The 288,358-nt window shown below is 43.2% G+C and overlaps 4 protein-coding genes, 1 non-coding gene and 2 pseudogenes across 5 annotated transcripts; 5 read left to right on the top strand and 2 right to left on the bottom strand.

Annotated features, from left to right (window-relative positions):
* Nucleotides 1-22,838: 22,838 nt before the first annotated feature.
* On the top strand, nucleotides 22,839-32,468 carry LOC137758786 (zinc finger protein 709-like; annotated as a pseudogene).
* A 4,090-nt stretch (nucleotides 32,469-36,558) lies between these two features.
* On the top strand, nucleotides 36,559-36,631 carry TRNAV-CAC (transfer RNA valine (anticodon CAC)). Its single transcript has one exon. It is a non-coding gene; the product is annotated as a tRNA-Val (tRNA).
* Nucleotides 36,632-44,894: 8,263 nt separating this feature from the next.
* On the top strand, nucleotides 44,895-66,106 carry LOC137758785 (zinc finger protein 791-like). Its single transcript, XM_068534784.1, is given in 5 exon segments — nucleotides 44,895-45,039; nucleotides 63,290-63,416; nucleotides 63,613-63,673; nucleotides 64,078-65,723; nucleotides 65,726-66,106. Coding segments are annotated over 5 exon segments (2,028 nt in total). The 5' UTR covers nucleotides 44,895-45,036; the 3' UTR covers nucleotides 65,917-66,106.
* A 35,815-nt stretch (nucleotides 66,107-101,921) lies between these two features.
* Nucleotides 101,922-102,807, top strand: LOC137758783 (protein LRATD2-like; annotated as a pseudogene).
* A 2,196-nt stretch (nucleotides 102,808-105,003) lies between these two features.
* Nucleotides 105,004-105,576, top strand: MBD3L1 (methyl-CpG binding domain protein 3 like 1). The gene is given in 4 exon segments (XM_068534972.1): nucleotides 105,004-105,038; nucleotides 105,040-105,090; nucleotides 105,092-105,457; nucleotides 105,459-105,576. Coding segments are annotated over 4 exon segments (570 nt in total).
* Nucleotides 105,577-107,277: 1,701 nt separating this feature from the next.
* Nucleotides 107,278-246,352, bottom strand: MUC16 (mucin 16, cell surface associated). The gene is made up of 33 exons (XM_068534971.1): nucleotides 246,262-246,352; nucleotides 208,515-208,925; nucleotides 190,087-190,222; nucleotides 189,567-189,661; nucleotides 188,897-189,043; nucleotides 188,049-188,227; nucleotides 183,945-184,080; nucleotides 172,877-172,987; nucleotides 152,388-171,791; nucleotides 150,637-150,741; nucleotides 139,659-143,176; nucleotides 138,838-139,022; nucleotides 138,449-138,623; nucleotides 138,288-138,355; nucleotides 134,956-135,128; nucleotides 132,655-132,690; nucleotides 132,368-132,457; nucleotides 130,341-130,471; nucleotides 130,178-130,245; nucleotides 127,452-127,624; nucleotides 124,075-124,110; nucleotides 121,849-121,970; nucleotides 121,680-121,747; nucleotides 121,346-121,518; nucleotides 119,392-119,522; nucleotides 118,966-119,033; nucleotides 118,005-118,153; nucleotides 116,313-116,473; nucleotides 115,325-115,392; nucleotides 110,857-111,023; nucleotides 109,051-109,092; nucleotides 108,733-108,848; nucleotides 107,278-107,376 (listed from the first exon to the last, which is right to left on the bottom strand). Exons 1-33 carry the CDS (start codon nucleotides 246,350-246,352, stop codon nucleotides 107,278-107,280), a joined length of 26,832 nt encoding a protein of 8,943 aa, XP_068391072.1.
* Nucleotides 246,353-273,895: 27,543 nt separating this feature from the next.
* Nucleotides 273,896-274,837, bottom strand: LOC137758781 (olfactory receptor 1M1). Its single transcript, XM_068534783.1, has one exon. The coding sequence runs from the start codon at nucleotides 274,835-274,837 to the stop codon at nucleotides 273,896-273,898; it is 942 nt and encodes a 313-aa protein (XP_068390884.1).
* Nucleotides 274,838-288,358: the final 13,521 nt, after the last annotated feature.

Genomic DNA, 288,358 nt, shown 5'->3' with positions numbered 1-288,358 from the left:
AAACAATAATAAAATTAATCCAAATTGGATAAGAAAAAGTAAAACTATATCTACTTGCAGATGACATATGTTGTGCATAGAAAGTTCTAAGGAATCCACTAAAAAAAAGAAAAATTAGAATTGATCATCAAGTTCGGCAAGGTTGTAGAATACAAGATCAATACGGAAAAATCAATTGTATTTCTACATACTTGTAACAAACAATCTAAAAATAAAATTAAGAAAACAAATGAATTTACGAAAGCATCAAAGGGGGTAAAATAGTTAGGAGTAAATTTAATAAAAGAGAAACCAAAACAAAAGCTCTGAAATCTATAGAACATTGTTGAGTGAAATTAATAAAGATCTAAAAACATGGCATAACCTCCCGTGTACATACATTGAAAGACTTAACATTTTTGAGATGGAAATATTCTTGAAAATGATCTACAGGTTCAATGCCATTTCTGTCAGAATCTCAGGTGACTTCTTTATAGAAATTGGCAAGCTGTTTCAAAAATTCATATGGGATTGCACGGCATCCAAAATAGCCAAAACAATCTCGAAATCCACAGAGCCAGAAAGATTAGAAGTGGCCTAGGATGGTTGTTTGGAGCAGGGGGATGGGAAGACAGGGAAGTGATATCTAAAGGGTACAGGGGCTTTTTTTTTTTTTTTTTTAAATACTTTTTTGGCCTCACCACACGGCATGTGGGATCTTAGTTCCCCAGCCAGGGATCAAACCTGTGCCCCGTGCATTGGGAGCACAGATTCTTAACCACTGGACTGCCAGGGAATTCCCTACAGGGGCTCTTTTTGAGACAAAAATGTTCAAAAATTGTGGTGCTGATTGCACACATCTGTGAATATATGGAAAACTATTGAACACAGTAAAGGAATGCAGTGTATGATATGTATATTTTATCTCAATAAAACTATTCAAATAAATAAATGCATTAAGAGTTTTGAACCAATGTGTTAAATATATTAAGGGTTTTCAGATACATCCCACATTTCCATAACTTTTTATTGTTTTTTTCTTATATTGGTGAAATAGGAACTCACTCACCATAGCGATATTATAGCTGTTTAAATCTCAAAATCTCCAAGGACACACTCAAAAACTATCTAAAATAAATTTCCCTTTAGTGTAAAATGTACACCTGAGAGTTCTATTTAACACATCTCATAGTTTACGGTTGGTCGGAGACGAGTCCCTGCACCCAGGTGAGGGCTGCGGGGTTCAAACTTCCCGCCAGAGCCAAGTGCTTGGAAGGTTCTGCAATTCTTTAGCTAAAGTACCATATGTATGGAGGTAGAGAAGGAAGCCTCAACGCTGTTAACAAAGATCAGAAGGGAGCCACATGGTGAGGTCATTTTCAAGTGTGTTTGTAAACAAGGGTCACGGTACCATGGGTGGCCTCGCAGCCCATGCCAACCCCTGACCCGGCGAGGACCTCAGACCCTCTTGTCCCAGTTGGCCTGACTTGGGCACCCCTCTTGCTTTGGTCAATGGTGTCTCTCTATCCGGAAACTGACTCTGGAATTCCCTGCGCACATAGGTGCCCCGCGCTCATAAGGAGCTGCAGGAGGACACCGCTGCCCCTCTAGGGCCAAGAACAAGTTTTGTTTAAAAGCAAATGTCCCGGGCTTCCCTGGCGGCGCAGTGGTTGAGAATCTGCCTGCTAGTGCAGGGGACACGGGTTCGAGCCCTGGTCTGGGAAGATCCCACATGCCGCAGAGCAACTGGGCCCGTGAGCCACAACTACTGAGCCTGTGCGTCTGGAGCCTGTGCTCCGCAACAAGAGAGGCCAGGATAGTGGGAGGCCCGCGCACCGCGATGAAGAGTGGCCCCCGCTTGCCGCAACTAGAGAAAGCCCTCGCACAGAAATGAAGACCCAACACAGCCAAAAATAAATAAATAAAAATAAATTAAAAGAAAAATCACAGTTCGAGTACTTTAAAAAAAGAAAAAAGAAAAAAAAAAAAAAAAAAGCAAATGTCCCTGGAGAGGACTGGTTCCCGCCCACCGCCAAAAGCTGGTTCTGCTCAGTCATGTGACCTCCTGCCCTGTTGTCACTCCGGGAAAGCGGGATGGGGTTTTGCGCCCAATCAGGCGCGTCAGGGGCAGGTGGGTGGGGCGACGCGCCGGAACCACGTGGACTCTTCTTTCCGCGCTCGCTATTATCCAGGCTCACCCACGCTTAACGGACTCAGGTGTCTCTGCTGGAACCTCAGTCGCGCTATGACCTGCACCGCTGCCCGGGTCATAGAGAAACGGTGAGTGTGCAGGGCCGGGTGTTCCCAGACAGACACAGAGCAGTGGCGGAACCCGGGCATCCCGGTGGTCAACTCCCGAGTCTGCGGACCCCAGTCGGTCCAGAGCGCAGCAGTACCCTCCGGCTCGCAGCGCGGGGTCTGGGCCTGCAGCGGGCACCCCGAGCGTCCTGTCCGCTCACTGCTGCGGGTGCGTCTGCTCCAGATTGTGCGGTGACCACGGGGAAGGTCTTCAAGGATTAATCCTGACTGGGTGTCCCGGCTTCGTGCGTTGGAGGAGCTGTGGTCTGTGAGGTCCCCAGTCCCTCCTTTCTCCCCAGGGGGGCGCCGTTTTCTCTTGAGTTTTCCAAATGTTTGTGGGACAGTGTCTCAAATCCCCACCCGTCCTTGAAGCCTAGCTCTTCCTAGGGCTGGGAATAAATGTCTGAATTTCCAGATCTCTTCCGCATTCCTAGATGCCAGCATCCCCTCTCCGATTCACAGCAGCTATCAACTATTCATTCTCCGTGATGCATTTCAAACGGATCAGTATATTGTTTACAATTTTTACACGGAGTTATGGATGGCTCTTTTTTACAAGACATTTTTTGTGTTTGGATATCTTACCTGAGAGGAAAAGCAGAAAATAACCACGTGGAACTACGTGTGTGAAATCCTGGTGCCTCTCCCCTCGGATCTTTTCTGGGCACAGATGTCCTTTGGGTGGGGGTACCTGCCAGCGCTGCCCTTCCTTGGGTTTGTTACTTTGAAAAGTTTTACTCACTTATTTGAGCCTCAATTTTTCAAAAATTTAAAATTTATGTAATCAGTAGATCTTGAAAGACAGTATAAAATATTTCCAAAGAGGCAAAAAATGGGTGAATATCAGAAAAAGAAAATATTCTAGTATTATATTGAATGTTTTAAAAATTCTTGTTTCCTTTTTCCTCTCCTGAGCATGTGTAGTAATATTCTGAGGTTGTTCTTTTTGGGTGGTTGGGGGGTAGTTCACATAGAATTCCGAATCTTAAACTTGAATATCAGAAGTGTTCAAGTATGATTAATGGTTCATAAAACATGCCATGGAAATAATAATAATTAATATCATTATTTTCTGAAAATAATAGATTCTTACAGTTTTTCTTGTTGAACTAACAAAATGCCTTAGAGTTTTCTTCCCTCCCTTTACACATAAACACTGAGACTGAATGATTTTGCTGGATTCTTTAAAATTGGGTTTGTGTCATTTAAAATATCAGTGGTGGTCAGTAGCAGCGTGAGTGGAAGCAGAGGCCTGAGGTCAGTGTCTCCAAGCACTGTGTCCTGGGTTAGAGCTTATGCATTTGGGAGCTTATTTTAGTCACAGCCTTAAACTGAGTCCTGCTGAGTTATCTCACTGTGGGAATGGAAGCCTGAGAAAGGGAGTGGTTCCATTATTCCCCGGAGAGAGGAGGGAGAGAGTTTATTCCTGTGGCTGCTCAGGTGGCCCCCACCCTCCTCCACCAGGGACTGACCTGGTCCCGCGGTTCTGTCTCAACCAGGAGAGCCTAGCGTGTGTTAAACTTTCTGAACGTGGCTCCTTTTGTCCTGTGGGAAGCTGGCTACTTATCTGTACTGATTTCAATATTTGCGTTTCCTTCTTTGGATTCTTTTATCCATTGAATAGTGCAGCCATTTGACTCTAGTTTCCCTTAGTACTATATAATTAATTCCCAGTGTGAGAAATAACATTTTTGGTTTTGGGGGGCTTAAAAATCTAGGTTGATTGAGAGAAATGATGTCAGCAAGGCAAGAAAACTGTGGAACTAAATAGAATTTTTGTTCCTTTTAGGCAAGAGAACCTCAAGATGCGAGACGAATGTTTAAGTTTTCAGGTACATATTTGATTTTCAGATCAGTGTTTGTATATGCCTGTCCCTAGAGAACGTTGAAATTTAAAAGGCTAAAGCAATTGATTTCCTTTTTTAATTGACGTGAGGAAAACTAATCAAAGCTTATGTAAATCTTTGAAAATCCTGCTACGTTTAAGGAGCTAAACCCAAGCCTCTACTGCATTATAATATTCTACTTATTCCTAAAAATAACCCCCATGAGAGATAAGAGTGGAAGGATAAACCAGGATGTACCTTGTTGTTTTAGTTAGCAGAGATTTGAAATTTTTCATCTTTCATGAAAAATTTATGGTTTATACTTTTGTAATTGTGTTTAAAGGAATTAAATCTTAGAATGGTTTTTTATATACAAAGGGTGAGAAATATTAGTAAATAGTAAATCATGGTATATATAAATTTTTCTGTTTATTTCAAAGTAACTCTGTAAGATAGGAAATTCTATTTCTGAATTGTAACTCACCGCCAACTTACCCTGGTCTCCTTCAGCACTGTTACTCCAGCCACCCCCAACATACACTTTTGATTATTTATTGAGCATCCTGTGTTTTTTTTATATAAGAACAGGCAATTGGGAATACATATATTTGTTGCCCACCTTTGTCTTTGTAATGAGTAGTTGGAATCTGCAGAGTTGATGTTTGCTGACAGCTTACACCCCGTCTCTCCCTTTTCCCCTTGTGTCCCCACCTGGACAAGCTGTTAAGAAAGTCCTGGGGCTCCCTCCTCTGGCACTGGCTTCAGATACCAACTGCACAAGCAGAACTCTTTCCCTGCCCTCCCCCCCATCAAAGACTTTTTCCTTGCTCAAACTATTAAAGTTTGAGCCTGATTAACAGGCTCCTGAACCTCCTAGGCCTATTTGTGTAGTTCTTTGTAAATCCATTTTTAGTAAGAACCCTGCTTTGTCAGTTGAACCAGAATCCCCCTACCTCCCCGTATCTGATCGCGTTCCCCCACTTTCACCACCCCTCAAGTGATGTGTGATCACCCTGTCCTGTCTTCAGTACAATCCTGTTAGGTCCGTTTAGTCAGAACCCCCTAACCCCTGACTATTTCTTTTAATTTTCCATCCCCACCTTGATCTCTGACCATGAATTCCCACTCGTCCATACTGTATTCAGTGTTGAGCCCAAACTCATTTTTCACCCCCTGTGAAATCCCATCGCAGTGCTCTCTATACCTGTCCCAGTGGTTCTGGGTAAAATTTGCTTTACCCTCTTTGACAAGTGTCATTGAATATTTTTTCTTTAACACCCCCTAGCCATGATAAAACCCCAGGCCAGGATCCTTTCCTTGCTTGCTGAAGCCATTTCAGAGCTGCTTGAGAGACGGTTCCTGCTCTCTTCTGAGACTCCAATTGTGTCATAAGCCTCATCCTACCCTCTGTGTGTGTGTGTGTGTGTATGTGTATGATATACCAGCATCAGTCTCAACATGGGAACCACACCTCTGCAGATAACCATAACAGTTGGTGCCGTAAGCGGCATGTTCAGACATGACCACCACTCGTGGGTCTGTCTTCTCTTGCTCTGACTCGCTCACCTGCTCTGCCGTCTGATGGCGGCTGGCACTGTGGGCTGCTGGGTGCTGGGGAGTTCGAGTTGTGAGCTGTGCTGCCCTGTTCCATTGTTAACCCCACCAGGACTCAGTTCTACGATCAGCTGACCAGTGTTGAAAGTTTCAAGAATTCCTAAGCCTTTGGGAGCAGGAATATGGGGTTGGGGCTCTTGAAGGAATCCTGGGTTGATGTCTGTGCCAGTGTATATCTGTGTGTTAGAGAGAAACTGTGACAGAGGCTGGGTTGGTCCCAGCGTACCCTGGAGGTGGTGGGAGAGAGGGACTATACCCTGTGCAAGAGGTGGGCCCATCAGGTCCTTGTTCCCGAAACAGCTGTCATTTAAAATGAGAAAGAGAAGGGAGGGGAACGGCAGCCATTAGATGGCAGGCTGAGTCCATACTCCTTATAACAGAGACTCACCAGGACCCTTAACTTCTGCTGCTGCTACTGCCCCTGCCTCTACTGCAGCTAAGATCCTGGCAGTCCAAGTTATACTGGGGACAACACTCATGGCACCCCTGTGGAACAGCAAAGGGATTAGTTCAAACCTGACTTAAGCCTGGGGTCCTTAAATTCTATAAAGCAACCAGCTGTCACGGGGAAAGCTCCTAATCCAGGTGGTGTTGATTTGAGGCCCTCTAGAGGAGAAAAATATATAAATACCAGGGTAGAGAGGACACCCCTCCCCCAAGGTATATCCAGTGACACAAAAAACAAAACAAAGACAAGAGAGAGGGAATAAAAAAAAAAAAAAAAAAAGGAAAGGCCTGCAATTTGACCCATTGGAAATCCAAAATATACTAAAAGAATCTATACAACAAAAAAGATAAAGGGGTACTGTTTGGTTTCTGGGGCCTCTACAACATAGGTTCTGAATTAATTTTGCCATCTGCTGTAATGCGCTAATTCACAAACCTTCATGCAACTAATCAATACCAATTCTCAAATTACAGTCATATTGGGATCCTACTAAATTTAAGGAAGGTACCCCCGATAATCTTAGGGGAATTACTGGATATAAGATAGGAAACAAATAGGCATGTCTCACCTTAAGTATCAGCCAGCTCTTCTCTTGCCTAAATTCCTCATGGTCACAGCAAGCATTGTCCTAAAGTATAGGAAAACTCTGAACCAATGATTCAAAAATTAAAATTAAATTAAGTCTTTGCCACTTCCAAATTGGCTTCACAGAATGGGACCCCACAGACCTTATCCTCCAGGTAAATTATGTAACATGGCCCAAGGTTAATTAAACAGAGCCTTGAAGGATTGGAAAACATTATACAAAAGTTATTTAGTGAAGAGGTGATTATCCCCTCTTAAAAGGAGAAGTAAGGGTACTTCTCCTTTTAACAGCCAATTTCACCTATTCTTAAACCTGGAAAGAATGAATGACACCTCACAATGGATTACTGCAAACTTGAGGCTGTGGTTACATCGAATACACACCTATTTTTAGTTTCCAGTATTATGGAAAGTACTAACTCCATCCAATCAGCAAGTGGTAAATATCCTGCTGTCACAGGATTGGATGGAGTTGGCTAAGTCTTTTCTGTTCAGTGCCTGTTTCCACAGCCTGTCAGCTGCGGATAGCCTTCACCTCTAAAGGGACATGAACACCTTTACTGGTTACCCTCCAGTAACCTCAGTACCATTACCACTGCACACAGTCTCTGCAGGCAGAGTCTGACCTGGATCCACCTGGCTCCATGAGCAGAGGTATAACATTACATTAATGACATCTCTTTGAGGAAGTTTATTTAACATTCATTCGGGACATACAGATATTGAAAAAGGGCGCTCATGAAAAGTGGATGGGCCATAAGCTCACACATACTGTGAGGCCCTGACACCATGGTTAAATTTCTAAAATTTATTTGGTAAATTCCCTCCCTGACACCATGAAGACAGATCGTCCTTTTCAGCACCCACAGCACCTCCTAGGTTGTTATGATGTTTGAAGGCAACATATTCCTTGTTTACCAATTTTACTTCTATTCAAGAAACTGCCCCGTCTTAGCCCACACTTTATGCCATTGACGCTGTAATTTCCACCAGGTACTAGGCTCTCCTGGAAATATAAGCTGTCCTAGGATGTGACCATCTGACCCTCCACGCAGCTGCTCATTGTGGCTTGGGTCCTGGAAACAGCCCCCCACGAGCTCAGCACGTCTACTGAGATTTGAGACATGACGGCGGAGTGCAACCTGAGCCCTCTGGCATAGCCTACCTGCAGGAGGGGGCACCCTACCCCTCAGTCCCTTTCTAGATGCCACAGTTCTAGAAGAGGTCTCTTCGCCATTCACTATGATGTTACCTAGCATCTGAGAGGCCCAGGGGCCTGGTCTAGACTGTGGGGTTCATCCTCCCACCAGAACCAAGTGCCCCTGAGGTCCCACAGGAAATGATCAAAGATCGAAATGGAGCCAGACTCATTATTACATATGGTGAGATCACTTGTAAGTGTCCGTGTTTGTGAAGAAGTGGCACAGTTCCGTGAGGGCCTCTTGGCCTCATGGTTCAATGCAGTGTCGGTGCAGGGGACAGTTCCCGCCCACGGCCAGTACCAGTTCCGCTCTGAGACCTGACCTCCCGCTTGCTGTCACTCAGGCACGGGAGAGCGGGGCCTTGCAAACTGTCCAATCAGGGGAGTCACTGGTTACAGACGTGTGGGCGACGCTCCAATGACTACGTGGGGCGAGTGGTCTGCGTGCTCTGTTGCTCTTCAGTCGGGCCTCGACCTGGGTGCCTGATTTCTGCCCTTTAAGTCCTCAAGTGGCTCAACGGCATCCTCTGTTGCTGTGACCTGCACTTGCCACGAGAGTCGTGAGGTGGACAACGCAGAACCAGAGAAACTGGGAAATGGTGAGTTGGGGAGACGGGTGTTGGAAGACGGGGGCGGAAGGACCGGTTGGAACTGGCCGTGGTGGGACCCGGGCCTCCCCGCGGTCAACTCCGGAGTCTGCAGACCAGAGTCCACCCGCAGCGCGGCCGGCAGTCGGGACCCAGGGCGGCCTCTCTGCTCACTGCTGCGGCCGTGTCTACTCCAGATTGTGTGGTGTCCACGGAGAGGGTGATCACTGGACAATCGGGGACTCGGTGTCAGGGCTTCATGCATAGGTGGAGCTGTGGTCTGTGGGGTCCCCAGTCCCTCCTTTCTCCCTGGCGGGGGTGTGGGGACACTTCTTCCCCTCACTTTCCGAATGTTTGAGGAACAGGGTCACAAATCCACGACCCTGTTCTTGCACCCCAGCTCTTCCCAGAGCAGGCAGTGAATGCCTAAATTTCCAGATCTTTCCCCACGTTCCCAAATGCCATCTTCCCCTCTCCAGTTCATAGCTTCATTACTAATATTTGTCCTCCGTGGTGCATTTTGAAGTACGCAGTATTGTTTATCATTCCTCCACAGAGCCATGGATGGTTCTTTTTAAAGATATATTTTTTACCTGTGGATGTTTTACATGAGAGGAAATCAGAGATTAACCACCTGGAACTCTGTTGCTTAAAAGCCTAGTGTCTATGTCCCCAGAATCTCCCTGGGCACAGACATTCTATGGAATCCTTTGGGTAGAGTTTCCTCTTTGGTGACTTTCCTGGGTGATCTGTCCTTTCCTCACAGTTCCAGGTCAGAACTGCCCCTGCGTGAGTTTGCCCCTTATTCACTTTTTTTTTTTTTAATTTTATTTATTTATTTATGGCTGTGTTGGGTCTTCGTTTCTGTGCGAGGGCTTTTCTCCAGTTGCGGTGAGCGGGGGCCACTCTTCATCGCGGTGCGCGGGCCTCTCACTATTGCGGCCTCTCTTGTTGCGAAGCACAGGCTCTGGACGAGCAGGCTCAGTAATTATGGCTCACGGGCTTAGTTGCTCTGCGGCATGTGGGATCTTCCCAGACCAGGGCTCGAACCCGTGTCCCCTGCATTGGCAGGCAGATTCTCAACCACTGCACCACCAGGGAAGCCCCTTATTCACTTTTTAAACTCTGTTTTGAAGTAAACATTTAAATATTTAATCATAGATCTTGATAGAAAATATAAAATATTTCCAAAGAAGCAAGAGAGCCGTGAAGATAAGAAAAAATAAATATTTTATTATTACATTCCATTTGTTTACATTTTTGTTTCTTTTTTTTTTTTTTTCCCTTTAGCAGTGTAGGACCATTCTGAATTCTGCCCGTTTCTTTTGGGTGATTTCAAATTACAGTATCAGGGCTTAGACTTGCAACACCTAGAAGTGTGTTCAATGTGATTGTTTTCCAAACAATTTTTTTTCACCTTTTTCTTTTTCTTTTTTTAATTGAAGTATAATTGACTTACAATGTTATATTGGTTTCAGGTTTACAACATAGAGATTTGGTACTTTTATACATTACAAAATGATCAGGGTAAGTCTAATGACCATCTGTCATCATATAGAGTAATTCTAGTATTATTGACTATATTCCCTCTGCTGTACATTACATTCCTGTGACTTACTTATTTTATAACTGTAAGTTTGTACCTCTTCATCTCCCTCACCTACTTCACTCATCTCCCACCCCCTTCCCCTCTGGCAACCACTAGTTTGCTCTCTGTATCCATGGATCTGTTTCTGTTTTGTTTGTTTTGTTTTTTACATCCCACATATAAGTGAAATCATACAATATTTCCAAACAATTTCTTAGCATAGAAATAATTATTAACTGACATATTTAATTTCTGAAAGGAATAGATATTTGTGGGGTTTTTTTGAACTAGAAAACTGCCTAAAAATTTCCTTCCATGCTTTACACATAAACACTGGATTGAATGATTTTTCTGTATTGTTGAAACCCTGGGTTTCTGTATTTAGAGTATCAATGGTGGTCCAGATCAACTATGTGGGAAGAGAAGCCTGAGGTCATTTTCTCTAAGCTAAGGCCCCCTTGAGCCTGCAAAGGGAAGTACTTGAAGGCCCAGTTTCTTCCTAGGGAGCCCCCCTCTGCACGTGTCCTACCTGCTCACACTCAGCACAGAAGGAACTTTTGTACCGAGAGAAGCTACAGAGCCCTGGAAAGCTGGGGATGAGCATGGGATGGTGGGTAGGGGGATGGGGAGGTGATGCCCTTTCTGAGGTTCTAACTGTGGCTGTAGAGGTAGGCTTGAGCTTCGCATCCACAGTGTAGGTGCACTTAGTAATCTGAGTACATTGAGAAAGTCTGTGAAGGTCAGGAGTTCTGTCTTCTAGACAAAGGGTTTATGAGTTGGGGAGTTCATTTGAATCACAACCTTAAATTGAATCCGGCCAAGAGTTTTCTCACTTGTGAGAACTGAAGCCTTAGACAGGGAGTATTTTCATTATGCCCTGAGAAGAGGGTGTGCAGAGCTCCCAGAGTTCGTTCCTGTGGTTGGTCAGGTGTCCCTCCATCCTCCATCACCAGGGACTGACTCTAGGGGTTGTATTCCAGCAGGCAGAGACTGGACTGCAAGCTTGGGAATCTGGGTTTTCTTCTGAACTATAGGGAAACACCTGATTCAAACATTTGCATTTCTTTCCTTGTATACCTTTATATATTGAATATTGCAGCTCTTAACTTTGTTTTCCCTTGGTAATTTGTGATATTATTTCCTGTGAATGTATGAGATTTTTCTTTGTTGGGCTTTGAAAATGTAAGCTGACTGAGAGATACAATGGAGGTAAGGCAAGAAATTCTGGAACCAAACGGAATTTTATTTTTATTTTAATTGCTATGAGAAAAACTACTTAAAACTTATATAAATCTTTGAGAGGTCTAATACATTTTATGGATTAGTCCCAAATCCTGTTACCAACCAGGGTTCTAAGTTCTAAGAGGCCAGACAGGAAATTCAGGCAAGGATTTATTGGGGCCCCTGCTGTAGCAGGAGGGAGCGAAAACAAGTAACAGGTTCCCTTGCTCGCTCCCTGGGGGGAGGGGGAGTGGGCAGCTGGTACCTTATATGGGGTCATTCTGGAGGGGTGGCTTAGGTGGTCTGCCTTCTCCTTTGGTGGTGCTGTGTGGGTTTTTGGTCTTTTTGTATCTTGTTGTTCAGAATTTGCCCCAGCTTCACATACATGCATTTATGTTAGTCCCTTACAGTTTCTTTGTATTTTGTTGCTTGTCCCTTACAGTTTCTTTGTATTTTGTTGCTAGAGGTTTGTCCAGATGCAAGCACTGCAGCAAAGGGTCCCAGGTCCCAGCCTGTCTCAATCCTTAGTGCATTATATTACTCATAATAATAATGCATAATAATAATCCCCCAGAGTAAGATATAAGGAGAAACTATAAAGCTTCTTATGGTTTATAATGTTTATAAAGTTTGTAGTTTATAGTGCTTCTTAGTTAGAAAGAGATTTGAAAGTTTTCTCTTTTTTATGGTTAAAACTTTTATAAGAGTTAGTGTTTAAGGGATTAAATCTTAGAATGGTGTCCTTATAGAAAAGTAAAAATTAAATGAATTAAAAATTGTTTTAAAAAGCAAAAGCAAGTTAATTAAAAATAAAGTCTATTGAATAGACAAATATGGTTTATATAAACTACTCCGCTTATTTTAAATAATCGTGCAACAGTTAGCAAAATTCTGTAAGATAAGAAGGTCTAAATTAGACTCAGTGTCTGAACATTTTGTTTTCCTCCAGTGTTGTTGCTTCAGCCACCCCAAAAAAACTAGTGGTGATCATTTCTTGATTATCCTGTGTTTCTTTATCTAAAATGAAGCATTTGCAGATGCATATTTTTCTTACCCATCTTTGCGCTTGTAGTGAGCCCACACTTTTTGATATTTGACTGCTCTCAGCTTAAGCCGAATTCCCCGCCCCCCCGAACCCCACCCCGTGCTACTTGAGAGGCCTGCCCTGCCCTCACCTGAAACTTCAATTATGTGATTCATAAGGCTTTTCCTACCCTCTGTGTGTGTGTGTGTGTGTGTGTGTGTGTGTGTATTTATGCCACCCTGGCATCACTTAACATGGGAACCACACCTCTGCAGGTGACCATACAGTTGGTGCAGTGAGCAACAGCATGTCCACACGTGACCACCACCCATGGGTCTGTCTTCTCCTGCTCTGACTCGCTCACCTGCTCTGCTGCTTGATGGGGGCCGGCACTGTGGGCTGCTTCTTGCTGGGGAGCTTGAGTTGTGAGCTGTGCTGCCCTGTGTTGCATTATTAACCATACCAAGCCTCAGTTCTAGGTTAAGTGGACCAGAATTGACAGTCGAGAATTCCTAGGCATTTGGGAGCAGGAGTATGGGATCTAGGTCATCCTTAAGTTAATCCTAAATCAGTTTCTTTGCCTGAATTATCTGTGCATTAGAGTGAATCTGTGACAGAGGATAGGTTGGCCCTAACCCATCATATCACTGATGAGAGAGGGACACTATACCCTGTGCAAGAGATGAGCACATCGGGTAATTGCTCCGAAAGAACAATTATTTATAAAAAGAAAGAAAGAAAACATGGGGGAAAGGCAGCCATTTAGATGGTGGGCTGGATCCACACTCCTAATACCAGAGGACTTCCCAGGACGCTTTAGTACCTCTGCTGCTGCTGCCTCTGTTGTAACAAAGATCCCCACCATCAGGGTTATAGGGGACAACAGGCATGGCCTCACTGTGGCACAGCAAAGTTTAAGCAGCCCTTAAGCTTTATACCAAACAAAATTCAACTGATAAATTTAAAATATCTTATTGACTTTATTCAGTGATTCATGCATCAGTCAGCATCTCATCTAGCAGAAAGGAACTTCGAAGAGCTGCACAAAATGGAAGACTCAGGTAGGCAGGAGGGAGTGGGGACAAAGAACTTTAATACTATGGAAAAGTGGATTGGTCTGGCAAGGTATCAATACTATTCCTTTAGGGGATAGTAGCGGTCTGTGTGGCAGATTACTTAACTAGTGCTGAACGGGTAATTCCTGATTGATGGTTTAAGATTCCATTTTAGGGACAGCTGAAACTGTAATTAACTTGGTTTGGTGACATGCTGCTTAGTATAAGTGATCTCATTTTGAGCGTGTTATCTTGTTTTTAACATTTACAAGGTAACAATCGTCATGGGGGATGGCACTTTTTTGTGGCTCTCTAGATGAAAAATTTACAAATCAATACTAGGGCTCAAGTGTGGGATACCTGGGAATCCCACAAAATTTAAGCAAGGTATCCTGGATAATTTTAGGGGAGTTAACTAAATATCATAGAGAGGACAAATGGATATGTTTCACCTTGACCATGAGGGCTAAATTCCTCTTGATCATAGCACCCATTGTCTTAAGATATCCCACACTGAGCAGAGGCAGGTCTGAACCATTGAGTTATAAATGAAATTTTAATTTAGTCTTTGACACTTTCAAATTATATAGGGAAAATGGAAACCCACAGGCCTTACCTCCCAGTTAAATTATTTAGTCTGTCCCACTAGAAATTAAACCTTATATTGGGCCTTGAAGGATTGAAAACCATTGTGTAACACCTTTTAATGAAGAAGTGATTATTCCCTCTGCTTCTCCTTTTAACAGCCTCATTTAACCTGTTCTTTTTTTTTTTTTGGCTTGTGGGATGTTAGTTCCCTGACCAGGGATCAAACCTGGGCCCTGGCAGGGGAAAGTGCCGAGTTCTAACCACTGGACTTCCAGGGAATTCCCTTAACCTGTTCTTAAATCTGGAAAGAATGAATGACACTTCACACTGGATTACTGCAACTGTGAGGCTGTGGTTACACAAAAAAAAAAACCCTACTCCCAGCCCCCAACATTATGGAAATTACTGGCTCTACCCATTCAGCAATGTAAATATCCTGCTCTCCCAGATTTGGCTAAGTCTGTTCTGTTCACTGTCTATTTCAACAGCCTCTCAGCTGCAGTTGCCTTCACTTCTGAAAGGATATGATACACCTTCACCTGGTGCAGTTGCCTTCACCTCTGAAAGGATATGATACACCTTTACCTGGTTACCCTCAGGGAACCTCAACACCACTGTGAGCACACACAGTATCTGCAGGCAGGATCTGAACTGTAGCCACCTTGCTCCAGAAGCACAGGTGTGACATTACACCAATGACATCCTTTTCTGAAGACATCAAAACATAAAAATGCTGACAAAAAAGAGCTCCTAAACAGTAGACAGGACATTGCTGGTATTTGATGTGAGGCTCTTAGCAGCTTGCTTAAATTCCTAACAATTATTTGGTAACCTGGGGCCCACTCTCCCTGACACAGTGAAGAAATAACTGTTGTCTCTCTCAGCACCCACAACCTTGTCTAGATCCTTCTGGTGTTCTGGAGGCATCTAATTCCTTGTTTACAAATTTTCCTTGAGCCCATTTATTACTATTACTTGTACATTGGCCCATCTTGAATATTCCCCCTACAAAAAAAACAAAAAGGCTCTGGACTCAGGCCAAACTGCCAGATGACAGGCACTTCCCTTAGTGCCATCAGACACTGATTCACAGTAGAGGGTTCAGTGACCTCGTCTTCTGCCTCTGGAGTTACCGTCAGTAACTGCCCTAGGCTCCACACTATATGCCATTCAAGCTGCAGTTATCCCTTCTGACAGAGCTGTGCTAAAAACAGATAGCCCTGAGCATGTGACCCTTCACCCAGATTCCCACTATGATTTGGGACCTGTGAACAGCACCCCAAGAGCTCAGCTCAGCTATGGAGACCCCCTTCAGGCAAGATACAGCTAAACCTGGGCCCCCTGCCATAACCTACCTGCGGGAGGGGTGGCCTCCCCTCTCTTCAGTCCCTTTCTGAAGAAGGTCACCCCCTTCCCAGACCCCTAGGCTCCCTGTGAGCTCCTTAGGATTCCCTGAGTGAAAAGCAGTGGGAGTTTCAGACATTAGAAACAACATCTCCACATTCATACATGATCCAGCTCAGGCAGAGTTGCTGCTTTTCATCCCTTATTTGGGACATCCTGATGAAGGATGGGACTCAAGGGTCCACAACTGACCAAAAATCAGGCTGTCATCTGAGCCCTGATCAGCAACTGGCTTGGACAGCGTGTGTTTACAGACCCCTGGATGATTGTCTACGAGTTTGTGCTAAAAGAATTCTGGGAATCTCTTGCCTAACAGGCACAATATAAATCAAGGTAACACTTGTCTGTATATGTACTCAGGCCTCGCCAGGACACTCTTATCCACGTCAGAGTCCCGGGCACTACTGATAGTAACCAAGGCACTCATTTCACTTCTCAGAATATCCAGGGCTGGGCTGTGGAACACGGCATTCAGTGTAGTTTTAACCTCTCTTCCAAGTCTCAGGCTCCAGGCCTCATAAGAGCACCATAATGGCTTACTGAAATAACTTCAAATCAGTTGAATGAAAGATGGCCCTTTTCAGTTATCAGTCATCTGAGATGAATTTTTTTTTTTTTCTTTTTTTTTTGGGTCTTCTTTCCCCGCTGATTCCGCCAAGCCTGTTCCCTTGGCTGTGGTTTCGTTGGTAGTAGGTAGGGTGAGATGAATGTTAATGTATCTGTCTTTACCTTTTTTTTTCCTAACAGACTTTTATTTACAGCAGTTTTTGGTTTACAGAAAACTTGATCAGAAAGTAAAGAGTTCCCACATAACCCCTGTGCCTCCACGTAGTTTGCCCTATTTTTAATATTTTGTATTACTGTGGTGTATTTGTTACATTCGATGAACCAATACTGATGCATTAAAATCTACATGTAAGATGGTTTTGATTCTGTGTTATACAATCTCTGGGCTTTGACATCGTGAAATGACATGTGTCTATCGTTTCTGTATCATGTACTTTCACTGCTCTAAAAATCTCTTGTGCTTCACGTCTTTATTCCTCCCTCCCACCCCAAAATCACCAGCAACCAAAGATCTTTCACTTTCTCATAGTTTTGGCCTTTCCAGAACTATACAATCACTTAGCAGTCTTATTTTAAGATTTCTCCATATCTTTTTGGCCTGATACCTCATATCCTTTTTTAAAAATAATCTTTATTTTATTTTTAATACTAAGTTTATATCTTATCACTTTCATGAGGTTGTTTTTTTTGTTGTTGTTGCTGCACCGCGTGGCATGTGGGATCCCGGACCAGGGATCAAACCCGCACCCCTTGCAGTGGAAGCACAGAGTCTTAACCACTGGAGCACCAGCGAAGTTCCACCTTATATCCTTTAATAATATTAAATATTAATAATATCTTAATAATATTAAAAAATTTAATAATATTTCATCGAATGGATGTTCCCATGGTTATTTTTTCTGTTATTTATTGGAGGATATCTTGGTTACCTGTACGTCTTGACGATCATGAATAAAGCTCTTATAAAAATTTGTATGTAGGTTTTTTTATAAACGTAAGTTTCAACTCATTTGGGGAAATAGGAAGGAACCTGCTTGCTGGAGTGCCTGGTAAGAATAGGTGTAGTTTTAAGAAACTGCCTGTTTTCCAAAGTAGGCATATCATTTCACATTCCCACCAGCAGTGAGTGAGGGTTCATGTTGCTGCACATCTTCTCCATCGTTTGGTGTTTGTTCTTGATGTTTTGATTTGAGCCATAATAGTGTCTAGTAGTATCTCATTCTTCTTTTATTTGCAACTCCTGTTGACATATGATGTTGAGCATCTTTTCTTACGCTTATTTACCATTCATATATCTTCTTTGGTGAGGTATATGTTCAGATATTTTGTCCATTTTTAATTGTTTGATATATTGATTTATAAGAGTTCTTATAAATGGACATGTTGAATACCAGTCCTTTATCAGAGAAGTGTCTTACAAAGATTTTCTCCCAGACTTCAGCTTGTGTTTTTAATCTCTTAACACTGCATTTCACAGAACAAGTTTTCATTTTAGTGAAGTCAAACTTACTATTTTTTTCTTTCATTGATCTTGCTTTTGGTGTTGTTTCTAAAAATTTATCACCAAAGCCAAGATCACCTAGATTTTCTCCTATGTTATCTTCTAGGAGTTTTGCATTTTACATAAGATCTATAATCCATTTTCAGTTAATTCCTGTGGAAGTTTTATGATTTGTGTCTAGGTACATTGATTGATTACATGGTAGGGTCTTTTTGATGTTGTTTTTGTTTTTGGCAGGTGGCTATCTAGTTTCCCTGGCACTATGTGTTGAAAAGACTGTTTTTTTCCATTATATTCCTTATGATTCTTCGTCAAAGATCAATTGACTATATTTGTTTGGAATGATAGGAAAGCACTGACTTTTGTATATTAACCATTTATGATCTATAAGAAGGCATTGACTTTTGTATAACCATTTATCCTTCAACCTTAATCTACTCTCTTATTTTAGTTCAAGAGGTTTTCTTTGTTATTGTTGATTCTTTGAGTTTTTCTCCATAATCATGTCATATGTGACAAAAGACAGTTTTATTTTCTACTTCTCATTCTGTATACCTTTTATTTCCTTTCCTTGTATTTTCTTCCATTGGATTAGCTTAGACTTCTGGTACAGTGTTGACTAGGACTGGTGAGAGAGGGGCCGTCATTGCCTTCTTGATCTTACCAGGAAAGCATCTAGTTTCTCACCATAAGTATCATGTTAACCACAGATTTCTTGTAGATGGTCTTTCTCAGGAAGAGGAACTTCCCTTCCATTTGTTGTTTGCTGTCATGAATGTATTTTGTCAAATGCTTTTACAGTTTTATTTTCTCCCTTTTTGTTCCTGTTACTAATAACTTCTTTTTTCCCTCTTTTTTTTCTCAGCTTGTGTACACGTATCTTAATTTTATTAATATTGTCAAAGAGCCAGCTTTTGGTTTTGTTGGTTTTTCTCCACTGGCTTCCCATAACTTCATTGATTTCTTCTCCAACTTTTATTATTTATCTTCTTGTGCTTACTTTTGGTTTAATTTGCTCGTCTTTTTCTAGTTGTGTAAGGTTGAGGTTTAGATCACTTATTACACAGATCTCTTTTTTCAAGTGTATGCCCTCAATGCTATAAATTTTCTTTAAGCACTTTTTGCTAGATCCCACAATTTTAATCAATTGTACTTTCATTTTTGTTTAATTCAAAAAAATTTTTAATTGCTCTTGAGTCTCCTTTGATCCATGAGTTATTTAGAAGTGTGTTGTTTAATCTCCAAGTATTTGAGGAGTTCTGAATATCTTTCTGTTATTGATTTCTAGATTAATGTCTTTGTGGTCTGAAAGCATATTTTATATGATTTCTCTTCTTTCAGATTTGTTAAGGTGTTTTTTATGTTATACAATGCGTTTTATCTTCATGACTTTTCCATATGCACTTGAGAAGAATATATATTCTGCTGTTGCTTGATGGAGTTATTTCACAGTTTTCAACTAAATCCAGTTGCTGCTGGTTCTCATAATTATTAATGGAGGAGTGTTGAAGTCTCCAGTAATAATAGTGGAGTCATCTATTTCTCCTTGCAGTTCTATCCATTTTTCCCTGGTGTATTTTGCCACTTTATTGTGTGCATAAGCACAAGGATTGCTGTGTCTCCTTAGAGACTTGACCCCTTTATCATTATGTAATGCCCCATTTTATCCCTGTGCTTTATCTGAAATTAGATATTTCAACTATTTAAAAAAATTTTTTTAATGTTTTGTCCATACTGCGCAGCATGTGGGATCTTAATTCCCTGACTGGGGATTGAACCTGCGCCCCCTATACTGGAAGCATGGAGTCTTAACCACTGGACTGCCAGGGAAGTCCCCTCAACTATTTTTTAATGTTAACATGATACATCTTTACATATCTTAGTCTTACTCCATCTGTCTTTAATGTAATGTCAATTTGTTACAGACAGTACATAATTGGGTGTTGTTTTTTTATCCATTCTGACAGTATCTGTCTTTCGATTGTTGTATTTAGACCATTGACTTTTAAAGTGATTATTGATACAGTGGCATTAATATCTACAATAATTTTTGTGGTTTCTATTTGTTGCCCTTGTTCTTTTTTTCCCCTTTTTTCTTCTGCCTTTTTTCTGTCTTCCCTGGCTTTGAGCATTTTACTTGATTCTACTTTTTCTTCTCCTAGCATATCAATTATACTTTACTTACTTTATTATTGGTTGCTCTTGAATTGTAGTATACATTTACAGTTAACGCAAGTCGACCTTCAAGTATCACTAAACCACTTAACTGGTTGTATAAATTCCTCATATTCCCAATTCCTCTCTTCCTGTCCCTTTCAACATTGCTGTCATTCATTTTGCTTATCCATAAGCTATAATTACCAAATAAATTGTTTCTGGTATTATTTTCAATAAGTGTTATCTATCAGATTAATTAAGAACTTTTTAAAGTGATATTTTCCCTTCATTTATTTTTTTCTCAAAAGCTCTCCCTTTATCACTTTCCTTCCTTTTGAAGAATTTCCTTTAACATTTCTTGCAAAGCAAGTGTACTGGTGACAAATTCCCTAATACGTTTGTCTCAAAGTCTTTATAAATTCTTTTTTTTAATAAATTTCTTTATTTTATTTATTTATTTTTGGCTGCGTTGGGTCTTCGTTGCTGCGCGCAGGCTTTCTCAAGTTGCAGTGACCGGGTGCCACTCCTCATTGCGGCGCACGGGCTTCTCATTGTGGTGGCTTCTCCTGTTGTGGAGCACAGGCTCCAGGCGCACGGGCCTCAGTAGTTGTGGCTCGCGGCCTCCAGAGCGCAGGCTCAGCAGTTGTGGCTCACGGGCTCAGTTGCTCCACGTCATGTGGGATCCTCCCGGACCAGGTCTCGAACCTACATCCCCTGCTTTGGTAGGCGGACCCCTGCTTTGGCAGGCGGATTACCAACCACTGCGCCACCAGGGAAGCCCTGTCTCAAAGTCTTTATTTTCCCCTTACCTTTGAAGGATAATTTTGCTCAACAATGAATTCTAGTTAGATCCTTTTTTTCTATCAACACTTGAAATATTTTATTCACAATTGGTGCAGCCACTTGATCAAGTCAGGCAGTTTCTCAAAAATTAAATCTATAATTATCATATGACCCCCCAGTTCCTTTCCCAGCTCTATGCCTATGAAAAATGAAAACATGTGGTCAAACAGAAATTTGTACATGAAATTTATAGCAATGTTACTCATAGTAGCCAAAAAGTGGAAATAATCTGAATGTCTATTAACAGATGAAAAGATAAACAAAACATTTTATCCATCTAGTGGAATATTATTTGGCCATAAAAATGAATGAAATATTGATTAATGCTACAGCATGGGTGTACCTTGAAAAAGCTATGCCGAATGAATGAAATCAATCACAGAAACCATATATTACATAATTCCATTCATTTGAGAGCCCTGAATAAGGAAATCTACAGAGACAGATAGTAGATTAAGATTTCCTAAGGCTGGATATTGGAGGAGGAAGATGGGATATTGGGAGTGAAAAAGTGAAGAGGAATTTCTTTTTGAGATGATGGAAATCTTCAAAAATCAACTGTAGGAATGATTGCATATATCTGGGAATATACTGAAAACCTTTGAATTGTACTCTTTAATGTGATGCATTGTATGGTATCTACATTATGTCTCAGTAAAGGTGTTCATATAAATTAAATACATTAAGAGTTATGCAATTCAATCTTGTAGGCATATAAGAGTTTCCAGATTGATTAACACATCCATCACCACACATGGTTACTTTTTGTGTGGGTGGTGAGATTACTTAATCCACTGTCTTGGCTGATTTCAAGTATACAATGTAGGATACCGTATATTAAATCATCACATTGTAATCTTTAAATACAGGCAGTTTTATTAGTCATACCTCAGTAAAGCTGGTGGGGGCGGGGCACGGATTTCCAGATACTTCCCTGTTTAGATAAAGACTTACTATTTTTCTTCTATCAGTGAAAATAGGAATCAGTTGCCTTAGGGACATTATAGTCATTTACATTTTGAAGTTCTCGAGAAACACTGGCAAAATCTGATCTAAAATAAATTTCCTTCCAATGTAAAATGTGAATTTAATGAAACCTGTGTTGACGAAAAAATTAATTAGTCGATCTAAGAAAGAAATGGAAAATTTTATTCGAGCCAAATTGAGGATTATAACCTGGAAATATACCCTCAGAAAGCTCCGAGAATTGTTCTGCCCACTAGATGTCAAAGCACAGTTATATAAGATTTTGAGGCAGAGGGCTGTACATTAAATGATGTATTACTGACAGTTTACACAATCCAGGTCTACATGTACAAAGCAAGTATGAATAGTGGGTCATGGGTATTCGTGGCCCCTTACAAGATTAAGCAGGAAGGCTATCTCCTAAGGAGTTATCTTCTTGATACTAGGAGAATGTTGCTCTGTATGGTTGAGCAGGTATTTCTGCCGGTGGGGAGGTTTGGTTGATGCATAATGCTGATACACAATGCACAGTAGATGGGAAGGAGGAGGCCAAAGGGCAGAGAAAAGTTTTTATGTTTAAATTTTCCTTGACTTGCCTTAGAATATGAATTTTTATTTCATCACTTAATAGTTTAGTGAGTACATCTCACACCCTGTGGTTAGACTGAGTCCTTGTGCCCAGGCTGAGGCTGTTGGGTTCAAACTTCCCACAGATCCAAGTGCCCTGGGTTTCTTTCACTTAAGTACCAAATAAGTGGGGGTGGGAAAGGGATGGGTGGAAGGCTCAATCCTTGCAAGGATCAAAGATCAAATGGAGCCGGGTTCTTTATTATCAGTGGTGAGATCAAATGCAGCCGGGTTCTTTATTATCAGTGGTGAGGTCACATTTAGTGTCTTGTGTTTCTAAACAAGGGTTGCAGTTCCCTGAGTGGCCTGACAGCCCTATGCCAAGCCCTTGATCCCTAGAGACAGAAGGCCCTCTTGTTCCAGGGTGGCCTGGGCCACCCTCATGCTGTGTGCTTGTTTCACGAAAACTCAAGAATTCCCTGTAAATTGTAGCCACATGTTCACAAAGAGCTGGGAGAAAAAAACAGTAGAGGCAGCCCCAGGCCAGGAGAAAGTTTTTTCCCTATACAAACGATCGTGGCTGGGTCAGGTTCCCACCCACTGGCAGAAGGTGGTTCGGGTGAGCCACGCATCCTCCCTCCTGTTGTAGCTCAAGCTGAGGGGCGTGGCCCTCCGAGCTATCCAATCAGGGGCGCCGCTGGAGCAGGTGGGTGGGGGCGACGTACCGCACCGGGATGGACGTCCCTACTGGCGCCAGCCTCGCCGGAGATCGGGTATAGCCTGTGGTTCACGGTTCCTGGTGAGCGGGCCGCGGTCTGTGTTGCGCTGTGACCTGCACTGGTCGTGGGAGCCGTAGGAAGGACTCAGGGAGACCCAGGAAACCTAGAAATGGTGAGTGTGCCGCCCCTGAGTGCGGAGTCGGGGCGGAGCGTCTTGTGGGAACCGGCTGTGGCGGGACTCGGACCTCAGTCCCCTCCCGCCCGCAGCGTGGACGCTGGGCCGGCAGCCGGACCCCGGGCGTCCTGTCCGGTTATTTCGCTCGGCGCCCGACCCCAGAGCTTTGCTGGGCAGCGCTGTGCCTACGTCCCCGCGTCTCCCCAGACTGTGCGGTAACCACGGGGAGGGTCATTAGTGACAGTCAGGCCTCGGTCTCTGGGGTTCGTGCGTGGGAGGAGCTGTAGTCCGTGGTGTTCCCGGTCCCTTTCTCCCAGGGGTCACCTGTTTTCTCCTGAGTTTCCCACATATTTGGGAAGCGGAGTCTCAAATCCATGCTCCTGTCCCCCCGCCGTAGCTCTTCCTAGGACTGATAATAAATCCCTAAATGTTCAGATCCCTCACCTCCTTCCCAAAGCCAACTTCCCCTTTCTGATTCACATCATTATAATCAACTTAACTGTTTGTCTTCCGGCTGCATGTCACACAGATCCAATGTTTTATCTTTTTTCTCCAGAGCCATGGAATGCTGTTTTTAAAAGATTTATATTTGTCCGTGGCTGTTTTCGTGAGAGGAAAGCCGAGAATAACCATTTAGAACTAGGTTGCATCAAATCCTCTTGCCTCTCCCTCTAATCTGTCCTGCACATACACATCCTATGGGAAGTGCTTTGGGTGGATTTCTTCTTTGGAAATTTTCCTGGGTGTTTTGTCAGAAGAGACCCTCTCTGGGTTTGTCACCTCAGAAAGATTTTTTTCACTTATTTCAGTCTCAGTTTTTCAATAGAGATAAAATGTATTTAATCAATAGAGCTTCAAAGACAGTATAAAATAGTTCTAAACAGGCAAGAAAGAGGTGAATTTTAGAAGAAAATAATATGTTCCAGCATTACACGTTCCATTTGTATAGGATTCTTTCACTCTTTATTCCCCTGAACATGTATAGGAAGTTCCTGAGGTCTATTCTTTACTTTTGGGTGTTTTCAAGTAAACTTCCAGGGCTTAGAATTGCAAAGTAGAAGTGTTCCAGTATGATTAGTTGTTTACAAACCAATTTCTTTCCCTGGAAATAATAATTACCTGACACCTGAATAGATATTTGGGGTTTTCTATTTGAACTCATCAAAGTGCCTTACAGTTTTCTTCCCTCCTTTCTATGTAAATGCTGGGTTTGAGTGACTTGGGATTGTTCACACACTGGCTTTGTGTCATTTAAAGTATCAACGTTGTTCCAGAGCAACTGCAGAGTGGAGCAGAGGCCTGACCCAAGCTATGGCTCCCTTTCTGCCTGCAAAGGGAAGTACTTAAAAGCCTGTTGGATTCTTCCTGGGGAACCTCCTTCTGCTGGTGTCCTTCCTGCTCACACCCACCACAGAAGGAGTCCTTTAAACTGAGAAAAGCTACCCAACCCCTGGAACACTGGGGATGCATGTGCACACGGGGGTGGGAGGTGTGTCATGATGCTATTTCTGAGTTTGTAGTTGTGGTTCCTTAGGTCTAGACATTTTTAGGCCTTATGTTGAAGTTTTGCATTCAGAATGTAATTGGTGCACATTGAGAAGGTCTGAAGGTCAGGTGTTCTGTCTCATGGACAAAGGGTTGACGAATTTGGGAGTTCATTTGGGTCAGACCCTTAAACAGAATCAGGCTGAGAGTTTCCTCACTTGTGAGCGTAGAAGCCTGGGGGAGGGAGAGCTTCCATGCTTACAGCGGGGAGGACGTATGGAGCTCCCAGTGTTCTTTCTTGTGGCTGCGCAGGTGTCCCTACCCTCCTTCACCAGAGGCTGACACTGTAGGGGGTTACTTCTCAACCAGGAGTGTTTAGAACCCAAGTTTCGATTATGTTCAACTTTGTGAATGTGGTGGTGGTTTTGTTTTCTGAATTGTAGCGAAGCATGCTGCATATCTGTGTTGATTCGTTTAGCCATTGACTATTGCCGCCCTTTGAAACTGGTTCGCATTGGCATTCGGGGTTATACTATGTAAGTTGGTTGACACAGTGTAAGATAAGAAAATTGTGGAACCAGATAGAATTTTGGTTCCATTTAGGCAGGAGAACCTCAAGATGTGAGATATGGGTGTTTTTAAGTTCTCAGGTGCTTCTTTCATTTTCTAGGTCAGTGTCTGTCCATGTCTCTAGAGAACTTTGACTTTTAAGAGGCTATACTATTCCTAAGGCAAATGAATTCCTATTTTAATGCATGCGAGGAAAAAGCAGTTGAATTTCTTTTTTTTTTTTTTAAATTAATTAATAATTAATTAATTTTGGCTGTGTTGGGTCTTCGTTTCTGTGCGAGGGCTTTCTCTAGTTGTGGCAAGTGGGGGCCACTCTTCATCGCGGTGCGCGGGCCTCTCACTATCGCGGCCCCTCTTGTTGCGGAGCACAGGCTCCAGACGCGCAGGCTCAGTAGTTGTGGCTCACGGGCCTAGTTGCTCCGCGGCATGTGGGATCTTCCCAGATCGGGGCTCGAACCCGTGTCCCCTGCATTAGTAGGCAGATTCTCAACCACTGCGCCACCAGGGAAGCCCTGAATTTCTTTTTTAATTGATATGAGGAAAACACCTCAAAGCTTATGGAAATCTTTGAAATTTCTAGTACATTTCAGCACTTAATTGAAACCCCTAATGTATTATAATATGCTACTCATACTATAAAAGATTTTATGTTAAATATAGTAGAGGGAGGAACTCTTACAGATCTTACTCAATTTATGATGGGCTTACGTCCCAGTAATCCCATCGTAAATTTAAAATATTGATAGTTGAAAATGCATTTAATACACCTAACTTACTGAACAACATAGCCTAGTCTGCCTTAAGCATGCTCAGAACACTTACATTAGCCTACATTTGGGCAGAATCATCTGACACGAGGCCTATTTTATAATAAAGTGTTGACTGTCTGATGTACTTTATTGAGTACTGTACTGAATGTGAAAAATAGAATGGTTGTATGGGCACAGGATGGTTGTAAGTGTATCTGTTGAAAGTCGAAAAATTGTAAGTTGAAGCATTGTACGTTAGGACTCTTGATAGAAATCCCTTGTTTTTTTAGTTGGAAAGGGATTTGTAAATTTTTCATGGTCTGCAGTTTTATATCTGCTAGTGTTTAAAGGATTAAATTTTGAAGTAGTTTCTTATGTAGAAAAGTTTAAATTTTAAAAAGCAAAAGCTAATTTAAAATAATGATTAATCATAGGAAAAGACAGTGTATGTAAATTTCTCTCCTTATTTTCAGTAACTAATGCATGGAAAGGTTGAATTTTTTAAAAATTCCTAAGATAGGAAACTAACTTACATATCCTGTTCTACTCCTCTGCTCTTATTCCAGCCACCCTGAAATAACCAGTTTTGATTACTTCTTGATCATTTTGTCAGTGTTTCTTTGTATAAGAACAAACCAGTGCTAATGCTTACTGGATTTGTTCTTATAATGAGCGGTTGGGGGTCCACATATTTGATGTTTGACTACTGAAAGTTAAGCCTCACCCCTCCCTCTTCCCCTAGTTCTTCTTACCTGGACAGGCTGATAAGAAAGCCTGGAGGCTCCTGCCCTGTGAGCTGCTGTTTGCTGAGGAGCTCCTCCTGTGTGCTGTGCTGCCCTGTGTGGCATTGCTGACCCCACCAACCCTGGGTTCTATATACAGAAGACACCGAGTTGGAAGTTTTGGTAATTCGTTGTCCTCTCTGAGCAGGAGTATGAGAAAGGCTCCTTTGTTAAAGTGGTCCTCATTTGATGTGTTGGCTGGAACCTATCTGTTTCTTTAAGTGAAAGTTTAACTGAGGCTGGGATTGCCTTGTCTTAGGGGAGTAAAAGGCTGATTATACCCTGTGAATGAGGGGAGCCCATCAGATGGCCACTCCTTAAAGAGCAGGTATTTCAGAGAGAGAAGGAGACTGGGAAAGGCAGCCAGTAGGTGGTGAGCTGAGTCCACTCTCCTAATATGAGGGCTCACCTCTGCTGCTGCTGCCCCTGCCTCTACTGCGACGAAGATCCTGACCCTCTGAGTTACGGGGGACAGTACCCATAGCCTCACTGTGGCACAGCAAAGGGATTAGTTCAAACTTAAACTAAAAACTCTGTAAAATACCCGGTAGTCGTGGAGGAGACCTCTGATCCCGATGGCACTAGTGTGAGCCCCCTGGAGGAAAAATTTTATGAGTCCCAGGGTAGAGAGGACACCCTCTTTTCCAAAGTGTATCCTGGGACTTAAAATATAATATAGGGAAGGACGGGAGAGAAGGAACAAAAGGAAAAAGGTATTGAAAAAAGGCTCACAATTTTCCAGTTGGAAATCCAAAATATACTAAAAAATTTACATAACCAAAAAGATAAAAAGGGCAGTCCTTGCTTTTTGAGCCTCTTCAGAGCATAGGTTTTGAATTAATCTTAGAGTCTCCTATAATGCCATAATTCACAAACCTTCCTACAATTATTGAGTGAGAGATCTCAAGTTAGTTATACCTAGGATCTCAGTAAATTTAAGCAAGGTGTACTGCATGATCTTAGAGGAAGTACTGAATAAAATATAGAGGGCAGATTGGTATACTTCACCATAACCATCAGAACTCTTTGCCTCTCCTTACGATCATAGCACCCATTGTCACAAAATGTCCCATAGTGAGCAGGAAAGCTCTGAACCAATAAATCATAAATTAAAATTAAGTTAAATTAAGTTCTTGCCACTTCCAAATTGGCTTCACAAAATGAGACTCCATGGTCCTTACCCCTTAGTTAAATTAGTTATATGACCCAGTATAAGTTAAACAGGGCCTTTGAGGATTGAAAACTTTAAGAAACATTTTATTTTGGGAAGAAGTGATTATCCCCAGGCCTTCTGCTTTGAACAGCCAAATTTGACCTGTTATTAAACCTGGAAAGAGTGAAAAACACCTCACAGTGGAACGCTACAGCCTTGAGGCTGTTGTCCCATCACATAAACCCCTTATTCCTAGTCCCCAACATTATGGAAATTACTGACTCCATCTACTCAGCAACTGCTAAACATTCTGCTCAACATTCTGCTCTCACAGATTTGGCTACGTCTGTTCTGTTCAGTTCCTGTTCCAACAGCCTCTCAGCTGCACTTGGCCTTCACCTCTGAAAGGACATGATACACCTTTAACTGGTTACCGTCAGGGAACCTCAACACCACTGTGAACACACACAGTCTCTGCAGGCAGGATCTGAACTGCATCCACCTTGTGCCACGAGCAGAGATATGACATTAATGACATCTCTTCTGAGGAAGTTCATTTGATATTCAGGACATACAGTATTGAAAAAGGGGGACTTGTAAAAAGTGGATGGGCATTGCTCCAAACATATGTGGCCTGGATACCTTTAATGAATACATTAAAAAAAATTTAATAAACAGAAGGCCACCCCTTCCTGGCACCATGAAGAAATACCAATAGTCCGTCTCAGCACCCACAACATTGTCTAGATTCTTGTGATGTTTGGAGGCAACATATCCCTTGTTTATAAATTTACCAGAGCCCATTTATGCGGTTAGTTGGAAATTGGGCCACCTTGAATGGACACCCCTACCATAGAAGGCTCAAGACTGTTGCCATACAACAGGCACACCTGGTAGTGTCCTCAGAGACCCCTTCACTATAGTGAAGAGGCTTCAGCACCCACCTCCCATACCTCCTGGTCACCCCTGATGGTCTTGTGTTGTAATTTCTCTCTTTTTCTTAGTTATGATCACAAGATGTTTATCAGTTTCATTGATCTTGTCAAAGAACCAGCTTTTTTTCTTTTAATATACTCCACTGATTATTTTCCCCCAATTTTTATTATTTCTTTTATTCTGCTTACTTTGGGTTTAAATTGTTCTTTTCCTTCCGAAGGTAGATGTTTACATTGTTCATTATAGATTTTTCTTTTTTTTCTAGTGTATTTGTTCAGTGGCATAAATTTGCCTCTAAGCATTGTTTTGCTGCATCCCACAACCCTTGATTAGTTGTATTTTCATTTACTTCAGAATAATTTTTTATTTCTCTTGGGACTTCTTTTTTGATCCCACGTGTTATTTAAAAGCATATTGTTGAATCTCCACGTATTTTGGGGAGTTTCTGACTATCTTCGTGTTACTGATTTCTAGACTAGTGCCTGTGTGGTGTGAGAGCATATTTTGAATGACTGCTGTCCTTTCAAATTTGTTAAAGTATGTTTTATGTCCCAGAATGTGTTTTGTCTTGGTGAATGTTCCTTATGAACTTGAGAAGAATGATTTCCATGCATTACAATTAAATCCAGTTGTTCCATGGTGCTGTTGATTTCAGTTCTGTCCTTCCTAATTTTCTGCCTGCTGCAATTGATAATTCATGATAAGGAGATGTTGAAGTCTACAACTAGTAGTGGATTCGCTTACTTTCTTGCATTCTATCAGTTTTGGCCTCATATATTTTGCCCATCTGTTGTGATGCATGTACACATGAACGATTGTTATCCCTTCATGGAGAATTGACACCTTTGTCATTACGATAAAGTCCCTCTTTATCTTTTTAAATTTATTTTATTGAAGTATAGTTGATTTACAATGTTGTGTTAGTTTCTGCTATACAGCAGAGTGATTCAGTTATGCATATATATATATATATATATATATACATATACATATTCTTTTTCATATTCTTTTCCATTATGGTTTATTACAGGATATTACACACTCTGCGTCATGGAGTGTGTAAATGGGTAATAAGAAAAGGGAGGAAAGAGCTTTTCTCACCAATGGATGTTCTTAAATTGATAATATTTATTTCATTTGTATAGCATTTCTGACATCTCCCAACATACTTTGGACGCTGCCATTAGACAGCAATAGGATTTGTAATGTGATTGCAGTAAAACTATGTAAATAATTTTCATGTGTTCCTGATGCTGTTAAATTTATGAGGAAGTAAGTATGGACAGAGAGTTAGTTTCTGATGATCAAGTCAGAGAATAAATGTTGGGAGATAGTAGAATCATATGTAACCTTCCTTATAAATGGAGTATAGATGTCTAGTGCTGTCAGTCTTACTCATCCTACCATACATATATATGGGATGTTGTAGGACGCAGTGGTCTTTGAGGATGTTGCTGTGAACTTCACCCTGGAAGAGTGGGCTTTACTGGATTTTTCACAGAAGAAACTCTACAGAGATGTGATGGGGGAAACCTTCAGGAACCTGGCCTCAGTAGGTAAGGATGACAACTTACTTTCACCTTGCCAGTCAAAGGTCAAGTTTTTCTGCCCTACAGTATTATTCTAGGAGGTGGAATGTGTACAGGGAGGACATTGGTAAATAAACTAGGTATGGTCACAGCTCACTGTAGCACTAGAATCTAATAATTTTTCTATAACTTCTAATAGTTTGGAATCATTTTTCTGTGTCTGCATTTTAGGAGAAACATGGAAAGATCATGACATTGAAGATCAGCGCAAAAACCAGGGGAGAAAACTAAGGCGAGTGGCACTCCCAGCAGAAAGCAGTGTTTCACATGAGAATTATATTATTGTACCAGATCTTAAAAAGAAACAAGACAATCCATGCTTCAAATTTATTGCTTCTCAGAAAATTTTCACCAAATTACTTTCTTACATATGACATAATGTTCAGTGTTTGCAAAATAGTTCACTTGGAAACAGTATTAATAAGCCCTATGTATAAATATCACCATTTTGGTGAGCAAGGGTGAGTCCTCTTGCCGAGCATTCAGTGTATTCAGTTTTGAACAATTCACCAGAAATAGAAAAATACCTGTAGTTTTGCTACAAATAATAAGATTGTAGCTGAAATAGTATAATAAGTATGAAATCATTAATAAAGAGATCATTAATAATTCCTCCTTGTTTTTTGCAGGAGTCACAAGGTAGGGAGAATCTGTGAAGGGAAAGAGGATAGTCCATGTAGAGAAAACCTCAGCCTTATTCCAAATCTCAATCTGAACAAGAAAACTCTTATCAGGGTAAAACCATGGGAACACAAAGTATGTGGAAAAGTCCTCATGCATCACTCATCCCATAATAGGTACACCAGAAGTCACGTTGGACACAAGCCATATGAGTATCAGAAAAATGGAGAGAAGCCATATAAATGTAATGTATGTGGGAAAGCCTTTAGTTATCTGCAGTGTTTTGAAAAACATAAAAGAAATCACACTGGAGGGAAAACCTATAAATGTAAGGAGTGTGGGAAAGCCTTCATGCAGCTCAAAACTTTTCAGAGACACATGGTAACACATACTGGAGGTGCCTCTTATAAGTGTAAGGATTGTGGGAAAACTTTTAGTTCTTCAGCTTCACTTCAGATACATGAAAGAGCCCACACTGGAGAGAAACCTTATAAATGTAAACATTGTGGAAAAGCCTATAGATATCATCAAACTTTACAAATACATGAGAGGACTCACACAGGAGAGAAATCCTATGAATGTAAAAAATGTAGTAAAGCATTCAGTTGTCCCAGTTCCCTCCGAATACATGAAAGAACTCACACTGGAAAGAAACCTTATGAATGTAAACAATGTGGAAAAACATTCAGATATTACCCTTCCTTCCAAACACACGAAAGAGTTCATACTGGAGAGAAACCCTATGAATGTAAGCCATGTGGTAAAACTTTCAGTTCTAATACAGGTTTCCAAATACATGAAAGAAATCACACTGGAGAAAAACCCTATGAATGCCAAAAATGTAGTAAAGCCTTCAGTTGTCCCAGTTCTTTTCGAAAGCATGAAAGAACTCATACTGGGGAAAAACCTTATGAATGTAAGGAATGTGGGAAAGCCCTTAGAGCTCTCGCAAGCCTTCGAGTGCACATGATCACTCACACTGGAGTGGGACCTTATAAATGTAAGCAGTGTGAGAAAGCATTTATTTCTCCCAGTTCATTTCGAATACATCAAAGGAGTCACACTGGAGAGAAACCCTATGAATGTAAACAGTGTGGTAAAACCTTCAGGTATTACCCTTCCTTTCAAAAACATGAAAGAACTCACACTGGAGAGAAACCCTATGAATGTAAGGAGTGTGGAAGAGCCTTTAGTTGTTCAACTTTGCTGCGACTACATGAAAGAACACACACTGGAGAGAAACTCTATGAATGTAAGCAGTGTGGAAAAGCCTGCAGAGATTACACTTCCTTAGAAACACACATAAGAATTCATACTGGAGAGAAACCCTATGAATGTAAACAATGTGGAAAGGCCTTCAGGTGTTATCAAAGTTTTCGAAGACATGAAAGAAATCACACTGGAGAAAAACCCTATGAATGTAAAAAATGTAGTAAAGCATTCAGGTGTCCCAGTTATCTTCGAACACATGAAAGAACTCACACTAGAGAAAAACCCTATGAATGTAAACAATGTGGTAAAGCCTACAGAGGTTACAGTTCCTTGCAAACACATGAAAGGACTCACACAGGAGAGAAACCCTATGCATGTAAGGAATGTGGAAAAGCTTTCAGGTGGTATCAGAGTTTTCGAAGACATGAAAGAACTCACACTGGAGAGAAACCCTATGAATGTAAAGAATGTGGGAAGGCCTTCAGTCATCCCACTTCCTTCCGAAGGCATGAAAAGTCTCACAGGGTAGAACCTTTTGAATGTAAACAGCGTGGGAAAGCCTTCAGTTGGCCTTCATCGTTACATGTTAAAACTCCCACCAGAAATAAATTATAAATGTAAGTAACATGAGAAAGCTTGATGAAAATTAATCCATGTATGATGTTCCAAAAAACTTTCAACACAAAAGAATTGTTTTTTACAAGTTGTAAATATATTGTTTATCAAGCCTCTTTCTTAAAGTATATCATTGGAGTGTGGGTTTCTACTAGTTTCATAAATGAATATTGGGGTGATATAATTCTGCAAGTCATCTTTCAACAGTAGTACATAAGATTAAAAGGCAGTGCTTTTTCCTTGAATCAGTTAGTATTTTCTCTCTGCATTTTGAAGTCTGTTGGATCCATGGGTGAATTGAACTGTATTTCTGATACGTGCATAGTCAGGTTTAATTTTTTATAGTTTTATTCTGTGTTAAGGGACAATTGGAAAATGTGGTATTTGTTGGGATTTTCCTACTGGATATTTGGATACTGGACAGTTCCTGGATATCTTTATAGTCTATTTTATGTATTCTACCTTTCTTAATGACAAAGCTCCTTTTTTGGAGTTTCATGTGAATAATTGTTTTTATATTTGGGCCTTTGCTTGTTGTTCTTCCAATGACTGTTATTTGGTGAATAGATTTTAAGAAGAGAGACCTGTGATGGGACAAATATCTGAGCCTGTGGGTAATGTTAGAAACTAAATTTTTTTTATTGGAGTATAATTGCTTTACAATGTTGTGTTAGTTTCTTCTGTACAGTGAATTGAATCTGCTATATGTATACATATATCCCCACCCTCTTGGACCTCCCTCCCCCCAATCCCACCCATCTAGGTTAATACAGAGCACCAAGCTGAGCTCCCTGTGCTCTACAGCAGGCCCCACGAGCTATCTATTTTATACATCGTACTGTATTTATGTCAAACCTAATCTCCCAATTCATCCCATGCTCCCCTTCCCCCTCTGTGTCTACACGTCTGTTCTCTACGTCTGCATTTCTATTCCTGGCCTGCAAATATGTTCATCCGTACCATTTTTCTAGGTTCCACATATATGTGTTAATATACAATATTTGTTTTTCTCCTTCTGACTTATTTCACTCTGTGTGACAGACTCTAGGTCCATCCACATCTCTACAAATGACCCAATTTCATGTCTTTTTTTTAAAAGGCTTATTTTCTTTTTTCTTTTAATTAATTCATTTATTTATTTTTGGCTGCATTGGGTCTTTGTTGCTGTGCGTGGGCTTTCTCTAGTTGTGGTGAGCGGGGGCTACTCTTGTGGTGCGCGAGCTTCTCATTGCGATGGCTTCTCGTTGTGGAGCATGGGCTCTAGGTGCGCAGGCTTCAGTAGTTGTGGCACGCAGCCTCAGTAGTTGTGGTTCACAGGCTCAGTAGTTGTGGCATGTGGGCTTCAGCAGTTGTGGTTCGGGGGCTCTAGAGCGCAGGCTCAGTAGTTGTGGCTCATGGGCTTAGTTGCTCCACAGCATGTGGGATCTTCCCGGACCAGGGCTCAAACCTGTGTCCCCAGCATTCGCAGGCAGATTCTTAACCACTGTGCCACGAGGGAAGCCCCAATTTCATTTATTTTTATGGCTGAGTAATATTCCATTATATATATATATAGTGTGTGTGTATATATATACACACACGCACGCGCACACACACAACACATCTTCTTTATCCATTCATCTATCGATGGATATTTAGGTTGTTTCCATGTCCTGGCTATTGAAATAGTGCTGCAGTGAACATTGGGGTACATGTGTCTTTTTGAATTATGTTTTTCTCAGGGTATATGCCCAGTAGTGGGATTGCTGAGTCATATGGTAGTTCTGTTTTTAGTTTTTTAAGGAACCTCCATACTGTTCTCCACAGTGGCTGTATCAATTTACATTCCCACCAACAGTGCAAGAGGGGTCCCTTTTCTCCACACCCTCTCCAGCATTTATTGTAGACTCTTTGATGATGATTGTTCTGACCGGTGTGAGGTGATACCTCATTGTAGTTTTTTTTTTTCTCATTGTAGTTTTGAGTTTCATTTCTCTAATAATTAGTGATGTTGAGCATCTTTTCATGTGCCTCTTGGCCATCTGTGTGTCTTCTTTGGTGAAATGTCTGTTTAGGTCTTCTGCCCATTTTTTGATTGGGTTGTTTGTTTTTTTGATATTGAGCTGCATGAGCTGTTTGTATGTTTTGGAGATTAATCCCTTCTCTGCTGCTTCATTTGCAACTATTTTCTCCCATTCTGCGAGTTGTCTTTTCATCTTCTTTATGGTTTCCTTTGCTGTGCAAAAGCTTTTAAGTTTAGGTCCCATTTGCTTATTTTTGTTTTTATTTCCATTTCTCTAGGAGGTGGGTCATAGAAGATCTTGCTGTGATTTATGTCAAAGAGTGTTTTTCCTATGTTTTCTCTTTAAGAGTTTTATAATGTCCAGTCTTACGTTTAGGTCTTTAATCCATTTTGAGGTTATTTTTGTGTCTGGTGTTAGGTAGTGTTCTAATTTCATTTTTTTGCATGTAGTTGTCCAGTTTTCCCAGCACCATTTATTGAAGAGGCTGTCTTTTCTCCATTGTATATTCTTGCCTCCTTTGTCATAGATTAGGTGACCATAGGTGAGTGGGTTTATCTCTGGGCTTTCTATCCTGTACCATTGATCTATATTTCTGTTTTTGTGCCAGTACCATACTGTCTTGATTACTGTACCTATGTAGTCTGAAGTTGGGGAGGCTGATTCCTCCAGCTCCGTTTTTCTTTCTCAAGGTTGCTTTGGCTATTAGGGGTCTTTTGTGTTTCCATACAAATTGTAAAATTTTTTGTTGTAGTTCTGTGAAAAATGCCATTCGTACCTTGATAGGGATTGCATTGAACCTGTAGATTGCTTTGGGAAGTATAGTCATTTTCACAATATTGATTCTTTGAATCCAGGGGCATGGTATATCTCTCCATCTGTTTGTGTAATCTTTGATTTCTTTCATCAGTGTTTTATAGTCAATTAAAAATCATCGTATGAGGACAATCGTGACTCGATCTCCGGGGTGCGGGCGCTGGAGGAGCTGTGTGGGGTCCCCAGTCCCTCCTTTCTCCCCAGGGGGCACCCGTTTTCTCCTGAGTTTTCCAAATGTTTGTTGAACAGTGTCTCAAATCCACACCCCTGGCCTCCCAGCCTAGCTCTTCCTGGGGCTGGGAATAAATGCCTAAAATTTCAGATCCTTTCCGCATTCCTAAATGCCAGCATCCCCTCTCAGATTCACAGGATCATAATGAACAATTCGTCCTCCATGGTGCTTTTCAAACAGACCCAATATATTGTTTATCCTTTTTCCACAGCGTCATGGATGTCTCTTTTTACAAGATTTATTGTTTTGTCTATGGAAAGAGGAAAAGCAGAGAGTAACCGGCTGGAACCGGGTTGCATGAAATCCTTGTGCCTCTCCCCCCAGGGTCTTTCCTGGGCACAGACATCCTATGGGAAGTCCTTTGGGTGGAGGTTCCTCGTAGGAAAATTTTCTGGGTGATCTGTCCTGTCAGCACTGCCCCTCCCTGGGTTTGTCACTTTGAAAAGATTTAATCACTTATTTGAATCTCAGTTTTTCAAAAATTTATAATTTAAGTGATCAATAGAGTTTGAAAGTATAAAATATTTCCAAAGAGGCAGGAAATAGGTGAATAGCAGAAAAAAAGAAAATAGGACTTACCTGGTGGCGCAGTGGTTAAGAATCCGCCTGCCAATGCAGGGGACACAGATTCCAGCCCTGGTCTGGGAAGATTCCACATGCCGCAGAACAACTAAGCCCGTGCGCCACAACTACTGAGCCTGCGCTCTAGAGCCTGTGAGCCACAACTACTGAAGCCCACGCGCCTAGAGCCCGTGCTCCGTGACAAGAGAAGCCACCGCGATGAGAAGCCCACGCACCACAACGAAGACCTAATGCAGCCAAAAATAAATAAATAAAATAAATTTATTAAAAAGAAAAAAAGAAAAAGAAAATAATCTAGGGACTTCCCTGGTGGTCCAGTGGTTAAGACTCCGTGCTCACAATGCAGGGGGCCCAGATTCGATCCCTGGTCAGGGAACTAGATCCCGCATGTCTCAACTAAAGATCCCGCATGCCACAACGAAGACCCGGTTCAGCCAAATAAATAAATAAATATTAAAAGAAAATAGTCTAGAATTACTTAAATTCTTGTTTCCCTTTTTTCCTCTCCTGAGTGTGTAGTAATAGGATGTTTTTCTTTCTTGGGGAGGAGGGTGGTATTTTCAAATGGAATTCCAGAGCTTACACTTGAACAGCAGAAGTGTTCCTGCATGATTAATTCTTTATAAAACAATTTCTTGCCTTGGAAATAATATTATTTTCCAAAAGTAATGAATACTGTGAATTTTCTTGTTGAACTAGGAAAATGCCTTATAGTTTTATACTCTCCTTTTCACATAAAAGTTGGGTTTGTGTGATTTTGCTGGATCCTTCAAATACTGAGTTTGTGTCATTTCAAATGTCAGTGGTGGTCCAAAGCAATGTGACTGGGAGCAGAGACCTGAGGTCAGTGTCTCCAAGCAAAGCCCCCCCCGACTCGCCTCCGCACCCCAAACCCCACCCCACAGCCCCGCCAAGAGCCTGCAAAGGAAGTATTTGTAGGCCCGGTTGTTTTTCCTGGGGAGTCTCCCTGAACAGGTGTCCTTGCTCACACCCACCGCAGAAGGAGTCTTTATTTTGAGAAAAGCTACAGAGCCCTCGAAAGCTGGGGATATACATGCTCATGGTGGGGAGTGGGGTTGATGCCCTTTTTGAGCTTTTAGTTGTTCTCCTGGGCCTGTTTGTAGACGTAGGTTGGAATTCTGCATCCACAGTGCAGCTGCCCTCAGAGTGTATTTGTTTACGTTGAGAAAGTCTGTGAAAGTCAAGAGTTCTGTGTCCTGGGTTAGGGCTCATGAATTTGGAAGCTCATTTTAGTCACAGCCTGAAACTGAGTCCTGCTGAGAGTTTTCTCACTGTGGGAATGGAAGCCTGAGAAGGGGAGTGGTTCCAGTATTCCCTGGGGAGAGGAGGGCGTGTGGCGCTCCCAGAGTCCATCCCTGTGGCTGCTCAGGTGCCCCCACCCTCCTTCACCAGGGACTGACCTGGTCCAGCGGTTCTGTCTCAACCAGGAGAGCCTAGCGTGTGTTAAACTTGCTGAATGTGGCTCCCTCTGCCCTGTGGAGCTCAGGCTGCTTATCTGTGCTGATTCCAATATTTGTGTTTCTTTCCTTCGAATTCTTTTACCGTTGAATAGTGCAGCCCTTTGGCTCTTGTTTCCTTTAGCACTTTGTAATTAATTCCCTATGTGAGAAATAACATTGTTTGTTTCTTGAACTTAAAAATGTAAGTTGATTGAGAGAAATTATGTCATCAAGGCAAGACAATTATGGATCTGCTGACTTTAAAAAGCGCAGAACGTGAAAGTTGCGAGTTATGTTTTATTTGGGGCAAAATGAAGAGTATAGCCCAGGAGACAGCGTCTCAGATAGCTCTGAGAAACTGCTCCAAAGAGGTAGGGGGGAAGGTCAGTATATATGTGATTTTGGTGAAACGGAAATACATGCAATCAAGCACGTATTTTTTACAGAAGGTTTCTGCTAGTCTTGTGAAGGTTACTGCTAGTCACGAGGAGTAGACGTCACCATGAAGGATTTTAGTACTTTTCTAGATATGAGGAGATGCAGAATTGGGCTCATAAAATCATCTCCTGAAAATATCTAAGTATCTGAAGACTTGTTCTGCCAGTTTTTCCCAGAGCACAGAGTTCCTCATTTCTGCTCTCCACCCTGACCTCCTTTCAGGGGGTGTTGAAAGTCAGCAGCTGCAACGGAGCATGATTTAATACCTGTAGAGGCAGATGGCAAGTGCCAGTGGCAAGTGCCAATTTGTAGTTGACAGAACCAAGAAGAATTTCTGTTCCTTTTAGGTAAGATAACTTCAACTTGTGAGATGAATATATTTAAGTTCTCAGATACATTTTTCATTTTTAGATCAGTGTTTGTATATGCATGTCCCTAGAGAACATTTAAATTTCAAAGACTAAAGTAATTGAATTTCTATTTTAATTGATGTGAGGAAAACTACTCAAAGCTTATGTAAATCTTTGAAAATACTACTACATATAAGGGGCTAAACTAAAACCACTATTACATTATAATATTCTACTTATTCCTGAAAATACCCCCTTGTGAGAAATAGGGAAAGGACAAACTAGGATGCCGCACATCCTTTAAGTTGGAAAGAGTTTGAAAATTTTCTTTTCTTTTTGTATGGTTTATAATTTTGTAACCATTAGTGTTTAAAGGAATTAAATCTTAGAATGATTTCCTATGTAAAAAAAAGTTAAACTTAAAAAAAGGCTGTCAGATAATAAATCTAGCATGCATAAATTTCTCTGTTAATTTTAAATAAATCTGTAAAAAAGGAAAGTCTGACTTAAGAAAATTCACTGCCCGCATATCCTGGTCCCGTCCAGCACTGTTACTCGTCAACCACCCCCAGTATACAGTTTTGCTCTTTTTTTTCTATGGCCGAGTGGCTTGTGGGATCTTAATTCTCTGACCAGGGATCTAACCCAGGCTCCCTGCACTAGAAACACAGAGTCCTAGTCACTGGACCACCAGGGAACTTCCAGTTTAGCTCATTTTTTGAGCTTCCTGGGGGTGTTTGTTTAAATAAGGTTCCTGGGTCGGTGGTTTGCTTCACTTATTTCTTCTGTTTCTTTGTATCTTTCTTCTCTTTCATATATTCTTGCTATGTGTTTGTTATACCTTTTGTGATTTTCCCAAAGTTCTTGGACTTCTGTTCTGCCTTTGTTGTCCTTCTCACCTCTTTGCATTTCAGGTTTGGAAAAATGCTGTGTAATTACTGACAGTTGGGTTTTCTCTTTTTGTAATGCAAGTGCTTGACTTAAGCTTTGATTGCCAAGGCATCCACTTCAAAGAGGCATCCACTTCAAAGACAGCTCTTGCCAGCCACAAAGAGCCAGGCCACCTCTCCCCACTTAGACTCCTTTGTTTTAGAGATCTTGGTTGATTTCAATAACTGACCATTTGAGCCACTTGTTTTCCTATTACTGCACTTTAAATTCCTGCTCTTATATTTTAAATTCACCAATAAAGAGTGAGCTTCTGAACCCTAGGCCCGCACCCTCTACCCCAATAAAAATAGAACCCCAGGACCCCCTCCACCCCCGCCCCCCCTGTCATTCCCCACCATAACCCACAATTTCGCTGCGTGGCCCCTGGTGTGCTGTGTGATTTGCAGGTCCTATAAATAATAAACCTTTATTTTTTTCAAAGTTTCCTGATGGTTATTGCTGAAGGGCAACCAGCAATCATAATAAGAACCACAAAGGCTGGTCCAACCACAACACTGGTTATTCATAGGCTGAGACCTGCACAAAATAAAAGGTTCTATTGACATTTTCTCAAGCTTACTGGTTCTCTCCTTACACATTTCCACTGTGATGAGCATCCCCCCTTTACCCAGGAATACTCCATTTCTGTTCTGTTTTTTTTTGTTTTACATTTCTTGCATTTCTCTTTTGTGTTTTTCTTAGTGTTTCCATCTCTGCAAACATTACCTATCTATTCTTGCATGCATCCACTATTTCTATTAGAGTCTTCAGCATAATCATGGTTGCTTGATTCAAATATCTGGTAATTGCAAGATATCTGCTACATCTGAATCAGGTTCTTTTGTTTGTCCTATTTCCTGAAAAAAATTTTCTGAATTCTTTTTTTAAAATTTATTTTTAATTGAAGTATAGTTGAATTACAATGTTGTGTTAATTACTGCTGTACAACAAAGTGACTCAGTTATACAAACATACATATATATATATATATATATATATATACACATTCTTTTTTATATTCTTTTCCATTATGGTTTATCGCAGGATATTGAATATAGTTCCCTGTGTTATAGAGTAGAACCTTGTTGTTTATCCATTCTATATATATCAGTTTGCATCTGCTAATCCCAAACTCCCAATCCAACCCTTTCCCACCCCCCTCCTCCTTGCCAACCACCAGTCTATTCTCTATGTCCCTGATTCTGTTTCATAGATAGGTTGATTTGTGTCATATTTTAGATTCCACATATAAGTGATATCATATGGTATTTGTCTTTCTCTTTCTGACTTACTTCACTTAGTATAATAATCTCTAATTTCATCCATGCTGCTGCAAATGGCATTATTTTGTTCTTTTTTATGGCTGAGTAGTATTCCACTGTATATATGTACCACATCGTCTTTATCCACTGGAAAAAAAATTTTAAGCTTTCTCTTGTGCCTTTTAATTTTTTATTGAATACTGGACATGATGTACTGTAAAAAGGAACTGAGGTAACTAGGTCTTTAGTGTAAGGTTTTATGTTTATCCAAGGATTTAGGCTATGTTCACTATTTCTTGTAACTGTCAGTGGCTAAAGTATCCTCAGGTTCCTTGCTTTTGTTTCCCATGACATCTTTGAGGATACTATAGAGACTTCTTAAATAAGTTTGGAAACATACAGTTCTTTCAGTATTTCCAACTGTTATTAAACAGGACTTTTCTTGATGTAGTGGCATGTTGTGGGTGGAGAGGAAATGTTCTATCGTCCTATGATTTGGTCTCAGTATTTTAATGAGCCTGTATCCCTGGGCTGTGTGACCTTCTGTGGTATGATAAGAAAAATGTTTGGTCTTTGCCCATGGTTCTTAGCAAAGACCTCCTAAAGCCCTTGGACTTTCTGAGTGATAAGTGTGATAAGAGCATCTTATGGCCTAATGAGGCAACTGTTTCCAGGCCCCTAGATGGCTTCAGGATGGGGCTTGGTTGCTAGGAAGACCAAGCTTTGATTAGAGGCTTAGAACGTTCAGCCCAGTTCCCAGCCTCTGGGGAGGAGAGAAGGGCTGGAGATAGAGTTATTCACCAATGGTCGACATAAGGAAACTCCATGGAAACGTCTAAACCTCGGGATTCAGAGAGATCTGAGTTGGTGAACACATCACCATGCTGGGAGGCTGTCATGCCAGGAGAGGGCATGGAAGCTCCCTAGCCCCTGACCACCACTTTGCCCGGTGCACCCTTTCCATTTGGCTGTTCCTGACTTGTATCTTTTACAATAAACTGGTAATAATAAGTAAAGTGCTTTTCTTCACTCTGATGATCGGTCTAGACAATCAACAAGTGTGAGGTGTTCAAGGAGCCTCTGAATTTGTAGTGGGCTATGCAGAAATGTGTGTAGGCTGCCTCCCCCCATTTGCGGCTAACATGTAACATGGGGGCAGTCTCATGGGACTGAGGAGTCCTTATACTGTGGAGTCTGAGCTTAACTCTGATTATTTATTAGCAGAATTGAATTGAATTGTAGGCCATCCAGTTGGTTTTGGAGAGTTGGATAAATGCTTTCAGAAAACACACTGCACGTTTGAAGTCAGGAGGGAAATATAACCTATTAACCTCACAAGTTTTTGGTTTTTTTATTTTGTTTTGTTTTTGGCCGCGCCGCATGGCTCGTGGAATATCTTAGTTTCCAGACCAGGGATTGAACCCAAGCCCTCGGCAGTGAAAGTGCAGAGTCCTAACCACTGGACCGCCAGGGAATTCTCCAACCTTCCAAGTGTTTCTGAGTCCCCACTGCTACCCTCAACTTAGGTGAGGCAGAGAGGGTAGAGGAAGCTCAAACTGACAATTTCCCTCCCACCGTGTCAGTTTGGCTAGTAAAATCCCAGGAGTTAGATTTTGGTGAAATAGAATCTTTTGAGGACAGGCCTTGTTAAGCAAAATAGAATATTTTGGGCATATTTCGGAATAGCTATTTTTCTCTCTTTCAAATTTTGGAGGCAGCGGTTTGCCCTGCAACCTCAATTCTTTGATAGATCCAAGAAGAGCGGTTGCTTTTAAGTTTGTTTGCTTTTTTAAATAGTGAAGATGGGAATGTCACCTTCTAAGCTTCTTATCTGGAAAAACAAAAACCCAAGGTCTCTGACTCCATTTTTTAAATATTTGACTGCTGGTGTGTTAGAAAAACCAAGTAGTCTTCCTCAGTGGGCAAAATCCCAGTTCTTTCCTCCTGTGTGTCTCCTTTATACTCATCCAGAACAATCACTTCTGACATTTCTGATACCAAATGTGTGAGGGTTTTTCTCCACAATAAACAATTCTCTGTGACACCCGCCAGGTATCCTGCAACTTAATCCTAGCAGTATCAAGGCAGAGATAGCATCCTGTCCCACTGGTTAAGGGCTCAGTCCCACAAGACTGCTTCCTCCCCACTTCTGGTGCCAGTTGCAAGTGTAGGTTCTTAGGTTACTCACAACTTCTGTCTGACTTGCCTATAAATCCGAGGTTCCCACACAACCCCCTCCTTGGGTCTGATTAATTTGCTAGAGCAGCTCACAGTACTCACAGAAACATTCACTTAATTTACCAGTTTATTAAAGGACGTGATGAAGGATACAGAAGAACAGCCAGATGAAGTGATACACAGGGTGATGTCTGAGAGGGTCTCTGTGGAGTTAGGGTGCATCACTCTCCCCATACGTAGATGTGTTCACCAAACTAGAAGCTCTCTAAACCCCATACCACTGGGATTTTACGGAGGCTTCTTCACATAGGCATGATCAATTATTAACTCCATTTCCAGCCCCTCTCCCCTCTCCGGAGGATGGGGTGTTGGGCTGAAAATTCCAAGCTCCTAATCATGGCTTGCTCTTTCTGGTGACCAGCCCCCAACTGGGAGCCCAAGCACAGTTGCTTCAATGGAACAAAAGATGGTCCTAGTGCTCTTATCAATTATGAATTTACAAGCGTTTCAGGAGCCCTGTGTCAGGGACAGGGTCAAACACCAAATATTAGAACTAGTGGTGTTCCTAGTGTTCTTATCGCTTAGGAATTTAAAAAGGTTTTAAGGAGCTCTGTGCCAGGAACTGGGGGGAAGAAACCAGTACATATATTTTTATTATCTGACAGCTGACAACTTTATGGTCTATCCCTCCTTCTTCCCCTTGTGCCCCACATCTGTACAAAGTGATAAAAAAAGTGACAACTTGCTGTGTCGGTGCTGGCAAGAGATTCACCAGAAAGCCCCCACTCTGTGTGTGAATTCCCATCCTAGCTCACCTCTTAACCTCAATAAAAAACCCAGGCCAGGCTCCTTTCCTTGCTCTCTGAAGGCATTTCCCACCTGCTTGAGAGGCCTGCCGCTCTCCCCAGAGCTCTCAGTTATCAAGTAATTAACCCTTTCATATATTTCTGGTAGGTGTGTGGTAGTCTCCACTACTCAACCAAACCTTGGGTGGTGGTCAGAGGTCTACCTGTCTCAGCAGGTTATAGAAAAGGTAACATGGTATATATATTGTAATATACTTCGCTTATTTGTTCTATTGATAAATCCTCCAGATCTTTTCATATCAATACCCTTTGTCTTTTGAAAGTACATATGATAATGAATTTATGTAAAACATCCTTTCTAAATACACACTGGCTTGTTACCAGTTTTTGCTGCCCAAACCATGAATTGCTACATTATAGGACAAACAAATATACACAAGGTATGTTCTTTTCCAACCTTAATTACTTCTTAAAATTTTTATCATCAGATATATTCGAGGAAAAACGTACAAGACGTTTTGTGGTAAGATTTAGTAAGAATATAAACATCCTTGGAATCATCATGAAGATTCATAAATGGCCTGTGGGCAGTGGTGAAAGTCTATTGATATTCTTTATCCTTCATACCTTCACCATCTGTTACTTTTTACCCAGCAGTGTTCTTTCAGTTTTGCCTCCTTTGATCTTTCAAAAAATGAGTATTAAAGGAATTTCATTGAAAAGGTTTTCCGGTGGTTTCTCTTTCTCAGTGTTTCACACATGCTAGTGTCTGAGGCTTCAGGGCTGGTCTAGGACTGCGGGGTTCATCCTCCCACCAGAGCCAAGTGCCCCTGAGGCCGGCGGGCTTTATAAAGCACCGAACGAGTCCGGGTGGGGAGGGATGGACGGAAGTCGCCCACAGGAAATGGTCAAAGATCAAAGTGGAGTCACACTCATTATTACGTATGGTGAGGCCACTTTTAAGTGTCCGTATTTATGAAGCAGTGTCACAGTTCCGCAAGGGTTCACGGCCATTTGGGTCAGTGCAGCGGCGTCTCTAGAGAGGAAAGCACCCACCCACTGTCAATATAGCTCTGTTCAAAGACCCGCCCGCCGGCCTGCTGTCACTCAGGCACGGGTGGGCGGGGCCTTGCGAACTGTCCAATCAGGGGAGTCGCCGGTTACGTACGTGTGGGCGAAGCTCCGCTGACGGCGTGGGTGGCGTGGACAGCGAGTTGGAGCCAAGGTGTTCCCGCGGTTAGATTGCCTCTTGGTACCCGTAAGTACAGATGGCTCTGCCGCATCTTCTGTTGCTGTGACCTGCACTTGCTGCTCGGGAATCTTGAGGTGGACGACCCGGAACCCGAGAAACCGAAACATGGTGAGTTGCGGGGCTCGGGGACCTGAGTACGCAGGTGGCGCGGCGCAGCGTGGGGGCTCGGCAGGCGGCCGTTTCTCCTCTAGATTGTGCGCTGATCACGGCGAAGGTCATTGGGACGGTCGTGACTCGGTCTCCGGGGTTCGTGCGTGGGAGGAACTGTGGTCTGTGGGGTCTCTCCTGTCTCCCCAGGAGACCGTTTCCCCCTCACTTTTCTAAGTTTGAGGAGCACGACCCTGTCCCCCCAGATTGGTTTTCCTAGGGCTGGCAATAAATGCCTAAATATCCAGATCTTCCCCCTCCAGTTCATAGCATCATTATTACCTCTTATCCTCCGTGGTGCGTTTTAAACTACGCAGTATTTTAATTGTTTGTCATTTCTCCACTGAGCCATGGATGGCTCTTTTTAAATATTTGGGTTTTTTTGCCTGTGGATATTTTCCATGAGAGGAAATCAGAGATTAACCACCTGGAACTACGTTTTATAAAAGCCTTATGCCTTTCCTCCCCAGGACCTATCCTGGGCACAGACATCCTATTTGAGTCCTTTGGGTAGAAAGTCCTCTTTGGAGACTCCTGGGTGATCTGTCCTTTTATCACAGTTCCACTTCAGCACTGCACCTCCCTGAGTTTGTGACTTTATTCACTTTTTTTTTAAGTTTCCATTTTCCAAATAAATATAAAATGTACTTAATCAATAGATTGGAAGAGTGTATAAAATATTTCCAAAGAGGCAAGAAAGAAGTAGATTTCAGAAAAAATAAAGTATTCCATTATTCCACTTTCATTTTTTTCTTCCCATGACAGAGTGTAGTAACATTCTGAGATCTGGTGTTTTCTTTTTTTAAAAAATATTTATTTATTTGGTTGCACCGGGTCTTAGTTGTGGCAGGTGGGCTCCTTAGTTGTGGCCTGTGAACTCTTAGTTGTGGCATGCATGTGGGATCTAGTTCCCCGACCAGGGATCCAACCTGGGCCCCCTGCATTGGGAGCTCGGAGTCTTATCCACTTCGCCACCTGGGAAGTCCCTGAGATATGGTTTTTTCTTTTGGGTGATTTCAAATGCAATATCAGGGCTTACGCTTCCAACATCTAGTAGTGTGTTCAATTATGATTGTTTTCCACGCAATTTCTTCCCATGGAAATAATAATCAACTGACATTTATTTTCTGAAATGAATGGATGTTTGTGGGGGGTTTTTGTTGTTGAATTAGAAAAATGCCTTACAATTTTCTTTCATCCTTTATACATAAACACTGGGTTTAAGTGATTTTACCGGATTGTTCAAATACTGGGTTTCTGTGTTTAAAGTATCGATGCTGGTCCGGAGCAACTAGCTGGGAAGCAGAGACCTAAAGTCAGTGTCTCTTAGCTAAGCTAGCCCCCTCCCCACCCCATGCAAAGGGAAATACTTGAAGGCCTAGTTGGTTCTTCTAGGGAGCCTCACCTGTGGGTGTCCTATCTGCTCACACCTACTGTGGAAGAAGCCTTTATGCTGAGAGAAGCTACAGAGACCTGAAAAGCTGGGGATGTACATGCACATGGCAGGAGGCGTTTGTCGGGGTCTAGGGAGTGATGCTGTTTCTGAGATTGTAATTGTCTTTTCCTAGGACCTGTTTCTAGACGTAGGCTTGAGCTTTGCATCCGCAGTGTAAATGCACTGGGAGTAATTTGTGTACATGGAGGAAGTCTGTGAAGTCAGGAGATCTGTCTTCTGGACAGAGTGTTTATGAATTGGAGAGTTCATTTGGGTCACAATCTGAAATACTTTCTGGCCAAGAGTTCCTCACTTGTGAGAACAGAAGCCTGAGAGAGGGAGTATTTCCATTATGTCTTGAGAAGAGAGTGTGCAGAGCTCCCAGAGTTTGTTCCTGACACTGCTCAGGTGCCCCTACCCTCCATCACCAGGGACTGACCCACTCTAGGGGTTGTGTCCCAACAAGGGGAGCCTGGACCTCAAACTTGGGAAGCAAGGCTGCTTCTGAAATATGGGGAAGCAGGCTGCTTCTCTCACCTGATTCGAATATTTGCGTTTCTTTCCTTGTATGCGTTTACATCTTGGATATTGCAACTCTTAATTCTGTTTCCCTTGGTAGTTTGTGATACTATTTCCTGTGTGAGTGTGTAAGATTTCTCATTCTTGGACTTTGAAGATGTAAATTGATTGAAAGAAACAATGGGAGGAAGGCAAGAAATTCTGGAACCAAGCAGAATATTTGTTCCTTTTAGGCAAGAGACCCTCAAGATAAGAGATGGGTGTATTTGAGTTTTCAGGTGGATTTTACATTTTGTAGGTCATTTGAGTATGTGTGACCCTAGAGAGCTTTGAAAAGTTAAATACTGTGATATTAGTAAGGCAATGAGTTCCTATTTTAATTGATACGAGAAAAACTACTCAAAACTTACTTAACCCCCCCCCACCCTTTTTTTTTGGCCTTGCTGCATGGCATGTGGGATCTTAGTTGCCTGACCAGGGATCGAACCTGTGTCTCCTGCATTGGAAGTGTGGGGTCTTAACCAGTGGACCACCAGGGAAGTCCCATAAAACCATTGAAAATCCTAAAACATTTAATGGATTAGGACCAAATCCTGAGTGTATTATAAAATGTTGCTTATTCTTGAGATAACCCCCTAGAGTGAGATACAAGGAGGAAGTATGATGCCTCTTCTTATTTTAGTTAGAAAGAGATTTGAAACTTTTCATTTTTTACGGTTTAAATTTTATAAGCGTTAGTGTTCAAAGGAGTAAATCTGAGAATGGTTTCCTCTGTAGAAAAGTAAAAGTTAAATAAATATAAAAATAAAAATTTCAAAGCAAAAGTAAGTTAATTAAAAATAAAGGCTATTAAATAGAAAAATATGGTTTACATAAATTACTCAGTTTATTTTAAATAATAATTCATGCGAAGGTTAGCAAAAATCTGTAAGAGGAGAAGGTCTAAAGTAGACTCACTCCGGAACATCCTGATCCCCTCCAGGATTTCTTTGTCAGGATTTATCTGTATTATAGTGAAGCTGTGACAGAGGCTGTGTTGGACACAACGTATGGGACATGGGTTGAAGAGGGGGATTATATCCTGTGCAAGAGGTAGGTCCAGTGGGTGGTCAGTCCCGAAAGAGCAGTTATATAAAAATAGAAAGAGAAGAGGGGGGAAAGGCTCTATGATGGCAGGCTTGAGTCCACACTCTTAATTCAAGAGAGCTCCTTAGGACACTTAAGTGCCTCTACTGCTGCTGCTGCTGCCTCTGTTGAAACAAACGTCCTGTCCTTCCAGGTTATAGAGGACAACACCATGGCAACCCTGTGGAACAGCCAAGGGATTAGTTCAAACCTGACTTGAGCCCAGGTTCCTTATACTTTGTAAAACAACCACTTGTCTTGGAGGCAGCCTGTCACCCTGATGGCACTGATTTGAGGCTCTATGGAGGAAAAAATTTATAAATAGCAGGGTACAGAGGACACCCCTCTCCTGAAGCATATCCAGGGACTAAAAAAACAAAACAGGGAAGGACAAGAGGGAGAGGACAAAAGAAAAAATTTCTGAAACAAAGGTCCACAATTTGACTCAATTGGAAATCCAAAATATACTGAAAGAATTTACACAACAAAAGAGATGAAAGGGCACTACTTGGCTTTGGGGTCAACATAGTTGGTGAAGTAATTTTGCCATCTGCTATACTACAGTAATTCTCAAACCTTCATGCAAATAATCAATACCATGGCTCAAATTATAGTTATACGTGGCATGCCTTAAATTTAAGTCAGATACCTATGATAATCTTAGAGAAGTTAATAACTATCATGTAGAATACAAATAGGTATGTTTCACCTTAACTATGAGAACTGTGGTCTTACCTGAATTCCCCATGATTGTTTTAAAATATCCCACACCCAGCGGGGAAGGTCTGAACCAATAAGTTATAAATTAAATTTTAATTTAGTCTTTGACACTTTCAAATTACATTATGAAAATGGGACCCTAAGACCTTACCCCAGTTAAATTACTTACTGTGGCCCAAGGTAAATTAAACAGGGTCTTGAAGGGTTACAAACCAATGTACAACACCTGTTTACTGAAGAAGTCATTATCCCCTCTCTTCTCCTTTTAACAGCTTTATTTGGCATGTTCTTTAAGCTGAAAAGAACAAATGGCACCTCAGGGTGGATTATGGGAACCTTGAGGCCATGATCACACCAAAAAACCCCTATTCCCAGTCCCCAACATTGTGGAAATTTTTGACTCCATTCATTCAGTATCTGGTAAACATTCTGCTCTCACAGATTGGGCTAAGTCTGTTCTGTTTAGTGTCTATTTTAACAGTCTCTCTACTGCAGTTGCCTTCACTTCTGAAAGGACATGATATTCTTTTACCTGGTTACCCTCAGGGAACCTCAACACCATTGCCACTGCACACAGCCCCTGAAGGCAGGGTCTGAACTGTAGCCACCTTCCTCCAGAAGCACAGGTATGACATTACATCAATGGCATCCTCTTCTGAGGATATTCAGGGTATTAAAATATTGAGACTAGAGCTCATAAAAAGTGCATAGTCTATTGCCATGTATAGCATGTGAGACACTGGCACCTTGTTCAAATTCCTAAAAATTGTTTGGTAATCAGGGACCTGCTCCCTGCCTGACATGGTAGAAATAAGTTGTTCATAGGCTTCTAATGCAAGAGCCTGCCCTAGGCCCCAAAGTGTATGGCATTCGAGCTGCAATTGTCCCTTCTTTTTTTAAAAAAATTAATTAATTAATTAATTAATTTATTGGCTGCATTGGGTCTTCGTTGCTGCACGGGCTTTCTCTAGTTGCAGTGAGCGGGGGCTACTCTTTGTTGCAGTGTACAGGCTTCTCATTGCAGTGGCTTCTCTTTGTTGCGGAGCACAGCCTCTAGACGCGCGGGCTTCGGTAGTTGTGGCTCGCGGGCTCTAGAGCGCAGGCTCAGTAGTTGTGGCACACGGGCTTAGTTGCTCCGCGGCATATGGGATCTTCCCGGACCAGGGCTCCATCCTGTGTCCCCTGCATTGGCAGGCAGATTCTTAACCACTGTGCCACCAGGGAAGTCCCTGCAATTATCCCTTCTGACAGAGCTGTGCTAAAAATAGATAGCCCTGAGCATGTGACCCCTCATCCAGATTCCCATTATGATTTGGGACCTGTAAACAGCACCCCAAGAACTCAGCTACAGAGACACCCTTGAGACAAGGTACAGCTAAACCTGGGCCCCCTGCCATAACCTACCTGCAGGAGGGGTGGCCTCCCTTCTCCTCAGTTCCTTGCCAGGTGCCAGGTGCTCAAGGAGGTCACCCCTTTCCCAGGCCCCTAGGCTCCCTGTGAGCTCCTTAGGATACCCCGAGTGAAAAGCAATGAGAGTTTTAGACATTAGAGACAACATCACCGCAATCATACATGATCCATCTCAGGCAGTTGCTGCTTTTCATCCCTCATTTAGGACAGCCTGATGAAGGATGGGACTCAAGGGTCCACAACTGACCAAACATCAGGCTGTCGTCTTAGCCCTGATCAGCAGTTGCCTTCGTCAGCATGTGTTTGCAGACCCCTGAATGATTGTCTAAGAGTTGCCCCTTTGTGGTCATAGAATTCTGGAAATCTCTTGCCTAACAGATACCCACGATAGAAATCAAGATAACACTTGTCTGTATGTATACTGAGGCCACAACACAGGGCCTCGCCAGAACACTCTTACCGCGTCAGAGTCCCAGGCACTACTGATAGTAACCAAGGCACTCATTTCACTTTTCAGAATATACAGTGCTGGGCTGTGGAACACGGCATTCAGTGTAGTTTTACCCTCTCTTTTCCAGGTCTCAGGCTCCAGGTCTCATTAAGAGCGCCAAAATGGCTCATTGAAATAACTTCAAATCAATTGACTGAAGATGGCCTTTTTCAGTCATCAGTCATCAGGGATGTATATTAATGCAGCTGTCTTTATCTTTTTTTTTTTCTATAAGACTTTACTTTTTTTTACAGCAAGCAATTTTAGGTTTACAGAAAACTTGATCAGAAAGTACAGAGAGTTCCCACATAACCCTTCTACCTCCACATAGTTTGCCTTATTTTTTATATTTTGTTATACTGTCTTCAGGCTTTGGCAATGTATCCACGGACAGTTACATGTGTCCATGATTCCTGTGTCCTGTAGAATACTTTCACTGCCCTAAAATTCCCTCATGTTCCACCTACTCATTCATTCCTTCTCACTCCCAAATCTCTGGCAACCAAAAATCTTTCACTTTCTCAGTTTTGTCTTTTCCAGAACTGTGCCTGGAATCATACAGTGTGTGGACTCGTCATATTGGTTGCTTTCACTTAGCAATATGATTTTTAACATTTATCCACATCTTTTTGGCTTGATACCTCATTTCCTTTTATTACTTATTGATATATTTTATCGTATGGATGTTCCCATGATTAATTTTCCATATGCAATTGGGGGATATCTTTTTACCTGTCAGTCCTGACAATCATGAATAAAGTTCTCATAAAAATTCACGTGCAAGTTTTTTTTTTTGTTTCTGTGGTATTTTTTTTTTTGAGAGAGTTCTTTTGGGTTTTTTGTTTGTTTTGTTTTGTTTTTTGGCTTCCCATCTGGCATGCAGGATCTTAGTTCCCCCACCAGGGATTGAACCCCATGCCCCCTGCAATGGAAGCACTGAGTCTTAACCACTGGACCGCCAGGGAAGTCCCCCAAGTTTTTTTTATGAGCATAATTTTTCAACTCTTTTTGGGGAAATACGAAGAAGCCCGATTGCTAGCTTGTCTGGCAAGAATAGGATTAGTTTTTTAAGAAACCTCCCATCTTCCAGAGTAGGCATATCGTTTTCCATTCCCACCAGCAATGAATGTGGGTTCCTGTTGTCCCACATCTTCTCCATCATTTGGTCATGGTTCTCAGTGTTTTGAATTTCAACCATTGCGTGTCTAGTAATATCTCCTCCTTTTATTTGGAATTCCTAATGACATATGATGTTGAGCATCTTTTCTTATGCTTATTTACAATCCGTATACCTTCTTTGGTGAGGTGTGTGTTCACATCTTTTGCCTGTCTTCTAATTGTTGAGTTTTAAGAGTTCTTTGGAAATTTTGGATACTAGTCCTTTATCAGATAAATTTTTTTTCTTTTTCCATGCTAACTCTCTTTTTCTTTTTCTTTTGGCTGTGCTGGATCTTAGTTGCTGCGCACGGGCTTTCTCTAGTTGCGGCGAGAGGGGGGCTATTCTTCCCTCTGCTGCGCGGCCTTCTCATTGCAGTGGCTTCTCTTGTGGAGCACTGGCTCTAGGCGCACGGGCTTCAGTAGTTGCAGCACGCGGGCCCCAGAGCACACAGGCTCAGTAGTTGTGGCCCACGGGCTTAGTTGCCCCGCGGCATGTGGGGTCTTCCGGGACCAGGGATCAAACCTGTGTCCCCTGCATTGGCGGGCGTTTTCTTAACCACTAGATCACCAGGGAAGTCCCCAGATAAATGTTTTGCAAAGATTTTTCTCCCAGACTGTGGCTTGTGTATTCAGTCTCTTAATGCTGTCTTTCGCAGAGCAGGTTTTCATTTAATGAGGTCAAACTTACTATTTTTTTTTTTCTCTCATTGATCTTGCTTTTGGTGTTTTATCTAAAAATTCATCACCAAATCCAAGGTTGCCTACATTTTCCTCTATGTTATCTTCTAGTAATTTTGCATTTTACATTAGATCTGTGATCCATTTTGAGTTAATTTTTGTGAAAGGTATAAGATCCGTATGTAGAGTTGTGGGGGTTTTTTGTATATGCATGTTGAGTTTTCCTGGCACTGTTTGTTGAATATACTATGTTTTCTCCATTGAATTGCATTTGATCATTTGTCAAAGATCAGTTGAGTATATTTGTTTGGATCTATAAGAAAATATTGACTTTAGTGTATTAACCATTTATCCTTAAACCTTAATCTACTCATGTGTTAGTTCATGGGGTGCCACAGGCCGGCTGCAGAAAGCTAGAAGTTCCTGGCGGTGAGGGGTAAGGAACTGAAAAGCACCAGTATGGGGTCAGAAGGGCCGAGACAACTGATGGTTGCAAGGCAAGTTTATTCAAAGAGCATGAACGTATATATAGGTTTAGTACGGAACGAATATTAGACAATAAATCAGTAAACCTTGTATTTCCACATAATTCTGTCGCCACTATCTATGCGCCACTATCTATGCGTCAGCATGCCTTATGGGCCATTCTTTGGAGATACAGACTTCCCCCTCAGGGCAGCACGTCCTTCTTCTGGGGAACAACCAGGGGCTCTTAGATCCAGAGCAGGCACCTGGAACGAAACTGGCCGCAAGCCATTTTCCTTTTTTACGCTCAATACCGCAGCGTCAGGAGTGCATACCAAGAAAGAGACAAGCAGTTCTCCGGAAAGCAGAAAGCTGAATAAGCTTACAGCTTGGGGGCCACCACATTTCCCCCTTTTTTATTATTTTTTAAAGCTTGATAATGTAGTTTTAAGCCATGAACATCCTGACGCAAGACAGCGAAGCGCCCCATTACAAATCTAACAACACAAGGTAATAAACCGATCACCAATAAAAGTAGTACACCAATTGATATCAGGCCTGAGAGCCCTCCATGAATCCATTGTATCGGATTTAGCCCTTGTAGTTGATCTAATAATCCTTGAATCAAATTCTGGGGTCCATCTTCGTCCAGGTGGGCCTCTTAAATAGCTTGTATTTCGGCATTTAACTTCTGAATATCAAGGCTAATGTGTCCATCAGTCCATACACTTAATATATGCATTTTTACTTTTTCCCAATCCCATTGTGAATCATTATATAAATGTTGAGTTACACAAATCCAGGTATATTTGGCATGACAAATCAAACGCATTTTTAATTTTAAAGCCATAACTTGATCCCCTATTCCTATTAGAACATTTTTTAATTCATCTACTTCCGTTTTTAGTTGGGTATCAATATGACTTTGTAGGGCTAATGCCACACTAGTATTTTTAGATAACTGATTAACATAATGAGCCTGGTGAATAGTTTGTGAAAGAGCAATCCCAGAAGTGGCCGCAGTAGCAGTTAAAGCTGCTAAGGCTAGGATTGCACATATTAGAACACCTATAAATCTCTTTGGTCGTTTTAATGCTTCAGTCAATTCCAGCCAGGCTTGCATGCCAGTGTTATGATACCGTGGTTCAGACAAATTAACAGGTAACATTATATAAGAAGGTTGCTTCATAATCATAACAGATGTAGATCCTTTAACGGGCAAAACACAACTACTAAAGATACAATTAACACAAGTAATATTATAACCTATAGGATTCCTAGTGTTTTCTACAATTAAATCTCCAATCAATAAAGCATCAGGAGGAGCGACGCAAGTAATCACCGGTCTATAAGAAAAGGATAAGGCAAGTTTCCAGAATTCCCATTGCTTGTAAAAAACAAGGCTGTTATTATTAACGGGGACAGAAGAAACTAGTATGGTGCCATTATCATAATCTAAAGTACACCAGACAGAGGCTTTAGTCCATGTATCATTACAAACAGGAAAATCAGACTGCGGGAATTCAGAAGCCATAAAAGCAGGAAATTGTAGTCCTGTGACAGTCTTTACGACCGTAATTTGATGTCCAGCTAATAACGTCTCTTGATTACCTATGGTAGTTTCAATACACAAATAATGTCCAGTATCTTCAATCCTCAAGCGATATATGCATAGAGAATGATCCAACGAAGTATTAGAAGCAAGCTTAGTTACTCTAGCATTCATGTGAATGGGAACGTTATCCTTATACCAAAATACAAAGGTGGATAAATCTTCTCGTCTAGGAACAGTCTGTTTGCAAGGAAGACAAATATTAGATCCCACAGCTTTATAATTTTTACGTAAATGAGTAAAAAAATGAGAATTTACAGTGGTTTGGTAAGAAATAGCATGTTCTAAAGCAACAGCCTTAACACAACCCGAATTGGTACTCATAGGACTTAAACAAACAGGGGGAGTATTAAACCAATTAGAGTAATTAACAGAAGTATTAGTAATAGGCAAATTTCCTAGCACTCTTCCAAAAGTAGAATCATTATAGAAAATTGGAAGGTCAGCTTCAGACCATGTAACAGGTTGTAATAAAGGAGGATCGGGTACATAAGCCCAATAAGATTTAGCCTCTATAGGTGGGGCTGCCAATACAGCTATCATGGCTAAAAAAAAGGTAAGAGGAGAGCGAGGATGAGCACTCTCCTCCATAATCCTACGTGCTTGAAATACTAAACATTGCAATTGATACCAAGTAATTTGATTTCGATCTCCCCTCGCCTCCCTGACAAGTTGTCTCCTACTCCGTCGCCGCATTCTTCTCGTCCGCCGGGGGAACCGGTTGGGGTGTGCTGTGGTCGATTGCGAGAGCCTCAGGCGACGCATTCTTCGAGTCAGGGTGTTTATTGGTGATGGCATGATAATGTCGAACCAAGCGCTCCGGGAGCCACCACGGAGAGTCTGCCTCCCTAGGGAAAACACAAACATGGCCTCGGCCCCATGCTAAAACAGGGTCTGGTCCATGCCAAAGGTTAGTCATGGGATCTTTCCATTTAACAAGCGCTTTTTCAGGAGGGGTTCCAGAAAGACCTGTAAACAATCGTTCATAAGGCGTGTGACTAAATGCATCTAAAATTAAAAAATTTAAAATAAATAAAGCATGATTAAGCATAATCTGAGATCTATCATATTCCCCCTTTATTTTTTGTAATGTAATTTTTAATTGTTGGTTGGCACGTTCTATAATACCTTGACCCTGAGGATTGTAGGGAATGCCTGTTTTATGTGAAATATGGAAAGTTGCACAAAAATTGGCAAAAGCTTTACTCGTATATCCTGGACCATTATCTGTTTTTAAAGCTTTAGGAATTCCCATAGATGCAAAACAATGAAATAAATGAGTAATTACATATTTAGTAGATTCCCCAGCCAAAGGCGTAGCACATATAAAATTAGAGTAAGTATCAACAGTTACATGAACAAATTGTAATTTACCAAAAAAGGGAATATGAGTAACATCCATTTGCCAAAGATGATGAGGGAGTAAACCCCGAGGATTGACTCCAAATTGTGGAACAGGAAGGTGGGGTAAACATTTAGAGCAGGACTTAACAATGTATCGGGCTGTTTCTCTAGAAATAGAGAATTGTTTTTGAAGCATAGCAGCAGATTGATGATGTAAATTATGTGATTGAGTAGCAAGATCCTGAGGTTGAGATAAACTTAAGGCTATAATCTTTGTATTTTCGTCAGCCAATTGATTTCCCAAAGACAATGGGCCAGGGAGACCTGAATGGGCTCGAATATGTAATATGGCTACAGGAAAGTCATGCTGACGAATAATCTTTTGTAGTTGAAAGAAAGTCTGAAACAATTGAGAATCAACAGTATTGCCAATTATAGCAGTTTCTATGTTACGCAAAATAGTAACCAAATAATGGCTATCCGTATAGAGATTAAAAGAACAATGTGAAAAGATTTGAAAAGCCAAGGAAATCGCATGTAATTCAACTCGTTGGGCAGAGGTATGATCTGTTTGTTCTTTATGAAGTAAGTCATCAGAAATAACCACAGCGATGCCATTGGCAGAACCATCAGTAAAAACATTTGGGGCATTGAGAATAGGAGTTGAACAGATAGTTTTAGGAAAAATAAATAGATGTTGAGTAGCAAAATGAAGGAGCTTATTAGAAGGATAATGATTATCAATAATTCCTGAATATCCAGCAAAAGCAAGAGCCCAAAAATCAGAGACAAATAATAGCCAAGAATATTGATAAGTAGTATAAGGTATAATAATAGAATTTGGTTCATATCCTACCAACTGAATATTTCTTCTACGACCCAATTGAACAAGGGTTGCTATTAACTCATAATAAGGTGTAATGACTTTATTAGGCGTATTTTTCATATGAATCCATTCAAGAATTCCTGTTTCTTGCCATAATAAGGCGGTAGGGGTATGTGACGTAGCACAGATTATTAATAGTATAGGTAAAGAAGGCTCAATTCTAGTTAGCTGAGCAGATTGTATTGCTTTGTTTACAAGCTTGAGTGCTTGTTGAGCTTCAGAAGTTAAAATACGAGGGGAAGAAGGATCAGGACTTCCCTTTAGGATATTAAAAAGAGGCTGTAATTGACCCGTAGTTAATTTTAAAGAAGGTCGCAGCCAATTAATATCTCCTAATAACTTTTGAAAATCATTTAGAGTTTTAAGAACGTCAGTCCGTATCTCTATCTTCTGAGGTGTAATATTATAATTTGTGATACACTTACCAAGATACGAGAAAGGTGGGTTCATCTGTACTTTGTCAGCAGCAATGACTAGTCCTGATCGTGACAAATGACTTTGAAGGGAATTATAAGCCTTAAGTAAAATATGTTTATCAGAATAAGCAAGTAATAAGTCATCCATATAATGAATAAAATATATCTGAGGGAACTGTTTACGAACAGGGGCAATAACTTGAGCTACAAACTGTTGACATAAAGTAGGACTATTAGCCATACCCTGAGGCAGCATTTTCCATTGATAACGTTGCATAGGTTCTATAAAATTTAAAGAGGGTAAGCTAAAAGCAAATCGCAACTTATCAGCCGGAAATAGAGGAATAGTAAAAAAGCAATCCTTAAGATCAATAATAATAATCATATAATTTTTAGGTATGGCTGCAGGAGAAGGCAAACCTGGTTGCAGAGCTCCCATAATTACCATAGTTTGATTAACAGCACGTAAATCTTGCAATAAACAATATTTTCCCGATTTTTTCTTTATAACAAATATAGGAGTATTCCAAGGGCTATTAGACTTTTCTAGTCTGCCCAAAGCAAGCTGTTCATTAATTATATTATGGGCCGCCATTAATTTCTCCTTAGAAAGGGGCCATTGGTCCACCCAGACAGGATTATCAGAAATCCAAGTTATAGGGTCAGCATGTGGTGGAGGAGAATTCAAGGCCCCTAGAAAAAACCCAAGCCTGTTTTATCCCTTTTATTATCAGTCTGTAAGGGTAATTTATTTTCCTGTTGATTTTTTCCCAAACCATTCCTAGGATCATACCCTTGATTTAACAACATATTAGTTACAGTAGGGTTGGGACTAAGCAATAGGATTCCCATTTGTTGTAATATATCTCTTCCCCAAAGGTTAACTGGCAATCCGGGCAATACGTAGGGTTTGAATATTCCTTGATTACCTTCAGCATCCTGCCAATGTAGGTGTTGCGAACTTTGTTGTGGAGAATTAGATTGGCCAATACCTTGCAACTGTGTAATGGTTTGGTGCACGGGCCAATTTTTTGGCCAATGTATAAACGAAATAACAGAAACATCAGCACCAGTATCTAATAACCCAGAAAAAGGCCTTCCATTTATTTTTAATACCAATTGTGGTCTTTCCCTACCAATTTGTTGAATCCAGTAAACTGCATCAGAGGAACCGAAAGCCCCAGTTCCTCTTTTGTTATGTTGTAAAATTTTTCCTTCTGGTATATATGGAATTAATAGAAGCTGAGCTATTCGCATACCGGGCGTGATAAGAAAAGATCCTTTCGATGTTTGAACCATAACCTTTAATTCCCCTTCATAATCAGCATCAGTCACCCCAGGAATAATAGTTAAGCCTTTCATAGACATACTACTTCTTCCAAGGATTATACCAACCGTTCCCTGGGGTAAAGGCCCAAAAGTTCCCGTAGGAAGGGCTTGGGGTCCCATATCCGAGGTTAATAAGAATTGGGTGGAGGCACAGAGGTCCAGTCCTGCACTATTTGGCGTGGCCCTTTGAAGGGAGGAGATTCCATTCCCTGAGGAACAAAGGTCTGAGCTGGAGGCGGTGGAGCAGGTTGTGGGGGGATTATTGACATTGCTCCAATTGTTTGATGGGGCCGGAGCAGGCCCCTCCGGAAGTTTCCCGACAAGGGAGTTCCATCTTTATGAGTCACTAATCGACATTCTTTAGCCCAATGCCGTCCTCTTTGGCATCGGGGACAAATTGTGGGAGGAGGAGATTTACCTTGAGGCACAGAATTTACGACAGGCATAGTAGGAGTATCAACAGTACAATTTTTTGCAAAATGACCTGGCTTCCCACATTTAAAACAGTTTTTACTTTTAGCATTTGGCCCAAATCCTGCCTTAGTTAGGGCTGCAGCTATAGCTGCTCCCTGTAAGTAAGATGATCCAATATCAGAACAAACTCGAATATAATCCTCTAAATTTCCTTTCCTTTTCCATGGACGTATAGCTGCTTGACAAATATTATTAGCATTTTCGAAAGCCAATTGTTTGACGATAATTGCTCCAGAAGGACCATCAGAAATAATTCTATTAACAGCCTGTAATAATCTAGCCACAAAATCAGCATAAGGTTCATCTGCCCCTTGCCTTATTTTAGCAAGGTCTTCAGTCCTAGTGGAGGCAGGTAAATGTTTCCATGCATGTAGAGCTATATGATTGATCTGAGCATAAGCCACAAAAGGGAAAGCTAATTGATCCTGTAATAACTGATGTTGTCCTTCCCCAATCAACATCTCATAATTTACTAGCACATTATGTGCAGTATTTCTTTCAGCTTGTTCAGCAGCCTTTTCATAATATTCTGATTTCCAAAGTAAATAGTCGCCACCAGTGAGACAAGCACGAGCAATAGATTTCCAGTCTGCTGGAGGCAATGCTTCTGTTGCAATAGTATCCAACATAGTAATAGTGAAAGGGGCTATAGGCCCATATTGTGCACAGGCTGCTTTTAAATCTTTCAAAACCTTAAAGGAGAGAGGCTGATATTCCCGATTATTTTGTTGTGGATTTTGAGGATTGGGTCGTTCCACCACCGGGCAGCAGAATAAAGGATCCTCCCCTCTATTAAGAGCTCCCCGTACTGCTTGTTGTAAAGGACTAAGCTTAGGAGGGATAGGGACAGAGACATGTAATTGCTGTAACCGCGGAAGAATATTTTCATCAGGATATTTTTCAGCCTCATATTTGGCTTCTTCACCCGCTAAATCAAAAGAAAAGTCATCATCATCAAGTGAATTAACACTCTTTATCCTCGGTGGCAACGGAGGAGCAGTAGCTACTGCAGCAATATGTTCTACAGATTTAGCTGTTAATTTTGGAACTGAATCATAAATTGGATTAAAACAATCTCTTATTAAATTCCACAAGCTAAAAATGGAAACTGAAACAGAAGATGGTCCATGTACTTCATGATATTTAGATAACTCATCTCCTACACGAGTCCAAATTGCTAAGTCCACTGATCCTTCTTCAGGGAACCAAGGACAAGCATCATATACTAATTGCAAAAATTCCAGAAGTTGTGAGGTAGTTACCTTAGTTCCACGGGTTTTTAACATTGAAAGCAAAACCTGAGCAAATAAATCACGCTCCTTAGAGCCCTTTTGTCCCATATTATTTTACTTCTGACTCTTTCTCGAGTTACCGTCCTAAAAACGAAATTATTTCTTGTGGCCACACTATCTCACTCGAGAGTTCTACTTACCTGAAATCTTCCGAAATGCCTCACGCGCTCAGGTCCCTGTTCGGGCGCCACTTGCCGCAGACCGGCTGCAGAAAGCTAGAAGTTCCTGGCGGTGAGGGGTAAGGAACTGAAAAGCACCAGTATGGGGTCAGAAGGGCCAAGACAACTGATGGTTGCAAGGCAAGTTTATTCAAAGAGCATGAATGTATATATAGGTTTAGTACGGAACGAATATTAGACAATAAATCAGTAAACCTTGTATTTCCACATAATTCTGTCGCCACTATCTATGCGCCACTATCTATGCGCCACTACCTATGCGCCACTATCTATGCGTCAGCATGCCTTATGGGCCATTCTTTGGAGATACAGACTTCCCCCTCAGGGCAGCACGTCCTTCTTCTGGGGAACAACCAGGGGCTCTTAGATCCAGAGCAGGCACCTGGAACGAAACTGGCCGCAAGCCATTTTCCTTTTTTACGCTCAATACCGCAGCGTCAGGAGTGCATACCAAGAAAGAGACAAGCAGTTCTCCGGAAAGCAGAAAGCTGAATAAGCTTACAGCTTGGGGGCCACCACAATGGGGCTTCTTTATTATTGTTGATTTTTTGAGATTTTCTCCTTAGATGATCATGTCGTGTGCAACAAAGACACAAGTATTTTTTACTTCCCATTCTGTATACCTTTCTCTTTCTTTGTTTTGATCAATACAGTTTCAGTACAGTTTTGATCAATACTGGTGAGAATGAACATCATTGCCTTCTTCCTGATCTTACCAGGAAAGCATCTTATTTCTCACCAGGAGGTATCATGTTAACTGCAGGTTTCTTGTAGATGATCTTTCTCAGGATGAGGAAATTTCCCGCTATTTCTAGTTTGCTGTCATAAATGGATTTTGAATTTTGTCAGATTTCCTCTCCTTTCATTCTTGATATTAGTATCTTTTTTTCTCAGCTTGTATAGATGTATGTCAATTTTATTAATCTTTTAAAGGCAGCAGCTTTTGGTTTTACTGATTTTTCTCAATTGATTTCTCATATTGTTGATTTCTTTTCTAATTTTTATTACTTCTCTTTTTGTACTTTATTGTTGCCAAGTACATGTAAGAAATCACACTGGAGAAAAACCGTATGAATGTAAAAAATGTAGTAAAGCATTATTTATTATTATTTAAAAATTTATTTATTTATTTATTATTTTATTATTTTAAAAAATTTATTTATTTATTATTATTTATTATTTTAAAAAATTATTTTTATTTATTTATTTTTGGCTGCATTGGGTCTTTGTTGCTGCATGTGGGCTTTCTCTAGTTGTGGTGAGCGGGGGCCACTCTTCGCTGTGGTGCGTGGGCTTCTTATTGCGGTGGCTTCTCTTGTTGTGGAGCACGGGCTCTAGGCGTGCAGGCTTCAGTAAGTGTAGCACACGGGCTCTAGCGCTCAGGCTCAGTAGTTGTGGCGCACGGGCTTAGTTGCTCCGTGGCATGTGGGATCTTTCTGGACCAGGGCTTGAACCCATGTCCCCTGCATTGGCAGGCGGATTCTTAACCACTGCACCACCAGGGAAGGCCCTCTTGCATATTCTTTTTTTAAAAAATACATTTATTTATTAATTATTTATTTATTTTTGGCTGCGTTGGGTCTTCGTTGCTGCGCATAAGCTTTCTCTAGTTGCGGCGAGCAGGAGCTGCTCTTCATTGCGGTGTGCGGGCTTCTCATTGTGGTGGCTTCTTTTGTTGCAGAGCAGGGTCTCTAGGTGCGCGGGCTCAGTAGTTGTGGCTCGCGGGCTGTTGAGTGCAGGCTCAGTAGTTGTGGCGCACAGGCTTAGTTGCTCCGTGGCATGTGGGATCTTCCTGGACGAGGGCTCGAACCTGTGTCCCCTGCATTGGTAGGCGGATTCTTAATCACTGCGCCACCAGGGAAGTGCCCCTCTTGCATATTCTTGATTGAGTGTCTGTGTCTATGTTTGCCAAGAGTTGGCTAGAAGCTGCCCTGAGGCACATGAGTATACGGATTTTGTAATCTAAGTTGTCATGTCTTCTTCCTCATGTCTGAGCTCTAAGATCCAAATTACTTTCTAGCCCATCAAATAGGACAGAGAGAGAGGAAGAATTGCATCTGTGGTGAATATTATACAAGTTAAAAGTAATATTCTCCACAGAATATTTGCATTCAACCACCTGCATCTGATTACTTCTAATGGCCTGGAATACCTAGAACTATATGGCCAGCTAGGCTTTGTTAAAAGTTTGCTTTCCACAGGCCTCCTGGAATCTCATGTTTAGTGATGAAAATAGAAGAGAAACCCTCTAGTTCTTTACCATGTTTTTATTCATTGAAACCTCATGTAGATCTGACCTTCTGCTTCATGGAGTGCTGTGAACAGTAGGTAATAAAGAAGGAGATGAAAGGTTTTCTCACAAGGAATGAATGGTCTTAAAATGATAATATTTGTTTCATTTATATAGCATTGTGTCATTTCCCAACATACTCTGGACCCTTCCATTAGAGAGCAATAAGATGTAATATGATCACTATAAAAGTGTGTAATATCCATGTGTTCATGATGCTGTTAAATTTATGAGGAAGTAAGTGTGGACAGAGAGTTTCTGATGATCAAGTCATAGAATAAAGGTTTGGAAATAGCAGAATCATACATAACCTGCCTATAAATGGAGTATAGGTGTCCAATGCTGTCAGTCTTACTCATCCTACCATACACATATTTGGTATGTTTTAGGACTCAGTGATTTTTGAGGATGTGGCTGTGAACTTCACCCTCGAGGAATGGGCTTTACTGAATTTTTCACAGAAGAAACTCTATAGAGATGTGATGTGGGAAACCTTGAGGAACCTGGCCTCAGTAGGTAAGGATGACAACTTTCCTTTACTTTGTCAGAGAACAAGTTTTCTTGCCCATGAACATTGTTCATGTAGAATGTGGAAAGGGAGCACATTGGTAAATAAGTTAGGCATGGTCACAGCTCATTATACAACTAGAATCTAATAATTTTTATATCATTCCTAATATTTTGGAGTCATTTTTCTGGGTTTGCACTTTAGGGAAGAAATGGGAAGATCATGACATTGAAGATCAGTACAAAAATCAGAGGAGAAAACCAAGGTGAGTCTCACAATAGAAAGTACTCTCTCATGTCAGAGTGCTGGTATATTATGAAATTTTAAAAAACAAGCAAACAAAAGAAATAAGCCTGACTTCAAATGTATTTATTCTTAGAAGATTTTCACCAAAATACCCTCTTATATATGACATAGATTTTCAGTGTTTGCAAAATAGTTCACTTGGAAACAGTATTAATAAACCCTATGTATGGATATCACTGTTTTGATGATAGCAAGGGTGAAGTCCCCTTGCAGGGTATTCAGTATATTCAATTCCAGATAATATAGGCAAGGCAGGAAATCTACACTTTGGAGATAAATCATAAAAATGTAGTTCAAGTATTCTAATAAATATAAAATCATTAATAAAGAAATCATTGATAACATGCTTCTCCTATTTTACAGAAATCATGTGGTAGGAAGACTCTGTGAAAATAAAGAGGGTAGTCAGTGTGGAGAAAACTTCAGCTTTATTTCAAATCTCAGTCTGAACAAGAAAACTGCTGGAGTGAAACCACATGAATGCAGTGCATGTGGAAAAGTCTTCATGCGTCATTCATCCCTTAATAGACACATGAGATGTCACACTGGACATAAACCATATGAATATCAGAAATATGGAGAGAAGCCGTATAAATGTAAGGAACATGGGGAAGTCTTCCATTATCTCCAGTATTTTGAAAAACATGAAGGAAATCACAATGGAAAGAAAACCTATAAATGTGTGGAATGTGGGAAAACCTTCATGTGGCTCAGAAGTTTTCAAAGACACAAGGTAACGCACACTGGAAATTCTCCTCATAAATGTAAAGAATGTGGCAAAACCTTTATTTCTTCAAGTTCTCTTCAAATACATGAAAGAACCCACACTGGAGAAAAATCCTATCAATGTATACAATGTGGAAAAGCCTATAGATATCATCAAAATTTTCAAACACATTTAAGGACTCACACAGAAGAGAAACCGTTTGAATGTAAAAAATGTAGTAACGTTTTCATTTGTCCTGGTTCTCTTCGGAAACATGAAAGAACTCATACTGAGGTGAAACCCTATGAATGTAAGCAATGTGGTAAAGCTTTCCGTTCTCACGTAGACTTCCAGTTACATGAAAGAAATCATACTGGAGAAAAACCCTATGAATGTAAAACATGTAGTAAAGCATTCAGCTTTCTCAGTTACCTTCGAAAACATGAAAGAACTCACACTGAAGAGAAACACTATGATTGTAAACATTGTGGTAAAGCTTACAGAGATTACAGATTCTTACAAATACATGAAAGAACTCATACTGGAGAGAAACCTTATGAATGTAAACAATGTGGTAAAGCCTTCACTTATTATAGTTCCTTGAAAATACACAGAAGGACTCATACTGGAGAGAGACCCTATGAATGTAAGGAATGTGGGAAAACTTACAGATATTACAACTCCTTTCAAACACATGAAAGGACTCACACAGGAGAAAAACCCTATGAATGTAAACAATGTGGTAAAGCTTTCAGTTCTCAAAGAGGTTGCCAAGTACATGTAAGAAATCACACTGGAGAAAAACCATATGAATGTAAAAAATGTAGTAAAGCATTCAGTTGTCCCAGTTCTCTTCGAAAACATGAAAGAACTCACAGTGGAGAGAAACCTTATGAATGTAAGGAATGTGGGAAAGCCTTCATTTGTCACACAAACTATCGAAGGCATGTGAAAATGCACACTGGAGAGAAACCCTATGAATGTAAGCAATGTAGTAAAGCATTCGTGTGTCCCAGTTATCTTCGCAAACATGAAAAAACTCATACTGGAGAGAAACCCTATGAATGTCAACAATGTGGTAAAGCCTTCAGTTATTACTATTCCTTACAAACACATGAAAAAACTCATACTGGAGAGAAACCCTATGAATGTAAACATTGTGGTAAAGCCTTTAGTTATTACCATTCCTTTCACACACATGAAAAAACTCACACTGGAGAGAAACCCTATAAATGTAGTGAATGTGGAAAAGCCTTCATTTGTCACTCAAACTGTCTAAGACATGTGAGACTGCACAGTGGAGAGAACCATATAAATGTGAAGAATGTGGGAAAGCCTACAGTCATCTTAATTCCTTCAGAAGGCACAAAAAGACTCACTGGATAATCTTCCTGAATGTAAACAGCATGGTAAGGGACTTCCCTGGCAGTCCATTGGTTAAGACTCCATGCTTCCAATGCAGGGGCTGCAGGTTCGATCCCTGGTTGGGGAACTAAGATCCCACATGCTGCATGGCGTGGCCAAAAAAAAACCAAAAAACAAAAGAAGTTAAACAGCATGGTAAGTCTTCATGGGCCCACATTACATATGAAAGCTCCTACAGAAAAGAAGAAAAAATGTAAGTAACATGACAAAGTTTGATGGAAATTGATTTATGTATAATGTTCCAGAAGACTTTCAGCATGACAGACTTGTTATTAATGTTGTAAATATATTATGTTTATCAAACCTCTTCCTTGAAGTGCATCACTGGACTGTAGATTTCTACCGGTTAATTTTTAGAAATGAATATTGAAATGAGATAATTCTGCAAGTTGTTTTCAACAGTAGTACATATGAGTAATAGGTAGTCATTTTTTCTTAAATTAGTTAATATTTTCTCTCAGTTTTGAGCCTGTTGGATCCATGCATGAATTAAAGTGTGTTTCTAATAAGCAATTAGGTTAATTTTTAAATAATGTTTTATTTGTTCTGTGTTAAAGGACCACTGAAAAATGATAGTTTGGATTTTCCTACTGGCTTTGTGGTGGTTTCTAGATATCCCTAGTCCAGTATATATATTCCACCTTTGTTACTGACAAAGCTCCTCTTTAGGGGTGATGGGTATCTGAGCCTTTTTCCACTTTCCATACAAATAAACAGTTGGAAAAAAATTTTTGTGTGTGTCAAGTTTATGAAAGAATATAGTTTCATGTGAATTATTATTTTCATATTTGGGCCTTTGCTTTTTGTCCTTTATTCTGACTGGTATTTGGTGAATAGAGTTTGATTTAAGCAGAGAGATATGATAGGCCCCAAAAAATGTAAAATTGGAGATATCCTCCCTGTGGGTAATGTTAGGAACTAGAGTTTACAGAATCCATCCCCCTTATGGCTCCATGTTAGAATTCACCAATAGCCTCACTTGCATAGGATTTGGAAGGCAGAAACGAACATGGCATTAGTCAGAGTTTGGAGCCACCATACAGGGAGAGAGACTGATACATATAGGAACTTCAAGGATACCATCTTCCAGCCTATTTTCTGGATTGTTGACCTTCTAATCAAGAGTATCCTCAAAACCACCACCAACTGTTTGGTTTCCATTTTTGTAGAGCTGTGGGTTTCCACTGATGTCTTTCCAAGATCCACATCAAAGATCCATTAAAGTTTGGATTTTTTGGTAAGTTCCTTTGTGTCTATCAGGAAACTAATTCAGACTTTCACGCTTGGAAGTATTATCTGATTCCCCTCTTCTCTACTTATATCCATATAAGGTCTAATTTGCACAGGAAACGCATTATGCTTTTAGCAGTGCTAGTGAGAATGTTTGCATTTACTAAGGTGCAGTCAGTAAAGAACGACATGGGAGTTTGTTTCTCTGCTGCATTATACACTGGCTGCCTTCACCTGGTCCTTCCATGTGAGAATAAGCACCTTCCTCATGTCAGCAGGACCATGGGTGTCTCCTATTTCTTGTAGCTGAATGTATGTCTAAATGTTTTCAAATATGTGTGTGCATTTTTTTGTCAAAGGAAACCTTCTGTATTTCTTTCATTGAAATATATTATTAACTCTTTTCTAAGCTGTCACATGATAAGAAATACTGTGTTTTTTATTTCCTAAGAGGATATATTAAAAAGTCCCATTATAATTGTGGATTTTCAAATAAACTTTGTGGTTTTTTTCATTTCGTCTTTATAAATTATGAGTCAGTGTTATCATTTCCATAAAAGTTCAGGTAATTTTTCCTCAGGCATATTTTATTTTTTAATATCTACAGTTTTTGACATGAAACTAATTTCTCACTCATAATTAATACCCCAAACTTAAATTATGTTTTTTCAGTGCCCACTTGCCAGTGACCTGCATGATTACACCTGTAGTCAAAGAGAGGAGGGTAATGAATTCTGATAATAAGAATGACCGCAAGGTACACGTGACCATGAAGTGTATCATAAAAGGTACTTTGGACTTTTGTAGGATTTTGAGGAAGTCAGGATGGCAGAGCAGTCTAAGACGTTGTGTTCAGGATTTTGGCTTATGTTGTACGATTGGATTGCTATTGAAGGCATCAAGAATTTTTTGTGTATTGAATGCTGTGAGGGCTAATCTTTCTCCTATCATTGGTAATTGTAAACTTTGTTTTCTCAAAGGCCAAAACAATTTGATGGAATTAAATTTAATTCATGAGAAGCCCCAGTCAGTCATATTAGTAAGAAGAGGGAAATACTGGTCACTGTTATGATTTGAAACTTTTTTTATCATTGTTAGATATATGTTTATAAAATCCCCTTATAAATGTCTTGGCCCATCGTAGTCACTGATTACCTTTAATGAAGGACGTATGTGACATTTTCTCTTAAAAGGATAAGAGTAGGCCTTGCCCTGAATGTAGGCCAGCTCCTGGTCCTTTGGAACAGCTTTTGCCTTTCCTACGTATTACTAAAAACTGTTGTATTAGACACTTTTTACCATAAAGTGTGTCAGTTAAAATATATAAATTAACTCCTTAGTATGCTATGTAATATTTTCAGTAACTCCCTTATGATTCCACTGAGTTGAATAAGTTTAGATAAACACAAATGTAGCAAGGGAGAAAGACAAGACCGCTGTTCCAGTCAAGCCTTTCTTGCGCAGACACTATACTCTTGAAGCTAATGATTCAACATCCCTCATTGCCATGCACTTAAGAGTCAGTGTACCCCATTTAGCACAAATAAACAAGGCACTGTAGGATTTGGTTATAGCGGAGTGAGACAAACAAGTTCTTGCAGTCATGGTGCTTATAATTTTGTGGGAACAAGAGAGGTGGTTAACAAATGGTAAAGCTTTGGTTTATAAGATGGAAATAAGGGCTTTGATGAAATGTAAAAAATGACATGCGATATAGGAAGGTAGGGTGAGTGTGCGGGGCCTTGTGTCCAGGATGGGGAGGAGTGACTGCCTGTGGCCTCCCCATGGTCAACTCTGGAATCTGCGGACCTGAGTCCATTGCGAGGACTGCTTGGACCTCAGTTGCCTCCGTGCACAGTGTGGGGGCTGGGCTGGCAGCTGGAACCCTGGACGTTCTGTCCAGTTACTGCACCTGGCAACTTCGGCCCGGGGCTTCTCTCAGCAGCTCTGTACCTACAGTCTCTCATCTGCCCTTAATTGTATGATGAGACGGGGTGTGTCAGCAGTGGATAATCCTGACTCTGTCTTTTGGGTTCATATGTGGGAGGAGCTGTGGTCTGTGGAGTCCTCAGTCCCTCCTTTCTTTCTAGAGGGGATCAGTTTTCTCCTGAGTTTTCCAAATGTTTGGGAGTTTTCCAAATGTTTGGGGAGCAGGAGCTCAAATCCACGACCCTAACCCCCCAGGCTACTCTTCCTAGGGCTGGCGATATGTCCCTAAATTTCCAGATCCCTCCTGAATTCCCAAAGCCAACTTTCCCTCTCTGGTCACAGCATCGTTATCAACTCTTTGTCCTCCCTGGTGCATTTCAGACTCAATATTTTAACTTTATTAATTTTTCCCAGGGCCCTGGATAGGATATTTTTTAAAATTCATATTTGTCTGTGGATTTTTACATGAGAAGAAAGTGAAGAATAATTACCTGGAACTAGGTTGCATGAAATCCTGTGCCTCTTCTCCCAGAATATTTCCTGGGCAACAGACGTCTCGTTTGAGTCGTTTGGGTGAAGGATCTACTTTGGAGACATTCCTAGGTGATCTGTCCTTTTCATGGCATTACTACTCCCTGAGTTTGCAAGTTCATTCGCTATTTTAATTATCTGTTTTTCAATAAGTATAAATATGTTTAATCAATAGATCTTGAAAGAGAGTATATAGTATTTCCAAAGAGTCAAGAAACAGGTGAATTTCAGAAAAAAAGATTCTATTATTACATTCCATTTGTTAAAATTTTTGTTTCCTTTTTTCTTTCCACGAATGGATGTAGTAGCATTCTGAGATCTGTTCTTTTGGGTGATTTCAAATGCAGTATCAGGGCTTATGTTTCCAACATTTAGAAGTGCATTCAATTATGATTGTTTTCCAAGCAATTTCTTGCCATGGAAATAATAATTAACTGACATTTATTTTCTGAAAATAGTGGATATTTGTGCACTTTCGTCTTGAACTAGAGAAATGCCTTACGATTTTCTTCTATTCTTTACACATAAACACTGGGTTTGAGTGCTTTTGCTGGATTGTTCCAACACTGGGTTTGTATATTTAGAGTATAAATGGTGGTCCAGCACCTCCAGGGGGAAGCAGAGCCTGTCAGCGTCCCCAGTCTTTGAGGATGCAAAGGGAAGTTCTTGAAGGGCCAGCTGGTTCTCTTTGGGGAGTCTCCTCCTGCAGGTGTCCTACCTGCTCACATCCACCGTGGAAGGAGCCTTTATACTGAGAGAAGCTACGGAGCCCTGGAAAGGGGGATGCACATGTGGTAGTGGGTGGGGGGATGGGGGTAATCCCCTCTCTGAGGTTGTAACTGGTTTACTTGGGCCTGTTTCTAGACATAGGCTTGATCTTTGCATCCGCAGCGTAGGTGCACTCGGAGTAATTTGAGTACGTTGAGAAAGTCTGTGAAAGTCAGGAGTTCTGTCTTCTAAACAAAGGGCTTATAAATTTGGGAGCTTGTTTGGGTCACAACCTTAAATTCAGTCTGTCCAGGAGTTTCCTCACTTGTGAGAATGGAAGCCTGGGGGAGGAAGGCTTATATGCTCACGGGATAGGATGGTATGTGAAGCCACCAGATATCATTCCTTTGGCTGCTCAGGTGTCCCTATCCTCCATCACCAACCAGAAACTGACCAACTCCAGGGGTTGTATCTCCACAGGGGAGTCTGGCCCTCAAGCTTGGGAATGTGGGTTTTCTTCTGAACTGTGGGGAAGCAGGCTGTCTCACCTGATTCATGTATTTGCATTTCTTTCTTTGTATACATTTATATATTGAACTTTGCAGCTCTTAATTCTAGTTTATCTTAGCAGTTGTGATATTATTTCCTGTGTGAGTATATAAAATCTTTCATTCTGGGTTTTGAAAATATAAATTGATTGAGAGATACAAGGGGAGGAAGGCAAGAAATTCTGGAACCAAATAGAATATTTGTTCATTTTAGGCAAAAGGTCCTCAAGATAAGAGATTTGAGTCTCAGGTGGATTTTACATTTTTAAGTCATTTGTGTATGTGCATATCCCAAGAGGACTTTGAAAATTTAAGTTCTATAATATTGGTGAGGCAAATGAATCCCTATTTTAATTGATAAGAGGTAAACTACTATACAAATCATTGAAAATCCTAATACATTTAATGAATTAGGACCAGATCCCTTATGCATTATAAAATGTTACTTATTCCTGAGATAACCTCCTAGAGTGAGATATAAAGAGAAACTCTGCCTCTTGTTATTTTACTTAGATTTGAAACTTTTCATTTTTTATGGTTTAAACTTTTATAAGTTAGTGTTTAAAGGAGTAAATCTTAGAATGCTTTCCTCTGTAGAAAAGTAAAAATTAAATAAATTTTAAATTAAAAAAAATTTTATTGAAGTATAGTTGATTTACAATGTTGTGTTTATTTCTGCTGTACAGCAAAGTGACTCAGTTTATATATATATATACATTCTTTTTCATATTCTTTTCCATTATGGTTTATCACAGGACACTTAATATATTCCCCTGTGCTATAGAGTACGGCCTTGTTGTTTATCCATTCTCTATATTGATATAGTAGTTTGCATCTGCTAATCCCAAACTTCCAATCCATCCCTTCCCCCCACAACCACAAGTCTGTTCTCTATGTCTGTGAGTCTGTTTCTGTTTTGTAGATAGGTTCATTTGTGTCATATATTAGATTCCATATATAAGTGATATCGTGTGGTATTTGTCTTTCTCTTTCTGACTTAACTTAGTATGATAATCTCTAGGTCCACCCATGTTGCTGCAAATGGCCTTATTTCATTTTTTATGGCTGAGTAGTATTCCATTGTATATGTATACACCACATCTTCTTGATCCATTCATCTGTGGATGGACATTTAGGTTGTTTCCATGTCTTGGCTATTGTGAATAGTGCTGCTGTGAACATAGGGGTGCATGTAACTTTTCGAATTATAGTTTTTTCTGGATATATGCTTAGGAGTGGGATTGCTGGATCATATGGCAACTCTATGTTTAGTTTTTTTGAGGAACCTCCATACTGTTTTCCATAGTGGCTGCACCAGTTTACATTCCCACCAACAGTGTAGGAGGGTTCCCTTTTCTCCACACCCTCCAGCATTTGTTATTTGTAGACTTTTTAATGATGGCCATTCTGACTGGTGTGAGGGGTACCTCACTGTAGTTTTGATTTGCATTTCTCTAATAAATAGGGATGTTGAACACCGTTTCATGTGCCTCTTGGCCATCTGTTTGTCTTTGGAGAAATGTCTATTTAGATCTTCTGCCCATTTTTCAATTGGGTTGTTTGTTTTTTGATATTGAGTTGTATGAGCTGTTTGTATATTTTGGAAATGAAGCCCTTATTGGTTGCATCATTTGCAGATATTTTTTCCCAGTCTGTAGGTTGTCTTTTCACTTTGTTTATGGTTTCCTTTGCTGTACAAAAGCTTGTAAGTTTGATTAGGTCCCATTTGTTTATTTTTGCTTTTATTTCTATTGCTTTGGGAGACTGACCTAAGAAAATGTTGGTACGATTTATGTCAGAGAATGTTTTGCCTGTGTTCTCTCCTAGGAGTTTTATGGTGTCATGTCTTATATTTAAATCTTTAAGTCATTTTGAGTTTATTTTTGTGTACGGTATGAGGGTGTGTTCTAACTTCATTGATTTACATGCGGCTGTCCAACTTTCCCAACACCATTTGCTGAAGAGACTGTCTTTTTTCCATTGTATATTCTTGCCTTCTTTGTCGAAGATTAATTGTCCATAGGTGTGTGAGTTTATTTCTGGGCTCTCTATTCTGTTCCATTGACCCATATATCTGTTTTTGTTCCAGTACCATGCTGTTTTGATCACTGTAGCTTTGTAGTATTGACTGAAGTCTGGGAGGGTTATGCCTCCTGCTTTGTTCTTTTTCCTCAGGATTGCTTTGGTAATTCTGGGTCTTTTATGGTTCCATATAAATTTTAGGATTATTTGTTCTAGTTCTGTGAAAAATGTCATGGGTAACTTGATAGGGATCACATTAAATCTGTAGATTGCTTTGAGTAGTATGGTCATTTTAATAATATTAATTCTTCCAGTCCAAGAGCATGGGATATCTTTCCATTTCTTTGAATCATTGGAAGTACTTTAAAAACTTTAATTCACTTCATTCTCTTGTTGCTTGAATAGTTTTGAGAAGTCACATTTAATTATAATTTTTGTTTCTCTATAAGGAAAGCTTTTCCCCCCTGGCTTCTTTCAGTATTTTCTCTTTGTCTTTGGTTTTGCTCTAGTTCGAATATGAGATACTTGGGTGTGCATTTTTGTTGTTTATCATGTTTAGTGTTCTCTGAGCTTCCTGGATGTCTAGTTTTTAAAAATTAATTTATGAATATCTCAGTAATTTTTTTTAAAAATTTATTTATTTATTTTTATTTTTGGCTGCGTTGGGTCTTCATTGCTGCACGCGGGCTTTCTCTGGTTGCAGTGAGTGGGGGCTACTCTTCATTGAGGTGCACGGGCTTCTCATTGCAGTGGCTTCTCTTATTGCGGAGCATGGGCTCTAGGCATGCAGGCTTCAGTAGTTGTGGCACATGGGCTCAGTAGCTGTGGCATGCGGGCTCTAGAGTGCAGGCTCAGGAGTTGTGGTGCACGGGCTTAGTTGCTCCACAGCATGTGAGATCTTCCTGGGCCAGGGCTCGAACCGTTGTCCCCTGCATTGGCAGGTGGATTCTTAACCACTGCGCCATCAGGGAAGCCCAGTAATTGTTATTTCTCTGGTTTCTTTTGTTCCTTTCTGTCTTTCTATTCCTTCAGGTATTCCCATGATGTGTATTTAAACCTTCTATTTAAAGAAGGTGGTCCTAGAGTTCTGCCAAAACAGATTTTCTTAAGTACAGGCCATGTGAAGAACAGAATATTTGGGGCATATTTCAAAATGCTATGTTTATTTTCTCCTTCCCAGTTTTGGAGACACTGGGTCGCCCTGACTCAAATGCTCTGATGGATCAATGAAGAGCAGTTAATTTCAAGGTTTTTTGCTTTTTTCTTGTGAATTCGAGAATGATGGCTTCTAAGCCAATAAATGCCAGACCAGGAAGTGGAAGTTTCTGACTCAGATTTTTGACAATTGACTTTGGACAGCTTTAGAGCCCCATCCCTCCTTCCCCTTCTGACCCACATGTGTCCAAGGCAGGAAGAAAGTCTTAGTGCTCCCTCCTTTGGGGGCAGCAAGAGATTGAATCCACTCATGCTCAGGTCCTTGTATGTGAACTCCCCCTAACCTCAGTATAAAACCAAGTCCATGCACCTTTCCTTGCTCTCTTAAGCTATTTCAAGCCGGCTCGAGAGGCCTGACTTACTCTCCTCAGAGACCTCAATTATGAAGGAATAAACCTTTTCATAGGCTATTTGGAGTGTGTGGTATCATCAGCTGAGGGGTTCATTCTTATGCTCAGAGGTTGAGCTGTCATGCCCTTTACTTCACAGGGGAGCTTGGAAATTACAGAAATGGTCTGGGAAGCTTCTAGAGTACATGGTCAGAAAACATTTCTACCTGATTGGAGAATGGAGATTTTATGTTCTTTTGGAAGAAAGTGCTGCTGACACAGTTATGTATTTCATAATCATGGGAAAAATTCACCATCAACCCATTGTGGATTTCACTGAACGCTCTGCAATCTACAGCTCTTTTCAAAAAATTTTTTATTTTATATTGGAGTATAGTTGATTAAAAATGTTGTGTTAGTTTTGGGTGTACAGCAAAGTGATTCAGTTATACATATACATCTATCTATTCCTTTTCAAATTCTTTTCCCATTACAGGATATTGAGCAGAGTTCCCTGTGCTATACAGTAGGTCCTTGTTACCTATTTTAAATATAGCAATGTGTACTTGTCAATCCCAAACTCCCAATCTATCCCTCCCTCTACCCTTCTCCCCCAGTAACGATGTTTGTTCTCTAAGTCTGTGAGTCTGTTTCTGTTTTGTAAATAAGTTCATTTGTATCATTTTTTTTTTAGATTCTGCATATAAGGAACATATATGATATTTGTCCTTCTTTGTCTGACTTAATTCACTTAGTATGGTAATCTCCAGGTCCATCCATGTTGCTGCAAATGGCATTATTTCATTCTTTTTAGCGGCTGAGTAATATTCCATTGTATATATATACCGCATCTTCTTTATCCATTCATCTGTTGCTGGACATTTAGGTTGCTTCCATGTCTTGGCTATTGTAAACAGTGCTACAATGAACACTGTGGTGCATGTATCCTTTCGAACCATGTTTTTCTCCAGATATATGCCCAGGAATGGGATTGCTGTGTCATAGGGTAGCTCTATTTTTAGTTTTCTAAGGAACCACCATACTGTTCTCCACAGTGGCTGTACCAATTTACATTCCCACCAACAGTGTAGGAGGGTTTCCTTTTCTCCACACCCTCTCCAGCATTTGTTGTTTGTAGATTTTTTGATGATGACCATTCTGGCTGGTGTGAGGTGATATCTCATTATAGTTTTGATTTGCATTTCTCTAGTAATTAGTGATATTGAGCATATTTTCATGTGCCTCTTGGCCATCTGTATGTCTTCCTCGGAGAAATGTCTCTTTAAGTCTTCTGTGCATTTTTTTGATTGGGTTGTTTGTTTTTATGATATTGAGCTGCATGAGCTGTTTGTATATTTTGGAGACTAATCCTTTGTCAGTCACATTGTTTGCAAATATTTTCTCCCATTCTGTGGGTTGTCTTTTCGTTTTGTTTATGGTTTCCTTTGTTGTGCAAAAGATTTTGAGTTTAATTAGGTCCCATTTGTTTGTTTTTGTTTTTATGTCCATTACTCTGGGAGACGGATCGAAAAAGATATGGCTGTGATTTACGTCTGAGAGTATTCTGCCTGTGTTCTGCCTAAGAGTTTTATATTATCTGGTATTATGTTTAGGTTTTTAATCCATTTAGAGTTTATTTTTGTGTGTGGTGTTAAAGAGTGTTCTAATTTCATTATTTTATATGTAGCTGTTCAGTTTTCCCAGCACCGTTTATTGAGGAGACTGTCTTTCCTCCATTGTATAGTTTTGCCTCTTTTGTTGTAGATTAATTGACCATAGGCGTGTGGGTTTACTTCTGGGCTTTCTATCCTGTTCCACTGATCTATATTTCTGTTATGTACCAGTATCATACTGTTTTGATGACTATAGCTTTGTAGTATAGTCTGAAGCCAGGCAGCCTGATTCCTCCAGCTCCATTTTTCTTTCTCAAGATTGCTTTGGCTATTTGGGGTCTTTTGTGTCTCCATACAAATTTTAAGATTTTTTGTTCTAATTCTGTGAAAAGTGCTATTGGTAATTTGATGGAGATTGCACTGAATCTGTAGATTGCCTTGGGTAGTATAGTCATTTTGACAGTATTGATTCTTCCAATCCAAGAACATGGTGTACCTTTCCATCTGTTTGTGTTGTCTTCAATTTTTTTCATCAGCATCTTACAGTTTTCAGAGTACAGGTCTTTTGTCTCCTTAGGTAGGTTTATTCCTAGGTATTTTATTCTTTTTGATGCAATGATAAATGGGATTGTTTCTTTAATTTTTCTTTCTGATCTTTCATTGTTAATGTGTAGAAATGCAACAGATTTCTGTGTGTTAATTTTGTATCCTGAAACTTTATTGAATTCATTGATAAGCTCTAGTAGTTTTCCAGTAGCATCTGTAGCATCTATAGTATCATGTCATCTGCAAACAGTGACAGTTTTACTTCTTTTCCAAGTTGGATTCCTTTTATTTCTCTTTCTTCTCTGATTGCCATGGCTAGGACTTCCAAAACTTTGTTGAATAAAAGTGGCAAGAGTGGACATTCTTGTCATGTTCCTGATCTTAGAGGAAATGCTTTCAGGTTTTTGCAATCTACAGCTGTTAACCTGTTCCTCAAGGGCAGCAAGGCCCAGGATAGACTGTAATGGTTCTGCCAGAAAGAGTTCTTCTGGCATATTATTGATTTGGTGTGTGAGCCTGTGTGTGCCAAGATTGGCTGTAAACAGCCCTGAGGCCCATGGGTATAGGGATTTTGAGGTCTAAGTTGTCATGTCTTCTTTGTTTCTGTGCTCTAAGTTCCAAATAACTCCTAACGCATCTGTATGGCTGTTAGCATAACTGACACCATCTTGGACCTGTACAGTTCCTCCTGCCCTTCCACTGACCCTACCCAGGACTGTACTGTATGGAAAATCACTTCTCTGTCATCAAGGGCTGTGTAGTTAATAGATGCAGTTTAATGATCATTAGGTCTATGCTCTGTTAGCCTCCAAACAATGATGAAGACCTTCGCTGATGTATTCCTGGTACCCACGAGACTAGATGCCCATTCATAAATCTTGACTTGGGAGTGCAGTTCCTCTCTTCAACCATGTACTCCCATACCCTAGGTGAATGATAAATTTGTCCCAGTTGCCCCTTGGCAGAGTGGAGTGCAGCTTCAAATGCTTCTGGATCATTGTCTGCCCACCTACCCTGTGAGTAAATTACTCTATAGTAAACAGATCCATTGATTTATATGGAGCTGCCTGCCTCGTTTTTTAGTCTCAAAATACCTTCTCGTCTCTGGGCACTTTTTGTTTCCTCTGTCCTTCAATACCATCAAATCGGTCGGAGAGAGAAAGGAAGAACTGCTCTGTGATGAATATGACACAGATTAAAAGCAATGCTTATTTTTAAGAATATTTACATTTGGGCAGCTGCATTCCTTCTAATGGGCTGCAATACAATTGACCTTTGTATAATGCAGGGGTTAGGTATTCTGACTCTCTGCCCAGTGGAACATCCATATAACTTAAATAGGCCCTCTGCATCTGCAGTTTCTCATCCTGGGTTCAACCAACCCTGGATCCTGTGGCACTGTAGTACTTACCATTGAAAAACCTCCATGTATATGTGGATCCATGCAGTTCAAACCCGTGTTGTTTCAATGATCAACTATACTGTAGGACAATACAGCCAGCTGGGCTTTGTTAAAAGTCTGCTTAGGACTTCCGTAGTGGCGCAGTGATTAAGAATCCACCTGCCAATGCAGGGGACACGGATTCGATCCCTGCTCTGGGAAGATCCCACATGCTGTGGAGCAACTAAGCCCGTGAGACACAAGTACTGAGTCCGCGCTCTAGAGCCCACGTGCCACACCTACTGAAGCCCGAGCGCCCAGAGCCCGTGCTCCGCAACGAGAGAAGCCACCGCAATGAGAATCCCGCGCACCGCAAGGAAGAGTAGCCCCCGCTCACCACAACTAGAGAAAGCCCGCATGCAGCAACGAAGACCCAATGCAGCCAAAAATAAATAAATAAATAAATATATTTTAAAAATAAAAGTTTGTTTAATACAGGCCTCCTGGACTGTCATGTTTGGTGATGGAAATAGAAGAGAAACTTTCTCCTTCTTCACTGATTTTATTAATGGAAACTTCATGCAGGTTGGACCCTCTGCCTCATGGAGTGCTGTAAATGGTGGGTAACAAGGAAGGAAAGAGTTTTTCTCACAAGGAATTAATTATCTTAAAATGATAATATTTATTTCATTTGTATGGCATTTCTGTCATTTCCCAACAGGCTCTGCACTCTGCTGTTGGAGAGAAATAAGATATATCATGATCATAGTAAAATGTATAAATATTTTTCATGTGTTCATGATGCTGTTAAATTCATGAGGAAGTATGAGAGTAAGTTTCTGATGATTGAGTCATAGAATAAATGTTCGGAGATGACAGAATCATACGACACCTTCCTGTAAATGGAGTATAGATGTCCAATCCTGTCAGTCTCATACATCCCACTATACACATAATTGGGATGTTTTAAAACTCAGTGGTTTTTGAGGATGTGGCTGTGAACTTCACCCTGGAGGATTGGGCTTTACTGGATCCTTCACAGAAGAAACTACAGAGATGTGATTTGGGAAACCTTCAGGAACCTTCCATTTAATAGGTAAGGATGATGACTTTTCTTCACTTTGTCAATCAGAGGACAAGTGTTTTTTGCCCATCAACATTGTTTCAAGATGTAGAATGTGGGAGGGGAGGATGTTGGTAAACAAAAAAGGCATGGATACAGCTCATCCTGGGCCTAGACATATCATAATTAAACCTCTTTGCTGGGACTAGGAGCATGTGAGATTTTGTGTTTGCCCTTTAAGAGTGGACTCTGTTTCCTACAGCCCTCTAGCTGTTTGTTTTTTTAAAAATAGATTTAATTAATTTATTTATTGTCTGCGTTGGGCACGCGGGCTTTCTCTAGTTGCAGAGAGTTGGGGCTACTCTTCATTGTGGTGTGCGGGCTTCTCATTGCAGTGGCTTCTCTTGTTGTGGAGCATGGCCTCTAGGCGCACGGGCTTCAGTAGTCGTGGCTCCCTGGCTCTAGAACACAGACTCAGTAGTGTGGCGCATGGGCTTAGTTGCTCCGCGCCATGTGGGATCTTCCCGGACCAGGGCTGCAACCCGTGTCCCCTGCATTGGCAGGCGGATTCTTAGCCACTGCGCCACCAGGGAAGTCCCAAAATTTACATCTTAAGTGTCAATTCAGTAGTGAGAACTTAAGTACAGTGGAGAGAAGTACATTGACATTCGGAGACCAACCACAGAACTGTTGTCATCTTTGTCCATCAGCAGAGGGATGGATAAAGAAGATGTAGTACATATATACAATGGAATATTACTCAGCCAGAAAAAGGAACAAAATTGTACCATTTGCAGAGATGTGGATAGACCTAGAAACTGTCATACAGAGTGAAGTCAGAAAGAGAAAAACAAATATCGTATAATATCACTTATATGGGGAATCTAGAAAAACAGTATAGATGAACTTATTTGCAAAACAAAAATAGAGACACAGATGTAGAGAACAAACCTATGGATACCAAGATGAGATGAACTGGGAGATTAGGATTGACATATATACACTACTATGCATAAAATAGATAACTAATGAGAACCTACTGTATAGCACAGGGAACTCTACTCAATGATCTGTAGTGACCTAAATGGGAAGGAAATCCAAAAAAGAGGCGATATATGTATATGTATAGCTGATTCACTTTACTGTACAGCAGAAACTTGCACAATATTGTAAAGCAGCTATACTCCAATAAGATATATATATATATATGGACTTCCCTGGTGGCACAGTAGTTAAGCATCCGCCTGCCAATGCAGGGGACACAGGTTCGAGCCCTGGTCCGGGAAGATCCCACATGCCACGGAGCAACTAAGCCCATGCGCCACAACTACTGAGCCTGCACTCTAGAGCCCATGTGCTACAACTACTGAAGCCCACGTGCCTAGAGCCCGTGCTCCGCAACAAGAGAAGCCACCGCAATGGGAAGCCCATGCACCGCAACGAAGAGGTAGCCCCAGCTCGCCACTACTAGAGAAAGCCCGCGTGCAACAACGAAGACCCAACGCAGCCAAAAATAAATAAGTTAATTAATTTAAAAAAAAGATGTAAAATTTATAGTATGTGTATATTGCCACAATGAAAAGTAAAAATTTTAAAGCAAGAGAGTGAAAATGCCACCCACAGAATGGATGAAAATTTAGGAAATCACTTACCTGATAATGGATTTTTATTGAAAATATTTAAAGAACACTTACAGTTCAATAATAGTAAGTCAAATAACCCAATTTTAAAATGGTAGAGAATGTAAATAGACATTTTTCCAAGGAAGATGTCCAAATGGCCAAGAGCACATGACAAGATGATGGACATCATTAGTCATCAAGGAAATGCAAATCAAACCCCATGAGATACCACTTCACAACCACTAGGATAGTTAGAATAAAAAAGTGAAGCAATAATAAATTTTGTCAAGTATATGGAAAAATTGAAACCCTCATCCACTGCTGGTGGGAATGTAGAATCATGCAGCCAATTTGGAAAATGATCTGGCAGTTCCTTAAAAATTAAACCTAGAATAACCTTAGGACCCATCAGTTCATTTCTAGGTGTATGTACAAGAGAAATTTAAAGATATCCAGAAAGAGCTCCTCCTTATCATCCAGAAAACTCAACTGATTTTTCTCTTTCTCTGAAATCTGTGAGTTCAGAAACAAAAACATAATAGCATATAGTAGTCTAGAATTATGATTTGGTCACATAATCATTTATCTCTCTAAATATACCTGAGAGTTTTATATACACATCTCATAGGTTATGGTTGGTCAGAAAAGGGTCCCTTCACCGAGGCGAGGGCTGAGGGAATTCATACTGCCACCAGAGCCAAGTGCTTGGAAGGCCATGGGATTCTTTAGCTCAAGTCCAAATAAATGGAGGTGCAGAAGGGGTGGGTGGAAGCCTCATTCTGTCAACAAAGATCAGAATGGAGAGAGACTCTAATACACATGCTGAGGTCATTTTCAAGTGTGTTTGTAAACAAGGGTCACAGTAGAATGACCTCAGTGGTCATGATACACCTTTACCTGGTTACCTTCAGGGAACCTGAACACCACTGCCACTGCACAGTATCTGCAAGGCAAGGTCTGAACTTCATTTCCAGTTCCAGGAGCACAGGTATGACGTTACCTTAATGACATTCTCCTTTGTGGACATTCGTTTGACATTCAGGACATACATTATTTTTAAAAAGTGGCTGCTAAAAAGTGTGTGGGTGATTGCCCCACACATATGAGACCCTGACCTTTCGGTTACATTAAAAAAAATTATTTAAAAACACAAGGCTACCGCCTTCCTGACACCATGAAGAAATAGCTATCATCCCTCTTAGCACTCACAACGCTGTGAGATTCTTGTGGTGTTGGGAGGCAGTGTGTGCCTTGTTTACAAACTTACTTGAGTCCTTTTATGCTGTTAACTTGCAAATTGGCCTACCTTGAATGGGCACCCCTGTCATAGAAGGCTCTCGACTGTTTAAATTGCTGTAAAACAGGCATACCTGGTAGTGTTCTCAGACAGTCTTTCACTATAGAGGCTTCGGCAACCAAGGGTCATACCTCTTGGAGTTACCCATGATGGCCTTACATTGTAATTTCTGCCTCTCTCTTTCCTTAGACTTGTTCACTAGATGTTTATCAATTTTATTAATCTTGTCAAATAATCAGCTTTTTTGGTTTTAATATTCTCCATTGGTTTCCCACAATTACATTGATTTTCCTCCTAATTTTTATTATTTTTTTGTTCTGCCTCCTTTACGTTTTATTTGCTCTTCTCTTTATAGTTTCCTAAGGCAGATGCTTATGTTACTGATTATCGATTTTTCTGTGATGGAATTTGTTTGATAGAGTAAATTTTCCTCTAGACATTGCTTTTCCTGCATCCCACAACCTTATATAAGTTGCATAATCATTTCATTTAATTCAAAATAATTTTTCATTTCCCTTGAGACTTCTTCTTTGATCCCATGTATTATTTAGAAGTGAGTTGTTGGGACTTCCCTGGTGGCGCAGTGGTTAAGAATCCACCTGCCAATGCAGGGAACACGGGTTCAAGCCCTGGTCCAGGAAGATCCCACATGCCGCAGAGCAACTAAGCCCGTGTGCCACAGCTGCTGAGCCTGTGCTCTAGAGCCCGTGAGCCACAGCTACTGAGCCCACGTGCCACAACTACTGAAGCCCGCACACCTAGAGCCCATGCTCCACAACAAGAGAAGCCACCGCAATAAGAAGCCCACGCACCACGACGAAGACTAGCCCCCACTTGCCGCAACTAGAGGAAGCCTGCGCATAGCAATGAAGACCCAACGCAGCCATAAATAAATAAATAAAAAACCTCAGAGTGAGATAATTTTTTTAAAAAGTGAGTTGTTGAATGTCCGTATATTTGGGTTTTTTTTAAACCATCTGTTATTGATTCCTAGAACAATGCTTGTGTGCTGTGAGAGCGTATTTCTTATGATTTCTGTTCTTCCAAATTTGTTAAGGTCTTCTACTGTCACAGAATGTGTTTTGTCATAGTGAAATTTCGATGGGAATTTGAGAATGCGTATTCTGCTGTGGTTGCATGAAGCATTCCATAGATTACATTAACTCCAGTTGTTACATGGCATTGTTGAGTTTAATTTTGTCTTTTGTGATTTTCTGCCTGCTGGACTTTATAATTCATTATAAGGGAGTGTTGACATCTACAGCTGTATTAGTGAATTGATTTATTTTCATGCATTCTATCAGTTTTGGCCTCATGTATTTTGTCCCTGTTATGGGTGGGTACTCAGGGTGAGCTCAGAGCAGTGTCTTTTTACCACCCAGATTGACTGCATTTCAGCATTTTATTCATTTTTATTTTATTTATTTTTGGCTGCGTTGGGTCTTCGTTGCGGCGCACGGGCTTTCTCTAGTTGAGGCAAGTGGAGGCTACTCTTTGTTGCGATGCGCAAGCTTCTCATTGTGGTGGCTTCTCTTGTTGTGGAGCACGGGCTCTAGGCGCTCAGGCTTCAGTAGTTGCAGCACGTGGGCTCAGTAGTTGTGGCTCGTGGGCTCTAGAGCGCAGGCTCAGTAGTTGTGGCGCACGGGCTTAGTTGCTCCGCGGCATGTGGGATCTTCCCGGACCAGGGCTCGAACCCATGTCCCCTGCATTGGCAGGCAGATTCTTAACCACTGCGCCACCAGTGAAGTCCTCAGCATTTTAATTGGTAAGGCTGTATCCATGCATGTCCACACATCATCATTTTGATGGCATTCCCCTGCTGGAACCCCAGCTCCTACCCTTTTATGCCTCATCTTTCAAATCTTCCACCAGGAAAATTCCACGCCCCTTAAAATCATCACAGCACAACAGTGGAAAAGAATATAGCTGTCCCAGAGGCAACAAGGTCTACGGGATTAGGCCCTGCTGAACCTTTACTACAAGTTGGTAAGGACACAACTGAGTGTGTAAACTGGAGATTGTCTGAGAGCGTGGACCTCAGAACCACACAGGCCCAGAAGTTACCCTGGACAGCAAAGGGGAGTGTGGATCATTCACAAGTTGACTAGATAATAACAAGTTCTAGTATTTGGTGAAAAGAAACTTGAACAAGAGAGACAGAAATGTTCCCTCTGCCTCAAGAGCTGTAGAAAAACATCCATGGTCCTTGGGAAGGATATGGTCCTACCACAGACTACTTGTAAGACACCCTTATTTCAGGGGTTATTGCTCTGCCTATGAAAGAACCTCCAACCTGTAAATCCCAGGAGTTCTGAGAGCCTGTCCCTGCTCCTGGCCCTGGTGAACAACACTGAGATAAATGATTCTGTCATCTGAGGAAGGGGGCATGGGGTGTCCTTCAGTAGCCAGGGACGGGGATGGGGGCTGGCCCTTCTCCCTTCTCCCACATACAAGAAGCTGATGACCCAGCCGAATTACTTATTTCAAGGAGAAATGTGAAATTCTGTATGTCATTTCTATGAGCACAGGAAGTGAAAGAACCACAACATGACTCCCAGGCTCTACTGAAAACAGAATAGAATGTTATATTAAAATCATAACTATTTACAAGAATTAAATACTGCACTTTGCCTAGGTAAATAGGCCCCGGTGTACAGTTGTCAGGTAGATGGGAGGGGGGTCACTCCCTATTTTTGGGCTTCATGCGACCCCAGGAAAAGGCTTACAAAATTCTCTTTCCCTTAAGAGCTGGCCCTGTGCACCATGAATGTCCCAGTTGTGTCCCCACCATAGAGGTAGTGGCTGTACTTGAGCTGGCTTCAGGAGTCAGATCGGCCACTGGTTCTGGTCGATGTGTCAGGGACTTCGTGACTGAATAGAAGAGACAGATCATCTGTGAGGCCTCCCTCAGAATCACAACCCACCTCCCTGCCCCCACTACAGTCTGCTCCAAGTCCTGAGCTGAATGCTTAGTCAGTCAACAGCACCCCATCTGTCATTGTCATGGGACTTTAGCATCACCCATTTTATAGAGGATGAATATGAGTCCCATAAAAGTAGCCAAAGTCTCTCCATGACAGGAATGGTCAGTGGTGGAATCGGGATCCAGTATCAACTGTTCTTCTCCCCAGGCCCATGCTTAACCCAAAGCTTCACTGAACCCCAGGATTCAGCCTCTGCCTGCCCAGACACTCACTCAGACCTGAACTTGTTGACAGACAGACCTTGTTGGCCTTCAAGAATAATTCGTTCTTTCCTGGACATACACAGCGGCAGCAGATGATGCCGTTGGCCAGACCTAATTGGAGTTGAAGGCCACTCTCATCATGTTGGCCTTTTGGTGCTGGGGCTCTAGGTGGCAGGACAGGCTGTAGCTACTGGACAGAGGAGCACCTGTGAGGCTACCAAGAGGGCCACCTCCCAGCAGCTAGAGTCCGGCTGTCCCAGGGGTCACCAAGCAACAAGGTCTGGGGCTGACCAGGGAGCCATGGCTGCAGACTCTCTGGAGCAGCCATCAGAGAGAGTTTACCTTATCCTCAACCATTTTCTGTCCCGCCTCACCTCACTTCCTTGATAAAGGGCCCCATAGCCTGGAACCAGGCCCCAAATTGCTCCTGGGCTCCAGCTCGTAATGGTTTGCAGCCACCTGGAGCAGCTGGATCTCCCTAATTGCTTGCAGTTCCTGGGACAGAGGGAAGGACAGGATGCAGACAGGGCCCTTCAGGGGCCTTGTGGGGGTGAGGAGTGGGGCATGGGGCAGGTAATAAGTCCTAGCTCACATGGGGACCTTCCTTCCCTCCACTTCCATCCGGGCCCTGCCTCTTCTCACAGTTGGTGTTAAATAGCTCCTCCTCCAGGAAGTTGTCCTTGATGCCATCCTCCTATGCCCACCCACCAGTGGGATGGCTCTCCTCAACTCTGTATCAGTTGCCCAATAAATGTAAGAAAGATGGGGCCAGAGAGGGTCCTGCCTGGAGGGTCTCTGGTTTCCACACCCACACCGTCCCCCAGTGAGGCCACAGCTGCTCACCTCTATACTTTTCCCAAATTAGATTGCATTGCTCTGGAAGGCAGATGGCCAAAGTCCATTAGAAACAGCCCCCTTAGCCTGTAACTAGCCCCCTTCCACACCCCATCTCATGTTGCTTTACTGTCAGAGCCCACCAGAGGGCAGGCATGCTCAGAGGAGGACTTGGACCTGAGCCAGGCTCGGGGGTCCTGAGAAGTGGGGACAGGGGAGCTCAGGCCGGAGACCTTCTAGCCCAACACGCTCTGATAACTGATGGGGAGACTGAGCCTCTGGTAGGATGTGTTTTTTGACTTGGAAGGATAGACTTCACTCCCCATCACGGGCAGGGTCTGAGGGAGTGGATGAGTCCAGCTCAGACTCAGCCTCCTGTAGCGTTGCAGTCAGGCGGCTCTGAGCTTCATCTGCCCAGGGAACTGGGAGGGCGGCTTATTGGGAGGCTCCTTTCACTCATGACCAGGACGGGCCTAAGTCCCTGCTCCCAAGGGCGGCTGTTAGGCTCCCATGAGAGGAGGTTTGCCACGTGCTGAAAGCTAAGGGCTCAGGGTGGGGCTGCCTCCTTCCCAACCTCGGGATCCTGCCCACGCCCCCACTCCAGGCTCCCTTTCTCATGATCGTCCATTATGTAGTCCAGCAGCAGCAGGTGACTGAGGACGGGGACGCCACTCTGTGCCATCGGGATAGGAATGGTGATGAGCCCCCTCTCTCAGGGGCCATCTGAAGGTCCCCTGACACCCCTCACTCTCAGCTTCCTCTCCCGCCCCCAGACCCCACACGGAGTAACCCAGGACTCTCAGCAGCCTCCTCCGAACCCCCTCCCTTCCCCTCAGGAGCACCAAACTTCCTCCAGTCACCTCCTGAGGCTGGTATTTGGCAGATCCCAGGTTATGCGGTCCCTGCCCCACCCCTCCTCCTGGTCACTTCCAATGCAGTCAGCTCAGGTCCCGTGGTACCAGGGGCAGGTTGTGCAGAGGGAAGGCGCCCCCCTCCTGGGGGGTGCCTCCAGCTGGGAGGGAGGAGCACCGTCTGCCCTGACCCCTGGGCCTCTCCCCCGCAGGCACTCTCACCTGCTGCTGCTGTCTCCTGAGCTCCCCGGAGCTCCACCTCCACGGCGGCCAACAAGGAGGTTGCCCCCTGCAGGGTGGAGGACAGTGTCATTGTGGCCATACTACCCTCCCACATTTCCCCCAAGGCGCCTGATCTCAACCCCTGGACATGTGGCCTGAGTGACCTGGTACCTCTGCTGCCCCAACCTCCAGTGAGCTCTGAGTCTAGAACAACCCCAGCTCCAACGCTCACTTGTGTGTGACCTTGGCTCTGTGACCTGGCCTCCCTGAGCGTCTAGCCTCATCTGGACCGTGTGAGGAGAACTCCGCCTGCGTCCCTGGGTCTCCTGAGTGCTCAGTGTCCTGTGACTGTCATCCCTGCCCTCACCCCTCCAGGTGGAGCCATCACAAAGCTCCACACATTCTTCTCCTCCCTTGAACCTACGCATTGAACCTCCTTGTGCAGCCTAAGTACAGAATCATCTCTCTCCAGATCTTCCCGGTTAGGGGACTGAGGCCCTCAGAGGTGAGTGACTTACAGAGGGGTCCACAGAGGAGAGGCCACTACCCCTCCCAGCCGTAGGCCCTGTCCTGGGTGCCTTCACCCCGCCCCCAGCTCCGCCACTGACCACAGTCCTAACCTCTGGCCTAATGAGTGTCCAAGCTCCCAGCAAGGAGCTGAGCCATGGAGGGGAATTAACAGGGTATATTGGGGGGCCTGGTTGAGAGGCTCCTGACTGCCCTAGCCTCCTGTCCTCTGACCCTAGGCTGACCCGAGGCCGTGCTAAAGCCTCACTTCCCTAAGAACCCCTCATGACATTCCCTTGCACAGAAATCCTTCTCCATGTACTCAGAAAGGGGACCCCTGAGGTGCTCTGACTGACAGGGTAACGGGTGATCAGAGCACTAACTTCCACTTTTTTTGTGGCAACTTTTGAAGTCCATCACCATCTGGGGCAACTATCATTGCTAAAAAGGCATCAGGCGAGAATCCCTCCGGGATCGATGAGCAGTGACTGTAGGACCGAGTGGGGAGTTTCAGAAAGCACACATAATCTGTCTCAGGCTGGGCAGCGCCCCGCCCCCGGCCCCCTGGTCCCTGGGATTCTCGCTGTGTCCATCCCTGTTGCAGCCAGGGTCCCCTTCTCCTGCGAGGTACAGTGAAGACAGAAGGAGCAGCAGGGGCCTGACTTAGTGAGGACAGTCTGGGCTGGTTTAGGAAGAAAGGACCCCCACCTGCACCATCCGCCCAACAGCCTACAGGAAGATGAGTGGCAGCTGATGGGCCAGCAAGGAAGCCAGAGGACTACTAATTCTACCAGCTTCTCACCCTCCTGAAACAGTCCAGCCAACACCGCTACATCCCACGACCAAGGCCTCCTGCCCCAGACTGCGCCCACCTGCCAACACCGCTACATCCCACGACCAAGGCCTCCTGCCCCAGACTGCCCCCACCTGCCTGTAGAGCTCACACATCCCTCTTCCTGTCAACCTGGACAAGACAGACTGCATTTCTCAGAGAACTTTTCGTTCTCACCGCATCCTGCTTAGTCCCCTCTCCTTCCAGATCTACAGCCTCCACGTCACCTCGGTGATCGTCCTCCTGCTCAGCAGTTTGTTTTTCCGGCCTAACTTTTCAAATTGTCGGCAGCTCTTCCTGAGGGGAGAGGAAAGAAGGAAGAAAACAGGGGAATAATGTGCAGGGATTTGAGAGCAAATCCTTTTTATTTGAGTACCTGGAAAATTAACGGGCCTCATGAGGGTATCCCCTGCATCGTCTGGGCCCAGAGGTCTCTGTGGGACGGGGGAGGAGGCTCTCATGTTGTCTCCTGGGGCCTTTGTTCCCTTCGCTCCTGAGCAGATCTGTTTTGACCGGTGTTGGTTTCAGTTGGATAGAGAATTCTGTCGCTGGAAAGTAAACACTTGAAAATCTCCCATTTGGTTCAATGCAGGATCTGACATTTAAAGATCCTGATTTTTTAAGCAGAACCACAGGCCTCAGGTCCTAGAGAGACTCAAGAGACCCGCCAACCAGGTGGCTTCCCGTCCCCAGGGTCCACTGTCTCCCAGGAGCTCCCAGCTGATGGAGGGGACACAGCCAGCAACATGGCGGGTGGTGTCTTGTCTACTCTGGTGCTCAGATGGAAAGCAGCCTACTCACCTGGAAACTTGTCCCCATGTCTTTCTGAGGCGCTTTAACGGAGGGCTCTGTAGAGCCAAAATGATGGCTTGTAGAGAGGAGTAATTCCTTAGGCCTCTGCACACTTGGGGAAGGAAGGGAATGGTCAGTGAGGAGAGAGCTGGAACCCCGCTCCTCTGGCTTCTGTCCCCTCATTAACGTCTCTCCTGGATGAGAAAGACGCCCAGTGGCCCTGGGGAGGGTGCACCTGGGACCCCATGACTAATACTCCTGGGCAGGAGGGTTTTAGCTCAACCCAAGGAGGAAGTGAGCAGCCCATCACTGGGATCTGAATGTCAAGGTCAGTGTGCCCCTGGCAGGAGGGGCCTAGGGACTGTGTAGGAACTCAGGCCCCAGACTTCAATCCTGAGAGCTGAGAAAGGAGAAGGGGCAGTGCCCATGGCTCCGGAGAGCACTCCCTGGGCCCTCCCACAGCATACCTTGGCCACCTGGATCCAGAATTCCACCACCTCGGCCCTGTTCTGGGCTGTCATGATTGGGTTCCCGAGGTAGGTGGTGGTGATAAAGTTGACCACCTTTTGGAAGTGGGTGACGGTGTTGTGGACAGTGGGCACCAGGTGCTCGTGGCCCCTTTTGGTCCCCTGGGACCAGATGGAGCCCAGGCAGTGATGGGGCACCACCTTCTTGAACAGCTCCTGGGGAGGATGCAGAGTGTCACTCAGCCTCCACACTACAGCTAGCATCTGCAGTTCCCCACGGTTCTACACTGGGGTCTCTGGTCAGAGCTGGAGCTCAGGAAGCTGAGGATGTGGCCTGAAGCTTCTTGGAGTCCCTGGGTCTGTTTATGTCCAATGAAGATGCCCGGCACAGGATGACACAGGACTCAGTACTGGGGAGGGGGGAGTGGCATTTGCATCCAGCCCAGCTTCACTTCTTCCAAGCACCAGAAACCTGACTCACACCTGCCCATCTCAAGGGGCATCTTCCACTCATTCTGATCACCCCTCGGGTCTGACTCCCCATTCAGATGCACATTCTCCCATGGCTGCTACAACCAGGGTCTTTGTCTCCCATTAGACAAGTACACACCAGGTGCCTAATAAATGCAGAGGCTGTTGAGCAAATGCTGGGCAAATGGATGATTGATCCCAGGACCTGGAAGCACTTCAGTGAGCTCACCTCCCTCCCTCAAAGGACCAGCCCCACCCAACATACTATCTGTTCTTCCTCATTAATCTGCAAAGTCACCCTGTGCAGCAGGCCCTCTCAGTGTCCACCTCTCCTGTCCACATTGGACAACGAAGATCTGGGGATTAAGAAAGTTGCTCAGGTCACACAGTGGGAAGTGGGGGGGAATAGGGCTTCGCACCCAGATCATCAGGTTCTTGATCAGGGAATGGCAGGTGTGGGGCAGCTGATGAGAAAGCTGGGTCCACCCAGCCTTCCCTGAGAGCCAGCTGCTCACCACACCCATCAAAGTCAACTGTTCAGCCACCAGCCGGGCAGGGAATATTCTAGAATATTAGGCCTCTAACATTGAGTACATTGTGCTGTCTTATTAAGCCCTGAAAAGGGGATGCGAAAAGGAAGGAAATCAGAAAACATAAAAATTCTCATCTCCCACTCTGAAGGAAACAGTGAAGTGGGTGGAAAGAGACAAAATAATTATGGACAGTTGTGGGGAAGTCGGGGTGCAGGGGAAAGGACAGGACAGGTGATGCAGAGAGCCTTGGTTCATCCATCCACAGATCCCCTAAGCATCATTCATCATAGTAATCAAGCAGAAAATGAATAAATAGAAAGGCACTTCCTGCTGGAAAATGACATCCTTGCTAGGCTCACTGATCCCACTCTATGGGAGAAATATAAAAAAGGAGAAGCGGGCTTCCCTGGTGGCACAGTGGTTGAGAATCTGCCTGCCAATGCACGGGACACAGGTTCAAGCCCTGGTCCAGGAAGATCCCACATGCCGCGGAGCAACTGGGCCCGTGAGCCACAATTACTGAGCCTGCGCGTCTGGAGCCTGTGCTCCGCAACAAGAGACTTCACGATAGTGAGAGGCCCGCACACCGCGATGAAGAGTGGCCCCCGCTTGCCGCAACTAGAGAAAGCCCTCGCACAGAAACGAAGACCCAACACAGCCATAAATAAATAAATAAATAAAATTTTAAAAATAAATAAATAAAATAAAAATTAAAAAAAAAAAAAGGGGAAGAAAACACCAATAACCAACCTCCATCTTTGTATACACTGGGTTTATTCTCAGAAAGCTGCTGGGATCAGCCAAAGTGCAGACAAAGACAGGAAAATGCAGGAACAGGAAGATGAAAAAGGGAATATCTTAGAAGTATCTGCAAAGCCCTAAGTCTGTGTGAGGTGTGGATGGAGCAGAGGTGGAACCTGCAGCCTCAAGCAGGCATATATATACATGTATCTGTACATATACATACATACATATTCATATACATGTAACTGTATGTGTATATATAAACACACGCACACACACATTTATACGATTTATCTATATATCTATTGGTGTGTGTGTGTTATTCTATAGATGGGACAAGCAACTGTAATGTCTCCAGACTCCTTTCAGCAAAGTCTCTTCCTCTCCCCCGGAGTATCCGTACCTCTTTCTGCCCCCCGCTACATAACCTTAGCACAAGCATCCAAATCAGAACATAGATATGTAAAACTTTGAGTTCACACCAATTTCTCCAGTCCAACCTCACAGAGTTCTTTTTAAGCTTCTCACTTTCCATATTTGTAACTCCCTCCTATGACAGAGAGAAACCTGCTCTCACCATCCTCCGTGTATTTCCTTATTTTTCCCAATACCCCTGTGGATAACAGATCTCCCCGCCATGCTGGCTGTCCCCTCTGCCCCACCCCTGTGGCTGGCTGCTGCTTGGTCCAGCTCTGCCAATCCCACTCCCCGTTAGCCTCTGCGGTGCTGGCTGCTGCCTCTTCAGGCCTTGGCCCTGACCATGCCAGTTGCTGGGAAGGGAAAGTTAATTAATTTATTTTTGAATGGTGTGATGTAGAGATATAGCTTTTTTTTTTTTTTTAATGGATAACCAATTGTCCCAACACCTATTCTCAATTATTTGAAATGCTATCCACAATTTTGTGTCAGTAGCTGATGATCTTTTCTCTTCTGTTAATCTTTTTTTTCTGTTTGTGACCCAATATCATCCTTTAATGACTGTGATTGTATATTTTGATACGTGGTAGTTAGAGGCCCCTCAGTATGCTTAAAAAATGTCTAGCTCTTCTTAAGTATGTATTCTTCCAGATGAGTTTTAGCATTAGCGTATCAATTTTGTTAAAAATCCTATTGTAATTTTGATTGGAATTACATTGAATTTGTAAATTATTTGGGTAAAATGGCACCTTTACCAGATCAAGTCTTCCCATTAGGGAACATGGTATGCCTTTTCGTTTATGCAGTTTTTAAAATTTCCTTCACTGAACATTTATAGTTTTTTTTGTGTGTGTATCGCACATAGAGTTTGTTCCGAGGTTTAAAAATTTTTTTCTGTGGCTGTTATAAATGAGATCAAAAGATCTTCTTTCTACATATTTTACATATTATTAAGATTATGCTGCATATACAATTCTGTATCCTGTTTTTTTAACTTAATGTGTCATACAAATTTCTTCACTAATAGTTTTTATGATTTCATAATTGCCCATCAAATTTTCATGTCATAATTTAACCATTAACATACACTTGACTTCTTTGTATTTCTCAGTGTCATATAAAATCATCTTCAAAATTTCAAAAATTTATTGTGTGCCTTATAAAGTTGAGTGCTGCATAATTCAGAGAATGTCTGTATACTGAATATAATTTAATTTTCTTGATTACTCAAGGTTAATATAGAATCAGATTTTAATATTTCTTCCACAAGGCCTATAGAGGTGTAGGACATTTTCCCCCTAGGCTAAAGACACTAAATTGCGTTGCTTTTTGATCATTAAGTCAATTTTTATGCCTTTTTTTAATCTCTGTCCCGCTTATAGACTTCCAGTCTTCTTACTGCTACCTGCTATCTGCATGCCCACATGGGATAGTTTCTCCTCCCACTTCTAGTTTACTGATTTTAATTTTTTATGAGTTTGGAAACCGGACTGCCAGGTCCTTTAAAATCAAATCCAAGTAAACATTAATAACCTATGAGAAAGGGCTTTGATGAATCTCTAGGAGTAATGGGCTTGATCTTTAGGGCATGGACTTTGGTGATCTCTGTTTTATTTCTGAAGAGGTCTTTTTCCATCTCTTTTATTTCCTTGGTTCTTTGCTGTACTTTAGATAGATGAGATTCTCAGATAGCCAAGTTACACCTGAATGAAGTTTCATTACAATTATTAGGTTGGCAACGTAACATGAAAATGCCCCGCTCCCTTTCTTCTGCTGAATTCTGACTCTCGACTTCCTTTTTTGTTCCTTTCACACTGTGCATCAGGCTTGGTTCACTCAACCTAGAGAAACTGTGACACGGGCTTCAGATGTGTGGGATAAAGTCCAATTGAAACCTTTATTTCCCCTCACTTTTCTTCCTCTCACCTCTTTTTTTTTTTTTTTATAATTGAAAACTCTTTACATTTCAAATCAACAAAGATATAATTCCATTATATTTTTAAAAAATTCATCTCTTGTCTGAAGCCATTTTGGATTCAAAGAAATTAGGGGTATTCCATTATATGAAAGAAAATAAAGACAGTTTACACAACTCTACTGTTTTCTTCCCTTTACTCATTGCTACTTGATAAGGGCTATGGTACCAAACCATGACTGTGTGGTCATTCTCTGTAAAGGCCAATCATGCTCCCTTTGCTGCCAATAGCTCCTCCTAATATTTAACTCCCTTGTAAGTACTTAGGTGCTTTGAGTAAGGGGATCTGCAGGTTCAATAAAACCCATACAATACAGGAGAATCGACTCAAACTTCTTGTCTTATTAGTGGTGGGTCAGTGGTGTCATGTTTGTATTTGGGTACAATAAATACCCTTGATGATGACAGAATTGTAATTTCTTTAGTATACTGTCTTTGAAAAAAATGTGTCAACAATGCAAAATAGGTGGTCATCAATGTTTGTGGTTTCAACTTTAGATCAACTTAGAGTTTCTTTTACAATGCCATTCCTTAGTCATCTTTTAATACATGGAATTGTGACATACTTGCATTTGCTGGTGAATGAACGTTTTAAGCTCTTACACAATGGCACAGCCTACCAGTCAAGAGTTTATTTTTGGCAGCATCTTCATTTACGGTATTTGTTTATATGACTGAACATTTCACTACATTTTTATCACCATTTAGAAATATGAATAGAAAATGGAAATGCTGATACTAGTGATAAGAAACATAGTTTTCTTAAATTTACTACAACTGAGCAAAGATGGAGTCATTAACTGTATACAAAGCAGTGACTCTAATTAGGACAAAATCAGAAAATATAATACAAGCTGGAAGTACTTTTTCAAAGATCAGATCTTAAAGGTGAGTTGCAATTAGGAATTGAATAGTGATTTTCAGCTCTCTCGGGGAAAAATGCTCTTGTAATATACTGTGTATTTAATTTTTTTCATAATCAACTTTTGTATATGTGTTCAGGAGTGTATGAATAAACTAGGAGGGAATGGGTTGGAAATAAATTAGGGTTCCACCTGTAGAAAGTTCCAAATGGAACTTAATTTTCCCCCCTTTCCCAGTCAAAATGTCTTTTACAGAATTTACATTGTCAATACAAAGTACCTTCAAACTCTGTAGAGAACTGAGGAAGAGGTCTGTGCCTAAAAGTGTCTGTGCCAGACAAACAGATGTGCTTTTTGCCTGTTGCTTTTGCCCACTAAAGAGCTCTGCTGCTAAAACTGAACAATTACAGTGGTTTCTTAATTTTCAGGAAGAATGGATTTAAAGGTTTGCATTTTGTGAATTGTTCTTAAATGTTTGATACTTTCTATCTTGTGAAGAGTTGCCAACAAATTTTAAAGGAAAAAAGCAAAATCAACTATACTTCAATAAAATTTTAAAAAAAAGGGAAAAGGCAGACATATTATTTTTTAAAATACATTTTTTAATATGTGGGAGATCTGAATAAACAAAATATAGCCAAATTTAGTGTTAGTAAATTTGTGTCAAGTCCATGTGGAAGAATTAAATCCATCAACATTTCATAGGGTTCCACAATGACTACCCTAATTTCTAAGTCCTGCCACCTGAACTAGTTTGAAAACCAACACTTGACACCTCTGACTGCCTTTTGTTATTCTGGGGGAAAGGAATGTTATTAGTTCAGTGGTACAAAGTAATATTTAAAATAAATTTAAAAGACCAGAGGAGTAGAGTACATGTGAGTGTAAGAAAAATAATGTAACAATGGCTACTGCTTCCCAAGCACTTATTATTTAGCAGGCTTAGTGCTAAGTATTTTGCAAACATAATTTGATTTGATCCTTACAACCATCCTGTGAGGTAACATCACCCATATTAGATAGATGAAAAAAAGAAGGCTCAGAGACTTGCTCAAGTTCACATAGCTGGTAATTGGTGAGTGACACTGAGATTCAAACCCAAGTTTCCAGATTCCAATCATGATCATGTTGTAATGCCTCTTTGTGTGTATAAAATTAAAAAAAAAAAACGTTTTAGAATTGATATGCAGTAAAGCACACAAATCTTTTTACACATATGTTAACCTTTGTAATCATTAACCAAATCAAGATATTGACCATTTCCAGTAACCCAGAAGGCTCCCTTCTGCCCCCTCTCAAGTCAATTCCCCCAAAGTAATCACTACTCTGCCTCCATCACCATAGACAGATCCGTCTTAGAGTAATCTAACTTTTTGGAGTTATCACCAAAAAATTCCATCTACCAATCCTTCACCCTGCCATTTTAGCCGTAGTATTCAAAGCTGCTCTAGTTCTAACTTTTCAAGCACTCACTGTAGAGACTAGCTTTTGGAAATGGTTTCATATTCAACCTCCTGTATTATTCTGAAATTCATACTAACTTTGGGGGGGAAAAAAAAAAAGAAAAGTCCTGAAGCAGATTCAAAGGACTTACCAAACCAACCTCTCTTAGAAACACCAGGGACACAGGTTGCTTGACTGAAGTAATTTGGCTTATCTATTTCCAATCACGGCTTCTCATTAGGGACCGGATGACCCCAAAAGGTCGTCCCAGTTGATGGAAGTAAAGACTAACCAGGAAGAGTATGTGACAGTGGTTGCTTTGCGTCATCTTACAGCCCATGAGGAAAACGTATGTCCAGGTACCTTCCACAGTTGGCTTGCTCTTCTATGATGCAAGGGAAAGAACAGTCAAAGGGAAGAGGATCTAGGTGGAGGCAAATGGGGGAAATAGGACCTTCAAGGAGGCTTTAATATGGGGGCTTTCTGTGCCTTGCCCACTAGCTCTCAAAACCGCATTACTTCTTGCCCAACCTGGCAGTGACAGGAGTGTCACAGCTTCACCTCAGGCTCTCAGGCTGGCGTTGGTGAATTTCAGCGGTGATTCTAGACAACACAGTCGGCCTTCTCTCTCTTCCCTCCCCACCCCCAACCCCCCAGGGCTGCCTTCTGCACCTCATCCCCGATTCCCACCTCAGCCAACTGTGGCGTTTCAAACAGTCTACAGGTTACAGCTCAGCATCAAGGAAAGAATAACTGACATTTATAAGGACCAATGGCTCACCTGTGCGTGTGAGGTGACTGAAGTGGGGGAGGGGGGCATCTAAAGGAACGTTCCGGCCCTCAAAGCAGGAGGACTGGCCCAGAAATGGGCGCACGTGACAACAGTATCACCCAGCGCGACCTCACCCCTGGCGGCAGAGCTGAACTATCTAGGGCCTGGAGATCTATTGAAATTCCCTTCCCCTTCCTCACAAAATACCAAGGACCCCGCCAGTCAGAGGCCCCTGAGGAAAAGAGGAATGCCCAAACCTCACAGGGCGGCAGAGCCAGGGTTCACCTCCGCGCAGAGAAGGGTTTGGTCTCCGTTCTCTCTCGAAGCTGCTCATCACCCACAAACTATGGAGAGGGCAGGGCTGCCCGTTCTTTGGAGGGTGCGACGGCACCGTCGCGAAGGCGGCGCCACCGGCAGGCCGGGAGCTGCGGGTTCCCGGGTGCCGCTCAACTGGGCACTGGCAACGCGGGCCAGTGATACCCAACCCCCCGCCCCCCCGCAGGGGAAGCTGGGAGCGCTCCGAGCGCAGGGCAGGGGTCGCCCTTAAGGCCTCCGGCCTCGCCCTCCGCGCATGCTCCGCGCGGCCCCGCCCCCAGCCGCGTTCGCATCCCAGCTGAGCGCTCACTTCAGGGCTGAGAGCTGACGCGGAGCTGAGGCGGAGAGCCGGCGTCTGTGAGGCGGCCGCTGACAGGAGTGGGCCGCCGCGCTTTGCCGGGCGCAGTTTCACCGCAGGCAGCGAAGCGCGGCGAGGTGCTTGGGGAATCGCTGACGGCGCCGGCCTGACAGGAGACCCCGGGGCCTGGGGCTTGACCCGCACGTGCCAAGAGCACCTCGGAGCGGCAGGTAAGAGACTGGCGAGCCGGGCGGGAAAGGTGGCTTCGTGAAGGGCGGGCGTTCGTCTCCAGCGCCTGAGCTCCAGGGAGAGGGATGGGGCGAGCGGGAGACGGCGAAGTGGGCAGCCAACGGAGCCCATGGCGATTCGGCTACTGATTTATTTTGTGTCCTGAAATTTTCTTTTATGAAGGATTTGATAAGAGCTGAGAGAAAGAGTACTTGAATAACCGTAAACTTAGTCAAAAACTTTTAGGAGAAAAATTCTGTTGGGCAGACTCCTAGTACGCATTTCTTTCTGTACTATTCTCCCTTAACCACCACAGAGTTGACAAAAATTAAATTTTAATCTCCTCGGTGAAATAGCAAACCACAGCTTTTCTAGAGACAGTGAGCCCTTTGGCAAATTTTAAAAATTCGATTATGTAAATATTTTCAAGTTTTACAAACATTTCTCACTTTTGTGAGTAACTGCAACTTTCTGAGTGTGAGAACTTTATCGCTCCCCCCCCACCCGGCCCCATGCTCCATGTTGATAGCTTTTTGTAAGTTTTCATTTGAAATTTTTTCATATGTGGCGATCGGTCAGGGTGGTTGGTTTTCCTTTGTGATCTACTTAGTAAAAAGGACTTGTCTATTTACGGTGTAAAATATAAAATAACACACTGGGAAAAAATTTGCCCCTCTTTCTTTAGTGTAGATGACAAGCTGACTATTCAGAATGTCATTTTTCCCCCCAAGCTTCAATGATTTCTGTAATATTTTGCCTTTTTCAGCTAATCTGTGTACGTATGATGGGTACAATTATTCCTTAAATATTTCCCTTTAAATGGACTTGACTCATTTTCTCTTTGTTTTATCCTTGGTTGTCCTCATATCCATGAACTGATAATTTTGTGCTAGTTGTAAATGAAAAACTAGTTCTTCCTGAAGATGTCTTGCTTGATGCACTCGGGAAAGACCACGTCTATGTAACTTTGGTTCCAGATTGATTGCTTTGTATTTTCAGGTAAAGGAACTTCATAATGATTCTTCTTCTTGCTTTTGACAATTTTATTCTATTTTCGTTTTTGGATGTATTAATTGTAGCTATTTATTAGTTCTCAACAGATGTTAATTGACATCACTTTTAATAGATAACTGGTGTTTCCTCCACCCACCACCATCCTACCTTTGTTAAAAACAAAATTACAAAAGAAATACTCTAAAAAAAAAAAAAAAACTCTGCTTGCAATCACTAAACAAACCAGGGGTGAATAAAGAAAAAGTTAATATATTCCTCCCCTCTCAGGTCTCTCCCTTCTCCACTGTACTCCTTGGGGTAGCCAACATTAACCAACACTTTGAGTATTTTTCGACATCTTTCTCTTTGCTCAAAAATATATAAGCATACATACACACATATATAGACTTTTTGTAACTTGCTATATTCATTTAAGAGTATATCATGGCTATCTCTTTGGGTTAGTCAATGGACCTCTCAAAATTAAGAAGAAGCTGAGTAACATTCCATAGTATACTACACCATAATTTATTCTGTTGTTCTCCATCTGATGGATGTTGTTTGTTTTCATTTTTTTTGCTATTGTAAACATTAGCCCACTGTAACACATGATTAGAGAAGCAAACATTCTGAATAAAATATTAGCAAAATAAATCCAGCTGTGTATTTAAAAGACATACATCATGATCCAGTAGAGTTTATTCCATAACGGCAAGGACAGTTAAATATTAACATAATTTATTGTATTAACATATTTCAGGGTAAAAACTATATGATTATCTCTCTTTTGTGGTAAGTGGCAGGTGGGGGATGGAATTTATATTGTATTTCTATAAATTGCATAGGGAGATACCTGCCCAGGCGGGCAGTAGTCCAAGTTTTGTACCATTTTTGATCCTCAAAGTTGATAGACAAAAGCTTTTTTCCTGGAGTCTTTGGGGGAACTTTTTGGGACCTTGGCCTTGGCTTTGACCTTGGCCTCACTCATGGTCTGTGATTGCCAAAGTGTAGTACTCTTGACTACATGGGAAAAGAAAAACAACATACTTCCAGGGACTGGGGTGGATGATATGGGTGAGACTGTCTAATTTAGGGCTGGCACTTTTTAACATCTTGTATTTGACTGCTTTGGGCTTAATGAGCACCTTGTTGGCCTCTGTACAGATTAATTTTCATTGTCTTGGAAACATTGGCCTGAATCTTTTGAGGCCTTTCTTGTTGTGCTTGTTGACCAAATATGCATTCCCACCTCAGTCCTCCATGCATCTGGGAGTCAGGACTGAGGACTGAGGCAGACCCGTGAGCACATTTCTCCCACGTCTCCTGTCCTGGGCCTGATGGTGGGTGTCAGGAGTGGTGGATGTGGAGGGGGCCAGGGAGATCAAGATGGGACTGTGGTGGGGATGGTTATTTCAGGGGATGCTCAACCCATCCTCCCCTTTGATTCTCAAGGGACCTGGGACCCCAGATACAGTTGTCTTTCCTCCTGTTCCGAAGCAGAAGCTTCCAGACCTCAGCCCTCCCAGGGAAATCAAAAGACTGTGTGAGATCCAAGGTTCTGCCAGTCACTCCCTACACGCAGCCCCTATACTCTCCCCATCTGTTTTGTGGGGACAGGAGGCCCTTCTTCTGGGCCCAAACACCACTCAGGTTTTTAGTTGGTCCTGTGGTTCATCATCCCAGTTAGAATACGGGAGGGTGCTTGCAGATCTAGATGAGGGCATCACATGTGATGTACAGTGAGCAGGACCTGCAAATGATGTCTAGTATGACTGTGACTCTTCTGCTATATTGAGGCCCAGGTATTGTGTCTGCTTCATTCACTGAGTTATGTTAAGTGTCTCAGAAAGTGCCTGCGTGTAGAAGATGCTTAATATATACTGTGGAATGAATGAACTTCAACCAGAACCATCCCAGGTATCTGAGTGGGCCTGGGGCCTCTCATCCTGCCCACAGAGATCCCTACTCTGGCCTCACCAAGGACAAGGACCAGGATCAGCAAGATGGAATCTCAAACCTCCTTTGCACTGGAATAGCAGGTTGCTTTCCATGTGCTTTTCTAAACTCAGGAAGGCCACAGACCAGTGGGGTGTGGCAGATGGCCTTTCATGGGGGAGGGGAAAATAATAACCAGGAACAACCCCGGCACGTCCAGCAGCCCTTTCTGCAGAGCCAGGCACCAGACAGGCACCTGCCATAGCTGATCCAGTAGTCCCTACAAGGAGGACTCTATGAGGTTTATCCTCTACCACCCTACTTCTTGGAGCAAACTGAGGCTCAGAGAGGTTTGGTCACATTCTCAAACACACACAGCTGGCAGTGGGCAGAGTCACCACTGTGCTGAGGAGGGGGCCACGCTCACCTAGTGAACCACTGGTCCAGTACCTGTTGGGCGGTGTCGCAAGTGGGGTAGGTGGACAGCAATGTGGCCACGCAGGAGACATTTCTCCCTGGTAGGTACCATGGATTTCACAGGCTTCTACACTGTATCTTCCTGGAGGGTACCCATCCTGCAGGCCTCATTTAGTTTAAGAGTTGATTCATCTTTGCCTGCAACAACAGGGGACAGTCAGTGGCATCACCATGAACTACCAGGAGGATGGAGGTCTGGAGCTCACCCAAGAACTCCCAGCCCCTCAGGCACATGTGCAAGAGGAGGGCCAGGAGTGCCTGCAGTGAAAAAGGCTTTGGCCTTTGAAAGTACATTTTGAGTCTGGTTGAGGGGGAAAGTTATACAATTGTTACCTTCTAGGCAGTTTGTTAGCTGAGGAACAACAGACTTCCCTGTATTAACAGTCTGTATTACTTCCCCTGGGGAAGCCGGGAGCAGGATCTAGTACAATCCCAGCTCTCCTGATCTGGTGCTTGTTGCTCACAGGGCTGAGTGGGAGCTGCCGATGGCAGGCAGCAAGGCTGCTTCCTTCTCCTTCTGGAGCCCCACCTCCCCGAGAGCAGGTTGAGGGGGCGCAGCAGCCCCAGCAGGAGGGAAGGGATGGGTGTGAACAGGCATTGCCCTCCTACCTTCAAGCCTTGAGGCGCGATGCAGCTGTAAGGGCAAGACGTGTGTCCCTTCCCCCTGCCCAGCCTCGCTGCCACCACGCCAGGAGAGGAACTGCGGAGCCCACACTTGCAAACTGCCCTAGAAGTCTCAGGGTGCAGCGCCCCCCTCCCCAAAATTCCCCACAGCCTCCACCTCTCCCGGGTGGTCTCAGTCCCTGTCCGGAGACCTGTGCCAATGACCCTAGTGGCGGTTCCGCTTTCTCCTCTCTCGGCGGTGTGAACTTGCGTCCGCAGTGTGATGGGAAACCATGCGGAGAAAATGACCCGCCTAAGTTATTAGGAAGTTCCCACAGCCGACCCGACGGGCCCCACATCGGAATCTCCTACATCTTCTCCGATGATGATGAGGCCGTGGAGCCGTAGCCGCTGCCCCAGAGGCCGGATGGCGGCGGCCGTTTGCCCAACTGCAGTGACGCGCAGCCGCTGCCCCCGCCGTGGACCTCTGACCCGCGGCTGCGTGAGGTGGGGCGCTCCGAGTTCTACCACCACGAGTGCATCTACCAGAAAAGCTTTGCGCGGGCTCCGTGGCGATGAGCACCTACACTCCCGAGAACCTGCTCAACAATGCCGACCTGGCGACCTGGCGGAGTTCGACCTGGGGGAGTTCGTGTGGCAGGCGCAGTACCCGCACAGGACTGTATACGTGGGCAATTTCCAGGTGGTGCATTTGCATGGGCTGGAGGTGAGCAACAGCCTTCCACCCGACGCGAGCCGCGTGGTGAACCATCTACAGCTACGAGCCGCGGAGCCTCAGCGCCACGGAGTACAGCGCGAGCTGAGCAGACGCCACTCCGAGAGCTTCACCCGATTGATGCCGCCTAGGCTAGCGCGGGTTCAAGATCGGCGACGAGCCGCGCTTCGGCCAGCAGCCCTACGGGGTGCAGATCCAGCTCTTTGCCCAGCGCAACCACGCGCTCGAGTTACAGACCCTGGAGGACCTGATTATGGAGAAGCGGCACAACGACCACTTCGGGCGTGCAGCGGCGCTGCAGGAGCTCGCCAAGCACCTGCACCCCGCGGAGCTGGAGGAGGGCGAACGCAACGCCACGCAGACTTCGCCGCCTCGCTGGCGCCCCCCTGCGCCAGGCCGGGAGGAGGAGGACCGAGAGGCGGTGGTGCACTGATGCGCGCGCTGAGTGCGGAGCTGTGAGGCGAAGCTGTTTGCAGCACCTGCTGCCCCCTCCCTTCCCTCACTCTCTCCTCCACCACCTTGTGGTCCCTGTCTGGCGAAATGCGCAGGCTTTGGCTTGAGCTTGTTATCTTGGACGGAGGAGGAAGAGGGAGCAGGTAGGAGCCCTTTGGCAGGGGGAGATTCCTGTCCGCCCGCTCAGTCTTTCGTCCTTTCTGAAGTGGGGTAAACTGTTGACTTGCCTGACAATTAATCCCTGCTAGACCTGGATCCAAAAATCGACGCTTCTAACGCGCGCGGGGGTGGAGAAAAGTCGGAGTACCGTCGCCTGCCATTGCCTCCTACCCGCTTCCGCTCCCACCCTGGGCTTGGAGGATACCCTGTACTAAGGCCAGAGCCGGTTTGTGGTGGCGTTACCCCCGTGGAGCTGTCTGTGGGATCCGGGAGTAGGGGGTGGTTTATCTTATGGGACTCCTAGGGTGCAAAGCTGGTGAAATCAGAACCAGGTCTGGGAGCAGCAGACTAAAACCTAGCAGCCTTCTATGATGTGTAACAAATAGTTGAGTAAATTTGGGCTACAAAACAGAGACTTTGCTACCTCCCTCCTCCCTATCCCCAAGCAATTCATCTTCTGGAGCTGGCTTCTAGCTGAGTCTCCTGCTCCCTCCTGCTCCAGCTGCCACTTCCCAGGTTACAAGTAAATCACAGGCCAGCTAGGAGAAGGATCAATTATGGTTCTGTTTTGCTGCCTTTGTTTCTCGCCTGCTATTGTAGGCGCTTACAGCTGCTTTATTTGTTATCAAAGGAGGGAATAGCCCTTTGTGTCTCTGATCTAATTAAACCTGTTTGGCTGCATTCATCCTCTGGTCACACGTTGGCTGGTGTCACCCCATAAAGTATCCACTACAGAAGCAGTCAAACTGGGTCAAATATATATATTTGACTATCATCATTGACTGTTAATGATGTACCACACTCAGCCCTGGTCTGGGACTTTGAAGAAATATCAGTCTCCTTTTGGAAATGTAGATCTAGTTACTGTGTTTAATAATCTTTAAAGTTTAGTAATAAGCTCTGTGTTTATATTCTCCTGGTTGTGGAAAAACGGAGCAAGATAAATGTGGGTAAAGACATGTAACAGAGAGTCTGCAATACCTAACAGATTTGGATTTTCTTTAATGCTTAACACAGTAGTGAAAGTTGAAAGAAACGACCAATGTGCAGGCAGCAGTAGGGAAGAACAGAGCAGCACTGTCTAGCAGCTCTGGGGGCTGGGGAAGCCAGCTCTCTTTTTCACTCCCTCATCTCTGTCTCCCTCCTCTGCACTCAAATGGAAAGTGAACGTCATTGATCACACTGAGGCATAGCAGTGACCAGCTGTTGTTACAAACGTCTTTGTGAGAAATCTGAATATGAGGGAAGAACGCCTGTAAAATCCATACCAAGAGTAGCATTCTCCATCTAGAGAAGAGATTTTTGATAATAGGGCTTGAAAATGAACTAGAAGAGGAAATAGATCTACTCCAGATGCTGCTTTCCAGTGCAATGCAAACGTTTTTGCAGGGTACCAGAAGTGTGAAATATGTTATGCTTCAGAATGGTGATTCCGTTAGAAGTTTTCTTAGGGTTATCATGCTTAAAGTAAAGCAACAAACCACCAGTGAAGGTTCCAAAAAACGGAATCACATCAACTGTTGGATCTTTCCTGAAAATGGCAGTGTTGTGGATAAGAGTTTTTAATGCCCGGGCAATGGCTACATTGGCACTTAAAAATATATATATAAGGACACGGGGAGGGCAAAGGGTAAGCTGAGATGAAGTGAGAGACTAGCATTGACTTATATATACTACCAAATGTAAAATAGATAGCTAGTGGGAAGCAGCCGCATAGCACAGGGAGATCAGCTCAGTGCTTTGTGACCAACTAGAGGGGAGGGGTGGGATAGGGAAGGTGGGAGGGAGACCCAAGAGGGAGGAGATGTGGGGATATATGTATATGTATAGCTGATTCACTTTGTTATAAAGCAGAAACTAACACACCATTGTAAAGCAATTATACTCTAATAAAGATGTTAAATATATATATATATATTTAATAATATTTGTTTCTCCTTAGGAATAAGACGTTAGAACTATTTTGTCCTGTACAATTTCATGATTAATTTTATAGGATAAGAAGAAAAGAAGCATGATGGTCAAGACTTCACAGAGGAAGCAACGTGATTGTAGAAACCAATCCAAAGTGTGGCTTAAGCACCTCCATCCCTTTGAGAATGTCTGTACATATTCAAGAGGCTGGTTACTAGAATCACATCCTATCCTGTCAATGAGATCAGATGCCATCAATGGGAGAAAACCTTGGACAAGCCCCAGCAAGTGCCCTGGCAGAAGAGACTGCATGGATTCCAGGCCTTCAGTGGAACCAGAGAACCCTTAAGTACTTTGGATCTTGCCAAAGCCTTGCAAAAACTTGCAACTAGTTGCACAGGTGAATCTCTGCCAGGAGTTCTCACAGGTGGTCTGAACTCCAGCCCCAGGCCCACCCCTGCCCAGTCTTCACATTTGGCAGAGATGATTCCAGGAGCTGGTCTGGGTATCTCACAGCTCCTCTGCAAACAATTTCCGGTGACTGAGGAAGATATCAGGAAACAGAAAAGTGAAGATGGCAAGAGAGAGACTGAGGATAGCATTGATTGCAGACAGGCTAGCTATCAAGGCAGAAAAAGTGAGGGGCTAAGAAGGATGTCCTGACAAACACTGTTAAAAAAAAGAGAAAATGGTGCAGATGAAATGGTACACCACAGCACTTTATTAATGACTCTCTGCAGTGTCTGTAAGTTTTTCTTGCTTTGAGCTCTTGAAACTTTAAAATAAACCAATACTTGTCTTTCATTAAATTCTTTTGCGTGGCATAGAAAATATAGACAGTGATCTATTTATATTTGTTTGTTTTTTGCTGGCCCCTCAGCTTGCGGGATCTTAGTTCCCCGACGAGGGATCAAACCCGGGCAGTGAAAGCACTGAGTCCTAACCACTGGACTGCCAGGGAATTCCCTAGACAGTGATCTTTTTGAGGGGAGTGATTTGGTTTCTGGTGAGAAGAGGAGATCTTTCCTCTTCACGTTGTTATCTCATTTTCCTATGTATTTATTTATTTGTATTTTAAAGTCAATAGAGAGTTATCAAAGTTATGGGATTATTTAGTTTTTTTGCCCTTATTACAATCACAGAATAAAGCCTACCTTTTCACAATAGATTATCCTTTTTTGTATAATACCCAGTAGATTCCAAAATAATATTTCATTAAAGAGCTGTTATAATTATGTTCTCAAATAAGATATCTACTACTAGGTCTCTATTTTTGTGTTGTTGCATGCTAATTCAGAGTTGCATATAATGAGATACCAAACTTTTCCTCATTTTTAAAGATTTTTATGTGTCGAAAATTTGATTCATGAAAATTGACATGCCATTTGGGGTATCATGATATCAAAAGAGACTGTTTTCAGCATCATTAATCTAACAATAGGTCACTGCTTGTTGGGATTTATTTGCCTGTTTGCCTCATCAAGCATGTTGTATTATTCAAATCCTCTTTATCATGACTTACTTTTGTCTGAGGGATTTATAGTTTCTGAGAGCGAGGTGTTAAACAATAATAGAGCATCTGTAGTATTTGTTTCATGCCTGGGATGCTTCGCACTGCCTGTTAGGGAGTTTCTGCTTTAACTGTTTGGTTAGATTCAGTGCAAAAAAAAAAATGAAAAAAAGACTATCTTTTTTTTCTCTCAGACCTTTCCCCTGAGTTTTATTAATCTTTAAATCCAAAGCAGACCCTCTCTCTCTAGCGTTTGATATTACTCAGGGATTCAGTCTTCCCAGATACCTAGTCATTTCAGCTCCCAAGTCCCAAGGCTGATTGCAGAGTCATGTCAGACCCACTCATTCCTTCTTGGTCTGTTTCCCACCTTGGAGGACCTGTGATGAGGGAAAGGAGTCGCCAAGGCAGATTTTCTGGACGTCCTGGTGAATCTGAACATCAGAGAACGAAGTAGTACAAGGGGAACTTGAGACTGTCAGGGCTTCGGGGAAGGGGGTGCAGAATATGGAGGAATAGAGATGGGGTGATGGCTGCGCAGGAGTCGAGGAGAGACGTGTGTAGTGGATGACTAGGTAGGCAGACCTCACACTTAAGTGGGATGTTGATTTTGTTCATTGACAATATCTGTGCCTGTTTCACCAATCCTGGTGTCCCTGAGGGATGATATGGTGTGAAACCATAAGACAGAAGTTGCAGTTGTCTTTAGGACATAATGAAGGGGAAAACTCTTATCTCAGTACAGTGTGAACCAGGTAGGGGCCAAGTCAAGAAAGACCCAGAGGTTGTGTCTGACCAATGTGGTTTATTTCTGTTCCGGCCAAGCTCCTTTGGAACCTGACTGGGTACAGGGGACTCAAGCAGATGTCACTGCAGCTTCCTCAGGTCCACGCGTGGCAGGTAATAGCCCAGGTGTTGTTGCTGAGCCTCGCAGTCTTCCTCCTCCTTCTGCCTGGAAACAGTGACCTGTGAGGGTGAGCAGAGGGCATCAGAATGGACCAGTCATTGCCAAGTATCGGGGGCTACAGGGGAGGGACATGGCCACAGCCACAGAGACCTGATGTTCCTGTGTGTCTCTCTTCCTTTTTTCTCTTTTTCTCTTAATTTTCTCTCCCAGTCCTTTTCCTCTCTTTTCTCCCGCTTTCACCTCTTTCTCTTCTTCTCGCTTCCTTTTAACTTTTTTTTTCTACCATTTTCTCTCTGATATCCCCTTCATATCTTCTGTTTTCCTCCCCCCCACCCCAGCTTAACTGATGTATAACTGACATACAGTGAACTGCATACATTTAAAGTGAATGATTTGATAAGTTTGGATTATAAACTTATTGAACCATCCCCACAATCGAAATAAGGAATGCTCATTATCCCCCCAATTGTCCTCATGTTCTTTTGCAGTTCCTCCTCCCCTGCTATTTACAAACACATTCTTATTCCCAGACAACCACTGATCTGATTTCTGGCCTCAGAGATTAGCTAGTATTTTCAAGAGTTTGTTTATAAATGGAATCATACAGTAAGTACTCTTTTTCATCTGTCTTCTTTCATTCAGCATAATTATTTTGAGATTAATCATTCCATGTGTTAATAATCCTATTATTAACACATTGCATGTGTTAATAATACTATTATTGCTAAATAGTACTGAGTTGTGTGGATATACCACAGTTTATCCCTTCCCCTGTTGATGGACTTCTGGGTTGTTTTTAGTCTTTGGCTAGTACAAATATTATTATGAACATCTGTGTACAAGTCTTTGTATAGACATATGTTTTCATTTCTCTTGGATAAATTCCTAGGACTGGATTGTTGCATAGGTGTAAGTAACTTCTTTTAAAATTTGTTTTTTAATTGAACTATAGTTGGTTTACAATGTTGTGTTAATTTCTGCTGTACCGCAAAGTGACTCAGTTATACACATATATACATTCTTTTATATTCTTTTCTATTATGGTTTAATCTCAGGATATTAGATATAGTTCCCTGTGCTATACAGTAGGACCTTGTTTAGCCATTCTATATGTAATAGTTTGCATCTACTACCCCCAATGTAACTTTTAAAGATGTGTCCATGTTATGTTTTACCAGCACTATATGCGAGTTCCAGTTGCTTCATATCTTCACCAACACTTGTTATCATCTTTTTAATTTTAGCCATTCTCATGTGTAGTGGTATCTCATTATGACTTTCATTTACATTTCCCTAATGACTAATGTTATTAAGAAAAGGAAAAGGCAAACTACACGCAGACTAGGAGAAAATATTTGCAAAACATATCCCCAGCAGAAGACAGGTATTTGTAATATATAAAGGGCTCTTACAACCTGATAGTAAGAAGGCAACAACACTTCCTTGCTTATCAGGAAACAGCAGATCAGGCATATGATGAGCCCCAGGAGTCCTGCCAGACAGATGAGGATGATGGCCCAGAAGGGGAGATCTGGGGAGACAAGTGCTTGTGTGAGCCACCTCCTATCGTTCCCCTAGGGCTCCTGATTCCCCCTACTGTGCCTCAAAGTCCTTAGCGTGGGTTGGCCAACATTCATCGTCATCCAATACCCTGGGTACATGGTTCCCTTTAGTGAGGCAGAGAACCAAAATATTCCCTCCCCATCCTGGCCTGGAGCGTCTTTGAGGCTTACCCGAATTCTCAGTCAAGACATTGTTTCTGTTGGGAGAATACCCTGAAAGTGAATGAAATGGAGAATGCATGTGAGTGTGTTTTACTTTTTTAAATAAAACTTTTCAAATACACAGAAAAATAGAACCACATTATAAACGTCCATCACCTAGAAATAACAATATATAATTTATCCAGTTAAAACAGTATCATACCCAATGTATAAATTATTAACACTTGCTACCCTTGCATCATCCCGGAATTCCATTTAAATATTAAAGTCATGTAGCCATAATGATGTTTCACTCCATTTTAGTTTGTATCACTGGAAAATGAGGATATTTTGCTACATAATAACAAAGCCATTATCACACTACAAGAGTGATATTTCAAATCATACCTCTGGGAATGGATGACTGATGATGGGCTGGACCATCTTATGCTAGTGGAGGGGAGAATGGATCATCCCAGTTGACCAGACCATGGGATCTCTTTAAATTTATAAATTCCCACTCAAAACTCTCTTCTCTGGCTATGAATACATTCACTCCCTTCTCCTTTACTGAGTTTTTAATGCTTATTTTCCAGGATTCACCTATACTGTAACTTCCTCCAGGAAGCCTTCTGATTACTACTCCCAAGTATGGATTGGTTCACATCAAATAATTTATAATTTTAAATTTCCTATTCTTGTTATTTCCAACTGCAACACAAACTCCATGAGGGTAGGGACACATAGCACCCATTGGGCAACGGGAGAGAGTTTCAGGTCCCCCTGCTCGTACAACCCCAGGCAAATTCTTAAGATGTGCTGCCTGATACGAGCAGGAACAAGTGCCTTTTTTATTTATTTATTTTATTTTATTTTATTTTTCATTTTTTTTTTCTACATCCACTTGGAGGTTTATTCTTACTTCCATTCAAAGCAGGTTTACAAAATATATGCTGTGATTAATTAACTAATTAATTAATTTTTTACTTTTAAAAATTAAAAAAAAATTTTTTAACATCTTTATTGGAGTAAAATTGCTTTACAATGTTGTGTTAGTTTCTGCTGTATAACGAAGTGAATTAGCTATATGTATACATATATCTCCATATCCCCTTCCTCTTGTGTCTCCCTCCCGCCCTCCCTATCCCACCCCTCTAGGTGGTCACAAAGCATCGAGCTGATCTCCCTGTGCTATGCAGCTGCTTCCCACCAGCTATCTATTTCACACTTTAGTAGTGTATATTTGTCAGTGCTACTCTCTCACTTCGTCCCAGCTTATCCTTCCCCCTCCCTGTGTCCTCAAGTCCATTCTCTACGTCTGCGTCTTTATTCCAGTCCTACCCCTGGGTTCATTAGAACCATTTTTCTTTTAGATTCTATATATATGTGTTAGCATATGGTATTTGTTTTTCTCTTTCTGACTTACTTCAACAAGTGCCTTTTTAAATTAAAATTAATTTTAATTAAGTGAAATTTAAAAAATCTGGTAGTCAGTACTATTAAAAATCATTAACCATAAAAACCAGTCACAATGGCCATGCTTAAATAAGAGCTTCATGTGGCTTATGCACTGGATAGGACAGATATATAACATTTCCTTCACTAAGAAAGTTCTATTGCATGGTGCAGTCTAGGAGAAGGCGAGTGTCTCCTATATCCCACTGAATGTCCTTTCCTCTCCCTCAGTAGTGGGTAAAATCTGTGGGAGTATGCACCTCCTGCCAGCCTGGGAAAGTTCAGTGCTGACTCATCCCCAAGTCTCCAGATTCCCAGGAAAGTGCCCATGTGAGGAAATTAGAAGCCCCCACTTCTGCCCCAATGATCAGGGAGCCTTACCATCCACAAGGACACTATTCCTGTCCAGGATAAAATTCTGCAGCTGGGTACCATTCTTGGTCAGCTGCAGGAATTCCTCATAGATGGCAACTCTGTCCAGTCTCTGAGCCAATGGTGAGAAGTTACACTGAGCATCTACCCCAGTGTGGTTGCTGGGGGGCTCAGACCTGGAAGGACACAAGGGATGAACAAGGGTATCTGGAGTTCTACCCCGATTCCTGGTTCCCTGGTTCTAGTCCTGTCTAGGAGAACTTTCTGCAATGATGTAAACATTTGTGTCTGTACTATCCAATACAGTCATTATTTGCCCCATGTTGTTATCGAACACTTAAAATATGGCTAGTGTGAGTGAGAAACTGAATGTCTCATTTTATTTAATTGAATTAATTTATAAATAAGTAGCTGCAGGGAGAACATTTTGAAATGTTGGAGTAAGGACTTCTGAAAATCCGTAAAAAGAATGAGAACACTGGCAAACATGGTCAAAATCAACTTTTTCAGAAGTCTAGAAATTAACCGAAGGCTTGCAACAATTCAAGCAGCATTTAGTTAAGAAAAAATGTTTGAATCTTGGTAAATGGAGTAAACGTTACAGTGTTATAACTTGCGCAGTTCTCATCCTGATCTCACAAGGGGCTAAGTAACTTTGAAAACCATAATGGGTTTAGAGCTCCCCAAAAGACCCATCACCGTTGAATTGTCATTATTTGACCTATCTGGCAGCTCCTTGAAAAAGCCTCATTTTCAGAGCTTGTCTTTATTTGACTCAGAGTTTGTTTATTGGAGTATAATTGCTTTACAATGTTGTGTTAGTTTCTGCTGTATAACAAAGTGAATCAGCTGTATGTATACGTATATCCCCATATCCCCTCCCTCTTGCGTCTCCTTCCCACCCTCCCTATCACACCCCTCTAGGTGGTCACAAAGCACCGAGCTGATCTCCCTGTGCTATGTGGCTGCTTCCCACTAGCTATCTACTTTACATTTGGTAGTGTATATATGTCCATGCCACTCTCTCACTTCGTCCCAGCTTATCCTTCCCCCTCCCTGTATCCTCAAGTCCATTCTCTACGTCTGCGTCTTTATTCCTGTTCTGCCCCTAGGTTCTTTAGAACCTTTTTTTTTTTTTTTTAGATTCCATATATATGTGTTAGCGTACAGTATTTGTTTTTCTCTTTCTGACTTACTTCACTCTGTATGACAGACTCTAGGTCCATCTACCTCACTACAAATAACTCAGTTTCATTTCTTTTTATGGCTGAATAATATTCCATTGTATATATGTGCCACATCTTCTTTATCCATTCATCTGTCAGTGGGCACTCAGGTTACTTCCATGTTCTGGCTATTGTAAATAGTGCTGCAATGAACATTGTGGTACATGTCTCTTTTTGAATTATGGTTTTCTCAGGGTATATGCCCAGTAGTGGAATTGCTGGGTCATATGGTAGTTCAGAGCTTGTTTAGTGAGGAAAGCCTAACCCCATGGCACTTGCCACAGTCGGTGGTAATTGTTTTCCACTATATCTGCCCAAGGGAGCAATACCAGTTGAGGCAAGCAAGAGGTGAGCTAATAACTTAAAAGAAAAAATTGGGGAATGAGATGTCTACAGGGGGCTTTGAAAAGCTCCAGTGTATTCCTGGGGATCTAGAAGACCACAAGAGTGCTGTGCAAGACTTGAGAAGGTCTTAAACTCTTACCTCTAGCTGAAAGGTTGGCTTAATATCTAAAAAAATTGATCAATGTAACATACCATATTAATAGAATAAAGGACAAATACCACATGTTTTCTTTTTTTTCCCACGTTTTCAATAGACACAAAAAAGAATTTGACAAAATATAATTTCATGATTAAAAAAACCTCAACAAACTAGGAATAGAAAGAAACTTTACCAACCTGATAAAGAACATTCATGCAAAGACTACCCCTAACATCATACTTAATGGTGGAAGAGTGAAAACTTTTCCCTTAAGACCAAGGGCAAGACAAGTATGTCTGCCCTCATCTTATATGTTATCCACATCATACTGAAGGTTCGTATAGGGCCAATTAGGAAAGAAAAAGAAATAAAAGGCATTTAGGTTGGAAAAGAAGATGTTAAACTCTCTATTTGCAGATGACATGATATTGTATATAGAAAAATCCCAAGAAAGACACACACACACACACTACTAAATCCTATTAGCTCAGCATGATTGTAGGATATAAGAGCAATATGTAAAAATCTATATTGTATTTCTATACACTGGTTATTAACATTCTGAAAATAAAGTTAAGAAAGCAGTTCCATTTACAGTAGCATCAAGCAATGTACAAAACACTTTGGAATAAATTTAAAAAAAGAAATGTAAGATTTGTATATTCAAAACTATAAAACTTTGTTCAAAGACTTTTAAAAAGACCTAAATAAATGAAAAGGCATCCTATATTCATTAATTGGGGATTTAATGTTATTAAGATGCTAGCACTCCTCAAATTGACCTAAAGATTAAATTCAATCCCTATCAAAATCCCAGCTGGCTCTTTTGCAGAAATTGATAGCTGATACTAAAATTAATATGGAATTTCAAGGGACTCAAATAACCAAACCAATATGGAAAAAGAACAACGCTGGACAGCGCCACTTCCCAATTGCAAAACTTAGTACTAAACTACAGTAATCAAAACACTGCCACTGGCAAAAAGATAGACATACAGATCAATGAAATAAAATTTACTGTCTATAAACAAAGTCATGCAATTATGGACAACTGATTTTCAACAAAGTTTCCAAAACAGCAGGGAAAGGATAGGCTACTTAACAAATAGAGCTGGGACAACTAGATATTCACATACAAAAGAAGGAAGTTGGACCCCTATCGCAGCATATACAAAAATTAACTGAAAATAAATTAAAGATCTAAATGTAAGAGATAAAATTATATAACCTTTGGAAGAAAACATAAGAGTAAATCTTCATAACGTTGGATTAGTCATTGCTTACTTAGATATGGTACTAAAAGCACAAGAATCCAAAGGAAAAAGTAGATAAATTGGATTTCACCAAAATGAAAAACTGTTGTGCTTTAAAAGATACTATCATGAACATGAAAATCCAGCCTTTCAAATGGGAGAAAATATTTGCAAATCACGTATCTTGTAAGGGTCTAGTATCTAGACTATATTAAGAACTATTATACCCCAACATTAAAAAGACAAATCAATTTTAAAAATGGGTAAAGGGCTTGAATAAACAATTCTCCGACGAAGATATGAAAATGGCCAATAAATATATGAAAAAATGCTCAACATCACTAATCATTAGGGAAATGCAAATCAAAACTACAGTGAGCTACCACTTCACACCCACTAGGATGGCTATAGTGGGGGGAGAAAAGGACAATAATAATCATTGGTGAGGATGTGAAGAATTTGGAACTTTCATACATTGCTGAAGGGAATATAAAATGGTGGAACCTCTGTAGAAAATAATTCAGTAGTTCCTCAAAAATTAAACATAGTTACCCTATGACCCTACAATACCCATTCCTATTTATATGCCCAAAAGCATTGAAAACATAAGTTCACGTAAAAACTTGGATACTAATGATCATAACAGCATTATTCATAATAGCCAAAAAGTGGAAACAATCCAATGTCTATCAGTGGAAGTACAGGTAAACAAAAGTGGTACAGCCATCCAATAGAATATTATTCAGTCCTAAAAAGGAATGAAGGACTGATATATGTTACAGCGTGGATGATCCTGAGAACATTATGCTAAGTGAAAGAAATCAGTCACAAAAGACCACATAGTGTATGATTCCATTTATATACATTTCATATAAATGGAATGCCTACTGTCCAGAATAGGCAAATCTACAGAGGGAGAAAGTAAATTGTTTGCTAGGGGGTGGGGGTGAGGGAAGAATGAGTGACTGCTAATGGGTGGGTACAAGATTTCTTTTTGGTGTGATGAAAATGTTCCTCCCTCCATTAGGTAGTGGGATAGTTGTACCACTATATAAATATACCACTAAATTATGTACATCAAAAAGGTAAATTTTATGGTATGTTAAACATATCCCAAGAGGTGTATAAAAGTTTTTAATTGCCTCTTATGGCTAGTGGCTACAGTGTTGGACAGCACAGTTAGACTGCTGGATTCTAAGTCATCTGGTTCTAACCCCCCAGCTCCCATGGATTCTGCCTTCAGTGGCCGATTTCTTAAGATATGAATGCTACACTCTATATTCCATGGCCCCCAGCACCAGACACCTTCATGTCTACCTAGGTTGACACAAGCTCTCCTGAGTTTCTAGCCAGCTGTACTCACTGGTTCAGGAACAAGCTGATGTTTGGGTAACAGCTCTATATTCCTAGGGCTCTCCTCCATAACAGCTAGGAACTGAGAGACTATGGCAGTGGGACACTCTCAAAGGACAGAACAAACCTCCATAGTGATTGTGTCCTGAGTTGGAACTCACCTGAATGCTGAAACTTGACAGTCAGAAAAATAACTCTTGATGCTGCTGTTTTGGAAGAGCTGGTTGAGCTGAAAGACAGGGCAACATTTCCTTGGTCAGCATCCATGGCCCATTGGCATCAGAGAATGCCAATTAATCAAAGAGCACACTTCCCCATCTATTTTTTTTTTTTTTTTTTTTTTGTCGGTCCAGTGGTTAAGAATCTGTGCTTCCACTGTAGGGGGCACGGGTTTGATCCCTGGTCGGGGAACTAAGATCCCGCACGCTGAGTGGTGCGGCCAAAAAAAAAACAACAACACGAAAATGAAAAGAAAACACTAGTCCAGGTCCTGTTCCAGGGTATGACTTGGGCTAGCAAGTGAACCCCTCTATGGCTGTCTCTTAGTTTGTAAAATGGGAATAAGAACCTGTCTTCATGAATTGTTAAAAAAAAAAAGTCACCCTCCAGATAACCAACAAGAATCTACTGTATAGCACAGGGAACTATACTCAATATTTTGTATTAACCTTTAAGGGAAGAGAATCTGAAGAAGGAGATATATATATATCTGAATCGCTGTGCTGTACACCCAAAGCTAACATGATATTGTAAATCAACTATACTTCAGTTTTTAAAAACGTCCAGCATATATACACTACCAAATGTAAAATAGATAGCTAGTGGGAAGCAGCCGCATAGCACAGGGAGGACAGCTCAATGCTTTGTGTCCACCTAGAGGGGTGGGATAGGGAGGGTAGGAGGGAGACGCAAGAGGGAGGAGATATGGGGATATATGTATAGCTGATTCACTTTGTTATAAAGCAGAAACTAACACACCATTGTAAAGCAATTATACTCCAATAAAGATGTTAAAAAAAAATGTCCAGATTGCCAAACTGAAAAAAAAATAAATGTGCACACCAAAAAAAAAAGTCACCCTCTGACTACCCAGTGTCCATAGGTCAGTCTCTACATGGGAACAGAGTGGACAAACAACCCCATTCTCACCGCATCCTCAATATTTCTCTTGTTCCGCTGGTGTTTGGGGGTGCCTGGGGCTATGTCCTGGGAATAGATTAAGTTGGTGACAGTGAAATTCAGCTGGAAGTTCTGGAAGCTGAGACTGATTGTTGGTTGGTCTGTTGGTAGATGAATTGATGGCTCCACTTCTAGAATAAAAAGAAAGTATGAAGTTTCCAACAAAGAAGTCATTACAGCCAGTCTACTTATTCCTGGCAATGTGGACTGAGCTGGATTTTTAGAAGTGGGCTACACTCAAAAAGAATGAAATAATGCCATTTGCAGCAACATGGATGGACCTAGAGATGATCACACTAAGCAAAGCAAGTCAGAAAGAGAAAGACAAATACCGTATGATATCACTTATATGTGGAATCTAAAATTCGATACAAATCAACATATCTATGAAGCAAAACCAGACTCACAGACATAGAGAACAGATTTGTGGTTGCCAAGGGGGAGGGGGATGTGGGAGGGAGGGAATGGGAGTTTGGGATTAGCAAAGGCAAGCTATTATATATAGGATGGATAAACAAGGTCCTACCGTATAGCACAGGGAACTATATTCAATATCCTGTGACAAACCGTAATGGAAAAGAATATGAAAAAGAATATATATATGTATAACTGTCATTTTGCTGTACAGAAGAGGTTAACACACCATTGTAAATCAACTGTGCTTCAATAAAATTAAAAAAAAAAAGTGGCCTACAGAGGACCATTCATCTGCCTGTTCACCTTGAATCCACTCATCTGTCTGCCTGTCCAACTCTCCACCAAGCATTATGAGAGTTCACTAGGATGTGGGGAAGAGGAGCTTGGGCTTCTCTGGGGCACAGTTGGCAGGTGCAGGTGCTGACCATCTCAGTGGGCATCTATCACACACCTTTGCTGACCTAGGTTCCTAATGTGTCTTCCTGCCTCTGTTCTTTCTCCCCATCCCCAATCATTGTCCTTTTAACACCGAGAGGATGCGCTTTCTAAAGTAGAATTCTGAGTGTGTCCTGTTCCTCCACAAACCATTCCAGTGCCCAGGGAAGTCCCTGCCCACATCTTCAGCTACAGCTTTCCCATGTCTCATGTCAAGGTGTATGCTTCAGCCACACCAAACTTCTTAAAGCCTCCTCCAATGACATGTTCTTTCTATATTCTCGGTTATAGACACATGTAGCACAGCTGCCCATCTCTTTCCCCCAACTAGGTCCTGTTCTCCTTCAGATCTCAGTTTCTCCATCACTTCCTCTAGAAAACTTTTCAAGAGAGAATTGTGTATCCCTTTTGGGGGTTCCCACAGACTTTTGAAATTCCCTTGTTATAGCGGTTATCACAATGTATCATCAGTGCCTATTTATCTTCATGGCGTATACATTGAATGAATGAATGAATCAACCAATGCATGACTCATAACTGCAGCCTAAGAAGGAAACACAGGATCCTTTACATTTTGGGTTAGAAAAACTGACATGTAAAATAACCATTTCCTTGGTTGCAGTCGCTGCATTTTCTCTTCCTGCATCCTGTTGGATGACACATTGCCATGAATCATCAACATGGGCTTCCAGAAATCCCCCCTTTTTCCTCTGCAGCCTCTTTCCATTTCACTGCTACCCAGAAGCCCTATCCTTCTTCATAAAACCATCTTTTCCAGCCATGAACCTATTCCCCCACCTTATCTCATACCTGTCACATGCACATCTGTCAACTGGTAGGTGGCACCCAGCCAGTAGGATGAGGCATTAAGGGTCTTGTCTAGAAACACTTGCTTCACCACGCTGGAGTCCAGATTGGAGGAGAACAATGCCTTGATGCTGACCGACATGGGATCCAACCTAGGAACAGAGACCATGGGAACTCAGCCAGCACCCAACACCAGCAGTGTCTCCTGAGTTACTGTTTTATAGAGCCAAAGACCTAAGGACAAGCACTGTGGGTATCTGACTGCCTCTTCCCCCCGGCAAGAGAAGAGACCCTGACCAAAAAGGGAAAGACTTCTAGGGGTTGGGAATAGAAGCAATAACAGTAACAATAATGAATGTCTACTGTGCACCTCTAAGAAGTGAATTCCACATTCCTTCCCCATCACTCTGGTGGAAGCTATTATAATTATTCCCATTTTAAAGACAAAGGAACTGAAGTTTGGTAACATTCAAAGTCAGCATCGTGTCCCATGATCCTCCCTCTCTCTAGTATAGATGTCCTAGTTCCTCTACCCATCCCTCAGAGACCTGGGTTCAAACCCAACTTTGACAGCTCTTGGGCTGTTCACTTCTCTGAGCCTCAGTCAACACTGGGGATGAGCATTGCATTCACTTCCTGGGGGATGTTATGAGAATTAAATGAGATGATCTTGCATGGAAGTACTCAGCAGGGAGCCTGGCCACGGTAAATGTTATTATTGGACTATTATTAGCTGAAAGTTGTATTTCCCAAGAAGGAGGTGGGTGCAAGGGGTTGGTGGCTCCATGAGGTTAATCCTTTTCCTGCACCCCGAAGACGTACAGAAGGAGATGGTAAGATTAGCTGTCAGGGACATGGGGAAGAATGGGCACCATGTCAATGAACCTTCCAGTTCAAGGGTGTGCCAACAGGGGGTCAGAGCCTCAAGCTGCCAGCTCAGCCAATGCTTCCAATCTCAACTTACATCAAGTTGGTGACCAGGCAGGAGTGGAATATGTCTTGTAGCTGGCTGCCTCTGTACAGTTTTGTGACCTGGAATAAAGGGTAGGGAGAGTGAGTGAGATGGAGGTCTCTTGGGGCTGGAGGGGGCCACTGGAGCCAGTGGAGGAACAAACATAGGTCTTGAAGGAAGGGAGACCTGAGTTCCAATCCTGGCTCTGCCCTTAACTCACTGTGTGACCTTAGGCACAGTGCTCCCCTTTCTGAGCCTCAGTTTGCCCATCTGAGAAGTGGGGAGGCAGCTAGGGTACGACCCCTGGAATCTGAAAGAACCCAGAACATGTGGGTAAAGTGAAGAGTTGAAGCCATCACTTAACAGATGTAAGTCAGACTGAGGAATGAGAGGGGCACCCAGAGCAAGGAGAGATGGGAGAGGGGAGAGAGACCCTACCTTGTCCTGGATGTCCTTCAGCAGGGCAATGTACTCTAAGGACGTGGGGTCTGGGTTGCTGAGGTTCCAGTTGATGATGTGGAAATTTAGCTGGTACTCGCTCTGGATAGATAAACTCTGGGGTGCATAGCCTGGAGCCACCAAGAGGAAGAAAAGACAGATGGAGACTCTCAGCTTTTAGGACAGAGGCATGGTGGCCTGGTGGCCCCTACCTACTGTCATAATCAACCAAAACCAGGTCCACCTGTTGGGGACTATAGGGCTCCCAAATGGAAAGTCACCCCGTAGAGGGGGAAAACTGGAATTTTATAAGGAAACTCCTAAGCTGAGCTTTTCTGCTTGTGCTTATGCAGTTCCCGCTTCCTAGAATGCTCTTCCGCCCTTTTCTTTTCCAGGAAAACTCCTATTTCTGCTTCAGGAGCCCATTGAGGTGGAGCTCCATGAAAGCAGGCATTCATCTATCTTGTTCTTGTCATGTCCAGTGCCTAGTACAGTTTCAGGAGGCACTCCTTGACTTGCCCCATCTCTGCACTCCCATGGCACCCTGTTAATAATAGTGTCTCTGCCTTTTTTGTGTCCTTAAGTAATATATATATTTTTTGGCCATGCCATGCCGCATGTGGGATCTTAGTTCCCCAACCGGGGATCGAACCTATGCCCCCTGCAGTGGAAGCGCAGAGTCTTAAACACTGGACTGCCAGGGAAGTCCCCGTAAGTAATATTAACAAAAAAAAAAGTATTTTATTGAAGTATAGTTAATTTACAATGTTGTGTTAATTTCTACTGTATAGCAAAGTGATTCAGTTATACATATATATATATTTTTTCATATTCTTTTCCATTATGGTTTATCACAGAATATTAAATACAGTTCCCTGTGCTATACAGTAGGACCTTGTTTATCCATTCTATATATGATAGTTTGCATCTGCTAACCCCAAATTCCCAACTCACCCCTCCCCCATGGCAACCATAAGTCTCTTCTCTGTGAGTCTGTTTGTTTCATAGATAGTTTCATTAGTGTTATATTTTAGATTCCACATATAAGTGATATCATATGGTGTTTGTCTTTCTCCTTCTGACTTACTTCACTTGTGTCCCTAAGTAATCTTTTTTTTTTTTTTTCCTAAGTAATCTTGAGTTCACTTGATTATGACTTTTTCAGAGACAGAACCTGTGTATTCTATCTCCATGGCCAGAACATGGCTTGGGACAGAATGGTCACACATATGAGTCTGTTGAATGAATAAATGTGAACTGCAGTGGATCCCCAGATATTAGGGCTGAGATACTCATCTTTCATTTGTTCACTCTTTCATTGGGTACTATGATGTGCCAACATATTAAGAACTGAGGATACAGTGCCACATTAAACAAACACTGATTTTATAGAATTGGATAATTAAACAAATAATTGCTGTGAAGTGATAAGTGTTGGTCTGGTGCTCAGCTAGGAACTATGAGACCGTGTTCAGCAGGGTTTCTCATCCTCAGAACTACTGAAATTTCAGGCTGTATAATTCTCGGTGGTGAGGTTCTCCTGTGCACTGGAGGATATTAGCTACATATCTGGCCTTTATCCACTAGATGCCAGTAGCACTCTCCCCCATTATGACAATCAAAAATGTCTCCAGACATTGCTGAGTATCTCCTAGGGTGGGGCAGAATCACCCCCAGGTAAGAACCACTGGCATGGATGAACCTCGCATAGAAGAACCTCTATCCCAAGAGATCCCATGGGTCAGACATTTTGGTATTGAATGAAAATTCATTACATTCATTTGGTCAAAGAATTTTATGCTGTTTTCCTGAACTGACAAGAGAGACCCTCCCCATAGAGGTTTGGGGAGGGTGGTCCTCAAATAAAACTTTGACTGACTTGTTCAAGAGGAAATAAAATAGAACAGCGACAAGTAATGATCACTATAGGTCCAAGTTCAGCATGAACACTCACCATTGACAAAGAGGCTGTCCTTGACCAGGGTGTAGAAGCCCATCTGGGTGGCACCACTGGTCAGCTGGTTCAGCTCCCAATAAAGCTGCTCTCTGTCCAGTCTGTGGCCCGTGGGGTCAGGGTGGTAGGTGCAGACGGCATCCATGCTGGTGGCTGCACCATCCTTCTCAGGTCTGGGGAGAGAGAGAGGTGGGGACTCAAGAGAGAGGTCTTGAAACCTCTGGGTGTGGGGCCAGAAAGAGGGAGAAGCAAATGGGAGGTCAGTGGGAAGACTGAGAAAGGGGTGGTCACCCAAAGTGGTCCTTACTGGCAAATGCTCAGGAAAAGGTCTTACTTGAGGGAGATTGGTCTGCAACCCGAGTAGAAGGGGCCCAGGCTGCTCTTCTGGAACAACGATCCAAGCTGGGGAGGTAGGAGAAGGATGAGGAACAGAAAGGACAGGGATTGGGAGAGGGGCTGGGTGGGAATCATCCCACCAGGGGTTGCTAGGACCAACATCTCACCAGGCGCTGCAGGACCATCTCGGTGGAGTTGAACATGGCTGAGCCATTGCTCATGTCTGATGAATATGGAAGGTTGGAGATGGTGAAGTTGAGTGTGAGGGTCTTCAGGTTGTGTCCCATAGCTGCAATAAGGTAGGGGGATAGATGGTTATCACTGAGGCCTGACCTGGGACTACATCAGAGTCCTGCATTCATTATAATCTGTTGTCTTCTCTTCCAGTAGCACTACCTCTCACCAATGGTGTCACCCAAGTCAAAACCAGCATATTTGCTCGGCTTCTCTTCTCTCACCTCCAATTAACCACAATTCTACTTGCAGAATGGTTCCTACATACATACCCTCTCTCCATTCCTGTCCCAGCTTAGGTCTTATCTTCTCTGACCTGGACCAACACCCCAGCAGACTCACTGGATGCCCTGTCTAAAGGATGTTCTCTACACTGAATACTAGAAGAAATTTTCTTAAATAAAAATCTCACTACTGTCACCACTGCTCTAGTATCACCCGTGGCTACCTATGGCCTTCAGCACTAAGTTCAACTTTTTAATTAATTAATGTTTTCACCACGCGGCATGTGAGATCTTAGTTCCCCGGCCAGGGATCTAACCCATGCCCCTTGCAGTGGAAGTGTGGAGTCTTAACCACTGGACCGCCAGGGAAGTCCCTAAGTTCAACTTTTTTCGATCTGGCACTTGAAGTCCTTCTTAATCTGGTTCTTGCCAACCTTTCAGATTAATTTATCCATCTACTCCAGGTTAAGCTTTAAGCTTCATGCAAACCAAATTCTTCTCAATTTTGCCCGTACACTGTGCTGCTTTTGACCACTGACATTTTGCTCATGGAATCCCATCTGCTAGGAAAACTTTTCATCCCCTATCTGCCTGGATGAGTCCTACTTTTTCTTAAAGACTCAGGTCATGTGAAACTTTCTCCAGAAAGCCTTTCCCTTCAAAATTGTGCTAGGTGCCTCATCCCAAGACCATACCACATTATGTTATAATAGTCTGTTAGTCTCACAAGACTGGAGGCTCCATGAGGGCCAGCATCAGATTGAATTATTGGTATAATATTTGTGATCAGCACGATTGCCCTAAAATCAGAATTGCACCCCCTGGCCTCCCAGCTCCTGTGTTACAGTTGGCCGGTGGATGTGTGGGGCTGGAGAGCTTCTCTTGGGAAGGAAAAGGGGCCCCCAATACCTGTGGTGGATTCTGGTTGCACAGGTGATGATGAAGTAGGCAGGAACATGGTAGCTGGTTTGGGAGCTATGGGAAGGGCAGTCATTAGGGAGGAACAGAGCCCCCCACAGAGTGGGAGAAGCCTCCAGGCTTACCTGGGCTCCAGAAGCCCCCAGGCTCACCTGGGCTCTAGAAACCATTCATAGGTTTACCATTAATGAGAGTGAGCGAAGGAGTGATTGTGTGAGTAGAGGGACGAGCAAACCTGTGAATGAAATGAACCCAAGAGAGTGTGAGTGGGTAAACAAGAAAGAGACTGAACAAAGAGGACAGACAGATGGAGGGGCAGAAATACAGGCAGACAGACGGGATACTTAGACGGACAGAGGAAGAATGGACAGAAGGAGGGTCAAAGAGAAGGAAAGAAGAATAAACACAAGGAAGAAAAGTTGAGAGATGAATGGAAGTGCAGAAGAAAAGAAAGACAAACAGGTGAATAGGCAGAAGGGTGGTTGGTTGGATGGATGGATGGATAGATGGATGGACGGGAGGGAGGGAAGGAGGGAGGGAGGAAGGAAGAGGTCTGAGAGAAGGGATAACTAGGAGAATGGAAGAATGGATGGGTGAAAAGATAGGTGAAGTGATCATTGGATGAGTGAATGGACAAATGTGGCCAAACCACTGAGTAGCCACCAGAGTTTGCAACTTGACACCAAGGCCCATTCTGCAGCCCCTATTAAAAGGTTTTGTTATCAGGAGGCATGGACTACAAGGTCATTATCTGGCCTGAACCCTTATTTCTGTAGCGAACGCTCGTTCAAATTTCTTCCTCCGACCCAGAAGGGTGTGGAAAATTCGGAAAGCCAATACCATGGCTTCAGGTCTAAAAAGAGACAAAGGACTCAGCATCCTTCCTCCCACTGATTCCCTGCCCCCACTCAGGAGACCTAGCCTGAGTTTGGGGCAAGCTCCCTTTGTCAGTGAGAAGAAAAGTTTGGCTCAAGACCATTGGAGGCTGAAATGGACAGTGGATGAAAAGATACATACTTGTAAGAGGCTCATCTGGACCATGTTCATTATAACCTGGAAACAAAAAAGTCACACATTAAGGGGAGGCTGAGGAACAAGCCCAGATATCCCTGCCTTTGTCCATGTGGGGCATCTTTCTGGATGTCATTCCCTCTGTACCAGGTGAGCATCTATGCATCTTCTAGGATCAGACTCAAATGTCGTCTCCACTATAAAGGCTTTCCTGACCTTTGGATTAGAGATGACCCTTCCTTACCCACCTCACCAGCAAGCCCCCAACAAGAGACTCTCATAATATTTATGTTCACACATTTTTGCCCCCAAATATCCATCCACCCTGCCATCTGCCCTTCCAACCTCCCTCCAATCTATCCCTACATCCAGTGAATATTTACAGAAAGCTTACGACGTGTCAGGTTCCATTTACATTTGGGGAATATACTGCCGAATCAAACAGTCTTTGCCCCACTGGAGCTTACATTAGGATAGGTTGTACATGTAGCCTGTCTGTCTCTGGTGTCGGGCACAAGGCCTGGCTTAGAGTAGATGCTTGGTAAATGCTGAATGAGTGAACACAATGAAGCATATAAGTTGTGCAGCTTACAAGGGGCTGGGGGGAGTCTTTTTTTTTTTTTTTAAATTGTTGAAGCCTCCTTGCTGAGGCCCAGTTTTGTTTTTTGTTTTTTAATTTACTTATGGCTGTGTTGGGTCTTCGTTTCTGTGCGAGGGCTTTCTCTAGTTGTGGCAAGCGGGGGCCGCTCTTCATCGTGGTGCGCGGGCCTCTCACTATCGTGGCCTCTCTTGTTGCGGAGCACAGGCTCCAGACGCGCAGGCTCAGTAATTGTGGCTCACGGGCCCAGTTGCTCCGTGGCATGTGGGATCTTCCTGGACCAGGGCTCGAACCCGTGTCCCCTGCATTGGCAGGCGGATTCTCAACCACTGCACCACCAGGGAAGCCCTGGGGGGAGTCTTAAACTGGCCCCTGCAGTGGCCAAGGTGAAGGGAAAAAATGTGAACTCAGAAGAACCTCAGGACCTAGATTGGTGAAAAACCTACTGTGGGTGTGGACAGTTCCCTTCCCTTCTCTGTAATTCTGTTTTCCTCTTTGCTAAAATAGGAGTCCAGGATGTCTCCTGCCCGCCTGATGGGGCAACGGTGATAAGAAAGTGTGAGTTGCCAAACTCTATTCCTAGGTTGGGGACAGAGAGGAGGGAAGCTGAGTAATTTCAGTCAACCTCACCACAGCTGTGCGTTGTTGACCCTCAGAGCCCCCGTTAAGGGTCACCCTTCCAAATGCTCTTTCTTCCTGGATTCTAGGCTGATGCCCAGTGTGTCCGAAGCTTGGATCTCCTAGGTGTTCAGAGTGCCTTTCTGGCATCAGGGCCCCAACCAAGAGAGAAACCCATCCTGGTCAAAAGTGAAAAGTGGGGCTGTAGAGCACAGGAAACTCTACTTAATACTGTGTAATGGCCTATATGGGAAAAGAATCTTAAAAAAAAAAAAGAGTGGAAATATGTGTATGTAAAAAAAAAAAAGCAAAATTACTAGTCATTACAGTTGCAGATTTAAATAAAATGATAATGTCTTAAATTATTAAATAGAAGGAAGAAATAAAAGAGGTCAGTGATTTTTTAAAAATTACCCCTAACGTTTGTAGAATTTAGAATTAGATGTTATGTCATTTGTGGGTAGTGATGGTTTTTCTTCTTCTTTTCTGGTTTGTGTGTCTTTTGTTTCTTTTTCTTGTCTGTTTGCTGTGGCTGGGACTTCCAATGCTATGTTGGGTATAGGTAGTGAGGGTGGGCATCCTTGTCTTGTTTCTGGTATTGGGGGAAGGGCTTTCAGCTTTTCACTATTGAGTGTGATGTTGCCTGTGGGTTAGTCATAGATGGGCTTGATGTGTTCTCTCTGTACCATCTTCGATGGGGTTTTTTGTTATGAATGGGTGTTGAATTTTATCAAGTGCTTTTTCTGCATCTATTGAGATGATCATGTGATTTTTATCCTTCCTTTGTTGGTGTGTTGTATTACATTGATTGATTTGTAGATGTTGGACTATCCTTGTATTCCTGGAATGGATCCCACTTAAGCATGATGTATTAAAAAAAAACTGAGGGCTTCCCTGGTGGCACAGTGGTTAAGAATCTGCCTGCCAATGCCCTGGTCTGGGAAGATCCCACATGCCGCGGAGCAACTGGGCCCGTGCACCACAGCTACTGAGCCTGCGCTCTGGAGCCCGCGAGCCACAATTACTGAAGCCCGCGTGCCTAGAGCCCGTGTTCCGCAACAGGAGAAGCCACTGCAATGAGAAGCCCGCGCACCACAACGAAGAGTAGCCCCCATTTGCCGCACTAGAGAAAGCCCGTGCGCAGCAACGAAGACCCAACGCAGCCCCCCCCAAAAAAAAGGGGCTTCCCTGGTGGCACAGTGGTTGAGAATCTGCCTGCTAATGCAGGGTACGCGGGTTCGAGCCCTGGTCTGGGAAGATCCCACATGTCACAGAGCAACTAGGCCCGTGAGCCACAACTACGGAGCCTGCATGTCTGGAGCCTGTGCTCCGCAACAAGAGAGGCCGCGATAGTGAGAGGCCTGCGCACCGCGATGAAGAGTGGCCCCCGCTTGCCACAACTAGAGAAAGCCCTCGCACAGAAATGAAGACCCAACACAGCCAAAAATAAATAAATAAATAAAAATAGTAAAAAAAAAAAAAATGCCGAGTTTGAGAAATTGCTGTACACAGATTCACAGTTCTGGTACAAATCTAGCATTACCTTGGGGCTTATTATTTTTTTTAATAAATTAATTTTATTTATTTATTTTTGGCTGTGTTGGGTCTTCGTTGCTGTGCACGGGCTTTCTCTAGTTGCAGCGAGCAGGGGCTCCTCTTCGTTGCAGTGTGCGGGCTTCTCATTGCGATGGCTTCTCTCGTTGAGGAGCATGGGCTCTAGGCGCACGGGCTTCAGTAACTGTGGCACGGGGGCTCAGTAGTTGTGGCTGGCGGGCTCTAGAGCGCAGGCTCAGAAGCTGTGGCCCACGGGCTTAAGCTGCTCCGTGGCACATGGGATCTTCCCGGACCAGAGCTCAAACCCGTGTCACCTGCACTGGCAGGCAGATTCTTAACCACTGCGCCCCCAGGGAAGTCCAAACTCAGCATTTTTGACATTTTTGTCTAGAGAATTCATTTTGGTGAGGAGCTGCCTTGCGCATTGTGAGATGTTTAGTAGCACTTCCTGCCTCTACCCACTAAATGTCATTAGCACCCCACCCATCATGACTTGAAAATGTCTCCAGATGTTGCCAAGTATCCCCTGGGGTGCAGAATCTTCCCCAGTTGAGAATTACTGGTATAGAGAGACATGGACTGTAGGAGACCCCGGCCCCACATGGACACTCACCATTGACATAGAGCTTATTACGGTCCAGGGTGTAGGTGCCCAGCTGGGTGACTCCATGAGTCAGCTGACTCAGCTCCTGGTACAACTTTTCTCTGTCCAGCCCGGGATGCATGGGGTCAGGATGGTAGGTGCAGATGGCATCCACTCCAGTTGCTGCCCCATCCTTTTCAGTCCTAGGGTGGCAGGGACAGAGGAATAGGGACATTCAGAGGTGTGGGAGAGTTATATTATTTGTTCATCTTGAGACCAGCTGGGACCATTTACTGCCGTGCTTGCACCTGGACAAATGTCTCCTCAAGCAACAAAATACAAAGAAAGTATAAGGGACTAAAAATAACTGCATGCATGCACAGTTGGGGCAAATTATGGACAACAAGATACAAAGAGACCAAAATACCCAACTGCCACTTCTGAAGAGCCAGGAGCAAAAGCAGGGGGTTGGGAGCAAAAGCAGGGTACTGCGCATGCCCCCTGCACACAACACCACCAAAGGGGTGGGCAAAACACCTAAGCCACCCCTCCAGCCCCATCCCTGGACACACCCCTCCCCTCACCCCATATAAGCCACCCTCGTGCATCTGCTTATCCAACTCGCCCCCCATCTTGGGGAGTGAGCAAGCAAGGGGACCTATTGCTTGTTCTTGCTACCCCCTGCCACAGCAGGGGCCCCAATAAAGCCTTGCCTGAATTTCTTGTCTGGCCTCTCATCAATTTCTGTTGATTAAGGAGGCGAAGAACCCTTGTCGGTAAAAATCTCCCTCCTTTAGACTGATCCCCACCCCCGCCCCACCCCCGCTTTGGTTTATGACATTTCTCTTTACTGGGTCTTGTCTGGTTTCTCAGCCATGGTCTTTTCTGGGTCCTCTTCGTCTAGGTACCTTCCTACTCCATAAAGTGATTGATCTTCACGTCTTCACCCTCAGCCAACTTCTCTTCTTTTTCCCCTCATTCTTCTTGGATTATTCGGTTCATACTCACTTTTTTCAGCTACCAGCTTTATTATCATGAAATCCAGTTTCTCTCTCTCTAGCCAAGACCTCCCTCTTGAGCTCTGTGCCACGTAACCAACAGCCTCAAGGATGTCTTCCAGACCCATTAGATTCCAATGGGAAGATAATTAAGTTTATTATCTTCCCCCCTAAAAATGCAGAACCTGCTCCTTCTCCCACGTTTCTATATCAGTGCCAGAGCCAGAGATGTAGGAGGCTTTCTGGACATTCCCCATCCTTTGTCCCCCCCCATCCAAGCAATATCAGGTCCAGTCTGACATCTCACTGGTCTCCCCACCTGCTCTTCCCTCATCACAGCAAATTTTTCCACCCCCATACCTACCAGTGTTCTACTTAAAATAAACTACACCGTTTCAGACTCTGCTTACGATGGTTGCATGGTTTCCTACAGCTTTGAGTAAGTGTAACTAATATTTATGGAACACCTACTAGTTGATAATATTTATGGAACACCTACTGGGTGATCTATTTTTACATTTGCTATCTCTTTTTATCTTTTCAGCAACTCTATGAACTAGATGCTGATATGATTCCCACTTTATAATTGAGAAAACAAAGTCATGCAGATATTAAAGAACTTCCCAAGCATCACACAGCTAGTGACAGAAACAGGGTGTGATGTCATGTATTTGGACACTGAGACCATTAATGCTTGACCTTGGGAATTCCCTGGTGGTCCAGTGGTTAGGACGCCGCACTTCCACTGTAGGGGGCACGGGTTCAACCCCTGGTCGGGGAGCTAAGATCTCACAAATCCTGCAAGCTGCGCTTTTGCTGTGCAAAATACTGTGAAAATTCCTTAGTATGACCTTTGGCCCCAGCTCCAATCTGAACTTTTGATGATATTTACTAGTCCAAACTCATCCCACAATTCATCCACCATTCATGCAACTACACTTAATTTATCTATCCACTCAGCAACCTCTTTCTCTAGCTCTTTCTTTTCCCCTTCCTTCCTTCCTTTCTTCCTTCCTCTCTCTCTCTTCTTCCCTCCCTCCCCGCTTCCCTTCCTCCCTTCTTCCCTCCTCCCTCATTCATTCAGTTTGCCTCACACTCTACTCTCACAGACCTTTTCTCATGTACCATGATATTTCTCACATCTATCCCATTACTTAAGGTATGCCAGCCCTTGAAATATCCATGCCAATGTTTCTTCTGGCAAATGCACACTCGACTGTCAACACTTGGCTCAGGCATCACCTTCTCCAGCCAGCCTCCACTCAGCCCCCTAGATGGAGCTAAGAGTCTATTCTCTGGGCTCCTATGGCCACTGTGAAGTGCTTTATCATTGTACTAACCACATTCATATTATAGTTTTAAGTCCATATGGCTGTTGTCCTCTCCACACTGGGGGCACCTTGAGGGAAGGGCCCATGACTGATTCTCTCAGTGCCCTTAGCACCTGTCACAGGGCGTGTCCTGAGGTACCTCACTTCATGTTTGTTTAATGAGTCAGTGTTGCCCTTTCTGACTGCTGAGTGTGAATGCTCCATGCATCTGCTTATCCAAATAATTTAAGACCTTTGACAGCCACCTCTTTCAGGAAGCCCTCTCTGATACACTCAGCCAGGGTGTATGTCTTCTCCGCTGAATTCCTGGAAGGCCCCAGTCATTTATGATTCTCACCTTGTAGTTGTCACGTTCAGGTCTTCACCTCCAGGTGAGCTTGCCTGTGACAGTGCAGCCCTCAGGTTGTGAGGAGGGGCGGAGTCTTACCTGAGCAGAGTCAGTCTGCAGCCAGAGTACAGTGGGCCGATACTGGTGTTCTTGAACAGAGGACCAAGCTGGGGAGAAGGGCGAGACACATGAGCAAGAGGGGCTGAGGGACTGGGTGGGGTGAGGACAAGGCAGGCCAGCGAAGGCATTGAAGGCCTCTTACCAGGCGATTCAGAGGCTTCTCAGTGAAGTTGAACTTTGCGGAGCCTCTGTGCCCCATGTCTGGGGTATAGAACAGGTTGGTGATGGTGAAATTAAGGGTGAATGGCACCAGGGCTGGGCCCATGCTTGCAACTGGAGGGAGAAAGAGAGAGAGGAGACCCATCAGTCTTAGGCCTGAGCTGTTTAAGGGCGAAGGGACTAGTGCCATCTCTCTGCCCATAGTGTCTAGTAGGTGAAGACTGAGATATCCCATTGGGATACCCCCCTCCTCACCTCCTCAGCCAGCCAGGGGAGGAGAAGGGACCTTTGTCCTAGAAGTACAACATCAACTTGAAAGGAAACCTCAACCCTCTTATCCTGGAGTGTCCAAAGGCTGACATGTCATGGACATTTTTGTAGGAACAGGAGGGACCAAGACCTTTGTGCTCAGGCCTTAAGCCACAAATACTTGAGCAGTCAAGAAAATCAAAATAACAGTAATTTTTAAAGATGTGCATCTTATATATTTTATTAACCCTAACTTATGGTTACCACGGGGGAAAGGGGGGAGGGATAAATTGGGAGATTGGGATTGACATATACACACTACTATATATAAAATAGCTAACTATTAAGAACCTACTGTATAGCACAGGGAACTCCACTCAATACTCTGTAATGGCCTATATGAGAAAAGAATCTAAAAAAGAGTAGCTATATGTATACGTATAACTGATTCACTTTGCTGTACACCTGAAACTGACACAACACTGTAGATCAACTATACCCCAAGAAAAATTTTTTTAAAATGTGCATCTCATGTATTTTATTAACAAGCTTACATTTATTAAAAATATTCTTAAATTTTTTATACAATTTTATTTATTTTTATTTATTTTATTTTTTTGGCTGTGCTGCACGGCATGTGGGATCTTATTCCCTGCCCAGGGATCGAACCCGTGCCCCCTGCATTGGGAGCTCGGAGTCTTAACCACTGGACCATCAGGGAAGTCCCTTTTATACAATTTTAAAGGTTACTTTCCATTTACAGTTATTACAAAATATTGGCTATTTTCCCCATGTTGTACAATACATCCTTGAGCCTATCTTACACCCAGTAGCTTATGCCTCCCACTTCCCAACCCCTGTGTTGCCCCTCCCCCCATCCCCACCGGTAACCACTACTTTGTTCTTTACATCTGCGAGTCTGCTTCTTTTTTGTTATATTCACTAGTTTGTTGTATTTTTTTAGATTCCACATATAAGTGAGATCATACAGTATTTGTCTTTCTCTGTCTGACTTATTTCACTTAACATCATACCCTCCAAGTCCATCTGTGTAGCTGCAAATGGCAAAATTTTGTCCTTTTTTATGACTGAGCAGTATTCCATTGTACACACACACACACACACACACACACACACACACACACATCTTTTTTTATCCATTCATCTGTTGATGGACGCTTAGGTTGCTTCCATATCTTGACAATTGTAAATAATGCTGCTATGAACGCTGGGGTGCAGTTATATTTTCAAATTAGTTTTTGTTTTTTTCAAGAGTAGAATTGCTGGGTCATATAGTAGTTCTATTTCTAGTTTTTTGAGAAACCTCCATACTGTTTTCTGCAATGACTATACCAATTTACATTCCTACCAACAGTGTACAAGGGTTCCCTTTTATCCACATCCTTGCACACAGAATAGCAGTAATTTCCAGGAAGAAAATGTTCATATCAATAGGAATAGAATAGAGATTAGCTATGGGGAAAAGCTATTTTCTAGGAGACGGTCTGAGCAAGAACATGCTGTGATGAGATTTGGAAGACAAGGAGGAACCAAGCACAGCTGAGTTCCAAAAACAGTAAGTACATGAGGATGGAAGGATGTCTGGGCCCTGCAGGAACAGAAGTGAGGCTGGATTAGGGAGCAAGGTAGACAGTGGGACAGGCTGGGGCTGTGTGGGCATCAGGGTCCAGACCATGCAAGAATCCATCAGCCACTAGATGGGATTTGAAATTTCATGAGACCCAGAGATTAGATTCCTACCTGTAGAGCTGGGGGTGGAGGTCAGAGTTGTTGGAGGTCCTGGAGAGAATGTAGAGGTCACCGGAGCTGAAAGAATAAAATTGTTGGATCCTATCATGAAGCAACGAGAGGCTAGAGTTATTAATGGAAACTTGCATCTCTACCTTGGCTTAACCTGAGACTTTTGCTGGTCTGAGGCTATTGTGGGGCTAAGGATCTGGGGGATGGGGCATACTTTCCTCCCAGGGAGCAGGCTGAGGGAGGAAGGGTCCCAGGGTCATGGGAATATCTGAGCCCTCATTACTCACTGCTGGTGGTGGGGATCCAGTACTGATGGTTATAACCTGCAGAGAGAGGCAGAAAGAGTAAGATGATGAGAGAAGGTTAAGAAAGGAGTGAAGGGGGACTTCCCTGGCAGTCCAGTGGTTAAGACTTCACCTTCCAATGCAGGGGGTGCGGGTTCAATCCCTGTTCGGGGAGCTAAGATCCCACATGCCTCGCGGCCAAAAAAACCAAAACATAAAACAGAAGCAATACTGTAACAAATTCAGTAAAGACTTAAAAAAAAAAAAAAGAAAGAAAGGAGTGAAGTGTAGAACTGGAAACACAAGCTCACAGACCTTCCTGAGTGCTTTCTTTGAGATTCATCAATAAATAATGATGGTTATTCTTTATGAGTTAACTGCCTCATACTCTGATGTTCCTGATAATTTCATCCTCATAACCATTAACCTCAAAGAAAATAATGATCAAATCACCCTCAATATTGTGGAGATTTACTAGGTGCCTGGAATAATATCAACCTCATCAAATGAATAATAAGGACAGCAATTTTATGTGTGTTTCCAGCCTTATTTGTGTTCTCTTCATCCATGACATATAATTTTGTCCTTGCTTGTTGAGTTTCTCCTAATACCCAGCTCTCCAAAGACAAAGTTTGACCTCTGACAGCATAGTTCTTGGACTTCTGTAATGTTGGACTGAGAATAGTGAGGGAGATGGAGAGAGAGAGAGACTTGGGGGTCAGCCAGAGAGTATAAAGTTGGAGAATAAGAGAAAATGGAGGAAAGCGGATTTGAATAAGTATGGTTCTGGATAATGGATTGGATCCTCTTTGATGCTCTGTAAGAAATGCAAGTAAAACTTAGACTTATTTTATATTTAATAGTCTCATTGGGTTTATTGAAATGAAACTCTTCTCTGAGACTTGACCAAGTGGAGCCTGTGGTTTACTTGGGTTATTCAGGTTTCATCTCATTTGACTCACACTTAGGTGACTTTTTTTTTTTTATAAGGAATTGGCTTATGTAATTATCAAGGCTGAAAAGTCCCAAGATCTGCCCTCTGTAAGCTGGCGACCCATTAGAGTCAATGGTGTAGTTCCAGTCCAAGTTCGTAGGTGACTTTTAAAAAAATTCCATTCTAGCAACAAGAGAGGCCGCGATAGTGAGAGGCCCGCGCACCGCGATGAAGAGTGGCCCCTGCTCGCCGCAACTAGAGAAAGCCCTCGCACAGAAACGAAGACCCAACACAGCCAAAAATAAAAAATAAATAAATAAATAAATAAAAAATACTTAAAAAAAAAATTCCATTCTAAAAATGGACAAAAGTCTGGAGAGGTCATGACTTGCCCAGGGCCACATAGTAAGCAAAAGGCAGGACCAGGGCTTAATTAAAGCAAGACCTATAGTTCACCAAAACCCATAGTGGTTAACTACTGCTTTCAGGTAATTCCCAAGGACTGCTGAAATACAAAATAGATTTTAATCCAGGTAGAAAGAAATTGTCCAAGGTGATATAGTGACATAATTACTTAGTTTAAATTGTTGTATTAGGGGCCCCTTAATATTCTTTTCCATCCTGAGATTTGAGGCTTGTTATAGCCAGGTTAGTCTGAGCTGTAGCCTCGTAATTAGGTGGGCTTAGATTTTCGAGTCAATTTAGGTTTGAGTCTCGATTCTACCACATGTATTAGCTGTCTGATCTTGGGAAAATGGATTTCTGTCCCTGAACTTTGTTTGATCCTCTGTAAAATATACATAATACCCCATAGAGTGCTGGGAAGGATTACTAAGACATAATACATATAATGCTTTAGAACATAGGAATCCCTCAATAAATATTAGCCTTTAGTACAGGTGGTATTGCGGGTGCTGTTGCTAAGAGCATTGTGGCAAAGGAATTTGTTGCCAAAAGCATTACTAACAGCTTTGTTGTGTGTTTCTTAGGTGGGGTGTAGTTCCAGCTGGCCCTTGGAGAGTGAGTAAAGGGGCCACAAGCTGCCATAAGGAAGAGAAAGAAGTGCAGTCACTGCATTGGGAACCCATTGCCTCTTGGGGAAGAGTTAACCCCAATGGCCACCATGGGCTTGCTTTACCCTTTTTCTTCTTTGATGTCTGCACATTCCATTTGGGCTTCTGTGAAAGGTCATTGAAATGAAGTAAACTTTGGAGGAAACCTTTATTTCCAGACCTGGAAAGTTCCTTTTTAGGTGTTCTGAGGGGAGAGAACTGAGCCTCCATGGAAATTCTAGGTCGGTCCAGAACTATGAAGGTGGGTACAGAGAAATTACACTGCAAGGAGACCCCAGCTACAGCAGAACTGCTCACCATTGACGTAGAGACTGTTCCTGTCCAGGGTGTAGGGGCCCAACCGAGTGATACCATGGGTCTGTTGGCTTAGTTCCCAATACAGCTGTTCTCTGTCCAGCCTGAAGCCTGTGGGATCTGGGCGGTAGGTGCAGACCGCATCCATTCTGGTGCTTGTTCCATCCTTGTCAGCCCTGGGGAAGGAGGGACATGGGAGTAGGAACATAAAAGACACCTGAGGGTTAGATACTCTTGACAACACCTTCCTTCAATTGCACTTCTTGGTTTTTATTTTTTAAAATTGAAAAAAATTTCTTTATTGGAGTATAGTTGATTTACAATGTTGTGTTAGTTTCAGGTGTACAGCAAAACGAATCAGTTATACGTATGCATGTATCCACTCTTTTTTAGATTCTTTTCCCATGTAGGCCATTATGGAGTATTGAGCAGAGTTCCCTGTGCTATACAGTAGGTCCCTATTAGTTGTCTATTTTATACATAATAGTGTGTATATGCCAATCCTAATCTCCCAATTTATCTCTCCCCCTCTCTTACTCCCTGGTTTGAGAGGTGTTTGTTTTCTACATTTGTAACTCTACTTCTGTTTTGTAGATAAGTTCATTTGAACCTTTTTTTTTTAGATCGGCACTCTTCCCTAGGTTTTATCTGCTTTCTTGAACACGTCTTTTTCTGTCTCATGTGGGGATCCAGATCCCCCCACCTCCTTAAGTGCAGTACTCTCTAGGGCTACTCCTTAGCTCAGTTTCTTCTTTTTCTCCCTGTTCTTTTTACTAATTGCTTCAAGCTCATTGTTTCACTACCAGCCCCTAGTACCTTCCCTGTCCACTCATGAAGGTAAATACAGATAGTGTCCACTCCAGCAACAGTTGAGTCCTGCTTGGGCCCTGGGGTTGGGGATGTAAAGCTCCCAGGGAGGAAACTCCTGAGAATCCTGGGGCCAGGTAGCACGTGGAAGGGAAAAGCAAGAGGATCAGAGACCTTGGAGAATGTGAGTGAATCACCCCCATGGCTGGCTGTGACGTTGTGTGACAACTATTGTGGAGCCTGAAAGGGGGGACTTTATTTCAAGTTGGAAAGTCCAAAGGCTGAGGTCAACTCTTTGGGAACACATGTTGGGTAGGCAACCAAGTTTGGAGAGAAAGAGAGAAAATGAGTTAAGAAGTAATAAAGGGAAAGATGGTTCAAAAATATCTTTGTCCTGAATTTAAGCTGACCCTACAGTGATTCACCCAGCTTTGCAGGTAGGAAGAAAGATCCCATCCCTCCCCTGTCTGGGAATTCTACTTGCTATTATCCATGCTATTCAAAGCATTCCCATGATATGTCTATACAGCATAGTGCAGTGGTTCTCAAAGTGTGGCCCAAAGACCCCTGGAATTCCCAAAACTCACAGGGCATCCACCAAGTGAAAAATATTTCTTAGTAATACTAAGACATTATTTTCACTCTCGCTCTTTCAGGAGTATACAGTGAGATTTCTTCCAGAGGCCACAGGTGAAATATTGTAAAATATGGAATGCAGAAGCAGATATCCTTCTGTGTCTTCTACTAAGCCAGACATTTAAAAAATTTGGAAAAATATAAACAATAACCCTCTTCTCATTACACTTTTTGGGGGGGGTGGTAGGAGAAATATGGCTATTATTCATAAAAATATGTTATTTATGCTAACCTGTAATGGTATTATCATTTTTAGTGAATTAATGAATAAATCTTTATAAAATTTATCCATTTTTTGGTAAGCACATAGAGTTCTTTAATATGGTTTTAGATTCTAGATTGCAACCAACTTTTAATAATTACCATTTACTGAGTTTGATGCAGTTTGGCATAGTATCAAATAAGTATATATACAATTTTCAGAAAAGACAAAATCTTTGCTTACAACTTACTGGGTTTTCTCTCTCTCTCTCTTTTGGTTGAAGTAAATGAAGATTTCTCCATTTTAATTTCTAATACAGTAAATATGGACAATATAACCCTTAAGTCCAAAGGCTCTTTGGAGTTCAGGGTACTTTTTTTTTTTTTTTTTTGGCTGCGTTGGGTCTTTGTTGCTGTGCGCGGGCGGGCTTTCTCTAGTTGCAGTGAGCAGGGGCTACTCTTTGTTGCGATGTGCAGGCTTCTCATTGCAGTGGCTTCTCTTGTTGCAGAGCACGGGCTCTAGGCATGCGGGCTTCAGTAGTTGTGGCACGTGGGCTCAGTAGTTGTGGCCTGCTGGCTCTAGAGTGCAGGCTCAGTAGTTGTGGCGCACGGGCTTAGTTGCTCCGTGGCATGTGGGATCTTCCTGGACCAGGACTCGAACCTGTGTCCCCTGCATTGGCAGGCGGATTCTTAACCACTGTGCCACCGGGGAAGTCCCTGGGTACTTTTTAAGAATGTAAAATGCTATTGAGCCCAGCAAGCTTGAGCACTGCTGGTTTTGTGGTTAAAAGGAGCGACTCAAGAACCAGAACACCTGGGCTCAAACCCTGACTCCTCTAAAGCAAGTGACTTGACTACTCTGAGCCTTAGTGTTCCGTCTGCAAGGTAGGATAATAATCATGTTCTTGTGAGGATGAAATGAATGAAAACATGCAAACCACTTGGATTATTGTGTGGTATGTAGTATGGGCAATATTATTATTATTATTATTATTATTATTAATTCTCCCATCTTATGGAGAGATGGGGGCAGAGAACCCACCTCTTCAGCAGGATGACTTGAATTGGCTGCATGAAGGACCTCATGGAAAGGCCATAGCATCATGGAGTGTAAGAAATGGGTACTGAGCACACTGACCTCAGAGGACAGAGAGGAGAAGAGAGGCCATTTCTGCAGAGTTCAGGTCCATTTGAGAGTTTTAAAATTGCAATATATCCTACTGGTAATCTATATTTGTTTTGTGTCCCCCTTTGGTTCAGTACCTCTTTTCAGGGAATAAACTGCAGAGCTGTAGTGTCTAGAGTTTGTCCCCCAGCAGGATAGAGATGAGCTGGGGGCAGGGAGAGTGTCAGGGATTCTGGCAACACAGTTGGCAAAGATGTTACACCAGCTGGCACTACGAGATCCCATTAATAGAATGCTCACAATGGGTCAGGCATTGTATTGAACAATTAACAACCCCAAGAGTAAGGTACTGTTATTATCACCATTTTATAGATAATGTGATTGAAGAACAGAGAGGTTTTGTGACTTGCCCAAGATCACACAGCTAGCAGGTGGGAGAGGAGGGCTTTAAACCCAGGCACTTTTGATCCTCTATGATACACAAGTAGCTGTGGTTGACCAGGGTGTGGGGGACCAAGAAAGGAGAGAATTGGCGTTTCTGGAGGTGATCTGGAGGAAGTCTCACCTGAGCAATGTCAGTCTACAGCTGGTATACAGGGAACCAACGCTGCTCTTTTTGAACAGAGGACTGAGCTGGAAAGAATGAGAGGGGGATTAGCAGCAGGGACCAAGATAGCAGGGTGTGGTAGGGTTGGGGCAAGGTGGGCATTGGTGGGGGTCTCTTACCAGGTGCTGCAGGTCTCTCTCAGTGGCACTGAATAACTCAGAGTCCGAGTTTCCCATGTCCTCCGTGTAGTGCAGGTTGGTGATGGTGAAGTTGACAGTAAAAGGCATCAATAAAGGAATTGCAGCTGCAGTGGTGGGGAGAGTAAAATGAGGCCAGTCCTGAGTCAAGCCTGGGCTGGGGGCAGGAGGTAAGGCTCTGAGGACATACCTTAATTCCATTGCCCAGTTGTGGGTCTGGCCTAGGCTGTCCTACCTGAGACACCTCATGTAGCAATCCCTGTCCAGGGCCCTCTCACATAAGGTGACCAACCATCCCAGTTTGCTGGGACTATGTGGATTTCTGGGATGCAGAGTTGGTCACCCTACTCCCACTTCCCCTTGGCTCTTACCATTTCACCACACACCAGCACTTGCATCTCTTTGTCTTAGGGGACTTAGGCCCAGGGGGCATCCGTCTAGCAATGACTGATGGGAGTTGGTGGATAAATACCCCAGCTCCCTCACCACCAAGATGGGATAACTCCAAAGTGCATGTTCTGTGCATTCTCTCAGGGTCCCTCTCCAGCCTCCAGAACTGTGAGATGATAGATTTCTGTTGTTTAAGCCACCCAGTATGTTGTACTTTGTTAAGGCAGCCCTAACAAACTAATACACCAAATGACCTAACAATTTCTATTCTAGGTGTATACCCAAAAGGAATGGAAACAGGGACTCAGACAGGTGTACACCCATGTTCATAGCAGCATTATTCACCATAGCCAAAAGGTGGAGACAGCCTGATTGTCCATCAAGAGATGAATGGACAGATAAAATGAGCTACATCCATACAATGGAATATTATTCCTCCTAAACAAGAGTGAAGTTCTGATATTCACTACAACATGGATGAAACTTGAAGACATTATGCTAAGCAAAATAACCCAGACACAAAAGGAAAAATACTTTGGATGATTCTACTTATATGAAGTATCTATAATAGTCAAATTCATAGAGACAGTAAGTAGATTAGAGGTCACCAGGGGCTAGAAGGAGTGGGGAAGGGGGAATTCTTGCTTAATGGGTTCACAGACCCTGTTCAGGGTGATTGAAAACAGTAGAGATAGTTGCACAATACTGTCAGTGTAATTAATGCTGCTGAATTGTACATTTTAAATGGTTACAATGGCAAATATTATTTCATATATATATATATATATAAATTATATTTGACCACAATAAAGAAGTTATTCTTACTTGTTCCTGAAGTCACACTCACAGAGGCCAAGGTAGAGGTTCCAGGTGTGGTCACAGGGGCAAAAGGACTTCCAGACAGTGTATTGAAGGTGACTGTGGTCTCAGCCACAGTGGGACCTGAACCTGTGGCAGCTAAATGAGTGGTCTCAACAGTGGTGGTTTTCAGGATAGCGGTTGTACTTAATCCTTCCCCATGACTGGTTTTAGATGGTGTTGGGGTCTCTGATGCTATCAAGGTCACGGTGTCCCCTGTCACAGTCTTGGGAAATTCTGGGTGTCCAACTGAGGTTGTGGGTGGTGAGGTTTCTGTGCTCCAGGAAGGTACAGTATAAAGCCCAACAGTTGTTGCAGAGGTCCTGGAAGGCCCAAGAATGCCAGGGGAAACAGTCAGAGCTGGGGTACTTGTACTGGCCTCTGTTGCAGGCCTGGTGGCCAATAAGCCTGTGGTCTTTGGTAAACCACGGGAAAGAGCTGAAGTTGAGATAGTTGCGCTGATGTCTGTCCCAGGATGGGTGGAGAGTGAGGCTGTTTCTGCAGGAACACCAAATGAAGCCGTTGGAGTTAGATTAACTCTGGCTGTCTTGGTCACAGTTGTGGTGAAGAGAGAGGATGTTTCTGGTGGACTGAGAGAAACAGTCTGATTTGGAAGAGCTGTACTAGTCTCCAACCCAGGTGGGATGGATGGTGCGGCTGTGATCTCTGGTAAATGAGGGAAAATAGTTGAAGCAGGAAAACTTGTGCTTGTCTCTGCACTGGAATGGGTGACCAATAAGACTGTGGTTGCCGGTTCACCAGGAGAAAGAGTCAGAGGTACAATAGCCATAGTGTTGTCTGTCTCAGAGCTAGTGACCTGTGAAGTTATGATATCTGGCACACCAGCTGAGACAGTAGGAGTTGGAACAACTGAACTGACTTCTGCCCCAAGACTGGTGACCACTGAGAATGTGGTGTCTGATTCACTATGGGAAACATTGGGGGTTGTCCTGGGAATAGTCAGGCTGGTCTCTTCAGGATGGGTGACCAGTGAGACTGTTGTATCTGGCTTCCCAGGGGAAACAGTCTTAGCTGGAATAGCTGAACTTGTTTCTGTCCCAGAGTGGGTGACCCCTGAGGCTGTTGGCTCTGGTTTGTTCACAGAATCAGTCAGAGTCAGAAAAGTTGTACTGATTTCTGCTTCAGAACTAGTGACCAGTGAGTTCATCATATCTGGTACACCAGGGGAGATAGTTGTAGTTGGAATGGCTGAACTGGCTTCTGCCCGAGGGGTGGTAGCCATTGAGGGTGTGACGTCTGATTTACTCTGAGAAAAATTTGGAGTTGTTCTAGAAACAGGTGTACTGGTCTCCATGGAATGGGTGACCCATGAGGCTGTTGTCTTTGGTTTGTGTGGGGAATCAGTTGGAATTGGAAAAGTTGTACTGGTCTCTGCCCCAAAATTTGTGACCAGTGAGGTCACCAGCTGTGATGCAGTAGAGCAGAGAGTTGGAGTTGGAATTGCTGAACTGGTCTGCACCCCAGGATGAGTGACCAATGAGGCTTTGGTCACTGGCTCAACAGGAGAAACTGTCAGAGTTGGAACTGCCATACTAGCATCTGTCTCAGAGCTAGTGACCTGTGAGATTACTATATCTCGTACAACAGTGGAGAGAGTTGGAGTTGGATCAGCTGAACTGACTTCTGCCCCAAGACTGGTGGCCACTGAGAATGTGGTGTCTGATTCACTATGGAAAACATTGGGGGTTGTCCTGGGAACAGTCGGGCTGGTCTCTACAGGATGGGTGACCAGTGAAACTGTTGTATTTGGCTTCCCAGGGTAAGCAGTCATAGTTGGAATAGCTGAAATTGTTTCTGTATGGGTGACCCATGAGGCTGTTGTCTCTGGTTTGTGCATGGAATCAGTCAGAGTTGGAAAAGTTGTACTGGTCTCTGCCCCAGAACTGGTAACCAGTGAGGTCACCATCACTGGCATACCAGGTGAGACAGTTGTAGCTGGGACAGCTGAACTGGCTTTTGCCCCAGGACTTGTGGCCATTGAGAATGTGGTGTCTGATTCACGATGGGAAACATTGGGGGTTGTCCTGGGAATAGTTTGGCTAGTCTCTTCAGGATGGGTGACCAGTGAGACTGTTGTATCTGGCTTCCCATGGGAAACAGCCATAGTTTGAATAGCTGAACTTGTTTCTGTTCCAGAGTGGGTGACGTGAGAGGCTGTTGTCTCTGGTTTATGTGGGGAATCAGTTGGAATTGGAAAAGTTGTACTGGTCTCTGCCCCAGAACTTGTGACCAGTGAGGTTACCAGCCCTGGCACAGTAGAGGAGACAGTTGGAGTTGGAGCAGCTGGACTGGTCTGCACCCCAGGTTGAGTGACCAGTGAGGCTGTGGTCACTGGCTCAACAGGAGGAAGTTTCAGACTTGGAATAGCCATACTAGCATCTATCTCAAAACTAGTGGCCTGTGAGGTCACCATATCTGGTACACCAGAGAAGATAGGTGTAGTTGGAACAGCTGAACTGGCTTCTGTCCCAAGGCTGGTGGCCATTGAGGGTGTACTATGGGAAACATTGGGGGTTGTTCTGGGAAGACTTGGGCTGGATTCTGCAGGTTGGGTGACCAAGGAGACTGTTGACTCTGATTCATGCAGGGACTCAGTCAGAGTTGAAAAGATTGTATTGGTGTCTGTCCCAGAACTAATGACCAGTGAGGTCACCATCACTGGTATGCTAGGTGAGACAGTCATCATAGGAGTGGCTGAAATGGCTTCTGCCCCAGGAATGGTGGCTGCTGAAGATGTGGTGTCTAATTCACTAGGGGAAAAATTCAGAGTTGTTTTGGAAACAGGTGTGCTGGTCTCTGTGGAATGGAGCCATGAGGCTGTTGCATCTGGCTGACCAGGGGAAACAGTCAGAGTTTGATCAACTGAGCTGGTCTCTGTCCCAGAACTAGTAACCAGTGAGGTCACCATCCCCAGTACATCAGGGGAGACAGTCAGAGTTGGAACAGCTGAACTGACTTCTTCCCCAGAACTTGTAGCTGTTGGGGGTGTGCTGTCTGATTCACTATGAGAAACATTCAGGATTGCCCTGGAAACAGTTGGGCCAGTCTCTGCAGGATGGGTGACCCATGAGGTTGTGGTCTCTGGCTCACCAAAGGAAACAGTCAGAGTTGGAACAGCTGCACTGGTCTCTGCCCCAGAACTAGGGACCAGTGAGGGTGTAGTCTCTGGTCCTCTATTGAAAATAGATGGGGTTGTCATGGGAACTACTGTGCTGGTCTTGTCTCCAGGTCTGATGACAAATGAGGCTGTCATCTTTGGAATATCTGGGGTTGTGATTATCATTCCTGTTGTGCTTATGCTGGCTGTTTTATCTGATGTCCTAAGGAGAGACAGCATACCTGAAGTGGGAGTAGAGACTCTGGTAGTCAAAGTCACTGTGGAAGTGGTCTTCAGAACCATGGCAGTGGTCTCTGCCCTCTCTGTCCCTCCTGTTGATAGTCCTGTGAATTGTAGGAGGGACACATGATTACTACTTACTGGGTTGGCAATTGCTTATTTTTTCTCCACATCAGGAAAGGGAGAGAAATGTCTGCCTGGGGTGTGCCAGTGATGCTTCTGGAATGGGAAAAGGAATTGTGATTGGCATTCCCTCACCTTACCTGACTCATCTTGGGCTGCAACTCCTCCATGAATTCTTTTTTTGTCTGTTTGTTTAAAAGTATTTATTTAGAACAGGAACAGAATTTTAAAACATCAGTTTATAGGACTTCCCTGGTGGTCCTGTGGTTAAGACTCCACACTTCCAATGCAAGGGGCACCGGTTCGATCCCTGGTTGGGGAGCTAAGATCCCACATGCCATGCGGCGGCCAAGAAAATATATTAAAAAATCAGTTTATGAGTTTATTATAAATATTAAGAGCATGAAAATAAAAAGAACAGTGAAAAAACTGAAAATGGAAACCGACATAAGGTTTATCATTTTTTTCTCAGGTAGAAATCAGAATAATAACAACAGAAACAAAACTTAAAAACATAATGGAGTAAAACTTTCCTTAAAAAAGATCCATGCATGGGACTACCCTGGTGTTCCAGTGATAAAGAATCCACCTTCCAATGCAGGGGATGTGGGTTCGATCCCTGGTCAGGGAACTAAGATCCCACATGCCGTGGGGCAACTAAGCCCGCGTGCTGCAACTACTGAGCTCTCGGGCCTCAACAAGAGAGCCTGCGTGCCACAAACTACAAAGCCCATGTGCTCTGGACCCCACGCACCACAACTACAGAGCCCACACTCCCTGGAGCCTGCGCACCACAACTAGAGAGAAAATCTGCTGCCACAACTGGAGAGAAGCCCATGTGCTGCAAAGAAAGACCCTGCATGCCTCAGGGAAGATCCTGCATGCCACAACTAAGACCCAACGCAGGCAAAAATAAATAAAATAAATAAATAAATCTTAAAAAAAAAATAAGATCCATGCACATAAAATGAAAGAGCTCTCTGAAATCCGAATAAATCTAATTGCTCTTTTTATTAACTATAGACATAGGTGGCAGCTATATTGCCCAAGTTCAAGAGAGTATAAATACCTCAGGACCATATTGGAATAATCTCTAATCTAAAATGAGTGAAAGTTGGAGAAGGAAGAGGGAAAAAGTATGATCCAGAAAATTAGACCACTGCTCATTTTTTAACCAGAGCTGTGATGATAATTATTTGTTTAGCTTTAAAAAAAAATATCTATCTATTCTGAACACACCCTCACAGAGATCCTGAGTCTGTCAATCAGACTATCATCTGGGCAAGTGTTCTGTCACCACAGGCAATTTCTTCATATGCATCCCTGGTTGGGAACTTACAGTTGAGAATATGATACTGAAATGGAGCAGGACCCTATTGTCTATGCCCCCCATGTCCTCAGCCTGCCTTTTGTCTGTGGAAACACTTTAGCCAAAGAATAAGTTTAATCAGAGAAGTGAGAAAATGCAGAAGCAAAGAAAAGCAGTCAAACAAGACTAAATGATAGTTTAGTCATTAAGCAAAGTCAAGGACCTTTAGATCCTTCTCAAGGGCTATAGATAATATTCTGAGCCGTATCCTGTGAGCTGTCTTGTAGAGACTGAAACCCCTACCAGGTGGAAGAAGTTAACTACATGATGACCAGACCGTAGCCATGACATAAGCTGCCACAATTCCAAGAATTTGCCTCAAAGAAATGGAAACAAACCGACCCTAGAACTGAAGATTAACTGTATTTAAAACAATCAAGATGACGCTGGTCAGACCACCGATGACCAATTTCGAGATGACTGTGAGAGCTGACTGTGCTGTTTCTGCATGTAGCCCCCTGCTCCATCTATAAAAGCTCTTGCCCATTGGTTGTGGGGGTGGGAGTTGGCCTTTGGACAGGAGTCCGCCCTCTCCCCTCCCCGCAGTGGCTGACATCCAAAATAAAGCAAACTTTCCTTTCCATCAACCTTGACTCTTTATTGGCTTTTGAGCGGTAAGCAGCTGGGCCCCACTTACGGTTACAAATAATAATATCATAACTGGAGACCTCTCATTTGTTAACTATCCTATATTAATTATCATTTTAAACCTTTAAAATTATGATTACATAGTAATCACTTTTATTTTATGGATTAAAGAGCTGATGCTCAGGGAGGTTAAAATATTTAGATAGTACCTCCAAAGACTTGACTTTATTTAATGCACCCAATACCTGTTTTGATGTAGATATTTCTCCCCACACTTTACAGATAAGAGGTTAAGCAATATATCTAAGATCATCGAGTAAGTAGCTGCTGGAACCAGTAGGCAGAGCTTTTTGATATTTAATTACATCTAGAGTGTCAAGACCAGGATTTAAACTGTAGTTCATGTAAGTCTAAGAACTTTACCTTTTTCGATAAACTATTCAGGAAGTGAGAAGGAGATCCTGGGAAGTTTGGCCAAGCACGGATAACCCACAAGACTTAACGTTGCCATTCACTAAGGAATGAGGTTATAAATGGATTAAAAAAATTTTTTTTGGCTGTGTTGGGTCTTTGTTGCTGCGCTCGGGCTTTCTCTAGTTGCGGCGAGCGGGGGCTATTCTTCATTGTGGTATGTGGGCTTCTCATTGCGGTGGCATCTCGTTGCAGAGCATGGGCCCTAGGGTGTGCAGCCTCCAGTAGTTGCGGCGTGTGGGCTCAGTAGTTGTGGTGCGCGAGCTTAGTTGCCCCGCGGCATGTGGGATCTTCCTGAACCAGGGCTTGAACCCGTGTCCCCTGCATTAGCAGGCAGATTCTTAACCACTGCGCCACCAGGGAAGTCCCATACAAACGGATTTTTTAAAATGGATTTCAGGTTTTTTTTTTTTTTTTGTATTTATAAAAAAAAGTCCTCAAAGTGCTAGTCACTTTCTATAAATTTCTGTGATATATTTATTATCTCCTCAATGAATATCAGTCAGAGAAATAGATGTGGGAACTCCTCCATGAATTCTTGACCACCACCTATTCCCAGATGTTCTCTGTACTCTCCCTCTGAGCCTTTGTTCAAGCTGTTTTCTCTACCTGCCATGCCCATCTCTCATCGGTTTTCTTATGTTCTGCCCTTCTTCAAACCCTAGCTCAAATCTACCTTTACAAATCCATGTTGGAATCCATCTCTCCCTTCTCAATATTTCCTCATCATACTGTCTGAACCTGCACTGTACCACCCCTCCCAGTCTGCCTGGTAATATCTACTAATGTCTGACTGCTTGGCATATTGTAGGTGCTCAACAAATATTTGTTGAATGAATGAATGAACAAATACATGGATGAATATGTACATTGGCAGGTCTCCTCTGACTTGAGAGAGATCATGTATCTTTGTGCTTAAGAGCTTGGGCTCTTAAGCCACATTAGTGTTCTGGCTCCTCCACTAAACAGATGTGTGGCTCTTTAAGTTGTCAGATCTTGCTAGACCTCCATTTTCTTATCTATAAAGTAGGAATAAGAACAGTGGTTATCTCAGAGTCTTGATAAAAATGCACCAAGCACAATGCCTCCTGGTTTGTAATAAGATGTTACCACTACTACCACTACTATTTACCTACTATTACCACTGTTATTACTGCTCTTGCTACTACCTACTACTACTACTCTTACTACTATCACTGCCTCTACCTACCATTTCTGCTGTTATTACTACTGTTACTACTACCACTGCCACTACCTAACATACTGCTGTTACTACTACTATTACCACCTATTACTACTGTTATTGCTACTGTTACTACTACCACTGCTACTGCTACTATCTACTATTACCTACCATTGCTAGAGTTATTACTACTGTTACTACTACCACTGCTGCTACCTTCCATTACTGCTGTTACTACTACTATTACCACTGTTATTGCTACTATTACTACTACTACTACTGCCTACTATTATCTACTATTGCTAGAGTTATTACTACTGTTACTACTATCACTGCCTCTACCTACCATTTCTGCTGTTATTAATACTGTTAATGCTACCACTGCTGCTACCAACCATTACTGCTGTTACTACTACTATTACCACCTATCACTACTGTTATTGCTACTACTGCTGCTGCTGCCTGCTATTATCTACTATTGCTAGAGTTATTGCTACTGTTAGTAGCTACAACCACACATTATTACTACTCCTACTCTTTGGACTTCTAATAGACAATAAATGTTTACCGAATTGAATTTGCCAGGAACCACGCTAGCTGGCCAAGGTGACTGGAATTCAGTCTCTGAGGAAGAGTAGAGTGACATTAGCTGAGACAGCAGCTACTGACCAGGCCTTCAGAAAAGGGTCCCCAGGAAGGAGGAAAAACTACAGGGAGGCTTCTCTATAAAGACCACAAAGCCTACTGGAAGTTGCTGCAGGGAGAGGGACAAAATGAGGAGGATTTGGACTCTGATGGTGGAACAATGTCCTTGTGTTGCTGGGTATACCCTAAAAAACATATCTCCAAGAGTAGACGTCCTAATGTGTTTGATATGTTTTTGATGATGAAGATGATGATGTTGATGATGATGAGCAAATTACCTAACATGCCTTGTATTTTTGAGCCTCACAAGGACACTGAGTGTATATCCTATTATTCTTGTCATTTTACAGACCAGGGAAAAGACAGAAACTCAGAGATCATCATTTGCCAAGATCACACAGCTACTGACTGATAGTGTGGAAATTTCAACATAGTTCTCTCTGAATCCTAGACCTATGCTCTCAACCACTGCAGGTTATTAATTCCCTAACTGAGTTTCAGGATCTTGTGGGGGCCAGGATGGAAAGGAAGGATGTAAGGAGAAAATGACCATGGGGGTGGGGTCCTCAAGGATTCTCTAATTTAGTGGTCTCAGCCTGGGACAGTTTTGCTCCCAGGAGACACTTGGCAATGTCAGGAGACAGTTTTGGTTGTCACAGCTGTGTGTATATGGAGGGTGCTACTGGCATCCCGTGAGCAGAGGCCAGGGATGCTGTTGAACATCCTACAGCCCCCTACAACAAGTAGTTATCTGCCCAAAATATCGATAGTACTGAGTTTGAGAAATCCCACTCTATATTGAAAGAAGCCAATGAATATGGTTAGCTATCCCTCATAAACTTTGCTATCTAAATATTGGTTATCACCTGAAGCTCAGTGATCCATTTCCAAGTGATCTGATGTAGCCAACTGGCAATGCCTCACTCATATCCCGTAAGCACTCACTGCTGCAGTACGTAACCACGATGGGATCCTAATGCAGCCCCTGTAGCTCTGCACCTAAGGGCTTTCACTTAGCCTGTGTGTCCGGCAGGCTGGAAGTGCTGAGGGTTACCTCCAGGACCAAGCAGCCCATGGCCAACAATGGAAGGAAGCTGGATGATAAACACTCCAGCCACTTGGCTAGGTGAGGTGTTCTATGCTGTCTCCTAGAGGTCCCTAGTGGAACTGACACTCTTTTGCCCACAGCTGTGACCTGCTCAGGAAAGCACCTTGCATTGACTTCCTTTCCTTCTCTTCTCCAGTGCTTCCTGGGACCACCCCCAACCTAAAATAAACTACTTGCCCACATCCTTAACTCATATCTGCTTCTGGGGGGAGCCAACCAAAAATACCTGGGTCACAGGATAAGACTAATAACCTGACTGGTGGTGACTCTGTCCAAAGCCTGGATCTGGCAAAAAGCTTCCAAAATGTACTGGTAAAATAGTCTGGTCTCTAAAAATGTTGGAAAATGGGACATCCCTGGTGGCGCAGTGGTTAAGAATCCGCCTGCCAATGCAGGAGACACGGGTTCGATCCCTGGTCCGTGAAGATCCCACATGCCGCAGAGCAAATAAGCCTGTGCACCACAACTACTGAGCCTGCACTCTAGAGCCCCCGAGCCACAACTACTGAGCCCACGTACCACAACTACTGAAACCTGCATGCCTAGAGCCCATGCTCTGCAACAGGAGAAGTCACTGCAATGAGAAGCCCGCGCACCGCAATGAAGAGTAGCCCCTGCTGGATGCAACTAGAAAAAGCCCACGCGCAGCAAGGAAGACCCAATGTAGCCAAAAATAAATAAATAAACAAACAGATAAATAAATAAATAAAATTTTTAAAAATGTTGGAAGAAACTTAATGGGTATGGGGAACTTTACCTTTTAGCCATGTGGTGAGGAGAACCCCTTGCTATATACACGTGCACCTCTTAAGCACTCATGCAGACCAATAATACTGTAACATGTTAGTAGGCGCCTTTCAGCGGAAAAAATTATACAGCCAAATAATTATGTAAAACCCTGTGTTGAATAAGGCTAAACAAGTTTCTTTACAGCAGGATATCTCAGAGCCTTTAATATGCTTATGCATGTTATTACCCTCTAGGAAGGAGCAAAAAAAATTTTTTTTGCCACACCACGCAGCTTGTGGAATCTTAGTTCCCTGACCAGGGATTGAACCCCTGCCCCCTGCAATGGAAGCACAGAGTCCTAACCATTGGACCGCCAGGGAATTTCCAGGAGCAACATGTTTGTCAGACTGTTTGGCCACAAACTTTTTGTCCTTTTGTTAAAGGGCATCCAAGCATTACAAGAGCTTAAAAGGTTTTCTGAATGTTGTTTTCTGCCCGTCTACAGTCTCATCTCCCACCATCTCATTTGTATATTTCATAGTTTAGCAAAGGGGAATTATTTGTACCTCCCAAATATGTCCAGGTTTTACCCTTCCCTGTGCCTTTGCATGCAGCTCTCCCTTCTGTCCAGAATGTCTTCATCAATTCTCCTTGTCTTCCTGCTAAATTCCTCTTCATCCTTTCAAACCCAGCTCAAATGTTACCTCCTCCATGAAGCCTTCCTTCTACCATTCAGATACTTTAAAGTTGCATCATATAACTAATAAGGACCTACTGTATAGCACAGGGAACTCTACTCAATACTCTGTAATGGCCTATATGGGAAAAGAATCTAAAAAAGAGTGGATATATGTATATGTGTAACTGATTCACTTTTCTGTACACCTGAAACTAACACAACATTGTAAATCAACTATACTCCAATAAAAGTTTTTTTAAAACTTGCATCACAATTATTTTGTTCCTTTGCTGTCTCCTCTACTGGACTGAGAGCTCCATGGATGCAATGCTGATCTATTTTCATCTGTGCATCCTTAGTTTATATCATAGTTTCTAACAGACAGTAAATTATTAATAAGCACTTTCAGAATTAAGTTAAACTGGGTCGGATTTGTGAAGTTGACATATCCGACCCAGTTTAACCTTGAACTAAACTCACTCAGCATGTTATGAGGGAATGAAAAGTAACATCTACCTGGTAACCACTTGACAAAGATCCAGTTGAGACAGGGAAGCCCATGGCAACTCCACATAGTTCTTTCTCTAAAGAAACAAACATTTCATCCCTCTGGAACAGGAAATAAAGGCATAAGTCGGATTACTGGGAAGTAAGCAAAGTTGCACCTACCTCTAAGACTAGCAGACGTGGATGCCAGGGGGACATGGATGGTGGTGTCTCCATGTGCTGCTTCATTGGGTATCTTTGTGATACGCTCCACAATGCCATCAGTCCCTGCAGGAGAGGGTAGGGAAGAGACCTAGAGTAACTCATCTCATCCAGAAGCAGAACATGGTCTAAATAGATCCACTTAATTTGACTATACAACGCATTTCTTCTCAACCATCTGTATGGATTGGAACCAGGACTGTGTGCATCCATTCACCCAGAGATTCATCCATCTTTCTGTCCATCTATCCCTATATCTACCCATTTATTCTTCCATCCATCCTTCCTTTTATCCTTTCTTCCTACCATGCATCTTTCCTTTCATATTTCCTCTCTCCTTTCTTTGCAACTTTTCATCCTTACAGTATTTCCTTCAATCTTTATTTCCTTCAATCCTTTCTTCCATCCATCTTCCTTATTTTCATCCTTCCCTCTATACATTCATCCTTCCTTCCATACATCCATCTTTTCTTCTTTCATTTATCTATCACTCCATTCTTCCTTTCTTCCCTCCTCCCATCCAACCGCAGTCCTACCTTCTTTCCATTCCACTCATCACTTGCTTACTGAACACCCATCACTCAACTATCGAGCCACATTTTAAGACATGGGTCAATAGCCATCAATGTGTCTAACCTGATTGTGAATTGTTAAAACTAGTTTGGGAAATAATCAAACCACCCTTCTGTACATATTGTCTAGTGAACAGGTGCTGGAGTAGTTGGAAGGCCTTGTTGGATTTGTGTCCAGAACAAAATCTGGCATCAAATTCAACTTATCCAAGGAATGGAATCCTCCCAAGAAGTTCCCTACCTCATCTACTGTTCTTTTGGAGGTGGTGTTTCTCCTCCTAGGTCCTAAGTACCTCCCACATCCATAGGTACTTTGTTCCCTCGATTTTCATTCACTCACCTTTTTCTTTCCCTTTTCCCTTGCTGACTCTCTTCTCAGTATAGAAACATGCTCAGTTTAAAGGAGGAATCTCTCCTTTTATCCATGTATTATTTTATCTGTTGTTTCAGTCCTCTAAAACTCACTGATGCTCCCTTCATTAGAATCCCTGAGGACCCACATGTTGTCAGAGAACTTCTCACCTCATTTCAATTTGGCTATTCTGTAGCATTTGACAGAACTGACCATCCCTCCTTCCTAAAACTCTCTCTTCCTCTGGCTTCTGTGAGGCCAGAATCTCTTGCTTTTTCTCCTATCTCTCGGACCACTCCTGCCTAGCCTAATGGCTAAGAACATGGGTTCCTAGTGCCATATAGTCTGAGTTCTTATCACTTCCCAGCTTTAATGATCTTGAACAAATTACTCAACCTCTCTCTGTATCAGTTGAGTCATTTGTATAATGGGCTTATAATAGTCCCTTCTCAAACTGTGTTCCAATGAGGAACTTAATAGAACAGCATTTGACACAGAATAAGTGTTCTATAAACATTTGTTGTTATCATTATTGTCATCATCAACATTAGCCGTAATGTTACAACATCCATCATGGTACTATAATTATTCAACTACTTGCTTATTTAGCTTAGTTTCCCCAGTGCTTATTTCAATGCCTGGACATGAAAATAGATCAACATATATGTTTTCTAAAGGAATTTCTGGTGCAGTAATAAACTCCTAAGTAACTCCTTTTTACCTGTTGGGAAAGAAGCCATTTTCTATGAGACCCAAATAATGAGAGTGTAGGAGCAGTGGGTCCTTACTTGTCAAGTGGGTTGAGTGTGGAAGAACTTGAGAAGAACTTGTCACTGTTCCCAAACCAACACTCTCTGTCATTCTGGTATCCATAATGGTTGGTAAAGATGTCCTGACTGGCTGTGTCCAAGTCTGCAAAGTACTGGCTGTAACCAAGGGTAATGCAGCAGTGCTTCGGCTCTCTGCCTCAAGGTTGGTGTCTACTGTTCTTGGGGTAGCTAGTGAGGAAGTAATCCAATGGGGGAGTGGGCTATTTGAAGAATCAGTGGTACGGAAGGTCAAAGAGGGGAATGGTATTGAAGATGAAGAAGGTAGACTCTCTGCAGTGGTGGGCATAGTAGCATCCCCAGGGCCTGATTCTGTCCTAGAAAATGGACTGACTGAGATGGCACCTGGAACTCCAGATGTAGCAAAGGAAGCCACGGCCTCTGACAAAGAAGGCGTTACTGTGTTATTAGCAAAAATGGTCTCAGCTGAAGACAGCATATCTGTACTTAGGTGACGTGTATTTTCTGATACAGGCACAGAAAGATTGGATCCTGGGACAGTTATGCCAGCAGACCCTGTAATGGAGGGAGAAGTGTAAAAGCGTGTGACTGTTTCCACTGGAATGTCAGTATACTGTGTAGACAGAGGCTGATCTGGGGATGATACTTTCACAGAGGACGTAATATCAGTCTTGGGACCCTTCAAACCATGAGTGGACAGAGGCGATGAAGGTGTGTTTGTGAGTGTGCTTGAGCTGGAATCCAAGGCTATTCTTGTCTCCTTCAGTCCAGTAGTCAGATGGGAAAGTGTCTTGGTCTCAAAGGAGGAAGGCATTGATGTGGAAAGAGTGGTCTCATCCACGGAGGAAGCAGTACCCATAGGATATATGGTGCTGGAGGACTCAGGGAAAATTGGGACAGAGGAACTTTGTTCATGTCCAGAACTGCTGGAACCCACAGTACTCATGATTGTGTATATGGAAGGAAGAATTTTCGCTGTATCTATGGAGAATTCAGAGGTGGAAATTGTCTCAACTGTGGGATTACTCAAACTTGGAGGTAACGTGGTCACTGCTCCCAAGGTTGTACCCAATGCGTCTTTGGTCTTCCCCAGACTACGGGTGAGAAGTGAGGTCACAGAGGTAGGAGAGGAGGGGCTCTTCGCTGGTAATGTGGATGGCTCAGGGAAGGGGGTTCTCATGGCAGGTACAATCACTGGGGAAGATGGAGAGCCAGTTTCTTTCACAGAGGCAGGGCTTGTCCAAGACACATCCTCGAGACCTCCGCCCCTGCGAGTGGTCACCTCTGAGTGCGTAAAACTCTGAGTCACAGTCGAGTGAATCTCTGCCCCTGAGGTGTTGGTTGTAGTGCCCATGGTAAGTGGGTTCTGTGATGTATCCTCAGTGGGACCTCTTTGGGTGGTCATGGTCACTTCTGCAGATTCTGTTGTCCCAGGAGAGGCAGAGGGCCTGGTGACGAGGCCTGTAGGGATGTCTGGCGACATCGTGGACTGAACAGGGCCAGGGATGGACGTGTGGCTAGAGGAGGTGGGCTCTGTCGTAGAGAATTCAGTAGTCGTATCAGTGGGAACTCTGGAAAGGACGGTGATTTTCCCTGGGGCTGAGCTGTTCTGCTGGACGGTGCTGGTCTTCCTCAGTTCAGCAGTCAGAGAGGATGTGGAGTCTATCTCAGACATTGTAGTTTCTAAAGGGTGAGGCATTGATGTGGAAACAAGGGTGTCCTTAGAGTTGGAGGGAGTAACCGTTGGAGACGTGACATTGGATGGCTCTGGGTCAGCTGGGACAGAGGAATGTGCTTCATGTCCAAAACTTGGGTTGGCCCCATGGGTCGCAGTTGTGTTTTTGGAGGGCTGAATTGCATCTGTTCCTGTGGAGGCTTCAGAGGTGGACAGTATGTCAATGCTGGTGCTGGTCTCACTTGAAGGTGAGCTGGACACAGGTCCCAAACTTGTACCCAATGTGTCTTTGGTCTTCCCCAGACCACGGGTGAGAAGTGAGGTCACAGGGGTAGGAGAGGAGGGGCTCCTCGCTGGTAATGTATATGGCTCAGGGGAGGGTGTTGTCATGGTAGATACAATCACTGGGGAAGATGGAGAGCCAGTTTCTTTCACAGAGGCAGGGCTTGTCCAAGACACATCCTCGAGACCTCCGCCCCTGCGAGTGGTCACCGCTGAGTGCGTAAAACTCTGAGTCACAGTCGAGTGAATCTCTGCCCCTGAGGTGTTGGTTGTAGTGCCCATGGTAAGTGGGTTCTGCGATGTATCCTCAGTGGGACCTCTTTGGGTGGTCATGGTCACTTCTGCAGATTCTGTTGTCCCAGGAGAGGCAGAGGGCCTGGTGACGGTGCCTGTAGGGATGTCTGGCGACATCGTGGACTGAACAGGGCCAGGGGTGGACGTGTGGCTAGAGGAGGTGGGCTCTGTCGTAGAGAACTCAGTAGTCGTATCAGTGGGAACTCTGGAAAGGACGGTGATTTTCCCTGGGGCTGAGCTGTTCTGCTGGACGGTGCTGGTCTTCCTCAGTTCAGGAGTCAGAGAGGATGTGGAGTCTATCTCAGACATTGTAGTTTCTAAAGAGTGAGGCATTGATGTGGAAACACGGGTGTCCCTAGAGGTGGAAGGAGTAACCGTTGGAGACGTGATATTGGATGCCTCTGAGTCAGCTGGGGCAGAGGAATGTGCTTCATGTCCAGAACTTGGGTTGGCCCCATGGGTCGCAGCTGCGTTTTTGGAGGGCTGAATTGCATCTGTTCCTGTGGAGGCTTCAGAGGTGGACAGTATGTCAGTGGTGGTGCTGGTCTCACTTGAAGGTGAGCTGGACACAGGTTCCACACTTGTACCCAATGTGTCTTTGGTCTTCCCCAGACCACGGGTGAGAAGTGAGGTCACAGGGGTAGGAGAGGAGGGGCTCCTCGCTGGTAATGTGGATGGCTCAGGGGAGGGTGTTGTCATGGTAGATACAATCACTGGGGAAGATGGAGAGCCAGTTTCTTTCACAGAGGCAGGGCTTGTCCAAGACACATCCTCGAGACCTCCGCCCCTGCGAGTGGTCACCTCTGAGTGCGTAAAACTCTGAGTCACAGTCGAGTGAATCTCTGCCCCTGAGGTGTTGGTCGTAGTGCCCATGGTAAGTGGGTTCTGCGATGCATCCTCAGTGGGACCTCTTTGGGTGGTCATGGTCACTTCTGCAGATTCTGTTGTCCCAGGAGAGGCAGAGGGCCTGGTGACGGTGCCTGTAGGGATGTCTGGCGACATCGTGGACTGAACAGGGCCAGGGGTGGACGTGTGGCTAGAGGAGGTGGGCTCTGTCGTAGAGAACTCAGTAGTCGTATCAGTGGGAACTCTGGAAAGGACGGTGATTTTCCCTGGGGCTGAGCTGTTCTGCTGGACGGTGCTGGTCTTCCTCAGTTCAGGAGTCAGAGAGGATGTGGAGTCTATCTCAGACATTGTAGTTTCTAAAGAGTGAGGCATTGATGTGGAAACACGGGTGTCCCTAGAGGTGGAAGGAGTAACCGTTGGAGACGTGATATTGGATGCCTCTGAGTCAGCTGGGGCAGAGGAATGTGCTTCATGTCCAGAACTTGGGTTGGCCCCATGGGTCGCAGCTGCGTTTTTGGAGGGCTGAATTGAATCTGTTCCTCTGGAGGCTTCAGAGGTGGACAGTATGTCAGTGCTGGTGCTGGTCTCACTTGAAGGTGAGCTGGACACAGGTTCCACACTTGTACCCAATGTGTCTTTGGTCTTCCCCAGACCACGGGTGAGAAGTGAGGTCACAGGGGTAGGAGAGGAGGGGCTCCTCGCTGGTAATGTGGATGGCTCAGGGGAGGGTGTTGTCATGGTAGATACAATCACTGGGGAAGATGGAGAGCCAGTTTCTTTCACAGAGGCAGGGCTTGTCCAAGACACATCCTCGAGACCTCCGCCCCTGCGAGTGGTCACCTCTGAGTGCGTAAAACTCTGAGTCACAGTCGAGTGAATCTCTGCCCCTGAGGTGTTGGTTGTAGTGCCCATGGTAAGTGGGTTCTGCGATGCATCCTCAGTGGGACCTCTTTGGGTGGTCATGGTCACTTCTGCAGATTCTGTTGTCCCAGGAGAGGCAGAGGGCCTGGTGACGGTGCCTGTAGGGATGTCTGGCGACATCGTGGACTGAACAGGGCCAGGGGTGGACGTGTGGCTAGAGGAGGTGGGCTCTGTCGTAGAGAACTCAGTAGTCGTATCAGTGGGAACTCTGGAAAGGACGGTGATTTTCCCTGGGGCTGAGCTGTTCTGCTGGACGGTGCTGGTCTTCCTCAGTTCAGGAGTCAGAGAGGATGTGGAGTCTATCTCAGACATTGTAGTTTCTAAAGAGTGAGGCATTGATGTGGAAACACGGGTGTCCCTAGAGGTGGAAGGAGTAACCGTTGGAGACATGATATTGGATGCCTCTGAGTCAGCTGGGGCAGAGGAATGTGCTTCATGTCCAGAACTTGGGTTGGCCCCATGGGTCGCAGCTGCGTTTTTGGAGGGCTGAATTGCATCTGTTCCTGTGGAGGCTTCAGAGGTGGACAGTATGTCAGTGCTGGTGCTGGTCTCACTTGAAGGTGAGCTGGACACAGGTTCCACACTTGTACCCAATGTGTCTTTGGTCTTCCCCAGACCACGGGTGAGAAGTGAGGTCACAGGGGTAGGAGAGGAGGGGCTCCTCGCTGGTAATGTGGATGGCTCAGGGGAGGGTGTTGTCATGGTAGATACAATCACTGGGGAAGATGGAGAGCCAGTTTCTTTCACAGAGGCAGGGCTTGTCCAAGACACATCCTCGAGACCTCCGCCCCTGCGAGTGGTCACCTCTGAGTGCGTAAAACTCTGAGTCACAGTCGAGTGAATCTCTGCCCCTGAGGTGTTGGTCGTAGTGCCCATGGTAAGTGGGTTCTGCGATGCATCCTCAGTGGGACCTCTTTGGGTGGTCATGGTCACTTCTGCAGATTCTGTTGTCCCAGGAGAGGCAGAGGGCCTGGTGACGGTGCCTGTAGGGATGTCTGGCGACATCGTGGACTGAACAGGGCCAGGGGTGGACGTGTGGCTAGAGGAGGTGGGCTCTGTCGTAGAGAACTCAGTAGTCGTATCAGTGGGAACTCTGGAAAGGACGGTGATTTTCCCTGGGGCTGAGCTGTTCTGCTGGACGGTGCTGGTCTTCCTCAGTTCAGGAGTCAGAGAGGATGTGGAGTCTATCTCAGACATTGTAGTTTCTAAAGAGTGAGGCATTGATGTGGAAACACGGGTGTCCCTAGAGGTGGAAGGAGTAACCGTTGGAGACGTGATATTGGATGCCTCTGAGTCAGCTGGGGCAGAGGAATGTGCTTCATGTCCAGAACTTGGGTTGGCCCCATGGGTCGCAGCTGCGTTTTTGGAGGGCTGAATTGCATCTGTTCCTCTGGAGGCTTCAGAGGTGGACAGTATGTCAGTGCTGGTGCTGGTCTCACTTGAAGGTGAGCTGGACACAGGTTCCACACTTGTACCCAATGTGTCTTTGGTCTTCCCCAGACCACGGGTGAGAAGTGAGGTCACAGGGGTAGGAGAGGAGGGGCTCCTCGCTGGTAATGTGGATGGCTCAGGGGAGGGTGTTGTCATGGTAGATACAATCACTGGGGAAGATGGAGAGCCAGTTTCTTTCACAGAGGCAGGGCTTGTCCAAGACACATCCTCGAGACCTCCGCCCCTGCGAGTGGTCACCTCTGAGTGCGTAAAACTCTGAGTCACAGTCGAGTGAATCTCTGCCCCTGAGGTGTTGGTCGTAGTGCCCATGGTAAGTGGGTTCTGCGATGCATCCTCAGTGGGACCTCTTTGGGTGGTCATGGTCACTTCTGCAGATTCTGTTGTCCCAGGAGAGGCAGAGGGCCTGGTGACGGTGCCTGTAGGGATGTCTGGCGACATCGTGGACTGAACAGGGCCAGGGGTGGACGTGTGGCTAGAGGAGGTGGGCTCTGTCGTAGAGAACTCAGTAGTCGTATCAGTGGGAACTCTGGAAAGGACGGTGATTTTCCCTGGGGCTGAGCTGTTCTGCTGGACGGTGCTGGTCTTCCTCAGTTCAGGAGTCAGAGAGGATGTGGAGTCTATCTCAGACATTGTAGTTTCTAAAGAGTGAGGCATTGATGTGGAAACACGGGTGTCCCTAGAGGTGGAAGGAGTAACCGTTGGAGACGTGATATTGGATGCCTCTGAGTCAGCTGGGGCAGAGGAATGTGCTTCATGTCCAGAACTTGGGTTGGCCCCATGGGTCGCAGCTGCGTTTTTGGAGGGCTGAATTGCATCTGTTCCTGTGGAGGCTTCAGAGGTGGACAGTATGTCAGTGGTGGTGCTGGTCTCACTTGAAGGTGAGCTGGACACAGGTTCCACACTTGTACCCAATGTGTCTTTGGTCTTCCCCAGACCACGGGTGAGAAGTGAGGTCACAGGGGTAGGAGAGGAGGGGCTCCTCGCTGGTAATGTGGATGGCTCAGGGGAGGGTGTTGTCATGGTAGATACAATCACTGGGGAAGATGGAGAGCCAGTTTCTTTCACAGAGGCAGGGCTTGTCCAAGACACATCCTCGAGACCTCCGCCCCTGCGAGTGGTCACCTCTGAGTGCGTAAAACTCTGAGTCACAGTCGAGTGAATCTCTGCCCCTGAGGTGTTGGTCGTAGTGCCCATGGTAAGTGGGTTCTGCGATGCATCCTCAGTGGGACCTCTTTGGGTGGTCATGGTCACTTCTGCAGATTCTGTTGTCCCAGGAGAGGCAGAGGGCCTGGTGACGGTGCCTGTAGGGATGTCTGGCGACATCGTGGACTGAACAGGGCCAGGGGTGGACGTGTGGCTAGAGGAGGTGGGCTCTGTCGTAGAGAACTCAGTAGTCGTATCAGTGGGAACTCTGGAAAGGACGGTGATTTTCCCTGGGGCTGAGCTGTTCTGCTGGACGGTGCTGGTCTTCCTCAGTTCAGGAGTCAGAGAGGATGTGGAGTCTATCTCAGACATTGTAGTTTCTAAAGAGTGAGGCATTGATGTGGAAACACGGGTGTCCCTAGAGGTGGAAGGAGTAACCGTTGGAGACGTGATATTGGATGCCTCTGAGTCAGCTGGGGCAGAGGAATGTGCTTCATGTCCAGAACTTGGGTTGGCCCCATGGGTCGCAGCTGCGTTTTTGGAGGGCTGAACTGCATCTGTTCCTGTGGAGGCTTCAGAGGTGGACAGTATGTCAGTGCTGGTGCTGGTCTCACTTGAAGGTGAGCTGGACACAGGTTCCACACTTGTACCCAATGTGTCTTTGGTCTTCCCCAGACCACGGGTGAGAAGTGAGGTCACAGGGGTAGGAGAGGAGGGGCTCCTCGCTGGTAATGTGGATGGCTCAGGGGAGGGTGTTGTCATGGTAGATACAATCACTGGGGAAGATGGAGAGCCAGTTTCTTTCACAGAGGCAGGGCTTGTCCAAGACACATCCTCGAGACCTCCGCCCCTGCGAGTGGTCACCTCTGAGTGCGTAAAACTCTGAGTCACAGTCGAGTGAATCTCTGCCCCTGAGGTGTTGGTCGTAGTGCCCATGGTAAGTGGGTTCTGCGATGTATCCTCAGTGGGACCTCTTTGGGTGGTCATGGTCACTTCTGCAGATTCTGTTGTCCCAGGAGAGGCAGAGGGCCTGGTGACGGTGCCTGTAGGGATGTCTGGCGACATCGTGGACTGAACAGGGCCAGGGGTGGACGTGTGGCTAGAGGAGGTGGGCTCTGTCGTAGAGAACTCAGTAGTCGTATCAGTGGGAACTCTGGAAAGGACGGTGATTTTCCCTGGGGCTGAGCTGTTCTGCTGGACGGTGCTGGTCTTCCTCAGTTCAGGAGTCAGAGAGGATGTGGAGTCTATCTCAGACATTGTAGTTTCTAAAGAGTGAGGCATTGATGTGGAAACACGGGTGTCCCTAGAGGTGGAAGGAGTAACCGTTGGAGACGTGATATTGGATGCCTCTGAGTCAGCTGGGGCAGAGGAATGTGCTTCATGTCCAGAACTTGGGTTGGCCCCATGGGTCGCAGCTGCGTTTTTGGAGGGCTGAACTGCATCTGTTCCTGTGGAGGCTTCAGAGGTGGACAGTATGTCAGTGCTGGTGCTGGTCTCACTTGAAGGTGAGCTGGACACAGGTTCCACACTTGTACCCAATGTGTCTTTGGTCTTCCCCAGACCACGGGTGAGAAGTGAGGTCACAGGGGTAGGAGAGGAGGGGCTCCTCGCTGGTAATGTGGATGGCTCAGGGGAGGGTGTTGTCATGGTAGATACAATCACTGGGGAAGATGGAGAGCCAGTTTCTTTCACAGAGGCAGGGCTTGTCCAAGACACATCCTCGAGACCTCCGCCCCTGCGAGTGGTCACCTCTGAGTGCGTAAAACTCTGAGTCACAGTCGAGTGAATCTCTGCCCCTGAGGTGTTGGTCGTAGTGCCCATGGTAAGTGGGTTCTGCGATGCATCCTCAGTGGGACCTCTTTGGGTGGTCATGGTCACTTCTGCAGATTCTGTTGTCCCAGGAGAGGCAGAGGGCCTGGTGACGGTGCCTGTAGGGATGTCTGGCGACATCGTGGACTGAACAGGGCCAGGGGTGGACGTGTGGCTAGAGGAGGTGGGCTCTGTCGTAGAGAACTCAGTAGTCGTATCAGTGGGAACTCTGGAAAGGACGGTGATTTTCCCTGGGGCTGAGCTGTTCTGCTGGACGGTGCTGGTCTTCCTCAGTTCAGGAGTCAGAGAGGATGTGGAGTCTATCTCAGACATTGTAGTTTCTAAAGAGTGAGGCATTGATGTGGAAACACGGGTGTCCCTAGAGGTGGAAGGAGTAACCGTTGGAGACGTGATATTGGATGCCTCTGAGTCAGCTGGGGCAGAGGAATGTGCTTCATGTCCAGAACTTGGGTTGGCCCCATGGGTCGCAGCTGCGTTTTTGGAGGGCTGAACTGCATCTGTTCCTGTGGAGGCTTCAGAGGTGGACAGTATGTCAGTGCTGGTGCTGGTCTCACTTGAAGGTGAGCTGGACACAGGTTCCACACTTGTACCCAATGTGTCTTTGGTCTTCCCCAGACCACGGGTGAGAAGTGAGGTCACAGGGGTAGGAGAGGAGGGGCTCCTCGCTGGTAATGTGGATGGCTCAGGGGAGGGTGTTGTCATGGTAGATACAATCACTGGGGAAGATGGAGAGCCAGTTTCTTTCACAGAGGCAGGGCTTGTCCAAGACACATCCTCGAGACCTCCGCCCCTGCGAGTGGTCACCTCTGAGTGCGTAAAACTCTGAGTCACAGTCGAGTGAATCTCTGCCCCTGAGGTGTTGGTTGTAGTGCCCATGGTAAGTGGGTTCTGCGATGTATCCTCAGTGGGACCTCTTTGGGTGGTCATGGTCACTTCTGCAGATTCTGTTGTCCCAGGAGAGGCAGAGGGCCTGGTGACGGTGCCTGTAGGGATGTCTGGCGACATCGTGGACTGAACAGGGCCAGGGGTGGACGTGTGGCTAGAGGAGGTGGGCTCTGTCGTAGAGAACTCAGTAGTCGTATCAGTGGGAACTCTGGAAAGGACGGTGATTTTCCCTGGGGCTGAGCTGTTCTGCTGGACGGTGCTGGTCTTCCTCAGTTCAGGAGTCAGAGAGGATGTGGAGTCTATCTCAGACATTGTAGTTTCTAAAGAGTGAGGCATTGATGTGGAAACACGGGTGTCCCTAGAGGTGGAAGGAGTAACCGTTGGAGACGTGATATTGGATGCCTCTGAGTCAGCTGGGGCAGAGGAATGTGCTTCATGTCCAGAACTTGGGTTGGCCCCATGGGTCGCAGCTGCGTTTTTGGAGGGCTGAATTGCATCTGTTCCTGTGGAGGCTTCAGAGGTGGACAGTAGGTCAGTGCTGGTGCTGGTCTCACTTGAAGGTGAGCTGGACACAGGTTCCACACTTGTACCCAATGTGTCTTTGGTCTTCCCCAGACCACGGGTGAGAAGTGAGGTCACAGGGGTAGGAGAGGAGGGGCTCCTCGCTGGTAATGTGGATGGCTCAGGGGAGGGTGTTGTCATGGTAGATACAATCACTGGGGAAGATGGAGAGCCAGTTTCTTTCACAGAGGCAGGGCTTGTCCAAGACACATCCTCGAGACCTCCGCCCCTGCGAGTGGTCACCTCTGAGTGCGTAAAACTCTGAGTCACAGGCGAGTGAATCTCTGCCCCTGAGGTGTTGGTCGTAGTGCCCATGGTAAGTGGGTTCTGCGATGCATCCTCAGTGGGACCTCTTTGGGTGGTCATGGTCACTTCTGCAGATTCTGTTGTCCCAGGAGAGGCAGAGGGCCTGGTGACGGTGCCTGTAGGGATGTCTGGCGACATCGTGGACTGAACAGGGCCAGGGGTGGACGTGTGGCTAGAGGAGGTGGGCTCTGTCGTAGAGAACTCAGTAGTCGTATCAGTGGGAACTTTGGAAAGGACGGTGATTTTCCCTGGGGCTGAGCTGTTCTGCTGGACGGTGCTGGTCTTCCTCAGTTCAGGAGTCAGAGAGGATGTGGAGTCTATCTCAGACATTGTAGTTTCTAAAGAGTGAGGCATTGATGTGGAAACACGGGTGTCCCTAGAGGTGGAAGGAGTAACCGTTGGAGACGTGATATTGGATGCCTCTGAGTCAGCTGGGGCAGAGGAATGTGCTTCATGTCCAGAACTTGGGTTGGCCCCATGGGTCGCAGCTGCGTTTTTGGAGGGCTGAATTGCATCTGTTCCTGTGGAGGCTTCAGAGGTGGACAGTATGTCAGTGGTGGTGCTGGTCTCACTTGAAGGTGAGCTGGACACAGGTTCCACACTTGTACCCAATGTGTCTTTGGTCTTCCCCAGACCACGGGTGAGAAGTGAGGTCACAGGGGTAGGAGAGGAGGGGCTCCTCGCTGGTAATGTGGATGGCTCAGGGGAGGGTGTTGTCATGGTAGATACAATCACTGGGGAAGATGGAGAGCCAGTTTCTTTCACAGAGGCAGGGCTTGTCCAGGACACATCCTCGAGACCTCCGCCCCTGCGAGTGGTCACCTCTGAGTGCGTAAAACTCTGAGTCACAGCCGAGTGAATCTCTGCCCCTGAGGTGTTGGTTGTAGTGCCCATGGTAAGTGGGTTCTGTGATGCATCCTCAGTGGGACCTCTTTGGGTGGTCATGGTCACTTCTGCAGATTCTGTTGTCCCAGGAGAGGCAGAGGGCCTGGTGACGGTGCCTGTAGGGATGTCTGGCGACATCGTGGACTGAACAGGGCCAGGGGTGGACGTGTGGCTAGAGGAGGTGGGCTCTGTCGTAGAGAACTCAGTAGTCGTATCAGTGGGAACTCTGGAAAGGACGGTGATTTTCCCTGGGGCTGAGCTGTTCTGCTGGACGGTGCTGGTCTTCCTCAGTTCAGGAGTCAGAGAGGATGTGGAGTCTATCTCAGACATTGTAGTTTCTAAAGAGTGAGGCATTGATGTGGAAACACGGGTGTCCCTAGAGGTGGAAGGAGTAACCGTTGGAGACGTGATATTGGATGCCTCTGAGTCAGCTGGGGCAGAGGAATGTGCTTCATGTCCAGAACTTGGGTTGGCCCCATGGGTCGCAGCTGCGTTTTTGGAGGGCTGAATTGCATCTGTTCCTGTGGAGGCTTCAGAGGTGGACAGTATGTCAGTGGTGGTGCTGGTCTCACTTGAAGGTGAGCTGGACACAGGTTCCACACTTGTACCCAATGTGTCTTTGGTCTTCCCCAGACCACGGGTGAGAAGTGAGGTCACAGGGGTAGGAGAGGAGGGGCTCCTCGCTGGTAATGTGGATGGCTCAGGGGAGGGTGTTGTCATGGTAGATACAATCACTGGGGAAGATGGAGAGCCAGTTTCTTTCACAGAGGCAGGGCTTGTCCAAGACACATCCTCGAGACCTCCGGCCCTGCGAGTGGTCACCTCTGAGTGCGTAAAACTCTGAGTCACAGTCGAGTGAATCTCTGCCCCTGAGGTGTTGGTTGTAGTGCCCATGGTAAGTGGGTTCTGCGATGCATCCTCAGTGGGACCTCTTTGGGTGGTCATGGTCACTTCTGCAGATTCTGTTGTCCCAGGAGAGGCAGAGGGCCTGGTGACGGTGCCTGTAGGGATGTCTGGCGACATCGTGGACTGAACAGGGCCAGGGGTGGACGTGTGGCTAGAGGAGGTGGGCTCTGTCGTAGAGAACTCAGTAGTCGTATCAGTGGGAACTCTGGAAAGGACGGTGATTTTCCCTGGGGCTGAGCTGTTCTGCTGGACGGTGCTGGTCTTCCTCAGTTCAGGAGTCAGAGAGGATGTGGAGTCTATCTCAGACATTGTAGTTTCTAAAGAGTGAGGCATTGATGTGGAAACACGGGTGTCCCTAGAGGTGGAAGGAGTAACCGTTGGAGACGTGATATTGGATGCCTCTGAGTCAGCTGGGGCAGAGGAATGTGCTTCATGTCCAGAACTTGGGTTGGCCCCATGGGTCGCAGCTGCGTTTTTGGAGGGCTGAATTGCATCTGTTCCTGTGGAGGCTTCAGAGGTGGACAGTATGTCAGTGGTGGTGCTGGTCTCACTTGAAGGTGAGCTGGACACAGGTTCCACACTTGTACCCAATGTGTCTTTGGTCTTCCCCAGACCACGGGTGAGAAGTGAGGTCACAGGGGTAGGAGAGGAGGGGCTCCTCGCTGGTAATGTGGATGGCTCAGGGGAGGGTGTTGTCATGGTAGATACAATCACTGGGGAAGATGGAGAGCCAGTTTCTTTCACAGAGGCAGGGCTTGTCCAAGACACATCCTCGAGACCTCCGCCCCTGCGAGTGGTCACCTCTGAGTGCGTAAAACTCTGAGTCACAGTCGAGTGAATCTCTGCCCCTGAGGTGTTGGTTGTAGTGCCCATGGTAAGTGGGTTCTGTGATGCATCCTCAGTGGGACCTCTTTGGGTGGTCATGGTCACTTCTGCAGATTCTGTTGTCCCAGGAGAGGCAGAGGGCCTGGTGACGGTGCCTGTAGGGATGTCTGGCGACATCGTGGACTGAACAGGGCCAGGGGTGCACGTGTGGCTAGAGGAGGTGGGCTCTGTCGTAGAGAACTCAGTAGTCGTATCAGTGGGAACTCTGGAAAGGACGGTGATTTTCCCTGGGGCTGTGCTGTTCTGCTGGACGGTGCTGGTCTTCCTCAGTTCAGGAGTCAGAGAGGATGTGGAGTCTATCTCAGACATTGTAGTTTCTAAAGAGTGAGGCATTGATGTGGAAACACGGGTGTCCCTAGAGGTGGAAGGAGTAACCGTTGGAGACGTGATATTGGATGCCTCTGAGTCAGCTGGGGCAGAGGAATGTGCTTCATGTCCAGAACTTGGGTTGGCCCCATGGGTGGCAGCTGCGTTTTTGGAGGGCTGAATTGCATCTGTTCCTGTGGAGGCTTCAGAGGTGGACAGTATGTCAGTGGTGGTGCTGGTCTCACTTGAAGGTGAGCTGGACACAGGTTCCACACTTGTACCCAATGTGTCTTTGGTCTTCCCCAGACCACGGGTGAGAAGTGAGGTCACAGGGGTAGGAGAGGAGGGGCTCCTCGCTGGTAATGTGGATGGCTCAGGGGAGGGTGTTGTCATGGTAGATACAATCACTGGGGAAGATGGAGAGCCAGTTTCTTTCACAGAGGCAGGGCTTGTCCAAGACACATCCTCGAGACCTCCGCCCCTGCGAGTGGTCACCTCTGAGTGCGTAAAACTCTGAGTCACAGCCGAGTGAATCTCTGCCCCTGAGGTGTTGGTTGTAGTGCCCATGGTAAGTGGGTTCTGTGATGCATCCTCAGTGGGACCTCTTTGGGCGGTCATGGTCACTTCTGCAGATTCTGTTGTCCCAGGAGAGGCAGAGGGCCTGGTGACGGTGCCTGTAGGGATGTCTGGCGACATCGTGGACTGAACAGGGCCAGGGGTGGACGTGTGGCTAGAGGAGGTGGGCTCTGTCGTAGAGAACTCAGTAGTCGTATCAGTGGGAACTCTGGAAAGGACGGTGATTTTCCCTGGTGCTGAGCTGTTCTGCTGGACGGTGCTGGTCTTCCTCAGTTCAGGAGTCAGAGAGGATGTGGAGTCTATCTCAGACATTGTAGTTTCTAAAGAGTGAGGCATTGATGTGGAAACACGGGTGTCCCTAGAGGTGGAAGGAGTAACCGTTGGAGACGTGATATTGGATGCCTCTGAGTCAGCTGGGGCAGAGGAATGTGCTTCATGTCCAGAACTTGGGTTGGCCCCATGGGTGGCAGCTGCGTTTTTGGAGGGCTGAATTGCATCTGTTCCTGTGGAGGCTTCAGAGGTTGACAGTATGTCAGTGCTGGTGCTGGTCTCACTTGAAGGTGAGCTGGACACAGGTTCCACACTTGTACCCAATGTGTCTTTGGTCTTCCCCAGACCACGGGTGAGAAGTGAGGTCACAGGGCTAGGAGAGGAGGGGCTCCTCGCTGGTAATGTGGATGGCTCTGGGGAGGGTGTTGTCATGGTAGATACAATCACTGGGGAAGATGGAGAGCCAGTTTCTTTCACAGAGGCAGGGCTTGTCCAAGACACATCCTCATCACCTCTGTTAATGGCAGTCATCAGCTTTGTTTGTAGAATTCTCTGAGTCACAGCTGCATGGATCCCTACCATCGATGTTTTGGGTGACGTGGTCCAGGTAAATATGTCCTGTGATGTCGCTGCAGGAGTACCTGTTTCAGTGGTCAGAGTTTTTTCTGTTGATTTTGTTATCGTGGGGAAAGTAAAAAGTTTTGTGATGGTTTCTGTAGCGTTTATTGCTGACATGGTGGAAATAGCAGGGCTTGGATTGAGTACACTAGTAGAGGAGATGTCTTCTGTCCTTGTCACCTCAGTAATAGAACTAATGTTCACACCAGGAAGGGTAATGGTTGGCTCTGTGGATGAGTTGGTTTCCTTGGAGGTGCTGGTTTCCCTCAGTCCAAACATCAAGGAGGGACTTGTCTCAGTCTCAATTCTTGTAGTCTCAGAGTAGCTAGACTTTGGGGAGGAAACCGTGGTTTTCCCAATGGTGGTGGCTGTATTCATTGGAAATACGGCTTTGGATGGTTTTGAGTCAGTTGAGACAAAGGAATGTGATTCATGTTCATAAGTGGTGGTCCCCACATTGGTTATGGCTGTGTTTTGAGAAGTATCTCTACTTGAGCTTTTCCCCTGATAGGTGCTAGTATCCCTCAGTCCAGGGGTCAAGGAGGATATTGACTCTGTTGCAATCTTTGTAGTTTTGGAAGAGTCTGAAATTGACGTGGAGACAGTGGTGTCCCTTATGGTAGAAGAGATAACCATTGGAAATGTGGCTTTGGATGGCTCTGTGTTGGCTGGGACTGTGAACGGTGATTTATGTGCTGAACTAGTGATCCCCATATCGGTTACTGTTGAAGAATGAATTGTTTCTGTATCTGTGGTGGCTTCTGAAGTGGTCAGTATCTCATGCAAGACGTTGTTCACACTTTCAGGTGTACTGGTCACAGGTTCCAAGCTTGTGTCCAAAATTTCTGTGGTCTTTCTCAAGCCAGAGGTGAGAACTGAGGTCATGGAAACAGGAGAGAAGGTACTGTTCCCTTGTAATGTGAAAGGTGCAGGAGAAGGTGAGGATGTGGCAAGGATGGGTTCTAGGGAGGGGCGAGACCTGGTTTTTTCCACAGAGGCAGGGCTTGTCCAAGACACATCCTCAGGACCTCTGCTCCTGAGAGTGGTCATCTCTGAATGTGTAAAACTCTGAGTCACAGTCGAGTGAGTCCCTGCCCCAGAGACCTTGGTCGATATGTCCAAGGTAAGTGTGTCCTGTGATGTAGCCCCTGGGGGACCTGTTTGGGTGGTGATGGTCATTCCTGAAGATTCTGTCATGAACATGGATATAGAGGGGCTGGTTCTGCTTTCTGTAGGTGTGTTTGGAGAAGTTTTGAAGTGAGCAGGGCTTGGGATGGATATCCTGCTAGAGGAGGTAACTTGTGTCCTGGTGACCTCAGTAGTAGCATCATTTGTGGACACATTGGAAATGACAGTGCTTGTCTCTGTAGCAGAGCTGGTCTCCTGGTAGTTACTTGTCTCCCTAAGTCCAGTATTCAGAGAGGACACTGACTGTCTCTCAATCTTTATAGTCTCAGATGAGCCAGACATTGCTGTGGGAGCAGTAATGTCCCACATGGTAGAGGAGGTAACCACTGAAGATGTAGCTTTGGATGGCTGTGTGTGGGCCAGGACAGGAGAATGTGATTCATGTCCACAACTGGTAGTCTCTACATGTGTCGTTGCTGTGTTTGTGGAAGGATGAATTGCTTCTATATCTGTGGTGACAAGCATCTCATCTGAGCTATTGCTCAAATTTGGGGGTAAACTGGTATCAGTTTCCAAACTTGTCCTCACCATGTCTCTGGTCTTCCCCAAGCCGAAGTTCTCAGGCAAGAGACCTGAGGTCACAGGTAGAGTAGAAGAGGTACTTTGCCCTTGTGATGTCAACAAAACATGAGAAGATGAGGTTGTGTCAGAGATAGGTGCTAGGGAAGAGGAAGATGTGGTTTCTCCCACAGAGGGAGGGTTTGTCCATGACACACCTTCAGGACCTTTGCTCATTTGAGTGGTTATCTTTGACTGTGGAAATCCCTGAGTCACAGCCAAGTAAGTCCCTGACAAGGAGGCTGTGGCTAATGTGTCCATGGTTGGTGCACCCAGTGATGTAGTCCCAGAAGGACCTGTTTGCATGGTGGTGGTCATTCTTTCAGAGTCTATTATGTCAGGTAAGGTAGAGGGCCTGGTGGTGTCTGATGACCTTGTGGACTGAGCTAGATCTGGGCTGGAAATTCTGTCAGAGGTAGTGACTTCTGCCCCGGACACCCTAGTAACAGCAAAAGAACTTAGGGAATGGACACTGCTTATCTCTGTGGTTGAGTTGGTATCCATGTAAGTACTGGACTCCCTCAGTTCAGTGGTCAGGGGGTAATCAAGCTCTCTTCCAGCCCTTGTGGATTCTGGCCAGGTAGTTGTTGATGTGGAAACAATGGTATTCAGCATGATGGAGGTAGTATTCATTGGATATGTGCCCATCGATGACTCTGAGTGGGCTGGGACAGTGGAATGAAGATCATGTTCAGAATTTGAGGGCCATACTATTGTATCTACTGTGTTTGTAGATGGGTGAATTGCCCCTTTGTCTGTGGTAGGTTCAGAAGTGGCTGTTCTCTCATATGTGCCATTTTTCCAGTTTGGAGATGAAGTTGTCCCAGATTCCAAGCTTATGCCCAGTAGATCTGTGGTCTTTAATAAGCCTGGGGAGTCAGTAACCTCCTTGATGGTCCCTCCTGAGACAGAAGAGACATTTACCACCTCAGTGTTCAGAGATGTGCTTGAGTTTGTTTCTTCTTCCCCCATCCAGGAATGAGATGTAGCTTTTGCCTCTGTTGTAGGAGTCCTTATCGCATTCACCTGGGGAATTGGATATGGAGTTCTTACTGTGTATGGGATTAAATCCAGAGTTGTTGCTTCTGGTCTAGACATATGCCCTGGATCTGCAGAAGCTGTGATGTGAAGCTGGGTAGAACTCTGCTCTACTTCTTTGCTGGCAAGATCTGGCCTCCCTGATAAAGTGACTTTAGAGCTATTTACCATTGTAACAGGTGTGACCTCACTTGTAATGTCCTCTATGGAGGAGGGCAGCTGTGAGGTAGCTGGGCTGATCATGTTCTCCAAAGGGAGTTCTGAAGGAGTTGTAACCTCCTGAAGAACTGAGGTAGAGGTTATGGCTGATGACACAGAACTCCCAGTGGCCCAGTCAAGAGTGGACAGAGAATCAGGCAGAGGAGTAGATGGGAGGATCTTTGGGATAGTCTTTGTATTTGGGTGGTCCATAGAAGCCATTGAAACATGCAAGGCTTCTGTTTCTCTTCTACTGGGAGTCCAACTTGTGCTTAAAATGTCAGGAACTGAGGTGCTCATCCTCTCGACACCAGAAGTTGAGATGGGCATAGACGCAGTTGTGTCTAAAGGACTCAGTGTCCTTACACTTGTGCTGGCCTCTGTCTTTTCAACTGATGCAAAGGAGGATGGGACGGCTAGGCTGGTTCCAATGACAGTCACAAGGCCATGGGGGGTAGACACAGAGCCTGATTCAGTGCTTGACGCTATGGATGAAGTTGCGCTCATTGCAGAAGTTGCTTTAGGAGAACCTGTGACTTCCAAGATTGAAGCCATGTCTGTGATAGTCCTGGGGCCTGATGTTGGGGCAGGAACAGCTGTGGATGACCAGGTGGGCGGGTGCTGTAGGGCAGATGTGCTGGTCTCTGTAGCCAGGGTGCTGTCCATGGTGCTCACACTTCCTTTTGGGTGGGGCATGGTAGTCAGGACTGAATTGGTTTCCACAGTGGTGATGGTGGTGGTGACAAGTGGAGTGGGAGCTATGGTTACCTCCATGTTGCTCACTCCTGCAGGATGTGAGGTCTGTGATAGTTGCCCAAGAGTAGAGGCAACATCACTAGTTACTACACTTGTGATGGTCGCCAGTGTCTTAGACCCCACGGAGGGGGATGTGACAGATGGTGAAGAGCTCATTTTTCCTCCTGAGGCATTGGTGATGCTGGTAATGTCTTGGCTTTCAGAGGTCAGAGACGCTAATGTGGTTTGTTCTACGGAGGTCTTAGGCAATGTGTCTTTGGCCTCAGGGGATTTGCCAAGAATCAGGTTATTTCCAGTTGTCTGCTCTGACCATGGGCTAGCAGATGAATAAGCCTCACTCACAGATATACTTGCCTGTTGTTCATCTGTCATTGTATCTTTACTCAGAACAGTGGAAGGAATGACTGTGATGTTGACCCTTGTCTTGGTTATAAATTCAGATTTATCTGTCACTGAGCTCATGGTTACCATCTGGGTTGTCACAGAGTCCGGGATGGCCACAGAGTCTTCAGGACCAGTGGAAGATGTGTTCAGAGAGACATGTGTGTCCACGGTGGTCCCTCCAGTGGAGCCAAGCCACATGGATAAATTCATTCCAGTTGTCCTTGGAATCAGAGTTGGGCTTCTTTGTGGACCAGTCCCTATGTTGCCTTTAGGATTTGACTCTCGGGAGACAGAGGACACTGTGCCCAATAACTTTTTGGTCCCTTCTGGAGTCCCAAGATGGGGGTTGGTCCAAACCTCAGATGGGGAGAGTGAGACCCATTCTGTAGTTGCTTTCCCTTTTGTTGGTGACTTGGCTGGTGTCATGAATCCTGTGGGCAGGTGAGGGAGGCTGATGTTGCCACTCTCTATGGCTGTGGTCTGAAGTGTGACTGGTTCCACTGTGGTCTTCGTAGGGACAGTTGCTGTTGAAGTATTCCAAGAATTTCCCAGAGTGTACTTCATCTCTGGGCTGGTGCTGGGCTCCTTGGAGCTTATGATTTTGAAGGCTGTAGCCATTTCTGGGCTTCTTGTGGACATACCTGTGATTAGAAAGTGAGTTGGTAGGAGATATGCAAACGGTACAGGAGTCCTGATTGACAGTATCATTTGTTCCTTCCTGTGATTTCAACTCAAACTATTTCCTATTTCTCCAGAAAAGAAAATGTTAACCCTCTCATACCACATTTCAAGACTCTGGACACCAGGGAATATACTGACCATCTCCGAAGATGGATCAAAGTGTTAGGGTTAGTGGGGTGAGGGCTTTGACCCTCTTGTTTACTCAGGAGAAATTGTTACCTGGAACTCAGTGTACTACATACCCTACAAAGAAGGGCTCTTTGTACAAGGAAGGATGTGATGAACCTGGATTCTACCCATGCACGAGGCTTTCCCTACCCTATTTTACTTTTCTCCTTGGAGCCTGCCCTTGCGGAACCAGTTTCAGCTTATAACTTTGACCCTCCTCTAGATGTCCCAAATCTTAGTTCACTGAAAAGCCACTTAAGGATTTATATTTGAGAAGCAACAGAATAGAAGGGTGATAAAATTCTTTTCCTTTGCCTTCAACCTCTTTCAAATTCATCTGCTCTCTGAACCCTTTTCCTATCCTTGAGGTAAAGGGCATGTAACTGCCACAGGGATAAGGAAAGCTCGACCTTCTAAGAGCACTCTTTTTCAAATTATCCTCACCAACTTGGCGTAGCCAAGGACCATGATCCCTTCCTCTACTGTAACAAAAGAAAACTGTATCACCTCAAGTCTGTCTGTGCCCTCCCTGTCAACACAAAATTCCAGTGAGGATCTCCGATTTAGAAAGATCCTTCACCCTGGTGCAAGAGAAAGTGTGGAGGGAACTGACCCTGTGGCATTTTCTCCTGCTGAATTGATTGGCTACTAATCATATAAATTACTAAGATGAAGCAATAACAGTGTTCCGTTAATACAATCTCTAGGAAAAAGAATAACCAACATCTTTAGAGTGGCAAGAAGCCAAAGAAATCGATTTCAAACCTAGTCCTTTTACTTCCTTAAACAATCCTATTTTTGACCCCAGGGATGAAGAGAGAGGACCCAAATGGGTCCTCTTAGACTTGAAGAAAATAGAGATGATGCTCGTACTTACCCACATTGATCATAGTCGTAAGAGAGGCGGGGTTACTGGTTGGCCAAGTGGTTCCTCCATGTTCTCCTTGACTCAGCTCCCTGGTGGTGATTGCCACAGACTCATCAGGGCCTGAAGTAAAAGACAGAGGTGTTACCTTTGCATTCCCTGAGAATACGGACCTATGAGGAACATACGCACTAGATACTGGCTTAGCAATGCCCTCATTTGTCTCTGGGAAGGCATTTAAAGAGTAACTGTCTTTTTTACATTAAATCAAACCCTCAGGATGGTCATAAGGGATGGAAAGCTTTTTGTTAATTATGGGGACTTCTGATCTGATTGGTCTCAACATATAAATTTTTAAAACTATCTGACTCCTTAGAACAAGTAGGGTCTTCATCACTCTATTATACCTTTATTCATTTTGAAATATTCATATATAACATGAGTTAAATCCAGCAAAATTGTCGTAGTTATTGAGGAGTCTGGCTCCTAGGTAAAAAGCTGTGTGTGATTTTTCAGGCCCAACCATAGGCAATTACCTCAAGGATATTAGCTTCAAATAGGAAATCTGTCCTCCCCCCACCAGACTTTGTGCACAGCCAATACACTGAAGTTGCTCAAGACAGTTGCAGTCAAGGACTTGGGTCCCTCTTGACCAGCCATGCTCTTATGCATTCCTAGACCAGGAGCCTTCATTCCTAGGTCTCTTTATTTATTATTTTTTTAAATAGATCTTTATTGGAATATAATTGCTTCACAATACTGTGTTAGTTTCTGTTGTACAACGAAGCAAATCAGCCATATGCATATGCATGTCCCCATATCCCCTCCCTCTTGAGCCTCCCTCCCATCCTCCCTATCCCACCCCTCTAGGTCATCGAAAAGCACGAAGCCGATCTCCCTGTGCTATGCTGCTTCTTCCCACCAGCCAACTATTTTATATTCGGTAGTGTATATATGTCAATGCTACTCTTACTTCGCCCTAGCTTTGCCTTCCCAGCTTCATGTCCATTTTCTATGTCTACCTCTTTATTCCTGCCCTACAACTAGGTTCATCAGTACCATTTTTTTTTTTTTTAGATTCCATATATATGCGTTAGCATACGGTATTTGTTTTTCTCTTTCTGACTTACTTCACTCTGTATGACAGTCTCTAGGTCCATCCACCTCACTACAAATAATTCAATTTCGTTTCTTTTAATGGCTGAGTAATATTCCATTGTATATATGTACCACATCTTCTTTATCCATTCCTGTGTTGTTGGACATTCAGGTTGCTTCCATGTCCTGGCTATTGTAAATAGTGCTGCAATGAACATTGGGGTGCATGTATCTTTTTGAATTATGGTTTTCTCAGGGTATATGCCCAGTAGTGGAATTGCTGGGTCATATGGTAGTTCTATTTTTAGTTTTTTAAGGAACCTCCATACTGTTCTCCACAGTGGCTGTAACAGTTTACATTCCCACCAACAGTGCAGGAGGGTTCCCTTTCCACCACACCCTCTCCAGCATTTATTGTTTCTAGATTTTTTGAAAATGGCCATTCTGACCGGCGTGAAGTGATACCTCATTGTAGTTTTGATTTGCATTTCTCTAATAATTAGTGATGTTGAGCATCTTTTCATGTGCCTCTTGGCCATCTGTATGTCTTCCTTGGTGAAATGTCTATTTAGGTCTTCTGCCCATTTTTGGATTGGGTTGTTTGGTTTTGTGATATTGAGCTCCGTGAGCTGTTTGTATATTTTGGAGATTAATCCTTTGTCTGTTGTTTCATTTGCAAATATTTTCTCCCATTCTGAGGGTTGTCTTTTTGTCTTGTTTATGGTTTCCTATGCTGTGCAAAAGCTTTTTAGTTTAATTAAGTCCCATTTGTTTATTTTTGTTTTTATCCATTACTCTAGGAGGTGGGTCAAAAGAGATCCTGCTGTGGTTTATGTCAAACAGTGTTTTTCCTATGTTTTCCTCTAAGAGTTTTATAGTGTCTGGTCTTAGATTGAAACCTTGAATCCATTTGGAGTTTATTTTTGTGTATGGTGTTAGGGAGTGTTCTAATTTCATTCTTTTATATGTAGCTGTCCAGTTTTCCCAGCACCACATATTGAAGAGGCTGTTTTTTCTCCATTGTGTGATCTTGCCTCCTTTGTCATAAATTAGGTGCCCATATGTGCATGGGTTTATCTCTGGGTATTCTATCCTGTAACACTGATCAATATTTCTGTTTTTCTGCCAGTACCATACTGTCTTGATTACTGTAGCTTTGTGGTATAGTTTGAAGTTGGGGAGCCTGAGTCCTCCAACTCCGTTTTTCTTTCTCAAGATTGCTATGGCTACTCGGGGTCTTTTGTGTTTCCATATGAATTGTAAAAATTTTTTTTCTAATTCTGTGGAGAATGCCATTGGTAATTTGATAGGGATTACATTGAATCTGTAGATTGCTTTGGGTAGTTTAATCATTTTCACAATATTGATTCTTCCAATCCAAAGAACATAGTATGTTTCTCCATCTGTGTATGTCATCTTTGATTTCTTTCATCAGTGTTTTACAGTTTTCTGAGTACAAGTCTTTCACCTCCTTAGGCAGGTTTATTCCTAGGTATTTTATTCTTTTTGTTGCAATGGTAAATGAGAATGTTTCCTTAATTTCTCTTTCTGATTTTTCATTGTTGGTGTATAGGAATGCCAGAGATTTCTGTGCATTAATTTTGTATCCTGCAACCTTACCAAATTCATTGATTAGTTCTAGTAGTTTTCTAGTGGCATCTTTAGGATTTTCTATGTATAGTATCATGTCATCAGCAAACAGTGACAGTTTTACTTCTTCTTTTCTGATTTGTATTCCTTTTATTTCTTTTTCGTCTCTGATTGCTGTGGCTAGGACTTCCAAAACTATGTTGAATAAGAGTGGCAAGAGTGGACATCCTTGTCTTGTTCATGATCTTAGTGGAAATGTTTTCAGTTTTTCACCATTGAGTGTGATGCTTGCTGTAGGTTTGTTATATATGGCCTTTATTATGTTGAGGTAGGTTCCCCCTATGCCCATTTTCTGGAGAGTTTTTATCATAAATAGGTGTTGAATTTTCTCAAAAGCTTCTTCTGCATCTATTGAGATGATCATATGGTTTTTATTCCTTAGTTTGTTAATGTGGTGTATCACATTGATTGATTTGCATATATTGAAGAATCCTGGCATCCCTGGGATAAATCCCACTTGATCATGGTGTATGATCCTTTTAATGGGCTGTTGGATTCTGTTTGCTAGTATTTTTCTTTAAACATCTTTATTGGACTATAATTGCTTTACAATGGTGTGTTAGTTTCTGCTGTATAACAAAGTGAATTAGCTATATGTACACATATATCCCCACATACCCTCCCTCTTCCGTCTCCCTCTCACTCTCCCTATCCCACCCCTCTAGGTGGTCACAAAGCACCGAGCTGATCTCCCTGTGCCATGTGGCTGCTTCCCACTAGCTATCTCTTTTACATTTGGTAGTGTATATATGTCCATGCCAGTCTCTCACTTCATCCCAGCTTATGCTTCCCCCTCCCTGTGTCCTCAAGTCCATTCTCTACGTCTGTGTCTTTATTCCTGTCCTGCCCCTAGGTTCTTCACAACCACTATTTTTCTTAGATTCCATATATATTTGTTAGCATATGGCATTTGTTTTTCCCTTTCTGACTTACTTCACTCTGTATGACAGTCTCTAGGTCCATCCACCTCACTACAAATAATTCAATTTCCTTTCTTTTAATGGCTGAGTAATATTCCATTGTATATATGTGCCACATCTTTATCCATTCATCTGTCGATGGACACTTAGGTTGCTTCCATGTCCTGGCTATTGTAAATGGAGCTGCAATGCACATTGTGGTACATGACTCTTTTTGAAATATGCTTTTCTCAGGGTATATGCCCAGTAGTGGGATTGCTGGGTTGTATGGTAGTTCTATTTTTAGTTTTTTAAGGAACCTCCATACTGTTCTCCATAGTGGCTGTATCAATTTACATTCCCACCAACAGTGCAAGAGAGTTCCCTTTTCTCCACACCCTCTCCAGCATTTATTGTTTGTAGATTTTTTTATCATGGCCGTTCTGATGGGTGTGAGGTGATACCTCGTTGTAGTTTTGATTTGCATTTCTCTAATGATTAATGATGTTGAGCATTCCTTCATGTGTTTGTTGGCAATCTGTATATCTTCTTTGGAGAAATGTTTATTTAGGTCTTCTGCCCATTTTTGGATTGGGTTGTTTGGTTTTTTGTTTTTTGTTTTTAATTTTTTGATTTAATTTTATTTATATTTTATACAGCAGGTTCTTATTAGTTATCTCTTTTATACATATTAGTGTATATATGTCAATCCCAATCTCCCAATTAATCACACCACCACCACCCCACCACCACCAGTTTCCCCCCTTGGTGTCCATACGTTTACTCTCTACATCTCTGTCTCTATTTCTGCTCTGCAAACCAGTTCATCTGTACCATTTTTCTAGGTTCCACAAATATGCGTTAATATACAATATTTGTTCTTCTCTTTCTGACTTACTTCACTCTGTATGACGGTCTCTAATCCATCCACGTCTCTACAAGTGACCCAATTTCATTCCTTTTTATGGCTGAGTAATATTTCATTGTATATATGTACCACATCTTCTTTATCCATTCATCTGTCAATGGGCATTTAGGTTGCTTCCATGACCTGGCTGTTGTAAATAGTGCTGCAATGAACATTGGGGTGCATTGTCTTTTTGAATTATGGTTTTCTCAGGGTATATGCCCTGTAGTGGGATTGCTGGGTCATATGATAGTTCCATTTTTAATTTTTTTAAGGAACCTCCATACTGTTCTCCATAGTGACTGTATCAATTTACATTCCCACCAACAGTGCAAAAGGGTTCCCTTTTCTCCACACCCGCTCCAGCATTTGTTGTTTGTAGATTTTCTGATGATGCCCATCCTAACTGGTGTGAGGTGATACCTCATTGTAGTTTTGATTTGCATTTCTCTAATAATTAGTGATGTTGAGCAGCCTTTCTTTTCATGTGCTTCTTGGCCATCTGTATGTCTTCTTTGGAGAAATGTCTATTTAGGTCTTCTTCTCATTTTTGGATTGGGTTGTTTGTTTTTTTGATATTGAGCTGCATGAGCTGTTTATATATTTTGGAGTTTAATCCTTTGTCCATTGATTCGTTTGCAAATATTTTCTGCCATTCTGAGGGTTGTCTTTTTGTCTTGTTTGTAGTTTCCTTTGCTTTGCAAAAGCTTTGAAGTTTCATTAGGTCCCATTTGTTTACTTTTGTTTTTATTTCCATTACTCTAGGAGGTGGATCAAAAAAGATCTTGCTGTGATTTATGTCAAAGAGTGTTCTTCTTATGTTTTCCTCTAAGAGTTTTATAGTGTTCAGTCTTACATTTAGGTCTCTAATCCATTTTGAGCTTATTTTTGTGTATGGTGTTAGGGAGTGTTCTAATTTCATTCTTTTACATGTAGCTGTCCAGTTTTCCCAGCACCACTTATTGAAGAGACTGTCTTTTCTCTATTGTGTATCCTTGCCTCCATTGTCATAGATTAGTTGACCATAGGTGCGTGGGTTTATGTCTGGGATTTTCATCCTGTTCCATTGATCTATATTTCTGGTTTTGTGCCAGTACCATATTGTCTTGATGACTGTAGCTTTGTAGTATAGTCTGAAGTCAGGGAGTCTAATTCCTCCAGCTCTATTTTTCTCCCCTCAACACTGCTTGGCTATTTGGGGTCCTTTGTGTCTCCATACAAATTTTAAGATTTTTGGTTCTAGTTCTGTAAAAAATGCCATAGGTAGTTTGATAGGGATTGCATTGAATCTGTAGATTGCTATGGGTAGTATAGTCATTTTCACAATATTGCTTCTTCCAATCCAAGAACATGGTATACCTCTCCATCTGTTTGTGTCATCTTTGATTTTTTTCATCAGTGTCTTATAGTTTTCTGCATACATTTCTTTTACCTTCTTAGGTAGGTTTATTCCTAGGTATTTTATTCTGTTTGTTGCAATGGTGAATGGGATTATTTCTTTAATTTCTCTTTCTGATTTTTCATCGTTAGTGTATAGGAATGCAAGAGATTTCTGTGCATTAATTTTGTATCCTGCAACTCTACCAAATTCATTGATTAGCTCTAGCAGTTTTCTGGTGGCATCTTTAGGGTTCTCTATGTATACAATCATGTCTTCTGCAAATAGGGACAGTTTTACTTCTTCTTTTCCAATTTGGATTCCTTTTATTTCTTTTTCCTCTCTGATTGCTGTGGCTATTCGGGGTCTTTTGTGGTTCCATATAAATTTTAGGATTTTAAAATTCTATTTCTGTGAAAAATGTCATTGAAATTTTGATAGGGATTGCACTGAACACTCATAAACTGTTGGTGTTAAGGTAAATTGGTGCAGTCACTATGAAAAACAGTCTAAAGATTCCTCAGAAAATTAATAATAGAACTACCGTATGATTCAGCTATTTCACTTCTGGGCATTTATCCAGAGAATATCAAAACACTAATCTGAAAAAAATATATGCACCCCTCTGTTCATTGCAGCATTATTTACAATAGCCAAGATATTGAAACAACCTAAATGCCCATCAATGAATGAAAGGATAAAGAATGTGTGTGACACACACACACTGGACTACTACTCAGTCATAAAAAATGTGAAATCTTGCCATTTGTGACAACATGGGTGGATCTAGAGGGTATTATGCTAAGTGGAATAAGTCAGACAGAGAAAGTCAAATACCATATGATCTCACTTAGTTGTGGAATATAAAAAACAAACATATAAATAAAATACTGCATAAATAAAACTGAATTTAAAAAAAAGAAATAAGTGAACAAACCAAACCAAACAAAAACAAACACATAGGTACAGAGAACATAGTACAGGTTATCAGAAGGGAAATGGAATGGGTGGAGGACGAAATGAGTTAAGAAGATCAACCCTGTGGTGATGGAGGAAACTAAGCTTTTGGTGGTGAGCATGCTGTAGTGTATATAGAAGTCGAAATATAATGTTGTACACATGAAACTTACATAATGTTATAAACCAATGTTACCTCAATAAATGAAAAAAAACCCCACACAGTTCAAGCATCTCCTCCTCTGGAAAGTCTTCTTTAAAGCTGTGATATTGTAATTTACAATAAGAAATATGTATTTGGCCTTTGTCCCCATTTCTGGCAAAGAGCTCCTAATACCCTTGGAAATTCCTGCATGATGAGAGCAATAAAGGTGCCTTTTGTCATGTTAATGAGGTGACTTTTAAAATTGATGTATAGTTGATTTACAATATTATATTAGTTTCAGATGTATAGCCTAGTGATTCAGCATTTCTACAGCTTATATATACTCCATTAAAAATTATTACAAGATAACAGCTATACTTCCCTGTGCTATACAATATATCCTTGTTGCTTATCTATTTTATATTGGGTTGGCCAAAAAGTTCGTTTGGTTTTAAGCAAAAATAAAAGACACATTTTTCATTTTTACCAAGAACTTTATTGAAGAACGTATTCATTAACCGAACGAACTTTTTGGCCAACCCAATACACAGTGGTTTGTATCTCTTAACCCCCTACTCCTAACCTGCCCCTCCCCCCTTCCCTCTCACCTTTGGTAACCACTCTTTTGTTTTCCATATCGTTGAGCCTGTTTCTCTTTCGCATATACATTCATTTATATATTTGTTTAGATTTCACATATAAGTGATATGATTTCACATATAAGTAATATCATACAGTATTTGTCTTTCTCTGTCTTATTTCACTAAGCATAATATTCTCTAGGTCCACCCACGTTGCTGCAAACGGCAGAATAATACACCATGATCGAGTTGGATTGATTTCTGTGTAAATGCTCCCAGAAGCCCTGACAGAGATAAGCAAATGGAAGGAGAACATTGGGGCCATTACTCCCAAGGACACACAGCCGCCAATGCCAAGAACCCCAGCACACACACACACACCCCTGCTTAATGGCACTAAGTTATCCACATAATATAATAATTCATTATCATTATTTCCACCCTATAAGCTTCTGGGTTGGAAGGAGCCAGCTTCCTAGAATCCAGGGGAGGAGAAGAGTCTGTGATAAGATAGGGCCATCCCAGCCCCCCTCATACTGACTGGCTGAACCCCTAATAAGAAGGCACATATCCTAAAGAGAGGTGGCCTTACGCACAGCCTGAATCCTTTGGGGACTTCAACTAGAAGAAGCAAGAAGTTGCCTCCTCCTCTTGCCCCAAGGGTGAGCAGGGATTCAGCTCCGTAGCGGCAAGGGCTCTGAGTGAGGGTCCACATCCAGTTCTGTTGTGACCCGACTTCTCTGGGGCCTTCTGTCCTATCCTAAGCAGGCTGCTTCTTTCTCAGGGTCCAGGTTAGGGTGCTTTCTGCCCTTAAAGCTCAGTAGAGGGGAGGGGACCTCTCAGATGCAGGTAGCACTCATCTGCCATCAGGTCCCACTGAGCTAAGCGCTCAAACATGCAAACTAGCACTCGAAAATGAATACAAGGAAAGTGCAATAGGGATGCAGCGACGTGCAGGTCCAGAATTTATTGTCTCCTGGGGCTTCCTGGTGTTATTATCTTTAGTCACTGGTTCTGAATGGCTCCAGACGGTCACGGGCCTGCGCTAGGTGCTTTCCATATGCCTTCTTTGTTAGTCAGTGAAATTATTTCCATTTTACAGATGGACAAACTGAGGCACAGAGTGGCAACACTTTCCAAGGTAATGTAGCTAATGAAGGGCAACGCTGATGACTGGGTCTATGTTTTTTGGACTCCCCATCCCACTGCCGGTTGCTGCCGGGAGTACCTCTTCGTTTGGTTGCATCCACCCTGCCAGGTCCCAGATACCAGAGGCCTGGTCCTTCCTCCCCAGCAGGCAAATTGCAGGCTCTCTCACCCCTAGAGCTGAGGAGCCAGCCTTGCTTATAAGTAGCAGGGGTGCAATCAGACATAAATGGCTTCCTTTGAGGTGGTGGTTGAGGGCAAGACCCCCAGACTCCGGGGGATCTTGCAGGAGTTTGCTCTTGATAACTCAGGGGATGATGACTAGCCTACAAAGCTTAGGGACTCAAGGTTTAAAAAAAAAGAAATGACCCTAGAGCTACACTGCTTCTTAACAATAGTGATAGGTTTGATCTCTTTCTTCTAGAGTCTGTCAATCTGGCTTTTTCTTGTTCTTCTTTCATTTGTTTCATTCAGCAAACCTAAAATATTAGGTAAATACATCTATTGTGATTACCCTATCACAATATTCATTAAATAAACACATGTATGGAAATATGTTCTTAGGATTCTGAATATTTAACCAGAAAAAAACATGGAGTTTTGTTACACATTTTAAATGTCAATTCTTATTTTTGTAAGATTAATACATTTATATTTCTAATAAATTTCTAACATACTTTTATCAAAAAAAAAGGATGAGGAGGATGGAATAAAAAAATAAAAAGCAAAAATGAAACTGACTGTGACGATGAGGGTAATAAATCTAGGAAGCAGGGAGTCTCAGACAACTCAGAACAGATCCTGAAACAGGAATGCAGCCAGAATTCAGAATTCCTGCTCATCCACCCAGGGGAAAGCTGCCCACCCGCACGGCCCAGCACACCACAGAAGGCAGAGGCTCATTCCTTGTAAACTGAGTGATGCTGGAAGGAGACAAAGTCCAGGGCTTTTCCTTCATCCAGCTGGGTTTCTCCCCAGCATGGGGGGCTGTGAACTGCCTGGGTTGTAGGCTCAGGCATGGTTGCTGCTGGCAATTGTGTTTCTAAGAGACAGTTCCTACACTGTTGGTGGGAATGTAAATGGGTACAGCCACTATGGAGAACAGTATGGCGGTTCCTTAAACAACTGAAAATAGAGCTACTATGTGATCCAGCAATCCCACTCCTGGGCATATATCCAGAGAAAACCATACTTCAAAAAGATACCTGCACCCCAATGTTCACTGCAGCACTATTTATTGATACAATAGCCAGGACATGGAAACAACCTAAATGTCCATCGACAGAGGAATGGATAAAGAAGATGTGGGGCTTCCCTGGTGGTGCAGTGGTTGAGAATCCACCTGCCAATGCAGGGGACACGGGTTCGAGCCCTGGTCTGGGAAGATCCCACATGCCGCGGAGCAACTAGGCCCGTGAGCCACAACTACTGAGCCTGCGCGTCCGGAGCCTGTGCTCCGCAACAAGAGAGGCCGCGATAGTGAGAGGCCCGTGCACCGCGATGAAGAGTGGCCCCCGCTCGCCGCAACTAGAGAAAGCCCTGGCACAGAAACGAAGACCCAACACAGCCAAAAATAAATAAATAAATAAATAAATTTATTAAAAAAAAAAAAAAGATGTGGTACATATATACTATGGAATATTACTCAGCCATGAAAAGAATGAAATAATGCCATTTGCAGCAACATGGATGGACCTAGAGATTGTCATACTGAGTGAATAAGTGAGACAGAGAAAGACAAATATCATATGATATCGCTTGTACATGGAATCTAAAAAAAATGGTACAAATAAACTTATTTACAAAACAGAAATAGAGTCATAGGTGTAGTAAACAAACTTACGGTTACCAAGGGGGAAAGGGGGGGAGGGATAAATTGGGAGATTGGGATTGACATATACACACTACTATATATAAAATAGATAACTAATAAAGACCTACTGTAAAGCACAGGAAACTCTACTCAATACTCTGTAATGACCTATATGGGAAAAGAATCTAAAATAGAGTGGATATATGTATATGTATAACTGACTCACTTTGCTGTACACCTGAAACTAACACAACATTGTAAATCAACTATACTCCAATAAAAATTTTTAAAAAGACAGTTCTTTGTCCCTGAAGCATCCTCCAAGGTTCATGCCCCAGATGAGCCATGTTCTCAGAGACAGGCTGTGAAGAAGACAGGGACTCAAAAAATAGGCTGGACATTGTCCCCAAGAATGTCCCCAAAAGGAGAAGCTGGACCCATGACAGGATTGGAGACAGAGCCCTGGCTGAAGTGGGGGGGGCATGTGGGTACCACTTGACACAAACCTAAGGGCTCTTCCAGAGGGCCCTGTGAGGATGGAGTGGGGTACAGAGGGAGAGGGGGCAAAGCTGGATGCTTCTCTAAGAGCCTCAGGAGAGTTGAGGACTGAGTTCGTCCTGGGGCTCTCAGAGGAGGTTGCAGCTGTCAGAAAAGATGTTTTGCTTGTCTTCATGCCAGTGCTGGCAACCTGAGCTTGGGTTTTACTTTGGACAGTTCAGATGAACTAGCATCCCCTCAGGTTATCAGGGCATCTGTCATGACTGGGGAATGAGGCTGCAGACCAGTAGTCTCCTCCTCCTTTATTCATGCAATGAATATTTACTGCATACCTACTATGTTCCAGGTACTGGGACAGGCTGCCTTACACATAACTGGTCATAGGGTACAATGTATTTCTCATTATGGATCCCAGTCTAAAAAGTCTGCTAGATGCTCCTGCCTCAGCTCCTCCTCTGCTATCCAGCTCTGCCTGGCTTCCTTCCCAATCCCATCTCTTCTCTCATCACTGGGGTCACTGGGAAGGTGGCGGGGTCTGAGTTCACAAGGGAGCTGGTGTCAGTATCACTGGGGATTTACAGAGCCAGGCTGCCTGGAATAGAGGCCCAGCTCTACCACGGACCAGTGACTTGACCTTAGGCAAGTCACATAACTAACAGTGCCTCAGTTTCGGTTTCCTTATCTGCAACGTGGAAATGATAATGGTATGTACTTCATCAGGTCGCTAAGAGTATTAAATGAATTAATCTATGCAAAGGGCTTAAAACAGTGTCCGGCACACGACAGTGTTCTCGATTGTTGTATGAATATGATTTGTCAAAATTCACCAAAGACTGAACTTTATGTGAATTAAAATTTAAAAATACAAAATAAAATAAAATAAAAATAATATTATTACAACTCATTTTAGCATAGCACTTAGCACAATATTATTATTATTATTATTATTATTATTACTACTACTAGAGGGAGGAGGTACCTTGGATCAGAGTTACTCTTAGGGAGTGGGTCAGAATCAGAGAAAGTGGGGACCAGGATAAGAATCAATGACAGGGAGCAGGGGTCAGATTCACTGTATGTTGGAGAGTCACAAAGCTGGACGCCCAAAGGACAGCTGTCCCAGAACAGCCCTTGTAAGGGGCAGTGTGGGATGAGAGGTCCAGAGAGGGTGGGGGACAGCCAGGCAGGATGCCCCACTGCAATGTCTGTTCCCTTGACTGTTGTGAGGCCCGGCTCCACGCAGGTATGGGGTCAGACGAGCTGGGGCAGCTCCTTGGGCATCTCCTCCCAGGCAGGGACCCAGCAGGGAGGTGCAGGGAGGGGGCGCCCAGCCCAGGACAGCAGGGGAAATGCCAAGCCCATCCCCACCTGCAGGAGGGGCCTCCAATAATGGGCAGAGTCCACTGCTCCTACCCTGCCCTGCTGGCCCATCCTGCACCCACAAGGGACTGCTGGTGGGAGTGGTCCTTTGGGGGTTTCGGCACCAACTGTTCCCCAGGGCAGAAGTCCTATCTGCCCTGGAAGGAAAGACCTAAGGGCTCTTCTTCCCACCTGAGAAAAGTGAGGGCATGCTGCCAGGAGAGAAAGAGGAGGACCCCCTGCAAGAAAAAAAGAGCTCTCTCTCTCTCTCTTTCTCACACACACACACAGACACGCACACACACACATGCACTCTCCCACATACTTGTGCACACATACAAATTCAGTAACACATGCACACAGACACACACACACAAATGCATGCACACACACAGCTGGAACTCAAGTCCTGGAGTCCTGGATTTCATCCTGGTTCTACCCCAGCTCACTTCATGGATCCTCAGTTTCCCCATCTTTAAAGCAGAAATAACATCAGAGCACACCTATCCCCGTGTTGCACTGGGTTTCACTGGGATGTGTTAGTCATGGACCCACAGCAACAGCGTCCTCCCCCTTCAAGTCTTTGCTTCTCAGGGAGGCTTCCCCCAACCCCGCCCCACTGAAAAGAGCAACCCGCCCCCCAACACACTCCAGCACCCCAGATTCTCTGTCCCCAGTTTTTCTCCTTATCACCTTCTTAATACTTAAATACCTAATTTACTTACTATTGTTATGGGTTATGGTCTGTCTCCCCCTGCTAGAATATCAGCTCAGCAAGGATCTTTCTCTTGCTCACAACTGGCCTGGCATTTGCCTCCCGCAGCTCTGGGCTTATGATGCATTAAGGTCCCTGGGCACAGCTCTGAGCCCTGAGCAGGAGGAGGAAGATGAGGAAGCGGGCTGGTACCTGTGCCCAGAAGCCAGACCTGGATAGTGGGATGCAGAATGTGGTGTTTGGAGTCAGACACACTGGGTTTGAAGCCCAGATCTACCCTGGTCACACGAGAAACCTTCTTCTTTGAGCTTCTGTCCCCTCACCTCTGAAATGGGGATGGCCATTGACATCACTCTGGAACTTTGGGTCTCCCTGAAGGCAGGAGGGGCTCATTTACCTGCTCGCCTGGGGCAACCTTGGGAGCATCAAGTGACCAGAAGGACAACCTAGGTATAAAGAAGCCCAGGGCTGCCCTGCCTGCCTGGATCCAGCACCTTCCTTTTGGGGGAGGCCACACAGTAACTGGAAAGAAAGGTGACTCTATTGCTTGTGATTGGGAGAAAACATGAGCAAACCTTTCCTCTTTTCCTGGAGCTGAGTCACAGGTGGTGAACGATTCTGAAATACTGGCCAGAGCAGGTTACACTCTGGAACCCACCTCTCAGCTCCAGATACCCTCCACGCACACACCTACTCCCTGCAATGCCCTGTCCCTTGATAATCTCCCTCCCTGGACCTCGGATATCTCAGCCAAGCCTGGACTGGGGCGATGACTGTTGTCCAGGGACCCAGGAAGGGGCTCAACAGCACAGCAAGATCTTCATGCTGTCAGGGCCCTGCTGGGAGGGGCAATGGAGAACAGCTATCTCCCCTGGGCGAGGTACTCAAGGGCCAGGAAACAGCCAGGAGAGGAGAAATCCTCCTCAACCCTCAGTCTCTTCCCAGGCAGAGGGTAAAGGTCAGGACTTAGGAATCATCTAAAAATGGGTGTTCAGATCCCTGCTGTGTGACTTTAAACAAAAGGTTCAACCTCTCTGAGCCTCAGTTTCCTCTTCTGTAAAGTGGGAGGCAATATGCCCCTATTCTCACCCACACAAGCTCAATCCAGATAACGCAGGTAAAAGCCCTGGCACATACATCTCCATATCCCCTCCCCCTTGCGTCTCCCTCCCACTTTCCCTATCCCACTGCTCTAGGTGGTCACAAAGCACCGAGCTGATCTCCTTGTGCTATGCAGCTGCTTCCCACTAGCTATCTATTTTACATTTGGTAGTGTGTATATATATATATATATGGCTGATTCACTTTGTTACACAGCAGAAACTAACAGAACATTGTAAAGCAATTATAGTGTAATAACAATGTTAAAAAAAAAAGCCCTGGCACATAGTAGGCACGCAATACAAAATGATGATTATTGCAGTCCTCTGGGATCTTGGGGTGTTTCAGCCGCAGGGGCAAAGAGGGAAAAAGCACAGGATGCAGATGTTGATGAAGATGCACCAGATGGGGTCCAGGGTGGAGGGAAAGGTGAGTGGGAATGGATCGCCCCCAGCTCTGGCATTTTTTAAATTACTCTTTGGGGAGATAGCAGCTCAGAGAGGTTAGGTGTCAAGCCCAAGGACACACAGCCTGTCAGCACTGGATTTAGATTTCTTTTCATCTCTGCCCAGGGATTAAGGGAGTCTTTCCCAGCGTTAAAGTCAAGAGTCCTGAAGGGTGTCTGAATTGATATTCCAGGGGGATCCCTGCCCTGACAGGTGTCCTGTTTACTGTGGAATTGATGGGGAATTGGGGAGGAGTGTCAACCCTTAGTCCAGGCAACCAGCCCTCACTGGGGCAGGAGCAAGAGTCTGCTCAGTTCAAACAGCCCTCAGCATCAGACTCTGAGGGAGCCTTGGGGTCAAAAGCAGTTAAACAGCCTCTGTTTGTGGTGACGTGCTTTGGGGACAGCTCAGGGGGACACGCCCCATCAGAGGTGGTGGAATTGTCTGATACAAACCCGCCCACAATTCAGGCCATTGTGTGGGTGCCTTACAACGGCGTCCAACTGCAAAGCTCTTCCAGGGGCAAGAGCTGGCCTGGGTGACTCAGGGCTGGGGGTCTGGGGTGCCCTCTCCACCTGCTTCAGGAGCTGCAGCGAGGCCTGAGTGGGTGAGGAGGCGGCCCCCCTACTCCGGGTGGCTCCTGGGCTGCCAGTGTCCAGGGCCTGAGGTCCTCAGGATGGGGAAGCAGGATGACCCCACCATCACTCTCCTTCAGGCCTTAGTGGCTTCCGTTTCCCAGACAAGCATTGAGGACAGTCCTTTCTCCTGGGAGGAGTAAACGAACAGATATTTAAGCACCTGGCACATAGTAGATGCCCATTCTCAGGTTATCTTGGACACCAGAGTGGTTTGGCTGGAAAGCCCTGACTTCCTGCCCAAGGAGGCAGCTGGAGTAAAACAGTCCGGGAGTCTAGGCAGCCCTGGAGCCACACGTGGAGGATCCTGGACCTTCTTTCCATAGGGGAGAGAGCCCAACACCAAGCTGGACTCCCAGCTTTTCCTGAGGCCAGTGGGTTTCTCTGGTTAGCCAGACCCAAGCTGATCCCCCAGATGACCAACAGGCCTGCAAAGTCCCCCTTGAGATCCAAGAACATACCTCCCCGAACCCTCACAGTCTGCCTTTCTGCTCCCACCCCTCCCCTCAGCATCCCCCCTTCAAGCAGCCCAAATGCGCTCACATCACATTGAACGACCCAAACACACCTTGCACCTTCCTGCCTCCTGGCCTCTGCCCACCCAGTTCTCCCTGCCAGGAGTGCCCTTTCCCTTATTCCACTAATTGCACCTGTAGAAATCCCTGCCAATCGAACACCACCCTGCAGTTTAGGCAAACCCTCACCTCCAGAACCCCTAAGGTGGCAAAGCTCCTGCTCAGCCTTGTACCAAGAGAGCCTGGGCACCACTCTGCCTCGCCCACCAGCCTGGAGCTCCTGCAAGCCTGGGGCTGTGACTTGCTCATTTCCCACCTGAGAGCTGAGCACAGGTACTGGGATCAGAGGTGTCAATAAAAAACAGAAAAAAAACAAACAAACCCAGATAGATAACCAATAAGGACCTACTGTATAGCACAGGGAACTCTACTCAATATTCTGTGATAAACTATATGAGAAAAGAATCTAAAAACGAATGAATGTATATGTATAACTGAATCACTTTGCTGTACACCTGAAACTAACACAACACTGTAAATCAACTATACTCCAATAAAAAACAACACACCCAAACCCTAGGGAATGAACGTGTAAGTGAGCCAACGAAAGAAGAGGTGCCTGGGTATCTCTGATCCAGCAATATTTAATTCACGATGCAGCCACTGTGTGAAGTCTCCCCAGTCAGTTTGGAAAACGTAGCCTCACCTGGCTGGCTGTGATGGAAGCCTTTGCTGAAAAGCAAAAGCCCTTGTGGCTGCCCCTGTGGGGGCTTGGGAAGCTGACGCGCCTGTCACATCTGCCCCTCTTTTCCAGGAATCTGTCCGACTCCTCCGCTGGCCCCAGCTCAGCCCGGCTTACCTGGCCCGCAGGTGAGGAGGAGGGTCACGGTCAGAGCCACCAGCTGCCCTCGCCGATGGTGCCCCAGGTGTGCAGGGCTTTCCCTGCCCATGCTCCTGCCCACCCACCCGGGAAGTGCTCCTCACACCCCGAACGAGTCCCAGTGACTGAACCCAGCCCAGTCGAGCCAGCTGGGCTCCTGGGAGGGCGTTGAGGACACGCCTTGCTGAGCTTCCCGAGAGGGGCAGGGCCTGCCCTAGGGGGAAGCAGTGGCTCGGTGGCTGGCAAAGGTCAGCTGGCATTATTCAGTGCCCTCGTGGCGACTAACGCCTGCCGACTGATATCCTTTGTGAAGAGGGGCACAGGGGATCCCCACCCACCAGACTCAGCCTGGCTCCCGAAAAGCCTGTTGCCAGACCAAGAGACGCCCCCCTACCCCACCCCACCCCCTGCCCCCCACCCAAGGGTCCGGCTGGCCTTACAGGTGAACAGGAGGCTGACCATAGATCTGTCCTAATCTTTCAAGTCCCCTGGGTTCTACCTGTCAACTTCCTGCTCAGGGGCTGGCACCACCAGGCCGAGCTGGGTGGACCCTCCCTGGGGGAGGCGCGGCTGGCTCCCAGGGTTTTGGAATGTGCGGGAGTGGGAGACTGCATTCCCACGTGGGAACTCCCAGGCTGCCAGGGAAGCAGAGGGCCGGGGTTGTTGTCCGCTTGGGGAGCCCCTCAGGGCCCCCCTGTGCCCCCCCTGTACCCCTCCAGGCCCCACATGGCCAGCATGGGGGCTGCAGTGCTCACTCCCCAGCCGAGCACTTCGGCGGCCCCAGGGGCAGAGAAGAGCAGGAGGGGCTGGCATGGGATTCTGCCTCCTCCTTGACAAGGCTGCAGCCTCCAGGGATTCTTGTCAGCCCAGGCCTGGGCTGTTACAACAGCTGCCCTTCTCCCCCACTGTCTGCCAAACAGATTTTGCCAGGGCGATCCTCCTTAGGTACGTGATCCCCAGTGTCCCCCATGCTCCTCCCTCGTCCAGGCGCTCAGGAGACCCTCACCCTCCCTCCTGGTCCACCCCTCAAGCCTCTAACAGCCAGACAGGTGGGTTTATCTTTTCATCCAGGGGACGGCACACGCAGGTGTGAAGGTGGCAGGCAGTGGCCACCCCACAAAACCTCACATCTCTCCTGCATCTGGTACCCAGAGCCAAACTCCATGGACCTGTAGCCAAGCCGAGCTTATCAGAACACCCACCCACCCCCCTGCCCTCCGGTCCTTCATGCTCAATGCGACGTCCTGCTAACCTACTCTCCACCCTTCTTGCCCGGATGCCATTCACTCGCTCTCAGCATGGGCACACTCTGCTGAGCCCCTGCTACACTTCAGGCATGCAGCCTGGCCAAGATGGACAAATGATCAAGGTGGGGTGGCAGAAGCGTAGAAGTCGGTGGGAGACACCAGTCCCAGACTGGGAACGGGCAGGGGATCAGGAAAGGCTTCCTGGAGGAGGTGCCATGTACACCAAGTCCTGAAGGATAAGCTGAAGCCAGCTGGGCCAGGGGAGGTGGGGAGTGGAGAAAGGAGTGTTCCAGGGAAAAGACACAGTGTTAGCAAAGACTGGAGGCAGCAGGAAGCAGGAAGTGGAGTCTGGCTTTTGTCCAAACCCCCTCCCTTGGTTGTCTACCCGGGCACCTCCTCCCTTCCTTAAGGAAACAATCAGAAACAGAGGCCAAGCTAGAGGGTCCAGTGGGAGATCACGGTGGTCAGCTCCCCGCACCTCACAGAGGGGAAAATTGGGCACCCAAAAAGTACCAGGACCAGCAAGATCAGTGACAGAGCTGGGACCAGACCCCAGATCCTTGGACTCTCCGAACTCTGCCTATTTAAGCGATTTAAATCCTCTGTCTCTCCAGGACATGACAACGAGCACCCCCGAACACCATCAGAGAGACCTCAGCGTCCAGGAGCTGCCCTGCTCTTACAACGGGTGCACAGGGGTTTATGGGTTTAGGTTCACAATAGGTAATCACAACTACTGTTTATTGAACACCTACTATGCGCTGGGCATGGCTTCCAGTCATCCCCACGACCCTGAAGCTAGGTTTTACCCTCACAGTGGTTCTATAAGGTGGTTGCTACTCATTGCCCCATTGCACAGATGAGAATGCCGAGGCTTAGGGATTTGCCCAAAGTCACTCATCTAGCACATAGCAGAACTAGGATTTGAACTCTGTTTTGATCGAGAACAGTGTTTCTCACCTAAGGGTTATTTCCCCCACCCCCCAGAGGACATTTGGCAATGTCTAGAGTCATTTTTGGTTGTCATGAGGGGAAGGGGTGCTGCTACTGGCATCTAGTGGATAGAGAACAGGGATGTTGGTGAATATCCTACAGTGCAAAAGACAAACCCACTTGACAATGAATTATCCAGCCCCAAATGTCAATACTGACACTGATAAAAAACAAAAACAAACAAACAACCCCCCCCCCCAAAAAAAAAACTGGTCTAAAGCCACACCGTTGTCCAGTGGAACTTTCTGGATAATGTTCATGTTCTATATCTGTGCCATCCAACAGGGCCACCCACCATGAGCCACATGTGGCCACTCACTGAGCACTTGAAATGTGGCTGGTGTGACTGAGGAACTGAATTTTTTATTTTGTTTAATCTGAATTAAAAAAAAAACAATCCTCAGTTCAGTTATTAGAAAACTTATGAGTAGGCTTGGAACAGCTTAAGCATGTGAATGTACTTTTTCTTTTTTTTAATTTATTTTATTGAAGTATAGTTGATTTACAATGTTGTATTAATATCTACTGTACAGCAAAGTGATTCAGCTATACATATATATACATTCTTTTTCATATTCTTTTCCATTATGGTTTATCCCAGGATGTTGAATATAGTCCCCTGTGCTATACAGTAGGACCTTGTTGTTTATCCACTCTATAAATAATAGTTTGCATCTGCTAATCCCAAACTCCCGATCCTTCCCTCCCCCTCTCCCCCTCCCACTTGGTAACCACAAGTCTGTTCTCTATATCTGTGAGTCTGTTGTTTTTTGGTAGATAAGTTCATTTGTGTCATACTTTAGAGTCCACATATAAGCGATATCATATGATACTTGTCTTTGTCTGGCTTAACTTCACTTATTATGATAATCTATCTCTAGGTCTACCCATGTTGCTGCAAATAACATTATTTCATTCTTTTTTACAGCTGAGTAATATTCTACTGTATATATGTACCACATCTTCTTTATCCATTCATCTGTCGATGGACATTTAGGTTGTTTCCATGTCTTGGCTATTGTGAATAGTGCTGCAATGAATATTGGGGTGCATGTATCTTTTCAAAGTATGGTTTTCTACAGATATATGCCCAGGAGTGGGGTTGCTGGATCATATGTTAGCTTTATTTTTAGTTTTTTAAGGAACCTCAATACTGTTCTCCATAGGGGCTGCACCAATTTACATTCCCACCAACAGTGTAGAGGATTCCCTTTTCTCCACACCCTCTCCAGCATTTGTTATTTGTAGACATTTTAATGATGGCCATTCTAACCAGTGTGAGGTGGTACCTCATTGTAGTTTTGATTTGCATTTGTCTAATAATTAGCGGATGTACTTTTTCTACTGGAGTTTTATGAAATCTAAATACAGATCCAGAGTTCAGATTAAAAATCTAGCATCTGAAATGAGATGCTCTATAAAGTTTAAAATGCATACCGGATTTAGAAGATGTAGTATGAGAAAATAATATAAAATATCTTCTTAGTCATTTTATACTAGTTACTTATTGAAATGATAACTATTTGGATATACTGGTTAAATAAAATAGATGATGAAAATGAACAGCACCAGTGTCTTTTTACTCTTTTAATGTGGCTACTGGAAAATCTCCAATTACGTATATGACTTGGGTTCTTGGGTTCTCTTTCTACTGGATAACACTGGTCTGGGATCTGAGTGCTCCCCACTATAAATAATGTTAATTATTTAAGATATTATTATTATTATTTAATTATTTAATCTTAGTCATCTTAACTATAAATACCTTTGCCTCTGTTTGTTCTGTCTCCCCCAGCTTGGCAGTTCCTGCACCGATGACAAGGATGGGGTGGGATCCATATTCCCTTCTCTATCCTTGATGATGCTGAGCTACGTCAGCAGGACCACTAGGGAACGGGGGAAGATGAGGGCAGGTCTCTGGATGCTCTTCTCTCAGAGGTCTGCCTGCCCTTCTGTGGGGACATGGAGTGAACAGCAGGATCAGAGAAGGAGCAAAGCAACCTCTGGCTTCTGCTGGACCCAGAATGACCCTGTGGCCTGAACCAGCCTTGCTTTCCGATGGCATTGCTGGGGGAAGAAGGGAAAGGTCAGGGCTGGGCTGGGCTGCCTGAGCAAGACAGAAGGCTGAGGATACTGCCTGGGCAGAAAGGGAGAGAGAAGCTAGCGGTAGAGGCACAGAGAAGCAGGAGGAGTAACCCACATGGTCGGTCGTCACTGAACCTGCAGGAGGAGTGGGTGTTGAGGGCAAGGGAGAGACTACCATACACATGTCATATAAAAGGCAGAGGTAGGGACTCCCCTGGCGGTTCAGTGGTGAAGACTCCACGCTTCCACTACAGGTGGCACGAGTTTGATCCCTGGTTGGGGAACTAAGATCCTGCATGCGTGCAACCAAAAAAAAAAAAAAAAAAAAAAAAGGCAGAGGTAGAAGAAGCTCAGGAGAAGCTATCAGTGATTCTTGAGACACTTGTTTCCATGCAGGAAAATGGGCAAGGCCAGGTTGTCAGGCTTAGAAGTCCAGAGGGTATGAGACTGGTGCTAGGGGTAGCCTGGGTTCAAATCCTTGTCACTCCACAGCAGCCATAATGACTACAATAATAATAATGTTTACTGACCACCTACTGTATGCCAGCCATTAGGGAAACAGAAAGAAGTGTGCCAGGAGCTAAGGGCGCTGACATTAAATCACAGCATTAACAAGCAGCATTTATTCAATGTTTTCTCTGACCTCCTTCCTTTACAGGCTTTAATGGCTCATTTGGTTCTATGAGGTGGTGCATTCATCAACCCATTTCACAGAGAAAGAAACCGAGGTGCAAAGAAGCTCTATAATCACACAAGACTGCAGTGAGGCAGCTTATGTTTCCATTCATAATATATTCAAGAACAGGCAAGACTAACAGATGGGAATGAAAGCCAATGATGTGCTGGGGATGGGGACATTGGAAAAGGAGCATGAGGGAAACTTCTAGAGCAGCAGTTCTCAATCAGGGACAATTATGCTCCCCGGGGACATTTGGCACTGTCTGGGGACATTCTGAGCTGTACAAACTGAGAAGTGCCCTCAAAGAAGACATACAGATGGCCAACAGGTACATGAAAAGGTGCTGAATGTCACTAATCATCAGGAAATGCAAATCAAAACCATAAGGAGATGTTGCTTCAACCTCTTAGGATGGCTATCACCGAAAAGACAAGAGATAGTTCATAGCAGCACTATTCACAACAGCCAAGACATGGAAACAACCTAGATGTCCATCGACAGATGAATGCATAAAGAAGATGTGGTACATATATACCATGGATATTACTCAGCCATAAAAAGAATGAAATAATGCCATTTGCAGCAACATGGATGGACCTAGAGATTATCAGACTAAGTGAAGCAAACCAGACAAAGACAAATATCATATGACATCGCTTATGTGTGGAATCTAATAAAAAAGATACAAATGAACTTATTTACAAAACAGAAAGAGACTCACAGACATAGAAAACAAACTTATAGTTACCAAGGGGGAAAGGAGGGGGGGAGGGATAAATTAAGAGGTTGATTAACATATACACTACTATATGTAAAACAGATAACCAACAAGGACCTACTGTATAGCACAGGGAACTATACTCAATATTTGTAATAACCTATAAGGGAAAAGAATCTGAAAAAGAATATATATATATATGCACAACTGAATCACTGTTCTGTATACCTGAAACTAACATGATATTGTATATCAACTATACTTCAATAAAAAAAGTAAAGAAAAACAGTGTTTAGCACCTTAAAATAATCATATATATATGATTATTTAGCACCTTAAAATAATCGTATACACACACATATATATGTACATATAAATTGCTATAAAAAAAGAAAAGACGAAGGGCTTCCCTGGTGGCGCGGTGGTTGAGAGTCTGCCTGCTAATGCAGGGGACACGGGTTCGAGTCCTGGTCTGGGAGGATCCCACATGCCGCGGAGCAACTGGGCCCGTGAGCCACAACTACTGAGCCTGCGCGTCTGGAGCCTGTGCTCCGCAATAAGAGAGGCCACGATAGTGAGAGGCCCGCGCACCGCGATGAAGGGTGGCCCCCCTTGCCGCAACTGGAGAAAGCCCTCGCGCAGAAACGAAGACCCAGCGCAGCCAAAAATAAATAAATAAATAAATAAATAAATTTAAAAAAAAAAAGACGAGATAACAAATGCTAGTGAGGATGTGGAGAAAAGGAAATCCTCATGCACTGTTGGTGAAATGTAAATTGGTGCAGCCCCTACAGTTAAAAATTTTTAAATAGAACTACCATATGATCCAGCAATCCCACTTCTGGGTATTTATCCAAAGGAAATAAAATCTTGATCTCAAAGAGATATCTGCACCTCCACGTCATTGCAGCATTATTTATAATAGCCAAGACATGGAAACAACCTAAGTGTCTATCAATGGATGAATGGATAAAGAAAGCATCACACTCACACACACACACACACACACACACACACACACACACACACACTGGAATATCATTTAGCCATAAATAGGAGAAAATCTTGTCATTTGCAACAACAAGGATGCACCTGAAGGGTATTATGCTAAGTGAAATAAGCCAGGCAGAGAAATACAAGTACTGTATGATTTCACATGTGGAATCTAAACAAACCATACTCAGTAATACAGAGAACAGATTGGTGGTTGCCAGAGGTGGGGAGTGGGGGAGGGAGGGGTGCAGGAAATGGGTGAAGGTAGTCAAAACGCAAAAACTTCCAGGGAACAAAAAAACAAGTAAGAGGTGTGGTGTGGGTGCTACTGGCATCTAGTGGGTGTTGGCTGGGGTCGAGGTCAACATCATACAATACACAAGACAGCCCCTCCCAACAAAGGATCATCCCACGCCAAACATCAGTACTGTGGTGGCTTGAGAAACCATGTTCTAGAGGAAAGGAATGTTCTATACCTTGGGCGGTGTGGAGGTTACATGTAAGTAAAAATTCATTGAGTCATCCACTTATGACCAGGGCATTGTACACTTTAGTGGGTAGATGTTATACCTCAACAAAAAGTTTTTTTAAATTAACTTTAAATTTTTATTTTTTAATTTAATTTTTATTTTATATTGGAGTACAGTTGATTTACAATGCTGTGTTAGTTTCAAGTGTACAGCGAAATGATTCAGTTATACCTATACCTATTCTTTTTCAGATTCTTTTCCCTTATAGGTTATTACAGAATCTTGAGTAGAGTTCCCTGTGCTATACAGTAGGTCCTTGTTGATCATCTGTTTTATATATAGTAGTGTGTATACGTTAATCCCAAATTCCTAATTTATCCCTCCCCCGGACCTTTCTCCCCTTTGATAACCATAAGTGTGTTTCGAAGTCTGTGAGTCTGTCTCTGTTTTGTAAATAAGTTCATTTGTATTATTTTTTTTTTTTTAGATTTCCCATATAAGTGATATCATATAATATTTAGAAATTTTTAAATGTAATTGGCAGAGGGCCGTGCTGAACCGAGGCCTGTCCGAATAATATTGGGCTAGCCAAAAAGTTTGTTCAGGTTTTTCCATTACATCACATGGAAAAACCTGAACAAACTTTTGGGCCAGCCCATAGTTTTTCACCTGAACAATGAGGACACGTTGCTCATTGGCTCCCTGCCTCCCTTCTTGCTCTGCTCTGAATCATTCTCCACAGCGCATCTGTTCAGACTCTCCAATGTCCTCCTCATACCACACATGGAATAAAATCTAAATTCCTCACCAAGACCTCCACAGCCCGCGGGTCTGGCTCCAGCCACCTCTCAGTCTTTTTTTCCCTCTCCTCTCCCCTCTCTCTCTGATCTACCACACTGGTCTCTTTGCTGGAAGTTGCACATGTGAGGGCTTTGCAACCTCAGGGCCTTTGCACATGCTGTTCCCTCTGTGCCTGACTCGCCTCACGACAATTTCTTTTCACGCTTCAGGCCCACCTCAGGGCCTTTGCACCTGCTCTTACCTCTGCCTGACTCTACACAACTGGCACCTTCCCATCCCTCAAGCCTCCATTGAGATATCACCTCGCCAGAGAAGTCTGCCTTCACCACCCCCCCAAACTGTCCTGCCTTATCCATCATGTGCCACTTCATCATCCTCTTTTTATATGACCCTCCTGCCCAAGCCAATTTTCTAAATTGTATCATCTATTTGTTCACTTGCTTATTGTCTCCATTTCCCCCTGGGGGGCAGGTCTGGGTCTATCTTAGTCATGGCTCTATCCCCCATGAATGACACACAATGCGCCCTCAAATACTTGTTGATAAAAAAATAAAGTCCTAGGATTTCCTCAGTGGAGTTGAGAAGGGCACCCTGTTCTATTTACTTTAGCTCTATGAGGGCTTAGCAGCCTTGGGAAATCAGCCTTCTGGGGGTGCGCTATGTGAAACCCTGTCCTGGACCCTTCCTTTCCGTCCTCGGAAACTTCTACGTCATTCTTGACCCTCTGCCCCCAACCCCACCTGAGTTCAAGCCTTCGTCATCTCTGACTTTTTGAAACGGCCTCTTTACGCATCCTCTGCCTCCACCCACCCAGAATGACCTTCCAAAAATGCAAAACTGTCCATGCCCCGCCCCTGGTCTGAATTCTTCTGTGCCTTCTCATTGCCCTCACGATCAAGTCCAAAAGTCCCCAGCCTGGCTCTTAAGGCTCATCTTGATCTGGGACCAGCCCCGCCCCCGCCCCCGCGCATTCGCCTAAGCGCTGTTTCCCCATAAACCAGGGGTTCAGCAGCGCCAGAGCATCTGGCCACGCCCACAACATTGGGCATGATCTCTCCCCTCCAAGCCTTTGCCCGGGCTGTTCCCTCTGTCAGGACTGCTCTCCCTCTCTTCACCTGACACATTCCTTCAAAGGCTTTGTTTACAGGTCCTGTGATTCATGAAGGGCCCTCGCCCTCACCTCCGCCTCCCACAGACAGCATGCTTACCTCCCGTCCAGGTTTCCAGAGCACTCTGTAACTTCCTCCGTGAAAGAGCTTGACCACACGATCACACATCTGGGTTTGGATTTCTTACAGTCCCTAGATTTGTGAATACCACAGAGGGTACCTGACACGCAGGTGTGCAAAAAAATAATAATAAAGGAGTTTCCTGACCGATTCATTTACTTACTTACCAGTCACCAGGCACCAAGCTCTGTGCATAAAGAGGTGAATGCAACAGACCCACTGCACCTCCTCTGTGGTTTCTGTGCCTCTTTGATACTTCATCCCCCTTTTGATCTTGGTGTGTAGTTATTTATATATGGTGTGCAGGACCCCTTGAATGGAGCCTAAGCTGATTCAGTCTCAAATCCAGACACATCTGGGTAATGCTGGAGGATGGATGGATTGGAAGATTTGAGGTCTATTGATATCAGGGTTTCTTCATTTTGACACTATTGATGTTTGGAGCCAGATAATCCTTTGCTGGGGGGGGGTTGCGGGGAAGAGGCCATCCTGTGCATTGTAGGGTGTTTAGCAGAATCCCTGACCTCTATCTACAAAATGCCAGTAGCACCTCCCAAGTGGTGACAACCTAAATGCCACCAGATATTGGCAACTGTCATCTGGGAGCAAAATCACTCTTAATTGAAAAACCTAATTGATTTATATTAATATCAAAGAATCTACCCCAAAGACAAAATCCAGTTAGCAAGAAGAAAAGTGACTCCAAGTGCAGCCCAGGGGTTAAAAGCTTAGAGTTCATATAAAAATTCATTGAGCTATCCACTTAGGATTTGTGGACTTTACTGGGTATACATTATACTTCCATATAAAGGAATAAAAGGGAGGGTAATATGTTATATCTCTGTGGGGTGAAGTTGGTGATATTTTACAGCTCAAGAGAAATTTGGGTTACACCGAAGTAGGCGTTTGTCCAAAGTTAGCAAATTACACCTGAGATCTGTGCATTTCACTTAACCTAAATTTGTTCTCAAAAGATAAAAATCTATATACAAATATTGAATTCTAGTTAACTCTCTGCATGATGAACTACTTAGAGGGGGATGGTACTGATAATGCAACTTCTTTGGAAGCATCAAAATTAAGATGCTTAGATACGACAGATAGAGGGATGAAGGGATGGATGGATGGATCGATCGATGAGTGGATGATGGATGGATGGATGGACAGACAGATGTGTGAGAGTGGATGATGGGTGGATGGATGGATAGACAGATGTGTGATAAAGCAAGTACGGCAAAATATGAAAGTAGAATCTAGGTGGTGGGTATATGAGGGTTCATGGCAACATTCTTTCAACTTTGCTGTATGTTTGAAATTTTTCATAAGAAGGTATTGGAAAACAATGCCTTGGGCCATGTTTTTGTGCCTAAGTTCTAATTCCTTAAAAAAAGGAAAAGATAATAGTCTATATGGATTTGGGGTCAGATTCACCTCTGACCAGGCTGTGCCCTTTCTTCCTCTGGACCTGCTTTTCCTCCCATCAGCTTGGGGCTGTGATTTATTAAGGCAGGATTACAGGCCCAAGTCCTGGAGTCAGACACACAGGGCTCAATCATGGCTCCACCACTTTGCAAATGTGCAGCCTTGGACAATGACCTCACGTTCTGTGCATCTCAAACTGGCGTTTGCAACGACATGGATGGACCTAAAGATTTATCATACTAAGTGAAGGAAGCCAGACAAAGACAAATATCATATGATATCGATTATATGGAATCTAAAAAAAGAAAAAGATACAAATGAGCTTATTTACAGAACAGAAAGAGACTCATAGACATAGAAAATGAATTTATGGTTACCAAAGGGGAAAGGGGGGGAGGGATAAATTAGGAGTTTGGGATTAACATATATACACTACTATATATAAAATAATCAACAAGGACCTGCTGTATAGTACAGGGAACTATACTCAATATAATAACCTATATTATATTTGTAATAACCTGTAAGGGAAAAGAATCTGAAAAAGAAGATATATATATCTGGATCATTGTGCTGTACACCTGAAACTAACATGACATTGTAAATCAACTATACTTCAATAAAAAAGAAGAATCATGGGGGTGGAAAAAAAAACTGGACATTGGAAGTACCTGTTTTGCAACATTGCCATTGGGGCTGAAATGAGAAACCTCGTACCCATGTAGCAAAGCTAGTGGTGACAAGAGGTGGCAATAAGCATGCTTATCTGGGAGTTTCTGTGAGACACCTCCTGCAATCGACCTGGGGGAGAACTTGAGAGACTTCAGAAAAGTGGAAGAGGATGGTAGGGCAGGGCCAAGCCAAGGAAATATTTTCTTGCAATTATTTGCAATAAATAAATAATAAAATCTCTTCATTTTCATTCCTCCAGGTGATACAGCCTGAGAAATAGGAATTCCAAAGGCACATCTGCTCTTCCTCACTTGCAGATCTTGAAAGCAGGATTAAGATGTCTTCCAGGGAATTCCTTGGTGGTCCAGTTGTTAGGACTCCAGGCTTCCATTGCAGGGGGCATGAGTTCGATCTCTGGTTGGGGAACTAAGATCCCGCATGCTGTGCAGCGTGACCAAAAAAAAAAAAAGAAAGACACCTTCTAGGACTTGCCATGGGGTCTCCAGCCCTCAGCTTAAGGGTCTATTTTACTTAGTAAGTCCCTTTACCCATATTTTCTGAGTTACGTGAAAGTGGAGGCAAAGATGATTGAAGTTTCAAGTGTGGGTGACTCCGAGGGCAGAAGCCTCGTGTTATGGGTTAAATTGTGTCCCCCCGCCCCGCAAAGATGCTAAAGTCCTAACCCCCAGTACCTATGCATGGGATTTTGGATTTTATTTGGAAATAGGTTCTTTCCAGATGATCAAGTTAAAATGAGGTCATGAGGGTGGGCCCTAATCCAATATGACTCTGTCCTTATAAAAGGGAGAGATTTGGACACAGAGACTGACATGCACAGGGAGAAGGCCATGTGAAGATGAAGGCAGAGATCAGGGTGATACATCTATAACACAAGTGTTGCCAAAGATTGCCAGCAAACCACCATAAGCTGGGAGAGAGGAGTGAAACAGACTCTGTCTCCACCACAGCCTTCAAATAGAACCAACCCTGACAACACATTGATCGTGGACTTCTATCTTCCAGAACTCTGAGATAATCCATTTCTGTCATTGAAGCCACCCAGCTTTGATGTTTTGTGACAGCATCCCTAGGAAACGAATACACCTGTATATAGCAGCAAGGAAGCCAGCCATGGGGCAGGATGAGAAAGGGCAACGATTCAATTCAAACTAACAAGTTGTTTCCAGGGGCTGCCACACGCCTGGTGCTGTGCCAGGTATGAGGATGTAGCAGTGAGCAAGAGTCACAGCCCCTGCCCATAGGGGGCTTTAGAGTGACCCGAAGGAGGCAGGCAGTAAGGAATAGCACGCATGCCATTGTGACTTCAGGTGATTTACAAGGTGGGGATTTAATCTAATCTGGGAACTTGGTGAAACTGGGGGTGGGGTGGGGGGAAGGAGGGGGTGGTGTGGAGACGTGAAGGGTGAGTAATACCAGACAAAGGGAGAGCAGAGGAGCATTTAGACAGATGGGATGACATACCAAAGCCCAAAGACTTGAGCGACCTGGGGCAGAAGTTTCCTTTCATGGGGAGAGAGACCTAGAAAGAATCTAGAGAGCCAGGTGGCGGGAGCCAAGGCAGTGGACCCGGATGTGGTTGGCAAAATCATGGTCTCCCAGAGATGTCCAAGTCCACATCCCCAGAACGTGCAAATGTGACTCTACATGGCAAAAGGGACTTTGAGGATGTGATTGAGTTAAGGATCTCGAGATGGAGAGATTATCTTGGATTATCCAGGTGGCTCAAAGTCATCACGAGGGTCCTTGTAAGAGGGAAGCGTGAGGGTCAGAGTCAGAGAAGGAGATGTGAGGAGGGAAGCAGAGGTCGGAGAGTCAGAGAGAGATTTGAAGATGATACACTGCTTTTTTTTTTTTAAGATTTTTTTTTTTTAATGTGGACCATTTTTAAAGTCTTTATTGAATTTGTTACAATATTGCTTCTGGTTTTTTTTTTTATGTTTTGGGTTTTTTTTGGCCTTGAGGCATGTAGGATCCCAGTTCCCCAACCAGGGATCAAACCCACACCCCCTGCATTGGAAGACGAAGTGTTAACCACTGGACCACCAGGGAAGTCCCTACACTGCTGGTTTTGAAGATAGAGGTAGGAGCCATGAGCCAAGGAATGTGAACAACTTTCTTGAAGCTGGAAAAAGCAAGGAACAGGTTCTCGCCGAGGGTCTCCAGAAGGAATGCAGCCCTGCTGACACCTTGATGTTAACCCAGGGAGACCCATTTTCAGACATCTGACTTCCCGAACTGTAAGATAATAAAATGGTTTTGTTCCAATCAAAAATTGGTGGAAGACCTAAATAGACATTTCTCCAAAGAAGACATACAGATGGCCAACAAACACATGAAAAGATGCTGAATATCACTAATTATTAGAGAAATGCAAATCAAAACCACAATGAGGTATCACCTCACACCCGTCAGAATGGCCATCATCAAAAAATCTACAAGGAGAGGGTGTGGAGAAAAGGGAACCCTCTTGCACTGTTGGTGGGAATGTAAATTCACACAGCCACTTTGGAGAACAGTATGGAGGTTCCTTAAAAAGCTAAAAATAGAACTACCATATGACACTACTGGGCATATACCTGGAGAAAAACATAATTCAAAAAGATACATGTACCACAATGTTCTTTGCAGCACTATTTACAATAGCCAGGACATGGAAGCAACCTAAATGTTCATCGACAGATGATGAATAGATAAAGAAGATGTCGTACATATATACAATGGAATATTACTCAGTCATAAAAAGGAACAAAACTGGGGCATTTGTAGTGATGTGCATGAACTTAGAGTCTGTCATACAGAGTGAAGTAAGTCAGAAAGAGAAAAACAAATATTGTATATTAACACATATATATGGAATCTAGAAAAATGGTACTTATGAACCTATTTGGAGGGTAGGAAAAGAGACACAGACGTAGAGAATGGACTTGTGGACACAGGGTGGGAATGGGAGGGTGGGACGAATTGAGAGAGTAGCACTGACATATATATACTACCACGTTTAAAATATGTAGCTAGTGGGAAGCTGCAGTATAGCACAGGGAGCTCAGCTCGGTGCTCTGTGATGTCCTAAAGGGGTGGGATGGGGCGGGGGTCAGAGGGAGGCTCAAGGGGGAGGGGATATATGTATACATATAGCTGATTCACTTTGTTCTGCAGCAGAAACTAACACAACATTGCAAAGCAATTATACTCCAAGAAAAAAATAAACTGGTTTTGTTTGAAGGCGTTATGTTTGTGGTGATTTGGGACAGCAGCCATAGGAAACTGATACACCAGGAGACTGACCAGTCAGGAGGGACTTCACGGGGGAGGTTCAGAGAACAGATGCCAGCTCCCCACAGGCAGTACAGAGGGATGTGAACGCCCAGCCTCCAAGAAATATTTGCCAGACGACCATGTGAATAGATGAGTCAACAAACAAGTCGGCAACCCTCATCACCATCGTCACCACTGTTTTTTTTTTTGAGCACTTACAGTATACAAAGGCACTTACTGGCAGGAACTTGTTTTATTTCTTTAAGCCTCACAACAAACTTAACAGTTACGCAATATTTCCCCCTTTGTACAGACGTGGAAACCGTGGCTCAGAGGAATCGTCTGACTTGATCAATCATTCAGTGGAGGAGAGGCAAAGGCAGGATTTGAACCCAGACAGGTCTGAGTCCAGAGCCTGCATGCGTGTACTTCAGTGTGCATTTGTTAAACAGATGAATGTACTCACAAAGGCATCCACAACCCTGCAGCTGAGATGTCCTTCCCCAGGGACCCTCCTCCAAGGAGGGGGTGGCACTGACATCTCTGGGAAGGAATCTTTGAGGAGTCCTTGAGCCTGGGCATGCAGGGATGGGGACAAAGAATCCACATCTGAGAGGCTGAAGCCACTCAGACTATCACCTAGGTATTCAGGACTATTCACCCATTTTCTTTCAAGGAAGAACTTCCCAAGAGTGGTCTTTACAATGGTGCCACAGTGACAGATTTTAATTACATGAAAATGCTCAGGTCTTGCCCAGCCTATAAGGACCTGCTACAACATTCCCCATGTGGAGTCTTTCACCCTCTACTTGCATGCCTCTAGCAATGGGGAGCTCACTACCTTATTCAACTCATGATTAATCATGATATATCAAAACTCTTATGATTAATCATGATAGCATCCCTCTATTGGTCCAAATTCTGACCTCTAGAGCTACAAAGTCTTCTTCTCTCTTCCACTGCGAGATCCCTTGGCTTTTTCTTGTCAGAGGCAGACTGGCAAAATAACGTATGTAAACGCCTACTTAGTTCCCTGCACTCATATGAAGACCCAACATCACACACTGGCTCAGCCAGCTGTTGTTAGATAGCATTCAAAGATGGTCCTCAGTGATCCCCAATTTCTGATAATCACACCCTTGTGGAACCCCCTCCCCTCGGGTGTGGGCTGGACTTAATCAGTTCAAATGAACAGAATATGGCAAGAGTGATGATATGTCACTTTCATGATTAGGTTACAAAAGATTGATGCTTTCATCTTGTCAGACTCTATTGCCTTCTGGGCTTGCATGCTTTGATGAAGCAAATGGCCACGTGGGAGAGGATCACGTGACAAGGAAGTGAGGGCGGTCTCCGGCCAAAAGCCAGCAAGAAACTGAGGGTCCTTAATCCAACAGCCACTGGGAACCGAATCCTGCCAACAGTGAACTTGGAGGCAAGTCCTTCCCCAGTTGAGCCTTGAGATGACTGAAGCCACAAATGATACCTTGACTTCAGCTTGTGAGGGAACTTGAGGCAGAGGACCCAGCTAAGCTGCACCCAGATGCTTCACCCATAGAAGCTGTGACATATCAAATGTTGTTTTAAACCTTTACATTTTGGGGGATAATTTGTTACGCAGCAATAGATGACTGATACAAATGCCCCACACAAGCTAGCGCCTGCCCACCCTGTTGACCTCATCTCACAGGACTCCCTTCTTGTTCACAACATCCCAGCCACTCCAGCCTTCTTAAAGCCCCCACAGCCATGCCACACACATTTTCTGCTTAGAGCTTTCCCAAAGGCTGTTCCATCTGCCTGAAATCCCTTTCCCTTTGCAGGATCTCTCTCACCATTGAGTCTTGGCTCAAATGCCACCTCTTCAGAGAGGCTTTCCCTGACCACCTTGTCTGAAGTCTCACCCAGCCCCTTGCTCACCCAGTTCTATGTTCACTTTTTTCTGCCTCTATGAAAGCAGAGGCCTTGATCGTTTTGCTTGCTGTGCATCGCTTGTGCTCGGCACCAGTGTGGCCACAAAGCAGGCGCTCAATAAATATTTGCCAGAAGAGTAAATGAGTGAATGAAGCTGGTGCCAACGAGACACGTCTGCTTGGTGCTTTGAGCTGGAAAACGAAGCAAAGGCAGGAGCTGGTGCCACATTCATTCCCAAATGTCCAGCACCGCCCTGTGCCCAGCTCTTGCTGGCTGGCCAGGCAGGGGTCAGTGTGCCCTTCCTTCACCCCTAGCAGAGGCTGTGTGGCATTTCTCAGCTGCAAGGAGGACTCCCTCCTGCTGCAAAATTGGTCTAGTGACTGTCATGCCCCACTGGCCTCCATGGTCTCCCGGCCACACCTGTGGGTGTCAGCCAGCTCAGGTAACACCGTGACGGGCTGCTGATCCCAAGTGGCCGCAGAAGCAGCTGGTCGGGGCTGTAAGGAAGTGTTCAGGTGGGGCCAGACCAGGAGAGCCTAGGCAAAAGTGCGCTGGCTCTCCTGAAATATACGAAGAACTCATTCAGTCTCGGGAAGGTGGTGACTTAGAGGGTCCCCAGCCAATGGCTTTAGGGAGCCGTCCTCCTGCTAATGATTTCTGTGAGCCAGGCACTGTGCTAAGCTTTTGCCATATGTTATCTCATTATATGTTCACAGAAACCCAGAGGAGAGGCATTGCTCTTACGACCACATTTTATAGATGAAGATGCTGAGGGTTAACAGGTTAAGAAATGTGTCCATCAGATGAATGAATAAAGAAGATGTGGTATATATATAGAATGGAATATTACTCAGCCAATAAAAAAATGAAATAATGCCATTGGCAGCAACATGGATGGACCTAGAGGCTTATCATACTAAGTGAAGTAAGTCAGAAAGAGGACGAGAAATACCATGATACCACTTATATGTGGAATCTAAAATACAACACAAATGAACCTATCTACAAAACAGAAACAGACTCACAGACATAGAGAACAGACTTGTGGTTGCCAAGGGGGAGGGGGATGTGGGCGGGAAGTATTAAGAGTTTGGGATTAGCAGATGCAAACTATTATATATAGGATGGATAAACGACAAAGTCCTACTGCATAGCACAGGGAGCTGTATTCAATATCCTGTGATAAACCATAATGGAAAAGAATATGAAAAAGAATATATACATGTATAACTGAGTCACTTTGCTGTACAGCAGAAATTAGCACAACATTGTAAATCAACTGTACTTCAATAAAATTTTTAAAAAAAGAAAGAAATGTGTCCACAATCAGAGAGCAGAAGAGCAGGAATTCAAACCCAGGAAGTCTGAGGCCAGAAACCAACAAGAATAATGACTGGCTTCCCCTGTCCCTCCTACCTTGACCTACACTCACCAGACAGCACTGGGGGGCAGAGATGAGCAAGAACTGAGGGGGCACGTGTGCCCCTCTAGCAGATGCTGGAAACCCCCTGCAGCAGTTCTTCCGGTGGAAATACAATGCAATTTAAAATACAATATAATTTAAAATTTTCTAGCAGCCACCCACAACAAAAGTAAAAAGAAACAGTGAAAATAAAATGAATCATATACTCCAAGGCCCAGCAAACTTTCTCTGTAAGAGAAAGTATTTTAGGTTCCATAAGCTGTGCTTATGTGCTTATGTGCTTATGTGGTTTCATAAGCTGTGCTTATGTGGTTTCTGTTGCATATTCCTTTTTGCTCTTTTTTTGTTTGTTTGTTTTGTTTTTGATTAGTTTATTTAGGGTTTGTTTGTTTGTTTTTGCCCTAGCTGTTTAAACATGTGAAAACCATTCTGAGCTTGAGGTCTGCACAAAAAAAGAGCCACAGGGCCTTTGCCCATGACCCGAAGGACTCAAGAAATGAATGGTAATCGGTTTTGAAACAGTTGAAGGAGGAAGAGGAGGGAGAAGGAGAAGAAGGCAATTAAGGTTAGCAGAGAAGGAGAAAGTGGAGAGGGGAAGAAAGAAAGAGGCAGCTGGGAGGAAGGAGAAAAAAACATCAATTAGGTCTCTGTGTCTTTCCCACCTCCCGGCCTTTGCTGGTGAACTCCTTCTCCTCCAGCTTCAATTTCAGTGCCTAATGGAAGAAACCCAGATTCTCTAACCCAGGTTAGGCCCCCTGCCAGGACCCCGGGTCCTTCTCCTCGCCTCCACATCATCGCAATCTATTGGGACAACTTGTTTGAAGCCTACCTTCACTGTTTGCCTCTGAGCTGTGTGATGCCGGGAAGGATTTGGCCGCAGTGACCTTGACCGTTGGTGTCAGGCACAACCTCAACATCTGTTAAACCAATCAGGTCAGAACCAAAGATGGTAAAACACTTGAATGAGCAATGTCAACTTGGAAGATTAAAACAGCAAGGACTTACTGTCTCTGGTCCGGGAATGGGAGGCTGGTGGGTGCCTCAGCTCTGAGCGAGGAGGGTGTGGCTGGGCAGGGGGCACTGGATGCAACAGGACCTTGGTGCCTCCTGGGTCCCATCCCTGGCTTCTGGCGCCTGGAATCTGGGAACTCAGAGGACCCGAGGAGACTGGGCTGGATGCTGCCCTTCTGATCAGCTTTCTCTTGTTCGGCTGCCTCTTGGTATCCACAGAAGAATCACTCATGTTCCTGACTCTGGACAGTGAGTGTGTCCCTGGAGGTCTCCCAGGGGAGATGGGTACATCTGTGCACAGCCCCTCAACAGAAGGCTGAGATGTGGGCACATGACGATCACCCAGAATCCCTGTGGTTGCATCCAGGCTAAGCAGAACTCTGGTGTCCAGGTGAGTAATTCCTCCTGGAGAGAAGAGAGAGAGGAGAGAGGACAAGTGTTACCTCTCTGGTAATTTAGAAAATCCTGAACCACAAATGTACTTTAAAAGAGACACTCCTCGAGGGTGTGGAGAAAAGGGAACCCTCCTACATTGTTGGTGGGAGTGTAAGTTGGTGCAGCCACTGTGGAGAACAGTATGGAGGTTCCTCAGAAAACTCAAAATAGAATTACCATATGACCCAGCAATCCCACTCCTGGGCATACACCCGGACAAAACTCTAATTCAAAAAGATACATGCACCCCCTATGTTCATAGCAGCACTATTCACAATAGCCAAGACATGGAAACAACCTAAATGTCCACTGGCAGATGAATGGATAAAGAAGATGTGGTGTATATCTGCAATGGAATACTACTCAGCCATAAAAAAAAGAATGAAATAATGCCATTTGCAGCAACATGGATGCAACTAGAGATTATTATACTAAGTGAAGTAAGTCAGAAAGAGAAAGACAAATACCATATGATATCACTTATATGTGGAATCTAAAATATGGCACAACTGAACCTATCTACAGAACAGAAACAGACACACAGACATAGAGAACAGACTTGTGGTTGCCAAGAGGGTAGGGGAGGGAGAGAGATGGAGTGGGAGTTTGGGATTAGTGGATGCAAACTGTTATATATAGAATGGATAAACAACAAAGTCCTATTTTATAGCACAGGGAACTATATACAGTCTCCTGTGATAAAACTTAATGGAAAAGAATATAAAAAAAGAATGTATATATGTGTATAACTGAGTCACTTTGTTGTACAGCAGAAATGAGCACAACATTGTAAATCAACTAACTTCAATAAAAATTTTTAAAACTGAGGCACTCCTCTGTAAACATTCCCTGAATAACAAATACCCATCATTACAAGTGAGCCTGACAAACAACTACCCAGAAGCAGCCAGAGTTGCAGCCCAATTCTTGAAGCTGCAATATTACAAATTTTAAAATGGTAGCACTACCATTTATTGAGTTGCCAGCTTATGCCAGGTACTGGCCATGCTAAATCCCACGCCGCATGACGACTCTTGTCAGTATTGGTAATATTAATGGTGGGGCTGTTTGAACTTTAATCCACATGGAAATCACTTGTTTAAATGCAAATTCGAATACAGTAGGTCCTGCTGAGATTCTTCATGTCTAACAAGCCCTCGTATGCTATTCCTTCTCCACGGTCCTTGCAGAGATTTAAAGCATGAGTATTTAGGCAAAATTGACATTCAGTGATTTTGATGGATGGACGGATGGATGCCAAAGCAATCATTAGCTCTAAAAAACTGCAAAGCCTCCTTTTTCTCTATATCTACTTTGCCCTCTACAGTGTATCCTCCTTATAGCTTAAGGTGTTTCTTAATTTTCCATTTCCAGGACAAAGATCAAAGCCTGCCTCAGCCAGCCAGGTCCAGGCTGCATGGTCTGGCTGCCATCTATTTTCTTAGCTTTTTGTACTATTTACCTTCTTGCTCTCAGGGCTCCCACAACTTTGCCAGCCAGTGATTCTTTAAAACTGCAGTGCTCCTTCTTACCCCAGGGTCTTTGCACAGACTGGTCTCTCTGTATCCAAGTAACTCCTTCTCCCTTGTAGCCAGTAATTATATCATACATTGTGTAGCTCATTTAGCTTCTGTCTTCTCACTGGAGTGAAAGCTTCAGAAAGGCAGGGATTGTATCCGTTTTGCTCACTGCTTTTCCCCAGAGCCCAAACAGTGGCTGGCAATGGACAGGCAAGGCAGTAAATACTTATTGAATGAACAAATGCCCTGTATCTAGAAATTACAGTCACACTTCTGTCATACGGAAGAACAAATCTGACTCCATATTAGATCTGTTTCTTTTACTTTAACCTTAGTATTCCATGGCTTTTGCTCTGAGTTAAGAATGGTGCCTATAGCCTGAAATATACAGGATAGCTCATTCTCAAGGCTCTGACCATCAAGGGTATAACACTTTCCCATTCACATAGAGACAAAAAGTTGCAGAACAGAGAATAGCATTTGTTTTGTGGGAGGTTTACAGGAACATCATGACCTGACCTACATGGGCAGCTGCAAGAACAAAGGATTCCTGAACCAAGAAGTTTGCAACAATCAACCAGGCTTCTCTCTCACCTTGCCTTATATATACACTACCAAATGTAAAATAGATAGTTAGTGGGAAGCAGCCCCATAGCACAGGGAGACCAGCTCGGTGCTTTGTGTCCACCTAGAGGGGTGGGATAGGGAGGGTGGGAGGGAGACGCAAGAGGGAGGAGATATGGGGATGTATGTATATGTATAGCTGATTCACTTTGTTATACAGCAGAAACTAACACACGATTGTAAAGCAATTATACACCAATAAACATGTTAAAAAAATGCTTTGCTGAAATCCTTCGGGGAGTTCAGGAGTTTTTTTGGAACATAAGCATCCCCCACCCAACACCCCCCCTTCCCGCCTTTCTCCTTGCTTGGCCCTGCAATAAACCTTTCTCTGCTCCAAACTCTGACCTTTAGGTTTGTTTCGCCTCACTGTGCATCAGGCACATGAAATTGCGTTCAGTAACACTTCTTGCTCAAGAGAGCCCAAGCTTTGGCTGACACCGATTCTGAAAGAAATTTCTCCAATGGATCATTGCAATTGGGCCAAATGGGGTGCTGAGTGATGCCCAGCAGATCGTGTGCACCGAGACATTGGTACTATAAATGCAATGTTGCCTTTCAAACCATTAGTTTCTGTAACGCCCCTGGCCGCAAGCCAGGATTGAGGTTTCAGCAGAAGATTTTGTTCAATGTGGGTTTCTCAACCTTGCCCTATGGATATTTGGAACTTACTGCATAATTCTTTGTTGTCAGGGTTGTTCTGTGTATTGTAAGATGTTCGGCAGCATCCCTGGCCTCTCCCTACTAGATGCCATAGCGTCTGCCCCTCTCTCCAGGTGTGACAAACAAATGTCTCCAGCCATTGCCAAATGTCCCCTGGGGGCAAAATCAGCCCAGTTTGGACCCAATGGATTAAAGCTTGCTGGTGGTGGGCCATACCAATGAGGGATACAGGTTACTTTCTGGTGGTCTGGCTTGATCCAAGAATTACATTTATACTATCTACAGCAGAGGTGCATAATATCTAGGGAGTCGTGGATCCACTGGAGAATCTGATTAAATCTATTAATTCTCTGGGTGCAGAGAGGGGATGCACAGATACCCAAGCCACTTCCCTAAATATTCAGGAAGATTACTGACCATCTGTAGTCTATTTACACCCTACGCAGGAGTTTATGGACTTCAGTCTAAAAACCCCTAATTAAAAAAAATTGGATGGTCTGTGCATCTTTGAGGCATTTTTCTCATTAATATAGTATTTATGCATGTAGACCCCTCCTCATTCAAAGTGAAAAAGGAATATAGAGTTACACACAGCAAGCTAAAACTTAAATGAGGAGATCAGAGGGAAAAAATGAAGCAATGTCTAAAAACGTTGATGCCTATTTTTCATGTTAACAAAGCGCCTTATATTAAGTCAACATTGGGTATAACTGACTCTGAGCCAATGTAAAGGGAGAAATGTAACCAGCTTATATGTTCCATTGTCCTAAGGGAATACCCCAAGATGAGGCCAATATTTTCCCTCTATTTTTCTTTCTCTCTCCCCTTCCCCATTTTTTCTTCAGTAATTTCCTCAGAGTGCAATTTTAGGCTCACCAAGGACCAAACATTTGAGTCCATAGGGAATTTATTGAAATGGTTTTGTTACCGACCAGGGTTCTTACACTCCTTAATCAATAGAAATTGACAAGAGGCCAGACAGGAAATTCAGGCAAGGCTTGGAGTGAAAACAGGTAACAGGTTCCCTTGCTCCCTGAGGGGTGGGGGGGCAAGCTGATCCCTTTTATGGTGTGAGGGTAGAGGTGGGTCCAGGGGTCAGGCCAGAGGGGTGGTCTGCCCACCCGCTGGTGGTGCTGTGTGCAGTGTGCATGCCCAGTACCCTGCTTTTGCTCCCAACTCCTCAGAAGTGGCAGTTGGGTTTTTTGGTCTTTTTGTATCTTTTCTCCAGAAATTGCCCCAACTGCACATGCACGCAGTTATTTTTAGTCCCTTATAGTTTCTTTGTATTTTGTTGCCTGAGGAGAGGAGATGTGTGTCCAGGTGCAAGCACTGCAGCAAAGGGTTCCAGGTCCCAGGTTTCAGGTCCCAGCCTGTCTCAGTTTCAGCCTACTCAAAAAAATTTTTTTAATACAGGAATCCCTAAATGCCAGTTATTAAATGCCAGCATGACTTTGAAAAGCCTTCTGGCCTGGTGCCTGCTGCCTAGCAGGATCTGGGTAAAGGTCATTCTTGTTATTTAATTATAATTGGCATAACCACTCAGCAAGGTGGGTGTTACCTAGAGACATCTTACAGGTAGGGAAACCGAGGCTCAGGGAGAAGGTGTGGCAGCGTCACAGAGCTAGCAAATGTCAGGGTGCTGTTTGTAACATAGTAACATTCCCAGAAAAGCATCACAGTTGCAGATCAGCCTGGCATATCCTGGGAAATAGGACAGACTCCAAGCTGATGATATAGAAATATGTGGGGAATAGATATAGTGCCCATCTCTCAAAGCCAGCAAGATTCATTTCCCAGCAACCAGAGGAAAGGTGTTTCCCAGACAGGTCATCACACACCTTGCCAGGTGCTGGGATGACACCTGAGGGGGAGAAAACAGCAGGTGTGAGCGCCCAGAGAAAAGAACCTATTCTAGGACAAATCATCCCCAGAGGGCTGGGCCCCTCCTGACTTGGGGCTAACTCACCACTTTCCTCTTCAGATGAGTGACCAGGGTCACGCACACACACCTGGGAGGTTAATGGGCTCAGCAGACACTGAGAAGCCTGATTTGAAGTGGAAAGCTTTTAAAAAATTAAACATTGAATGTACAGTTCCAGGAATACAATGCCACGGGCCCCCACAGGCCCTTGAGAAAGCCACAGGAATGGGGAAGATAATGTTCCCTAAAGGATAAGATCTCAAACATGTATCCTTGCCAACACTTGTGGTCTCTGATATCAGCCATTCTAAAGTGTGAAGGGAGACTTTCCTGGTGGTCCAGTGGTTAACACTTCACGCTTCCACTGCTGGGGGCACCGGTTCGATCCCTGGTCAGGGAAATAAGGTCCTGCATGCCATGCTTTGCTGGCCAAATAAATAAATAAATAAATGAAATAAAGACAAAAGTAAGTTTAAAAAATAAATAAAAATAAAATAAAGTGTGAAGGGACATCTCACTGTGGTTTTGATTGGCATTTTCCCCATGATTACTGATGCCCAGCACCTGTCGGCCATTTGTATGTCTGTGGAAAAATGTATATTCAGTTCCTCTCCTTGTTTTTTTTTTTTTTTTGGCTATAGAAGATCTTAAATGCTTTCAACACACAAAAAAAGAAATGGTAATTATATGATGTGATAGAGGAGTTAGCTGAACTCTGATGGTGATAACTTTGCAATATATCATTGTATCAAATCACTACATTGCACATCTTTTTTTTTTCTTCAAATAGCTTTTTCTTTTTTTTTTAAAATTTATTTATTTATTTTTGGCTGTGTTGGGTCTTCGTTGCTGTGCGCAGGCTTTCTCTAGTTGCTGTGAGCAGGGGCCACTCTTCATTGCGGTGCGCGGGCCTCTCATTGCGGTGGCTTCTCTTGTTGCAGAGCACGAGCTGTAGGCGCATGGGCTTCAGTAATTGTGGCACACAGGCTCAGTAGTTGTGGCTCGCGGGCTCTAGAGCACAGGCTCAGTAGTTGTGGCGCACGGGCTTAGTTGCTCCGGGGCATGTGGGATCTTCCCGGACCAGGGCTCGAACCCGTGACCCCTGCATTGGCAGGCAAATTCTTAACCACTGCACCACCAGGGAAGCCCTACATTGCACATCTTAAACTTACACAACATTATATGTCCATTGTAGCTCAAGAAACCTAGAGGAAAAAAAAAGATCTCAAGCATGCAACTGAGAAATGGGAAACTCCTGGGTGGGTATTTTGTCCAGAGCAAACTGAGAATGAAGGACGCTCAGAGCAATGAAGAGCCTGGTGTTGCCCAAGCCTTTCTTCACGGGCAGCTAGCAAGCCCCAGGCTGGGGTCACATGTGACAGTGAAACCCCTTAGTTACGTAGGAGGCCCTTGGGGTTGTCCCTTCTGTGGAAAAAAATCTGCCTTTTTTCCTCCTAGCAGCTGTTGGCAGAAAGGCCATGGGGACGGTCAAGTTTGGGCTTTAAAATCAGTCAAATCTGGGCTGAAACCCTGGCCTCTCTCCTTGCCTAAAGTCTGCAATTTTTACCAGGTCACCGAATGCCTCTACGACTCACTTTCCTTATCTTTAAAATGAAGATAGTAATAGGTGGAACCTTATTAAATTGTCATTTTTGTGGCTGAAAACCAATATTGACAATTTCCTGTGATTCCACGTAATGCTTATCGCCTGAGGTGTCTGTGGGGATTGAAAGAGATCATTCACATGGTGTGTAGTCACTGCTCAATACAACAAAATATTTAAAATATTTTGTTAATTATTTTTCAATGTTTTTATTGATTGTATTTATTTAAAAAGTATGTAACAAATTTGCTATCTTAACCTTTTTTAAGTGTACAGTTTATTGATACTAAGCACATTTATATTATCGTGCAACCATCACCACCACTCATCTCCAGAACTCTTTTCATTTTGCAAAACTGAAACTCTGTCCCCATTAAATGCTAACTCCCCATGACCCCCTCCCCTAAGCCCCTTGTAACCTCCATGCTACTTTTTTTTTTTTTTAATCTTCTTTTCCCCATCCCCCAGCTTCTGGTAAACCACCAGTCTATTCTCTGTTGCTATGAGTTCAGCTTTTTGTTGTTGTTTTGTTTTTTAAGATTGCACAATTCAGGGAATTCCCTGGCAGTCCAGTGGTTAGGACTCCAAACTTTCACTGCCTGGTCGGGGAACTAAGATCCTGCAAGCTGCATGGTGCGGGGGGGAAAAAAAAAAAAAAAGATTCCGCAACTCAGTAGCAAGAAAACCAAGTAATCCAATTGAAAAATGGGCAGAGGACCTGAATAGACATTTTTTCAAAGAAGATACACAAATGGCTAACAGGTATATGAAAAGGTGCTCTACATCACTAATCACCAGAGAAATGCAAATCAAAACCACATATGAGCCTCAAGCCTGTTAGATGGCTATTCTCAAAAAGGCAAGAGATGACAAGTGTTGGTGAGGATGTGGAGAAAAGCGAGCCCTGTTGCACTATTGGTGGGAATGTAAATTGATGCAGCTACTATGGTAAAGGGTCTGGTGGTTCCTCAAAAAAATTAAAAAATAGAACTACCATATGATCTAGCAATCCCATTTCGGGTATACATCCAAAAGAAATAAAGTCAGTTTTGATCAATTATCAGTATCATTTTCAGATCACGATAGACTGAATTTTCCTTCATTCAGAAGAAATGGGATGATCGGCAATCAGAGTAATTGAAGGCTCACCCTCATGCATTTGGGAGGAGCAGGGAAAAAGCTCAAAGTTGCTATTTAAATTTTTTTAATTAATTAATTTTTAAATTGAAGTATAGTTGATTTACAATGTTGTGTTAATTTCTGCTGAACAGCAAAGTGATTCAGTTATACATATATATATAAACCATCCCTCCCCCACCTCTCCTCCCCCTTGGCAACCACAGCTGTTTAATTTTTAATTGGAAAGAGGTACCTTACAACTCTAACGAGAAATTTGAAAAGTTGTGTCATCAGTGTAAAAGGAAAAAATGCAGAATGATTTCTATAATGTCATTACAAATATGTAAATGTTTTGGTTAAAAATTGTAAAGATAAGACACTCTCAAATACCCAAAAGATGTAAATACCCACAAAAGAACAATATCAAAAGGTAATAGCAGTCAGCTGCTTTTGTATGGTGTGGTTATGATTTTTTCCCTCTCTCTTAGTGGTTAGATTTTCAATTCCATAAACTCCTTGAAGGCGAGCTTACCCCAGGTGGAGCTGAGTGCCTGGTGCAATACCTGTTTGCTGAATGAATAAATGAATCAGTCCACTCAGTATTCAGTACCCGTTTGCTGAGTGAGTAAGTGAAGATACTTTTAGTGTTGCGCATTTGAACGTAGCCCTCTATTCAACAGGTGAAGAAAAATAGTCAAAATGAGCCTGTGTAATTGACCCAGAAAACTTTTCTTCCTCCTCTGAACTATGATAGTGACCATTTGTGTGGAATGAAAAAGCCCCTTATCTGAGAGTCTTGGGTCTCCTAACCTGTGTGACTTTAGAAAAGTGAAACTGTTGTAAAGTAATTAGAAAGTGATGAGTTTTGAGTATTGATTACTTTTATTTTAATGTAAGAACTATAACTTTATATCATTTTTAACAATGGTTGTGTGTATCAACTTGCTTGCAAGGTTATGGAGAATTTCACAACCGTCTCTTGCTAGCTGGTACAAACAATGCAAGAATTTTAATCTCACCCCTTCTGACTGAGGTAGGAGATAAATGGGTCCCTGGGCTGAGCAGCTGGAATTTGTCAAGCAGAGTAATTTGGAGCTTTGTCTTCCTTAGACACGCCAAGGACAAAGTTAGTGGCAGGAACTGAGCTCTGCTGGAGTAAAGAGATAGGACGACCACATGTGCAGGAAGTCTCCTTGGGGGTCATAAAGGGAGGGGGCGCCACCCCATAATAGGTGATGTCAAACCTCCCATTAGCCTCTGCGCTGGAATCCGTCTTGGTAAAAAGATGTGCATGCATGTTGGGGAAGGCCTTGGACAGGTCAGGTGTGGGAAAAGAAACAAGATAACTTGCCAGAGGAGAGCAAAGACCCTGAGAACTGCCCTGTGTAATTGATGTAACTGCCTCTTTACTGCACTCCTCCTCATTAGGGAGGACACCACACCCTTGCCTTGCTTCTGTCTTAAATAAATAGACTACTTCTCTGTGTGCTCTCCCACATATTGTGCTGTGCTAATAATAATAAACGTTGTACCTGTTTTAACAGTTTTTGCCTCCTTGAAACATTCTTGCTTTCAAATCGAGCAAGAGCCTGGGCAACTTTGCTTCTAGCCTCTAGCCCCTGGTGGTCTAGCAGCTAGGATTCCTGGTTTTTATCCAGGCTACCCAGGCTCAATTCCTGGGCAGGGAACTAATATCTCTCTTCAGGACTGCTCACTGCTGTCTCTCCGAGATCCTGATCGTGTCCCACCAAACACTCTCCTAGGTCATGGCATGCCTTCTTCTTATTTTATTTTTTCCCTAGCCTTCTGTTTATTTTCTTTAACAGCTTTATTGAGATACAACTTACATATGATACAATTCACCCATCTGAAGTGCACAATCTGACAATGTTCAAAACCATCACCAGTTTTAGAACATTTTTGTCAGCTCAGAAAGAAACCCTGTACTTTTAACTATCACCTCCAACCCCACCATCAACTCCCACCCCTAAGAAACCACTAATCTACTTTCTGTCTCTATACATGGCCCTGTTCTGAACATTTTCATATGAACAGAATCATACAATGTGTGGTCTTTCTTGACTAACTTCTTTCACTTAGAATAATGTTTTCAAGGTTCATACATGTTGTCACATGTATCAGTATTTCATTTTTTTATGGCCAAATAATATCCCACTGTATGCATATACCACACTTTATTTATCCATTTATCAGTTGATGGACATTTGGGTTGTTTCCACTTTTTGGTTGTTATGAATGGTGCTGGTATAAACATTTTAGTATAAGTTTTTGTGTGGACATATGCTTTTATTTCTCTTGGATATATATACTTAGAGTGAAATTGCTGTGTCATATGTTAACTCTGTTTAACTTTCGAGGAACTGCCAACTTGTTTTCCAAAGCAGCTGCACCAGATGATATTCCTCAGCGACATATAAGGGTTCCAATTCCTTCACATTCTCACCAACACTTATTATCTGACTTTTTGATTCTAGCTATCCTAGTGGTTATGAAGTGGTATCTCACTGTGGTTTTGATTTGCATTTCTCTGATGAATAATGATGTTGAGCATTTTTTCATGTGCTTATTGGCCATTTGTATATCTTTTTGGGAGAAATATCCATTCAGATATCTTGACCATTTTTATATTGGGTTATTTTTATTTTTATTTTTAAAATTTTATTTATTTTTGGCTGCATTGGGTCTTCGTTGCTGCACGTGAGCTTTCTCTAGTTGCGGCGCACGTGGGCTACTCTTCGTTACGGTGCGCGGGCTTCTCATTGCGGTGGCTTCTCTTGTTGCAGAGCATGGGCTCTAGGCACAAGGGCTTCAGTAGCTGCAGCACACGGGCTTCAGTAGCTGTGGCGCACAGGCTCATTTGCTCCGCAGCATGTGGGATCTTCCCAGACCAGGGATTGAACCCCTGCATTGGCAGGTGGATTCTTAACCACTGCGCCACCAGGGAAGTCCCTATTTTTATTATTGAGTTGTAAGAACTCTTCATATATTTTGGATACAAGTTCCTTATCAGATATGGGATTTTTGAATTTTTCTCCCATTCAGTGGGTTACCTTTTCACAATTATCTAGTTTTAAAAAAAAAAATTTTGTATTGGAGTATAGTCGATTTACAATGTTGTGTTAGTTTCAGGTGTACAGGAAAGTGAATCAGTTATACATATACATGTATCCACTCTTTTTTAGATTCTTTTCCCTTAAAGGCCATGGCATGCTTTCAATTGCCTCTCACACACTCAGCATCTCTACACTCTAATGCCAGCCCACCTCTTTCTTTTTCTGAGGGTATTTCCAGAACCAATTACCCAGCTGAACCTTCTGAGATACATCAGTGACCTCAAATCTTATAGGGGTCCAACAGAGATGATTATCCCTCGTGCCCCATTACTGCTCTTCCTTCTTCTTTAATGATTCTAACAACCACTCCTTCGTCCCAAAGACCCAGAAACCACCTTATCTTCTTCCCTACGCTGTACTTCCCCCAACATAACATCCATTGCTGTTTATTTCAACTGCTTGTTGGAGCCCCATGTCCCCCCTTATACCTTTAGCCTTGTAAAAAAAAAAAAAGAGACTGAGTTGTTTATTTTTTAATCTTTGTATCCCAGTGCCTACCAAAGTACCAAACTTAAATGTGTTTAACTATGCATTCAATCCATCCAAGAGCCTTTATTGAACACCTGCTGTTTTTCAGGCACTATGCACCAGGAAATGATAAGGCAGAAAACACAACTTTTCTTCTGGAGAAGTTTGCAGTCCAGTGAGCCCTCAGATGTCAGGGTCAATGTACAGTGTTCAGTGTTCCCACCTCCTACATCTAAACCCTATTCAAGCAACTTCCCCCAGGGTCACACAGCTGGTGAGTGGCACAGCTGGGATTCAAACCTGAGAAGTTTGGTTCCCGAGCTATGCCCTGAGTCCTGAAATTTTATGTCTTGGTTCTTTTCTTGGCAGGTGGGATCATTGTGTGGAAAAAAAAGTCACCTATGTTTCTTAAGAGAAGTTAATTTTTAATTTTTTAAGTCTTTAAAGATAAATTTATTTTTAATTTGTTTGTATTTTAAAATTTAATACATTAATAAAAACACATAGTATTATATTACACATTTGTTTTTCAGAACTATTTTGACAACCATGTTTCAGTGTAATTGGTTTCTCTTGTAATTATGTGTATTTATTTTTTGCATTAAAAAACATTATTCTGAAAGGGATCCCTAGCTTGACCAGATTGTCTCTAGATTGCCAACAGGGTCCATGACACATACAAAAGGTTAAGAACACTGGCTTTGTAGCTTCATGTCAAAGTAGAAACTTCCAGAAGGCATAATAGGCATAATTTCATTTATTCACTGCACAGAATTGTAAGGTCTTGAATATGGCTGGAAAGGACTTTGAATAGAACACTTACTGTACAGAAGGAGAAAATTTTTTTAATGCCCATGGAATAACCCTGGAGAAGATGGAAGAGATCTGGTCTGCTGGTGATGGATGGAGGCTGAATGACTAGAGAGTGACAGCCTGGCAGGGGGGGAGAGGATTTCCTTCTAGGTGCTGGGGCAGGCTGTGGTCACACAAGTGAATAGATTAAAAGATACAGGAATTCATACTGCAAAGAGGTGAAATATGCCCACACTGGAACCCATGGACCTGAGTTGTCTCACATCAGGGCTCTGCAACCCAAGGGTGTGGAGCTTGGTCAAGTCTACCTCTCTGAGCCCTGGCTTCAGCCTTGGAGGAGATACAGGGAGAAATCGAGGGCCACATTAATAAGAGACAGTCTTAATTAGCGCACAGTAGCTAACGTTTCGGTGCTATTATGAGGACCAATGCTCAAAGTGGATTTTGTTCTTGAACAGTGTCCCTGTAGATTTGACGACATTTATTGGCTTGAGGTTTGATGTTTTTTCTTTCCCTAATAGATTTAAGATTTCTATTTAGTGTTGAAAAACTGCACAAATTTGTATGGAACAAAGCCTAGAAAAATGAAAAATATAGATTGAATAGTAATCTAAATTAGCCCTAGAATATATGATAGAGGAGGGAAAATTTTGGTGCCATAATTTCTCTCTTCATGGTGTTGGACTTAAATCAGTTGAAATGTATTTCTGCACCACAATTTAAGCTTCAATAAAGGTTTGCTTAATTCATTGTCTAGTGACATTCAAAAAAAAAAAAAAAAGAAGACACCACAGTCTTGGGGCTGATCAGAAGACCCCAGGAGGCCCTGCAGAAGTGCATGAAGGGGCTGGACCATCTTTCCTACAATGACTGCACCCAGCACTTTCAAGCACTTCTGACATGCTAGGTCCTTCCTTCTGAGGCTCACAGAGGTTCAATAACTTGCCCAAGGTCACAGAGCTGTAATCAGGATTCGAACCTGTGACCCTCACAGTCTAGACCAAATGCTGTTCTCCATCTTCCAAGGTTGTGCAAATGTTGACTCCAGTCTCACATCCCATCCCTACTGCCTGGCTCTCTCCACTTCAGATACACCGACCATTTATCAGATTCTCCTGCAGTGTCCTGCCTCCCACCATCTACTGTCTCTGTTTGGAGCATTCTTCCTGCCTGTGTATCTTTCAGATTCAGCCCGTGGATGATGGGACTCAGGTGGCCCCTTCCTTATCCACCCGTTGGAAACGATCCCTTAGTACTGATTCTGTCTTTTCTGTAGGTCTCAGTGCAATGCCTAACCACACACAAAGTTTGTGATGGTCTGATTATGACCTTCGCCACCAGAATACAAGCTCCATGACGGCCAAACTGGGTCTGACTTATCTGACTTACTTACCCAAGCCTAACATCCCACACAGTACTTGGGCACAAAGTAGGTGCTCAATAAATATTAATTGCATATATTTGTTATGCAATAGACACTTAATGTAGCACTCGCCAGGGATTAACAAAGTGCTTTAAAGGTACTAACTCATTTAATACTGAAAATAATTCCATAAAGCAATTCCACAAATTCCATACTAGATCAATATGGCAGCCCATAGCCCCACGTGACCACTTGAAATGTGGCCAGTGTGACAAAAAAACTGAACTTTTAATTTTGTTTAATTTTAGTTCATTTAGATTTAAAAACTGATCCTCAATTCAGTTATTAGAAAACTTTTAAGTTTGTTTGGGACAACTTGGGTATGGGAATCTATACTTTCAACTATGAGATCAAGTATTGCCAACAAAAATGTGGCTAGTCCAAACTGAGATGTGCTGTAAGTATAAAATATGCACCTGATTTTCAAGACTTGGTGCCGAAAAAAGAAAACTGTAAACTGCTTCATTAATATTTTTTAAAAGCTTTTAAAAAATATTTATTTATTTATTTAGGCTGCGCCAGGTCTTTAGTCTTTAGTTGAGGCATGTGGGATCTTTTAGTTGCGGCATGCATGCGGGATCTAGTTCCCTGACCAGGGATCGAACCCTGGCCCCCTGCATTGGGAGTGCAGAGTCTTACCCACTGGACCACCAGGGAAGTCCCCCTCAGGAATATTTTTTTATTACAGATTGAAATGATAATATTTTGGCTAAATTTGGTTGAATAAAATATATTAAAGTTAATTCTACTTGAGTGTTAGTCTATTCTGGTTTCTATAAGACTGGGTGGCTTATAGACAACAGAAACTTTTTCCCCATATTTCTAGGGGTTGTAAGTCTGAAATCACAGTGCCAGCATGGCCAGGTGAGGGCCCTCTTCCAGTTCATAGATTTCTTCTCTTTTTTTTCTTTTTTAAAAATAATTTTTAAAAAAACTTTTTTGGCTGAGCCGTGCAGCAGGTGGGATCTTACTTCCCAATCAGGGATCGAACCCATGCCCCCTGCATTGGAAGTGCAGACTCTTACCCACTGGACTGCCAGGGAAGTCTCGTTATTTTCCTTTTTTTAAAAAAAATTGAAGTATAGTTGGTTTACAATGTTAGTTTTAGTTTCAGGTGTACTGCAAAGTGATTCAGTTTCATTTCAGATTATTTTCCCTATTAGATTATTAGAAGATATTGACTATAGTTCCCTGTGCTATACAGTGGGTCCTTGTTGGTTATCTATTTTATATTTAGTAGTGTGTATATGTTAATCCGAAACTCCTAATTTATCCCTCCCTCCCACTTTCCCCTTTTGTAACCATAAATTTGTTTTCTCTGTCTGTGAGTCTATTTCTGTTTCCAGTTCACAGATTTCTTATATCCTCAAATGGCACAAGGGGCCAGGAAGGTCTCTGGGATCTCTTCTATAAGAGCGTTAATCTCATTCATGAGGGCTCAGCCCTCATGATCTAATCACCTGACAAAGGCCCCCACCTCCTAATAGGATCACATTGGACGTTAGGATTTAGGATTTCAACGTATGAATTTAAGCCTGGGTGGGTGGGGGTGAGGGGAACACAGCCATTCAGGCCATAGAACCTCTTTATTTTTACTTTAAAAAAATACAGCTATTCGAAAAATTTAAATTACACACGTGGCTCACATTATATTTCTGTTGGGCAGTGCTGTATTATAATTACCCTCATTTCTCAGAGGAGCAAATCGAGACACAGAGAGGTTAAGTAACATGCCCAGCGTCCTCCAGCTGGAGAGTAGCAGAGCTGAGATCTGAATCAAGAACAGGTGTCTCCACTACCATATGATTCAGCAATCCCACTCCCGGGCATATATCCAGAGAAAACCGTAATTCGAAATGATGCATGCACCCCAATGCAGCACGATTTACAATAGCCAAGACATGGAAGCAACCTAAATGTCCATCAACAGAGGAATGGATAAAGAAGATGTGGTACATATATACAATGGAATATTACTCAGCCATAAAAAAGAACGAAATAATGCCATTTGCAGCCACATAGATGGAACTAGAGATTGTCATACTGAGTGAGGTAAGCCAGACAGAGAAAGACAAATATCATGATATAGCTTATATGTGGAATCTAAAACAAATGGTACAAATGAACTTATTTACAAAACAGAAATAGAGTCACAGATGTAGAAAACAAACTTATGGTTACCAGTGGGGAAAGCAGCCGGGGTAGGGGGGAGGGATAAATTGGGAGACTGGGATTGACATATACACACTACTGTATATACAATAGATAACTAATAAGGACCTACTGTATAGTACAGGGAACTCTAGTCAATACTCTGTAATGACCTATATGGGAAAAGAATCTAAAAAAGAGTGGGTGGATATATGTGTATGTATAACCGATTCACTTTGCTGTACAGCAGGAACTAACACAACATTGTAAATCAACTATACTCCAAAAAAAATTAAAGAAAAAAAAAAAAAAGAACAGGTGGCTCCAAAGCCAGTGTACTTAGACACTGTCATGGCCCCCAAATTCCTCATACATCAGTGGGGGAAGTCTAGGGAGGGATATCTGAGGATCAGAGACCCCAGCCCCCCACACCAGGAGGGAGCCCTTGCACCAAGATTGTCTGCATTGGACAGAGAAAGCCAAGAGTTGAACAACACGTTTGGACTTGTCTGTCTCTCCCTGACAGATTCACATCCAGGGCGAATCTTCAGCTTCCTCCTGTGGAGCCCAGTTCCATAGCAAGAGGGAAATATTTGCCAACATCAAGTGGAAGAAAAAGAAGTGACGTGTGGAACAAAACACAATTGTGTTTCTGGATGATTGGGTTTAAAGTAAACGAAACTCTCTCTCTCTCTCTCTCTCTGAATGTGGTTGGCCCTAGAGACAGAGCTAAGGGTACCACCCAGCTTCCAGGGACACCTGTTATCGGCAGAAAGGTCATCAGCTGGTCAGAGTGAATACCTTTCCTGGGACTTCAGGGGCCAGCCTCTCAGGAAAAAGATAAAGAGGAATGTCACCCCTTTTCCTTGCCTGTGGAGTCCTCCTATTTAAAGCCACACTCACCTATCACTAAAGCCAAATTGATGTGCGGTCAGAGATATTCTCACCCAGACTCACTCGTCCCAAACCTGCACTACACACCTAGCTGCTCACAGGTCCTCACCCCCCACGGGTATGCTCCCTCAGGGACATGTAGACTCAGAAACATACCTCCACAGGATTTTCACACAAACCCATCCCCTTAGAAACATACTACACTGTTATTTCTCTCTACAACTGCACATTTCAAAGAAGTACACAACCAGAAACAGACCAGTAGGAGTCCTCTGTAATTATTAAATCTACCCTGCCAGATCACAAGTTACCCCACGTCTGTTACAGAAAACTCTAATTCGAAAAGATACATGCACCCCAATGTCCATTGCAGCACTATCTACAGTAGCCAAGACATGCAAACAACCTAAATGTCCATTGACAGATGAATGGATAAAGAAGATGTGGTACATGTATACAATGGAATATTACTCAGCCATAAAAAAGAATGAAATAACGCCATTAGCAGCAACATGGATGGACCTAGAGATTATCATACCAAGTGAAGTAAGTTGGAAAGAGAAATGCAAATACCCTATGATATCACTTATATGTGGAATCTAAAACATGATGCAAATGAACCTATCTACAAAACAGAAACAGACTCACAGACATAGAGAACAGACTTGTGGTTGCCCAGGGGGAAGGGGCGGTGGGGGAGGGGTGCATTGGGAGTTTGGGATTAGTAGATGCAAACTATTATATATAGGATGGATAAACAACAAGGCCCTACTGTATAGCGCAGGGAACTATATTCAATATCCTGTGATTAAACCCTAATGGAAAGAATATGAAAAGAATATATATATGTAAAACTGAATCACTTTGCTGTACAGTAGAAATGAACACAACACTGTAAATCAACTATTCTTCAATAAAATAAATTTTAAAAAAGAGTCAAGAAAAAAACAACAACCAAATATGTGGATCTTGTGTTCTTGCATTCAAAGAAACCAATTGTAAAAGCCATATCAGAGATAACAGGAGCCTTCCAACATGGACTTGGTGTTTGATGATGTTTAGGAAGCATCATTAATTTTGTGATGTGTGACGATGGCAAGAGCTGCAGTGGGCTCAAGATGGCCCCAAATCCTTCCTCCCATCGAGAGGTGGGCTCAGCTGCGTGACTTGTTTTAGCCAACTTAGAACACGGCAGAAGTGGCACTGTGAGACTTCTGAAGCTGAGCCTTAGGACATCTGTAGCTTCCATTTTTGCGGGCTTGGAATGCTCCCTCTAGGAATCCATCAACCATACTGTGAGAAGCCCAAGCCAAGTGGAGGAGAGTCAAGATGCTCTGGTCAATAGCCCCACTGACAACCAGCACCAACCTCCCACCCACGGGAGGGAACCATCTGGAAGGTCCAGTCCAGTCAATGCTTCACATGACTGTAGCCTCAGCTAACACTCTGTGGCCAGAAGAACTTCCCGCCTCAGCCCAGACAAATCATGGAACCATGAGATGTTGGATGGTTGTTGTTTCAAGCTGCCACATTTTGGAGTTTTTTGTTTGCTTGCTTGTTTTTTACATAGCAATTGACAGCAGTAATAATGTTAACAAGCAAAAATACACAAGTTCTCCTTGTGCACTGTTGGTAGGAATGTAAATTGGTACAGCCACTATGGAAAACAGTATGGAGGTTTCTCAAAAAATTTAAAATAGCACTACCATATGATCCAGCAATTTCACTTCTGGGTATTTATCTGAAGGAAATGAAAACACTAAATCAAAAAGATATCTGCGGGACTTCCCTGGTGGTGCAGTGGTTAAGAATCTGCCTGCCAATGCTGGGGAATGGGTTCGAGCCCTGGTCTGGGAAGATCCCACATGCCGCTGAGCAACTAAGCCCATGTGCCACAACTACTGAGCCTGTGCTCTAGAGCCCGCAGGCCACAACTACTGAGCCCACATGCCACAACGACTGAAGCCCACGTGCTTAGAGCCCTGCTCTGCAACAAAGAGAAGCCACCGCAATGAGATGCCCGTGCACTGCAATGAAGAGTAGCCCCCACTCGCCGCAACTAGAGAAAGCCCACACAGCAACAAAGACCCAACACAGCCACACACACACACAAAATAAAATAAATAAATAAAGTGCAAATTTTGATTTAAAAAAAGATATCTGCACACCCATGTTCACTGTAGCATTATTTACAATAGCCAAGATATGGAAGCAACCTAAGTGTCCATTGATGGATGAATGGATTAAGAAAATGTGATATATATATATGTCTGTGTGTGTGTGTGTGTGTACATATATATATATACGTATATATACACATATATATAAAATGGAATATTATTCAGCTGTAAAAAGAAGGAAATCTTGCCATTTGCAACAACATGGATGGATCTTGAGGGCATTATGCTAAGTGAAATAAGTCAGACAGAGAAAGACAAATATCATATGATCTCACTTGTATGTGGAATCTAAAAACAAAACAATAACTCAGATACAGAGAACAGATTGATAATTGCCAGAGGCAGGGGGTAAGAGATGGGCAAAATGAGTGAAGGGGATCAAAAGATACAAACTTCCAGTTTTTAAATAAACAAGTCCTGGGAGTGTAAGGTACAGCATGGTGACTATAGTTTATAATAATGGATTGTATATTTGAAAGTTGCTAAGAGACTAGATCCTAAAAGTTCTCTTCACAAGAAAAAAAAATTGTAATTATGTGTGGTTATGGGTGTTAACTAGACTTACTGTGGTGATCCTTTGCAATATATACAAATATTGAACCTTTATGTTGTACACCTGAAACTAATATAACATGTTAATTATGTTGCAATTAAAACTTTAAAAAAAATAAATTCTTACTCTCAAATATATTCACAGACATTCAGTCTCCTCAACCAAAACACACTTTTCTAACAGATACTCTACACAGGAACCCCCAGCTCCCTGAATGTACACCCACAAGTAAGCAACACCAGGAACTGACCCCCAGATACTGAATGACCCCCAGGCAAACAGTAGCTTCACTCACCAACTGATCAGCACACAGATTTAACCACAAAAAGGACAGAAGTTTGTATATTGACATATACCAATTCATGGACATACCCACACTCCCTTTACTACCCATACATATGTATGCCAAGATCTTAGTGAGGAGACAAATATCCATGAGACCAAGGGCATTGACAGACAAGCAGGGAGTGTTCTGATCCCTCTCAAACTCTAGCCAGGGACACTTCACTCATTCATATATTTATTCTTTCAACAAATACATATTGAGTGCCTACTGTGTGCCAGGCACTGTTTTAGACATTTAGGAAACATCAACAAGCAAAACAAAGATTCCTGTCTTGGAGGGTATCAAAAGTAAAAAGTCCGGGGATATCTTGTACCAGAAAGTAAGGAAGTGCTCATATATTAATGGGGACATGTTGATAGGACAAAGGAGGCATCCTGGAAGAGCTCCTACTGGCTAAAGCTGAGATCATTTGAGCATCAGCATAAATAATGATAGTAACCAATGATACTCCATTGAATGCACTAAGAATCAAGAGTTTATGCTAACATAAATTAATAATGAATAATATTTACCTAAATGAAGGAAAAGAGAAAGCTTTCCTCACAGTAGAATGCCAGCCAATAAATGCAGAAGAAATGGTAGAGCTAGAAAACCAACATTTTGCAACCATCATAAGAATAACAGATTCGACAAGAATCATCAGTGTCTTCTGTGATGGTTAAGCGTATGTGTCAGTTTGACTTAGCCACGAATGCCCGCGTGTTTGGTCAACATTATTCTGGATATTTCTGTTAGGGTGTTTTTGGATGAGGTTAACACTTGAAATGGTAGACCAAGTGAAGCAGATTGCCCTCCCTAAAGTGGGTGGGCCTCATCCAATCCGTTGAAAGACTAAAGAGATCAAAAGCCTGACCTTCCCCCAACTAAGACAGAATTCCTCCTGCCTATCTAGCTTTGGAGCGAGACATGAGCTTTCTCCAGCCTTTGGACTCAAGCTGAAACATTGGCTCTTCCTGGGTCTCAAGGCTTTCTTACGGGAACCACATCATTGGCTCTCCTGGTGCTCAGGCCTTCAGACTCAGACTGGAACTTATACCATCTGTTCTCCTGGGTCTCCAGCTTGCTGACTCACCCTACAGATTTGGGGACTTGTCAGCTTCAATAACTGTGTGAGTCAATTACTTACAATTAAAATCTCTCTCTCATTCTCTCTCTCTCCACTGAGCTCTATTCTCCTGTACCAAACTGCTTGGCGTCTCTGTGTGGATGCCTACAAAGCATCTCCAACCCTGGATGTGTAGAACAAAGCTTCAGTTGAATGTTTGCTTCCACCTGAAATTCATATATTGAAGCTCTAACCCCCAGTGTGGTGGCATTTGGAGATGAGACCTTTGGGATCCAATTAGGATTAGATTAGGTCATGAGGGTGGGGTCCTCATGATGGGATTAATGGCCTTGTAGGAAAAGATTCTCTCTCTTTTCTCCACGAAGGCACAGAGGAAAGGCCATATGACAACACAGTGAGAAGCTAAGAAGACAGCCACCTGCAACCCAAGGAGCGACCAGACACCAGACACCAGCCCTGCTGGCACCTTGATCTTGGACTTCCAACCTCCAGAACTATTAGAAAATAAATTTCGATTGTTTAAGCTACTCAGTCCATTTTGTTCTGGCAGTCTGAGAAGACTAAGACATTCAGGTTCTCCACTGCTGCCGAAAATTGTCTCCCCTCTCAGCCAAATTCATCACTGTGTCCTTAGCATCTGAAGCTGTCCTGCAACACCGTGAAGTCCTTCCTCCAAGGAGTGGTAATCCCAGGGCTCAGCATAAAGCCTGGCATATAGAAGGTCTTTTGGTGCTCTGAGACTCAAATTCCAATGTGGTGAGGGTATGTGGCGGTTTCCTCCCACACCAACAAGCAGTTCTCAGACACCAGCAGATTTCAACTCAATTCAACTCAATTCTGACACTATCTCCCCAGGGGTAGCATCAGATTACACAGGTTAAGAGTTCAGTTCTACAAGACTGCCTGCCCCCACCCGCTTCAGAAGCACAATCGTTACCTGTGCTTCCAGCCAACGGGCTATAAATCAGAAGTTCCCATGACCCCTTTTTGGGGTTTGATTAATTTGCTAGAAATGATGGCACACAAAACTCAAAGAAATAGTTTACTTACTAGATCACCAGTTTATTATAAAAAGATAAAACTTAGGAACAGCCAGATGGAAGAGATGCATAGGCCAATGTATTGCGAAAGGATGCAACTTCTACGCTCTCTCCAGGCTTGCCATTTTCCCCAAATCTCCTCTGACCCAGAAACTCTCCAAACCCTGTCCTTTTGGGTGTTTATGGACACTTCATTACATAGGCCTGACTGACTAAATCATTGGCCATTGGAGACTGATTCAACCTCCAGCCCCTTACCTCTCCCCCTCTAATCACACAGTTAGGTGTCCTTGGCAACCAGCCCCCATCCTTAGGTGAGGACCAAAAGTCACCCCACTAATGTAACAAAAGACAACTTGATCACTTTCAATACTTCCAAGGGTTTTAGGAGCTCTGTGCCAGAAACTGGATGAAGACCAAATATATACTTCTTCTTATAAATTACAATATCACAGAAGGCTAGCTGGGTGATTGGCTGGTGACAAAGATTCTTTGCTTGACCAAACTTCAATCAGACTTCAGAAACCTCTCATGGCCGCACGTGTGCACTTCTTTGTAAAATTAAGTTTTAGTAAGAACCTCTCCACCCTGATCACTTTCAATATCTAATGCCTAATATAGTAATATAATAATATCTATTATCTAGTTGGTTTTGCCAAAATCCTCCTTACCCCTGATGTTTCCTCTTAGTAATTTTTTATCCATTGACCCTGCCCCACCCCCAACCTGCCATCCTGCTCTTTAGCTATAACTTTCCACTGGCCCATGTTGTTTATGGAGTTAAGCCCAATCTCACTCGCCCAGTGGAAAATTCCATCACAGTGGGCCCTATACCTGATAGTCTTCCCCTTGTGTAAAGTCTTTTTTACAATGTTTTAAAAATGTCATTAAGTATATTTTTCTTTAACACTGGCAGAATATATGAAGGAAGGAAGGAAGGAAGGAAGGAAGGAAGGAAGGAAGGAAGGAAGGAAGGAAGGAAGGAAGGAAGGAAGGAAGGAAGGAGCAACCTTTCAAAAATAGGTGTGCCAGGGCTTCCCTGGTGGCGCAGTGGTTGGGAGTCTGCCTGCCAATGCAGGGGACACGGGTTCGAGCCCTGGTCTGGGAGGATCCCACATGCCGCGGAGCAGCTGGGCCCGTGAGCCACAATTACTGAGCCTGCGCGTCTGGAGCCTGTGCTCCGCAACAAGAGAGGCCGCGATAGTGAGAGGCCCGCGCACCGCGATGAAGAGTGGCCCCCGCTTGCCGCAACTAGAGAAAGCCCTCGCACAGAAACGAAGACCCAACACAGCCAAAAATAAAAAAAAAAAAAAGGTGTGCCAGCCATTACCTTTACCTAGGGATGCTAAGCAGACTGGAGAGATAGATTGATGAATGGAAAGAAGAAACTAAAGCTCATAGTCAGCAATGAAAGTAGGTCTGGGGAAATCTGCCCCAGGGTAGGAGGGGAGGATACTGTGCCACCTTCCAATGCAGTGCTGTTCCTTAGAAATACGAGCCACAAATGCAAGCCACAAAGATAATTTTAAATTTTCTACTGTTAAAAGAAAAAATATTCTAACACTTGTTAAAATTGTGAGGACTACTTTATTTAATAGAAGAATTACAGTAGAGAGAGAGATCAAGGTTAACTCAGAATACAATAGGACAAGTGGGGATTTATAGCCAAGGAGCAGGGTTGGGGGAGGGGGGGTCCATGCACAGAAAAATCACTGAGGAGACTTCAAGGGGAGAGGGATTCTTGCTTAACGGACCTACCAGGATTCTTGCTAAAGGTAGGTCAAAGATTTGTACAGCAAGGGTGAGGGATGAGGAAACTGATCAGATGTCAGGGATGATCAGATATCAAGGATGGGGGGATTCTTGATAAACTGCCTTAGCCAGATTCTTGCTAAGACTGGGCTAGGCAGCCTTGACAAGGATAGAATGGAAACAGAAAGCCAAGGTCAAGGTCTACTCAAGAAGAGGACTCAGAAGAGCCTGACTAAAGTTTGATTAAGAAAAGGGTTTTTGTCACTATTATGATATTAGTTCTAATGATGTGTTTTATTGAACCTGACATTTCCAAAGTAGTATCATTTTGACTTAATATTAGTGTCAAAAAAAGTGTCAATGAGAAATTTTGCATTCCTTTACTCTGTTTAATTTTTTTAACTAAGCCTTTGTCTCATGCTCAGTTTGGACCAGCCACATATCAAGTGCTCAGTAGCCACGGGAAGCTAGTGGCTATCTTAGCGGACTGCACAGCTCTGGCAAATGGACTCAGACTGCAGATGCAGCCTAGAAAGAACACAAGAGCCATCAGAGGGAAGCCAGGGGGTGCCAGGCAAGCTGGAAAGAGAGGGAGCTGCCCCCACGAAGCTGAGAACGCTGGGCCAGGGATGGAAAGAAAGGGTATTTCAACTCTAGAGACCTCAACGAAGGTACCAGGTGGAGAACAGCCCTCACGCTGAGGACCAGATCTGTTATTACCTCCCTCCAGGAGCTTGAACCCACCAACAGAAGACTTTTAGGCAGGAGATGTCAGAAATCCAATGACTCTGTGATTCTACTTCCAACACACCCGCCTCAGGTAAATTCCTGGCTGGTTTCATTCCACTTTCCTTCTGTCACCCACTATCCCTTTAGTTCCACCTGTTGTTATATATTTGCATCTTTGTTTAATGTCCGTCCCTGCTTCCAGAATTTCAGCTCCAGGAACATGGAAGACTGTGTCTGTTTCATTGAACCAGAAAGAGGCTATTAATTTGGGTATATTTCCTATGTGCTCTGACTCAGTTTTACTCATCTGGAAAATGGGGATGAGCATGGCTGCCACCCTGGAGGGCTGTAGAGGTCATTAAATGAGTTAATATCTTCTGAAAATTCCTCTGTGCATGCCCCAACCATAATGAGTGCTCAGTAAAAGGGATCTGTAGTTATCTTTCTTACTTTCCCCTTCCCCAACCTCACACATCTCAACAGATCCAGGATCTCCCAATTCTTCACCTACCATACCTAGCTGGCCCCAGAGCTTCCTCTCACAGGCCTCTTGGACCATCTGACAAGGATGGAGGACATTTCCCATCACTCAAGAGCAAAGCCACCTTTTCCCTGCTTCCATGAACGTGATAAAAAGCGTATGCTTGTTCCTTTTATCTACTGAGGGTTTTCACCCCACAGACCCTTCTGAAAATACTAATTTGGGGCACTGCTTAATTTCTCTTCTCAACCACCTGAATTCCCTGCATGCACGAATCCCATTTCCAATGACCTGTCCCTCAGCAAATCCTTCAAGGTCTTTAAAATCTATTCACAAGTCGACTGCTTCTCACTACCTCCCAAGCTCACTCATCATCCTCTTTCTCCTGGATGATCACAGTAGCCCCCTAACGGCCTCCCTGCCTTCTACCCTTGCCGCCACCAATCTATTCTCCAGGCAGCAGCCAGAAGAACATTGTTAAAAAATAAGAATAAGAGCACGATGGGCCAAGCTTTATGGCCCTGCATTTAGGTCAGCGTAAAAGCCAAATTCCTTACAATGACCTATGAGGACCTATTGATTTATCTCCCCATCCCCAACCCCCAGCCTGTGTCCCTCCCCTAATTCCTTCTCTCCCACTCATTCACTGTGCCTTACTCTGATCTCGTTACTGTTTCTTAAACTCAGTCCTGCCTCAGGGCCCTTGCACCTGCTGTTCCCACTGCCTGAAACATCCTTTTGCCAAATATCTACATGAGTCTATTCTCACCCCAGTCAGTCCTCAGCTCAGGTGTCACCTATTCAAGAACCATCCCTACACCCCTGTCACCCACTATCTCTCTTCTCTTTTTCCCAAAGCATTAGTACCACCAGACATGATACTTTTCCTCGCTTGTTTGTCGACTCCTTCTCCTCTGGAGCTTCAACTCCAGGACGGCAAAGGCGATGTCCATTTTGCTCACCACTGTATCCCCAGTGCAGTGCCTAGCACACAGTATGGTCAATGAATGTTTGTGGAATGAATAAATGATGGAAAAGGGCTTCTACTCAAATTCTTCTCTCCTGTCCTCTTTCTCCCCCTCACCCCAGATCTTTCTCCTCCTCTTAGCCACCCCCAAATGTCCTCCCTTACCTTTCCTCCCCTGCTGAAGACAGATGTGGACTTGGACCCACCCCACGGACCTAGACCTTCAAACCCCACCTCTATCACCTATTGGTTATGTTTCTTGGCAAGTTGTTTAATCCTTCTGAGCCTCGGTTTCTTTGACTACCAAACATACACAAGTGAGCAGTTGCAATAATATTTCTTACCTAAATATGACTAATAATTATAAAGATTTACATAATCATTAATCATAATAGTTATACCACCTCTTATATTGACCTCTGAATCGGTTCTTAGCATATTATAGATAATCAATAAACATTTATTGAATGAATGAATGGTTATTGAACTATTGTGGGGGGAGACTGTGGACCCCAGTGAGAACTAACAGGTAACACACATAACATTACACACAATTCAAAAGATTTCAGTTTCCTTTCATAATTCCACCCAAAACCCTTTGCCAAAAGGTTTTTCTCACCATGGGAAATTGTTTCTATTTTCTCAAGCATCACAAAGATTTCTTAGGCACCAGGATCCATACCTCCCTCAAAAGTTGTACGTCACAGCCTCTTCATAACCTAAGGCAACTTTTGCCACTCTCTCCTCGTCTAGTCTCCTGAAATTGGGGTTGGTCTTGTTATCTCTGTGTGGGCAATGATAATAATCCAACAGTATTATTATCATCAACAACAGATTTTACTGAGCACTTGCTATGTGATAGTCCCTGTTCTGAGCACTTCTAATCATAACAATGCATTCACACCTCGAACAAGCCCCTAAGGATTTCTCTAAGTGGATGTTCAGGAGGAGAAGGGAGAAGAAGAGGAGGAGGAGGGAGGCGGAGGGAGAACAGGAGGAGCCAGTCCACTTAGGGGAGAGGGACCAGTTCACATAGGGCCATGGTCTGACTTTGGTGATGTCACACACCTTTGGAAGCTCTCAGAGGCCAAAGGCATCCCAACATCCTTGTTATGCAAATTCTTCTGGAGAAAATGCATTGTCAGCACCAGAAATTGGCACCCATGGTAAGACCTTCCTTGAAGTAAGAGTTTAAGCAAGTCCCTGGCCCAACAGTGCTGCAACGAGGTCAGAAAGAAGGCACTGAGGTGCAATCCTGATTCCACCCTTGGCCAGCTGCGTGGGCTTCTCTGAGCCTCAGTTTTCTCATCTGTAAAGTGGGAACGACAATAATAAAACCTTCCTCAAAAGGTTCTCGTAAGGGCTTTGTGAGAAGGACCATGGGCATTGGTCCCAGCAAATGGTTTTTGCTCAATAGTTGTGGGCTGCTCTTTTGACTGGCATAAGCCAAAGGGCAGGCTATCTCAGATCAGATGCTTTTTAAAGAACTATATTGCTCCCTAAATGAAGCCTTCAAATCCTCAGGCTGTTGCTCAATTTCTGGCTGGTTCCAATCCCTCCTTATAGCTAAACTTTTACCCCTCCGTTCGGCGCCACCCCCCCTTTCATATACCCTGCATTCCAGCAAAATTGGCCAGTGCACCACAGGCCACACACACCTGGTGATGTCTACCCCAGGACCTTTGCTTATCCTTTCACCTCAAGAGACCTCATGGTAGAGTGAATAGGCAAGGGCATCAGAATTTAACAGTCTTGGACTGTATCCCAGTTACACCTCGCAGGTGCTGTTGATCTTTAGCAAGTGACAAAACCTCTCTGATCTTCAGTTTCTTCATATGTAGGATAGAGTGGATAATTTACACTCTATATGAATCTAAATTCGTAAACTTTACAGATTACGAATGAGGGTTAAAAGGGGATAGGAAACTCATCTGGACCAGGGATGTCTATTACTTATCATTATTATTAGTGTAAAATAAATAATAATATTAGATGCTAATTAGTGTTATTACATATAAGTATATAATAGATTATTATAATTATTATAGCATATAATTATACATAATATATAAAAGTAATATATAATAGTAAATAATTATTATAGTAAAATAAATAAAATGTTAATGTTAATAATAGATGTTAATGTTATATTATGTTATCATATAATTATAATAATAGGTTATTATAATTATATATAATAATACATAATAATTATATAATTACATAACATTTATAATATATAATAATATAATATATTACATTTATTATATATACTAGATATTTATTGTATATATTAATTATATATTATATAATATAAATATTACATAATATAATTATGTAATTATTAAATTATATAATATATTATTATATAAATATATAATAGTATTAATAATAGATATTAATAATTATTTGTATTAATAACATATAGATATTAAATGCTTTTACAATGTTAATAAGCATTTACCATGTGCCAGGCACTGTTCCAAAAGCTCTACATGTATTGTCATGGAATTCTCACAACAACCCTTTGATGTCAGTACTATTGTTAAACAAAGCCACTTTACAGATGAGGAAACTAAGGCAAGGAGAGGTAGAGTACCTAGCCCAAGGTCACACAACTAGGAAGTAGCAAAGCAGGGTTTTAAACCCTGGAAGTCTCACTCCAGAGCATTGCTCTCCAATAGGCCACTGGACATTTCAGCAGCAATAGACATGTTTTGTACCATCGATATAGTAACCACCAGCCCCCACACAGCTACTGAGCTCTTGAAAAGTGTCTACTATGGCTGAGGAATGTAATTTTTATTTTTATCTAATTTTTATTAATTTAAATAAAAACAGCCACATGTGACTAGAGGCTGTCGTATTGAGAAGCAGACTTTGGGACCATTTCTCTGAACCACCACACTTCACCTCCTGACATGTAGTGTCCGTGATTGAACAAGCTGGCTGTAAGAAAAGCAAACTTTGTATAACAAATGTGGAGGAATAAACTTGACTTCTATAAAGAAATACTTCTGGTGTTCCTGGGAATATGAGGCTCCCATTTCCCACTTGACTTGGAGATGCTAACTTTAGACAAATATTTCACCTTCTCCTAAACTTTATTCCAAAGAAGAACCAGCAGTGCAGCTGTAAAGAGGAGGGAAATTGGGTCCTCCAGCTCAGCATCCAGGGGGCAACAGGGAGTGGTGGGAACGGTGGCAAATTGAAAAGCTCGTCCTGCTCCATCTAAAGGAACAGGTGCTGCTCTGCTTCTGCTGGGAGGTACACCTATGATGGCTGGAACTTCAAGCTTTTTAAAACAAAGTTGGAAACCTGGAAAGTTTATGGACTACCAGAGTTTGAAATATTGAGGAATGCAAATATTTTTAAGACACTGTGCAGCGAAACAAACACATCATGATTAGGCCTGAATCAAGGCCTAGGCCATCATTTCAAAACTTTTGATTTTAATTCCTTGGCGGTCCAGTGGTTAGGACTCCGTGCTCTCACTGCCAAGGGCCTGGGTTCAATCCCTGGTTGGGGAACTAAAATTCCACAAGCTGCGTGGCACGGCTTTTGATATTAATCAATGGTTCTGCATCCTGGCTGTGCATTAAAATCTCCTGCGAGAGCTTTTTTAAAAGAAAAATACCAGTCTGGGGTGGAGTGCTGACGTAGAACTGTTTTCAAAGCTTCCAGGCATTCAGGTATGCTTGAGAGCCCCTGATTTAAATGCCTCGGACCCTTCATCCAATAAACATTTGTTGCACGTCCGTGTGCTGTATTTTATTATACAGGGACAAAGGGACAGGGACAGGGACAAGGGACAAAGTCGGCGCTTGATAGATGGGATAGAAATGTAGAAAAATAGGCACCTCACTTTACCTCTCTCTCCCCACCTCCTGCCTCTCTCCCTCTCCCTTCCATCTCTCTCTCTCTCTCCCCCTTTCTTTCTCCATCTCTCTCTTCTTTTAAATCTTCCCCTCCTCACGTCTGTCACCCCGAGTGGAAAGTGGGAGGAGGAAGGCAAAGAGGACAAGCTCTCGTTTACTCCCATCCTTTTCTCTCTTCATTTTCACTGACATTTGAGCCCTGAAACCAGCCGGAGGCCTGGAGTATATGAATGACTTCCTGGCACGCCTTGGGAAGACTTGAGCAGTTCTGGCATTCTTTAATCCTCATCAAACAGGATTGGTCAAGAGGCTTACAACACTGAAGAAAGCCTCCAGATAACTTCCTGCTGTGAGACCACAAAAGCAGCCCTGGGGGCAAAACAATAAAGCAGTATGGACTGGGGTGTGGGGAGGTTCCCCCTCCTTTGCATGCAGGGAGCATTCATTTTTTCTTTCAAAGATTGCAGAGGAGCAAAAAAAAAAAAAAAAAAAAAAAAAAAAATTGTGAGTTGGAACAAATAGAAACTTGAAGATAGAAATTTTCTGGCTTTGAGCCAAGGGCTGTGCTCCCCTTGGTCTGTTTAGAGCTGAGTCAGCTGGGGCTCCTTTAAAATGAAACTTGGTTTAAAGATTCCAACTCTTCAAAGGCAGACATGACAACATTTGCTTAGATAATTTCTCTCCCATTGGTTTTATCTGATATTTGAGCTCTGAAGTGGGAGCTTGAAGGCTGGGGGTATAAGCTGAGAAGCCCCTGGCCACCCCCAGCCAGGCTTTCTGTTTTGTTATAAGCCATGTCCAGAGCTCGGAAAGGGCTCAGTACTGCCCTTCTCTGCTCAAAAATCTGCTACCCATCTGTGTATCCATCCAATAAATACGTACTTAGTGTCTCACATAGGCTAAATTCTACGCTAGAACCTAAGGATTATATCATTTATTGCTATCATAACAGCAAAAACAGCAAACGCTTAAATGTATAGTCCCTATTCTGTGTCCCCTACATGTTCTAAAAGTTGTTTATTTAATCCTTATTGAAACTCTTCTATGTTCCTCTTCTTATGGAGGAAGAAACAGAGGTTCAGAGAGGCCCCATGTCACACATCTGAGCTGGGATTCCAGACTAAGGCTGTGGGCCCTCAGATGGGTGCCACTGTCATGGAACATATAGCCTAGTGAGGGAAGCATAATCATTAAACAAACAAGGTAATTTTAAGTATTTTGGTGCTCTGAGGATTCTAAAACAGAGTATTTCCTGATTTATTTTTGTAGAAGAAGCCAGTCACACCTTGAATGATGAGAAGGAGCCAGCCCTGGGGAGAGAGAGAGAACACTCAGGCAGAGCAAAATAGCAAGTGCAAAGGCCCTGTGGTCCAAACCTCTCCAGAAACAGCAAAGGCCAGTGTAGCTGGAGGAAAGGGCTAAGAGGCGGGAGAGCAGAAAACAGGGGTTGGGCTTCCCTGGTGGCGCAGTGGTTAAGAATCTGCCTGCCAATGCAGGGGACATGGGTTCGAGCCCAGGTCCGGGAAGATCCCACATGCCGTGGAGCAACTAAGCCCGTGTGCCACAACTACTGAAGCCCACGTGCCTAGAGCCCGTGCTTCACTACAAGAGAAGCCACCACAATGAGAAGTCAGCGTACCACAACGAAGACAACAGCAACTAGAGAAAAGTCCACGCGCAGCAACAGCAACGAAGACCCAATGCAGCCAAAAATAAATTAAAAAAAAAAAGCATACATTAAAAAAAAAGAAAAAGAAAGCAGGGGTTTTAGGCTACATGAGGAGTAAAGGTTTTATCCCGAGGACAGGAGCCTGGGAGCATAAACAGGGGAGTGGGAGGTGGTTTTTCAATCTCGCTGGGTCTCTATTCATGCCTCAGTTGCCCTCATCTCAGACCCTTCTCACTCTTGCTCCTCTAAGACCCAATTCTTGTGAATTCTTTGCAGCCCCCTGAATAACAAAAACAAGGCAAACCACCCCCAATCCTCCTCTCTCCGCTCCCTTTCACTTTATATGCTGGACTTGTCTGTGGAAGGACAAATAAACATTAAAAATAAGAAGCTTAAATTTCCCGGTCTCCCCGTTTCTGTGGGAGCATAGGAGGCTAACTTTAGCTGGTGCCTTGCTGCAAGTTGCAAAATTACCTCCTGTCACCAAGAGATGAGAAATTTGGTTTTGCTGTGGATAAAGCCAATTAGCTAACACAAATGGTCACTCCAATTACCTGGGTGTGACAAATGGTGTTATCAAGTCCTCTGACTTGAGGATTATCTTTTATCTGGCTGTGGAAAAAGGTGAGATGTCTTTCTGTCTCGCAATCTCTTAGCAAATTGCCTGTGAAGTGCATCACATTAACGCTTGTGGTTTCATGGTTTTCAATTATATTTCTCCAACAAGTGCACGTCACTTCTTATTTTTTGCTCATCTACACAGCCAGTCTATGAGTCCCAGGAAGCCAGAGATGACCCAGTTTGTTGTTATAATTTTATAGTGACATAATGGACTCTGCCATTAATTCTGGGTTCGAATCCTGTGTGGCCTGGACAAAGCATTCAACCTCTCTGTGCCTGAGTTTCCCTTTTGGTAAATTGGAGTTATGTATAACACCGCTTATTTCAGAGTGTTTTTACCAGGACTTATGGGGCAAAAGGCTTAGCACAAATCCCAGCACAAATCAAACCATTATAGTCAATAATAATAACCACCATGCTTTTGGGATCGCTCATGCTCATTGGGTCAGCACCATGTCAAACCCCAATATTAATGACAATGGAATGATATCTGCATTCTCAATAAAAGCTGATATTTAGTTTTGATTGGATGGCAGGCATTGGGTTCATTCCTTTTTATTTATTTTTTAAAAATTGTGGTAAAATACACACAACATAAAATTTGCTATCTTAATCATTTTTAAGTACACAGTTCAGTGGCATTAAGTACATTCACACTGTCGTGCACCCATCACCACCGTCCATCTCCAAAACGCTTTTCATCTTCCCGAACTGAAACTCTGTCCCCATTTAACACTAACTCCCCATCCCCCTCCCCCAGCCCCTGGCAACCCACCAGCCTATTTTTGTCTCTGTGAATTTGACTCCTCTAGGGACCTCCTATAAATGGAATTGTACAATATTTGTCCTTTTGTGTCTGGCTTATTTCACTCAGCATAATGTCCTCATGTTGAAGCAGGTGTCAGAAATTCCGTCCTTTTTCAGGACTGACTAATATTCCATTCTGTATTTTATATACATTTTATATACATCCATTCATCTCATCTGTTAACAGACATTTGGGTTGCTTCCACATTTTGCCTCTTTCGAATAATGCTGCTATGAACATGGGTGTACAAATATCTGTTCATGACCCTGTTTTCAATTCTTTTGGGTATATATCCAGAAGCAGAATTGCAGGATCTTACGGTAATTCTATTTTTAAATTTTTGAGGAACTGCCATACCATTTTCCATATTTTACATCCCCACCAACAGTGCACAAAGATTCCAATTTCTCTACATCCTCATGCATACTTGTTTGGGTTTTTTTTGTATTTTAGTTATGCATTTATTTTTATAGTAGGCATCTTAATGGGTATGAAGTGGGGGGCTAATTCTTTTTATATCATGTCATTTTGAATAAAGGTGCCCTGGATTCTACCGTTTGAGTCCTGAACTTGACCTTCCTTCCAACACAGACTGCTTTTTACTCTTAGCCAATTTAGTCCAACAGTTCCCCAGAGCTGCATCTTTAAGCCTGCTTGACCTTTAGAATCTCCCGGGGATGCTTCTATTATGAAACTCGCAGAGTACCAGGCATTGTTCTGCCAGCCTTTCAGAGCCTTAGCTCAGTGTTTTTCTAAGTGGTCTCCAGACCATCAGCATCATTAGAGATGCTGTTAGAAATGTCAGTTCTCCAACCCCACCCCAGACCTACTGAATCAGAAACGTTGGTGGTGGGGCTCAGCCCTCTGTATTATAAACCCCTGCCCCGCAGGTGACGCACCCTACCATTTGAAATCTACTCTTTGTTAGTTCATCAAATCTCCCAGACAAACCCATTTTAAGGGTGAGAAGACTGAGGCTTGCATGGATGGTAGAAGAACTTGCCCAAGGCTCCTTCCTTGGAAATGTTTTTTAACTGATAGATTTACTTTTTTATTTTTTTATTGACGTGTAGTTGATGCACAATGTTGTGTTAGTTTTAGGTATACAGCAAAGTGTTTCAGTTATATGTACATATATGATATATGTATTCTTTTTCAGATTCTTTTCTCTTGTAGGTTATTACAAAATATTGAGTATAGTTCCCTGTGTTATACAGTAGGTCCTTGTTGGTTATCTGTTTTATATGTAGTTGTGTGTATATGTTAATCCCAAACTCCTAATTTATCCCTCTCTTCTCCCTGGAAATTTGAGTTCAGCAAGTGGGAACCAAAAATCTGGACTTCAACACCTCCTTTTCCTATTCTCCACCCCCTCGTACACAGGGGTGATTCTTATGTGGGCAAGACTGGGGCCCCGTGTCTCAGAGGAAGGCCTCTATGAGCTTTCTGGCTGGCACAGATTCATACAGGTATTGGTTTTCATTTTCTGTTTTGTTTGCAGAGTTAAGATTGCTTCTGTTTATAAAGCAGACATGGACCCAGGCTGCAAAACAGTGATTCTTGAAGTGTGGTTCCCTGGATGAGTCTGACCAGCCATATCAGCATCACCTGATAACTTGTTAGAAATGCAAATTCCTGGGCCCCATTCCAGACTTACTCCCAGGAGCTGTGTTTTAATAAGCCCTGTAGGTGCTGCTGATGTGCCCTCCATCTGAGAACCACTGGAGTGAAAGTTCCTTCTTTCTCTCACCTCACATCCCTCTGCAATGTGGGTCATGGGGACCATGAGTGGGCAGACCCCAACCTCCCTCAGTTGTTCTTTGACTTAAACCTCACCACCTGGGGCTGGGATTCCCACCCTTTGTCTCAAGCCAAGCTAGTGCAAGACCCTCCCTTACAACAGGGCTCAACTGTAACCCCCCCTTCTTGGAGAAGGTTCCCCCCCACCCCACACCCCTAGCTCAGCTACCTTTACTTTCCTAATGCCTCTGTTATGAGTTTAATTGTCTCCCCTTTGACATATGTCAATTTCATACATTGAAGTCCTAACCCTTAGGACCTCTCACAACGTGACCTTGTTTGGAAATAAGGTTGGTGCTGATGTAATTAGTTAAGTCACAATGAGGTCATACTGGGGTAGGGTGGGTGTAACTGAGTAGGACCCTATGAAGCCTTCCCAGCATAGACCCCCACCCATGTCCTCCGCCTTCCTTTTGTCTGTAGAAAAACTTTAGTCAAAGAGTAAATTTTTTTAAAAAAAAGTAAATTTAATCAGAGAAGAGAGAAAACGCAAAAAGAAAGGAAAACAGTCAAGCAAGACAAAATAACAATATTTTAGCCATCAAACAAAGTCAAGGACCTTTATTTCCTCCTCCAGGGCTATAGATAATATTCTGTCCATATCCTTTGAGCTCGTTTGCATATATTGAAACTCCCACCAGGTGGAAGAGGTTTACTGTATGTTGCCCACAGCACATAGACTGGTTGGAACCAGAAGGTTGATGATGCTGAATCCCAATTACCTCACCACCAACCAATCAGAAGAATGTCCACGAGCTGACCACGCCCTGCTCCCAGAACACTATAAGACTCCTCACTACCCCTTCCAGGGTGGGACACACAGTCTTGAGGGCATTAGCCCAATGTGGCCCCCTTTGCTTGGCAGAGCAATAAAGCGATTTCTTTCTACTTCACCCAAAACTCTGTCTCCAAGATTTAATCCGGCACCGGTGTACAGAGGCCAAATTTTGGCAACGCTTGTCTCTAATTCGGTATGACTGGTGTCCTTATAGAAAAGAGAAATTTGGACACTGACAGGCACACATAGAAAACCATGTGAAGATGAAGGCAGAGATGGAGTGAGGCTACCAGAAGCCAGGGAATGCCAAAGGTTGCCAGCAAATCACCAGAAGCTAAGAGAGAGGCATGGAACATTCTTCTTCATAGCACTCAGAAGAAACCAACCTTGCAGACACTTTGCTCTCAGACTTCTGGCCTCCAGAGCTGTGAGACTACATTTCTGTCATTTAAGCCTCCAGTCAGTGGTACTTTGTTATGGCAGCCCCAGGAAAAGAATACAAACCTCTCATCTCTCTGTACTGTGCTTCTACTTTCCCTGTGCCATGGGCCTGCTGTGTCCTCAAAGCCTGCAGGGGTACATGGCAGGGACTCAGCAAATAAATGCCCAATGAGTGACTGAGTGATCCTCCCAGGGGAGGCAGAAAGAAGGTAGGACTGTGTTAAGGAAGAGGAATCTTGGACCTGGACCCACCTCCTCTCCTGTGTGGCTCTGGGAAAATCCTGACCCCCTCTGAGCCTCAGTTTTCTGCTCAATAAAATGGGGCCTACAAACAGCTCATGCAGCTCAATATCAAAAAAGTACATAATGACCCAATCGAAAAAAGGGCTGAAGATGTAAACAAACATTTCTCCAAAGAAGACATACAGATGGCCAAAAAGCACATGAAAAGGTGCTCAACATCACTAATTACTAGAGAAATGCAAATCAAAACTACAATGAGGTATCACCTCACACCCATCAGAATGGCCATCATCAAAAAATCTACAAAAATAAATGCTGAAGGGGGTGTGGAGAAAAGGGAACCCTCCTACACTGTTGGTGGGAATGTAAGATGGTACAGCCACTATGGAGAACAGTATGGAGGTTCCTTAAAAAACTAAAAATAGAACTACCACATGACCCAGCAATCCCACTCCTGGGCATACCAGGAGAAAACCATAATTTGAAAAGATACATGCACCCCAATGTTCATTGCAGCATTATTCACAATAGCCAGGACATGGAAACAACCTAAGTATCCATTGACAGAGGAATAGAAGAAGAGGGTGTGGTACATATATACAATAGAATATTACTCAGCCATAAAAAAGAATGAAATAATGCCATTTTCAGCGACATGGACGGACCTAGAGATTGTCATACTGAGTGAAGTAAGTCAGACACAGAAAGACAAATATCTTATGATATCACTTATATGTGGAATCTAAAAAAAAGGGTACAAATGAACTTATTTACAAAACAGAAGTAGAGTCAAGGATGTAGAAAACAAAGTTATGGTTACCAGGGGATAAGCGGGGGAGGGATAAATTGTGAGATTGGGATTGACATATCCACACTACTATACATAAAATAGATAGCTAATAAGGACCTACTGTATAGCACAGGGAACTCTACTCAATACTCTGTAATGACCTATATGGTAATAGAATCTAAAAAAAACAGTGGATATATGTATATGTATAACTGATTTACTTTGTTGTATACCTGAAACTAACACAATATTGTACATCAACTATACTCCGATAAAAATTAAAAAAGAAAAGGGCTTCCCTGGTGGCACAGTGGTTGAGAATCTGCCTGCCAATGCAGGGGACACGGGTTTGAGCCCTGGTCTGGGAAGATCCCACATGCCGCGGAGCAACTAGGCCCGTGAGCCACAACTACTGAGCCTGCGCGTCTGGAGCCTGTGCTCCGCAACAAGAGAGGCCGTGACAGTGAGAGGCCCGCGCACCGCGATGAAGAGCGGCCCCTGCTTGCCACAACTAGAGAAAGCCCTCACACAGAAACGAAGACCCAACACAGCCAAAAATAAATAAATAAATAAATAAATAAATAAATAAATAAATAAATAAATAAATAAAATAAAGTAAAATAAAAATTAAAAAAAAAAGGGTCCATCAGATAAGCTGGTATCTCTAAGCTCCCTGTGTTATCATATATCCTACTTGCTGCCTCCCCTGAAGCCTGCATGGAAAATGTGGTTTCTTCTGGGTGCCATGCAGAGATGGTCCTATCCATGACCCTCACCCCACTTGTGTGTGCCCTTCCCACTTCATAACAGTAACAGTCACTGCACACTGACCTTTCAGCATGCCAGTCAAGATCTCCATGACCCCATCAAATCCTCCCAACCTGCCCTGCAAACCAAGTGCTGCTGTCATCATCATGTCCATTTTGCAGATAGGGAAAACTGAGCCTCAGAAGGCCAAGTCAAGTGGCTTCAGGAGTCACGGCGAGTGACTGGTGAAGGTGGGATTCAACCTCCAAACTCAAGCCTTTGGTTGCTGTGTTTTCCACCCCCAGGCAGACTGGACCTAGGTTACAAGATGAATATTTACGGAGGGCCTACGGTGTGCCAAGCACTGTGACGGGCGCTGAGGACAAATCAGTGAACAGTTCAAAACAGTTCACTGTCCTCATGGGGCTCATGAGCTAGAGGAGGATATAGACAAACAAGTGAATCAATAACAGTGGAATGTAAGGTCAGGTGGAGAGAAGGAAAGTAAAGGGGAGAAGGGGAGAGAGAGTGGTCTTTGTTGGTGAGATGTTTGGAAACATGGAAGAAGGGATAGTTGGGTGGAGACCAAGCTGGAAAGGGAAATCCAGTGCAGTTGACACTCAAGGCCCTCCAAGAATGAGGCTAGGCCTTTGGGCACCTATATCACCTCCCCCACCAGAGGACCAGCACCAAAGGCCCTTACCTATGGGCAGCAGGTATCTCAGCGCCAGCAGCACCAGGAGCCACTGCCGGCTTCCAGGGGTGCCCTGCCATGGGGCGGCCATTCAAGGCATCCGGAAGATGGGGGGGCCACTCTTGGCCCTTGGTACAGCCCCCCGGCTGAGCCCACAGATGTGTCCGGCACCGCCTCTCCAGGGCCAGGAGGCCAGGTGGCTGAGATCCGGCAGGTATCAAATGTACCCAGTCGTCCTAATCCCTGTGAGGCCAGGCAGGGCTGGGAAAGGGCCCCTCGCCTGTTCCCAGGCCCCGATTGTCTCCCTGGGCCCTTGGTTCAGCCTACCTGGGTTCTCAGGAAGACAGGGACTCATGGGCTTGGAGGTTGCCTGCCAGGCTTGGCCATGGGTGTCTGGGAAAGACTCCCTGGCATGTAGGCGGTACTTCCTCTGCCTGTTCCCCAAACCCAGGGCCACCTCACAATTTTCATGAGCTCCAGGCACTTTTGCTGCCTTATTGAGCCCCCTCATCCATTAAAATTTTTAAAATATATATATATATATATTTTACAATAGCTTTGGTATAAAGGTAAATATAATTCACAGTGGAGTTTATTCATTTTTTTCCCCTTCTGATTTTAGAAGAAGTGAAACATTTTTGTGAGCCCCTGAAAGGATCATGGGCCCCAGGCACTGCACTTTCTGTCCCTAAAGGATGAGTCAGCTCTGCCCAGAACATCAGTCCTGAGAAATACTTCCTCAGAGGAAAGAAAGGGGTTGGATACCTTTGAGAAATCCCATGGCCTCTTCTTAGAGGCTCAGAACATACATTAACAGCTCACAAAGGAGTGGACTCCTTAAATCCAGCACTTGCCAAACCTGTTTGACCAAAGACCGGTTTTAAGAACAGAGAGGTTGAGTAAGTTGCCAAAGTCACACAGCCAGTTTGAACATAGGTCCTTTGGGTACTGCAGAACATGTACTTCATCACTGTCCTGTGCCACTACTTTCTGGCTGGAACAGAGCAGAAGAGTGTGGGCATCCTGTGTGATCTCAGAGCCCCAGGTTTGGAAGGAGAGACCCTGGAGGCAAAAGGGACCAATAGGGGCAGCGGACTGCTAGAGTGAGTCAGGGAAGCGCAATTTGAGTCATAGTGGTGGGGCAGAGGGACAGGAACAGCCACTTGGTGGGTGGAACAGAGTGGGCTTGGAGAGTGATGGATGAGGAGGAGACAGGGGCAGAGCAGGACTCCAGGATGGGAGTTCTGTTGGGCCGATGGCTGGTGGTAGCCCCCTGCTTCTCCTGGATCCATCCCCACACAACCTTGGATCTGGTCACTTAGCCCAACTTAAAAACTTCCAGTGATTTCTCATGACCCCAGGACAGAGTCTGATTCTTTAATTGGCAAAAAAAGACCATGCAGGCATGGTTTAATGCTCTGCTGTCACTGTCTTGTAATTCTTCATAATTTTTGAACAAGGGGTCCCTGTTTTCATTTTGCACTGGGCCCTGTGTATTATGTATCTGGTGTCTGCAAGAGGTGGTCTCTGCTACCTTGGCAGCCCAAAGTCCCCCTCCCAGCACTATTTCTCTCTCTCTCTCTTTTCACACACAGCTTATGTTCCTACAGTTCTGAACCTCTTGTCTTCCCCAAAGCTCAACATACTGATCCTTTCTCTTCCTTCTGCCTCACATGCTGTTCCCTCCACCCACTAAGTAACTGGTTGCTTGTCCTACAAGATCCTAGGATGCTCCCTTGACCCTCTGAGGAAGTTGCTCAGACTGTCTCTTGTGTCAGCACCTCGCTGCTACTTCCCTCTCTGACCACCTGAGCTCATTTTTGCCACTGATGTGTTCTTAAGACCGCTCTGTTTCAAGCCTATGAGTTCCATCTACCCGTCCATCCATCCGTCCATCCATGTAACATGTAAGTATTGAGTGCCTACTGTGTGGGGGGCATTGTTCCAGGTACAAAAGACACAGCAACCAATGGACAAAACAGACAGACATCCCTGCCTCGTGGGCAAATACATTTAAGTAAGGTCATTTCAGATATCAATAACTCTTAGGAAGGGGGGGGGGAAAGGGGGAGAAGACAGTGATTAATTAAAGCAGGAGGTTGCAGAGGGGATACTTCAAGCAGGATACTTCAAAGCAGGAGGTTGCAGAGGGGATACTGAGGATGTGATACGTACACATGACAAAGATCCAAAATGCCTGGGGAAGAGCATTGTTTGCAACAGCAAGTGCAAAGGCCCTGCGGTGGGAATGTTCCTGAGGCCAGTGTGGGTATAGAACAGGAAGTAACGGGGAGAGACACAGAGAAATGGATGGGGGGAGTAAGATCTAACGGACAGGGCTCAGTCCTATTGCTTATGTCCAGCACCTATTTATTTATTCGTTTGTTTGTTTGTTTGTTTTTATTGAAGTATACTTGAATTACAATGTTGCATTAATTACTGCTGTACAGCAAAGTGACTCAGTTATACATGTATATACTTTTTTTTCATATTCTTTTCCATTATGGTTTATCACAAGATATCGAATATAGTTCCCTGTGCTACACAGTAGGATCTTGTTGTTTATCCATCCTATATATACCAGTTTGCATCTGCCAATCCCAAACTCCCAACCCGTCCCTCCCCCAACCCCCTCCCCCTTGACAACCACCAGTCTGTTCTCTATATCTGTGAGTCTGTTTCTGTTTCATAGATAGCTTGATTTGTGTCATATTTTAGATTCCACATACAAGTGATATCATATGGTATTTGTCTTTCTCTTTCTGACTTACTTCACTTAGTATGATAATCTCTAGTTGCATCCATGTTGCTGCAAATGGCATTATTTCATTCTTTTTTTATGGCTGAGTAGTATTCCATTGCATATTTGTACCACATCTTCTTTATCCATTCATCTGTTGATGGACATTTAGGTTGTTTCCATGTCTTGGCTATTGCAGCACCTCACCTAGTAGTTTAGAATATGCTTGCTGAATGAATAAATACACGAATGAATTAATGGATAGATGGGTGAATGAATGGATGAATGAATGAAAATATTTGCTAAAAATGGAGTTGGCATGAGTGGGGGGAAATCAGAGAGGGCCACCCAGAGGAGGCACTTGATTCCTTTTGGTTACAAATTGCCCCAGAGGCTCCTCTTTTCAAATACAGTACTTGGGGCAGGGGTGACTGGTGTTCCTTAACATGGATGACTTTTTTTAGCTAAAGCAGACCCAGAGCCCAGAGGGGCTGAGCAGAGGTTATGGCTCCTGGGTCCTCCAGCTCCCTTGAGCCCACCAGGAAGCTGTACCTCCTTCTCCCCGCCTTGGAAATGCAGAAACCCTGCCCTTGAAGTGGAATTAGTAACTGAGCTGTCCCATTTTCCTTGAGAGGCAGCTCCATTGTCTCCTCCCAGGTGACTAAGGAAAATGCCCAGGAGGATGGGGGAGGGGGCCTGACACTGCTCAGCTCCTCAAGATATAAATGCAGGATCTGGGTTTAGGTCCAAGAGAAACCAGGACCCCAAGGTCAGGCTAAGAAAGAATGGATTCCCTGGGTTTGGGTCTGTCTCCCCAAATTATGGTTTATTTGTCATACACATCAACCCCCAAATAAGCATAGTGGTTAAGTGTACGGGCTCTGGAGCCTGATGCCAAAGTTCAAATTTTGACCTGTCTCCCTGCTAGCTGTGCGACTTTGTGCAAGTTACTCAACCTCTCTGAGCCTCCAGTCTCTTCACTTGTCCATGGATATAAAGAAACCACCTCCTAGGGGAGCTGTGTAAAGAGGTTAGGACTGCCTGATGCACAGTAGGCCCGCTCTGTGAGTGAGTTTTAATAAATAAAATCAGTAAACGAGAAACTTGAACCTGCCCTTCCTGTTCTTATTCCTGGGAATACAGTTTGATTCTCATCACACCCAAAGGAATTCAGGGTCTAGTGCAACCTCATTTTGCACATAAGGAAACTAATGCTCGGAGGTCATGGGCACATGGCCAGTGGACGCTGGTGCCTCACGGGGCCAGGCTGGGAGCCCAGAGGAGAACTTGGTGTATGACACTCACCCTGGTGAGTTGCTCTAGCCAAGGCACAGTGGGGTGCAGCACCCAGGGCAACCCTCCTTTGTGACCTTGGGTAAGTCACTTAACCCCTCTGAGCCTGTTCCCTATCTGCAAGGTGGAGATAATTCCTACCCCAGAAGCCAAGACTTCAATGAGATAAGGCACTCAGCTTAGCCTAGCGTAATGGTTCTCAATGGGGTGTATGTGGTTCTTGGCAATGTCAGGAGACATTTGGCAATGTCTAGAGGGGATATTTTGCAATGTCTGTAGACATTTCTGGTTGTCACAGCTGGAGGAGAGAGTGTCACTGGCATGGGACACTGACCAACATCCTATAGGGCACAGGACGGCCCCACAACCAAGGATGATCTGGCCTCAAATGTCAAGAGTGTTGAGGCAGAGTAATTAACGACTCAGTGCATACTCTTATTACTATTATTAATAAATAAAAATATTTTTCCTGATGTGTAGTACATTTTATATGTTCATGGCTAATTGACCCCTGTATTTCCAGAACAACAAACCTTCTTCACCAAACAGATCTGGAACATCTGACCCAGTGCTGTCCAATAGAAATATTATTTTTTTGACCACATAGCTTGCAGGATCTTAGTTCCCTGACCAGGGATTGAACCTGCGCCCTAGGCAGTGAAAGCGTGGAGTCCTAACCACTGGACTGCCAGGGAATTCCCTTCCAGTAGAAATATAATGTGAACCATATATGCAATTTAAAATTCTCTAGTAGCTACACTTTGAAAAGTAAAAAGAAACAGGTAAAATTCATTTGGATCATGAATTTTATGGAACTCAACCTATCGAAAAATATGGTTGTGTCAACACATAATCAGCAAATTATTAATGAGATATTTTACATTTTTTTCGTACTAAGTTCTTCAAACTCCAGTGTGTATTTTACACGTTCAACACATCTTACTTCAGATGCTAGATTTTCATCAGAGTGTGAATGAAAAACATTGTCTGCCATGTCAGTAATCAAAGGATGTTGTAGCCATCAAGCCATCACATCACAGCTGCCCAGATGGTGAGCCCTGAGGGGACTCAGGATGGAGACAAATGGGCTGCCCACTGCCAAGCCCTCAGCCATCGCAGTCCCCCTAACTGTGCACCCTGAGGGGATTCAGGATGGAGAAAAGCAGGATACTGGCCCCAGATAGCTGAGGTGCATTTCAAAGGAATGATTTCAGTGAGCCCAGACTCTTGCATGTTCCCATACATAGAAAAACACTAAATTCCTTAACTTGAGATATCTAGTTTTCTTTAATTAACAGTAATATTTTGATGCTCTAAATACCTGGTCTTTGTTGCAAAAAGTCCTATATTTCCTGGCACTCCCTTGCTTCTTCGGAGCAGTCCCTCAGAGTTATCTGAGATGCTATGTCCCGGGCTTGAGGTCCTCAGAATGCCTGCTGAATAAAATATAATTCTCAACTTTTAGGTTGTGCATTTTTTTTTTTTTCAGTTGACAAGAGTCACTCGATTTGTATTTAAATTTCATAAAATTTACAGTTTAAAAATGTAGATTCCTATACCCACGTTGTTTCCAAATGTGCTTACGCGTCTTCCAATCACTGAATGGAGACTCAGTTTTCAAATTTAAGTTTAAATGAAACAAAACTATACATTTAGTTATGCAGGCCTAGTATCCACATTTCAGGGACCCAGTGGCCACATGTAGCTACTGGCTGCTGTCCTGGACAACAGAACTCTGATCCATTCAGGGAAGATTTTTGGAAGGAGCCAATTAGAAGACAGGGTAGCTCTTGATGGGCCAAGAGAACTAATTTCCAGAGTGCATTGTTGAATAAATAAGTAAAAATTTAAAATAAAAATTTAAAAATAGAATAGAAAATAAAAATAGAATTAGAAGGGGAGAGGAGACCAACACGTTTGATAAGATTCCTTTGAAACAAAAGAAAAACATCTTCCTCTGACCTTTATTTATATGTGTGTGTACAGAAAATATTCAGAAAGATACACAGAAAAGTGTGGTTACCCCAGTATGTGAGGAAATAAAAGGAGGGCTTTCACATCTTCCTAAAAATACTTCAATATTGTCTGGATGCTTTCAGCAAGCATGTGCTATTTGATAAATTAATTCATCCATTCGACAAATATTCATTGAATGTCTGCTATGAGCAAGGTCACTGCTGTGCTGCAGATGGCTCATCCCATCTCACAAGAGCCAGTTATCAAATTGTCAGGAGTTCTGTGAGCAAGTTTTTAAACATAGGCATCATTAAAAATTAAATTATATAAACTTAGGATTAAATATATTATATTACAAACAAAGGGAATAAATAAATACGTAAAACTCATCGCTTCCTAATTATGTGCTGCATTTTACCATTACAGGGTCTTGATGTTAAGTCTATTGTATGTTTATGATGAGAATTCTGGGCTACTGCCAATCCCTTCCCAACTTCAAGCTCAATGATGTCCCACTGGTTCTTGAAATCAGCCAATGATGGAAATGTTTACACCACAGGAATTGGCAAACGCTACAAATCAGGATCCCCACTCCCCCCCCCCCCCCAGGAGCTGGTTGTTAAACATTTACCAACACACCTGGCCTCGGTCCTTCTGTAGATGTTGGTGTCACAGTAGAAAACAAGACACACGAGATCCTGCCCTTGTGAAATTTGGGGAGAGTTTAAAACACACCGATAATTATATTCTTTATACTTTTTAAGCTAGAACACTTAACTTTTCTAAGAAAACTTGAAGTCATCTGCCTTGTAGACCCTGTTGGTGCTTTTAACCAATTTCCCAGACAATACGGTTGTAATTTCTGGCCTCCATATGCACTTCTACCCGGAACGCTCTTTTTTGCTTACCCACCCCTCCCCACTTCACCTGGCTAACTCAGCTCAGGGGATAATCTTCCAGAAAACCTTCTCTGTTTCCCCCACCCCCACATCTGGGCTGGGCTGAGAGGCCCTACTGTGCAGGACCTGCCCTGAGCACGACTCCAATCAGGGCCTTATTCATCTTTGGCACTTTCTCTGGGACCTCAAAGATGTTCCATGAAAGAATGAATGAGGCCTATGACAGGGAAGGCAGTTACCAGCATATACACCGTACTCTCCGTTTGCTCTGGCCCAGGCAGACATCACCAATCAATCTTGCTGATTTTATTCCCACAGGAGGAGAAAGTTCATTAACCACATGGTATTTGCTGGGGACTTCAGGCCTCCAAAGCCCTTTGACCAAGGGGCCCCCCAGAACAGCTTCCCCCACCAATGAGTTGTTCAGAGGTCTCCTCCTTCCCCAATAACCCCCTGCCCTGGTCCCCAAAGCCCACAGATCACCTTTCCTGCCGCCACCAAGGCTCAGACATCTGGTGTCCTTAACTTCCTGCTTTGAGACATTTAAAGCAGCACCTTTTGGATTTACCTCTGGTCTCTGTGGGAATCAGCCTTGAGACTGAAGGAGGGAAAAAACACAGATTCTCAGGATTGCCTTCCCCTTCTACTTACCATCCAGCCCTGGCTGCTGAGAAATGGAATATTTCCTGCCATATCAGGAAACAAAGGATGTCACAGTTGTCAACGAATGCAGCTACCACAGATGGTGAGCTGGTGAGCCCTGAGGAAGCCCAGGATGTGAAAATACAGGAGACTGGCCCCAGACAGCTGAGGTGCATATCAAAGGAATGATTTCAATGAGCCCAGACTTTTGCATCTTCCCATACACAGAAAAGTGCTAAATTCCTTAACTTGAGATATCTGGTTTTCTTTAATTAACAATAATCTTTTGATGTTCCCGACCACCTGCCCTTTGTAACAAAACGCCTGTAAACCTGGCTTCCCCCACTTGCCTCCTTGGAACAGTTCTCTCAGGGTTACTTGAGATGCTGCCTCCTGGGCTTGAAGTCCTAAAAATTCCCGCCAAATAAAACATAACTCTCAACTTTTAGGTTGTGAATAATTTTTTAGGTCCATACTGCAAACTTGTGCCTCTTCCTCCCGACCCTAAAACAGGATATAAACAGCTCCATGTGCTCCTAGGAAACCAACAATGGGGTTCATCAATAATAATAATAGTTATTATTTGCTGCATGTGGTCCAAAACTCTCCACCACCTTATCATGTTTAATCATCCAATAATCTAACCAAGTGGGTATGATTATTATTATTATTATTTTTTAAAGATGTTTTTGATGTGGACCATTTTATTTTATTTATTTTTATTTTTATTTTTTATTAGTTGTTTTGTTTGTTTTTTTATACTGCAGGTTCTTATTAGGCATCAATTTTATACACATCAGTGTATACATGTCAATCCCAATCGCCCAATTCAGCACACCACCATCCCCACCTCACCGCAGTTTTCCCCCCTTGGTGTCCCTATGTCCATTCTCTACATCTGTGTCTCAACTTCTGCCCTGCAAACTGGCTCATCTGTACCATTTTTCTAGGTTCCACATACATGCATTAATATACGATATTTGTTTTTCTCTTTCTGACTTACGTCACTCTGTATGACAGTCTCTAGATCCATCCACGTCTCAACAAATGACTCAATTTCGTTCCTTTTTATGGCTGAGTAATATTCCATTGTATATATGTACCACATCTTCTTTATCCATTCGTCTGCTGATGGGCATTTAGGTTGCTTCCATGACCTGGCTATTGTAAATAGTGCTGCAATGAACATTCGGGTGCATGTGTCTTTTTGAATTACGGTTTTCTCTGGGTATATGCCCAGTAGTGGGATTGCTGGGTCATATGGTAATTCTATTTTTAGTTTTTTAAGGAACCTCCATATTGTTCTCCATAGTGGCTGTATCAATTTACATTCCCACCAACAGTGCAAGAGGGTTCCCTTTTCTCCACACCCTCTCCAGCATTTGTTGTTTGTAGATTTTCTGATGATGCCCATTCTCACAGGAGTGAGGTGATACCCCATTGTAGTTTTGATTTGCATTTCTCTAATAATTAGTGATGTTGAGCATCTTTTCATGTGCTTCGTGGCCGTCTGTATGTCTTTTTTGGAGAAATGTCTATTTAGGTCTTCTGCCCATTTTTGGATTGGGGTGTTTGTTTCTTTGATATTGAGCTGAATGAGCTGTTTATATGTTTTGGAGATTAATCCTTTGTCCGTTGATTCATTTGCAAATATTTTCTCCCATTCTGAGGGTTGCCTTTTCGTCTTGTTTATGGTTTCCTTTGCTGTGCAAAAGCTTTGAAGTTTCATTAGGTCCCACTTGTTTATTTTTGTTTTTATTTCCATTACTCTAGGAGGTGGATCAAAAAAGATCTTGCTGTGATTTATGTCAAAGAGTGTTCTTCCTATGTTTTCCTCTAAGAGTTTTATAGTGTCCAGTCTTATATTTAGGTCTCTAATCCATTTTGAGTTTATTTTTGTGTATGGTGTTAGGGAGTATTCTAATTTCATTCTTTTACATGTAGCTGTCCAGTTTTCCCAGCACCACTTATTGAAGAGACTGTCTTTTCTCCATTGTATATCTTTGCCTCCTTTGTCATAGATTAGTTGACCATAGGTGCGTGGGTTAATCTCTGGGCTTTCTATCTTGTTCCATTGATCTATGTTTCTGTTTTTGTGCCAGTACCATATTGTCTTGATTACTGTAGCTTTGTAGTATAGTCTGAAGTCAGGGAGTCTGTTCCTCCAGCTCCATTTTTTTGCCTCAAGACTGCTTTGGCTATTCGGGGTCTTTTGTGTCTCCATACAAATTTTAAGATGATTTGTTCTAGCTCCGTAAAAAATGCCATTGGTAATTTGATAGGGATTGCATTGAATCTGTAGATTGCTTTGGGTAGTAGAGTCATTTTCACAATGTTGATTCTTCCAATCCAAGAACATGGTATATCTCTCCATCTGTTGGTATCATCTTTAATTTCTTTCATCAGTGTCTTATAATTTTCTGCATACAGGTCTTTTGTCTCCCTAGGTAGGTTTATTCCAAGGTATTTTATTCTTTTTGTTGCAATGGTAAATGGGAGTGTTTCCATAATTTCTCTTTCAGATTTTTCATCATTAGTGTATAGGAATGCAAGAGATTTCTGTGCATTAATTTTGTATCCTGCAACTTTACCATATTCATTAATTAGCTCTAGCAGTTTTCTGGTGGCAGTTTTAGGATTCTCTATGTATAGTATCATGTCATCCGCAAACAGTGACAGTTTTACTTCTTCTTTTCCAATTTGTATTCCTTTTATTTCTTTTTCTTCTCTGATTGCCGTGGCTAGGACTTCCAGAACCATGTTGAATAATAGTGGTGAGAGTGGACATCCTTGTCTCGTTCCTGATCTTAGAGGAAATGCTTTCAGTTTTTCACCATTGAGAATGATGTTTGCTGTGGGTTTGTCATATATGGCCTTTATTATGTTGAGGTAGGTTCCCTCTATGCCCACTTTCTGGAGAGTTTTTATCATAAATGGGTGTTGAATTTTGTCAAAAGCTTTTTCTGCATCTATTGAGATGATCATATGGTTTTTATTCTTCAATTTGTTAATATGGTGTATCACATTGATTGATTTGCGTATATTGAAGAATCCTTGCATCCCTGGGATAAATCCCACTTGATTGTGGTGTATGATCCTTTTAATGTGTTGTTGGATTCTGTTTGCTAGTATTTTGTTGAGGATTTTTGCATCTATATTCATCAGTGATATTGGTCTGTAATTTTCTTTTTTTGTAGTGTCTTTGTCTGGTTTTGGTATCAGGGTGATGGTGGCCTCATAGAATGAGTTTGGGAGTGTTCCTTCCTCTGCAATTTTTTGGAAGAGTTTGAGAAGGATGGGTGTTAGCTCTTCTCTAAATGTTTGATAGAATTCACCTGTGAAGCCATCTGGTCCTGGACTTTTGTTTGTTGGAAGATTTTTAATCACAGTTTCAATTTCATTACTTGTGATTGGTCTGTTCATATTTTCTGTTTCTTCCTGGTTCAGTCTTGGAAGGTTATACCTTTCTAAGAATTTGTCCATTTCTTCCAGGTTGTCCATTTTATTGGCATAAAGTTGCTTGTAGTAGTCTCTTAGGATGCTTTGTATTTCTGCGGTGTCTGTTGTAACGTCTCCTTTTTCATTTCTGATTTTATTGATTTGAGTCCTCTCCCTCTTTCTCTTGATGAGTCTGGCTAATGGCTTATCAATTTTGTTTATCTTCTCAAAGAACCAACTTTTAGTTTTATTGATCTTTGCTATTGTTTTCTTTGTTTCTATTTCATTTATTTCTGCTCTGATCTTTATGATTTCTTTCCTTCTGCTAACTTTGGGTTTTTTTTGTTCTTCTTTCTCTAGTTTCTTTAGGTGTAAGGTTAGATTGTTTACTTGAGATTTTTCTTGTTTCTTTAGGTAGGCTTGTATAGCTATAAACTTCCCTCTTAGAACCGCTTTTGCTGCATCCCATAGGTTTTGGGTCGTCGTGTTTTCATTGTCATTTGTCTCTAGGTATTTTTTTATTTCCTCTTTGATTTCTTCAGTGATCTCTTGGTTATTTAGTAACGTATTGTTTAGCCTCCATGTGTTTGTCTTTTTTACGTTTTTTTCCCTGTAATTCATTTCTAATCTCATCGCGTTGTGGTCAGAAAAGATGCTTGATATGATTTCAATTTTCTTAAATTTACTGAGGCTTGATTTGTGACCCAAGATGTGATCTATCCTGGAGAATGTTCCATGCGCACTTGAGAAGAACGTGTAATCTGCTGTTTTTGGATGGAATGTCCTATATATATCAATTAAATCTATCTGGTCTATTGTGTCATTTAAAGCTTCTGTTTCCTTATTTATTTTCATTTTGGATGATCTGTCCATTGGTGTAAGTGAAGTGTTAAAGTCCCCCACTATTATTGTGTTACTGTCGATTTCCTCTTTTATAGCTGTTAGCAGTTGCCTTATGAATTGAGGTGCTCCTATGTTGGGTGCATATATATTTATAATTGTTATATCTTCTTCTTGGATTGATCCCTGGATCATTATGTAGTGTCCTTCCTTGTCTCTTGTAACATTCTTTATTTTAAAGTCTATTTTATCTGATATGAGTATAGCTACTCCAGCTTTCTTTTGATTTCCATTTGCATGGAATATCTTTTTCCATCCCCTCACTTTCAGTCTGTATGTGTCCCTAGGTCTAAAGTGGGTCTCTTGTAGACAGCATATATATGGGTCTTGTTTTTGTATCCATTCAGCCAGTCTATGTCTTTTGGTTGGGGCATTTAATCCATTCACGTTTAAGGTAATTATCGATATGTATGTTCCTATGACCATTTTCTTAATTGTTTTGGGTTTGTTTTTGTAGGTCCTTTTCTTCTCTTGTGTTTCCCACTTAGAGAAGTTCCTTTAGCATTTGTTGTAGAGCTGGTTTGGTGGTGCTGAATTCTCTTAGCTTTTGCTTGTCTGTAAAGCTTTTGATTTCTCCATCAAATCTAAATGAGATCCTTGCCGGGTAGAGTAATCTTGGTTGTAGGTTCTTCCCTTTCATCACTTTAAGTATATCATGCCACTCCCTTCTGGCTTGCAGAGTTTCTGCTGAGAAATCAGCTGTTAACCTTATGGGAGTTCCCTTGTATGTTATTTGTCGTTTTTCCCTTGCTGCTTTCAATAATTTTTCTTTGTCTTTAATTTTTGCCACTTTGATTACTATGTGTCTCGGCGTGTTTCTCCTTGGGTTTATTCTGTATGGGACTCTCTGCACTTCCTGGACTTGGGTGGCTATTTCCTTTCCCATGTTAGGGAAGTTTTCGACTATAATCTCTTCAAATATTTTCTCTGGTCCTTTCTCTCTCTCTTCTCCTTCTGGGACCCCTATAATGCGAATGTTGTTGCGTTTAATGTTGTCCCAGAGGTCTCTTAAGCTGTCTTCATTTCTTTTCATTCTTTTTTCTTTAGTCTGTTCCGCAGCAGTGAATTCCACCATTCTGTCTTCCAGGTCACTTATCCGTTCTTCTGCCTCAGTTATTCTGCTATTGATTCCTTCTAGTGTAGTTTTCATTTCAGTTATTGTATTGGTCATCTCTGTTTGTTTTTTCTTTAATTCTTCTAGGTCTTTGTTAATCATTTCTTGCATCTTCTCAATCTTTGCCTCCATTCTTATTCCGAGGTCCTGGATCATCTTCACTATCATTATTCTGAATTCTTTTTCTGGAAGGTTGCCTATCTCCACTTCATTTAGTTGTTTTTCTGGGGTTTTTTCTTGTTCCTTCATCTGGTACATAGCCCTCTGCCTTTTCATCTTGTCTATCTTTCTGTAACTGTGGTTTTTGGTCCACAGGCTGCAGGATTGTAGTTTTTCTTGCTTCTGTTGTCTGCCCTCTGGTGGTTGAGGCTATCTAAGAGGCTTGATGGGAGGCTCTGGACCATTTTATTTTAAAGCCTTCATTGAATTGGTTACAATACTGCTTCTGTTTTATATTTTGGTTTTTTGGCCACGAGGCATGTGGGATCTTAGCTCCCTGACCAGGGATCGAACCCGCACCCTCTGCATTGGAAGGCGAGTTTTATTATTACCAGTGCCCCCATTTTACAGAGAGAAAACTGAGGCATAGAGGAGATTAGTGCTTTGCCTAAGCTGACCCAGCTGGCTAGCAGTAGATCCAGGATTTCAGATCAGGCAGCCTAACCCCAGAGTCTGTGCTCTGAGCCACTAAAACCACTGCAATTATGGGAGTGGCCACGAATGTGCATTTCTCCAGGGAGGAGGCTCCCAGCTCCTTTCTGATTCTCAGTAGGGTCTGGGACCCCCCAAGAGGGTATGGGCAGCTGCTTTAAGATGTCTTATTTCTCAAGAGGACCTTCCATGTCCTTCTCTCTCAAAGACTGGGGAGGGGGCTACACGTCTTACTGCTAGTCAGCTCAGCTGACACCCTCTGCACTGTGTCCTAGGGGCACCCCTTGTTAATGCAACTTCGTGTACCCGATGCACAGCGAGGCCAAACAAACCAAAAAGTCATAGCTTGGAGCAGAGAAAGTTTTACTGCAGGAGCTGGGTGGCTCATGCCCCAGAAAACCCCAAACTCCCTGAAGGGTTTCAGCAAAGCATCTTTTAAAAAAACACTTTCTTATTTATTTGGTTGCACTGGGTCTTAGTTGTGGCAGGTGGGCTCTTTAGCTGAGGGATGCATGTGGGATCTAGTTCCCTGGCCAGGGATCAAACCTGGGCCCCTGCATTAGGAGCATAGAGTCCCAACCACTGAGCCACTAGGGAAGTTCCAAGCAAAGCAGTTTTAAAAGCCAGGTGAGGGAGGGGGTTGGCAGGGTGTGTGATCAGCTCGTGCACAATTCTCTGATTGGCTGATGGTGAGGTAACAGGGCGGAGTCACAGGGGTTAACATGATCAATCCTTAGGCTCCGAGAGGCCTTGGGGACTATGTGCTCTTGGTCATCAAGTAGTTAACATCTTCCACTTGGTGGGGGATTTTTACATCTGTAAAGCAACTCAGGAAATGTACATCACATACTGTTATCCAAGTAGTTCAGAGAGGAGCTAAAGCAGAGGATGTAGGGGAAGGGTCTGTCCCAGGAAGGCCCCACAGGGTCCTGCTCGGTTACACCCTCTCTATCCTAAAGGGAAATGCTTCTTCCCTTTCCCCTCACTTTGTTTTGGGTACTCCCTGGAGGATAGTCCTTAGATTTGCTGAAACCTGATAGTTCAGACTTATTCCTGGACTCTTTGGACTCTCCCAGTTCCTTCCCTGCCCCACGGTGCTGAGAGAGGAAGCCTGTCCATCGTGAACCCTGACTGTTCTCTAGTTCTTGTGGGCACTGGGAACAAAGAAATGAGCAGGACAGACTGTGGGGTTCATGTCTCAAGGATATTGGGTCTAGCAGGGAAATCTGGCACCTTTCAGCACATCCTCAGGGGGTTTGTTAATGACACCTGAGACCTGCCTTCTGCCTGGACGGGGAGAGGGCATTGTCAGGGATACAGGACTTTTCAGCTCAGGTCTGAGTTGCTAGAGACTTTGAGGAGGAGGGTGGGTGGGATTCCAACTCCCCACGGGGAGTTCCAGGCCTTTGCAGCACTGGTGTCAGTTTCTAAAGCCCAGGTCTGCCCCTTTCACGGGCTCTGACCCCAGGGTAACACCTCCACCTGGCCATTTACCCTGCGATTGCTGAAGACTCACACTTCCCTCACCTCCACCTCCTTTCATTTTTCTCCATCCCACTGCTCTCCACACCCTCCCCTGCACTTTTTATTCCTTATCTCTGGGAACTGCTCCAATTGTCTTACAGTAAAAAAAACAAAAACAAAAACAACTGTTCGTGAAATAGAGACACAGACATAGGGAATGGCCGTATGGATACAGGGACAGGTGGGGGGGGGGGACGAATTGGGAGACTGGGATTGACATATATACACTACTATGTATAAAATAGATAACTAATGAGAACCTACTGTATAGCACAGGGAACTCTACTCAATGCTCTGTGGTGACCTAAATGGGAAGGAAATACAAAAAAGAGGGGATATATGTATACGTATAGCTGATTCCCTTTGAAACTAAAATTAACACAGCATTGTAAAGCAACTATACTCCAATAAAAATTAATTAAAAAAAAAAGACAAAAGACCCCTGCTCATTATTTAGCTCTATTAATATGACCCAATCTTATTCTCAGAGTGATTCCTTGTACATGCCGGTGTGCTCACTCTCACCTCAGGGCCTTTGCACTGGTTGTCCTCTGTGTCCTCTGTACCCTCCTTCACTTTTTTTAAAAATTAAATATAATTTTTTTTTAAACATCTTTATTGGAGTATAATTGCTTTACAATGGTGTGTTAGTTTCTGCTTTATAACAAAGTGAATCAGCTATACATATACACATATCCCCATATCTCCTCCCTCTTGCGTCTCCCTCCCACCCTCCTTATCCCACCCCTCTAGGTGGTCACAAAGCACCGAGCTGATCTCCCTGTGCTATGTGGCTGCTTCCCGCTAGCTACCTATTTTACATCTGGTAATATTATTAGTCCATGCCACTCTCTCACCGTGTCCCAGCTTACCCTTCCACCTCCCCGTGTCCTCAAGTCCATTCTCTACATCTACATCTTTATTCCTGTCCTGCCCCTAGATTCTTCATAACCTAATTTAATTTTTAAAAAATTTTTATTGGAGTATAGTTGATTTACAATGCTGTGTTAGTTTCTGCTGTACAGCAAAGTGAGTCAGTTATACATATACATATATCCACTCTTTTTTAGATTCTTTTCCCATATAGGTCATTACAGAGTATTGAGTAGAGTTCCCTGTACTATACGGTAGGTCCTTATTAGTTACCTATTTTATATAGGAATGGATAAAGAAGATGTAGTACATAGACACAATGGAATATTACTCAGCCATAAAAAAGAAAAGAACAAAATAATGCCATTTGCAGCAACATGGATGGACCTAGAGCTTGTCATAATGAGTGAAGTAAGTGAGACACAGAAAGACAAATATGATATTGCTTATATGTGGAATCTAAAAAAATGGTACAAATGAACTTATCTACAAAACAGAGAGTCACAGATGTAAAAAACAAACTTATGGTTACCAGGGGGGAAAGGGAGGGGGAGGGATAAATTGGGAGACTGGGATTAACATATACACCTCCTTCACTTTTTAAGGTCCTTAAACCAAATGCCCCCTTCTCAGAGAGATCTTCCCTAACTACTTAATTTAAAACTGCCGTCCTATATACAGTACAGTGACTATAGTTAATCATACAGTATTGCATATTTGAAAGTTGCTTAGAAGTTCTCATCACAAGAAAAAAAATTTTCTAACTATGTATGGTGACAGATGTGAACTAGACTTACTATGATCCTTTTGCAGTATATACAAACATTGAATCATTATGTTGTATCCTTGAAACTAATATAATGTTATAATATAGTCAATTATACCTCAATAAAGATAATAATAATAAAAAACGAAAATCTTGTTTGTACAAAAACTTGCATGTAAATGTTCATAGCGGCATTATTCATGACATCCAGAAAGTGGAAACAATCCAAATGTCCATCAACTGATGAATGGATAAACAAAATGTGGTATCTCGACACATATATCCAACATATAATGGAGTATTATTTGGTTATATAAAGGAATGAAGTATAAACCTTGAAAACATTATGCTAGGTGAAAAAGGCCAGTCACAAAGACCATATATTGTGTATTCCACTTATGAAAAATGCCCAGAATCAGCAAATCTATAGAGACAGAAAATAGATTAGTGGTTGCCCAGGGCAGGGGGTTGTGGAGTTTGGGTGAAATGGGGTCTAAGGACTGTCATTGAGTATGGGGTTTCTTTTTGGGGTAATGGAAATGCTTTAAATTTGATTGTGGTGATGGTTGCACAGCTCTGTGAATAGAATAAAAACCACTGAATTGTATACTTTAATGAGTGAATGTATGATATATGAATTATATCTCAATAAAGCTGTTAAAAAGAAAACTAGAATATACCCCTCCACCTTCATCCCTACTTTGCTCCTCAAAAGTGGGATCTTATATCTTTCTTAATTTGCTTATTGAGGGAATTCCTGATGGCCTCGTGGTTAGTACTCCGAGCTTTCACTGCTGAGGGCACTGTCGGGGAACTAAGATCCCACATGCTCCGCAGCGTAGCCAAAAAAGAAAAAAAATTTTTGCTTACTGATTATATTCATGGGCTCTGACACTAGAATGTTAGCTCCTGGAGGACAGATTTTTTTTGGGTTGATTCACCACTTAGTCCATTGTATTCCCAGGCGTAAGACTTAGGAACATCGTAGGCACCCAATGAATATCTGCTATGGGAATGCTGAGTGTCCCAAAAGTCTAATTACTCTGCCAGTCTTGTCTCTCCACCTTCACCTTGGCCTCCTTCTCCAAATCCTGCTTTGATCCCCACCGCTCAGATGAAGTGGACACAACAACCTATCTTGTTCGAAGTTGGCCTCTGGGCTCCATACACGTTTGTTGTATTTTTTATCAGGATCGCAGTATCTTCTCTCTCTCTCTCTCTCTCTCTCTCCCTCTCTCTCTCTCTCCCTACCTCGGAAAGAACAAGAACCCTCTGGTCCTGGGTGCGGTGGGAAGAGGGGGCAGAGATTTGGTGGATCCTGAGGATGGGATGCTTGGGAAACTCAGAACACCTAAGGCCACTTTCCTAATGTGCCCCAGTTTGGGAAGCCTTTGGGAAGCTGTGTCTGTGGCTCCCCTGTGATGATCGGGCTGAGGTGGGGGTGGGGTAAGGAACCAAGATCAGCAAGTACCTGCCTGGTACCAACGAGACCCTTCCTGGAAACTTCGGTTCCAAGGACTTGAGGGGCATGAGACATCCTAGCTATGTGTTTCTGCTGTCCCCGTGTGTCTCAACGTGGAACTGCATGAATTCAGAGTGTCAATACCAGCACCTAAGCCCAGCTTTGAGAATGCCGCCCTCAATCTCCCATGACACAGAGGGTCAATCTGCCTTAAAAGATGCCTCTAGGAGGATGTCGCTGCATCAGGCAGCCTCTAAGGTGGCTAAGATCCCAAAGATCCCTGCCCGCTGGTATTTACTCCGTGTGTAATGCCAGCTCCTTGAATATGGGCGGGACATGTGACTTGCTTCCAACAAATGGAATACAGCAAAAATGATAAAAACTCATTCTGATATTGGATTATAAAGATTGTGATTTCATCTTGTTGTACCCTCCTCCTTCTCATCTTCGCTCATCCCTTCCTCCCTCCCCCTCCTCCCTTTTCCCCTCCCTCCCTGCCTCTCTCTCTCTCCCTTTCTGTCTCTGTCTTTCTGCCCTATAAAAAGGTCCATATGTCCAGGAACTGTCACCAGTCAGCAGAGAACTGAGATCTGAGGTTAGAAACAGATCCCCTATCATTGGTCAAGATATTAGATGACCACAGTCTCTGCTAGCATCTTTTTTTTTTTTTTTTTTTTGGCCTTGTCAAGTGGCTTGTGGGATTATATTTCCCTGACCAGGGATCGAACCCACGCCCTCGGACAGTGAAAGCCGAGGTCCTAACCACTGGACTGCGAGGGAATTCCCCTTGCTAGCATCTTTTTTTTTTTTAACTTTTTATTTTATATTGGAGTATAGCTGATTAACAATGTTGTGATATTTTCAGGTGCACAGCAAAGGGCCTCAGCCATACATATACATGTATCCATTCTCCTCCAAACTCCTTTCCCATCTAGGCTGTCACATAACATTGAGCAGAGTTCCCTGTGCTATGCAGTAGGTCCTTGTTGGTTATCCATTTTAAATATAGCAGTGTGTACATGTCAATCCCAAACTCCCTAACTATCCCTTACCCCCAGCCTTTCTCCCTGGTAACCATAAGTTTGTTCTCTAAGTCTGTGAGTCTGTTTCTGTTTGTAAATAAGTTCCTTTGTATCATTTCTTTTTAGATTCCGCATATAAGTGATATCATAGGATATTTCTCTTTCTCTGTCTAACTTACTTCACTCAGTATGACAAACTTTAGGTCCATCCATGTTGCTGCAAATGGAATTATTTTATTCTTTTTAATGGCTGAGTAATAATCCATTGTATATATGCACCACATCTTTATCCACTACTCTGTTGATGGACATTTAGGTTGCTTCCATGTCTTGGCTATTGTAAATAGTGCTGCAATGAACATTGGGGTGCAGGTATCCTTTTGGACCATGTTTTTCTCTGGATATATGCCCAGGAACGGGATTGCTGGGTCATATGGTAGCTCTATTTTTAGTTTTTTAAGGAACCTCCATGCTGTTCTCCACAGTGGCTGTACCAGTTTACATTCCCACCAACAGTGTAGGAGGGTTCCCTTCTCTCCACACTGTCTCCAGCATTTGTTGTTTGTGGATTTTTTGATGATGGCCATTCTGACTGGTGTGAGTTGGTATCTCATTGTAGTTTTGACTTGCATTTCTCTAATAATTAGTGATATTCAACATCTGTTCATGTGCCTCTTGGCCATCTGTATGTCTTCTTTGGAGAAATGACTATTTAGGTCTTCTGCCCATTTTTTGATTGGGTTGTTTGTTTTGATTATATTGAGCGGCATGGGCTGTTTGTAAATTTTGGAGACTAATCCCTTGTCAGTAGCATCATTTGCAAATATTTTCTCCCAATCTGTGGGTTGTCTTTTCATTTTGTTTATGGTCTCCTTTGCTGTGCAAAAGCTTTTGAGTTTGATTAGGTCCCATTTGTCTATTTTTGTTTTTATTTCCATTACTCTGGGAGATGGATCAAAAAAGATCTTGCTGTGATTTATGTCAGAGAGTGTTCTGCCTATGTTTTGCTCTAGGAGTTTTATAGTGTCTGGTCTCACATTTAGGTCTTTAATCCATTTTGAGCTTATTTTTGTGTATGGTGTTAAAGAATTATCTAATTTCATTTTTTTTTACATGTAGCTGTCCAGTTTTCCCAGCACCATTTGTTGACGAGACTGTCTTTCCACCATTGTATAGTCTTGCCTCCTTTGTCATAGATTAATTGACAATAGGTGTGTGGGTTTATTTCTGAGCTGTCTATCCTGTTCCATTGGTCTATATTTCTATAGAAATATAGAAATACCTTAGTGGGTTGTTTTTTTTTTTTTTTTAATGCACGATCTCCTATTTATTTATTTATTTTTGACTGTGTTGGGTCTTCGTTTCTGTGCGAGGGCTTTCTCCAGTTGTGGCAAGCAGGGGCCACTCTTCATCGCAGTGTGCGGGCCTCTCACTGTAGCGGCCTCTCTCGTTGCGGAGCACAGGCTCCAGACGCGCAGGCTCAGTAGTTGTGGCTCACAGGCCTAGCTGCTCCGCGGCATGTGGGATCTTCCCGGACAGGAGCACGAACCCGTGTCCCCTGCATTGGCAGGCGGATTCTTAACCACTGCGCCACCAGGGAAGACCTACCATAGTGTTTTGATGACTATAACTTTGTAGTATAGTCTGAAGTCAGGGAACCTGATTCTTCCAGCTCCGTTTTTCTTTCTCAATATTGCTTTGGCTATTCAGGGTCTTTTGTGTTTCCATACAAATTGTGAAATTTTTTGTTCTTGTTCTGTGAAAAATGCCATTGTAGTTTGACAGGGATTGCATTGAATCTATAGGTGGCTTTGGGTTGTATAGTCATTTTGACAATATTGATTCTTCCAATCCAAGAACATGATATAATCCATCTGTCTTCAATTTCTTTCGATTTCTTTCATCAGTGTCTTATAGTTTTCGCATACAGATCTTTTGTCTCCTTAGGTAGGTTTATTCCTAGGTATTTTATTCTTTTTGATGTGATGGTAAATGGGATTGTTTCTTGAATTTCTCTTTCTGATCCTAACCGGATAAAGATATATATATATATATATATACACACACACATATATATTGTATATATATGTGTATAAATATATATATACATATATATTTTTTATTTTTAGAAAGAACAGTGATAAACTTTAATCAAATTAAAGTCAGGAATATAAAGATTCTGGCTCAGTTTTCCTTTAATTTCCCCATAACCCTTATTTTCCTACTGTCTTTGCTGAATTTTAACAGGCATATTATAATATACTTGTTCTGGGACAGCCTCTATGATTACAAATAAAAAATACACATCCATAAGTCCTTAAACACCATTTAAAAAACCAAAGTGTCAATGCCAAATTTTTGATTTTAATGAAAATTCTGAACATTAAATGAGCATAGCTCCATTTACAATGCTGATTTTTAAAAGCTATCTGAAAACAAAATATAGTAAAATTATTGCTTCCAAAGTTATGTTGACATAATCTATACAAGGCAGAATTGAAACAGTAGCAAACTGCATGAAAACAGTTACATAACCCATCTTTATCCCTTCTTTTGGCATTTTATACATCTCTACAAAGCTATCATGTTATAGTCCTTATCTTGAAAGGGATGTCCTGCTATCTAGATACTTAAATTCTATCCATGTTAAGATATATCCTGAGGATATTAGTGTGTTTACCCATGGAAATGACTTTAATTTTGTATGTTAAGCAGTGCAATACACGTTTGACAAAAAAAGAAAATTACAGGTCAATATCACTGATGAACATAGACACAAAAATCCTCAACAAAATACTAGCAATTAGAATCCAACAATACATTAAAAGGATCATATACCATGATCAAGTGGGATTTATCCCAGGGATGCAAGGATTTTCAATATCTGCAAATCTATCAGTGTGATACACCACATCAACAAATTGAATAATAAAAACCATATGACCATCTCAATAGATGCAGAAAAAGCTTTTGACAAAATTCAACACCATTTATGATAAAAACTCTCCAGAAAGTGGGCATAGAGGGAACATACCTCAACATAACAAAGGCCACATGAGACAAACCTATAGCTAACATCATAGTTAATGGTGAAAAGCTGAAAGCATTTCCTCTAAGATCAGGAACAAGGCAAGGATGTTCACTTTTATTCAACATAGTTTTGGACGTCCTAGCTATGGCAATCAGAGAAGAAAAAGTAATAAAGGGAATCCAAATTGGAAAAGAAGGAGTTAAACTGTCACTGTTTGCAGATGACATGATACTATACATAGAAAATCCTAAAGATGCTACCAGAAAACTACTAGAGCTCATCAGTGAATTTGGTAAAGTTGCAGGCTACAAAAGTAATACACAGAAATCTGTTGCATTTCTATACACTAACAACGAAAGATCAGAAGGAGAAATCCCCTTACTAGCATTTTGACTGCAGACTTATCAGAGACCCTGAGCAAGTTACCCAGCTAAGCCATGCCCAGCTTCCTGACCTACAGAGACTATAAGATAATAACTGTTGGTTGTTTTAAGCTGAGTTCTATGTTGGGTTTATAATGCTTGTAGGACTTTGTTCAAGGATTAAGACGAGAACAAATCTAAATATATATAAAAAAGCATAGGCAGCTCCTTAAAACTTATTTAAATACTGACTTGTGCCTGACTTTGCATGTACAATTCCCTTCTTCTGGCACACTGTTTCCACCTCCTTCATAGGAATACTTCTCTCTTGGCCTGATTCAGAGCTCAGATCAGAAGCCACCTTAATAGAGACCAATTGCTCTCAGAAATCCCAAGACTAAAATACCACCCCCATCTGTCTCTGTCACATACCCTTCGTTATGCCTTTGAAGTCCTTCTCACCATTGGTAATTATCTGGCACATTGATTACCTCTTTAGTTATTGTTGTTTTCCCTGCTGAACTGGGATTGGTTGCTTTGCTTTCTTTGTTTGATTTTATTTTTAAATATCAGTGAAATTAACTTTTTTCTGGTGTACCATTCTTAGTATTTTATCCTATGTATAGATTTGTGGGATTTGGGGAGGAAGAGTACCATTGAAATTTTTTAGCACCTTCAGAGTCTCTGCTCTGATATCAAGATACAGAATAGTTCCATCACTCCCCGCCTCACGCACCCTGAAGAAAGTCCCTTGTACTAAACTTTTGTTGTCACAGGAAAGGGCTTTTTTCCTCTCTCTCTTGCTTTCTGCTCTATTGCCAGTGCTCATGTGTTGAATGAATGAATAAAACATATATCAATGCCAACAAATGTTGGAAGTTGATATTGTAAGGGCTATCAGGATAACTCTCTCCTGCAGTTGTGGTCTTCTTTTTTTCTCTCTCTTTTTAAAATTTTATATATATATGTATTTCATTGAAGTATAGTTGATTTACAATGTTGTGTTAGTTGCATGTGTACAGCAGAGTGATTCAGTTATTATACATATACATGTATACTTTTTCAGATTCTTTTCTCTTATAGGTTATCACAAAATATTGAGTATAGTTCCCTGTGCTATACAGTAGGGGTGTGTTGGTTATCTATTTTATATACAGTAGTGTGTATATGTTAATCCCAAACTCCTAATTTATCCCTCCCCCACCGTTTCCTCTTTGGTAACCATAAGTTTTTTTCGATGTCCGTGGGTCTATTTCTGTTTTGCAAATAAGTTCATCTGCATCTTTTTTTTTTTTTTTAGATTTGTGGTCTTAACTTCTTAACACAAAACAAGACAGAGTTTGCCTGACAGAATCTTAACATTTTTTTTGGTGCAAGGCATCCCTCATTGCACAGGAGAGGGAGAGAGGTCAAAGCGTGCTTCAACTCAAACTGGATACAGAGAGAGAGGTTTTCACAAAATTCTATGAGCCCCCCAGTTCTAATAATTTCCCAAATCTCTGGCCATTCCAATCCTCTCCCAACCAGCACCATAACTACTTACATTCATATGACAGGAGAACAGAGGGAACTTACAAGGAGAGCTGTGGACCAACTTTCACCAGATTTTTGATTATTCTAAAAAGGACCCGACCAGACTCATGGGTTCCCCCCGGCAAACTCTAATATTCTTAACTTCTGGGTTTTATTCACCAGAAAGTGGATTTTCATCGTCTTTCCAATCTACAACAGGGCCAGGTCTGAAGGTCTGTGGTTTCAACTGAAAAAGTCTAATACTCTTGAAAAGAAAGCAACAGTGATGATCCTTAAAGCTTGTTTATGGTGATACTCAATGCTTATAACAGTGAGGTCATATCCCCCGGAATAACAATACATGTGCATTCAATTTGCCTCCTTTTTAAAAAACCAGTTCCATCAAGTGACCTATATAAGCAATCCTGCTTTGAATGAGGTTGTTTCAAGCTAATATGCCCTTCTCAAATGGTAATTTATTTATTTATTTAATTTTTTTACACTTAAAAAAAATAAGTTTATTTATTTTATTTTTACTTATTTTTGGCTGCTTTGGGTCTTTGTTGCCACTTGCGGGCTTTCTCTAGTTGCAGCGAGCGGGGGCTCCTCTTCGTTGCAGTGCGTGGGCTTCTCATTGTGGTGGTTTCTCTTGTTGCGGAGCATGGGCTCTAGGCGTGCGGGCTTCAGTAGTTGTGGCTCGCGGGCTCTAGAGCGTAGGCTCAGTAGTTGTGGTGCACGGGCTTAGTTGCTCCGCAGTATGTGGGATCTTCCCAGACCAGGGCTTGAACCGTGTCCCCTGCATTGTCAGGCAGATTCTTAACCACTGCGCCACCAGGGAAACCCTCAAATGGTAATTTATTTTAAAAAATTACATTGACTACAAGAGTGGGAGAAGAAGATAAGGTTGTAGATGAGGTAGGGTTGACCAGAGGTTGGTAGTTATGTGGCCGGGGAAAGAGGTATACAGGAGTTTATTAAACAATTATGTCAACATTTTGTGTGTTAAAAATTTCTGTTAAAAAAAAGTTTAAATAAATAATTGAAATAGTGTCAAAAAGAAAAAAAAGAAACAAAGAAGGGAAAGCAACAAAAGCAAATTAGATGTACGATTATTCGAAGCCATTCTGCTTAAGATGATGTCAGCTCCTTAGCGCCATTTGAAAATTTCTGGCCCCATTTGAAGTCACTGCTCATTCCATTTTAGTTGTAAATCTCCGTATGAGCATTAGGACTACTCCACTATAGACATAGATATAATGAATGGCCTTCATAGGGACTTTAGAATGATGAAATGGGACAGCACAAAGAAACGTGGTAAGGTGGCACAAGGAAAATGCTCAATGAATAGCTCTCATTTCTGGTATCAACAGAGTTACTGCTTACATGCATTCCATAGGTATATATTGAGAATGAGACATGCCTCAGCTTTCCTCTGGTTTAGAGGTTCATGATTCAGTTGACTGATATTTTCCTCTTTGTCTATGAAGATATATGCCATCAAATGATTGTCCCTCACTTTTTTTTTCATTTCCAATTGTATTATAAGATTGGTTCCTCACTTTCTTTTTTCTCTTTTAAAATAAATTTTATTTATTTAGTTTTTGCTGCATTGGGTCTTTGTTGCTGCACGGGGGCTTTCTCTATTTGCAGAGAGCAGGGGCTACTCTTCGTTGCGGTGTGTGGGCTTCTCACTGTGGTGGCTTCTCTTGTTGCAGAGCATGGGCTCTAGGAGTGTGGGCTTCAGTAGTTGTGGCACGCGGGCTTCAGTAGTTGTGGCATGCAGGCTCAGTAGTTGTGGCTCATGGTCTCTAGAGCGCAGACTCAGTAGTTGTGGCACACGGGCTTAGTTGCTCTGCGTCATGTGAGATCTTCCAGGACCAGGGTTTGAACCCATGACCCCTGCATTGGCAGGCAGATTCTTAAGCACTGCGCCACCAGGGAAGTCCCAGTTCCTCACTTTCTTAATGCATGGTCTGAATCTCTTTCTCCCTTGTGCCTCACACAACTTTTGTCTAGCACAAGCCATCTTGCTCCCTCAGAAGATAAGATAAGTGACAGGAAAGGGGTAGGGGCTGTACAACTCATCCACATGCTCCCTGACTTTGGTCCCTGGAAGTCAAGTTAGCTGGCTGGTTCCTTGGAAAAAGGCCGCACTCTTAGGTTGATCCTAAAAGCCCTTAGGACCTGGCATCATTCACCATAACTGGACTTTTCACTTCACAAATGCATGCTTCTCTAGTTCTCTCACCTTTTCACATGTTGTTTTGTTTTTCTGAGATACTCTTTCTTCTCGTTTTGCCTGAACAACACAATCTTATCCTTTGGGTTTGGGGGTCACTTCTCCCAGGAGACCTTCCCTGATTCTCCCTTCCAGACTCTGTTGGGTGTTCTTACTATATCCTATCCTCCCTCTCATGTTTATGTTCCATTCTACTATAATGAAGTGTACGATATCTTCTCTCATTCTCAACTATAATTCAAACTATAGGGATTTTTGCTACTCCTGTTCATGACTCTATGTCCAGCATCTAACATCAAACCCAGAATACATACTTAATATATATTTGTTGAGTGCTCAATGGATCTGAATGGATAAATCCAATCTGCTAGAACTAGACTGATCCTGGTAGAAATACAGCATGAGTCATATCCCAGTGGACCCTTAGTGGTCTCAGTAATTGAGAAAATAGTTACAGGGCTATCTTGAGGTTACCTTTCAAGCTTCAGCAATTCAAAATCTAAAGTGGTTACTCTCCCAACCCATGCAATTCCAGATTTTTGCCCAAGAACCCAGATGTTTACATCTTAACCCCCTGGAAGGTTCCAGGCGCCCTGGTGGTCAGGAAGATGAGGTGATTTTTCTGTTGATGAGCTTCAGCAGGGCCCCCTTCAGGTCTCTGTTCCTCAGGCTGTAAATAAAGGGGTTCAGCATGGGCGTGACCACAGTGTACATTACAGCAGATGCTTTCTCCTTCACGGCTGTGTGGACAGATGAAGGACAAAGGTAAACCCCAATTGTGGTCCCATAGAAGAGTACAACCACAGAGAGGTGGGAGCTGCAGGTGAAAAAGCCTTTCTTCCTGCCACCTGCAGAGGGCAACTTCAAGATGGCCACAATTATGTGAACATAGGAGGCCAGGATGCAGATGAAAGGTGTGGCTATCACCATTCCTGCCACAATGAACACAAAGATCTTGTTCACAGAGGTGTCAGTGCATGAAAGTCTCAGGAGGGGAGTGAGGTCACAGAAGTAGTGAGGCAACCTATTGTTGCCACAGAAAACCAGACGGGCCATCAGGAGAATGTGGGTGAGGGAGATGAAGCAGGAAAACACCCATGGGCCACCAGCCAGCAGGCCACAGAGACGTGGGCTCATGATGGTGGTATAGTATAAGGGGTGACATATAGCTACAAACCTGTCATAAGCCATCACGGCTATTAAGATACTGTCCATGATGCCAAAGAAATGGAGAAAGTACATTTGGGTCAGGCAGCAAGGATATGAGATGGATTTGCTCCTGATTTGTATGTTCACTAGCATCTTGGGGACAGTGTTGGTGGCCAGGCAGAAATCAACCAAGGATAGATTGGCTAAGAAGAAGTACATGGGAGTGTGCAGGTGGGAGTCTGATCTGATGGCCAGTATGATCAACAGGTTCCCCACTACTGTGACCACATACATGCAGAGAAACAGAGCAAAGAGGAGAGTTTCCTGTTCTGGATTTTCTGAAAGTCCCAGGAGGATAAACTTGGATGCACTTGTTTGGTTGTTTGGTTCCATCGGCATGATTCCTCTAGAAGTATTGAAAAGGGGAAGTTACATGAATGCTATAGAGATGATTCTGGAAGATTAGAAGAGATTACACTCAATTTCCAATCTGGACTAATTATGTTATCAACTTATATACGTATTGCATCTTGAACCTTTGATAAACTGTTTATAGCAGCACATATGTCAAGCCTTGGCTCAAGGCTGAATATTCCTGTTTCAGACAAAGATTGAGAGAGTATACCATGTATGAACCTTTGCTAATAAAACTACTAAAGGATTTACTTCAGGATAAAACAAGTTGAATCCAGAAAAAAGCATTATCCAAGAAGCAATGATCAGTCAAGAAATTGGTATAAATGTAGAAGGAATCTGAACAAAACACTATTTTAAAATAATAATAATAATGAGAATGTGTATGTAAGTAAAGATTAAAATGCAATGCAAAAATTATATGAGACAAAACGGGGAATTAAAATAAAATTGTTGTAATGTTTTTGTATTCAGTTGCAGGAGAATAGATATATTGAACATTTTGGACTTCCTACATAAAGTATATGTAATTAAACTTTAGGTGTAACCACTAAACTAATGGGTATAGAATATATAATTTCTAAATTACAGTAAGGGTACAACAGAAATAGAGATTTTGATCAAACCACTTTAAGTTAGGAAAGGAGATATAAAGAAGAAAATAAAAATTACAAAACACATGCATAATTACAACAAAATTTTAAATGGCTTAAACTGATCATTAAAAAACAGATTCAGGTTGGACAAAGAAACAAAACCCTATTACATCATGTATGCAAGAGATACACCTAAACTATAATGACATAGAAGGGCTGAAGAAAAGTAATGCTAAAAATATACCAAGAAATACTAACCAAAGGTAAGTTGGATAGCTTATTAATATCAGACAAAACATACTTAAGGCAAAGGCATTAAAAAGAATAAGGAAAGTCATTATGTAATAATAAAGGGAATGATTCACCAGAAAGAGAAAAAAAGCTACTAATATGCACTTAACAACATAGGCTTACAATATATAAAGAAAAAAACCAACAGAACTGTAAGTAAAAAATTATAAACCATATCATAATAGGAAACTTATGATATCTTTCTTAGTAATTGGCAGATCAAGGGGACAAAATTTTGGTCAGGGTATAGAAAATTTGATAACACAATCAGCTTGATTTGAGCACTACACTAAATTATTAGAAAATCCACTTTCTTTTTAAGGATATATGTATATATGTATGTATATACATATGTATATCTGCAAAAATTAGGCCACAAAGCAAATCTTAGCACCAAAGAATACATATCAAACAGAGCATGTTCTCTGCTCATAATGTAATCAAATTAGAAATCAATAATGAAAAGATAATCAGTCTCTTCCTATATGTTTGGAAATACTAAAAGCACACTTAATGTATGCATCAAAGAAGACATCATCATTGAAATCAGGAAATATTTATAATTAAAAAAAAAAACCCTAACTAACGAAGGAGATGCAGCTAAATCAGTATTCAGAGGTAAATTCATATTCTTATATGCATAATTTAGGAAAGAAAGTTTGAAACCTACAAAACTATTGAAAGTCATGAGAAAACTTAAATAAATGGACATATTATATTTTCATAATTGCTCAGTTCAGAATACTTTCTTCCTTTAAAGAACATTTACTGGTGATGTCAGCAAGATGGTGGAATAAGAGTTTTCTACCATCATCCCCACACGTTTGTCCATCACCAATAGACAAGAGCACCTTTGTGGGAGTCTGGGGTTCAGTGGAGAGGTTCCAGCACACAACTGGAGCAAAAAAAATCTGAGATTGAAAACTTTGAAGAGAGTAAGAGGAACAGTTTCACTTTGCTCACATCAGCCCTCCCCCAAGGCAGCACAGCTCAGTGCCAAGAGAGACACCCTCAGCACTTGATTTGTCCCTTAGGGAAAAGTGAGAGTGCGTGAGTGAGTGTCTGTCTCCCCCAGCTGTGTGGAATGCTGTCAAAGAGGCTCACTTCTTTCTTATCCTATCCAGAATACTAAGGTGAACTGTATGACTGAGGGCAGAGATAGGCTGCGAGCACAGCAGGCAAGCTCAAAATGCATCAAAGGGATGCAGATCTTATGAACTGCTTCACAGATTCCATCGGGAAGGCCACCCACATGCTGCTGGGGATTCCTCACCTGTGGACCACCAACTGGCTCAAGAGCACACCTAACACTCCACACAACTCACCCCCCCCCCCCCACCAAACACACACATGCCCTGTGGTTAGTTCCCTGTGTGTGCCACCATGGGCAGCAAACGCAAGCATTTGCAGATGGCTAGTGAACATGTACAGAAAGTCAGCCTGACTCTGAGGGACTGGGAGAAAACACACACTCTTGATTGTTTCAAAGCACCACTCTAGGGAAAGCAAACAGGAGACTGCTAGCACCTGGCTTGACTCTGCAGGATCAAGAGAAGATATATGATCTTAAGAATCCTCCCTTTCCCCAAGAGGGAACAAGAAATGTCGAGAAGATGTATCTACAGAAAAAGTCTGAGAAAGTCTAAGAATCCCTACAGGGCTGACAGAAGATATTTTGCTCCCCAAATCAGTCAGAAAACACTGGGGGAAGTAATTCCTTCTTCAAATGTGAAAACATCAATGCAAGATTTCAGGGAACATGAAAAATCAGGGAAACATGACATGACCAAAGGAACACAATAATTTTCCTGTAACTGACCCCAAAGAAATGAAGATCTGTGATCTGCCTGGTAGAGAATTCAAAACGTTGCTTTAAGGAAGCTCAATGAGCTGCAAGAAAACACCAAAAGACAGTTCAGTGAAATCAGGAAAACAATATATGCACAAAATGAGAAGATTAACAGAGAGATAAGAAATCATGAAAAAGAACCAAAGAGAAATTCTGGAGCTAAAATGGAAAATGCAGTAGAATATCAACAGCAGACTTGATCAAGCAGAGGAAAGAATTTGTAAGCTCCAAGGTAGATCATTTGAAATTACAGTTGGCCCTCCACAGATTCTGCATTTGCAGATTCAACCAACTGCAGATCAAAACTATTTGAAAAGGGGGGACCTTCAAGATGGTGGAGGAGTAAGACGTGGAGATCACCTTCCTCCCCACAAACACATCAAAAATACATCTACATGTGGAACAGCTCCTACAGAACACTTACTGAATGCTGGCAGAAGACCTCAGACTTCCCAAAAGGCAAGAAAATCCCCACGTACTTGGGTAAGGCAAAAGAAAAAAGAAAAAACAGAGGCAAAAGAATAGGGATGAGACCTGCACCTCTGGGAGGGAGCTGTGAAGGAGGAAAGGTTTCCACACACTAGGAAGTCCCTTCACTGGCGGAGACGGCGGGTGGCGGGGGGAAGCTTCAGAGTCACGGAGGAGAGCGCAGCAACAGGGGTGCAGAGGGCAAAGTGGAGAGATTCCCGCACAGCGGATTGGTGCCGACCAGCACTCACCATCCTGAGAGGTTTGTCTGCTCACCTGCTAGGGTGGGTGGGGGCTGGGAGCTGAGGCTTGGGCTTCAGAGGTCAGACCCCAGGGAGAGGACTGGGGTTGGCTGTGTGAACACAGCCTGAAGGGGGCTAGTGTGCCACAGCTAGCCAGGAGGGAGTCCAGGAAAATGTCTGGAACTGCCTAAGAGGCAAGAGACCATTGTTTTGGGGTGCATGAGGAGAGGGAACTCCTTCCCTGTCTGCCCACAGAAGGCAGAGCACCATCTAAATGAGCTCCAGAGACAGGCACGAGAAGCAGCTATCATCTCAGACACCAGAGACAGGCATGAAACGTTAATGCTGCTGCTGCAGCCACCAAGAATCCTGTGTGTGAGCACAGGTCACTATTACCACCACCCCCTCAGGAGCCTGTGCCACACAACACTGCCAGGGCCCCATGATCCAAGGACAAGTTCCCTGGGAGAACACACGGTGGGCCTCAAGCTGTTGCAAAGTCACACCAGTCTCTGCCGCCACAGGCTTGCCCTGCATTCCAGTTATAGCTACTGTACCCCTCCTTCTCCCCTGGCCTGAGTGAGCCAGAGCCCCCTAATCAGCCGCTGCTTTAATCCCATCCTGTCTGAAGGGGAACAGAAGACTGAGGGTGACCTACATGCAGAGGTGGGGCCAAAACAAAAGCTGAACCCCAGGAGCTGTGCAAACAAAGAAGAGAAAGGGAAATTTCTCCGTGCAGCCTCAGGAGCAGCAGATTAAATCTCCACAATCAACGTGATGTACCCTGCATCTGTGGAATACCTGAATAGACAACGAATCATCCCAAAATTGAGGTGGTGGACTTTGGGAACAACTGTAGATTTGGGGTTTGCTGTCTGCGACTAATTTGTTTCTGATATTTATGTTTATCTTAGTGTAGATTTTAGTGCTTGTTATCATTGGTGGATTTGTTTATTGGTTTGGTTGCTCTCTTCTTTCTTTTTTTCATTTCTTTTTCTCCTTTATTATTATTATTATTTTTTTATTTTAATAATTAATTTTATTATGTTAAAATTTTTTTTCTTTCCTTTTTTCTCCCTTTTCTTCTGAGACGTGTGGCAGACAGGATCTTGTTGCTCCGGCCTGGTGTCAGGCCTGAGCCTCTGGGGTGGGAGAGCCGAGTTCAGGACATTGGTCCACCAAAGACCTCCCAGCCCCACGTAATATCAACCGGCAAGAGTTCTCCCAGAGATCTCCATCTCAACACTAAGACCCATCTCCACCCAACGGCCAGCAAGCTCCAGTACTGGATGTCCCATGCCAAACAACTAGCAAGACAGAAACACAACTGCACCCATTAGCAGAGAGGCTGCCTAAAATCATACTAAATTCACAGACACCCCTAAACACACCACTGGACGTGGACCTGCCCACCAGAAAGAAAAGATCCAGCCCCACCCTCCAGAAAACAGGCACCAGTCCCCTCCAACAGGAAGCCTACACAAGCCACTGAACCAACCTCACCCACTGGGGGCAGACACCAGAAACAACGGGAGCTACGAACCTGCAGCTTGCGGAAAGGAGACGCCAAACACAGTAAGTTAAGCAAAATGAGAAGACAGAGAAATACGCAGCAGACGAAGGAGCAAGGTAAAAACCCACCAGACCAAACAAATGAAGAGGAAATAGGCAGTCTACCTGAAAAAGAATTCAGAGTAATGATAGAAAAGATATCCAAAATCTTGGAAATACAAAGGAGAAAATACAAGAAACGTTTAACAGGGACCTAGAAGAACTAAAGAGCAAACAAACAATGCTGAAAAAAACAATAAATGAAATTTAAAATTCTCTAGAAGGAATCAATAGCAGAATAACTGAGGCAGAAAAACGGATAAGTGATCTGGAAGATAAAATAGTGGAAATAACTAGCACAGAGTAGAATAAAGAAAAAGGGATGAAAATAACTGAGGATAGTCTCAGAGACCTCTGGGACAACATTAAACACAACAACATTCGAATTATAAGGGTCCCAGAAGAAGAAGAGAAAAAGAAAGGGACTGAGAAAATATTTGAAGAGATTATAGTTGAAAACTTCCCTAACATGGGAAAAGAAATAGGCAGTCAAGTCCAGGAAGTGCAGAGAGTCCCATACAGGATAAATCCAAGGAGAAACACACCAAGACACATATTAATCAAACTATCAAAAATTAAATACAAAGAAAAAATATTAAAAGCAGTAAGGGAAAAGCAACAAATAACATACAAGGGAATCCCTATAAGGTTAACAGCTGATCTTTCAGCAGAAACTCTGCAAGCCAGAAGGGAGTGGCAGGACATATTTAAAGTGATGAAGCAGAAAAACCTACAACCAAGATGACTCTACCCAGCAAGGATCTCATTCAGAATCCATGGAGAAATTAAAAACTTTACAGAGAAACAAAAGCTAATAGAATTCAGCACCACCAAACCAGCTTGAGAACAAATGCTAAAGGAACTTCTCTAGGCAGGAAACACAAGAGAAGGAAAAGACCTACAATAACAAACCCAAAACAGTTACGAAAATGGTAATAGGAACATACATATCGATAACTACCTTAAAGGTAAATGGATTAAATGCTCCCACCAAAAGACATAGACTGGCTGAATGGATACAAAAACAGGACCCATATATATGCTGTCTATAAGACACGCACTTCAGACCTAGGGACACATACAGACTGAAAGAGAGGGGATGGAAAAAAATATTTCATGCAAATGGAAATCAAAAGAAAGCTGGAGTAGCAATTCTCATATCAGACACAATAGACTTTTAAAATAAAGACTATTACAAGAGACAAAGAAGGACACGATGTAATGATCAAGGGATCAATCCAAGAAGAAGATATAACAATTGTAAATATTTATGTACCCAAAATAGGAGCACCTCAATACATAAGGCAACTGCTAACAGCCATAAAAGGGGAAATCGACAGTAACACAATAATAGTAGGGGACTTTAACACCCCACTTTCACCAATGGACAGATCATCCAAAATGAAAGTAAATAAGGAAACACAAGCTTTAAATGGCACATTAAACAGGATGAACTTAATTGATATTTACAGGACATTCCATCCAAAAACAACAGAATATACTTTCTTCTCAAGTGCTCATGGAACATTGTCCAGGATAGATCATATCTTGGGTCACAAATCAAGCCTTGATAAATTTAATAAAATTGAAATCATAACAAGTATCTTTTCTGACCACAACACTATAAGACTAGATGTCAATTACAGCAAAAAAACTGTAAAAAATACAAAAACATGGACGCTAAACAATACATTACTAAATAACCAAAATATCACTGAAGAAATCAAAGAGGAAATCAAAAAATACCTATAAACAAATGACAATGAAAACACAATGACCCAAAACCTATGGGAGGCAGCAAAAGCAGTTCTAAGATGGAAGTTTACAGCAATACAATCCTACCTCAACAAACAAGAAAAATCTCAAATAAACAACATATCTTTACACCTAAAGCAATTAGAGAAAGACGAACAAAAAACCCAAAAAGTTAGCAGAAGGAAAGGAATCATAAAGATCAGATCAGAAATAAAGAAAAAAGAAATGAAGACAATGATAGCAAAGATCAATAAAAATAGAAGCTGGTTCTTTGGGAAGTTAAACAAAATTGATAAACCATTAGGCAGACTCATCAAGGAGAAAAGGGAGAAGACTCAAATCAACAGAATTAAAAATGAAAAAGGAGAAGTAACAACTGACACTGCAGAAATACAAAGGATCATGAGAGATTACTACAAGCAACTATATGCCAATAAACTGGACAACCTGGAAGAAATGGACAAATTCTTAGAGAAGCACAACCTTCCGAGACTGAACCAGGAAGAAATAGAAAATATAAACAGACCAATCACAAGCCCTGAAATTGAAACTGTGATTAAAATCTTCCAACAAACAAAAGCCCAGGACCAGATGGCTTCACAGGCGAATTCTATCAAACAATTAGAGAAGAGCTAACACCTATCCTTCTCAAACTCTTCCAAAATATAGCAGAGGGAGAAACACTCCTAGTCTCATTCTACGAGGCTACCATCACCTTGACACCAAAACCAGACAAAGGTGCCACAAAAAAAGAAAACTACAGGCCAGTATCACTGATGAACATAGATGCAAAAATCCTCAACAAAATACTAGCAAACAGAATCCAACAACACATTAAAAGGATCATACACCATGATTAAGTGGGGTTTATCCCAGGAGTGCAAGGATTCTTCAATATATGCAAATCAATCTATGTGATACACCATATTAACAAATCGAAGGAGAAAAACCATATGATCATCGCAATAGATGCAGAGAAAGCTTTTGACAAAATTCAACACCCATTTATGATAAAAACCCTCCAGAAAGTAAGCATAGAGGGAACTTTCCTCAACATAATAAGGGCCATATATGACAAATCCACAGCCAACATCATCCTCAATGGTGAAAAACTGAAACCATTTCCACTAAGATCAGGAACAAGACAACGTTGCCCACTCTCACCACTATTATTCAACATAGTTTTGGAAGTTTTAGCCACAGCAATCAGAGAAGAAAAAGAAATAAAAGGAAACCAAATTGGAAAAGAAGAAGTAAAGCTGTCACTGTTTGCAGATGACATGATACTATACATAGAGAATCCTAAAGATGTTACCAGAAAACTACTAGAACTAATCAATGAATATGTTAAAGTATCAGGATACAAAATTAATACACAGAAATCTCTTGCATTCCGATACACTAATGATGAAAAATCTGAAAGAGAAATTAAGAAAACACTCTCATTTACCACTGCAACAAAAAGAATAAAATACCTAGGAATAAACCTACCTAAGGAGACAAAAGACCTGTATGCAGAAAACTATAAGACACTGATGAAAGAAATTAAAGATGATACAAACAGATGGAGAGATATACCATGTTCTTGGATTGGAAGAATCAACATTGTGAAAATGACTCTACTACCCAAAGCAATCTACAGATTCAATGCAATCGCTAACAAACTACCACTGGCATTTTTCACAGAACTAGAGCAAAAAATTTCACAATTTGTATGGAAACACAAAAGACCCCGAATAGCCAAAGCAATCTTGAGAAAGAAAAATGGAGTTGGAGGAATCAGGCTCCAGGACTTCAGACTATACTACAAAGCTACAGTAATCAAGACAGTATGGTACTGGCACAAAAACAGAAATATACATCAATGGAACAGCATAGAAAGCCCAGAGATAAACCCACGCGCATATGGTCACCTTATCTTTGATAAAGGAGGCAAGAATATACAGTGGAGAAAAGACAGCATCTTCAATAAGTGGTGCTGGGAAAACTGGACAGCTACATGTAAAAGAATGGAATTCGAACACTCCCTAACACCATACACAAAAATAAACTCAAAATGGATTAAAGACCTAGGTGTAAGGCCAGACAACATCAAACTCTCAGAAGAAAACAGGCCAAATACTCTATGACATAAATCACAGCAAGATCCTTTTTGACCCATCTCCTAGAGAAATGAGAATAAAAAATAAATAAACAAATGGGACCTAATGAAACTTAAAAGCTTTTGCACAGCAAAGGAAACCATAAACAAGACCAAAAGACAACCCTCAGAATGGGGGAAAATATTTGCAAATGAAGCAACTGACAAAGGATTAATCTCCAAAACATACAAGCAACTCATGCAGCTCAATATCAAAAAAACAAACAACCCAATCCAAAAATGGACTGAAGACCTAAATAGACATTTCTCCAAAAAAGATATACAGATTGCCAACAAACACATGAAAGAATGCTCAACATCATTAATCATTAGAGAAATGAGAATCAAAACTACAGTGAGGTATCTCCTCACACCAGTCAGAATGACCATCATCAAAAAAATCTACAAACAATAAATGCTGGAGAGGGTGTGGAGAAAAGCGAACCCTCTTGCACTGCTGGTGGGAATGTAAATGGATAGAGCCCCTATGGAGAACAGTATGGAGGTTCCTTAAAAAATTAAAAATAGAACTACCATATGACCCAGCAATCCCACTATTGGGCATATATCCTGAGAAAACCATAATTCAAAAAGAGTTATGTACCACAATGTTCACTGCAGCTCTATTTACAATAGCCAGGAAATGGAAGCAACCTAAGTGTCCATCAACAGATGAATGGATAAAGATGTGACACATATATACAATGGAATATTACTCAGCCATAAAAAGAAACGAAATTGTGTTATTTGTAGTGAGGTGGATGGACATAGAGTCTGTGATGCAGAGTGTAGTAAGTCAGAAAGAGAAAAACGAATACCATATGCTAACACATGTATATGGAATCTAAAAACAAAAAAAATGCTTCTGACCAACCAGGACAGGCAGGACAGGAATAAAGACGCAGACGTAGAGAATGGACTTGAGGACATGGGGAGGGGGAAGGTTAAGCTGGGACGAAGTAAGAGAGTAGCATGGACATATATACAATACCAAATGTAAAATAGATTGTTAGGCGGAAGCAGCTGCATAGCACAGGGAGATCAGCTCAGTGCTTTGTGATCACTTAGAGAGGTGGGATAGGGAAGGTGGGAGGGAGACAGAAGAGGGAGGTTTTATGGGGTATATGTATACATATAGCTGATTCAATTTGTTGTACAGCAGAAACCAACACAACATTGTAAAGCAATTATACTCCAGTAAAGATGTTAAAAGAAATATTTTTTTTTAAAAATCTAAAATCTTCCAAAAGGCAAAACTTGAATTTGCCGAATGCTGGCACTATTTTCATAGCACTTACAACAATTTATATAACATTTACATTGTATTAGGTATTATGAGTTATGTAGAAATGGTTTAAAGTATATGGGAAGATGTGCATACGTTATATGCAAATATTATGCCATTTTATGTAAGGGACTTGAGCATCTGCATATTTTGGTAACTACAGGGGATTCTGGGACCTATCCCCTGCTGATACCAAGGGACGACTGTATCCAATCAGAAGAGAAGAAAGAAAAAGGAATAAAAACATGTGAAGAAAGCATGCATGAATTATAGGATACCATCAAAAGAAACAAATTATGCACATAGAGAATCTCAGAATTGGAAGAGAGGGTGATGAAGGAAGAAAGCTTATTTAAAGATGCAAGGATGATTCAACACACGCAAATCAATAAACATAATACATCATATTTAAAAAATAAAAATTATGTGATCATTTCATTAGATGCAGAAATATCATTTGACAAAATTTAACATCCTTTCATGATAAAAAACTATCAACAAATTAGGTATAAAAGGAGAGTATGTCAACATAATAAAGACCATATATGACAAGCCAACAGCTAACATCATACTCAAAGGTGAAAAGCTGAAAGCTTTTCCTCTAAAAACAGTAACAAAACAGGGATGCCCACCCTCATCACTTCTTTTGATATAGTACTGGAAGTCCTAGTCAGAGAAATTAGACAAGAAAAACAAATAATAGACATCCAAATTAGAAATGAAGAAGTAAAATTGTCTCTTTGTAGATGATGTGATCTTATATATCAAAATCACTAAAGCCTCCACAAAACTGTTAAAACTAATAAACTATTCCATAAAGTTTTAGGATATGAAACCAACATACAACAATCAGTTGGTTTCTATACACTAACAACAAACTATCTGAAAAAGAAATAAATGAAACAATCCCATTTACAATATATCATCAAAAATAATAAAATGCCTAGAAATAAATTTTACCAAGGAGGTGAAAGATCTGTACAGTGAAAACTATAAAATATTGATGAAAGAAATTAAATAAGACACAAACAAATGGAAAGACATCCCCTATTCATGGACTGGAAGAATTAATATTGTAAAAATGTGCATTCTATGAAAGGCAACCTACAGATTGAATATAATCTCTATCAAAATTCCAATGACATTTTTTCACAGAAATGGAAGGATTAATCTTAAAATTTGTATGTAACCACAAAAGACCCTGAAGAGCCAAGGCAATCCTGAGAAAGAACAAGGCTGGAAGCATCACATTTTCTGATTTCAAACTATATTACAAAGCTATAGCAATCAAAACAGTATGATACTGGCATGGAAACAGACACATAGACTGAAAGAACACAGTCAAGAGCTCAGAAATAAACCCTGAATATAGAGTCAACTAATCTTTCACAGGGATGGCTAGAACACACAATGGGGAAATAATGGTCTCTTCAGTAATTGGTGTTTGGGAAACTGGATATCCATGTCAAAAGAATTAAAATGGACCCCTGTCTCATACCACTCACATAAAATAACTCAAAATGGATTTAGATTTAAGTATAGGATCTGAAACCATAAAGCTTCTAGAAAACATAGGGAAAATGCTCTTTGACACTGGTTTTGGCAATAATATTTTGGATATGACACCAAAAGCACAGGCAAAAAAAGCAAAAATAAGTGAGACTACAATAAACCAAAAAGTTTCTACACAGTAAAAAAAAATCAACAAAATGAAAAGGCAACGTAAGGGGTGGGAGAAAATATTTGCAAACCATATGTCTGATAAGGGGATAAAACCTGAACTCTATAAGGAACTTATACAACTCAAAAGAAAAATACAAATAATCAGCTTAAATAATGGGCAAAGGACCCTAATAAACATTTTTCTAAAGAAGACATACAAATGGCCAATAGGTGAGCGAAAGGTACTCAACATCAGTATTCATCAGAGAAATGCAAAGAAAAAAAATCACAATGAAATATAACCTCACATCTTTTAGGATAGCTTTTATCAAAAAGACAAGATATAACAAGTATTGGTAATTATGTGGAGAAAAGGAAATCCTTGTACACTTGTTGTGGGAATGTAAATTGGTATGGCCATCATGGAGAGCAGTATGGGTTTCTCAAAAAATTAAAAAGAACTACCATATGACTTAACAATCCCACTTCTGAATATATATCTGAAGGAAACAAAATCAGTATCTCTCAGATGGATATCTGCTCTCCTATGTTCAATGCAGCATTATTCACAATAGCCGATATATGAAAATAACCTAAGTGTCTATCAATGGGGTTAGGGTTAGGGTTAGAGAAAGAAGGAAATCTTGTCATTTGCTACAATATGAGTTAACCTAGAGGACATTATACTAAGCAAAATATGCCTGGCAGAGACAGACCTCACTTATATGTGGAATTTATTTTTAAAGTCAAACTCATAGAAACAGAGAGCAGAATGGTAGTTACCAGGGGCTGGGGGAAATGGGGGAGATGCTGGTCAAAGGGTACAAGTATTTAATTGTAAGAAGAATAAGATTTGGGAATCTAATATATAGTCATTACAGATGACTATATTTAATAATATTGTATTGTATACTTGAAATTTGCTGAGAGACCTTTTTTAAAAAAATTACTTATTTATTATGTATTTTATTTATTTATTTTGGCTGCGCAAGGTCTTAGTTGTGGCACACAGGATCTTCGTGTGGCAGACGGGATCTTTCTTAGTTGCAACATGCGGACTCTTAATTGTGGCATGTATGCGGGATCTAGTTCCCTGACCAGGGATCGAACCTGGGCACCCTGCATTGGGACTGCAGAGTCTTACCCACTGGACCACCAGGGAAATCCCTAAGAGAGTAGATCTTAAGCATTCTCATTTTGGCTCTCTTTTCTTTAGCAATTTCTGTCCCATGATCCTTCGGAGATTCTGCTAAAACTATAGTGCTTCCCCCCTGAAAAATATACATTTTGGCATTACTTTGCATACCATTTCAGAGTGTTTACGAAATGCCCTACCCTCCGAGTTAAGAGCTGCTTTAAAAAACTTTTTGGTAGAGGTCTCATGGTTTTCAAAATTGATTCCCAGACTTACAACTCCAGACTCCTAACACCTAGACTTGAACGTCTGCCCTCAAACTCAGTTTTTCCACCAGGATAATTTGCAGGAATTCAGTGTAGAAAGATGGAAGCATACAGATAATCGAATTCAGATAGACCAGGATTCAAATCCTGGATCCATTACTTAGTGACTATTAACCTCTCTAATCTTCATTTTCTGTATC

Source organism: Eschrichtius robustus, chromosome 2 (genome assembly GCF_028021215.1).
Source record: "Eschrichtius robustus isolate mEscRob2 chromosome 2, mEscRob2.pri, whole genome shotgun sequence".
Classification (NCBI taxonomy): Eukaryota; Metazoa; Chordata; class Mammalia; order Artiodactyla; family Eschrichtiidae; genus Eschrichtius; species Eschrichtius robustus.
Note: the sequence above shows the minus strand (reverse complement) of the source record. Positions and strands in the feature narration are given on the sequence as shown.

Coding starts and splice junctions, on each gene's coding strand:
- MUC16 (XM_068534971.1), bottom strand. CDS start 246,352: ATGGACATGATGATGACAGCAGCACTTGGTTTGCAGGGCAGGTTGGGA. Junction 115,393..116,312: donor AGAGAAATATTGAGGATGCG/GTGAGAATGGGG, acceptor CCTGTCTTTCAG/CTCAACCAGCTCTTCCAAAA. Junction 108,849..109,050: donor TGTCTTGACTGAGAATTCGG/GTAAGCCTCAAA, acceptor TTGTCTCCCCAG/ATCTCCCCTTCTGGGCCATC.
- LOC137758781 (XM_068534783.1), bottom strand. CDS start 274,837: ATGGAACCAAACAACCAAACAAGTGCATCCAAGTTTATCCTCCTGGGA.